Here is a 252855-nt window from a genome sequence, read left to right on the forward strand (position 1 = left end):
GCTGAAAGTCACAAATGGGAAATAAGTCCAGCCGATAGGAAAATATATTAAATCAATGACATAACACAGCCCTTCACATTTGTCATTTTATCAGAATGTAGTCATAATGTCATTCTCAGATGTGACATCTTCAAGCATCACAAACAACTGAGATTGCTCTGGGTGACTGGCGTTGAAGGTAATGTTATTCCGCCATCAGCAATGAGATGAGTTCACTCAAGCTCACAAAAAGAAATCTATACGCCCCCAGTGATCATAAGTACTGTAGGTGGTCAAGGAGAACTTAGGATCACTAATTGTCACAAGCAGCCACAACTCATCCCTAAAGATATATGCATAGGAACAGCCGAACTAGCCAAAGGAGGGCAGCTTAATGCCATCAGCAAAGACTCTTACTCCCCTACTTCTATGAACACTGCAGGGGAGGGAGCTGCTATCGAACTTCCAATAGGATCTGATCTGACCGAGGAACAATGTTGGTGAATGATTGACACAGAATGGCTGTTTTTGCATGCTTTCAAATCCTGAATGGAGAAAAAGACAGGCCAAGCGGCCTGTCACAAAACATGCTATCAATCGTGGATATCATCTACCAATAAACCAGCACTCATGTACAGTGTAACTGACTGAACAGCAGGTAATCCAAGAAGTAGAGAAGATTCTGCAAGACAACATTACTAAACTTTCAGAATATCCTTGGTCCCTGTGAAGAAGCAGGATGGCATCATAGCCACTTTTGCATCTATCACCCAATAGCTGAATCCAAAGACATCAACTAACATTAACAGTTTTTCTCAGTAACAAACAAAAATATTTAGAAACACAATAATGTTTTAATATGTGCTTAATTCTAACTGATGTTGGCAAATTCGGCTGTGAACTAAATACACCTGGCTGCTTACTTCAGGGCTGTGGGGATGTGAGGGGGAAAATGTTTTTTTTGTTTGTATTCCAGTGCTGACAACTAAAGAACGTTTAAGTGTCATATCAATCTGCTGCTATCCATGGAGTAAATATTTGTAGCAATAAAAATGAAATGAAATTAAATTAAGGATTTTCTAGATTAAGCTGTTGTAATACAATGCAATGATAATTCAGAATACACAAATACTATATACAGAACCTTCCAGAAATGATAAACTGGCGACCCGCAGCATGCAAGCAGCAATGTTAACTACTAAGCCACACTGCACACACATTTTATGGCAATACGAATTTGATATTACTTCAATAAAACAATTAACAGGTGTGGCCCTAAAAGATGCAATGTTCTCAGTCTCTTGTATAATACATTAATAATTAGGGCAGTTTGCCAGACAGAGCAAGGTCTGACAACATAATATTTTAATCTAAGCTTGGATTTCAAAAGGGCTGCTCTACTGAGGCATCTGTTTATACTTCCACTGAGCACATAATAAAATTACTGAACATGTTGGGACAGTGGTAAGTCCGTGTGCTCTCATTTGGGAGATTGGCATTTCAGATCTGTATCCCGTTATCCAGATTTTGGTTTTCTGTGATTTCTCTAACATGTTGACTGCCACGAGGCCACTGGAAACTATAGCAGCATCACAGCTGATGCCATATGCCTGCTGGCCTGATGGCAAAACATCTATCACTGCACATGTGGCGGTCAACTTGTTACAACACTTTTGGCAAACACCTGTTGGTTCGTTTGAAAGGGACACAGCTAGTTAATTTCCTTCCTCGATCTGAGCTTGTGCTCTGTCTCTGATGACCTCATTAGCAATGGGTTAAATCCAATCTTCCTTCCTTTCTTCATAATAAAATTTTTAAATGATGAAATAACACCGGTTGGGATCTTCAACAAATCCGAGACATTGGATTGCATCAATGATAAATTCTATCAGACAAATTAAGTTTGTATGGGATACACGAGTTGGCATGTGCTTTATTTAGTTCCTATTTACGAAACAGCATGCGGAAAGCTGCACTAAGATGTTAGTCTTACAAATTGGGCCGCCACTTCATCCGAGTCTGGAAAATTGTAATGGGTGTTGGTCGCATTACATTTCTTGCTCTTTGTCAATGATTTACTATTTTATTGAAATCTAGAAGCGTAATTAGTCATTTTTGCAGATGATATAAGCATTGTTGTCAAGCCGAGCACAGAAGCACAAAGAGGGAAAAGAGTAAATGATTATTTCATTAGTTATTTATGGGGTTTTCAGAAATGGATTAGCTATAAACCTTTTTTGTTAAAAAAAAAAAAAAAAAAAAAGCAATAAATAAACAGCATAGAAAGTTCCAAGTTCTTGTGTGTGGATATTGATAAAAACAAACTTTGAACTGTACAGTAGACTTACTAATACAGTGTGTGTCAGTTACTTTTGGCACAAGAATATCGATTACTTTGAATGTAGAAATAAATAAATTAACGTATTTTTGTTCACTGATGTCCTACACAACAATACACTGGGTTAACTCCTCAGTTAGGTGAAAAGTATTCATTATGCAAAAGAAAGTAAATAAGATGCACTTATGGCAGCGAATTTTCCAATCCTGGAGCTCGCTTTTTGTTGTGGTGTTCAGCTTCTTCAGTGATTCTGTTTTTATCTCATCAGTGGGGACAAAACGACGTCCTTTCACAGAGGGCCATGTCCGGTGAATATAGTGGCTGAGGCAACACAACAGGTGTGGGTAGGAGCATTATCGTGATGCAATTTTCATGAGTGGTTTTGCCATAGTTCTGGTCTTTTCTTCAGATTGCTTCATACAAATGGTCCATAACTTCTAGATAGTATTCCTTATTGACCGTACGACTGCAAGGCAGGAACTCATTATGCACTACCCCATTGCAATAGAAGAAAACAGTGGGAAGAACCTTCACATGTGATGGAACTTATCAATTTTTTTTTGTCTTGTCACATCAAATAGTTTCCATAGGGACAGTTGGACCTCTGTTTCAATGCCATATGTGTATGCCCATGTTTCGTCACTTGTTACAACCTTTTCCAGAAGTTCTGCATCATTGTCAGCTTCGTTGAGCAATTCCTGAGCAATGTCTACATGAAGTCGTTTCTGGTCAAAATTCAACAATTTTGGAACAAACTCAATGCTGCTACGCATTTCATGCACAAAACATCTCAAAAAATTGATGGCACGAGCCCAAGGATATGCTGCCATCACCAGCAACCTCTCTGATGGTGATCTGACTATTTTCCAGAACCATTTTCTTTACTTCTTCCAAATTTTCTTCAGCAATTATTGTGCTACAGTGTCCAGGGTGGTCATCATCTTCATCTTTCTGACCCTCTTTGAAATGCTTACACCACTTGTAAACCCTTGTCTTACTCATAGTAGATTCATCAAAAGCCACAGTCAACATTTTGAACACGGTGCTGCACTTTACTCCATTTCTCGAGCAAAATTTAATGCAAGTTCTTTTATCCATCTCTTTTGAAAGTAAACATTCATTGAGCATTCGCAAACACCCACAGAACCTTTTTGACCGTCAACAATAAGCTAAATAGTCAAAACAGCTGAAAATGCAAACATACATCAAGAACATAATTCTGAAAATCGGATGTATAAAGCCCACAAAATCAAAAAATTGCCATTACTTTTTTAATCACAGCTCATATGTATGTGTGTCTGTATAGGTAATAATGAAAGCTGGAGAACTGGCAATAGCTATAAGTTGAGATTTCCATCATAGTTGGCTATCCAAAGAGTTCAGACCATGAACTGCTGCACGTATTGGGTCTACGAGGTCTTTCCCTGTACCCATGAGTTTTCTTTTCAGGCATTCATGTAAAATGTGCTTCAGTATTTGTTCAGCAATCACACAGGTCATCATTGGTAATTCCCCATGTGTGTCATGTTGCTTTGGTCATGGTGTAGTAAGTTCTGATACAGTTGAGGGAACTCCATATTTATTTTGGTTGGTTTGCTCCCTGAGGTTGGCTGGTCAGATCCGGTTTACCTAACTTCTTATGACCATGGAAGGACATCCACTGATTTCTCAATTCGTCTCTTGGATTATAGCTTTCTGAGGCAAATCGGACATTGTTTACTCAGACTGATCCTCTAGATTTTAGTCTGGTGCACTGTAAGTTATTCAATGGTTCATGAACTGGTAAAGCTCTGGATGTTTTTAGTTTCATCCATTGTCATCGGGGATTACGAGGAACAATACTGGTGAGTAACGGATTACGAGGAACAATATTGGTGAGTAACGGATTACGAGGGACAATACTGGTGAGTATTGACAGCCTTGGAATGCGTTTGGATTTGAGAGTTCCTGTCGTGATGCACATTTAGATGGATATATATTTTGTTGACATTGCTACGTTTACTCTAAACAGGAGAACAGGATACACAAGTGCTTGGGTTGTAGTTCTTATGGTGTTTGCATTAGATCCACAGCCAGCACCTGTCAGTGTCCTTAACATATTTCTTGATTTTAGCTTCCATTCTGTTACTGCTAGGTGTTTTGTAAATGTCAGGGATCTGTCTAGACCATCATCACTCAGTTACTGCTACTATTGGTGTAAACAATGAACTAACCAACCTAATAGTCTGCAAACCATCTCCTTTCTTAATTGTAGTATTGACCGAGGTGTGTAAAATCATAAGAGGAGCTATAATAATCTGTTCTTGAAATTTTGCAGTTCTTGACAAATGAGGCTGGTTAGTGGCCTGCAGCCATACTTGCTCTTCTCATATGGTTCTCTGTGTGGCATTTCATGGATGATTTTGTTCACATGTCCAAAAGATTGGACACCACTTACACATAATGAAGGTGAGGAAACCAACTGATCACTTCAGTCCAGATGCACACCATGATTGAACTCTTATGGGAATTGGTGAAATGCTGTGTGTAATGAGGATAATGGGCAAAGGGCACCACATATGTAGTGTAAGATAAGTTGAGAATTTGGGTTTGACAGGTGGTGTGCTAGAGTAGTCTGCGCAGCTGCAATGACCACTGTGTCCGTATGGTGCAGTGGTCAGTGCATCTGTCTAGTAAGCAAGAGACCCGGGTTCAAATCCCAATTCGGCACAAATTTTCAATTTTCCCCATTGATTTAAATCAACACCCACTAGCAGCTAATGTCAGTAATTAATTTGTGTTTTAAAAACTGATAATTCTGTAAGGCCACGTACCAAAATAATTACGAGGGATAATCATAAATTTTTAATTATAACATCAATAAATCTTTATTTTCTTTGTTTGCATGCACATTTGCCGTCCTATCACACATTGAAATCCCTGCACCATAGCATGCAACTAGAGGGGCCAAAATGAAAAGACTCAACCCATCGATAAAGTGAAGTATCATGTGATAATTCATTTTCTACAACTGAAAGGGAGAAAACACTGCAGCAATCCATGCTGCGTTGGTGGAAGTGTAATACAACTATGCACCACACTAGACACTGAATGCTGAAGAATTAAATGGCAAACAATATCTCTGTGACTAACCGGATATCACAAGAGAAGTGGAGCCCTCGGCACTAGAAGATCACAATCGAAGTAATGGTGCAAAAACATGTGACAATCAGTTTTAAGCATCTTGCATAACATTTCAAATGTGACAAAGATCACTGCGCACTGGTTTACACGACTTTCACATCCATTCAAAAAGGCTGTGGGACCAAGGCAGCAGCATAAACATTTAGCTGTCATATACCAATCAAGATGTGTTAACGCTACCTAATCACCATCTATGACTTCTGGGTGTATCACTATGACTCCAAGACAAAGAAGTAACAGAGCAATGCAAATGAGTGGATTCACCACCGCCAAAAACTATGAAGACTCAGCCATCATTGGGCAAGGTGATATTGAGTGTTATCTGTCAATGCCATTGTGTAGTACAAATTACCCCAGGATAATAATACTGAAATATTGTGACGAGGTTACAGGAGCCTCTCAAAATGAATCATTGCAGGAACCTGTCTGAAAAGGGGTTTTTGCTCAATCTGAACAGGAAACAGTCAGAGATGCTACATCTCTGGGGTATCAAATTTTGCCTCACATCCCTATTCTCCCGACATGGCACCACCCTCATAATGAGGCTTTGGCAAGATACTCATGTGGAAAATGGAATGGTGCAGTAAATGCAGCAGACCTCATACTAGGATCAATACGGTAACAAAGAGGCAGCCATCGATAACATGTGAGATACGAGAATAAATACAGAACCATAAACTGGGGTGAATAGGGACACTTTTGTGTTTCTTTTGTTATTCCTGAACAATAAATTACTTCTGTACTGAAGGTAACATTTTTATATTCTGTAATATTGCTCATGCTATCCATGCCATATAAAGAAAATCTATTCTCCTTTTTCCTCTACAAATATATATTTCTTTTGTTTGTGTCCCTAGTCCTGTGTGAAAAGGGACAGGCATTTGTTTATTATTGTGTTCCCTATCCAAATGTCTTGTGGGGTCTATAGGGACATAATTTTCTTTAAGACCTGATGATATTATATAAGTATGGTAGTACAAATGAACTTTTGTTTATTTTAAATTGATAACTATAATTTTTACAATACAATTTACTATTATACAAATCAGGGGTAACATAAAATTAGAAAACTGATTAATGAAACAAATCAGTCATTACAGAAATGAGTTTGGCTTGAAGGTGTAACAGTTGTTCTTCAAAATGCCAAAAATATTAGCTTTTAAGAAAACACAATTATCGGGCACATCAGGAAACACAAAAACATCTGAGCACTTGTTTGACAGGTAAAGAAATATTCAACTGTATTTTCCATTTTACTTATCAATTTGAAGAACCTTTCCAATGAACACCTTCAGGCACCCATCATAAGAAAACTTCATCTTAACCCAGTCTCCTTCCTTTAAAGTGTTTATCTCATCATCTGCAGTGGCTGCAGCACCATTTTGTGTGTCTTCTACAGAAGAATCTAGACCAATTGGAATAGTTTCTTCATCATTACATAATTGTTCTGGATCATCTACACTGGTTTTCTGGAAGTCTGCTAGAGTAACACTGCGACCAGTTGGGACATTCAGTCTCTCTTTCCAACATCTTGTCTGCTCTGTTTCATCATTCTTGTAGAGCATTACTTTCAAGAATTCTATCAGATTGACTGTTGCAGAGGCTGGGGCAGCAGTTCATGTTTCTTCATGTTCAATTGGCAAGTTGTCAAGTACTTTCTTCCAGTTAAGAGGAAATATAACTGCCTTTCGAAAACCACTTTGGATATTATCTTTCAACATTTCTTCCATTAAATTTAATGTTTCCTTCGTATGAGAAGGAATATACTTTTTCCAGAATGAGATTTTCACTCTGCAGCGGAGTGTGCGCTGATATGAAACTTCCTGGCAGATTAAAACTGTGTGCCCGACTGAGACTCGAACTCGGGACCTTTGCCTTTCGCGGGCAAGTGCTCTACCATCTGAGCTACCGAAGCACGACTCACGCCCGGTACTCACAGCTTTACTTCTGCCAGTATCTCGTCTCCTACCTTCCAAACTTTACAGAAGCTCTCCTGCGAACCTTGCAGAACTAGCACTCCTGAAAGAAAGGATATAGCGGAGACATGGCTTAGCCACAGCCTGGGGGATGTTTCCAGAATGAGATTTTCACTCTGCTAGTTCTGCAAGGTTCGCAGGAGAGCTTCTGTAAAGTTTGGAAGGTAGGAGACGAGATACTGGCAGAAGTAAAGCTGTGAGTACCGGGCGTGAGTCATGCTTCGGTAGCTCAGATGGTAGAGCACTTGCCCGCGAAAGGCAAAGGTCCCGAGTTCGAGTCTCGGTCGGGCACACAGTTTTAATCTGCCAGGAAGTTTCATATCAGCGCACACTCCGCTGCAGATTGAAAATCTCATTCTGGAAACATCCCCCAAGCTGTGGCTAAGCCATGTCTCTGCTATATCCTTTCTTTCAGGAGTGCTAGTTCTGCAAGGTTCGCAGGAAAGCTTCTGTAAAGTTTGGAAGGTAGGAGACGAGATACTGGCAGAAGTACAGCTGTGAGTACCGGGCGTGAGTCGTGCTTCGGTAGCTCAGATGGTAGAGCACTTGCCCGCGAAAGGCAAAGGTCCCGAGTTCCAGTCTCGGTCGGGCACACAGTTTTAATCTGCCAGGAAGTTTCAATATACTTTTTATCAAATGCTCTGCTTTTGACATTTGCTTTGGATTTGCTATTCTCAAGAATTTTTCTCCAGCTTATCCCCAGTGGTCGGAATAGGGCAACATCTAATGGCTGTGTCAAATCCGTCAAATTTTCAGGAAGGAATACAAACAAGATGTTATTTTCCTCACACAGCCTGACAACTGTTGGAGATAAGTGAGAACTTAAATTGTCACCTATCACAAGCTTCCTTCTCTCAAATCGACGATAGTATTATAACTCTCTGTAACCATCCATCCATCCATCCAGCTCTACTTCTCTACTTACTGTGGTTGTAGAAGGCAACTGTCCACAAGTCATACATATATGCTGATTTGTAGATTGCATTGGGGGAGGGGGGGGGGGGGGTAGCAGCATCCCAGAAGCACATGCTGCAAACATGAAAGATACACTCAACTAGCTTATCACCCTCTCTGGGTATTTGCACCCTCTTTTAAAAATAAGTTTGTGTCAGCCTGGGTCATCAGAGAGTGCAGACGTGTCATAGTTTATAATCAGATGTGATGGTACAGGCTCATTTTGTTATTATGGCATGAGCTGAGAGAATTCAGCATTGTGTCTAGTCAGGAAGTCAAGTGCCCACTCATTCCTAGACATGTTGTCTTTAAATTTAGTTACATTCTTGCCTTCTCTGTCCAAGTGATATTTTATGAAGCAACCCAAGTCAAAGGCACTTAAAAGATAGCCCTAACCTGCAACAAATTAAAAGTCGTTCACCAAGTTCTTGTTCAAGATGATCTGGAAGACAAGTCTGACCACCTTTCTTTTGGAACTCAATATTTCCAGCAGGTCTTTCTCTTACTTGCTTCATATAACAATTTAGGGCTGGCTTAGAAATTTCAATTTTTTTTCTGCTTCCCTTGTGGACATTTCTGGAGTAACTGCCTGCATTATCATCTTCTCATCAACAGGACGATGTACATTCGATCGAGGGTCACTTTTGTGTGTCCTAGACATTGTGAATCATGGGAAAGAGGTTAACACTGAGGTTAGGTTTTAAAAATAAAGTTTGTCTGTCATTTTAATTACATATGTCTAAGCTAAATATGTTACCAGAACTACTTTTGGTATTTTTCGTATTGTCCCTACTCACCCCAATAGAACTATACAAATGCTACTTAAAAACAAATTAAATGGTTGCTTTCAGAATGAAGATAAGTAAACATTTATTATGTATAAATACTCACCAAATTCATTGAACTGAGAGTCTAACTGCAACAACACGTCAATACAGTCAGCACATAGCATCAAACAACATTTTAAAATGTATAAAAATTTTATGCACATTACCAGCAGATTAAAATGTCTACCAACATGATAAAAAATAATAACACAATTTTGGTGTCAAAACATCTTGTAGATAACAGAATGGCCATCTTAATTGCACTGGTCCCAACACATAAACAAGAACACAAGTCTGAGGTTTCATTTGATTAAATTTTTCCAGTTTGTGTCCCTATTCACTCCAGTTTACAGAAACAACACAAATGTTGAAAGTGAAAACACAGAGATGAAATTAACTATAAATGTATAAATGATAAAGAAGAATGCAGAATGATGCAGATGCTGCACATACACTAAAAAAATAAAAAAAGTATTTTATAGTGCTAAGGAGTGCAGCGACCAGTGATGAAAGAGGTAAGTGGGTAATGGAAACAGAAACTGAAGCAGGAAGATAGACAGATTACATGAAGATACTTTATAGCCGCTCAGAAGAAATGAGGCCTTATCAAAATAAGGATACAGGTCAAGAAGATGATAGAAGAGATTCAATCCTTATATCTGAAATTCAAGAAGCTTTGCACGACAGCACAGGTACAGCCATGGGACGTATAAAGTTTTCGATGTTGGAAGAACTTTGTGAGAGGTTCAGATCTAGTTCTGTTGGACGATGATATCAATCTCCACTTGAGAAACAATATAATCAAGTTGCGGCTACTAGTATATAATCAATCGTTTTTGCCAAGGCTTATCTATGTACTGAAACATGCCTGATACAAATCAGGATATTTAAAAGGATCACCTGTAACAGTTTGAAATCCTGCTGAATTTTCTTTTATATTGTGTTCTCAGTCAGATACATTATGAGAAAAAAAAGTTCATTCATTTTTGTGCATGGTGTAAAAATATTAAGTTTTAAGCAATTATTTACAGATTATAATTATTGTAAGGATTTTGTACAGTAATAATGAATTACTTATTGTTTTCAATTAAGAAAATATATATATTTAAAAAAGAGGAGGAGGAGGAGGAAGGGAGGGAGAGGGGGAGGGGGGGGGGGGGGGAGAGAGAGAGAGAGAGAGAGAGAGAGAGAGAGAGAGAGAGAGAGAGAGAGAGAGAGAGAGAGATATGAATGCAACACATAAAAAACAATAAAATAAAAATAAGTAACATAAATAATTAGAACAATAATGAATATTTAGTTATTTTAATTGGTTATGTTGAAAATACTCCATCAGCACACTGCGTACAGTTTATTTTACAAAAATGGTATTTCAGAAACCAACTTTATTACACATGGATATATGAGGCTTGAAAACTGCTTTAATTTATGTTTTAATAAAAGTTTTCATTTTTCAAAATTAGTTAATGGTGGTGGGGTATTTTGCAAAATTTCAAATTATTACAAAAGCTGATTATACAGTTTTCAAGACTTTTATTTACATATCAACTTTTATATGAAAAACATTTTTTATTTATCATTATTTTGGAGATATACCCTCTAAACTTAATATACCAAATGACCTTTCGGGGTGTGTTTTACCCCTTTAAAGTGAAATTGGGGGAAAAAAAGAAAAAGAAAAACACATTGCATTATTTTCCCCCCCTGTGCACACCTGTCAAGTTTCATCAAGATCATTTATTTACACTTGGGAATGTTCCCTTGTGAGTCAAAAGAAATGAGTAAACTATCAAATACATAAGACTATCTTTATTTAACCAAAAATTCTATCATTTACATAAGCAACAAATATTTCAAATTTTTCGCTAGGTCTACTATCTCTGCTAGTTCACATACATGATAACATTTTGACTGAATCTACTGATCATTAAATAAATGTATTTCCACAAACATTTAAAAACATACATCACATTCATCTGTACAAAACAAACATTATTTGTAAAACAGGAAACCACTAACATCAGCAACAAATGTTTCGAAGTTTTCCCTGAACTTCTTTTTTTCTTGACGGTCCATGTTCAGTGAAGCACTTTGGGTCAGCTTTTCGAAAGCAATTCTTAATCTGTCAGCACTTCCTTCATCTGCCTGGGAATTCAATGCTTTCTGAACAACAACTTGATATTCATCCTAAAAATGATGAATTGTATTGTATTACCACAAATACTTGAAAAATACAGTTATAGTACCAGGTAAGAAAAACAAGAATGGGAAATCCTGGGTTGGATCTAGACAATAATACAGCTGAGGCACTGAGTGGGGAGTAGTCACGTAAAGTAGTAGTGATTTTTGCTCAGCTCTGAAATCTGAAATGAATGAAGGAAGGAAATGGATTGTGGTTGAGGATACAAAGGGACAAGAAGAGGATACAAACATAAGAGCAGCAACAGTTACTATAGGTGCAAACGGGGAAAAGGCCAGGGAGGAAATGGAGACCTAACAGAGGGAGACTGTTAACAAACATGGTTGAAGGTATGCATCATTTTGTGCAAGTATGGCAATCAACTGTCTACTTGTAAGATTTTTGTCACGAATGTGTAGTAAAGAACTAGCCTGACCACCCAACAGTTTCAGGGTTTGCTTCTCAGCAAAGTTTGATCAATTTCATCAGATGCTCAATAAACTGAACTTCAAACCCTTTGGTCCCACGACCTCCAGGCATCAATCTCCACTACTCACTTTAATCCACCATGTTCACCTTCCAATGCCTCCCCCCCCCCCCCCCCAAAAAAAAAACAGCTTCAGTTCTACTACAGTTCTCAATGTCTCATATGTTGCTTACAATTTTAATTTTGGAGTACACATATCATTATCATTCTTTGACCCTTTCTTGATTCTTTGACCGCTTCTACATTGATTTTTAAGCAATTTCATCTCTGTTCTGTCCCTTTCGTCTTCATACTGCAAACAACCTACCATATTTACTCGAATCTAAGCTGCACCTGAAAAATGAGACTCGAAATCAAGGGAAAAAAAAAATTTCCCGAATCTAAGCCACACCTGAAATTTGAGACTCGAAATTCAAGGAGAGAGAAAAGTTTTAGACTGAACCTCCAAATCAAAACAAAGTTGGTTCATTGTAACATGAGACACAATTTAGGTCGAATGGATGAAGATACAGCTACAGTATTTTGGATCGAGTCGTACGCATAACAGTTAAGCTTTACCAAGTAGCCATTGCTATGTGTCAGGCGCTCTGCATGTATTTGTACAGGTACCCTTCATTTTTCACCTGCTTCGTCTGGTTTAAATCGATTGCTTATTTTGCTTTGATCTGATAAATGCAGCTCTCATTTTATAGGTGTTTACGTCACTCTAAGCTGAAACTGCATTACTGTAATGTGTCACGCATTGTTTGTCACATTCTGATAATGAGTGTTTACGACCTGTAGCCGCCCGCGGCATGGCTTGCTCTTGTGTGCGCTACCGCGGCTTACAAAAAAAAAGAGAGAGGAATTGTCTCATAGGCGAAACAATGGCTAGAGACTATATTTGTTGTTACTTAAACTGCTGCTTTATTTGATAATGATCAACAAGAACCAAGTAATAGACTGCGTATGATAGATGTTCTGAACGAGAGTTTAACGAAAATTTTTCTCTGTTTGAAAATCTTTGCAGACGCCTCTTTAGTACATTACATTCTGCACAGAAATTAGAGTCGTCTTAGATTTAAAAATCTAGTCAGTTGCCGTGCTTCATTTCTGATTGTATCACTATTCAGCATAAAAATAATATGAATATAAACATGACATGATATGCATATTCTTCCGCGTTTGCTATTGTCTCACCCTAGTTTCGTAGTTTATTAGGCAGACTGGATTTAAATGAGATAGCAGCAAACACAAAAGAATACATGGCATAATGTTTACATTCTTCTGCCTTTTCTTTTAATTTATTTACTGATGCAGAGGTTTTGGCACCAGTATTTATCTTTGTGTCTGTAAAGCATGCCTGTGTAGCGCCACATATATTCGACGGCAGAAGTTAGTTGTGGCGGCACCTACCAACAATTTTCAGAACTTCCGATTACTTTGCACTCGATTCTAAGCCGCAGGCGGTTTTTTGGATTATAAAAACCGGGAAAAAAGTGCGGCTTAGATTTGAGTAAATACGGTACAGTTATACCTGCCTATACCTGTGAGAGCTGTCGCTGTCCATGTACTCATATCCTCCTATCCTGCTGTCAGCTATTCTCTCCATCCCCCTCTCAAGAAGGGTAGTCTTGAGCAGTTCTGACTATAAAGAACATATTTCATAAATACAATTGTATGCATCTCAAATACTCTTGTCCTGGCAGGAATTAAATGAATTTGGAAATCCTTGCTCCTATTTATATTATTCGTGCATTTTATTTTGCAAAAATAACATGATTTCTTTAGTTTCAACACACATCAAGGATGCTATTTTTGGCATAAAGTAAGTCAAACCAGCAGCCGTATCAGCCAAAACGAAGAATTCTAATCCTTTAGAAAAGCTTAGAAATTCTTTTCCCTCAAAAATGGAACTGATGAGGTCGGAAGACCACAACTGTGAATAACTGCTTTATTCACATTTAGTGATTTGCTGACTTTTTCATTCATCTGAAAGGCAAAAGGAATTACAATACACATTGAACTATATCCTAAGTCAGATCACTAGTCCCATCTATGTCCTTAATGTGAAAAAAGCATTAGTTAATGGAATCTAAATGCAGTAGAACGACCAAAGTAACTTAAGTGTTCTTATCTTTATTTTCAACCCTTCAAGCTGTTATTTTCCATATGTGCACCTAGCCTACTGGCAGTAGCTGATACGGCCAGCTGGTACAGGAATGCAGAACGTAGTGTTTTAGTGAAATTGCTCTAAGGTGGGAATTATTTGTAGAAAATTAATTAAATTTTCAGGAATTGTTAACAATACATCTTCATTTTAATTAAACATACATTTTCAGTGCAGTGTACCTCGAAACAAAGTCCTACACCACAATCCTTGCACCAGAACGATGTTTCCTTTCATTTTCCTGTAGCATACTGTGCCTCTCTTGTAGGATTTATCCTCTTGTCTGTGGGTGGGACCTTCTCAACGAAATGCCTTGCTGTGAGACATTTAGGCATAGCATTTGAAGGCCACCCACATTGAGGTGAAGCTACACTCTTCCTGCAAATTTCCAGCAGTTCTGACATGACAAGCAACCTGTAATTTACATGTGTTTCTTTCTTTGTCTTTTGACTGACTTTATAAATAATAAATGCATTATGCACTGCAATGTTCACCAGCTAACCAAATGTTTCCATATATTACTTTACACTTTTCCTCCTTTCCACGAAAAAAGGTGGTTGTTTCTGATCCTTTAGATCTACACAACCCATAAAAGAAAAGTATTCTTTAATGCCACTTTTGATTGCTGTACCAACTATATCATTACAGAATGCTAAAATAACGGCCATCCATTTTTCATCCATCACTTTCAGTACCATAACACCCTGTGAGTGATATGCTACCAGTTCACCTTTCTTGAATCTTGCATTTTCAAGGTATCATGTATCTTCTTATTCAGTCAAAGTGTGTCAGTGACTTTCATACCTCTTTCCTTCAAAAAGTGACACAAATGCACGTTGTTTTATTAGTTGTCCACCCAGAGCATATGGCTTATGTTGAGAAGAGGCTCAACAAGTTTTACTACAGTCTGACTTGTTTTCAGAGTATCTGCAGAACGAAACTTCATTTCTGTCTCTGTGGGGCTTCCCGTATAAATAATAAATTGCTATAAATATCATGTTGATGATTCACAGATGTCATAGGACTTCATTCCAAATGGTGCTGCTTTTAGAGGTAGGTAGGTTTTTCTTGCCAACCTTCTTTTCCATCACATAAAAGGTCCATCCGCAGAAATTTTACCCCATGTTGTATGAATTTTTAAAGGTTTCATCCAAATGCTGAATGACTGATCCCTACTTGAACAATCTTTTATTCCTCTCAAATGCGTGCAGTTCCTCATTGTTTACAGAATAAAGGAATCTACAAAGTAACTCAAATTTGTCTTGGTGCATATTCTGGTAAATAGTCGGCACATTCAGAAGTCAATGTTTGCTGAAATAAGATTTTATGGGTGATTTCTGACTATTTCCCATCAACGTATGCAGTGCAAAAAAACAAAGCTCATCTGCATCAACATGTACCCAGTTACAAAGCCTAGAATGTGATGTATAACAGCCTGTTTCTGAATAAAAACTGCAGCAAAACAGTTAGTTTCATTCAGGATTGTTTCTACAATTGACTCATCAAAATGCAGCTCGAATGCTTCAGCAGCAGAATTTACTTATTTCATTGGTCCACGTTTACCAACAAATGGTATTTTCAAAGGCACAATAAGAGCTGTCAACTTCTTCTCACTTCCAGTCTTCTTCATGTCGCAGAACTTTTTCGATCTCATCCTCACTATCCACTGTTTCTTTTTCAGTTGTTTAGGCATTTGTTCCAGTCAGTCAGTATCAATGTCATCATCAATATCTAGATCACTTCCATTGTTACTTATGCTAATTCATTCATTCATCAGCTCACTAAGAATCACAAGACTCTGCTATGATGTAATGCTGCATGAAGTATTTGGCTGTATCGTTTCGCGTTAGTGTCACTCAGACTGTAAGATTCAACAGTTGATTTCATCAGACATGCCCACTTTCTACGGAAGATCTTTAAGGTGAGTCTGCACAGATATGTCTACAGTGAGCTGACAAAGTAGTATTGCCCATCATTAACCGTCAGCAGAGCAATACAGTTTTACCTGCGAGACTGCAACTGCTGAGTACATGGTCAGGATACTGCCAGTGTGGATTCTCACAGCATGCGAGTACATACTAAGGCTACAGGCTTGAGGGTTAATAAGGAAATATAATGAGCTCTGCACAACTTGAATGTGACTGATAAAGAAGATGCATACTGAAATTATTGCTCCTATCAGCTTAGAAACAGTGAAAGCCAAATTTTACATAAGTAGTTTTCTTTTCAGATGTTTGCTTGCATTTCTGTTTCTTTGCAAACAGCATTCTCATTTCTTGTGCCAGTGCAGAAATAGTGACAGCAAAATTTATTATATGTATAGCAATTATAAATAGTTGATAAGAAGATTATTTCACAGCCAGTACCATTTAATTGTGTACCACAGTAAAAATGTATTTTGCATTTGAGTGTCGATTATTGTGACAAACACAGCACTGTGATTTCACTTTAAATAATTCCCACATTTATTTAATACAATCTTCTTGTTATTAATTGTCTACTATTAGGTGTTGAATAAATGCACCACCAGCTGAATACACGAACTTATGAACCAAAACGGAAATTGCTATTGAACTTAAAATTGTTGATGACCACTAAAAGATCAGACACTTTAGAGATAATTAAAATTTCCAACAAATGGAATAATATCAATGTGGGCAGTCGGAAACCTATTTCTGTAAGCTTGTTTATTTTTTTTAAAAATTTGCATTAAAATGAGGACATAGTTGAAACAATCAAGAAAGACAGAACACCTCAGGTAAAATGAAAATAATGAAGATAACAGCTGTTTTAGAGTGGGAAAGGAATGTGTAAACATGTAAATACACGTGAAATGATGATGTCTAGGAATGAAAAATGAATTTAAACCCACTATAAAAGACATCAAAGTAGACAAGAAAAGGAACAAAATGTACTATTCATATGGAAGAGGAAAAAAAGAATGGTGGGGAGGCAACTGAAAGGAAAAGGGGTGATCACTAATGAGAGTTCAGAACTGATACAGAACTGCTAATTATCAAATCAAAATGACTACAGGGGGCGCTACAATATGATTTTTCAGTTGAAATAATGGGGAACAAAGGAGGAGCCACCATGTGTGCACTATCCAAACAGAAAATGCCGGTGTCCTTTGGAAACACGATTTAAAAAAAGAACAGCACCCAATTCTTTTACAACTATAAATCAAAGTGAAACGAGAAAGAGAAATTATGCTTGTTGGAGTCAACCTTGACCATTGCAAGCATAAATGTGTTGAGAGAATGACTAAAAATAAACAACAAATAGTGTCATAACTTTGCTGCAAATGCAAATGGGACACACTGTGCATTCAAGACGAAGGAGAAATAAGACCAGAAGGAGAGAGAATGTGCTTAGCCTTAGAATCTCCACACCCTAAATATGGCACAACAATCTTCATAAAACCTGACAGGGCCGTAACATCAACAGACAGGACCAAATGCAATAACATCGAGTTACTAAGAAACAAATGCTGCACTTTCACTGTGACATCTATATATCAACTCCTTGGAGAAAAGATCAGCCTGACATTACAGAAAAACTTCTGTAACCAGAAAACAGCTCATAATAGAATATTTTCATAGACACAGCACCATATGGGGGCTGTAAGGAAACAGATGACAATGACCATGTATTGGAGCAGCGGGCTAAAATAAATAACTTATTACTATTATACAATCCAAAATTACCTTGCACCTTTAAAAGGAAAATATGACAGCATGGTTACAATCTTTTTAACTGTTTCACCAGTACAAACAGGCACAACCAGTGCTTGGGAACCACATAAAACCCTATCTCCAAAAGTCAACACAGTCCAACTGAAATCCAGACATACGATCCAGTTAGAACAACAAAAACATTTCAGAGAATGTTCCATTTTAAAAAGGCCAAATGGATACAACATGCTAAAGATTTTGATGCAGAAGTAAAGAAACTCAATCTACTACAGAGACAGTCTCATGCAAAACTACAGTAATGGAAATGCTGAGTGAGGAAAAACCAAAGTAGGGATGGACATGACACAGAGCAGCAAAAGACCTGCAACTTAATAATCTTAACTGCAACCCCAAGGTTGCCAAATAACAATCCAAAGTAACAACCAATGGGAAATCCAGTAAAAGATGTCTGAAGTCCAAAAATCAATAGATGCCCACACCAAGAATCAAATAACTTTGTTGTGCCTCTTGCCTTAAAAGAACTCATGCTCAATATCACTCTTATGAAACCTACACAAATTGTAAGAACGAGTGATATTTAACTGCACAGTGAACCCAAAGCTCACCCCTCCAACCATCACCAGATCAGGAGAATCATTCACCAGAAAAATCTTGTCCATCACTGAACATTTAGAGGAAGGACATCAAAATGAACAAGTAACAGGACTAGCTCTGATTGACCTAAGTTATGCATACAACATAATGAACCACACACCCAGGGTAGTGTTTTGTTACCCTTCCCCCCACTTTCAACTTTCATAGTATACACTGATGACAAAACACCACCAAATTAGATAATCCACTTCCTGTATGCCAATGACGTGGCAATCACAGGCGAAGGAAAGAGTTTTGAGGTGGTAGACCAGTGGAATAATAATATCAAGATAGGGACAACTGGAGTAACAAATGAGATTTCAGGAAAAAGGAAACTAGAACATAAAAAATCTTGGATGACAGAAGAAATACTATAGATCTAATCCAGAAAAGGAATCAGCTCAGGAATGAAAATAATGTAGATGAATACAAAAGAATTAAAAATTACATCATAACCAAATGCAGACAAGAAAAACTGAAACAGACAAAAAGCCTTCCTGAAGAGATAGAAGAAGTTCACAAAAAGGGAAAACAGGACCACATTTATACAAAAATCAGAGTCCTTCAGTACAGAACAAAATCTGTAGTAGTAAAAAGTAAAGAAGGAATATCACTGACACACGCTGATGAGATATGTCGTCATTGGAATGAATACCTAGAACTGTACGATGATAAAGACTTCAAGAATGAACATAATCTAACTGAACATATAGCCCTTTGGAACCTCAAAGAAGGAAAAGCGACTGGTGTTGATGACATCCTGCAGAATTGCTGAAAAATTTAGGTAATAACATGGAAGACCAATTATGAAGAGGAATAAATGACAGATGCAAAAGACGAATCATGCCAAAAGACTTCACACAATGCAGAACCATTAGCATACCTAAAACAAGAAAGGCAACTGACAGCACCAATTATAAAACACACTCAATATTATCCCATGCCTCTAAAATACTCACTAATATAGTTAAAAGCAGGGTAAAGGGAGATATAGATAAGTAGTCGTATATTGGAAAAGACCAGTTTTGAATTAGAGAAGGCAGAGGAACAAGAGAAGCAAGTCTGGCCTTGCACATACTATTAGAGAGAAGGATGGATATGAATACAAGAACTTTTCTTATCTCTGTTGATTTAGAAAAAGCTTTTGACGATGTGACTGGGAACTACTCTTTAGAACTATGAAAGAAATAGGATTGACTGGAAGAAAGAAGAATGGTTAGTCAACTGTATCAGAATCAAAGCACAAAAATAAACATCGGTAAGATAGAGAAACAGGCCACAAGTACAAAAGGAGCTAGACAAGGATGTCCCCTATCCATATATTTATTAACATTTTCATTGAGGAAGCTATTCAAAGCATGAAGGAGAAGACAAAGGGAATAAAGCCAATGGCGAAAGGATACACTGTATTAGATTTGCTGATGACATTGTGATAGTTGCAGCCTCTGAGAAAGATATGGATAGAATGTTGCAAGTCCTATAAGACACTCTTTAACAATGGAAATGGAAAACAATGGCAGAATGGAAATATGGGAGAAATAAAAACTAGCATAAAAAATGACGATGTCAGAACTGATCAGGTGAAACAATATTGTTATTTCAGTAGCATAATCACAGAGAACTATAGATACTTAATGGAAGTGAAGAGAGAGACTGCATTGACAAAACAGGCATTTAGGACTAAGAAAAACATTTTAAACAGCAAACATATGAATACAGATGTCAAAAAAATCATTTGCATCGAATACACTGCTGTACGGAACTGAAAGTTGGACTCTGCCTGATCAGGTGGGGCCTTATAGAAGTGGACTAAAGATTAAGTTACACCGTGTTATGGAAGGCCAAGTAACTTTTATTGTGCTGCACTCCACTTCATAGTGACAGAGATTCATGACACTATTTTTCATCAGGTCTCTGTCAACAATGGTCTGAATGTTTTACCAATTGTTCAATTCATTGACAACAGAACTCCAGTCCTTGGCCATAGAACCATTCAAGAATAAATGTGTGAACATCTTCATCACTGGAAATCGCATGGTGCAAGAACTGAACTTCTTCGGGAATCTGTACAGCCTTAGCCAAATTGTTGCTACCATTCCTCTACACCTGGATGTGACATTCCATTTGGTACATATACTGTCAGAATGCAATTTACACATATTTTCCACAAGAATCCTTCTGCCCACTTACTTCAACCTTGGAACATGTTTCTGGTTGCTGTGCTATTTCAGTCAGACAGTATTGTGCACTTATTATCTGAAATGCAGCAGAACTGTGTCTGCAGGCTCCCAGAACATGTACTCACTTCTGACAATGTGTCTGCAGTAGCCACCAGAAAGATCGCGGGAGGCGCACATCGGCACGGCGCGTCACTGACGGTAGTTGCCGCAAGTAGAGTCCTGTCCACTAGAGGGCACGTGAGAATTCAGCCGTGACCTCTGCCGGCGGAACAACAACAACAACAACAACAACTCAGGCAGCACGGGCCGTGCCCAGTCAGTTCACATCGGGCATGCCTAGGACACAGTTCCCAGTCTACGCTATGTGAAGTGCGACGGAAAACGTGAACCGTGTTACTACACAATTGGCAACGAGTAGGGTTGTTCTTTCACTTGTTGCGTCGTCGTTCCGGTTTTGCAGCTTATCCGCGGCATGGAGGATTTAGTGCGGGTTTTGGTTGAGCAGCAGACGGAGCTCATGGCCACCATGAAACAAGTGCTTCCGGCGTTGTTCTCCACGCAGTCTGCTCCAGCGCCGTTCCCTCCTCCCTTTCCCCCATATGACGAGATGGCGGAGGATTGGGACGCATATGAACATCGCCTTCGGCAGCATTTCCAGGCGTTTCATGTTGCCGATGTGGAGGTATGTTGTGCTCTTTTCTTGTCTTGGATATCTCCCTCGCTGTATCAAGTTTTGCGGCAGCTAGCGCCGTTGCAGGAACCCTCGTCCTTGTCTTTTGACGCATTGTGTTCATTGCTGTCTTCATATTATCACCGCCGCATGCATGTTGTGGCGGCTAGGGTCGAGTTCTATCAATGCAAGAAGCAGCCCCATCAGCCTTACCGGGCATGGGCCGCTACCCTGCACGGTCTTAGTCACAAGTGTCATTTTGTCACGGAGCAGTCGCGAGAGTCATATGCCCACGTTATGGTGCGCGATATCATTGTTCGTTCAGCCCCCGATAGGGAGGTCCGGCAACGGGCCCTGCAGTTAGAAGACCCTTCCCTTGAGGACATCCTGTCCATTGCTCAATTGTATGAAGTCTCTCATGCCGCAGGTCAACAGCTGGAAGCATGGTGTGACGTCGTGGCAGTTCAGGGCGGCGCGGCCGCGTCCACTGCGTCCGGGATGGACGACGTGCAAGCGGTACAATCCGGCTGTTACGGCCACTCCCGCACGGCGCGTAAACAGAGTTCCGGCCACCGGCCCCTGTTACCGTCCTGTGCGTCGTGCTATATACATCATGATTGGTCAGAGTGCCCCCAGCGTTGGGCCGTTTGTCGCAAATGTAATAAAAAAAGGACACATTGCTAAAGTTTGCCGCTCAGCCTCGAAAGAATCGAAGCGGTACAATCCGGCTGTTACAGCCACTCCCGCACGGCGCGTAAACAGAGTTCCGGCCGCCGGCCCCTGTTACCGTCCTGTGCGTCGTGCTATATACATCATGATTGGTCAGAGTGCCCCCAGCGTTGGGCCGTTTGTCGCAAATGTAATAAAAAAGGACACATTGCTAAAGTTTGCCGCTCAGCCTCGAAAGAATCGAAGGAAGCAGGTACAGAGGACATGGACGTTGACACTCAGGAAGTTTCATAGGGCCAGGCTCCCGACGCATCGGCACACAAACTCTTTATCAAGGTGTCGGGTCGGTCGCGCCGATTACAATCGCAAGTAGATACGGGCGCGGCTGTTTCTTTGTTGAATGCATAAACTTATTCTGACCTTGGGTCGCCCCCGTTGGCGCCAGTTTACCGGCGTCTACGCAGTTATGGTAAGAAGTTCATTCCCCTACTGGGTCAATTTACTACCGACATGACTTACAAATCAGTCACTTGGCCTATTACTTTCACTGTTGTTAGTGATGCGAGCTTCGCTAACCTTTTTGGCTTGGATGCCTTTCAAGCTTTCGGTTTTTCTATCGCTGACACCATACAGTTGGTCTCCAAAGACGTTCCCTATCAATCATTGGAATCTTTGATCTCTGACTTTCCGGATATCTTTGAGGAGGGCCTGGGGCGTGTTTCAGACTTTGAAGCTCACTTAACGTTGAAGGCATCGGCTCATGCGCGTTTTCTACGCGCGAGGCAGATCCCCTTGGCTCTCCGCCCTCAGGTAAAAGAAGAGCTAGACCGGCTGACAGCCCTAGGGGTCGTTCTTCCCATTTCTTCTAGTGAGTGGGCTTCGCCCCTCATTATTGTCAGGAAACCCTCGGGAAAATTACGTCTTTGAGCCGATTTCAAGGCCACCATTAATTCCCAAATGGTGGTGGACACCTATCCTTTGCCTCGTGCTGATGAATTGTTCTCCGCTGTGGCGGGAGGCCAATATTTTTCGAAAATCGATCTTTCGGAGGCTATACCACTTGATGAGGACTCCAAATGGCTGGCGGTCGTCAACACCCCGTTTGGCCTTTACCAATAGCAGTGGTTGGCCTTCAGAATATCCAGTGCCCTGGCAATGTTCCAGCGTTATCTTGAGCACGTCACGTCGACAATCCCTAATTGTATTAATTACCTGGACGACATAATTGTCACAGGCCGCAGCATGAAGGAACATTTCCACAACCTTCGCACCCTCTTTCTCAAATTCAGGTCTGTGGGCTTGCGCTTCAACCTGCGTAAGTCAAATTTCTTCCAACCGTCCATTGAGTATGTGGGCTACACCATCTCTCGGCACGGCGTCCAGCTGCTAGGAAGTTTGGTCCAAGGTATCGTCGACCTTCCGCGGCCCGCTTCGCTGAAAGAGTTACAAGCTTTTTTAGGCAAGATTGCCTATTACCACCGGTTCATTCGCAGGGCTTCCACCATAGCCCGCCCCCTGTACTGCCTTCTGCTCAAGGGTGTTCCTTTTGATTGGTTGCCTGCATGTGAGCGAGCGTTCACCTCGTTGAAGGGCCTCCTCACGTCAGCGCCTTGTTTGGCTACTTTTGACATCCATAAGCCATTGGTCCTGGCTACAGATGCTTCGCAGTATGGGGTGGGGGCGGTCCTAGCCCATCACAACGCGGATGGTTCTGAGCAGCCACTGGCTTTTGTGTCTAAAACTCTTAGTCCCGCGCAGGCCTTTACTCCCAGGTGGAAAAAGAGGTTTTGGCCATTGTCTACGCTGTTACCAAGTTTCACCCTTTCTTGTATGGCATGAAGTTTCAGTGAATCACTGACCATAAGCCGTTAATATCGTTATTTGGCCCCGCCTCTCAGATTCCGGATAGGGTGGCCCACAGATTACAGCGCTGGGCCTTGTTCCTCCCTAAGTACCATTATGACATTCATTTTCGCCCTACCGGACAGCATGCCAATGCAGCCGCTCTTTCCTGTCTACCGGTGGGCCCGGATCCTAAGTTCGATTGAGAGGAGATTATGTGTTTTCATTTGGATGTGGTGTCCCGCCAAGTGGTTGATGGCTTCCCGATCACTAGTTCTAGAGTAACCAGGGAAACGGCAGCTGACCCGGTTCTACGGCAAGTAGTTCGCCTCATTCAGCAGGGGTGGTCATCCTGACCTCCAGGCCGGGCCTCGGACCCTCTTCGTAATTATTTTTTTCTACGAGACCGCCTCTCCGTCTCGGAAGGAGTTCTCCTTCTGGTTACCAATGATACAGCTCCTCGCATGGTTGTTCCTGCAAGTTCGCGAAGGGAAGTCCTCACGTTATTACATGAGGGGCACTGGGGTGTTTCCCGTACTAAAACCTTGGCTCGCAGACATGTGTACTGGCCCAGTATTGACAGAAAAATTGAGCACTTGGTGGCCGCCTGTTCCCAGTGTGCGAGCTAACAGGCATCTCCCAGGTCAGCGTTCTCTTCATGGCCGCCTGCAACTCAGGCATGGGAACGTGTTCACATCAATTTTGCGGGCCCGTTTCTCAATGGCTTTTGGCTCATTGTCATTGATGCTTATTCCCGATTCCCATATGTGGTTCGCTGCTCCTGAACCACCTCAGAAGTTGCAATCCAGGCACTAGCAAAAATCTTTTCTGTGGAAGGTCTGCCAGTCACCCTGGTCTCGGACAATGGACCTCAGTTTATTTCGCAGACCTTCCAGGATTTTTGTAGGCGCTTCGGTATTCGGCACATTTGCTCTCCCCCCTTTCATCCACAATCGAATGGAGAAGCCGAGCGCATGGTGTGCACATTTAAGACGCAGATGAAAAAGTATGTGCACGAATTCCCTGTGGAGGAGGCATTGACGTTTTTCCTCACGGCATACCGGACCACACCAAATGGAGTACCCGGCTTTCCACCGGGTTTGTCGGTCTGGGCACGTCGGTTTGGTCGCAATCCACGGTGGATACTGGTGGTGGTCCTGCGCCGAAATGGCCGCCGGCTCTATACCTTGCAGGCGGGGAACCGGGAGGTACGTCGTCATCAAAATCAGCTACGTCCACGTTTGGGCACCCACCCTCCGACCCCTCGGGCACTGGCTTCCCCATTGCCGGCGCCCGTGTTGGTTTTTCAGGGGACGCTACCGCCCCTTCCCCCGGTGACTCCGCTGCACTGTGATGGTTCTCAGCCTTGGCAGCTCCAGCACCGGCATCCCCATCTTAGGGATGAACCAGTGAGAGCCGGCCCCCCTCGCAGGCCTGGTTTCTCAGGAGGCTGGTTCACCTGTGGTCGTACCTTCCCCGTCGTCCCCGCCACTGGGTCTTGCCCCTCCCGAGGTGGACCAGGATCCGGAGTTCGACGGCTTGTCTCCCGTTCTGTCCCGGGCTCCGGTGGTGGGATGACAGGGGCCTCTTTGTGTGGGTCACTTCCAGCCATATTCGAAGGTTCCGGCTCGAGGGTTGGCAGATCCCCTCAACTCCAGCCTCCCGATGGACGTGGAGGTCATCACTCCTGTACGACGCTCCACCTTCCCACCTTCCGACCCAGTGGAATGCAGTGGCTTCACCTCCAGGAGGAGGAGGAGTGCAGTAGCCACCAGAAAGATCACGGGAGGCGCATATCGGCACGGTGCGTCACGGATGGTAGTTGCCGCAAGTAGAGTCTCGTCCACCAGTGGGCATGCAAGAATTCAGCCGCGACCTCTGCCGGCGGAACGACAACAACTCAGGTAGCACGGGCCGTGCCCAGTCAGTTCACATCGGGCATGCCTAGGACACAGTTCCCGGTCTACGATATGTGAAGTGTGACGGAAAACGTGAACCGTGTTACTACAGTGTCACTCTTGTTGTGCAACGGTCTTATTGTGGAACGATGTATGCAACTAACTTTATGAAGCCCCTACACAGATGAATATGACTACAGATGTGATTGTCGCAAATACTGGAATACGGAATATCTTCTGACCTGCCCTAACTTTGCCAGTAAATGTACCCTTGATAAATTATGACAAGAAAGTATTGGATGTAGCCTAATTTTGATATGAAAAACTTCAATCTCTGGACATGGAAAAATAAAGTAAGACTGAAATAACTACACTGATTTATTTGGTGTATCAAACAATATGATGTCCATTTCCTGTTCATATAAAAAAGAACAATATGAAAATGTGAAACAATCTGCATCCAATACCACACAAATGAAAGTAATACTAATAGAATACATGTTTACTTGGCAAAAAAGTCTAACTGTGCATGAATTTTAGAGAGAGAATATACATTAGTAGAGTAATACTAGCTGAACATTTTATAGCTCACCTGGTAACAGCATATAAGTGCATAAAGTGCTGACCCAGCATTTGTCATGGCATCTGAATTTACTTGACGAGTGAGGATCATTTTCATTATGAACTGTAAAAAGAAATAACAATATCAAAACTGAGAACAATTATGATTCTTCAAAATAATATGCTTGTTTAACCATTTAATTTCTGTGGATGAGTTAACTCATCATACTTTGCTACTCCTTGGATGCTGGAGAAATGTTTAAACACAGCCCTCACGTTTCCTGAAGCACTACTGACATGTTTACACATCCCATTCCACTGATCTCTCACTGCTGTGGACGAGTTACTACCATATCTTGGCGAATAAAAAAGTTTTGAGTATTTATTATAAAACATGTGTGTCTTTTGCATGCTATCATTTGCAAAAGACATCACTTCAATATCTTGAACAGTTTAGGGCCTATGAAATGTGACAACTGCTTTGACCACAGTTCCCAAAGCGCAGGTACAAAAATGGGCGCATCTGGTGTGACCGTCCGCTGGATATAAAAACCAACATCTCAAGAATGAAATGAGGTATTGTTCTGCTCTCAATTTTAAACAAAATTTTTTAACTTATCTACATTTCATACACAGCAATGTATCAGCTAAAATAAACCATACACAAAGTTTGCGCAATGCATTTTAACCTCTGAAAACTCTTTAAGATTTCATGCAATGGTTTACTTAATTTGATTCAGTGCAGTAACTATGAGGTACAAGGAAAATAAACTGAGTCCTCTATCGAGAAAAGCTATCAGACTGTAAGATGTGCAAATATCAAATTTTTTCATCACAGATTCTTTTTTTAAAATTGGATGATAAGTATTGGAACACCATCTTTCAGCATAAGTAACTGCATTTGGCAAGCAGTACAGCCACAAAAAAGCCATGCTCAGCATCGAATGCACAGTGTGTGCCTGTAGCAGCAAAAGGGCTAATGTTAACAGCCATAAACTGACATTTCACATACAAAAAAATCAACATCCTCAGAATCCCATACCTAACAAACAGAACTACTACACACTTCAGTTACAATTATGAAAGAAAACTTTCTGTGTATCCAAACAATAAAGTTATTAAACACATGATCAAATTAAACAAAACTACTTATGAAAATAGTTGGCTGAATGAGTATAGTAAGGAAAGTTCTGGCAGAATGCAAATAATTTAGGATTGAAGGAGGCCACTCACTGAATAAGCAGAAGCATTGGGTTGTCAACAGGCACACACAAAAGAGAAAGAATACTAGCTTTGGGAATAAATCCTCTGATGAGCCAGAGTACATATGTACACATACAAGTGGTCCTGGAATAAGAAATGCTGGGTGAGCGTATTGGGCAGGTCTTGCACTTGGATCTTAAACAGCAATGTGACTCCTGTGGCAAGGGGTTGGGAGTAGGAGTGGCATATGGATGGACCAGTATATTGTGTAGGTTGGGCAGGAGAAGGAATACCATTTTAGGAGGGGCGGGAAGGATCTTGGGTAGGTTGTCCTTCATTTCCAGGCATGATGTTAGATATCAAAGCAATTCACAGGCTAGATTTGTTACCGATAGATTCGAACAATGTGCAAGTATTATGGAGCGGCTTTGTGAACTCAAATGGAAATCCCTAGAGAAGGCAACCTTCTTTTTGAGGAACACTATTGAGAAAATTCTGGAAACCTGCATTTAATACTGACTGCATAACGATTATATTGCTGCCAACGTACATTTTGGAGAAGGGCCATGAAGATAAGAGAAATTAGGGCTCATACAGAGGCATATAGAAGTCATTTTTCTCTCGCTCTGTTTGTAAGTGGAACAGGGTACCCTCTGCCACACACTGTATGGTGGCTTGTAGATGTACGTAACACTACTCAATAGCCACTTTGCATCTGGGATGTGATTTATTAATTAGTATCTATTTTGGTGTGTGGAGTCCAAATCTACCTTCCAAAATGTTACAGGACATAAGATTTATGTGTTTTTAAGGTTTTTTTTATTGTTGGATCTTCAATCATGTGAAAGAAAAGTTTCGTAAATTGAGTGAAGGAAAGCTGAAAGAAAGTGCATTTCTTGGGACACAAATAAGAAAATTGATGAAAGATTAATCCTTTCAAATCAAACTCACAAATATTGAAGTAGCTGCTTGGTCCTCTTTCAAAGCAGTGTTAAAGGGCTTTTTGAGCAATAGAAGAGATGATAACTATGTTTTCATTATCAATGATCTGTTAGAAAGTTACAACAATGTATAATGTCGCTTAAAATTCACTTTTTACATCCCCACCTCGATTTCTTTCAGTAAAATTTTGTAGCCATAAGCTATGAGCACTGTGAACAGTTTTACACTCTTCTACAAAGACATCCATACAATGAAACACTGTTATCAAGGTCACTGGAACCCTTTGATAAGTTACTACTGTGGGGGTCTTGTTAGGGAGAGTGATGAAATGGCAAACAAAAGAAGAGAACTGTTGTCAAATTTTTAACACCAAAAAAGATGACAGTTGAAAATATGTTTAGATCATCTGTATATACAAATATTCAGTAGTATTGAATTCTAAAGTTTTGAACACATATTTCTTGTTTGTTTTAATTCTGTCACAGCATTCCAGTACTGTTTCTGATTCTGCTGTGTATCTAGGAAATATACTGTGATAGAGAAAAACTGATTTTACCAATGAATTCAGCACTGCAAAATTAGGTAAATCCACCCATTTACAAACCAGATGCAGAAAAAAAGTTTAAATTTGCTGACTAGCGTAATCTCAAAGCCATGGCAAGGGCTACAGTCGAAGGAGACCAGGGGATAGTCATGTAGGCAGTTAACAATTTGGATGGTGTTCTGAACAAAAAGGGGCAAGATTAACCAAAGCCAACCCAGTCACCCTCCCAGCAGACAAAAGCTAGACCACTCTCATGATGAATTTCAGTGACCATCTGACAAAAGGCTTCCACCAACTACCTGACTCCTCCAGTGACAAACTCTACCATAGTGATCCCATACCAGAAGACCAGCATAACCTCCAATCCCTATTGAAATTAGACCCATCGCAGAACCATTCCTTTGAGTCAATCTCCATCCTCGCCCCAACAACACCCCCCCCCCCCCCCAAACCCACCTTCTATGTGCTCCCCAAAATCCACAAACCCAACAATCCTGGACACACCATTGTACCTTGTTGTTGTTCCCCTACTGCAAGAATTTCCACTCTTGCTGACCAACACCTTCAATCAATTGCCAGAAGCATAGCCTTTCAAAAATGCTAGCCACTTCCTTCACACTCTTCACCCTCCCTTTACCACCTGGATCCCTCCTTGTCACTGTTGCGGCTACCTCCCTATATGCCAACATCCTATATGCCCATGGCCTTGCAGCTATAAAACACTACACATCTTCAGACTCCAAATCCACTACCTCATTCCTCATACATCTTACCTTACAAACTATATCTGTACACACAACTATTTCTCCTTTGTGTGGAAGGTATAAAAACAAACAATCTATCCATATTCCTCCACAACCACAACACCTTCTCACACATCAACTTCACAAGGTCCTCTTAAAATGAACATTCCACCTTCCTGGATGTTGATCTCCATCTCTATAATACTTCCATCTGCACCTCTGTCCATATTAAGCCCATTAACTACAAATATTACCCACATTCTAACAGTTATCACCCTTTGTCCTTCACAGACAGATACTACCCCACAAACCTAGTCCACCGACAGCTTTCCTGTGTTGTATCCTCACACACCCTTAATCTCCCCCCCCCCCCCCCCAAGAATCAGCTACAAAGGAGGCACCCCCCACCCCAAATAAAATCACCCAATATCACCACTGACTGAAGCGACTGAACCACATCCTTTGTGATGGCTTTCATTATCTAACATCATGCATAGAAATTATGGACATCCTACCAAAGATCCTTCTCACCTCTCCTAAAGTGACATTCTGTCACCTACGTGACCTCCACAACATCCTTGTCCATCCCCATGCCACTCCCAATCCCAACCCCTTCCCACAGGGATTATACCACTGTGTGAAGACCCATATGAAAGACCTGCCCAATCCACCCACCCAGCACTTCCCCTTCCAGTTCTGTATCAGGTTTATCCTATCCCATCACAGGGAGGGCAACCTGTGAAAGCAGCCATGTCATACACCAACTCTGCTGCAATAACTGCACAGCCTTTTATATCGGTGTGACAATCAATCGTGTGTCCACTAGAATGAATGCTCACTGCCAAACTGCGGTCAAGAACAAAGTTGACTACCCAGTGGCACAACATGCAACTGAGCACAGCATGCTCAGTTTCAATGGCTGCTTTACAACCTGTGCCATTTGGCTCCTTCTCTCCAGTACTAGCTTTTCTGAAATACACAGATGGGAGTTAGCCTTGCAACACATCCTTTGTTCCCGTATCTCTCCTGGCCCCAATCTCTGCTACCTAACTGTTTCCCCTTCTCCTGTCCTTTCCCCCTCTCCCATCTACACCTCCACATCACATCATCATCATCATCATCATCATCATCATCATCATCATCATCCACCTCACCAGCTCTGAGCACCTGCCACCCTCTCTCCTGAATTTACAGCAAGTAAATCTGCTACCACCCTCCGGGCTGCTAGCTAACCTCTTTTCCTAGCTCCCACCTCTTTCTCCCTCTATCCCCTCCAAACTAGTCCACCTGCTGAAATGCAATCCTGGCATTGTGTATCCAGCCGGCTTAATGTAAGGGCTTGTGTGTGTGTGTGTGTGTGTGTGTGTGTGTGTGTGTGTGTACGATTTATTCCAAAAGCTAGCAAGAAGTCTTCTTTCTCTTTTGTATGTGTCTGTCAATGACTCAATGCTTCTACTATTCAGTGAGTGGGATCCTTTACACCTAAATTACTTAGTTGTGTGAACAGTGTTGTGAAAACACTTCAGTTTTTAGTGGTAAATTCAAACAGTTTAGAAATTATCATCACAATTGTAAAAATGAGTCTCAAAACAGATTGGGTATAGACAATGAGTAATAAAAATAAATTTCTTTGTTGCACGATAACTATCACTGTATTACAAGAAAATAACCAGAATTAAAACATTTTTAAAACACTCAAAGTGTTGATGTGGTATGGTGTCAGAACAATGGTGAAGAGAGGATAAGCCAAATTTTTCATTTCATGGTTATATTATTGGACACATTTTGTATCAGTAAATGGAACCCTGGAGAAGATAGAGTATTTACTACATACTGCTATAATTTTTGTATTATGTATTATTTTGAAATGGACAAAGAATTTTCTAAATGATTTTATGATGCCTTTAAAAAATTCATGATAGCTGTGGACCCAGTCACAATGAAGATTATAGGATGCAGAATTTATTAGTGAGTGTACAAAATATTATAATTAATAGATTGTGTAGATGTCCAGGTGCTAATTTAAATACGCTTCAATAATTACTGGTGACAATAGTAATATCTAGCCAAAATGCATGATATTTGCTTATTTCAATATAGAAATGCCAAATTTAATGAACATGTTTCAAGAAAATTTTTCTATCTTTTAATATTAGAGGTCCTACAGCAAACAAATTTCAACTCCACATGGAATAATGGTTGCTTTTATAACATTACTATTAATTCTCCACAAAAATGTGAATTAATTGTGTGTGACTACAGAATGTTCCACATATTATTGCCACTAATGAGTTTAGCTTTACATAAATATGAAGGGAAAAAGTGAAGTATAAATTCTTAACAACTGTAGAATCAGGTTCAAAGCATGCATCCCTAACCACTTTAAATGAACTGAATAATAAACTCAACAGGTACATCTGCAATACATTCACTTATTGTCAAGACCACTAGGATTAATGTTTTACACTGTATTACTGTCACATCCACAGATGTTGCAAAACTTGTTAACTAAATTCTCAAACTCCAAATATATGGACTTCACATGTAACTTCAAATTAATGCTAGTTTTTGAGAAAGAATGATATCTTTCTGCCCCCAAAACTACCAACCAGTTTCGATTATTCCTATCCTTTCAAAGTCTAAGTTCATTACATACACTGAAAAAAAGAAAAAAAAGAAAGAAAGAATCTATTTCAAAAAGCATAATCTCCTCTCCAACAGTTAGCTTAGTTTCTAAGAGAGCAAAAGTACTAAAGCTGCTATTGCTGCCTTTCAAGTTGTAAAATAAATGGTAACAGCATTTGAAACTAAGGATACTTTGGCTGTAATGATGCCATCTGACATCCTGACATTGAATGCCTATCCACTGTAATTCATTTTCATCTCTTCATCATGTTGTTATCCTCAACTGTTTCTCTTAAAATGTTCTCATTATTTCTGATATGCTCTTGCAGACATATCAGAGTGCATTTGTTTAGTCCAGTATTTTATGGAATTTTGGCTGTCATATTCTCTGAGTCAGCAATCCTCTTTTACTCTTTTACAACTATTATGTTTAACGGTACTTAAGAAGTTTATTTCAGGTAACTAATACACACCTGCAACATTTTTAATGGTTACTCAAAATATTTGTTATACTTCATTTCTGACAGTTATATTTACTTCAGCGCTATCGACTACCTAACTTCTGTGTAACAATATCTTTTCCAGTTGTTCTTGTTATCATGCAAGATAGAAGAACCAAAAAGTTTCTGTCATTGAGTGACAGCAAAAGATGAGACTTTTGTTTACTGAACTTACCTCCAAAAACTTCTTGACAGTGGCACCAGCAACTGATGCTTGGGAACGAGAACCATATATATGTGAAGCCAATCCTTCCACAAGGTCAAAGCTCAGCACAGAAACATCATGGCCAAGATCTGATAGACCCAATGCTACTGACTCCATGAGGTGAACCAACATATTTTCAGGTAATGCACAGACTTTGTCTGGATACAGTTCACTCACAAATGTTATTAACTTAAAATACTGAAGACACAATTTTGGAAACTTCAGCAACTCTATACTCAGTAAGGGCATCAGTGTGTTCAATCCAAACAGTACAATATCTGCTGCATCATATCCATGTCCTGTTGACTGCACTGGATGCTGTAAAACTAAAAACCAAAAAAGTAGTATCAGTTACACTTTACAACTACATTTAAATTAAGTATCATAGTACAATTATATTACCAACATGCTCTAAAAAAAAGATTTATAGAAGTAGCACAATGACAAGTACATTTCAACATCTTCATAGAACCCAACAAAATTAACAAATTGAAATAAATGTTGTGCTCAATCTTCTTATGCAACTAGATAAGGAAACAATTTTGCTTCAGTTTTGCAACAGAAAAATGCAGGTTCAACTGATCAGATATAATTTTGGTAAAACCACTACTCAAGTGCCTCTACAGCCTGTTGACATTCACTTCTCACAGAACTGTATACATTCACATTTGATTAAATGTGGAAGCAAAAATGATGCAAATAACTCAGTGAATGTATTACCTGAACAGTATGTGCTTGAACGAAAATCTATTTTTATGACACCTGAGTTCCTTTACTACATTAAATTATTTTCTCAAACAGATGAATTAATTTGTATTATCAATACATATGGCATTCAATGAAAATATTTATTGTCTTCCATGTAAGGAACAGTGCCTCGTCTATTTCATCTGAAAATAACATCTGATCAAAACCAGGCATCAGGCAAACCATGTTGAAGGTTTACGCTGAATTTTAAATTTACTTACCACTGGGAACTAGATCAACCACGTAATCCTTGGACAGCAATCCCGTGAGGAGCTCAAGCAGCAATATTATATCTTGATATGCGTTCTCTTCAGCAGCTGCCTCTATACTAAAACGTCCTTTGTTCCTTAATGTATACACTTTTACAGTCTCAAGAGCTGCTGCATTCAGTCTTCTGCTGTAGGCCTATTAAAGTAGTACAAATGTTTAGTAAATTACATACAGCTACATCCAGAAAGAAAAGAAATGTAGCCTGAAACTCTTTGGCAAAAAGCATACAGCCCAAAATCATAGTGTCATTAATAGCAGCTGCACACAGTTTTCGTATTTGAATTATTACAATGAACAACTACAGAAAATCAATGTCTATATGTACAGTCACATAACCATTACACAAAAATATGATGGTGAAACTAACTTGTCCTCTGTAGCAGCTGGTGTCTTCCTGCTACAACAGTATGACAAAACATTCCTTGTTCAATGTGTACCCCTTGTTAATTTACATAATCCTAAGGACGAATGGAGAGGGACTGCATTAAAAGCCAAACTGAAAAAAAGATAACTGAACAATAATGAAGCAGAAAAATTTAATAAAATGAATTTATTGGAGAAATTTGTCATCTTAATAGGGCCCTGAAATAAGAAACTACAAGAAATTAGTAGTTTCTGGCTTCAAAAACCAATTGCTCTTTTTGACAACAAACTGAAACAAGATACAATTAGAGCTTCGGTTTACTCTGAGGAAAGTTTAGTGAAGAATACAATTACAGTAAATAAATACACATTGCTGACAATGTGCTCCCTAACACAAGGAGCATATTAATTGATAGTAACACGTTCTCAGTCTAAATGACAGAAATTATTTTTACTTTAACTGAAAATGTGATTTTTTTATTTTATGAAAACCCATATTACTTTAGTGATTTCACAGAAAAATATTCTATCCATGGCAAGTACTTTACTTATAATTTCAACTGGTAAAACGAAAGAGGAGGCTGGAGTTAGATAAAACTGCCTCTTAAAGAGAGAGATTTACAACCACTGACATTTGTAACAATGCTTTAAGAAATGTCTCAGTTGACTAAACAATATACTGTGTATTACAATTATATTAACAACTTTCATAAGATCACCTCTGACATGTCTAGGAGCAAGTAAACTATGTTAACACATGCCCAGAAAAGAACTTTTCCATAGTACATGGCAACACTGTTCTTCTTAACAACACTCCAAACATTTTCATCATATTGACATTTTAGTCCCACTGGTGATTGAACATGGAGTCAATGGTGAATTTTAATATACAGGGTGTAGCGAAATTCGCACACTTGGGCTTCACAGTGCGACTCCTCACATGCGAGCAAATAAAAAAATGTCTGTCACAAAATTTTGTCCGGCAAGTGCATCCAGCAGAAAAAGGACGTTAAAGAGAGTGGCAATCTGGCAACACTATAAGCACATATATGGTAACTACCTCTTTCAGCACATATTAGTTGTGCTTTACAGTTGGTGGAGGGGATAGAGTTTTAGGTTGGCATGCAGAAGGCCGAGGGTTCGATCCTGGGTTGGGGCACATTTTTTTTATTTGCTAATTTCATTCTGACATTTCATACCATAATATACATTGTTTCTTAGGTCACAGGACAGAATAACTACATAAACAATATCAATTTCGAGATGCTAAAGATAATAGCACAATACAATAACACAACATCTATTTGTTATTTATACCACATGTAAGATTAGTGCTCCAATGTTGCACATTAGTAACCAGTTACAATAATAATGTCCATATGAATGATTTCATGACCTTCACAACATAATACATTGTCCTCAGAACAACAGATGCTCAAAGTGCCCTCCCTGCATGTCTAAACATTGCGCAACCCACCAGATAATACAGCTCTGGACCTTTTGTAGCAAAGCTGCATTCACAGTAACAAGAGCAGCATGAAAACACGCTACCAGTTCTTCCACATTTTTTGGGAGAGTAGCGTGCATGTGCTCCTTCAGGTGTCCCCACAGGAAGAAATCCACGGGATTTAGGTCACATGAACACGATGGCCATACAACTGGACCTGTATGTCTGAGCCATTTCCCTGAAAATGTTCTGTCCATATACTTTCACACATTAATTCCAGAGTGTGAAGGAGCACCATCATGTTGGAACCATATCCTCTGCTGAACATGTACTGGAACACCTTCCAGTGGATCAGGCACAGTTTGAGAGGAATGCATGATACTTTCATGCAGTCAACTGGTCAGGCAACAGGTAGGGGCACAAACATCTGTCGCCCAATATTTCAGCCCAGATATTGAGACCAAAGCAAATTTGATATCCATGATCACGGGTGACATGTGGGTTACCCTCACGCCAATGGTGGGCATTGTGCATATTGAAGACACCCTCACGAGTGAATGCTGCTTCATCTGACCATACTACGGTGTTCAAGGAGTCATCATTGGCATCCTTTTGTTGTTGGAACCATTCACAGAATTGCATCTGCTGATGGCGATCTGTAGGATATAGGTGTTGCGTGAAACCATAATGATAGGCGTGCAGCCCATGCTCATACAGCACATTAACGACCATGGGTTGCAAGACACACAGCTACCTCGCTACACTATGTGTACTTCACTGAGGTTCTTGGTGTATGACCTCCAGAATAGCTTCCTCAGTAGCTGGAGTACGGTGAGTCCGTGGATGACCATTGCCACACGGTGGTGGAAGGAGAGAACCTGACTCCCGAAGGCACAGCTCCAGATGACGAAGCACATTTTTATCTGGATGGCGTCAATGAGGTTTTCTAGCAGCATATCCATGAACGGCAACAGCAACCCGGTTATCAGATGCACCAATGACCAGAAGCATATCCCCATACTGTTTGTGTATGCCAGACATCTGCCACACTGCTTTAGAGGTTTACAATCAGAAAATTTGATACGTGTAGGCATGTACATTGGAGTCTGCATTGGGAGCATTACTCCACTCGCAACTAGTCCCTATCTGGTGGACAGTACACACAGTATAAACACACTGTGAGGCCTGCGCGCTGGTCCTCCTAACATGCATTACCCCTCTGACAGATACTGTTCTGCATGATTCAACCTGACACCGCGAATTGCAAAATGTTCAGTTTTGAAGTACACTGTTTCCCTAACGGTAATAGATGTGATGTTTCCATAATCCCATCAATAGAATAATAATAATAATAATAATAATAATAATGCATTGAGATACGTACTAAACAGCATGCAGTTACCAGACTCAATGTCGATAGGCATAATTAGTGGGACCATGGTGATAACACATACAAATAGGAACAGAGTTTGGACATTATTCGCAAAGCACGTTGCTAATGCCACTCTTAACATAAGGCCCTAACAAAATGTAATGGACCTGAACGAGGCAAGAATAATAGTTGGTACTAACCTATGGGACCATTGGAGGAGGGTATAAAGAAAAAAAAGTTTTGCACCTAGTAAATGAAGTGATGTGAATAAATTCACACACACGAAGTGGAATGGGATTCTTTCAAAGCTGACCAATCTTCCATTTCTATGATTGCAGTATGACAGTGCAAATGTTTTCTGGAACACCTGCTACAGTCACTGTTGACGATTAAGATGCCAGATACCATACCACCTGGACAACATTTATCAAATAAAAAAACATATCCCTCAACCCAGGAACGAACCATCAACCTCCTGCAAGCTAACCCAAAACTCTATCCACTGCATTAAAAGTACAGCACAACTAATATGTGCTGACAGAGGTAGTTACCATACATGTGCTTACAGTGTTGCCAGATTGCCACTCTTTTACATCCTTTTTCTGCAGGATGTGCTCACCGGCCGAAATTTTGTTGGAGACATTTTTTTATCAATGCCATGGTCGGAGTCGTGCTTTGAAGCCCAAGTATGCAAATTTCGCTTCACCCTGTATATCAAAACAGTCCCTTAAATGAAACATGTCATTCAAACAAGGTTAAGAAAAAAATATTTAAAGCGGCCAGATTTAAAAGAAAACGTACTTTCATAGACAACAACTGGATCAAAAAATTCTGCAGCCATGTTTGAACTTCTGTATAAATATGGAATGTGTAGTGATCACATATGTTGAATTTTTGTGTAACAAGCATCTCCACCACTATGTTAATGACAGCTATGTGTTTTTTATCATTTGTGAGTCCCTGCAGGCTGCAGATATTTCTTGATCACCAATAAGCCTTTGATATAGTTCCGCATTGCCATTTAGTGAACAATACATAGATGCTTCTGGAATATCAAATCAGACATGTGGATGGATAAAAGATTTACATACGCCCGAGTAGACTATATCAGTAACTAAAGCTGTTTATATAAAGGTAATGACCATAAAAATTCGCAGTTTGTGATAAATGTGAAATAGATTTGAATTCTTCCTCAATATGTGAAATTACTTACAGACACTATTTCACAGAGAGTTTTATCCAGATGAACTACACTCCTGGAAATGGAAAAAAGAACACGTTGACACCGGTGTGTCAGACCCACCATACTTGCTCCGGACACTGCGAGAGGGCTGTACAAGCAATGATCACATGCACGGCACAGCGGACACACCAGGAACCGCGGTGTTGGCCGTCGAATGGCGCTAGCTGCGCAGCATTTGTGCGCCGCCGCCGTCAGTGTCAGCCAGTTTGCCGTGGCATACGGAGCTCCATCGCAGCCTTTAACACTGGTAGCATGCCGCGACAGCGTGGACGTGAACCGTATGTGCAGTTGACGGACTTTGAGCGAGGGCGTATAGTGGGCATGCGGGAGGCCGGGTGGACGTACCGCCGAATTGCTCAACACGTGGGGCGTGAGGTCTCCACAGTACATCGATGTTGTCGCCAGTGGTCGGCGGAAGGTGCACGTGCCCGTCGACCTGCGACCGGACCGCAGCGACGCCAAGACCGTAGGATCCTACGCAGTGCCGTAGGGGACCGCACCGCCACTTCCCAGCAAATTAGGGACACTGTTGCTCCTGGGGTATCGGCGAGGACCATTCGCAACCGTCTCCATGAAGCTGGGCTACGGTCCCGCACACCGTTAGGCCGTCTTCCGCTCACGCCCCAACATCGTGCAGCCCGCCTCCAGTGGTGTCGCGACAGGCGTGAATGGAGGGACGAATGGAGACGTGTCGTCTTCAGCGATGAGAGTCGCTTCTGCCTTGGTGCCAATGATGGTCGTATGCGTGTTTGGCGCCGTGCAGGTGAGCGCCACAATCAGGACTGCATACGACCGAGCACACAGGGCCAACACCCGGCATCATGGTGTGGGGAGCGATCTCCTACACTGGCCGTACACCACTGGTGATCGTCGAGGGGACACTGAATAGTGCACGGTACATCCAAACCGTCATCGAACCCATCGTTCTACCATTCCTAGACCGGCAAGGGAACTTGCTGTTCCAACAGGACAATGCACGTCCGCATGTATCCCGTGCCACCCAACGTGCTCTAGAAGGTGTAAGTCAACTACCCTGGCCAGCAAGATCTCCGGATCTGTCCCCCATTGAGCATGTTTGGGACTGGATGAAGCGTCGTCTCACGCGGTCTGCACGTCCAGCACGAACGCTGGTCCAACTGAGGCGCCAGGTGGGAATGGCATGGCAGGCCGTTCCACAGGACTACATCCAGCATCTCTACGATCGTCTCCATGGGAGAATAGCAGCCTGCATTGCTGCGAAAGGTGGATATACACTGTACTAGTGCCGACATTGTGCATGCTCTGTTGCCTGTGTCTATGTGCCTGTGGTTCTGTCAGTGTGACCATGTGATGTATCTGACCCCAGGAATGTGTCAATAAAGTTTCCCCTTCCTGGGACAATGAATTCACGGTGTTCTTATTTCAATTTCCAGGAGTGTATTTTACCAGGAATAGTGTCTGTACGAACCTGTTTCTAAAAATAAAGTCCACAAGTGCAATGATGTATCAATGCACTCAATGCTCTGGTGCCATGCAATTTGTGGGTGGTTGAATAGTCTTTTTAACATACACGCGACATAATGCTACGTAGTACTCAGCTGTGGCACTGTGACATTTAGCATTTTATAACATAGAAACACACATGTTTGTTTGTCAGCTTAAGTTCCAAAGTTGTTATAATGCACTTTTAACATGGCAAATTAGGTCGCAGATGTTTTAAACTATGGTTGTGTTGAATACTGCTAGAGGTCGTGCCTGAGCTACATCATTAACAATGCCCTGCCAACCTTTACAAGCAAATGCACGTAGCTGTTCCCAAATGCTTTGTGTTGTGCACTGCTCGTTGTTTTCTTTTCTTATTTTAAAATGAGTGAATCAACTAACCCCTGTCCATCATGGATTTCAGTTATGTTGCTTACAACACCCCCAGAGATTGGCTGCCCTGCAAGAGGGAGGCCGGGCTTGTTTATTTGCACCGCTCCTCTCCCATCTGGCAGTCAGGATTCTAGACTGTTTATGCCCACAGAGATCTGCCACTATACTGCATAGTGCCTGCACTCGGCTCTATAATGGTTGAAAGAAAAATCTAAAATGTTTGCTTGAGTGCATTGAAGTTCTTCCATTGTTTTAAAACAGAGTTACTTTTGTATCTATTTCTACACTAAATGCCTTGTCAGTTCTATCTGTAGCATTGTTAGACATAGCTACAAATGCCCAAAAAAGATCAAAATTAATATTCTGCAGCTTTTGTAGTCATCAAATTGGGTCGAAGAAGACAAATAATGTCCAGAAACTCCTTTAATTGTAGATGTATTCAGTACACCAGTGGGAAAATGCTGCTGGTTTCGAAAGATTAAATACAGCCAAATAAAGACCATTTTGGAAAAAAAGCTGTTGAAGTTTTTGCAAAAGCAAACATTTCAGTTAAAAAGTTTCCAATCAGTACATTTTTTTAAAAATCAATTTCGAAGAACTAAGGCTTTGTTGGTCTTCACTCATGCAGGGTGATAACTTTTTAAATTTGTCTGTCTACTCATAAAAAATTATATGCAAATTTTGAAAAAATAGATGCACATTTTGCACAAAATACATGCGGATTTTGCCAAAAACAGATGCTGCATTTTCTGGACCTCATACATAGGGGACAGTTGTGCACAAGGAAGCTGTATCATTAGATTATTATTATAAAATGCACAAAGGCCTGCTGTAAAATAGACTGGTGGATGATTCTCAACATGAAAAACTATGTACTGTAAAAATGTCAAATGACATAAAAACTTTTTTGTTTAATTAAAGCTTTGCTGAACAAACACTGCCATCAGCCACAACCATCTTCTATTACAAGCAATTTATGCTGTGAGGAAACAGTTGTCAAACTGAGATTCACTGGGAGACTCCTCATGATATGTACCACGTCCAAGAAGAAAATAGCTTACAAAACTCTCATTTGATCTATTCTTCACCATTGAGCCCCTAGCCAATTTGTATTATCAGAAAAGAGATCACAAAAACATTCAAATATTTTAAAGGACAGATACTACAGGAAAGATACTTTGCATCACATTAAGATAGATAGTGTCGGAAGTTCCATGCGGCTTTTCGCGGATGATGCAGTAGCATACAGAGAAGTTGCAGCATTAGAAAATTGTAGCAAAATGCAGGAAGATCTGCAGCAGATAGGCACTTGGTGCAGGGAGTGGCAACTGACCCTTAACATAGACAAATGTAATGTATTGCGAACACATAGAAAGAAGGATCCTTTATTGTATGATTACATGATAGCGGAACAAACACTGGTAGCAGTTACTTCTATAAAATATCTGGGAGTATGCGTGCGGAATGATTTGAAGTGGAAAGATCATATAAAATTAATTGTTGGTAAGGCGGGTACCAGGTTGAGATTCACTGGGAGAGTCCTTAGAAAATGTAGTCCATCAACAAAGGAGGTGGCTTACAAAACACTCGTTCGACCTATACTTGAGTATTGCTCATCAGTGTGGGATCCGTACCAGATCGGGTTGACGGAAGAGATAGAGAAGATCCAAAGAAGAGCGGCGCGTTTCGTCACAGGGTTATTTGGTAACTGTGCTAGCGTTACGGAGATCTTTAGCAAACTCAAGTGGCAGACTCTGCAGTTGAGGCGCTCTGCATCGCGGTGTAGGTTGCTCGCCAGGTTTCGAGAGGGTGCATTTCTGGATGAGGTATCGAATATATTGCTTCCCCCTACTTATACCTCCCGAGGAGATCACGAATGGAAAGTTAGAGAGATTCGAGCGCGCAGGGAGGCTTTCAGACAGTCGTTCTTCCCGTGAACCATACGCGACTGGAACGGAAAAGGGAGGTAATGACAGTGGCACGTGAAGTGCCCTCCGCCACACACCGATGGGTGGCTTGCGGAGTGTAGATGTAGATAGAAGACACTCTTAAAATTTAAAGAATGCACATTACAAGATGAGACAAGAAACATTAATTCTTCCTTCATCTATCTCTGTAATGACCAGTAAGGACACCAAAAAGCCCAGCTTGAATATCAAGTTCTGTTAGGTGGACAGTATGTTCTTACTGTGGAGACACGGAAAAAGGCAGAATCCCCCCCCCCCCCGCTCCTTCCACCACACAAATATCAGCGTAAGGTTAATGCGAACCTTCCATTCATGAAAGTCGAGGAGGTACAATGCAGATTACATTTTTCTGCATGTTGGCCTTAAACAATAGCAACATTAACTTGGGCCACAGAGGAATCCAATTCCCTATCAGCCTTCAAGAATGGCAATAGTAGCTTGGACCACGGATAAATCCAATTCACTATTCACAAAATAAGTATAGGATCATAAAAGGGTAAAACAACAGTGGAGTGAATTCTTGAACATGTTGTGGAGAAGATGAATCAAAGACTGCATTTTACTGGTAGAACACTTAGAAGGCACAACAAATCTACCAAAGAAACTGCCTGCAGTACACCTGTCCATCTTCTTCTGGAGGACTGCTGCAAGGTATGTGATTCTTACCAGATAGGATTAACAGGGGACATTGGTAAAGTTCAAAGAAGGCAGCTTGTTTTGTATCAGCGTAAGGTAGGGGGCAGAGTGCTACATATATAGCTTGTGAGTTGGGGTAGCAATCATTAAAACAAAGGCTATTTTGCTGTGGCAAAATCTTTTCACGAAATTTCGGTTCCCAACTTTCTCCTCCAAATGTGAAAATACTTTGTTGACTCTCACCTACATATGGAGAATTGACCAACCCAATAAAATAAGAGAAATAAGAACTTATATGAAAAGATTTAGGTGTTCATATTTTTCCATGTGTCATTTGAGAATAGATCAAGAAACAATCTGAAAGTAGTTCTATCTCTGAGAATCCTCAGCCAAGCACTTAAGTGTGAACTCAAGAGTTGTCCTTTCGATGTAGAACATGAGTTGCATGGGAAAAGAAAGAGTTAATCTTATCAACACTTTGCTATAGAATTGTTACCCATTCTTTGATTTCTGAAAGGCATTACAGCAGTTATGAAGAGACCAAAGTGACATATGGGCATCTATAAAACCCGAGGCCTTTTACTCTCTTTCAAAGATGTTACTGGCCATATAGGAAAGACCTTTGCCAAAAGGAAAATCACTTTAATATGCAAAGAATATACAACATAATCTGAGGATGGACAAGAATGTTCAGCAATCACAAGAAAATTCAGGTTTATATACAGTGATTGGACTAAATTTGGAAACACCACGAGAAATGCATGTTTGAACATAAATGCAGATGCTAGGCACGCCTACAGGTTGCGCCATTGTATCTGACCACGAATGGCACCTGTGCAATGTTTTCAATACATTGCAAGTGTCAGTTGTGATCGGAACAATGTTCTGTGTAGTTGTGAGTGCAATATGTCCGAGCCCTTACGGTGGATGCTTCCACAACCATGGTAACCAAAGTGTTTGATGATTTAAGAGGCAATGTACTGAAGATTTATAATGCATACAAAACATCAACTGCAAAGTCACAACACAGACAAAAGTGTGAGTTGTGAGATTCTGACACACAGTCATTGAAGGTGATTGCACTGAAAAAGATAAGAGAACAACTGCAAAAGTCACTGCAGAACTGAATGTTGCACTCACAAGCCCTGTCAGCATCAAAACAACACGAAGGGAGCTTCATAATCAGGGAATTGCAGGGAGAGCTGGAATTCGAAAACCACTCATCAGTGACGCAAATACCCGTAACAGGAAAACATGGTTTCACACTGTTTCTAACTTCTGACCTAGTTTATGTCCAAGAGCGAAACACGTTGGGAGTTCAGTAACGCTTTGAGCAGCCATATCATGGCATTCCACGAGCCCATGGTTACTTGCAAGGTTGCATTACTGCCAAGGATTATGTGACCATCTTGGCTGATCAGGTCCATCCCATGGTACATATGATTATTCCCCGATGGCGATGCTGTGTTCCGAGACAGCAGGACTTCTGTTCACACAGCTCACATTGTCCACGATTGGTTTTGTGAGCACAAGGATGAACTGTCACATTTACCCTTGCCATCAGAGTCACCAGATGTCAATATTATTGACCCTTTATGGTCTACTTTGGAGAGAGAGGTCGTGTTCACTATCCACCTCCATCATCATCATTACCTGAACTCACCACTATTTTGCAGGAAGTATGGAATAAGATTCCCTTGAAAACCACACAGAACTTGCATTTATCCCCTCCGAGATGACTGGAAGCTGTTTGGAATTCCAGCAGGTTTCCTACACTGTATTAGGCATGGTAATGTGTTGTGTTTTTGGTGCTTCCATATATTTGTCCACCATCTGCAGAATACTGTGAAGTTATGGGTAAATGTACACAGATACTAAGGAGAGGACACGGGAGAAAGGAATAAAGTAAGATAAATGCAGCTGTTTACATAAGACGGGGGGAATGGATGCATTACCTATAGCTGAACATGCTTTGTAATCAGAAAATATAATATTCTATTTGATAAGACCCAAATCCTAGGAGTCATGAGCACATGTTACAATAGATTATACGGAGTGCCAACATTGTATGTCAAACATGAGGATAATTCTATCTGGACAGGGGAACATGTCAAACTTAATGCTATTGGTTTACAGCACTGAAGAAGTAACGTACTAACCTACCATTTTGAGAAAATAGTAGTGGTGATGATGACACCTGAACATACCCAAGTCTCACTGATTTTTCAGAAAGAAGTGTCATGCCACCTCTGTACTGATGTATAATACAACAAAACTTCACTTCAGACAATAGCAATACATGGAGTGCATCAAAACCTTGATGAACACTCGCCCAATAGATGTCCTATATGGGTAGAATATGAAATCTTTTGTCATTGTAAACTGTTTGACATTATAAACAACAAAAGATTTTAATAGTTTACTGAATTACCTGTAAGGGTACATTATTCTGGTAAAGTTTTGGCAGTGATGTTGCAAGGAATAAATTATGGATCTGTTAACAAATGCAGAATGCACCAAATGGTTTTGGTAAAATTGCACTACTGTCGAGAAATTTGAAATTACCTTGTCCTGAATGTTTATCCAGTGTCTATACATTGCATCATATCATTTTGTGAACAGAAATCTCTTCATCTGTGCGATCATTAACAACATCAATTTGTGAATCCTTCCTTGTGAGTACATCATTGACATGCCCACTTATATCAAAATATGTAAAGACAGTGTTGATTAACACATGTTTGCTAATGAGTTTACTTTACTGTGCATTCAAGCTTGACTTGGTACTATTACACAAATGACCTGTCTCACCGATATTCTCCATCTCACATTTTTCAGTTATTTTAAGTTTTATGCCGTTGAAATTTAAAGGAAAGTACTTACCTACCTACATGTATTATAATATCAAGCATCATGCATTTTGTATGTATGTTCATTATTAGTGAACATAAAAGTAACTAGCTTCTCTTTTTTACTTCCATGCTAAGGATTCCCTCACATTTGAATTTAACATCCTTGCTACTTTCCCCATTGCTAACAATGCGGTCAAACTCCTTTTGTTTTACTTTGATCATTAGAACAACAAATTTTTATGCTGCTGCAACAACAGAAAGTCCAGGATAGACAATATATACAAACATGAGGAGAGGCCTACTTTTCCCTTTAAGGTAGGGTGGTGAATAGCAGGAAAAATGGAAATCAGATTTCTGATTGTTGTTGAGCTATTAAATTATCGTTCATATTCCAAGCAAAACAATCATCATCAGGAATGAACACATTTTCTGAACAAGGGCCATAAACAGAAATTGCAAACATTTGTCATAGGTTTTTTTTCTGTTTAGGCCTTTAGACTGTGTGAACACCATGAAGATAGTGGAACAACTGATCAGGATGCTAAGCTCACCAGACAAAAAATTAGTCACCCCCAAGAGAAACCATTACAAGCATAATTTAATACTGTATAATTCTGCCCCTGGACTTCATAACCGCACAGATTCAATTAGGAAATGAATCCACGAGGTTGTGCAGGTATGTCACTTCCAGGTTAAGCTACTCTTTGGTGATATGGTCACACAATTCCACCAAATTGTGGCGCTGCTGATGTTGGTGTTTCACCCACTGTTTCAACATGTCCCACAGATTTTCTATGGGATTCAAGTCAGGTGATTTTGCAGGCCAGGTGACATGAAATAATAGGGTGGGAGAGTGTTCAGAAAACCACTCACATACTCTTACAGCTTGATGAACTTTTCTGTTGTCTTCTTGAAAAATAGAGGTGAGCAATGATTGCATGTAGTTTCCCTCACAATGCTCTTTCACTAACAGTTTGGGATGGACCTTCATTTACTTCTTGCAGCAATTTCTACTGGGTTTGGAAGCAGTTTTGCTTCACAAGCCCTGAAATGTGTCTCCAAAATGGCTCTGAGCACTATGGGACTTAACATCTAAGGTCATCAGTCCCCTAGACTTATAACTACTTAAACCTAACTAACTTAAGGACATCACACACATTCATGTGCGAGGCAGGATTTGAACCTGCGACCGTAGCAGCAGCGCGGTTCCGAACTGAAGCACCTAGAACCACTCGGCCACAACGGCCAGGAATGTGTCTCCAGTCCCTCTCAATCAGGGTCTTTTTCCGACCACAATTCTGACTTCATGTGTCATGGTCACATGTGTCACACCACTGCTTGTTGACATGTTGAACAATCTACTACAAAACATCAACAAATACAGCAACTTCACACACGCTACGGCCACGGGTGTGGCCAAACATGATTGCTCCTTTCTGCCACTTTGTCATATCCTTACATTTACAGTGTTTCAGAAAAAGATGTTGGCAATGTAGGTGACTATGTGGTTTTGTATGTTTTCCTGGCACCAGAATATGGAGTCAACATTGTAACCTCAGACCTTTGTGTTGTATTTTCTTTAGTAAAAGCGTAGCACATACTCTGATCCACACGGGATGACTGCCTCAACAGCTAACACAGGCCTCTAGGGGAATACGTGACACTCACTCTCAAAGTGCTGGTATGTTTGATATGTTGTTGAGCATTTACACCCTAGACTCATTTAATAAAGTATTAGAAGCACAAGCTCCCTGCTCAGGAATCCTGGTTTTGCAAAACCCAAACACAGTCACTGCTGTCTGAGCCCCCTGAAGTGCCACACAACCGTCTTGGGAAATTATTGTATAAAACATTCTAAAAGTTTTCCTGTAACAGGATAAATTTTATTTAGCTTGCTTATCAAGTACGGTATATGATTACTGAACAAATCATGCACCTCTGATAGGTCATTAATTCTGTTTTTATTACAAAATTATTGTATAAAACATTCTAGAAGTTTTCCTGTAATAGGATATTATTTAGCTTGCTTATCAAGTATGGTACACCATTACTGAACAAATCATACACCTCTGAGAGGTCATTAATTCTGTTTTTATTACACTGCAGTGATACTTTCTTGACACTTGCTCATATATTATTATTTTGTTTTAAGAAATTTGTGTGTTCAACAAAGGCTTCTAACAATCACAATTGATACATCATAACAATGGCAATGCATAAAGAAAAAAATGCGTACCTCTGAAAGAAAGCAAAGCATATATCTTGTACAAGAACAAAAGAATTCCAGAATCAGTTCAACCACTTCTTGGTAGTTTTGGTACAGATCCACAAGGAAAGCACATTCTAACATGGCAGGATAAAGAAAGTCGAGCAGAGTCTCAGCTGTAGTGCAATGGGCTCCTTGAGACACACCTGAAACAAAAAAATTGCAGAACTCCTTGTTTCCAGTCATGATAAAAGCAGAAATTTTAATTTTCAACATGACATTCTGGATTAATATAGACTATGAGTGTCATTCGTAAAGTATAGTAAAATGTTGATGTTGACAACAAAAGTATAATTCATCATTAAACAAAGGCAGGCAGAGATCCCTCTTTATGTCAATAGCATGTGTGTACCATGACCCTAAGTCTATTACAATTGTGACCTGCTACAAGTTGATCTAGAAGCCACATGGACAAAAGTAGGATAAAGAAGCATTCCTGTACATCACAGACTGAACCCAGCTTTCTTCAGACAGTTCAAAACAACATTACTTATGGTCATACAATGATTATGCAGAAATATTACTCCATTTTTTGCTATTTGAGCTCTGGTCCTCATAAATGAGAGTCTAGTGTCTTAACACTGTACATCTCTCTCTGTTGGACTGATAGATTACAGCTTTGTGCATGCAGTGTTCTCTTTCATGGAGGCAAACAACTGAGAAAAGCATTTGGGCAACAGCTCATAATCTATGCCACTAATCATTTTATTTTGAATGTCACAGAAGAAACAGTTTACATCCTTTACACGCACAACTGATCCAAGTTTTGAAAGTAGAAGGTTATTTAAAACAAGCAAATTTTTGTGACAGAATTAAGACACTGCCAGCACCCTAACAATATGAATTTTTCTAATGGAGCAGTATGCAATGTCCACCAGCCATCAGTGGACATGTGAAAATCCCCATTACATTTAACAAAGTGTTCGGGTGTGGTGGTCCTCTAGAGTCGCATCCTAGGTCACCTGATTTAACACCAATGGACTTTGTTGTTTGATGAAAGACACCAGTGAAGGTGAGTCACAAAATTTTTGAAGCTGCAAGAATCATTTGCAAACAGAAAATGTGTGTTTAATGTAGAAAACCATGTATACGAATATACATTTTGCCTAGCTTTTACCATTCAGCTGAAACTTTTATATTCATCTAATTTAATCAGTAACTGCACAGTTTAAGATAACAGGTATTAGCAGAGGCAAGTACATACATTTTCACAAGCTTGGCGCTGTATGGTTGTGTCATTTCATGACCGCAGTTTCACAATGGTGCACGGTTATTGGGAAAACTTTGTTCAATTTAACATCGCCTACCCTGATCTGACACCATTACCACATTGCTTTTCTTCAACCTGTACTATTAATTCATCAAAGGAGAAACTTTCCTTCTTTTATGTTCACTGTTGAAGTTAATCTTCTGTTAACCATATGAAAATCTTTTCTATACCTCATTTCATAGTAGTGAATATCCATGTTTCTTTTTGTGATCTTAGAGTCCTCTTTCATTAGCATTATGCAGGGTGTATATGTGGACAAGGAAAAAAAATTCCTAGTTTTTTCCTGGATTTCCAGGTTAAAAATACACTTTTTCCATGATAAGTGACAGCATACTTTTCCTCAGAACTGTAAAACTTATCAATCCTTTGAATGGTTATGGTTTGTATGCACTGGTGTAGAATGCCCCAACACTTTATAAGACGAAACTCTAGGAAAAAAACACATTTTGGAAGGATGTTTGATGTGCAGCAACATTTACACTGCATATTTTCATATTACGAAAGTATACATTTGAATTCCACCAAACAGCGCATGTTACTTTCCGAAGCAGTGGAATTGAGATTGGGATGCGCTTTCGTAAGCCAGTCATAGCTCATGTCACATGATCTAGCCAGCCGATGACAGTGGATATTCAGAGCATAGGACACGTGATGTAGTCAGCCTATAGCAACATCACTGTTAAGTAGCACGACTACACAAACAGGAGAAGTTAACGGTTTAAATTAATATACATAGTGTTGCTACAAGAAAAGATAAGCTTTCACATATGATATTGGTCTCCAAGATTAATAAGCTGCAAGAGAAGCTAAACTTTCACATATAATGTTGATCTTTTTGGCACATTTTACACTTTAAGATGCATCACACAAATGCATCAGTAAAATTTTTGACAATGACACAAACATCTGATCTTCTGGGCTCGAAATTCTGCTACGTGGTCATCCTCAAAGAGTTGATTTTTAAATGAGAGTCAAGCACTCTGCGATTTAAGAAATACATCGTACATTCTCACATAGAGTTCTTGTTTCAAAAAAGGAAATTTACTTCAAAAGTAACGCTTTTCAAACAATCATTCAAAATATTTTCTCGCGACCTGTTAGAAATGGGTTCGTTTCAGCAGTTGATAGAGAGTGCCAGATAACGGGCATCACTGCGCTTGTGCAGCTATGATGATGCAGGAAGCCTGTATGTTCGATATGTGTAAAACATTAAAAGATCTTACATTATATCATAAAAGATACAATACATTAGAGGATACTCAAAGTGCAATTTCATGAACCATACTAAAATGCTTAATTCGGCTTAAAGTGCACATTCATATGTTCAGAACCGGATGTAAATTTTCTTGGAGTACCAGTACTGTACTATCTTATGTTTGGTTCTTTATTATGGCACAATGTCATAGGCGCTAGAAGATGAAAACATGCACTTGAAATGCAGTGAACAGTTGAAACTAGCCAATAGTGGAATTAAACACTTTGTTTCAAATAAATTGACTGCCTCAGCGGAAAAGATTACTAAAAGTCAATTTTTTTGTGCAAACCGACAAAAATAACTTAATTGTTCTGCAAGGCGATTAATTCTTGACTGTCAGAAAGGTGGAAACGGAATAAAATCTGAAACTAGTAACATATTTTAGCCTTCTGTAATTATGTGAATGTAGTTTAATTCACTTGATAGCTCCCGTCCACAGAAATCCGATAAATCCCTTTTGTTTTCATTTGACATGAGAGCAATAAATGAAGAGGAAACAGCAAAAGCACTAAATGTAAACACGGGTCACATGGAGACTACACACCTCCTCACTAAAACTCAGACTGTTCTGTGCATCAGCCCCGGATCTATGATATTTCCAAACCAGGGCAATACTAGATAGTGACGCCCCCCCTCCCTCCAGTGTTTGAGGTAGGACACCAAAAATTTAACGAAATCACTTTTCTGAAGGGTCTGATAAATAAAACATATGTATTCGAGGAAAAGTAAGACATGTTATTTGGTCTCAAGGGTACCAAAATGAAGTGTCACACCTTCACACAGCGTTCTTCTATCGCATGTCACTGTATTTCGCTCCGTCAAACTCAAACATGTAATGGATGCCATCAAACTATATTCAGGTCAGTGAAAATTAAAATGTCCTATGGTGCCTCTCCTGCTCCCAGTCGGTCAGTTTGACATCCTGCCCCTCTTTAAAAAAATTTTGCAGTTAATACTGAATGGGATTATCTGTAACTGAACAAGAACTCTTCAGGAAATTTGCACTCTTTATTGCCTATTAGCTAATAACTTGCTGTTTTGTGTGACATAAAATTAAATATAGGATACATAAAACTAGTTAAGACAAGAGACAAGCAAGACAGTATACATTTCTTCAATTCTTAAGTCCTAGCATTTTTTTCTCGCTAATCTTGCTACAGTTTTACATGGCATGCTTCCTTTCTGGGAAAGAATCTATTACCTCATACAAGTTCATCAAATGTTTTGCTACATGAAAAAACAAAATGTAGTTGTCTAATACTGAAAAACCTGTTAATACAAATAGTACCCAAGACTGTTGGGGTTTCAAGATCTGATTACGTGTATTTTGTCACTATCTGCTAGATAAAATGAAATAAGCTGCCTAATGTTGCAGCAATTGTAACACACACCAAATAAACAAGACTGTTTTGGCACAAATGGTAATTTTTATAAAACGACAGAATGTAATCCATGAAGTACCAATATCATATGCCTATTAGGCCTACTACAAGCAAAAAGTTTTATGTTAGGAAATAGTTTCACATTTCATTCATATGCTCCAGCTTCTGAAGCATGAGATCGAATATTAGTAGTACGAAATTTTTATTTAAATTTGGAATCGTTACATTCTTCCATAATTGGTGTGATGCCCCCGTTTCTTCTCCTTCCTCATTCTAACAAACAATCTTGTCATCACAAATTCTGTAACTATTCCTGCCAGTGTCAAAACTTATTCTTTATCCTTTATCACTTAGCTACAATATAGCAGGTCAGCAACTGGAAGCAGTTAATTCCATAAATTATCTGGGAGTAGGCATTAGGAGTGATTTAATTGTAGGTAAAGCAGATGCCAGACTGAGATTCATTGGAAGAATCCTAAGGAAATGCAGTCCAAACACAAAGGAAGTAGGTTACAGTACACTTGTTCGTCCTCTGCTTGAATACTGCTCACTGGCGTGGGATCCGTACCAGATAGGGTTGTTAGAAGAGATAGAGAAGATTAAACAGAGACCAGCGCTTCGTTACAGGATCATTTAATAATCGCGAAAGCATTACGGAGATGATAGCTAAACTCCAGTGGAAGACTCTGCAGGAGAGATGCTCAGTAGCTCGGTGTGGGCTTTTGTTGAAGTTTCGAGAACATACCTTCACTGAGGAGCCAAGCAGTATATTGCTCCCTCCTATGTATATCTCATGAAGAGACCATGAGGATAAAATCAGAGAGATTAGAGCCCACACAGAGGCATACCAACAATCTTTCTTTCCACGAATAATATGAGACTGGAATAGGAGGGAGAACCAATAGATGTACTCAAGGTACTCTCCGCCACACACTGTCAAGTGGCTTCCGGAGTATGGATGTATTCACCGTTTAAGTTCATTAACCCTGCCACAATCAACGGTTAGGTTATCTCGAATTTATTTTCTGGTTAGGCATTATTACGTGTTCACACAATGCACTTTCTGTGCTGCTCCCAGAACAGAACTTAAGTGGCTGCTAGCCAGGGACTGTACAATTGGCCCTTAATAGTGTAGCAGTCTGGCCAAAAATTTTCTGTCAAAATTTCATTTTCTTGGATACACCGAGAATATAATACGTAACCTTTCTTACCCAGCATTCCTGTAAGTAGTTTATTTTCATTCTGGTAGTCGAATCTATGGATTTCACTAGTAATTATAACAATGTTGATCACTTGCAAACCAGTCAACCACATAAACAACAGCTGGCATTCACCCGTTCAGCTTTATTCCACTCAGCTTGTATAGCCCCGTCCCCTTTTGTCTGCAGATAAGTTTATTTCTAGATGCAATGGGGATTCCCCTGGCAGACACATCATGCCCATTATGTATGCATTCAAAAATCAACTTAGAATGTGTTCAAAAATATTAAAAAACCAACAGGGATGCATTTCAAAATCATATGAATAGTTGATAGGCCAATGTGTGCTAGATACTAGGCGATTTGTGAAACATGGTTTTTTTTCCCCCTCAAGAATATGAATTTTTTACGTTTACTTTTAGGTTCTCTCTTTCAAAGTGAGCTTTCACCTTTTCAATAAAGTTATGTATCTCTTCAACTAGGCTGGGTTCACTGTCTGCATAGCAGACACCAAATGTATCTACTGCATAAATAGTGTTCAATTGCTTATTGTCAAGAGAGCTTGGGAAATCATTTACATAGGGTATGAATAGGACAGGACCTAAAATGGATCCCTGAGGAACACCAAAATGTATATTTCTTATACTTGACCTTCCCCTTTCCAGTATTTCTCCATTAGAGTACATAATCTCCATGCACTATTGTCTACCCTCTAAATATGTTTCTAGCAATTTTTGATAAGAGCACGTCATGATGTAATCTATCAAAAGCCTTTGAGAGGTCCAGGAATACTCCTGCTGCTTGGGATTTTTCATTTATTTCTTCAAGCACACGATGAAGAAATTGTACTGCTGCTGACGTGTACTTCGATTTCTCCTGAAGCCATGCTGGAAATCACTTAACATGTCAGCATTGTTGTAATGTTTGAGAATTTTTTTATTATTATTTTCTCTACCAGTTTGCTGAAAGTTGAGATTAGGGCAATGGGTCTGTAATTCTGTACATGCTTTATTCCCCCCCCCCCCCCCCCCTTTTGTGTCTTTGTTTCACTACAGACAGTTTCAACTTATCAGGGAATACACCGTCTTCGAGAACACAGTTTAGTAAGATGAACTAGTGGTCTCATTAGTTCAATAAATATGGAGAAATTTCATCGAATCCTGCTGATTTTTTGTTTCTGAGGTTATCAATAAGCTGCAGAATGTCATATGTGCTTACTGCAAGTAATGTACTGCAGTTCTGTTTGTTACTGGATTCAAATGAGTGCTGTATATCCTGTTTCATAGAGACATCATTTTTGACAGTATGTATGAAGTAATTATTAAAAATATTGCTGACTAGAAGAGGATCAGTGATATCTTCATTATTCACAGGTAATTGTACATTATTAATTTTAGTTTATGTTTCATTGTTTCTGACTTTATTTAAAATTGGGCAACAAGTCTTTGAAACATCATCTTAGCCTCATATCTGTTGGCTGATCCTTTCTGATTTTAATCTCCTGACTTCTTTGCGGTACTTATTTTTGTACTGCTTGCAGAGTTTTTTGTGTTGATTTTTCTGGATACTCTCTTTTTTTTAATGGCATGGCTCTATTTAAGTGCTCAGTTATAATTTCTGTGAGTATGTTGACCCCAACGGTAGTCATAACTGAATCCCATGATTCCTGGTTTAAACTATGTCTTAGTGTAGCAATGTTGTTTGTAGATAATATTCACCTGTGCTCATACATTTTTCTTGGTTTGAATTTGGTATTACATTTTAGCACTAGTGTTTGGACTAAATGATCTGAGAGGTGACCATTTATGACATCTGTTGAGATGATGTGGTCATAATTTGTGATAACATGATCAATTGAAATACTGTGTGTGTTAGCTATTCTGGTGGGTATTAGTCCAAGAAGATCTTTAGCCCCATAAGACAGGATACAATCTGTAAAAAGTTTCCTTTCCTGACCCTCATGTAAAGTGTTGATGTTCAGATCTCCCAGTATGGCAAGATTTACACTTCTATAATGTGACATTATTTTACTTAAAACTCCATTAAGTTATTTCAGTAAAGCATTAAAATTTCCACAGGAGGATCTATATAAACCTATGACATAGAAAGGAACAGTGCAAAATGTGATTTTAAGAATTGCAATTTCGAAATCTTTGTCAACACAGAAATGGTTCCCCCAAAGCACTTTTTTCGTGGTGGCTGTGAACTTACATTTTCTTGAGTAGATAGCAACACCACCACCTTTATTGTGTGTTCTGCAGTAGAACGTAGCTAGGTTGTAGCCCTCTGATTTGCAATATTGAATGCTGTCCACTGTTTTCTGGTGTTCTGTAGCTATTACTACATGCGAAGATAGTTCTGTGATAAATGATGCAAAAGCATTTATTTTGTTTCCTAAACCCTGTACATTATAATGCAAAAGTGATACATTATTCTCGTGTGGACTGACATCTGTTTTGAGGCTCATGTGAAACACATACACTTGCATCTGGTGTTGCACTGGTGGAAGGTTTCATTGTCCTAAATAAAACATCGCTCTTGTCCTGCCAATGTATTGTTTTACTAACCTGGCATTTTGTGGTTGATACTGGTAAGATCATAATTATTCAAAGTTAACAATTATGCAAGAACTATGATGTTTCTCACCAAATTTGTTGTTCAGCATACTTTGTCTCTATCAGCTGAAAGTGATGTACCAGGAATCAAGAATTTTCCAATTACTTTTTGTTTCTCACAAACGAAGCCCTCTGAACAGACTGATTACCACTTAACACCAGAATGCCTGGCAGAGATACTGAGCATTTTTTATTTTGAGATGTGAATTTCTTCAGTGTTTAAAATAGTGATTTTACGACTTTTATTTATTTTAGAGCTTGTTTAATTGCCTTAATTGTTTTGTTTTGTAACTAAAATTTTTTAAGCTAATTACACATTTACCATTGATTCCCGATGGCGGTCAATTTACCACTTCTCACAGAAATGCATTTTACCTGTTTACTTGGTGCTTTCATTAGCCAACAATGATGACCTTCATACAATGTTGCGTACAACAGTTTTGCACCGTTTGTTGTCACTAACAGTTCAACTGTTAACTATAATGAATTGCTGTCCCAATCTCAGCATTTCTGAAACTGAAAATAAAGCATTGGCTGCTCACAGACACTAAAGTTAAATATGTTCTGAATGGTTTTACTTACTTGGGAAAATGTGAAATGAAACGTGTGGATACTAATCTACTAGAACATATTACACTACACTTCATGTAACCTTACTAACAAAAGTGGAGGAAAGTTACACCAGACAGCTTCTTCATTTCTCTCAAGCTGGCAAAAGAGCTGAAAAATGGGATACAAACATTGTTGATACTCTGAACAGCAGTAGAAGGGAAGTGCCTCCATCTGTGAGAAAAGGACAAGCTGTACTTCATTCAGGTGTTATTTACAAGGTTAATGTCATTCCTCTAGTATCTTACCAAGGGAAAATGTGCTTATTCTTAGTTCTTTGCATTCCAGTGTAACAAGCAATGAGGCTGCAAAAAAGACAATTTCAGAAACACCTAATTTGGTCTAGATGTGGTAAATCAAAACTCACAAAAATATATAGCATAACAGCCACAACGAGGCCCTGCCCTGTCTATTTTTTCTATAAAATTCTACATCTGGTTATGATCAATGCCCACACCATGTACAGGTTGATAACAGGTTCTACCATTTGTCAACTGTCTTTTATAATGAAAGCTGTAGAAGAATTAGTGCTACCAATCAGGAATTCTCATCCTCAACAATTCCATACTTCATCTATTTTGTCTGCTAAACAGAGAAGAAGGATCATCTAAAGGTGCTAAATGAAAAACTTGCAAAATTGAAGTGTGCAAGAAAAACAAAACTATATATTGTAAATGTAAAAAATTTGCCTCCAATTCGTCTAAGCAAAAAGATAACAGAATTCTCCATATAGATGTGTATAGTTAAACACTACTTATTTGTTACAGGATATAAGTATAATTAGTGAAGAGCTAAGTAATTCCATGATAACAACATTTGTCATGTTGTTATATGATGTAAAAAACAAAATACTGGAAAGTACACAATGTTATGTAGCTCTAAAACAGTTTTATGCAACATAAAAATACAGTTGAGAAGGTACAAATAAAATTGTTCAAAAATGTTCAAATGTGTGTGAAATCTTATGGGACTTAACTGCTAAGGTCATCAGTCCCCTAAGATTACACACTACTTAACCTAAATTATCCTAAGAACAAACACACACACCCATGCCCGAGGGTGCACATAATTATTATACACGAAGAAAATAAGAAAAGCAATATTAAAGACAATAAATACAAAATATTGTTGCATAGCAATAAAAGTCTTAGAAGTCAACTGACCTCCATTGGGCATTCTAAGGGATAGGAGACAGCTCGAAGATTTACTAAGATTTTCATCCTTCAATAATATCAATGGAACACTCATAGAACATCACGATGCTGTGCTTCAATTAAAATGAACACTATATACCAGATATAACACACAAAAGATGAGTTAAGGAGGTCAAATCACAATTTAAAAAAACTTCAAGAAGACAAGTACAATCTCTTGATTTAAACAGCAAATATGTTTAAAAGATTGTGTAGTACCTATAAAACTTTCAATAATATCCATAATTTCCATCTTCACAGATTCTTGATGATACATTCTGCGTAGGGTCTCACGATTGACAACAGCCTGAAAACGATCACAAAGCGGCTTTGGAACCTGCACAAGAAACATTCACTTGATTAGTTAAAAAAAAACTTTTACAATCATGAGACAGACAAAATGAATTTATTATAACAAAAAAGTTCATCACAGCGCTTAGTGCCCTGTAACACAGACACAAACACATGCACGCACGCAGCCCCCCCCCCCCCCACACGCAATAAATCAATTATAACAAAAAAAATATGTCAGAACACTGAGTGCCCCCCCCCCCCCCCCACACACACACACAAAATCCTCACCAGAACAACAATACATGATGTAATTTGCTATGCATAATACTTACCAAATATCATTTATACACAAATTAACAACAGATACGACAATAGTACATAAGTCACAAGCGGAAGGAAACAACTGACTGTTGTAGAGATGCCATAATATCATTATGTAACAGACTTTGTAGACTACAGACTGAATTTTACTACATATGAACAATTCAAACTTCACGCCACGACATATTGAGATAAATGGAAAATAAAAAATACACAAGTGGTCTGGAAAAGGAGACTGGACAACAGTACTGTGCAAAATCACCTAACGAGTCAGAACCTCCTGGTGACAATCCAGTGCCATACAGTAATTTTTCTTGTGCACTGTAATTGTATGCAGTTTTCTAGAAGACTGAGCACTGGCAATTCTGTGACTTGTATTACTTTTAGGGTTTTGAAAGCAGTACTTTAAAACTGTCATATCTTATTATTCAGTATTTCACAGGTTCTGTTCTACAGAACAGTAGTGTGAGTTTTTGTTCAGATGGTCTATATGGGTTCATTCATTATTAATCATATTTTCATAGTTGCCAATCTGATGGAGAGAGCATTACATTGAATCTGACTTCACAGATCATATAGGAATGCAGTCACATAAATCATAGTAAAGTTATGACTAGACGCTCAGCCCACCAGCATTCGAAGAGCTGGGCAGTGTGCGACACCCAGTCTGTGTCAACCGGAGTACTCTCCATCACTATGTCATCACCAGGACGCAAATAATGGTCCTCCGCCCATCTGCGACAGCCAACAATCTGCCAGCAGCTCGCCTCTGAATTCACCATAAATCCAGATTTCAACTCTGGGAAACACCAATGCCGTGCCGCTGCGATGCTGCGAAGTACAAGAAATTACTGCCACACCATGTGCTGTGCCACGTGCAGTATCTGGACACCACCATCACGTCAGTGAGCTGTGTCGGCATTCCACTGCGTAAGCAGCTTGCATCCTTGCACCTCTAGCCATTGCTACGCCTGCCACTTCAATGCCAGAACATTACATGAAGGCAGAAACACACTCAAATGACTGTTCAAGTTGTATGGATTAATTAGACTCATTTCTGTTCATTCTCATATCTGTCCACAGCCACTTCCAGCCAGTTACATGGTGGAACTAAGTCGAATGAATTAATAACTTTTATTTTGTCTGCAGCTTCCCCACATCACACCTTCCCCCCAAGCCGTCTACGAACCTTACAACACCCAAGGAAGACTCAAGAACATCCAGACAAGCAGGAACTGTTTATGTTCCACTACTGTTTCTCTGCAGCTATTCCTGACTGCTACATTTTGGTGCCAAATGGGCAACATCTTGCTTCTGATCACAACACATAATTTATTAATGATACATTGCTATTTCATATGAGATATACCAAAAGAGATGTTGGAACTGAGCAAGATAAAGATGATAGAGCACATCTGCTTATGGACAAGACTATGGGGTTCACTGCAGATCAGCGAGACACTAGTGTAAATGTAGAATCTATATCAGGAAATAATGAACTGCTATGAAGATCTGACATCGGCAGTTATCTGAAACTGGAAAGACAGCCATACACAGATGTTGTACTTTATAAGCGTGTTTGATATACAACACTGTGACATAATGTCTTTTAATACAAAGGAATCAACTACCCACGTGACTTGATCAATGAACAGAACCAGTTCAATGAAACTTATGTAGAAAGAAGGAAGGAACGAAGATTAGTGTTTTATGTCCCATCAACAACGAGGTCATTAGCGATGTAACACGAGCTCAGACTGGGGAAGGAAATCCACAGCGCACTTTCAAAGGAACCACCACGGTGTTTGTCTTAAGCAATGCAGGGAAATCAGGGAAAGTCTAAATCTGGATGGCCGTACTGGGGTTTGAACTGCAGTCCTCCTGAATGGGAGTCAAACGTGCCAACCACTGTGCCACCTCACTTAGTAAACTCAAGTGGACGAATTCTTGAACTGTTGATGGTAACTATGGCCACTACGTACAGCTGTTAGTGATAATAGCATTGTTATTGTTGGCAGCAGCACCAGCAGCAGGAGTAGTAGCAACAATGGAAGCAGTTATGATCTTACACCATGGAAAAATCATCAGATATTGCTTACTTTGGCTTTGATATCGATAGGACAAATGTTCCTCCTGTACACTCAAAACTTACCTCATTCCAGTAGTTCGCACGATGTTCAGACTCAACAGCAGGTGCCACAACAATTAAGGCTTTGAAAAGACCTCTCTTGCATCCTTGAGGAAATAGTGGTGCATTTTGCTTCAAAAGATTTAATAGCTTCAGTAGGCCCTCAGTCTTTAATGCTGTCTTTGCCCTATAACGAGATATTAATCATTACTGTTGACTGGTTACAAAAATCTAGTAAGGTGGTTACAATGCCCAGGAAAAATGTTCTCAATATTTTAACATAAAAAGAATTTAAATTTCTCAGTGTCACAATTCAGTCATGTTTTACCACCAAAACTACTACTTTTAATATCGAGTTTGGTGATTACTGTGAGAAATTGTAGGAAATAATTAAAATAAATGTACTAAATTCACTAGTGCAATCAAATAATAACAGCAGTTCATTACCTGAGAATTAATTTGTTACTTTAATTATTACAAGTTTCTTCTCTAGATGATGAAGAATTTATGACTGAAAGGGTTCAAATGGCTCTGAGCACCATGAGACTTAACATCTGAGGTCATCAGTCCTCTAGAACTTAGAACTACTTAAACCTAACTAATCTAAGGACATCAGACATCGCATACATCCATGCCCGAGGCAGGATTCGAACCTGCGACCGTAGTAGTCGCGCGGTTCCGGACTGAAGCGCCTAGAACCGCTCGGCCACCGCGCCCGGCGACTGAAAGGGAAAGAGATATAATGCAACAGAGATTTCTAAGAGGAGGATAAATAATTTAGATCACTGAATTAAAGATGGTAAGGGGAGTGAAGTGGGAGAGAAACTGAAAGCCACTGAAAGTTAGAAGGAAGATTAGGTTTAACGTCCTGTCGACAGTTTGGTCATTTGAGATGGAGTACAAGTTCTGACTATATAAAAGGACGGGGAAGAAAACTGGCTGTGCCCTTATCAAAGGAACCACTCCGGCATTTCCCTGGAGCAATTTAACGAGATCACAGAAAACCTAAATCTGGATGGTCGCTTGGGGATGTGAACTGTTGTCATCCAGAATGCAGAGAGCCACTGAATATCTGCTGGACCGAGTTCTGATGTAGCCATGTGCAATTAATAAAGAATCAGAACTGTTGCCCTATGTAGGATTTTGTGTTGCTAAAATGTTGAATTCAGCTGAGAAATAATAGTTCTAAGTCTTAACAGGTCCATAATAAAAACAGTTAATATGACTAATTCAATAACTAAATAAAATTTACCTGCAACTTAAGTTAAAAAACAAGACTAAACTCAAAAAAGAAACAGCATATAATAACTAAAAAACCATGCATGCAGAATGTGGCCATCAATCTAAGTTAGGGCTCATAAAAACAATCAATATAAGTACAGAATTGCATTTTTTTTTAAAATGCTGGATAGAGTCCAGAGTAGAACATGGTGCTCACTTAATAGGTGCGACCCAGTAATTGTTTAATTTTATTACCATATGTTGCACGTTTATCTACCACAACCAAATATTTTCTAATTGTATAGTTGTATCAGATATACAGACACTAATATTTTCAATGGCAGACTCTGTAGTCAAGGTAGCCACAACCTAGATATATCATTTTGAAAAGATCAGACCACTTCAGATGTAAGTCCTTTATTTATAGGCACAACCAGTTTTGCAGCATTTTAACTGCATCATCAGGTGCAATTAAATCATGTTCTGATCGTGAAAAGAGAATGGGATGACCCAGTGTTTTTAGTTATCAATCTGCAGATGGACTTCTGCGCTCCACATGACCACTCTCTCCATGTTGGTACCTGGCATTTCCGCAACTGTGTCTTGACATGCTGCCTGTTAGTACACAATCCAGTGCGTCGATATATCGACGGCAAAAATATCGACATACCAGCCGATAAAAATATTTACTTCACATTGTAAATACACAGCCAGTTTTACAGCTGTATATTTGAGTATTGATTTATTATGAGATATTCTGTACATCAACAAACTAGCAGCCTGCCTATCCCCCTTAGTGCAAGAATTGAAAGAAAAACAATGCACATTCATGCTTGGTGACAAACACTTTGCTAACAATGGTAACTGAATGTAAGTAGTGCAATAAAAGGTGTCCGATGGGTCTGTTGTTTGGTTTCGTCACATATCGGACTTGTCCAGAACACTTCATGTTGACTTCCCTGTTTTTTTCATTTCTGCCAACACCAGCGACCTAGCAGTTGTAGTGCCAAAATTGTATGGGGAAGCTAAACATTTCAGTTTCTGTTGGTAGCACCGAGCACCAATTACATCAACATTTTCCTTCGCACATCTCTGTCCACCACAAAGACCAATCTTGCCATTTACATTTTTGTTCGTCATTTTGAGCAACCGCTATTGAATAATGCTGATCAGAAGAAACAGCACATTAGTTGCATTAAAAATTGTTTTTAATGCAACTGGTGCACTATTTCTTCACATCAGGAATCTTGTTATTCCTCTCACCCCCTCCCAGTGCAATCGGACTTCCTCTTTCGTGCCACATACACTTGCTTCACACAGTCAAAGAGAAAGGTTGAACATGATGAAAACTCAAAAAGTAGCAAGACTTCTCCACACAGCGAAAGTAAAACTATGCTCAACTACAATTTCAAAAACAACTTCAAATATGTGCTGAAAATTGTGAAAACATATATCAATATTTTTCGGAAAAAAATATTAATATATGGATATTTTATCAACAGCCTAACAACAAACAACAACAGAAACCATCACTAAAATTTTTACATAATGTTTAAGTTCATATTTGCAATTGGACACACCTTCACTTAAAGAAACTACAATATTCGTGTATGTACAACAGAGTAACAGTTATGATTAACTTAACACACAAATATGGTGTCATTGAATAGAGCATATTGTTCCAAATTTTTTTGTTTTCATATTGACGGGAGACTTTGAGCCAAATTTTTGCAAACAGCAAAGTTTATCAATGTTTGTTTTTTTGTATAACTGCTACTTTCCAAAATACACCAATCAACAAATTAACGTATTTTGCATAACACTGAGCATAGCCTCTAGCAATAGATGTACACAAATCTCATAAACAAGTCTGTTAACTGACTTGTTCTTAATTTTTCTGAATGAACCTATGTCAGTTATCTATGGAATTAACTGACTAACTAACTGACTGAGTATTTCAGTTCACATACTCTGCATTACAAGACTCCTCAATCTAGGAGATTAGAGAAAACTTTTTTCACTTTTTTTTAAAACAGATTTTTGAGCATCCCATGTCTTAAGTCCATCTGCTGAAGGAGAAAGTTGAGTCCAAAAAACTAAATTAGATAAATTAAACATTGTCATGTTTTCTCTCATTTGCTTCATCATAATACCTTCCATATTTATTTATCCATCCACGGATGACGTCACAACAATATGGGATTTGTCACTTCTAGGGGGATAGGATAGTGGTCAGCCATGGCCTGGAGGGAGGAAGGAAGGAACCATCCCAGCAATTTCCTGAAATGATTCAGGGAAACTATGGAAAAGCTAAAGCAGGAAAGCTGGGCAGAGCAAACTCCATCCTCCCAAATACAAGGTCAGCATCCTTAACAACAGCACTTCCCCATTCAGTTGGTGCCTATTGTACAATGTTCTTTGATTTACACTCGATTTGCTCCAGATAACTTACAATGTTGTGAACATGCAACTATGCCCCAAGCATATCTTCATGTTCTCCCTTCAATCTGCCTGAAAAGCTGATGGGAGGACATGAATTTCTGCATGGGGCACAGTTGCACGTTTTCAAGCCTGGAGTCAGTGTTGTGAATGGACTGGAGTTAGTGCAAGGGGCATAGTAGCATGTTCGTGATAAAGAAGTCATCAGTGGGTGTCCTTAGTGTGTGCGGTGATGGAGTTCAAAACTGTTTTATATTATAAGTTATAGGGAGCAAACTGTGCGTAAATCGAAGAACATTATACAATAGGGATTAAAAAAACTGGGCAACGCAGTTGTTCAGACACTAACCTCATGATCAGGAGGATGAGGTTTGCTCTGTCTGTCCATTCTGATTTAAGTTTTCTGTGGTTTTCCTAAATCATTTCAGGCAAATCCTTCATCAAGATCACATGCATTATCCCTGTAGAAGCATACTTACATGTTCTATGTGTATATGTATTCTGAGTTATTTATATTCAAGGTGTTATGACGACAAATTCTATATCACTGAGAGATGATCACTGGATGAATAACTCTATCAATAACAGGAGGAAGCTATTATGATGAAGCAAACAAGAGAAAACACAGCAAAACACAATTTAATTTAGCTTGCGATCTCAACTTTCTCCTTATATTATAACTATTTTAGCTAACTTACACAATGATATTATGATTAATTTTTGCTTCCTCTATTCTATAACAATATCAATATCATCATACTCATTCCTAACAAACCCCTTCATTGCCAACTTAAAAATGTTATTTGTTTCCTCTCTTAAAGCACTTTTCTCTGTGTCTTATAATTTTTGAAGAAATGCTACTCAAAGAAATTACATGCACACAGAGATAAAGAAACAAGTAAAAAGATAATTAAAGAAAAAATACTCACTTTTCTTTGGTCTCAAGCAGACAAATTAGCATGTCTGATGTGGATTTGACAACATCAGCATCAAAATTGAAGCACTGAAGATTCCCTTCCACCTTGGTCAACAAGAAATTTGTGCACCATACACTTCCATCACCATCTCTTCCAAAAGCAGCAATGAGGCTCGGACTAATCTGTAAGAGTAATAAAACATATTTGTTTGACCCATGCCGTAAACAGAATGGGATATGACTACGAGACCATCTCCAGGAAAGCTTTCCTTAAATTGGGAGCAATATGCTAGGGGATGGAGAAGTGACATGTTATGCATGAAAAATATTTATTTTTAAAATTCAGCTCAATTTGTTAGCGAGATCCTTGAGTTTATGTAGCCTGAAAAGTCTTTCTAAACATGCTTTACATGCAAGCATTTGTCTCATTTCGGGTTTCCCATTATTCTTTTGGACTGGTTTTACAACTCTAAAAACATATAATCAATTTTAAAGCCAGATACTTCTATTTTTCATGAAACCAATTCACATTTCAACTGCTACATCACAATATGCTACAAATAAAAAAAATTAATTGTTCCATTGAATCATATGATTTCCTGGAAATGGTCACATATAAAGACAGATGATCTCTCTCTCTCTCTCTCTCTCTCTCTCTCTCTCTCTCTCTCTCTCTCTCTCTCTACCTCCTTGTACTTTCTACTATCACATCACAAAGAGCAGAAGGAGAATATCTGATGGTGGCCATGTCACAACATAGCAGAGAAATCACACAGCAACCAATTCTGGTAGGGCTCCCAGCTACAGGGAGCCCCGACATCAGTAATCGACATCCTGGGTGTGTGCAGAAGCCCAAACCTTAGTTACCTGTAATGGGCTGTCTGTAAAACTAACATCATCTGTCTGGTGGTAAAGCAACATTCAGACATGTGCTCCATACTACCTGAAGATCTCAAGCAGTTGCCTAAAAGAAACATTGTGGGATATACACAATGCGATCACGGGTAGCAGGCCCAAGAACTGTATATTCATTTGGTTATACGGCTGGTGATACGAGACCACACATTATTGTGTATGTGACAAGCAGATCATGATGGCAGCATTTCATTATCTAATTTCAGTAATGATGTTCAAAACTAATACACTGCATACTATGGTACAGTGGTACAGAAAGTTCCGGCAGAATGTAAAGGCAACAACTCACGAAATACCAAATACTATAAGTCCACACATAAAAGAATCATAAGAGGGTGAATCCCCACTAGCTTTCACATGAATCCTTTTTCCTGTTAAAACACATGAAATGACACCCCCCCCCCCCCCCACACACACACACAGACACACAACATTAAGCCAGCTTACACAATGCTGGGACTGCATTTTGGCATAGGTTGAGAGGGTCATGTAAAGTGGTATTTTACCACTGATCCAACGTACACAACATCCTGGTCCACCCCTATGCCACTCCCACTACCAAATTCTTGCCACAAGGGTCATATTCCTGTGGAAGCTCCAAGTGCAAGACCTGCGCAATTCACCCACCTAGCACAGCCTACTCTGGTCTCAACACGAGCTTAACCTGTCCTGTGAAAGCACCCATCTCATACACTAGCTCCACTGCAATTTCTGCACAGCAACCCCAGCATCCTGCTATCTACCAGAATTAATTGTCACGGCCAAACTGTGGCCAGGAACAGAGTTGACCACCCAGTGGCAGGACATGTTGTTGAGCACAACGTGCTCAATTTTAATGACTGTTCACAATACATGCCATCTGGATCCTTCCCCCCAGCACAAGCTTTTGTGAACTACACTGATAGGAGTTATCCATGCAACACATTCTTCATTCCACATTCCTTCAGGCCTCAATCCCTGCTAACCACTGCATAAAGAGTGTGTGTGTGTGTGTGTGTGTGTGTGGGGGGGGGGGGGGGGGGGGGGGGGGAGATAGGTTGGGGGGGGGGGGCGGGGTGCATGCATGTGAAACAAAGTGGGGAGGAGCATGGGCATGTGTGTATGTGTTTGTGCTCTAGCTTCGAAAAAGTTTTTTTTTTTTTTTTTTTTTTTTTTTTTTTTTTTTTTTTTTTTTTTTTGTGAGTTTAAGGGCGCTCAACTACTGAGGTCATTAGTGCCCAGTCACAATTGTTAGAGCACACAGAATCTAGTAAAACTCAAGGGGGGGGGGCACCAGAAAGTTCTTACAAAGATGCAGATAAAATAAGTGAAAGAGTTATATGTCTGTGGATAAGCCAGTCAAAGTAATAAAACGAAGAACACGAGCAGCTGCTCGAGCGTCATCCAGTAAAATATCCTATAAAGTAGATGGCAGAGACAGGACAACACGAGATTGACTAAAACGGGGACACGACAACAAAACATGGCGCACTGTTAATACATGACCACAAGGGCACTGCGGGGCTGGGTCAACGGAGAGCAGGTAGCGGTGGCTAAGCCGGCAATGCCCAATCCGCAACCTGGCCAGAAGGACCTCTTCTCGCTGAGATGGTCGGGAGGAGGTCGTCCAAGCAGTTGGGAACAGTTTTACTTCCCGGAGCTTGTTTCCTTGAAGTGAGGACCAAGCATCCCACCACAACGACACAAGCCTCTTACAAACAACCCCACTAACATCAGATGACGGGACACAATGTGAGGCGGGCCGAGGCAGCAGCACTGCAGCCTTGGCTGCAGCATCAGCAGCCTCATTCCCAGGCACTCCTACATGGCCAGGAACCCACAGAAAGCAGACAGGAGAGCCACCATCAGCAAAAGAATGGAGGGACTGCTGGATCCGTTGCACCAAGGGATGGACCGGATAAGGAGCTCCAAGGCTCTGAAGAGCACTGAGTGAATCAGAGCAGAGTACATACGATGAATGGCGGTGGCGGCGGGCATACTGAACGGCCTGATGGAGAGCAAAAAGCTCGGCCATAAAGCTGGAACATTGGTCGAGGAGCCGGTATTTAAAGGTGACGGCCCCGACGACAAAGGCACAGCCGACACCATCGTCAGTTTTGGAGCCATCAGTGTAAATAAAGGTGTGACTGGCAAGTCGCGCACAAAGTTTGACAAACCGTGAGCAATACACTGCAGCCGGAGTACCCTCCTTTGAGAGCGAGCTGAGGTCGCGATAAATATGAACCAGAGCCTGCAGCCAAGGTGGAGTCGGGCTCTCAACCTCTCTGAAGGTGGTAGGGAGGGCAAAATCCAATTGTCGAAGCTGCGACAAAAGCGAAAGCGGACTCCTGGGGGCAGCAGGGCAGACACATACAACCCGTACTGACAGTCGAGAGAATCGGCGAAGAAGGACTGATAAGAGGGGTGGTCGGGCATTGACAACAGCCGGCAGGCATACCGATAAAGCAGTATGTCGTGCCGGTAGGTCAATGGTAATTCGGCAGCTTCAGCGTAAAGACTCTCGACGGGACTAGTGTAGAAGGCTCCGGTTGCAAGACGTAACCCCCTATGGTGGATGGAGTTGAGACGGCGTAAGAGGGATGGCCGAGCAGACGAATAGACCAGGCTCCCATAATCCAGCTTCGATCGGACTATGGACCGATACAAGCAAAGCAGGACAGTGCGATCCACTCCCCAAGATGAACCACTAAGAACTCTGAGGACATTAAGGGAACGTGTACAACGGGCAGCCAAATAAGAGACATGCGGAGACCAACAAAGTTTCCTGTCCAGTGTTAGCCCTAGAAACTTAGTTGTTTCCACGAATGGGAGAACAACGGGACCGAGATGTAAGGATGGCGGAAGGAACGCTTAATATCGCCAAAAGTTGATGCAAACCGTCTTCTCTTCGGAGAACCGGAAGCCATTTGCAACACTCCATGAGTATAGGCTGTCGAGACAACGCTGAAGGCAGCGCTCCAGGAGGCATATTCTCTGGGCACTGCAGTAGATCACGAAGTCATCGACAAAAAGAGAGCCTGAGACATTAGGTGGAATACAATCCATAATAGGATTGATCGCTATGGCAAAAAGGGCTACGCTCAAGACGGAGCCCTGAGGCACTCCGTTCTCCTAGAGGAAGACGTCGGACAAGGCGGAACCCACACACACCCTAAACTTTCGGTCTGTTAAAAAGGAATCAATAAAAAGGGGCAGGCGACCGCATAGACCCCACCTGTGCATAGTGCGGAGGATACCTCCTCTCCATCAGGTATCATAAGCCTTTTCCAAATCGAAGAACACGGCTACCGTTTGGCGCTTTCGCAAAAAGTTGTTCATGATGAACGTCGACAGGGTCACAAGGTGGTCAACAGCGGAGCGGCGGCGACGAAAGCCGCATTGAACATTGGTAAGTAGCCGTCGAGATTCAAGAATCCAAACTAACTGAGCGTTAACCATGCGCTCCATCACCTTACAGACACAGCTTGTAAGAGAAATGGGGCGGTAACTAGAAGGAAGGTGTCTATCCTTCCCGGGTTTGGGTATAGGAACAACGACGGCGTCACGCCAACGCATGTGGACTTGACCTTCGGTCCAGACGCGATTGTAGGTACGAAGAAGGAAGCTTTTGCCTGCCGGAGAAAGGTGTGCCAGCATCTGAACGTGAATGGCATCTGGCCCCGGAGCAGAGGACCGGGACAGTGCAAGTGCACGTTTGAGTTCCCCATAGTAAAGGGGGCATTATAAGTTTCCAGATTCAGCGAGTGGAAGGAAGGTCGCCGAGCCTATTCTGCCTCTTTCCTGGGAAGGAAGGCAGGGTGGTAATGGGCGTCGCTTGAAACCTCCGCGAAAAAGCGGCCGAAGGCGTTGGAGACATCCACAGGACCAACAAGGACCTCAGTACCTGAAGTCAGGCCAGGTACCGAGGAGTGGGCCTTAATGCCCGACAGCCGGCGCAGGCCACCCCAGACGACAGAAGAGGGAGTAAAACTGTTAAAGGAGCTGGTGAAAGAGGCCCAACAAGCTTTTTTGCTGTCTTTAATGACTCTACGGCATTGCACTCGGAGTCGTTTGTATCCAATACAATTCGCCAACGTAGGATGGCGGCGAAAGGTGCGTAAAGCGCGTCGTCGAGCACGGATAGCGTCTCTACAAGCCTCATTCCACCAGGGGACGGAAACGCGACGTGAAGAAGAGGTAGTACGAGGAATGGAACATTCAGCAGCATTGATGATAACAGCCGTGAGGTATTCGACCTGACTGTCACAACTGAGAAAATCGTGGTCCGGAAAGGTCGCCAGGGAGGAGTGAAGTCCCCAGTCAGCTTTCGGTATGTTCCAGCTCGAAGGACGTGTGGATGGGGTGTGGTGTAGGAGACGAACGACACAGGGGAAGTGGTCGCTCGAATAGGTGCCAGAAAGGACATACCACTCGAACCGACGGGCAAGAGTGGTAGAACAGATCGAGAGGTCCAAGCAAGTGGGAGTAGGTATGAGTGGAGTCCGAGAGGAAAGTCGGGGCGCCAGTATAGAGCCAGACAAGATTGAGATGGTTGAAGACATCCGCCAAGTGGGAGCCTCTCTGACAGGATGCAGGAAAGCCCCAAAGGGGATGATGGGCATTGAAGTCGCCAAACAATAAAAACGGCGGAGGAAGCTGAACAATCAGGTGCATCATATCAGTCCGACTAACTGCGGATGACGATGGAGTGTAGACGGTACAAATAGAAAAAGTAAAGGCAGAAAGAGTAATACGGACAGCTATTGCTTGGAGTGGGGTGGTCAATGGGATGGGATGGTAATAGACATCGTCCCGAACGAGCAACATGACCCCACCATGAGCTGGAATACCGTCCGCAGGGGTGAGGTCAGTCCGCTCCGAGGTATAGTGGGTAAAAGCAATCGATCAGTTGGGCGCAACTTGGTTTCCTGGAGACCAAGGACGAGCGGACAGTGCAGGCGGAGGAGCAGTTGTAATTCCTCCTGATTAGATTGAATACCTCTGATGTTCCAATGTAACAAAGCCATCGCTAGTCAGAAAAAAGGGGGGAATGAAACGGGTGAAGAGCTGGTCACCTCGACGGCCGCGGAAGGGCCAGGTTTCGAGGGAACAACGCTACAACCGGCGGGAGGCGAATCCTGTTCCATCAAGTCATCGCCAGCTGCGGCCGCTTTTCCGGGTTGCGTAGGAGGGGCAGCATCATTCGCCGACGAGAGGCCAGCTGAGTGCCTGGCAGCAGAGCGTCCCGGCGAAACTGAGGACGGCCGGGAGCAGCGACTCTTGGACGGAGCGTCAGACGAAACACGCCGGGGTGGAGAGGGGGATAAAGATTTCTTCTTGGAGGGCTTCTTGGAAGTCCGATGAGGCACGGGGATGGTGGCCTGGACCCGAAGAAGGTCCTCACGTGCGGGGTCCGTTTTGGAACGCCGGACCTCGGAAGCCGGGGTCCGGAACGTTTCCCCGAGAGGAGGATCGCTTCTCAGGCGGCGGAGGGGGGGGAGGAGGAAGGGTGGCCCCAGGGGCAGAGGGGGCAGGGGCCGTGAGGGAGGAGGATTTGGAAGGGAGGGATTTGGGAGGCGGAGGCACAGACCCCGGATGGGGTGAGGAGGTGGAGGGGGGACAGGATAGGGGTGAGGATACTGTGGAAGGAGTGGACACGACTGAGGCAAACGAAGTTGTCAACGTCACGGGATGGAGGCGGTCATACTTCTTCCTGGCCTCAGAATAAGAGAGACGATCCAAAGTTTTTAATTCTTGAATCTTCTTCTCCTTCTGATACGTGGGGCAGTCTAAAGATCTAGGCGAGTGGATGCCAGGACAATTGACGCACCGAGGTGGTGGGGTGCATGTATGTTCCTCATGAAGAGGACGTCCACAATCGCCACAAAGGGGGTCAGCCTCACACTGTGACGACATGTGCGCAAAGCGCAAACACTAAAAGCAGCGCATAGGAGGCGGGACGTAAGGTCGCACGTCACACCGGTAGCACATCACCTTTACCTTCTCTGGGAGAACGTCCCCCTCGAAGGCGAGGATAAAGGCTCCGGTGTCGATGTGACGATCTTTGGGGCCGCGCAGAATTCGCCGGACGAAATGCATGCCTCAGCACTCCAGGTTGGCCCTGAGCTCCTCATCAGATTGCAGCAGGAGGTCCCGCTGAAAAATAACCCCCTGCGTCCTATTCAGTGCCAGATGCGGGACAATGGACACTGGGATGTCCCCTAGTCGGTCGCACGCCTGGAGCGCTGCCGACTGTGTGGCGGAGGCGGTCTTTATAAGAACGGACCACGAACGCATTTTACTGAGAGCCTCGATTTCCACGAAGATGTCCTCGATGTGCTGGACAAAGAACATGGGCTTGGAGGTGGCGAACGTCCCCCCATTGGTTCGAGAACAGACTAAATAGCGGGGGAAGTACTTCGCCCCAAGCCGGTGGGCCTGTCCTTCCTCCCAGGGAGTGGCCAAGGGGGAAAGGGCAGGAGAACCAGAGACAGTACCTTTCCTTTTAAAAGACTCGGCCGCAGAGCGACCTGATACATGTTGACGTTTCATCTGCGAAATGTCCGCCCTGATACCACCCACTCCGACCAGGGGCTCTCCCCACGGGCACCACCCAGCCTCAGCAAGGGCCACCTGGCAGGATGACCGTTGCCGGGAGTCCTGATGCCCTAAGGAGATGGGCATTTACTCCTTGGCCGACGTGGGGAGGGTGCAGCTCAGGTATCGGCAGTACGATCCCTGTGTTGTCAGGGGGCTACAACCTAGAGGGTACATGACGACCCCACCACAACGGGCTGGCTACCGTGCTGGATTTCGGGTGCCATGGAAAGTCCATCATGATCGTAGGTGCAGATGGGGACGCACTATGGGCGGAACGTGTGCAACCCATCAGGCAGTTAGGGCCAATTGGAGGAATAGTGGGTGTGGTTACAACGCCGTTACAATGCTGAGCGCCAAGGTCTTAGTGCACTGAGGACCAGTGATACACCACGTAAGGCGTCCTTCCCCAAAAGGCTCGTACTTCTGTAGAATTTTGAAAAAAGGAGTTCAAACCCCAAGGGGGACCATCACACGGAATGCCGAAATGGTTGAAACTCCTTTTAGTCACCTCTTACGACAGGCAGGAATACCTCGGGCCTATTCTTACCCTGGACCCGCAGGGGGGTCGAAAAAGATTCATCCGAAAGCCAGCATAGATTCATTCTTTTATGCGTGTGTCTGTTGATGACTCAATGCTTCCACTGTTCAATAACTTTACTTTTAGAATATTTACAAACTACATACTACAGTATACTTCATATATGTAAACATTTACATGTCAGGCAAAGAAGGGAGAACAATAATGTTTGATTCCTGTAAATTGTATGGACACAGATACTCTATCTTATCTAACAGTATTTTGTGACCTTCCTGATAGAACTGGCAAAAATCTAAGCTCATGCAAAAACCTATAGGGGTCCAATTATAAAAGTAGCAGTTGAGATTTGACTATAGCACAATACTTTCAATAGAGATACAAGGTGCACACTTAGTAGGCTTTGGAGGAGGGGCTTGGACACTTAATAAAAACAAAAAGTGGTGCTGGTCAGAGACAGGGAGGTAAGAACCATATTTCTCATGATGGGTTGGATCTGCCCCATGCTGCTTGAACCACATTCCTGTGCATCTGTAAATCCAGTCTACCTCTGCTGCTTCAGGTATGTAAGGGGACCTTGCTATTCCTGCAATCAGTAATCTTAACTCCCGAAGAAAACAATGGAGGTGACAGCTGACAAAATGTTATGAATTTGGTGGAGTAGCTCAGCAGAAAGTGATTCAAATGACAAAGCAGATAGCTCTGCTTGCTGACTTGTGACAGGAGAGGGGAAGGAAACTAGTCTACAGAGTGGGATGTTCAATGGCAGTTTAGGGGGTACTGAAGACCATTAATCATTAATACAGCAGAGTCAGCAAAAGAGACATCATGCAAATGATAACCAATTCACTCCTGTCAAGAACAGTAAAACCAGATTATCGGATCATGGGGCATCTGATCTGTCAAGCAATCAGAGTGAGCCGGAGATCTCTGGCCAGCTTTGTCCCACACCAAAATACCTTTTGGCAAACTAAATATAAATACTATCTTACGAACAGAAAAGTGGTATGAATTAGAGCAAACCCTCAACAAACAAAAAATAGAAATACAGGCACTTCAAGAAACAAGACTGAGATGGATTTTGGGAAATACAGATTTTTCAAAAGTAAAACAGACAAACAAATACAAAAAAAAAAAAAAAACACACCACTTTTAGGAGTCACTTTTGCAGTCATGAAAAACATACTTACCTCCATGACAATCTAGAAACATACACACTAATCAATGTACACATGCCAATCAATGTTGAAAATAAAGCCAACTGCAAAAAGGTAGATAAAATGTGGAAAACACTAGAAGAAATAGTATCAAATTCCACAAAATCGTGTCAAAATCCTACTCGGTGACTGCAATGCACAGCTAGGCAAAGAAAGAAAACACAAGAAAACAAATGGAGAATTCCCAGCACATAAACAGACCAACTGAAAAGGATGAAGATTAGATGAACTCTGTATGATAGTCAACCTTAAATCATGTCAACACACTTCAAAAAGAAATTGTCAAAACAAATGACATGATGATCACCAACCTTTCTCATCTGTTCATTCCAAAGTGACTCTGTAGCAATCTTATTTACTGATTAGTCAAGGATCACCAACAACAGTTAGCTGAGTGTGAGCAAGAGTGTAACAACAAGAGGAAAATGGATAGTGCGACAGCATGGCAGAATAACAAAGTTCTAAGATCAAACAAGCAATCCAAGAGTGAAAACCCTAACCTTAACAAAATCTTAGACCAAACTAATGCTGTCTAATGAGAATGGCATGAGAGCACTGCAAATGCAAAACTGAAGGCAGAGCCATGGCACGGCTAGCTTTATAGTGGACCCGTGAGCACAAACTGGCTGGCAAGGTGTGACTGGCCCTGCAGTGTTGTGAGGCCACCATTGCAGAAGAGATACTAGTGCTTCAGATGTTGTTGTGCCATCCATCATCGAGCTTCATGCATGTCTCCTGGAGTGCATTTTGATATTATGTGCACAACACAATGGTCCTGCAAGCGGGGCCAAGATGTCAGGCATTACTAATCCTTTTCACCCCCACTTCTATGGAAGGTGGGTGGTGCAGGCAGAAAATAAAGTGTATATTGCATTGTCATCCACTTCTGAGCCATGCTTGAAATTTCAAGTCTCTAGCTCATCAAGAAGTTAGTTTTAAAAACCCACAAAATTTGTACCAGACAGACAGACTGACAAGAAAGTGACCTAATAAAAGCATGTTAAAAAGCACTCAAACAATTGGCAATAACTCAAAAGCAAACTGATCAAAAAAGCTCGAACACTAATTCCTCTCCAGAAACAGAAAAAGCACCCTTGGGGGAATGAGGAATGTGACCACGCAATGCAATATGACAGGATACATACAGCAATTACAGAGGACAACAACAAAACATTCCTGACAGTGAAAAAAGAGACAGCCAAATTAATCAAAAAGACCAAAAGGAAATATGAAAGGGAGCAACTAGCTGAAATTGAGAGAGACTTTGAAAGGAACAAACAAACAAAATTTTTATAAGAACTTCAAAACTTGGCATCTCTGTTAAAGAAATAAAATGGGCAATTCTCTCTAAGGAACTTTCCAGATATTTCAAACAATTACTTAACTGCCCAGAACCAACACAAAGATCCCCAACTGCAAGAACCTAAAGTCACCAATCCAAAATCATTATGGCTAGATGGTGAAGAAATTGACAAGCAGATCAAAAGACACAAAAACAATAAAGCAGTAGGGAAAGATGGAATCATAGCAGAAATCCTCAAATTACCAGGAGCGAACACCATACAAGAAATCACCAAAATCATAGAAGACATCTCACAAACACCAAATTCCAGAAGACTGGAAAAAAGCATTAATTTACCCATTACACAACAAGGGGGACAGAACTGATGTAAATAAGTACAGGGCCATCCCATTAATATCAGTTGTATACTAAATTCTATCCCAGTGTCTTCTCGATATAGAATGGAAACAACCTGAACCCAAAATTAGAGTATCAGGCAGGATTCAGACCAGGCCATTCTTACGGGTGAAAAGCTTAAACCAAAGTGTAATTCTAAGAAATCAGAGAATTTGTAACAAAAATTAGTCTGCACATTTGTTGATTTCAAAAAGCCTATGACTCAGTTGACTGTGGATCATTCTTCCAAATATTAAAACAATGAGTCTACATCTGGATATACTTGCAACCATACAACAGACGCTTACAGACACAAAGTCCAAGATTAAATTTATGGGAGGCATCTCAGATTCCTTCATAATCAAAATGAGAGTAAGACAAGGAGATGGATTGTCTCCATTACTTTTCAACTGTGTCCTTGAGAAAGTAAAGCAAGAATGGTAGATTGCCTTACATTTACAGATAAGATTTAGCAATTTTAACCCTGCAACATTTCATCAGCCCAAAATCAAAATGCACTCTTGAAAGAAACTGCAGAAAATATAAGCCTTCAGATATCTTTTGAAATCACAGAAAACATGAGTAGTAACAAACAAGCACCAAGATTCATGGAGACCAAATTTGGCAAAATTAATCAAGTTCTACAATTTAAATACCTTGGTGAAACCATTCAGGTAAATGTAATCAACACAAACAAAATTACATAAGTGTCAGAAGACAGAATCTGTACACTGACTTATCCAAAGCATCTACAACAAGAAATTTATTGTCAAACCAAATAGGTAAATCAAACCAGAATGCCTCCATGGATAAGAAACACTAATTTTCAACAGGAAAACAGACATTGAAAACATCAAGAAAAGGGAACACAACATTGTAGGAAAAATTCTAGGCCTAAAAATTGCAGACGAACAATGCCGATTATTCAGAGGCAAACAGGAAATCAAACAATACGCAAATACCCACAGTGACATTAGAAAATGAAGGTTAGGATTCTATGGATACATTAAAACAATGAATCCAGACAGGCTTACAAAACAAATTGTCGAATTTTTTTGACAGCAGGAGTTGAGCCATCATGGACATGATAGAATGGATTGGCAAGATCAAAACTGATCTGAAACTGGCAAGAATTAAACCAGAAGACATCCAAAACTGCAAAATCTCCAGGTCAAAAATTCACAAATGGCAAGAGGACCAAAAGGAAAAACAAAAGAAGAAGAAGACTAGAACAACACAGTCTGAGGAGAGAAAGGAAATAAGGGCACATATGAAGCTAATTTCTCTCTTCTAAGTATTGTTGGTAGTCCTAATGGACTTATTTACAAATAATAATCAACTGACATGCCCAGATGTAACACAGCATCGACATTGTGTAAAACACAATCAACACTATAAATCATTAATAGCACAACAAAAGAGAGAGATTCCATCAAGTCAGCAAATTTTTAGGATTCCTTTTACTTATAATGCAGCCAGCCAGGCTGAAAAAGCAACATCAAAAAGTAAGTAAAAATTAAAGGGTTGCCACAAATGGCACAAAGATGATTGTAGGCACGAGACGGAAAATGGAAAGAATTCCAAGACAAGCAAACTAATTGCTTGTATACGAACATTCCACAACAATAATCATACAAGCAACTGTTAATAATAAAACTGTCACATTCCAGTCATAGACAACTTCACCAAAAGTACAGTAGTGGCTGCCTTATACACAGAAAGAAATCAGTCACAAATGACAACAGGGTGTATATGCGGACAAGGAAAAAAAAATTCCTGGATTTTTCCAGGATTTCCCAGTTAAAAATACACTTTCTCCCAGGTGAGAATACACTTTTTCCGGGTTAAGTGACAATATACGTTTCCTCGGAACTGTAAAACTTATTACTCCATTGAAACATTATGGTTTTATACACGAGATTGTGATGCGCTTTTGTAAGCCTGTCATAGCTCACGTAACGTGATCTTGCCAGCCGCTGATGGCAGATATTCAAGAGCATAGGACACATGATGTAGTCAGCCTATAGCAACATCACTGTTAAGTAGCGCGACTACACAAATAGGAAAAGTTAATGGTTTAAATTAATATACATAGTGTTGCTACAAGAAAAGTAAAGATTTCACATTTAATATTAGTCTTGAAGATTAATAAGCTGCAAGAGACTGTAAGTTTTCAAATGTAATGTTGATCTTTTTTGTGTGTGTTACACTCTAAGATACAGCACACAAATGTACCAGTAAAATTTTTAATAACGACATAAATGTCTGATCATCTGGGCTCGAAATTCTTCTAATGGTCATCCTCAAAGAGTTGATTTTTAAATGAGAGTCAAGCACTCTGCGATTTACGAAATTCATCATGCATACTTGCACATAGTTCATCTTGTGTAAACGGAAATTTACTTTGAAAGTAACGCTTTTCAAACCACCATTCGCAATATTTTTCCCGCGACCTGTTAGAAATAGGTTCGTTTCAAAACATGTAATTTGGCTTAAAGTGCACACTCATACATCCAGATTCAGATGTAAATTTTCTTGGAGTGCCAGTACTGAATTATCTCATGTTGGTTTCTTTATTATGGCATAATGCCATACATGCTTGAAGATGAAAACATGCACTTGAAATGCAGCGAACAGTTGAAACTAGCCAGTACTGCGGAATTAAAAATTTCGTTTCAAATAAATGGACTGCCTCAGTGGAAGAGATTAATAACAGTCAAATTACTTTAGCAAACCGACAAAAACAACTTTATTGTTCTGCAATGCGATTAATGCTTGACTGTCAGAAAGGTGAAAATAAAATAAAATTTGAAACTAATAAATTATTTTAGCCTTCCATAATTATGTGAATGTATTTTAATTCACTTGATATCTCCCAGCCACAGAAATTTGTTTGGTTTTCATTTGACGTGAGAGCAATAAACGAAGAGGAAACAGCAAAATCAATAAATGTAAACACAATTCACAACACAGAGACTACCCATCTCCACACGAAAACTCCGACTGCTCTGTGTATCAGTTCCAGATCTATGATATTTCCGAACCGGGACAATACTAGATAGTGATACCATCCCCCCCCCCCCCCCCCCCCCTCCTCCCTCCATCCAGTGTTTGAGGTAGACACCAAAAATTAAATTGACTTTTCAAAAAATGTTCATTTTGTAGTGCACATCTTTCTGAAGAGTCTGATACATAAAACATATGTCTTTGCAGAAATGTAAGACATGTTATTTGGTCTTAAGTGTGCCTAATTGTCATGCCACGCCTCTTCGCACATCAGCGTATTTCTCTCTGTCGAATTCAAGCATGTATAAACTTGCCATCAAACTATATTCAGGACAGTGGAAATTAAAATGTCCTGTGGTGCCTCTCATGCTCCCCATCAGCTCTCTGAAAAAAATTCACAAGTAATGCTGGATGGGATTATTTGTAACCAGGAGAACAAGAACTCTTCAGAAAATTTGCACTCTTTATTGCCTATTAGCTTACAACTTACTGCTTTGTGTGACATAAAATTAAATACAGGACACAAAACCAGTGAAGACAAAGAGACAAGCAAGACAGTACACAGTTTTTCAATCCTTAAGTCCTAGCATTTTTTCTCTCTAATCTTGCTATGGTTTTACATGGCATGCTTTCCTTCCTGCAAAAGAATCTATTACCCCATCAAAGTTCGTCAAACGTTTTGCTACATGAAAAAACAAAATGTCGTTATCTAATACAGGAAAAGCTGTTAATACAAATAGTACCCAAGACTGGTGTGGTTTCATGAGCTGATTACATGTATTTTGTCACTGTCTGCTATATAAAACGAAGTAGGCCTGTCTAATATTGCAGCAATTGTAATACATACCAAATAAACGAGACTGTTTTGGAACAAATGGTCATTTTTACGACATGACAGAATATAATTCATGAAGTACCAATATTAAATGCCTGTTAGGCCTACTACATGCAAAAAGCCTTACGTTAGGAAATAGTTTCATACTTCATTCATACACTCCAGCTTCTCTAGCATGAGATGAAAAGTAGAAGTAAGAAATTTTTATATACATATATTTGGAATCATCATATTCTTCCATAATTTGTGTGATGTCCCCGTTTCTTCTCCTTCCTTGTTCTAACAATCAATCTTGTCATCACTAATTCTGTAACTATTCCTACCAGTGTCAAAACTTATTCTCCGGTTAATTTCACTAACCCTGCCACAATCACCTGTTTAGTTATCCCCCATTTATTCTCCGGTTAGGTGTTATTACATGTTTGTACAATGTGTTTTCTATGCTACTCCCAGAATAGAACTTACGTGCATGGTAACTGAGGACTGTGCAACTGGCCCTTATTAGTGTAGCAGTCTGGCCAAAAACTTTCTGCCAAAACTTCATTTTCGTGGATACACTGAGAAAATAACACATAATATTTCTTACCTGTTATTCCTGTTAGCTGTTTATTTCCACTCTGGTAGTCTGAATCTATGGCTTTCACTAGTAATTATAACAACACTGATCATTCACAAACCCAGTCAACCACATAAACAAACAGTGACTGACATTCACCCGCTCGACTTTATTCTGCTCAGCTCTTACAGCTCCGTCCCCTTTTGTCTACAGGAAATGTTATTTCTAGATTCAACAGTGATTCCCTTGGCAGAGATACCACATACACTATGGCCGCATTCAATAATCAACTTATGATTCATTCAGAAATCAGCTTAGAATATGCTCAAAAAACAACAGGGATGCATTTCAAAATCATATGCATAATCGATAGACCAATGTGTGCTGGATGCTAGGCACTTTGTGAAACATGGTTTTTTTTTCTCAAGAAAATGAATTTGCCCCCCCCCCCTCCTGAAATTGCCACCCGTGGCAGATATCCTGGTTGCCCCTCCCCAGTAGATCCAGGCCTGTTGCACGTGCGTGAATCTGGTAGCTTGGGAGGGGCAAAAAATTTTTTTCTGGGTAGCATCTGGCTGCTTGCTGCTACTGCTTATACAGCTAACAGCTACACTTCTGTAGCCAGAAGTGGGATACGCGACTCAACTGCACGTGTGCATGAGCCCGCTTGCAACTGCTCAAACAAATCTAATGTAAACAGATGTGTTGTCACACTCGTAAGACACAATTTGTTGCTCTGAAGCACTGCATAGTCTTCTTAAAACCTTTGAAATAATTTGCTGTTGGCAGATGCTTGTATGAGCACTGTGTTTTGTTGTTGTATTGGCGTATTTCCTTTGCAACTTAGGTTTAATTTTCAATCCCCCCCCCCCCCCCCTCCCTCCCCCTCTCGTTCATGTTTTATTGCTGCAGTACCAGGATACAGTAATATCCTTTGCTAGAATATTTGTTCTTCCCAGTCAAAATTACAAAAATCTAACTGAAAACTAGAACAATGAAAACTTTCCATAATTATAAAAAAATTCCCGAGTTCTTCCCAGTTTACTCCCAGACCTCCCAGTTGTCCCGGGTCGTATGCACTCTGGATAAGAAAAAGCAGCTGAGTATCTTACCTTCCCAGATTGTTATGACACAGCAATGTATTTTACTGTATGGCAAACATACAAACATGCAGAACAACATTAAGGACTTCCAAAAAAACAAAAACAAAAAAGAACAAGACAAATCATAATCCTAAAGAACTGTCCAAAATAATTAGTTTTTATGTTATGAGAGGCATTCAATAAGTAATGCATCATATTTTTTCTTGACCAATTTTGGTTGAAAAATGCGGAATTTGTTGTTGGACACCATGGAATATTCCAGCTTTAGCCCCTATAGTTTCATGTAGTTCCGATAGGTGGCAGCACTACACATGGTCTTCAAAATGGCATCTGCATCAGAATGTGTTCCAAGCAGAGTTGTCATTGAACTGCTTTTGGCAGAAAACCCGAGCATCACAGATATTTGTAGGTGCTTGCAGAATGTCTACAGAGACCTGGCACTGAACAAAAGCACAGTGAGTCATTCAGTGAGGCATCTATGATCAAAACAAGGTCGCACAATTCTGTTCGGTCTCCCGCAAGCCAGCCAGCAGCACACAACTGTGACTCCTACAATGTTTGAATGTGCAGACACACTCATTCAACATGATCAATAGATCACAATCACATGTCTCTGTTTACAGTGCTGACACACTCATCCACTAGTTGAGGTATTCAAAAGTGTGCGCGCACTGGGTTCATTGCCACTTAACAGAAGACCATAAAGAGCAACAACGGACCATCTGTGTGGAATTGCTGTTTGGTCTAATGAAGGATGCACACTCTGCAGGAAGCAGTATGTGGATATGGGGCGTTTATTGATGTAGCAAGACATTCGCTCCGACATCAACAAGCACAGTGATACCATGCGGTCATACAGGCCCTTCCAGTAAGTTGGTGTAAGGCCACTGTATCTAACGGAGATTATGTTAAAAAACAGGGTTTAAGCTCATTTCTAGTGTTCCTCAGTATTTCCATCTTTCTTTGAGTTACTCTTAAGGAGTAGTCTCTACTCAGTAGACTGTCCATTCCATTCAAAAGGTCCTGTAATTATTTTCTCACTTTCATAGAGGATGGCAATGTCACCAGTGAATCTTTGATATCGTTTCACTCTGAATTGTAATCCCTTGAAATTTTCTTCCCCCCCCCCCCCCCCCTTCCCCTTCACTGTGGTTTTAATTACAAGTTGAACAGAAGAGGTGGCAGACCGCATCCTTGCATTATGCCCCTTTTCCTCCAAGCAACTTTCTTTGGTCTTCCATTTTTATTATGCATAAGTGGTTCTTGCACATGTTATACATTAGGTTAGTGCATAAGTTCATAGCGTTTTTTGTTTTGATGTTGGTATTCCGGTTGTTGTGGGTTTATTTATTGATTAACATTTTTTATTTGTAGTTCACTGTTGCTATTTGTGTCTACATACTGTCATTTTATCATTCGGAAATAGTAAGTGGGGGCAGTGGATGGCATAAAATGGAGTGGATGCCATAAAATGGAGTGCCAACTGGAGAAATCATAACATTTCCGATGTCTCTTCTGTTTGAGTTCAATAGAGGGTGAAGCAGCAGAGGCAGCCAGAAACATTTGTGCCATGTATCATGTATAGGGATAATGTCAAAGGCCGGAGAATGGCAAGAAATTGGTTTTCTCATTTTAAGGAGGATCATTTTGACATTAGTGACTCTCCACATTCAGGAATTAAATGCATTAATCCATAATGATCCATGTCAATGTACTCAAAAACTGGCAGATGTGATGACCTGTGATCATTCCATCACCGTGCAACATTTGCACGCAGTGGGGAAGGTTAAAAAATTGGGTGTATGGGTACCGCATGCTCTACGTCAAAATAACAAAAATCATCGGATGGTCATATGTGCAGCTCTGCTTCATCATCATCGTCATCATCATCAATTGACTCGTGAACAACACCAACCATACATATCCTGTCCATTACTGGTGATGAAAAAGGGTGTCTTTATGCTACCATAAGGAAAAGAAAGGAATCGTTGAGCCCAAACAAAGCAGCAAATCCCCGTGCAAAGACCTCCTCACATCCACAAAAGATAATGCTATGCATCAGGTGGAACAGAGACGGCACAGTGTATTGCGAATTGCATCGGTGAGGTGTAACCATTATTGATGACATTTATTGCCACCAACTGGAATGTCTTTCAGACACGATCCAGCCATGAAGACTGCATTAAGTACTGTACAAAGACCAAATCTGGTGGAACAGAGGCCATATGGTGTACTGTGAATTACTTCACCAAGGTTTAACCATTACTGCTGACATTTACTGTCAACAATTGAGACATCTTGCAGGTGCAATCCAATAAGGAAGGCAGGAAGAATGGAAGATTAGGTTTAATGTCCCATTAACACCGAGGTTATTAGAGGTGGAGCACAAACTCAGATTATGTCAAGGATGGGGAAGGAATTCGGATGTACCCTTTCAAAGGAACCATCCCAGCATTTGCCCGTAGCAATTTAGGGAAATCATGCAAAACCTAAATCTGGATGGCCGGACATGGGTTTGAACTATTCTCCTCCTGAAAGCGATCTCAGTATGCTAACCATGCAATCCTAGAACAATGGCCATGACTGCATTAAGTGATGCTACTTGGCGACAACATCCGTCAGCATTCTGCTAACTGACAAAAAACACTACAAAGGAGTTGGGTTGGATGTCAGTCCACACCCACCTAATTCATTTGATCATGCGACCTCAGATTTTCACCTTTTCTGCTCTCTATTGAACAGTCTGCAAGGAACTTCACGTGATTTCTAGTCATGGAATTGAAAAGTTATCCCAGCAGTGGCATACTGTTGTAAATATTGAAGGAGAATATATTATCGATGACTAAAGTCTCTATTCTGTGTATCTGTTGTTTATTAAATTTTTGGAAAAACACTACAAACTTATGTTCTAACACAATATTACCTACACCGATCTGCTGGAACATTCTGACCACTGGCCTACTATCAATATAAACCTGTCACCTGCATGGAATGACTGCTACTCAGACACATATATGGTGCATGTAGTATCAGTGAGCGTGGTGTCCATATGTAGAATGGGGAAGGAGCGCAATCTATCCAAGTTTCAGTAAGGTCAGACAGTGATGGCCCAGAGGCTCGGCATGAGCATTTCAGAAACTGGACGACTTGTTGGGTGTTGGAGGAGTGCTGTGTGGAGTGGTTTCAACACAAGGTAAAACCATGTCCAGATGTTGTGGAGTTGGGCGGCCACCCCTCATTACAGATGTCTGACGTTGTAGAGTGGACATACTGGTAAAACAGGACAGGCAGCAGACTGTGGTGGAACTAATATCAGACTTAAATGCTGGGCAGAATACAAGTGGGTCTGGACACACAGCGCGCCAAACAATCCTAATGATGGGCCTCTGCACCTAACAAGCCATGCATGTGCCATTTTTAACACCATGGCATCAGCAACTACGATTGAAATTGGCCCGAGTATCAGCACTGGACACTGGTGCAGTGGCAGATAATTGCATCGTCTGATGAATCCCAATACCTTCATCATCATGCCAATGGGAGGGCGCAAATCTGTCATTTTCCAAGGGGACAGCTCTTTGACACCTGTTCTGCAGAACAGAGAGAAGATAGCAGCGACTCTATTATGCCCTGGGGAACATTCAAATGGGCATGGGTCCAGTTGAGCTTGTGCAAGGCAGCATGATCGCCAAGGAGTTTCATAATTTGGTTGCAGACAATGTACACCCATTCATGATGATCATATTTCCCAATAGCAGTGGTAGTTTTCAACAAGATAATGTGTCATGTCAATTCCAGGCGTGTGATGGTGTGGTTAGGGGAACACAGTGGCAAGTTCCAATTGATGTGCTGGCCCTCCAATTCACCAGATCTGAACCTTATCAAACACATCTGGGATGTGATAGAATGTGGCGTCAGAGCTCATCGAGACCTCCCCAGAATTTACGGTGATTAGGTGACTTGTGTGTGCAGATGTGGTGCCAACTCCCTCCAGTGACCTACCAAGGCCTCGTTGCTTCCATGCCATGTATACTTATCTGTGTCAAAGGTGGACATACCAGCTTTTAGGTAGGTAGTCATATTGTTGTGGCTGATCAGTGTATATTTCCCTATATTGTTTACCTATTTCTCTTGCAATTTCAAATAATTTGCACCATTTCAAACTGTCAAAACCTTTTTCTAAGCCAAAAAATACTATGAAACTGTCTTGATTTCTAAGTCTTGCTTCTGTTAGTAAGAGCCTCCCTGGCGCCTTCACCTTCCCTAAAGTCAAACTGATCACCATCAGGCACATTCTCAATTTTTCCATTCTTTTTTATATTATTCTGATCTGTAACATGGACAGAAGATGTCAAGCCAATTTTGCGATAGTTCTCACATTTACCTGCCCACAATTTCTTTGGGACTGGGTACACGTAACTCTTCCTAAAGACCAATGACATGTCTCCAGTCTCATAGACTAACTTCAATAATCATTTGCTTGCCAGTTTCTCAAATGATTTGAAAAGTCTTTGTCACTACTAATTATGATCTGACTCCGCTCCTGAACATGCCTTAAAATATAATATTCAATTTCAGAATCTATTAGCGGCTGAAATTTCAAGCAGAAGTCATGAAATCTTCTTTTCTCTTATTCATATTACAAAGACCGTATCCTTCCATAACCCTGCCTTCTATTCCTCCATCTAATGCAGTGTTCCAAACATCCATAATTATTAGATTGTCATCTCCCTTTAATACTGAATTTTGAGTTCAACTCACTTATGTACTCTATGTCACCATCCTCTGTTTATGATCTCCGTGCGTGTATCTGAACTACAGTTGTGTTGATCTGGATTCAGTTCTGATGAGAACAATTCTATTGTTGAACTTTTCACAGTAACTCACTTTTTACTGTACCTTCCAATCCACGATGAGTCCTACTCCAGTTATATAATTTCTCAGAATTATTGGCATATCACATATTAAACATTTTCTACAAATACACAAAGCCTACTGCATACATTGTATACATAAGCAATCCACATTACTCTCAAACACTAACTGTATGAATACATTAACCATAAAGAATAATTTGTTTTGGGGGAAAAAAAAAACAACCCTTCCATTTAGGAAATGATTCCCCTTTTCACCAGCCAAGATAACAAAATTTTTTGAAATCTTTCAGTGTCTGTTGTTTTCCAAAAAACAGCTCTTGTTCTGCCATACTGTATATTGAAAAACATTTTGTTTACAGATGTTTTATTAGAGACAGTCTTATTCTTTTTAGTTTTTATTAACGAGTTCTGTCCCCAGTGGAATCATTGACAGCATGCCTGTAGTTTTAAGAAAGTAACATACTAGTGGTTTTTATGTAAATTTGCGGTATAGGCATATTTTGCCACTCAAATTTTGAATTGCAAAACTGCCATTCGTCAGAGGTGACAATTCTAAGTTGATGAGAGAGAGAGAGAGAGAGAGAGAGAGAGAGAGAGAGAGAGAGAATTTACTGTCCACCAGGACTTTTTGGTTAATAATCTAAGAAATTTAAATTTGTAAATTATGGCATCTGGTACTATATCTCTCTATGAAATGAATATTGTACATTTTGGCCTCTCTCATGTTTAAGGAAATAAATACAGAAAATTATTCTACATAATTAAAATAATTTACAAGATGAGACAATCCCTTCAGCCTGGGAAGTGTTAAATATGTTCCACCCTGTTCCATCACGAATTGTTCACTTTCTTCTTCTTCTTCTTCTTCTTCGTTTTTCCTACACATTAAACACTAATTCTATTTGGGACAAGAAATAAGATGCTGTCAATAAATAAATGTACTTTGTGGTTGTAATACTGCAGAAATGGTTGAGATGGAAAACACAAACAGAAAGACAGGTGAAAGATTAAGGAAACCACAATGTGTTGCAGATTACAACAAGAGTATGGGTGCTGTTGATTGCTGTGACATGTTGCCGAGTTCAGTGCAATCAGTACAAAAGACTGTCAAGTGGTACAAAAAATTCTTTCTCCATGTACTGGATCTGTGCATTTTAAATGCCCATGCTCTCCACAGAGTAGTAACAGGACGAAAAATGCAACTAGCAGAATTTCATTTGTGTCTGGTAAGAGAGCCTGTTGAAGCTTACACAAAAGAACAGAGGAAAGCTAGCAGAGGAAGGCGCTCACGAGACAAGAACCCTGTAAGATTTACTGGGAGGCATTTTCCAAAGGTCATTGAGATGGAAAACTCTAAGAAACGTACACCAATGCATCGTTGTGCAGTATGCTCGAAGCAGAAAGTGTGCCAAGGAACAAGATACAAATGTAGAGCATGCAACATACCACTATGTGTAGTGCCATGTTTTGAGGCCTATCACACTAAACAAAACTATTAACTGCCTATAATCACTCAGAGGTGAAGAAGTGACATTTGATAATTTTCTAGAAGTAAATGACAACAAAAAGGAAATAAAAATATAAAGATACAAAAATTGTATACAAAATAAAATAAAAAGAAAAAATATATTTTTAAAATTGCCAGTGCCGGTCCAAAGCCCAGATCAAAAAGAAGGATCGAAAATATATTCAGAAGGTGTAAAAGATTCTCCAACACTTAGGCTTTCTGACTTTGAAGTCATTTTACAGAAGTGTTACTGCACTCTCAAAAACATGACCTGCATTTCTCAGATGCTATTAAATCTATTACATACGTCAAGCATAAAATTAAAACAAGCATAATGATACATTGCTGATTTACACAAACATCACATTTGTTTGCCTGGCCACCTTCCACAGCAGTTCTAACAATTACTTATTGTCAGCTTTGCCATCTTAATCTTACTGCAATTAATGAAGAAGAATTTCACACTAGGCGCATTTCACTTTTATTTACAAAGCATCTTCTGTGATCATTAGTGTTCCTGCTTCATGTTTACATCCTTTGCACACCACTGCTTTCCCTCTCTTCATTAGTGGAGGCTGACATCTAAAGACGTCTTTGTGTACATATAGCTGGCAGTTTTTTTTTTTTTTCTTTGAGGTTTTCAGCTTTTTCTTCCACTCCATTGACACTGTACCTCACCTCACTTACAGAACTTGAGTTCCATAAGTGAGGTGAGCTACAGTGCCAATGCAGTGGAAGAAAAAGCTGAAAACAGCAAAAAAGACTGCCAGCTATATGTGTACAAAGACATCATCTTTAGATGTCAACCTCTGCTAATGAAGAGAGGGAAAGCAGTGGTGTGCAAAGGATGTAAGCATGAATCAGGAAAACCACAGAACACAGAAGATGCTTTTTAAATAAAAGCGAAATGTGTCTGATGTTAAATTCTTTTTCATTAATTGCAGTAAGCTTAAGACAGCAAAGCTAACAATAATTAATTCTACATTTCAATTGTTATAGTGATTCTTAGCAACATAAGCAGTTTCAATGCACGTCGTGTGTGTCAGTAATTCATCTGCAGAGTCACAGCCACGGAAAAAGTATCGAGATACATCATGTGACAGTGATCACACTCAGAAGGTGAGACAGCCGCGAACACCCTGGCTCAAGAAATATTCAGCACACGGTGTGCTCGCCCAAGCGGCGAGCTCAGCTGCAGGCAACGGTCCATGGGGAAAACCATTAGTGCAGGTACCAGGATTAGGCGGCCTCAACGGCGTGCTCGACCCAGCTACATGGACGTACGGCTGCAGCAGCCAAAGGGTTAATAGCGCTCCCAAAGCATCAGTTATTACATGTATGTACAGTGATACATAATCCTAGTGATTTCAAAGTGTGTATTCTGTGAGGAAAATTGTAGTCCTACAAATGGTGCGAGCACAGTGTGGTGAGAAACACTTATACTGTAGAACTGGCTTTCAAGAAGATTAATGACAACTGTTCTGGTCCTATTGTTTACTCAATTATGTACGAAAACAGTCTTGGTTGCAATTTTAGTTCTTTTTTTATTTTTTTTACTGCAACCAAGACTATTTTCAACTAATACCACTAAACACTGGTTTGCTGATTCATGTCACAGATGGATTGGAAGAATTATCTGTATATGTTTCATCTTCTTTGTTATTACACTGATGTTACAATACAGAAATTTGGTACTCGAAATTCTGTGTAGAATAAACTACATAAAATTGTTATGAACTTTTAGAGAGATGTAATCACAAGCAATAATAGGGTTATATTTATTTTTCAAGCTACATATGACGACACAAGTGTTCCTATTGAACGATGACCTGATTTAGATTTTATTGAGAGTGGCCAACATCCAAACAACTATCTATGTCAAAAGTGGGCACACGCACAAGGAAAGCTGTGATGATGAGACTGAGCATAAGGAAGAACAATTCAGAAATTAAGGTACATTTGAACAAACACAGGCAAGTAAAGGAAATATAGTCATCAAATTTTCCAGTCTAGGAGAAAAAAAAAATTCCAAGAAAGTAATAAGCCATAATTTATTCAGAAGCAAATGTTCACAGAGGTCTCAAAAACTATTATGATTTTCCATGGCAAAGGAAAAAAAAATTAAAATTTATGTACATGATGGTTATAACTAAACTTTCGCTACTTGAAAGGGCCCCTATGAAAAATGAGTGAGTGTAGGACAATGAACCTTTGTGGAAACATTTGTAAGGACAAGTGGAGGATAAATAATGCATAAACCATTGAAAGAAACACATTTTGATTTCCACATGAAAGGGTAACATTTGTTAATTTTGTACCATGTTTACATTTCAGGTTACAAAAACTGATCAATGTGACGAACATTGGCATCCGTGAAAACTTGGAAGTGCACTGGAGGTACCATTTCACAGTTGTTCATGGCACTTTTCAAATGGTAGATCGTGGAATGTTCAGCTGTTGTGACACAGCTTGAAGATCACATACTGCATCTGGCATTCTTAGCCATTACAACAGTAACTTATTCAACAATTCTTGGTGCAATTGACTGTCAGCCTCTCCCAGGAGTAATTACAAAATCACAAGTTAATTTGAACTTTAGGATAATGTTTTTCAACCCTGGTGCAAAAAGAGGACCTCTCCATATTCATTTTAAGAGGTGATACTTGCGGAGCAGCAGCACTGTTGCCATTGCTTTAATAAAATAGCTTTAAGAGTTAAGCCCTGCTCACCTTTTCCCATCCCATGTTGACTGTCTGCAACTGCAATGCACACTGATGCTATGTCGCTGCACCAGTACTAGAGCATAATGCCAAGTCCTGGTGCATAACGGCAAGTCACGACACGAACACTAATAACAACGCAAATCCCGCAGCACATAGTCTGAACGTAACTCCTATAAAGTTGGGTAGCCATATGGCAAACAGACTTTGGCATACATTGGCTCAAGTAGTGAAAGTTTAATTATAACCACCCTGTATTTTCTTAATGCATGCAGAAAATATTTACAAGAGTTTGGCAATTGGGATGATAAGACTAGGAAAAGACATTTACTGGATCACTGATTCTAGAAGTAAATTTAAAAAGGAAAACATTATCACTTAACAAGACAATATTCAGGTCACTGGTTCAAGAAGTAAACACCAAAATAAAAATATCTAATGAGCGGCACATCCAGGGAATTATCGGTTAAATACAGTTTATGTTTGTGGAGCAATGCATGAGAAGACTTGAGAAATCATAACAAAATCAGTGAACACTGTATTCACACTAACATCTGTCCACATATGATACCTGATCATATGGCAACTAACTCAAGAAATGTGCTTCAAATTGTTGAAGGTATAATTATAAGCATAATTGCAATATACAAATCACACTACTGTCAAAAGGAGAGTGGTGGTAAAGAGTACCCGTCCACTGAAATGACTGAAGCAAAAATGTATGAACACCGCAAGGCTGGAAATGAAGAAATGGAAACAATAAATTTCAGTTCCAAATGGCTGAAGCTATCAGTGGTAGCGGCCATGTGTGCATGGAGTGTGCCTGCTTGTGTGTTTTGTTTACTGAAGAAGGCTTTGGATGAAAGATATAATGTGTGATAGTCTTTGCATTGTGGCTGTCTGCAAATCAATGGATTATCTTTACTGTGAGTAGCAATCTATCCTTTTCTTAATACTGCTAATATTCCTACTTGGAGTTTCCATCATTTTAAATGTAATTTTGTTGTGCAAAAATATTTTGTGACTATATTTTGTTATTACTTATAGTTTTCTTGAGGTTCCTTTTGTCACCCGTTTCAGAACTGTGCAGAGAAACATGCTACTTGTTTTTAGTGCACAACAGTCGCAAGTTAAAATGTAGAACTTAACTTACCCCAAAGTTGGTTGTTTGCTTGATTTGGGGGAGGGGACGAAACAGCTCACAGAAAACCTAAATGCGGGTTTGAACCATTGTCCTCTCGAATGCGAGTCCAGTGTAACTGTTTTCATCCTTATTCTGGAACCTCATTTGAACTTTGTTTGCCTTCTCTCTCTCTCTCTCTCTCTCTCTCTCTCTCTCTCTCTCTCTCTCTCTCTCTCCCCCCCCCCCCCCCCTCCTGTCCCCACCATGTCCTTCGTGTGTTTGTGAATTCTTAAGGGGCCACACTGCTTAGGTCATCGGTCCCTAGACTTACACACTACTTAAACTACTTATGCTAAGAACAACACACACCCATGCCCAAGGGAGGACAGTATCTTTAAATATGTCAGCACATGTGCTATGTGAGCTAATGCTTTTTAGGGCTCCGAGGTGCTCAGAATAATTTGTTTATAAATTTCTGCAAATCTGTTCTACATATAATAATGAAAAGAATGCCCTACAGAACCTCAGAACATACACAAAATGTTTTTAGGCCTAATTCTTGTTACAATAATTACTTTAAATTGTTTGTATTTTACAAACCTACATCAAAGTACCCACTGATGATGACACAAATGTGCCAAAACATGTTTGGGCAATGAGAATATTAATTTCTTGTGTAATAGGTGTACCTGAATTCTGTTCATTTTAAAGACAGTATTTTACGAGATTGGCCCTTTACTTAGTTTGCATTCATGAATGTCTCACCCAGTACAAATCCCTAACCAATAGGAGAAAAAGTGCAGGTGATTCCTGTGTATAAGAAAGGTATCAGAACGGACCCACAAAGTTACAGACCAATATTCTTACCATAGGTTTGCTGCAGAATTCTTGAACAAATTCTAAGTTCAAATATCATAAATTCCCTTGAGATGGAAAAGCTTCTGTCCACAAACTAGTACGGATTTAGACAGCATCACTCGTTTAGAACTGAGGTTGCCCCCTTACTCACGTTATCCTGTGAACTGTGGATGAATGGCAACAGTCAGCTTCCATATTCCTAAATTTCCACAAAGTGTGTGACATGGTGCCCCTCTGTGAACAGTTACCGAAGGTTCAAGCATACAGATTAGGTCCCCAGATATGAGTAAGGCTCGAAGACTTCTAAAGTTATAGAACTTAGTATGTTGTCCTCGATGGTGAGTGTTCATCAGAGACAAGTGTGATAGGACCTTTCTTGCTCTCTATATTCATAAATGATCTGAGGGACAGGATGAGCGGCAATTTTTGGCTCTTTACTGGTGACACTGTGGTATGTGGGAAGGTGTTATCATTGAATGACTGTAGGAGGATACAAGATTACTTAGACAAAATTTCTAGTTAGTGTGACGAATGGCAGCTTGCTCTAAATGTAGAAAAATATAAGTTAATGCAGATGAGAAAGAAAAACAATTCTGTAATGTTCAGATACAGCATGGAACAAGCACATACGAGCAGTAGCAAGGAAGGTGAGTGGTCTTCTTCAGTTTACTGGAAGAACTTGCCTTTTCCCCTTGGCTTCAACCACATATGCATTCGACATATATATTGAACACAAGTCCTTATCCCTCTCTCTGTGTCCACTTCTTCCTCCCTCTTTCCACCTCATCCTCCTACCTCTATCGATCTCCTCCTCCCTACTATCTCCCTATCTCCATCCCACCTCCTCCCACACTCTTTGTCCATAACCTCCACCCCTCTCTCTGCCCATATCTTTCTTGCCACCCCGCCCCCCTTCCATCTCCACCTCCCCCTCTTCCTTTTCAACTAGCCCACTACCTGTCTACACCTTACACCTGCTTCATCGACCTCCCACTCCCCCCCCCCCCCCCCCCCAACGTCCATTTCCTCCTCCCCCTTGCACTGTCCATCCTCTCCTCTATCAATCTCAACCTGTCCCCAGCTGTTCTCATCAGCACGTGTAGCCCCTGCAATACAGTTCAATGAAATAAGCCAATACTATTCCCACAAGATTCAGACATGCAGCCTGGGCTATACAGGTACATCTGAAGCTTGAAATCATAACAGATAATGGGAGAATTTTAGGGTAGTGTGGCTCATCTACATTGATCATCACAAAAAGAGCTGTACCCAGAAAGACAAAGCAGATTTCGATCACTGTTGGCAGGCAGGTGGATGGTACCTCACATATGAAATGATTACACTTTCAGCTTTGAAGGACCAACATTTATTGCATTACATGGCCACAAAATTTACTCGTTAGTGCGGCTTCAGGCACCCATGATTATGAATACAATTGTCCAGATGTCACATCATGGAGTTGTGCAGGTCCTGAATGTAGTACAGTGATACTCAGTCCCATGAATCTTGCCCCTCGCTTGCAGTTCTTGCAGATTGGTGGGTGGAGGGGGAGTCCTGACAGCACACTCCACGGCACTCTACACACTCTTGATCAGGAGTCATTGCCTTGATGGTCGTTGCCTCCAAGACAGAAGTGGGACTCATCACTAAAGACGACCCACTGCCAGTCTTAAAGGTCCCATGTCCATCACTACTGACACCAGGCAGTCGGGCATTATGCTACAAAGGTGTGTGTGGCAGGCATCATAACGGTTGGCGTGCAGAGAATCCAGTGTCATGCAACCACCAACCAATGATACTAGCACTTGAATGGCCCCTACCATTGCCGTTGCTTCTGCTCACATGTTGCAAACAATCCGTCAGTCCTCCCTCCTTGTGGTGCATGTCAGACATCTAGATCATACATATCCTGCATGCATGCCTTCCTGTATCCGCTGCAGTCAACAACAGCCAATGGGGCTGTTCATACATTGGATGTGAAACGCAACACTATGACAGAACTACCCAGCCTCCTGCAGCCCCATGACGCAACACCCCTTGAACTCTTCCAGCTTGGGAAACTCAACGTTGGAATGTGTCGCTCGGGCACAGTGCACATGCAACTACGCTCTAGTGATATCACTCACTGTCATACCGGCTGGCACGGCCGTTTGGGGCCCTCTTGTATCAATTGATGGGAAAATCATGGCCCCAGACTGAAATGCGAATCTCTAATGGGAAGATGACATTCTTTTCGTGAAACAGTATTGAGAAAATTTAAAGAACTAACATTTGATGCTGACTGTAGAGCAATTCTAATGCCGCCAATGGACATTTCACACAAGAACCACGAAGGCAAGAGAAATTAAAGCTCATGTGACACAGTCGTTTTTCCACTTCTCTGTTTGCGAGTGAAAAAGGAAAGGAAATAACTTGTAGTGATACAACGTACTCTCCACCATGCACGATTCAGTGGCTTGTAAAGCATGTATATATATGTACATGTATTTAGTCTGCAAAAATGGTTGCTTTCAGGGGTTTAAAGCCAAACAATGATATAATGACCAAGTTTACATGGGCCTCCCACGATAATTCCCCCCCCCCCCCTTTCAACACAACCACGTCCCAGGTCACCAAAACAATGAGTCACCCGATTCTTGCAGAAATGCGTCTCAACAATGCAGCACTCACCTCACTTATGGTATTAATCACCCTCAGACTATTCCAAAATTGAAAATGCACATGTAGTCTCCCAAGATTCAACTTGACTGAGTACATTTAAAATGTCGTGACAGATAAACTAAAGATAATTTTCAAAGAAGATTTCTCTGAGGACATGGAGAGAATCTGTGACTGTCTTATCCTGGGAAATTATGTATTTTACAGGGTGATTCTCATTTTAAACCCACCAAAGTGACATAGATGACAGTGAGACAAGTAATTTAATATAAGACACAAGGAACCGCAATCATCGGAAAATACCCCAAAAGTGGATGACAAATGTTGAACATGTGACGTCACCAGAAGACGTACCTCACTGCATGTGCAGCGACTGGACTTGACAATCCTACCCTTGCCAGTAGGGGGCAGTGCTACACATCGCTCTGCTAAGCTACTCTGTTTTTGAATACCTTTTGTAAGTGGGATCTGTTGTAAACATAAAAGTTATCACTGCGATGAAACAAAAGCTGTTATTTTGTGTTTCTTTGCTTTTGTCCCTTCTTTTTTTGTTTACAGACTTTATTTAGTAATGAACACATCGGTCATTTATTGGTAGCGATGCAATTCAGAAGCTTATACTTGTTTACTTGTGATGCAATATGGTAGGTTTTTGTTGTACTGTACTTTGGCATTGTCTAGAAAAGGGCGCGATATTGGTAAATAAAATAATAAATCTTACCTCTCTGTACACACATAACTATCTAACACAATGAAAAACAGAAAAAAAAAACTGCCTGCCAGATGCAAGACTCGAATCATGAACCCCATGCACTTCAGTCGCGCACATAATTCTGGAGCAACATCGACATGAATACTTGACTTGGGTTGGGACGATCAGATGCGACAGACTGGCAGGCTCCATCGCTGCATGTGCAGCAAGGTATGTCATCTGGAGACATCACATGTTCAACATTTGGCATCCACCTTTGGGGATTTCCAAACATTTTCAGCCCTGTATGTCTTAGATTAAATTACTTGTCTCAGCATCATCTACATCGCTTTGGGGTTTTTTAAACATTAATGTGAGCCACCCTGTGTGTAGTGGAGAAATTGATGTCATTGTTAGCTACTTAATGAGAAAAATACAATCTGTTTAATTAATAACAGCACATTTTACGAGAATAAGAAGAACTTCAACCATTACATCCCTCCTCCCTTTCTTACCACACTTTGCACATGGTGCTATAATCTTTGTCAATAATGTGGTTGCAATAACTTATAATTTAAGGGGTCATTAAGTCATTTTAACACTCTGCAGTCATGTTTTAGTACAGAGAACTTTTCAGGAATGCTGTGCTTAATGTGACATCATCTCCACCACCTTCATCATCTACAAAGACGGACAGGTTTGTTTGTTGTAGTCTGTTTTCTGTGAATCAACTTAAATGTGTACAAAACTTATACCAACAGTTAATGACACAACAAGTCACTGATGAATATCGCAATGACTGATTTACAGTAATGATAGTCTTAATCATTCAACAACTGGGAACTTCACACTGTGATATTACATTCTTGTGCACAATAGTAGATTTTTTAAATCTCTGCGGTTTATCCACATAATGATCTTTGACATCAATGGGGCAGAGTAACTTCTATCTGACACATTACAGCTCATCACAAGCATATTAATTGCTCTTGTTTCTAACTGAATCTCAGATATCATAATTCAAAACACACAAATGTGGCTATGCATGCATAATCTAAATACATTTTACATCATTCCAATACATTAAAATACATTAAAAATACAACCTTTCTTTTCAACTGTAATTTTTATGAACACTACAGGATTTCCTCTTTGGTTAGCATGTTAGACATATAAATCAATCATTAGAGTTCACAAGTGACTTGCAGTCGTCTCCTGAGCTTTGATTTTTCTTTTTCTAATTAATAATCCATGAATTGTCTTTTGGGTTTGGGGGTGAGAAAAAATGAGAGGTAAAGAGGCACAGTTGAAAATAGAAAAATATATGAGTTTGCCTGAAATCATAAAAAAAGGGTGTGGAGGAATGTGAACATGCATGTACTAATACTGTGCTTGAGCAATTCTTTCTAAAATTTCTTACAAAATTTTATGTGGGTGTGTTATCTGCAACAATTAAAAGGTATCGTAATTGTCAATTATCATCAGAAAATAAATTTACCTCAGAGTAGTATCGTTCCTCTGGCAATAAAAAGCATGCAGCCCATCTCTTCATGAACCACATAATATTGCACGCCAGGTTAGGACTCATTATAGCAATCAACTCTTTTATAAAGGCAGCTTGTCTCTCAACTTCACAAAGACGAAATACTGCAGAAACCAACCTGAAAATATTAATTTAATACATGATCACATTGAAATGAGGAAGAATATCTCAATATATTATCAGCGTATTTTTGGCCCAAGGAGGAGTTACATGGTTATAAGATGTCTACATATGGCATTTGTGTCCATTAACTATTAGTGTGATCAAACAAAATTGGAAATGGAAACTTGGGTAATTTAATTATTGTTGCTTCCACAGCTAGATTGAGACAGAGAGAGTTAACTGACTTTCCATAAGATTCTACATGACTAATTAAGTGAAAACACTGTTAATATATACCACTTCTTAAATAACCTTTGTCAAAGAAGCAGCTATACTGAACAAACAATACATTGGCTTGATCATTTATATAGAAAAATAACAAAAATATAAGAATGTGGGAATGGAATGGTCGTATCCAAAGTTCATAATGACAATAGATAAAAAGTAAGTGTGTGTGTGTGTGTGTGTGTGTGTGTGTGTGTGTGTGTGTGTGTGTGTGTGTAAGGGGGTGGGGGTGAGGATAAACAAAAAGGGGGCAGGCACTATGCACTAGCTGGTTCATCATATTGGCAATGTGGTAACTCTCTGACAGCTACAGAGAGAAATTTGGTCCATGGCCCAGTAATATCAAAGATGTTTGCTCCTTGAGATCACTGAAACAAGGTGAACATAGCCTTCAGATGCCAATCGAGGAGCTACTTGAATGAGTAGTGGCATCATTTTGGAAAAGCTGACATTAACTGTCTACAGAGTGGTAGGATAACCACATGCCACTTTACTGAGACATCCAATATCATCATTGGCTGAGGATGATCCAGTGGTCAGTTGGAAGAGTGTGACCACGATACCTGTCTGCCAAAGCTTACTAATACACGAAAAGAAAATAAAGCTTGCCACAGATGACAAATTAAGTCTAGCATGTTATCACACAGTAAAATTGCTACAATTGTTCAATAAAATTGTACTCATCTCACATCGGCAGACACCACACAAAATGATTGACACAAAAATTGTCAAAATAAAATTGTGGCATTTCAGTGCAGTGTTTCACAAACTACTATATCAATGTAGAAATGATATTCAATCAGTTCACCACAACTGATAATGGTTCTGAAAGTCAAAGCTGTTTTTAAGTCATGACCAAAGAACAGGGATGAATCAGTCAATATACAGGTTACTAAATTAATTTGTATTTCAATATGGGTGCATGCTAACCATTTAAGAATGATTTCATACAGCAAAAAAGAATATTTAAGGTAATGACAGAGGAAAATGTATAATACTTTTATATGATATAAGCTAGAGGTTTCAAAATAACAATTCTTCCATGCAACAGACAGCCAGTCTGAAGGAAGTTCTTAGCACAATTTCAGATTTACATTTTCCATCAGTCAGGCAGTTTATATCATTACTTAAATTATCAAAGATGCTGAGCTCATCTTTTTCTTACTTTCAGATGGGAAGTTGCCAAAAGCTTTAGATCATTAAATGTCATAGACATCTCTTTTTCAGTGTGTGAGAGGCAACTATAGACTCTCAATTATCACCCCTACAGCAACAAAGCTCCACCATATGTGGCACAGACAAGTCCTGTATGGTCAAACTAGTTTTAATGACAAAATAAAAAGTGGCCAATCATCTCACTGTGAAGAACTGAGATATGTGAAAGTCCTGGTGCTCAAAGACCAGTGTACAACAATCAACAATTGGGGAAGAGGTGGAAATCATTCACAGATCAATTTTCATCTTGCATAACACTGTGAATGACAAAAGTCACCATCTTCTGGGTTCTGTGACAGCTCACAATCATTTTAAAAACACACTGAATCGAGACAGCAGCATAAATGTTGCAGCCACCTAATCACTATGGATGAGTGGTGGTTGCATCACTATGACCCCAAGAGAAAGGATCAAAGTAAGCAGTGGAAATGTGAATTTGTGACCATCGAAAAAGGCAATGTTAACAAATCATGATTATAAGAGTCAAACCATCACAGGAGCATACTAATGAAATCTCCTGATGAGGTGACTGGTACATCTTCACCTACGGCAATACTTCACAAGCCACATGATACGGTGTGATGGAGGGTACATATGGTACCACTAACTGGTATCCCTCCCTGTTCCACTTGCAAATGAGAAGAATGATGGGTCGGTAAGCCTCGAATTTTCTCATCATGATCTTTTGCCAGATGTATTCAGGAGGAAATAATATGTTGACCAACTCTTCCCGGAAATTACTCTCTTGAAATTTCAACAGTAGCCTCTCTGTGAAGCACACCTCTCTCATAGCATCTGCCACAGGAGTTTGTTTGTTTTATGGGGTCATTACGCTTAAGGTTGCTCTAGATAGTCAGTCTTAGGTATTGTATGGCTGGTACTGTTTTCAGCAATTTGTCATCAATGATGTAGTTGTACAATAGTGGCTTTCTTTTCATATGTATGTGCAACATGCTAAAATTATTTACGTTCAGTGTCAACTGCCAGAGCCGCCACCATCACCAGCCCCCTGTAGGTCATTCTGCAAATTGATACTGTTTTCTGGCATTCATATGCATCATCTGCGAAAAGTCTTGAAGAGCTTCCGATGCTTTCTACTAGATCATTTATATACGAGATGTGTTCAAAAAGTAAGGTGACTTTATAATTTTATGAAAAAATATTTATTTGTTCATCAATATTCATGTTGTCAGCTTCAAAGTAATCCTCCTCAGATACAATACATTTGTGCCAGTGCACCTTCCAATCCTTGAAGCACTTCTCGTCAGAACTTTTTGGTACTGCCTTGAGTGAGTGAAGCAGTTTTTATTTCCTCAATCACTGAAAATCTTCATCCTTTCATAAGTCTCTTCAGTTTTGGGAAAAGGAAACAGTCGCAGGGGGCCAAATACGATGAATATGGTGGCTGAGGCATGATTGTCATGTTGTTTTAGGCCAAAAAAATCTCTCACAGGCAAAGATGAATGAGCAGGTGCATTGTCGTGATGCAAAAGCCATAAACTGTTTTTTCCAAAATTTCGAACATTTTTTGCATAATGCTTCTCGCAAACGGTGCATAACTTCAAGGTAATGCTCCTTACTGACAGTATGACCTCGAGGCAGCAATTCATAATGCACTAAAAAAAAAAGTGAGCAAAACTTTGACATTTGATCAAAATTGGAATGCTTTTTTCAGTCTTGGCTATCCAGGATGCTTCCATTGGGACGAGTGGGCTTTGGTTTCGACGTCATAACCGAAAACCCATGTTACGTCACCAGTTATGACCCTTTTGAGCAAATCAGGATCACCACTAACGTCATTCAAGAGCTCCTGAGTGATGCTCATGCGACAGTTCTTCACACATCTCATGCCCGAAACATCTGAAAAAATTGCATAACACAAGCTGACCTTTATGCCAACATCCTCAGTAACTTCTCTTATGGTAATTTGACGATTTTCCAAAACAATTTTCTTTACAGCTTTGATGTTAACATCTGTTGTTGATGTACTAGGGCATCCAGAATGAGGTTCGTCATTGGCATCTTCTCGGCCACCTTGGAGGAGCTTGTACCACTTGTAAACTTTTTTTTTTTTTAACTTACAGCAGACTCACCATACACCACTGTCAACATTTCAAGTGTTTTAAAGCGCTTGATTCCATTTCCCACACAAAATTTGATGCAAATTCTTTGCTCCATTTTTATAATAATCTAAAATCGCCGAACACACTAAAACAAATCTATCCTTTCTATTTGTCAAAAACAAATGAAGTATGCTGTACACTTGAAACTGTGAACATTATATATATATAATCTTTCTTGAGTATAATAAATGTTCCATAATTCAAGCACAGACTGCCATGAATGACAGAGGCCTATAATTATGTACATGTGCTCTCTGACCCTTCTTCAAAACAGAAATAATCTACACATTTTTTCCAGGCACTACGTACCCTTCCTTGCTAGAAGGTGAGCAAGTTTTTTTGCACAAACCTTGTAGAATCTTACAGGAATCTCATCTGGTCCTGATCCATTTCCACTACTAAGCAATTGTTGTTGCTATTCTGTTCTGCAATCAGTTACCACAATACCTGCCATTTCTACATTCATATGATAATTGAAAGGAGGGACTTCCGTTCTGGTGACTGTACGTTCACTGAGTGATTGAGTAGATGATTTCGAAACCTTACTGATTTTACATAAGGCCAAAATCTTTTAGGGTTTTTAGTCAGATTAGCAGAAAAAAATTTTTGTTTAAAAGTCACCAAACACTTCTCTCAGTGCTCTCCATACACTCATTTTCATTTCATTCTGCTTTTGTTTGTCAGTTACGTTTGGACTTCTCTTGAATCTGTGATGGAGCTCTCTTTGTTTACAAAGCAGTTTTCTAACACAGCTATTACACCATGGTGGGTCTTTCCCATTCCTTAAGACCTTAGTTGGAACATACATAACAATGCATACTGAATGATGCTTTTGATTTTTTTTCCCTTCATTTGTGCCCCACATCTCCATCCTCAGCACTGAATATTTGGCATTGACTACTCAGATACTCTGAAATTTGTAACCTGTAACTCCCACTATACAAAAAGGTTTCCCCACCTTCTTCACATTTCTTGCAATACCCATTGTCATAGTTACTGTCACAGCCTTATGACCACTGATACCTTCCTCTACATTAAGTGATTCGATAAGTTCATGCTTGTTTGTTGTTAGGAGGTCTCAAGTTTGTTCTCTAATTATCTGCTCACAGTAATTTTTGGACAAAACATTCAGAAGAACATCACACAAATCCCTGTCTCTGACACTAGTTTGGATAGTATGACTCTCCCAATCTTTATCTGCCAAGTTGAAGTCACCCCCCTGATTACAATGGCATGATCAAAAAAGTTATTAACGATATTCTGTAAGTTCTCTCTGAAGCTCTCTACCACTGCAGCTCCTGACCTAGGCGGTCTATAAAAGCATCCAATTACCTTTTCTGACTGACCTTTGATTCATATTCGGAATCCGTCATAATCACACTAGATATTACCGCATTCTTTACTACAATAAATATGCCACCACCATTGGTGACTAATCTATCATTATTATAAATATTCCAGTCTGAGCTCAGGATTTAGTCGCTATTCTAATGAGAGAAAACTATAGGAGAACTTAGAGCAGACATCAGAGGCCAGAACTGCGCCAGCGCCGAAATCGGGCCACAAGCCACGGAAATCGGCTGCAGCCGCCCATCACTCCTGCTTGATCAGCACCCCTCAGCAGCAGTAAGACTTCCCTGATACCATCACGGGTGTCAATGCCCTGGGTTAGCCTTCGAGAAGCCACTCCACCTCAACTGACTTCCGCATCATTGGTGATTATGCCAGACCCCGGTCATTGCCCTATTCCAGATGGTTCACCGTGGCCTACAAACAAAGCCCTTCCGCAAATTCAGTGTGGGGAGTCAGCATTTAAATACTGGCCCAGCTGAGTATGTCACATTCGAGCACAGCAAGGCCACACCCAGGCCTTCTGTGTGTCAGCCGGGAAACCTCACTGTGAATTCTCCTGCCACCAGTCTGTGAAGGAGGGACTTCTGCCTCTCTGCCCATCCCAGGCAGGCAACATCATGGAATCGGCCCACTCATGCTCCTCACCATTGGTCCAGACTTCAACTCCAGGCACCGTCATCACCACACCATTGGAACAAAGTGACCTTCCACATTAGATAAGACCTACCACCTCAGCTTGCCTTGAATACCAGAGACACTAGCACAGTGCTCTGTCTCCCGAGCAGAGTGTTCACACCACCTGTCATATGTCAATGTCTGCAGCTATGACTCCACAATATTACAAGTGAACTCCAGACCACGCCAGGGAATGCGGCACAGTCAGAAGTGTGTCTGAACCATATGAATTAGTAAAGAACTAATAAAGAGTTATTGTATCTTTACCATGACCCGCATCTGTTGCTATCCGCATCCCCCATCTTCAACAGAAAACACAGCCCACACCCAGACAGCCTACCTCTCTCACTCCTACATAATGTTCAATAAGCGATACTAATTCTGGGACTTTTCCTTGGATTATCCTGCAGTTTACTAATATCACACTAATCTTTACTATATATGAGGGTGAGTCAAATGAAAACCTTAAATTTGTAATAACAAATCGAAATTTCGCGCCGTTATACTGTAAGTTGGTAAGTGTGCTACAAACAGCATGCAGAATGGCCTGTAGGTGGCAGCATAGTGCAGATGCACACATACCATTGCAGTATCAGTATAAAGATGGTCGCCCCACTTGCAACTTGTACCAGGGAAGAACAGCGTTCTGTTATTCGGTTTTTGCGTAGTGAAGGTGTGAAACCTATTGAAATGGCAATCGAATCTCAATGTAGACAAGTGTAATGTGTTGCGAATACATAGAAAGAAAGATCCTTTATCATTTAGCTACAATATAGCAGGTCAGCAGCTGGAAGCAGTTCATTCCATAAATTATCTGGGAGTAGGCATTAGGAGTGATTTAAAATGGAATGATCATATAAAGTTGATCGTCAGTAAAGCACATGCCAGACTGAGATTCATTGGAAGAATTCTAAGGAAATGCAATCCGAAAACAAAGGAAGTAAGTTACAGTACACTTGTTCGCCCACCAGATAGGTTTGATATAAGAGAGAGAGAAGATCCAACGGAAAGCAGCGCGCTTCGTTACAGGATCATTTAGTAATCGCGAAAGTGTTACGGAGATGATAGATAAACTCCAGTGGAAGACTCTGCAGGAGAGATGCTCAGTAGCTCGATACGGGCTTTTGTTGAAGTTTCGAGAACATACCTTCACTGAGGAGTCAAGCAGTATATTGCTCCCTCCTACATATATCTCACGAAGAGCCCATAAGGATAAAATCAGAGATTGGAGCCCACACAGAGACATACCGACAATCTTTCTTTCCATGAAGAATATGAGACTGGAATAGAAGGGAGAACCAATAGAGGTACTCAAAGTACCCTCCGTCACACACCATCAGGTGGTTTGCGGAGTATGGATGTAGATGTAGATGTAGATGTAGAAATTCGTCAACGAATGAAGGTTCAGTATGGTGATGCATGTTTGTCACAGCAGCAAGTCTATGAATGGAGTAGGAAGTTCGCAAATTGTGTGACTTCAGTGGAAGATGCTCCTTGTCCAGGTCAAGCACAATGAGTTGTGACTCCACAGAACATTGCAGCAGTTGAAGCCATAGCGAAGGAAAACTGCTGAGTGACACTGAGTGACATTGCAGCATGTTTACAGATCAGTAATGGGTCAGTACACCACATTGTGCACGATGTGCTCCAGTTTCACAGAGTGTCTGCAAGATAGGTGCCACGGTAGCTGACTCCTGAAATGAGAGAACGACGTGTTGATGCTTGTGAAGAACTTCTTCAGTGCTTTGAACGAGAAGGCGATGGCTTCCTTGCAAGAATTGTTACCTGGGATGAAACCTGGGTTCACTTCCATCAACCAGAAATAAAGAGAGCGAGCAAGGAATGGCGGCATTCCTCATTACCAAAACCAAAGAAGTTTCGAACAGAACCATCAGCAGGGAAGGTTATGCTGACACACTTTTGGGACGAAAAAGGCGTCATTTTGGAGCATTACATGCCTAGAGGGACCACTGTCACCAGTGCATCATACACAGATCTCCTAAAAAATCATCTGCGGCCTGCAATCAAATCAAAGCGATGTGGATTGCTGTCAGCAGGTGTCCTTTTGCAACATGACAATGCGAGGCCCCACACTGGCCATACAACAGTTGCAACAATCAAAGACCTGCATTTTGAGTGTCTTCCTCATCCACCATTCTCACCAGACCTTGCCCCAAGTGATTTCCATATGTTTGGACCACTCAAAGACGCAATGCGAGGAAAGAAGTTCCGTTCTGATGAAGAGGTATGACATGCGGTGCATGAGTGGTTGTGCGGACTACCAAAAGAACTTTTTCCTAAAGGAATTTATGCACTTTGTAAGTGCTGGAGGACTTGCATTAAGCGTGGGGGAGATTATGTTGAAAAGTGATACAGCTTTGTATCACTTCTGCACAATAAATAAAATTTAAAAAAATATTTAAGATTTTCATTTGACTCACCCTCGTAAGATCTGTGGGGACAAGCATTCTCTGCTAACAGTATGGCTGATGTAGCTTCAGTTTTGGCAGGCAATTTGTCTCTAATCCCAAGGGGGATTCCTCTAGGAGAACCCTACAATTCTCCACCCGATAGTGGAGGTCAAGAAATTTGCAACTGATACCACTGCAGAATCATCTGAGCCTCTGGTTTAGACTTTCCATTCTGCTCCAAACTAGAGGCTCACGATCGAGCCTGGGCACGTTGCCACAAATAGTGAGCTTAGCCTGCACCCCGCTTGCGATGCCAGCTTCCTTCATCAAATAAGCCATCTGCCCACAGGAACCCCATCGGGAAGCATCATTTGTGCCAACATGTACCACTATTTGCAGCCGGTTGCACCCAGCGCACTCCATAGCCACCAGCAGAGCCACCTCTATGTCTCAGACAAGATCTCCGGCAAACATACCAAGTGGAAAAATGGCATTCTTTCCCACTTTGCTGCCCTGCCTACTGTTTCCCACCTAAGGCTGGAGCACCCAAAGACTAGCATACAAACCGTCTGCACATGTCTGCATTGGGCAGGAAAATCAGCCACTTGCCCAACAGGAGAGGCATCCCATATTACCTTAGAAGTACAGAGTGTATTAAAAAGAATCATCCAATTTAAAAAGTCATAACTATTATGTTATTTGAGATATGTGCGTGAACAATGTATTGTTGGAAAGCGCAAACTCTCGAGTTCTAAGTGGTTCCCGCTAGGTAGCAGCAGTGCAGGAATTTTTAAATCAAAGGATTACTGAACAATGGGCTGCCTTACATTACTGGCCTCCAAGGTCACCAGGCCTGACTGAATGTGATTATTTCTTGTGGGGGTTTATAAATGGCTCTGTTTATGAGCCTCCATTACCAACAACAATGAATGAACTGAGACATCACATAACAGCAGCTGTAGAAGTTGTCACTAAAGACATGCTCGCTGCAGTCTGGTAATAATTTGAATACCACATTGACATATGCTGTGCATCTCATGGGGAGAACACTGAACACCTATAAAAAGGTATGAAAACAAAAATTTTTTTGAGTTTCCTGTTCATCAAGAAAATAAATTCATTGTATATGTTTATTAGTTTCAGAAATATAGACATGCCAAATCAGATGATTCTTTTTGATACACCCTGTATTATCAACATTGTTGCTAAGGAGTAAGGAACCAGCTGTGCCTTCCACCCAGTGACACATGAACCCACCATTGTCCACCACTCACTCCTAAGTGAAGACAGACCAGTCAGTGAGATGATGTATATCAGAAAATACAGTGACAACCAGGTCACCATGAGATTCCAACAGGACCAAAGGAAGCACAGGTCTCATTACTGGTCCCCCGCTGTCGCTGCAGCTGCAGCTTTGAGCTGTAGCCACAAGCCTGCTGACCATGGACAATGGAACTTCCAGCTATTTATGGAAAGCAGCAATTTCTCCTTGTGTCTGCTCAAAAGTACAGTCCTTATCCATATTGGTTCTCTCTCTCTCTCTCTCTCTCTCTCTCTCTCTCTCTCTCTCTCTCTCTCTGTGTGTGTGTGTGTGTGTGTGTGTGTGTGTGTGTGTGTGTGTGTAAATCTAAATGGTACAAACAAAGCAGTCAGGAGTAACTGAGAAAGCACAAACAGACCACCCACAACAACAACAACAACAACAACAACAACAACAACAAACTTGACTATGGTGTTACTGATGTTCAAATGCACACAAAATATAAATACACAAACACTAAAATCTTCTCTGCAGAGTTCTCACTGTAGCCTAAGATCGCAAGAACCACAAGTTCTTAAAGCAGAAATAAATTTCTCTATTAAAATTGTATGTATCAACAGTTACTTTTTGCTAGTAATTCTGCTAACACAAAAGTGATGGCAGGAAATAAATATGAGAGCTCTAAAGTGCTGATCTAAACTATATGCTGTGAATTAACTGGAGATTTAAACTGAGTCATGTGACACAGTGCTTCTGGCAGCAGGAAGCTACCCGATAAAGCTGCTTTACGCAAAAATATGCACAAAAATTTACACAAAAAACTTAGAGTAAGCTAGTGAATGTTAGTCCACTCAGAAGTAAGTTAGAATACCACTGAACTAAATTATGTACACGAACTGTGTACAACAGATAAGACGCTGCTGATCTCTGCTCCGTTCAAATGGCTCTGAGCACTATGGGACTTAACTTCTGAGGTCATCAGTCCCCTAGAACTTAGAACTACTTAAACCTAACTAACCTAAGGACATCACACATATCCATGCCCGAGGCAGGATTCGAACCTGCGACCGTAGCGGTCGTGCGGTTCCAGACTGTAGCGCCTAGAACCGCTCTGGCCGGCTCTCTGCTCTGTTAGGAGGCTACTGTAGTTTACTGGGATTTGTGTTAAGGATGTTAACACTGGTAATAGTTTATGCAATTTGTATCAGTTTAATACTGTACATAGCCTCACACTTGTTTAATGTCATTTAACCTTTACAGTTAAAAGGCTCCGATATGATGATATGTACATAACAGATGATTTTTAAAGTCTGACATGTGCTGAAGCACAGTCTTTTACAGTATACCACTTGATAATACCCTTAAGGCTGAAACTGCAACAGCGAAAATAAATAATGTCAACATTCCATGGCATTCTGCGCAGGTACTTCTATGGGTTACCAAATTTTGTATCTATCTCGATATTTTCCAGACATGGCTCCCAGTGACTTCTTCCACTACCCTCAGATGAAGAAACCGTAGCATGGATGGCATTTCCAGAATGACAAGACGGTGATTTTCAAAGTGGAAAGTTTTCCTGAACAGCCAAAATGCAGATTCTAGAACCAAGGTCTCCACCAAGCCATCCACTATTGGTATTAATGTATCACACTGAAAGATTAATATGTAAGTAGGAATAACACACTCACGAAGTTTTATGGCCACCATTTGATTTTTCCAAGGTGATAATTAATACTTTATGAGCAACCCTTGTCTGTCTCGAACTTTCTGATAAACTCCTTAACCTTATTGGTTCTACTACATTTAATAGATGGCTTATAATTTTAGACAACATTATTGGGAAACAGCGATCTGTCAGTTATATAAAATTTGCAAAAAACAGCCTCGATCACATAGTCATTTATTAAAATTATTATGAGCAGTTTTATGAACGGGGGCCAGCACAGTTGTTCCAAGCGTTATCAGTGTCAGTCAGATGGTGCATCATCTGAAGAAAGCCTACTACTATGGGCTGAAACTGGTCATATTTTAATAAATGACTGCACGACTGAGACTAATTTCAATAAGTGGTTATTAATAAACTCTGCAACCTGTCAATTATCATTTAAAACCGGAAAATTTTGATCAATATAGATGTTATCCTGTCTTGTAGTGTGCTGACTTTACTCTTATTTTACTATGTTCCATATAAATTTCATTCTTTTACCTAAATTATTGATTTCTGGCATAATGCAGAATCTTCAAAACTTTTTAATAACGCTTCTTGATAAGTGTGAATAATTTTTATATTACGCAACTAAAGCAGATCTTTCTACATTTCATTTCATCCAGCTAGGAGAGTATGTTACAACTTACATAGCACTTCTTTTCCTCCCAAAATCTACCCATCTGCCTGCTGTGTTTCTTCTGCCATTCTTCTGGTTATCTTGTACCTCATCAAGGAGGCTTCTCAGAAAATCTGTAGTTGTTAGTGACTCAAAATTTTGTCCTATCTTGTGCATGAAAATTTCCTTTACATCTTCATGTGTTTCTGCAAGACAATGAGAATGTGTCTTCATCAATTATGCTAAGATCCTAATGTTCTTTGTGAGAATCTTGTTACCCATTCCAAGTCAGTGACCATAAAATTGTCACTATTTCCTGATTGTATGTATGATTTTTTCTGTAATCTGATAGCCTTCCTTTGATTTCTTCTTCATCCAAATTCCATTTTCACATTTGCATCCCAGAATTTTCCCCAGAATTATTCTTCCTTGTTTTTAGGTATTTCCTATTTATGATCAGTCAAAAATTATCATAGTCTCAGATCTGTTTCTGTTTTAATAACTGCATTATAAGCTCATATCTTTCCTTTTTTAGAGAGGGTGCTTTTATTACAACTATTCCAAGAGATTTTGTATGCTGACCTCTCAGGTTTTTTTTATGAGATTAACTAATGGTATGGTGTTCTTCAGCTGAGTTGCCAGTTCCATTCTTCTGCATAGTCTGCTGATGATGGATAACTGTTGCTTGGACACCAATCAATCTCATGGGAGTCCAGGCACAGACTAACATAACAATGCAGCTTGGAGCACCTGCAAACAATGACTTGGTTGTTGGTTGAAATATCATGCAGAAGAACTGAATTAAAAACTTGATTGAACACCCAAAACCACACCAGAGTTTGTATGCTATTTGCAGTTTTGGAATTCTTTCTTTGTTATCTTCCTGTTTGGGCCCTGCTGGTTAAAAAATCTTAGCTAAATACTTGAATTTTTCCACTAAGAAGACTTCCTCGATCTGTTGATTAAAGGTTGTTTGCTGAGCCCTATTTGGCTCCTTGCATATACTGCAACTCCTCGTACCAAATTTGGAGCCTGCTTTTTGCCGCTATTTCATGTAGTTTCTGTACAGACTCAATCACTTATTGTCCATTACTGGAAAGAACTGAAGTACATCATCAGCAAATGCTAGGCAGTGAAGGTCAATTTAGTTTAGCAGGCATCTGCCAATAATTATACCATTACATATATTTTTCCAGTTTGTAATCACTTTTTCTATAACTAAATTCAGCACTGGATGTGGTCAGCTACGCTTTGTTTGATAACATCCTTTTTTTATCAGCTTGGAATTCCTTGAGAATTATAAACACTGTCTGTGTGTCTATGAAACATATACTTGTCTGAAGTTAGCAAATATGATAATGGTTTGTTTGGTTTTGTGAATTTGAAGGATAATTTTAAGCATTAGAAATTATTCTATGTAATACCTGCTGTTTTGAAATCCTGCCTGGTGTTCTCCAACTTCTTTCTAACCTATTCAGTAGGAACTTAAGAGAACATTTGCAGATGATTAAGGGTGTGCAATTCTTCTATAGTTATTTACATAAGGTTGGTCCCCTGTCTTGTGAGGTGAGTGAATTAATGTTTAATACCCTTATCAATGGTTGATATCGATTGCAGGTCAGAGGTGTTACAGTTTGCAGTTGAACACCAGCAGAGGTGTGTGCAGCATGTCACATGGGCTGAGTAGCTCGCCAGTCAAGCAGCTGTAATTCAGTCTAGTACAGTCCACTGCACAATTTACTAGCAATCACGCCATTCTGCTTATTGGATTTTGACCCTGCATTGTTCCTGGACTTCCTTGTTCTCATTATTGGCTTTCATTTCATGTTCTGCTCTTGAAGAACTTGGCTTTGTTATGGATTACGCATTTTTATCGGAAGCCAACAGAAAAGTGATGACGAGGACAGCATATGACTTTGCGCTTTACCCCCGACAGGGAGGTTACAACAAAAGTTTTGAGCACATCGAATCCTACTTTTGGTGAAGAGCTTAAAACTGTAAATCTTTTGTGGTTGCTCCTTGACATCAACATTCTTTCACAAATGAAATTCAAGAATCAAAAATAGTGTGTCACCACCACAAGCAGCATTCAACTAATGATTCCAACTCATCACCTTCTTTTTCAGCTTATAAGTCTCACCCGAGTTCTGTGCTCAGATCGCCATTGTCTTATGAGCGACTTAAGTATGTCAATCCTTCTGCTTCTCCATCAGTGTTAAATGAATTTTTTTGTAATGTTAACCAGACAGGTCCAAAATGCCCTCCCTCCTTAGTATTGTGACATGCTTAGCATTGTGACATGCTTCAAGCAATTCAAAGAAACTCCAGTGCTGCCCCGAATGTGGCAGTCAGCTTTCCAGAAACAGCTGCCTACACTGTGCAAAAGACCATCACTCTTCTGTCAGCTCTCAATACAAGAGCATAATCTATAACAAAGTCAAGTTCTTTGAGAGCAGAACACGAAATGTGTGCCAATAATGATAACAAGAAAGTGCAAGAAGAATGCAGGGTTGAAATCCAATATGCAGAATGGCGTGATTAAGAGTATATCACACTACAGTGTACCAGACTGAATCAAGGCTGCTCGCCTGGCCCCGTTGCTATGTCTCTTGGCCAACATGACAGGCCATAAATGGCTTGGCCCATGTGATGAGCTGCACACACCCCTGGTGGTGACCATCAATGGCAAGCTGTAGCACCTCCAAGACATGATCGATATTGGCCATTGGCAGGGAGAGTAAATAATGCACACTTCCATTCTTAGGAGATTTTCTCAGGTCACCAGATGTCATGTAGTATTTCTCGAGGTTTTTGGGCCTCTTTGTTACAACTTACAACATTTCAACAGTTATTGACACGTCCTGGTGCTTTTAATGATTCTCATAAGTACTATTGATTCAACACTTCCATATGCATTTTCAATGTATTTTCTAAGTAGTTCGCTGAGAAAATTACTTTTAAATAGTGAGACAAACTTACAATGATTATGCTAAATTTCGCATTTTATTCCTTATAAATTTCATTCCAGTCCACGTCTTGCAATTTATTACTAAAATTTTTTATTTAGGTCATTGATTACACATATATTAGCTTCCTTTGAGCTTTGTCTACAAAGGCATTAGCTATTATGGCTCTACAATACTGATCCACTGGTGTCAGAAAATTAATTACTGAACTCAAATAACTGTATGGTCCAAATATATTTCAATCTTTTTTTCGATCAAAATCCTTATAAAATCTATATGGGAATCACCAAACAACAGTAAGTACTTCTTTTTGTTCGACTGATACTTTAGCCAAGAATCACATGCCCAATAATCAGTTCAGTTTCCCAGGATGTTCTGTATATAGTTATAAATATGATGATATAAAAACTGTCCATCTCCATACTGCTTTTAACATAAGTGGATGGATAAAAAATCTACTTACTAAGCAGTGGCAGGAGGAAACACACATACAAATTATAGGAATGTGCAGGCTTTTGGAGCCAGTTACTCCTTATTCTGACAGAAGGGTTGAAAGTGAAAGAAAAGGGATGAAGGAAAAGGAGTGGCAAGGTTTTGGAAATGATGGCGTTACGAAAATGTCGCCCACAAATCTGGATCAGGGGAGACTTACTGAATGGGATGAGAAGGAAAGATTGATTGTTGGAGACTGTAACATATGAGTTTTGAAAACATAAGAGCTTAAAGTGGAAGATAAGGTAATAAGCAAGACAGAGATTACTAAAAAAACATTGTGAAAGAGTTTTTACTGTAATAGATGTCCTGCTTATTACCTTACTTTCTACATTTAAGCTCTCCGGTTTTCAAATCTCATTCAGTGCAGTCCCCAACAACCAGTCTTTCCTTCTCATTCCATTCGATAAGTCTCCCTTGACTTGGGGTTCTGGGCAACTTTTGCGCAACTATCCCCATTTTCTAAGACCCCCTCCATCCTCTTCCCCTTCAACCCTTCTGCCAGCAAGAGGGGCCAATGGCTCTGAAAGGTTGCACATTTCTATAACTTTTATAAATGTTTCTTGCTGGCACCACTTGATGAGTGCAATTTTTATCCCTCTAGTTACATTATATTTTCAAAAACTGATTCTTTTTGCCAATATTAGTCGATACCCCTTTTGAAATTCACTGATATGGACATGGGTAAGTTCTTAGCATGTCAATATATCAATAGAGTCGTCGACGGTACTGTGGAAATCAGGTGTATCTGAATGTCATCCAAATGTTCCAGTGTCCACAAGAAATGCCAACTCTTACGATCTTATGATTTCCAAAAGTGTGTTAACATTGCACAGCTTCTACACAGGATTATAAATCTATGCAATTCCTTATAAGGCTTAATGACTGTCTTCATACCACATCAGTGTAGTTGCACTCATCCCAGCAACAGCCACTTCAAGTCTTCATGATGGAAGACATTTTCAGGGGAAGAAATTATTGACATCAACTGCATCAGGACTTCATGCGGAATCAGAAGCAATGAGTGAAAATGTGTGCCAGATTGGGATTTAAACCAAGGATCTCCTGCTTACGAGGCAGCTGCATTAACCACTGCACCATCCAGACACAGTGTTCATTGCAATTGCATGGATGGCTCCCAGCCAACTCATATTCCCACCTAGTGCTACCTATCCACAGTCCCTGTCCATGTCCTCCATGCTCGCTACTTTAATATTCCTTCAGGTCAAATGTTACTGTGCATCCACACTGAAGGTGATGGACTCATTGCCCATCATGGAAAATCATTTATAAGAATGCGTGGTGTCTGTTCTTCCGGACATGTAAAAAAAAAAAAAAAAAAAAAAAAAACAGATAACACGCATTCATAGAACTTATATATAAACCAAAGACCAGACAGCATCATTAATGAAATCAGAATAGATACATTTAACCCTCCGACAGTCGCGCATGCATCCGAGAGATACTTAACCTACTGTTTCTCTAATATTACCACAATGAACAGTGGTAACGGTTTGCTGGCCCATGACATCTTGTGTCATACCTCTCTTACTGCTTTACAGGAATTTCAGTCTTATCCCGATACTATCAAGGTCATAAGTGAGTCAGGTGTGGGAACGTGTACTGCCTGTATCTCTCAGATACAGCGCGCCTACTCGGGTAACGCTTTGTCGCCGCTAATGACTGCAGCTGTTGCATTGCTTGCAGCATACGCAAGTCGGCAGTTGCGTTGTTGTCTTCTAAATGAAGCAACGTTTCGTTGTAGCTATGTGTACTCTCTTTCAAAATGAGTAAACGATATGATCTAGAAAATCCTAAGGATTTGGAAGAAGTACATCGCCTTCTTCTCGATGACGAGGTATCCATTGAAGATGAAGATGATCTTGCAGAAACTGATTCAGGAACCGGAGATATACTCGAAACACGATCTGTAGACTCAGACACAGATCATGAATTTGATGAAGAGGAAAATAATGAAGTGCAGGAAACTGATGAACATTACTATTTTGGTGAGTAGAAAAGACAATAAATATGCTTTCAGATGTAATAATAACAATAACTAACAATGGTGTAATGTACTTATTTTTTTATTTTAGGTAAGGATGGAACTAAATGGTGGAAAGTGCCTTGGAAAGCAACACAGACACGGCCTCATGATATACTAACCAAACTGCCTGGGGTAGTTGGAGATGCAAAGAAAATGGTAACTGAAATTGACTGCTGGAGCCTATTCATCAGTAATGATATCCTAGATCTAATTGTGGTCAACACTAACAGGTGTATAGCTGATCTAAAAGGAAACTTTGCTCACGAGAGTGACTGCAAGGACACAGACGCAATCGAAATAAAAGCCTTTCTTGGCTTGTTACACCTTGCTGGTGTGTTCCGTGGTGGGCGACAGAATGTTCACGACTTCTGGACAGCAGATGACCTTGGTCTGAATATTTTTAGAATGACCATGTCCGAAAAACGTTTCCTGTTCCTAATATGATGTGTTCGTTTTGATGATGGAGCCACAAGACAAGAACAGCGCAAGACAGACAAGTTAGCAGCTGTGAGGGAAATGTTCACCATGTGTTTGAATAACTGCAAGACACATTACTCCCTCAGTCAGGACGTCACAGTTGGTGAGCAGCTACCAGCATTTCGACGCCGGTGTGGATTTCGCCAGTTCATACAATCTAAACCATCTAAATAAGGCATCAAAATTTTCTGCCTATGTGATGCCAAGCTTTATTATACTTACAACATGGAAATATATTGTGGATTACAACCAGAAGGACCCTTTCAGAATAACAACTCCGTCAAAGAAGTAGTTCTGAGACTTGCCGAACCAATATATGGGACGGGTAGAAACATTACAGCAGATAACTGGTTCACTAGTTTGGAATTAGTAAGAGAACTGCTTAAAAGGAGACTGTCGTTTGTAGGCACAATTAGAAAAAACAAGAAGGAACTGCCATCGAATTTCGTAGCACCAAAAAGTAGACATCAATATGATAGCATATTTGGCTACGGCAAGAATGAAACCCTTGTGTCGTATGTCCCGAAAAAAGGGAAAACTGTAGTCCTCCTTTCAAGTATGCATGTATCGTCAAGTGAGGTTTCGGAAGGTTTAGAGAAAAAACCAGCAATTATTCTACACTATAATGACACCAAACCTACAAAGATGAGTACCGCATTTTTCACACGTATACTTGCTGAGACAAGTCTTTTTTGTCTCCCTGTAGCAACCTACAATGTAGCTAGGTCAACAAGAAGATGGCCTATGGTGATTTTTTTTTCCACCTGTTGAACACTGCAGGCATCAATTCAAGAGTAATTTTCTTGGGCAACAAGAATAAATACTCAAATCGGCGCGAGTACCTCAAAACTTTGCCTCTGACTCTACTACAAGATCATCTCAAAAGAAGAGCTCTTATTATGACTCTACCTGATGATATAAAGTCAATGCTAGTAAATTACAAACCTAAAGGAAAAGAGCAAGAAAACGCTGAACAATCCTTGGAATCAGAAAACAAGAAAAGAAAAAGGTGCCAGTCATGCTACAGGGAGACAAAAAAGACTTGTCTCAGCAAGTATACGTGTGAAAAATGCGGTACATATCTTTGTTTGCAAAAGCACGCAAAAATAATTTGTGAACACTGTCTTTCTGTAGAGGGCAATCAGTAAAAAGAGACATGCTTTGATTAGTTCAGTAATTTATTTGTATCTATAATAAAATGTCAAATATTTCTGTTAATTTGAAAGTGTAATGAGCCTGATGTTCACTTCTGTATTTGTAAAATCTGTAACAATAAAGGTAACTGCAATTTAAAACAAAAACAAAAGAAAAAGAACCTGTAAACAAACAAAAAACCACAAAAATTGTCGCATGTATCCACGAGATACATCGCGACTAGTGGCGTCATGAAAGTTGACGCACCTGCTGGAGGGTTAACTGAACATGCTGCCCCATTTTATTGCTCAAGAACTCTTTCTGTCATACCTACAAACAGATAACTTTTGTGGGAAACTAATTGGATGACTATCCACCCTTCTTCAGTTTTTTCCTTTGATATTAATGTCACCCACATGCCCACCAAAACAGTGAGAGATTTGCTGTAGACTTGAGATTAATTGTGATTTATTACCTACTAGGGAACTAGAATGGGCGTTTTTATGAAGGTTTGACTATTCCCCATATGATAAAGGCAGTAAAGCCAAGATCTTTACAGCATTCCACCACCACCAAGTTATTTCATCTGATGTGCTATAACTTAATTTCAGTGTAAAACGTCAATTGACAAAGCAATAACTTAGTAAATTTCTTGAACCACCATGATTATTTTAAATAAGCAGCCAATATGGTCATAACCAACCAGAAAGCAACTTTTTGTTTTACTCTCTCTCTCTTTTTCACCAGGTGAAAGCTAAAGGAAATAGTCTGAGTCTGTCTCCATCAAAAATATATTAATTCTATATAGATTTTTTCTATGCAGTGTTCCTCTAAGAAGGTATATTACATTATTGTTCTCAATTCAAATTTAATACACAGTACTAGGCATCCATCAAATATGATATACACTTTCATCTAGTATAAAATCCTAAGTTTACAGTGTGTGACCACCCAAGTACTCATACATGCATAATCATTATCTTTAAAACATCCCACATTTAGAAAAAAATACCAGATTGTATTGAAAATGTAAGAGAGACAGGTAAATGCGGCAGCAGAACAGCTAAAGCTTAAAAACTGTGATAGTCATCAATTCTATTGCAGAAAAGCTAGTTCATACACATACCTGACAACATGATCACATCTCTCCCAGGATTGCGCGACATCTGCACTTGAAAAACCACGTGTGCACATTAACTGTACAGTTACTGATGGATCAACTTCACCACTTGCGCTTTGATCAATACTGTATCGCATTATTTCAGAAGGGATTAAAGACATTTCACCATCGCTATCCATTGATAAAACATGTCCTGCTATAACAACAAGCCACAACAGATTTTCATGCAGCTTGTACAGCAAAGGTCCAGCCTGATGAATATTTGACTGATTCTTCTGCATCACTTCATGTAACCTGGATGACTCTTGTTCTATTAAGCTTGCCAGCAATGGAAATGAGTGATTTAGTATCTGCAAAAAAATTAAATTTCTATTATCAAACAAAGGAAACTCCAGGTTATAATTAAATTTCTATTATAGTACAGAAAAAAAACACCACTGCAGCACAATTACAGGTCAGATTGCGTCCGAAGAACAGAACATTGTAAGCAAACTAGTTGATTTGCTTCCTCATGAAAGACAGCAATTTTCAGATTGATAAACAGTACAATGAAAATCATACTTAAACCAAACACAATTTTATCATTTGGAATTTGTAAATGTAGTGTGGAATGTTAAATGATGATTAGAGGTTTTAAAATCAAGATACAAGGTTGAAAAATGTGAAGGAAATGAAGCAGTTTAACAGGAAGGAAGGAAGGAACATTATCATTTAAAGTCCTGTTAATTACGAGGTCATTAATGACAGAACAGCAGCTCAAAATGGGAGGGGTCTGGAAGGTAATTGGCTGTGTCCTGTTCGGAGCAACTATCCTAGCATTTGCTGTAAGTAATTTAGGGTAACCACTAAAACATTAAGTTGGGTCGGTCATCCCATGAATAAGTGCCCAGTGTCTTAACTAGCTGTGCCACCTCACTGAAGAGGGGCTTAAGTGCTTTTCTAAACAAAGATAGGTTGTTCCTTAAGGATAAAAACATTCAAAGCTGTACAGTGGACAGCAGCTATACAGTGTAGTACACATTTGGCTATTTCATAGTGTACACTTAAAATATAACAAAACTAACAGTATTTAGACACATTGGCATTATTTATTTCTCTATGGGGCATTATACAACTTTCCAGAGAGAAAAATTCTAGTACCCCACACAAGCTAAAGATACACTCTGTCATTATACTACTTGGTATGAAAGTCATAAAAGAATTACAATTCTGTTTTTCTCAGTTTTGTAGCATTCAATCTATGTGGCTTTCTCCTGCACTAAAAAAGCTTTTTGAAGTCAGGCGTCTCACCGTCCTCATTCCAACTCCCCCTCTCTCCCATTCCCTTTTCTCCTTTTTGTTTGAGGGAGGGGGAGGGGAAGGGGGAGGGGGCTGGGAGGGGGAGGGCGAGGGGGGCAGGATAGGAGTTATAAGTAGCTCATTAGGAAATAAGAGCCAAAAACTCTGGAATAATAATTATTAATACAATGAGGAACACTAAAAGTTTAAAGTGTAAGATAAAGGCTGACAGCTTTTAATCAACTTTTAGCTGTTTGGTTCAAACATAACAAGTGTCATTTATAAAAGGTATGTGCTCAGACAATAAGGAACCTCGTTTTTCAAGAACCTTACAACAAAGTGATTGCTATTTTTTCAAGCTCACTTGTAGAATGGCACCCATTTGGTTCTTTTAACAAAATTCTTACAACCAATAGATATCAACAATGGTAAGATCAAGTCACAATGTGGGATTACATTTGAAGTTATGGGCATGGTATTGGTTGTTGGGCTGTTTCACATTCAAAACTATAAATTACTGTAATTTTTGACACTTTTTTTAACTGTTAATTATTATGATGGGACCACTGCCAAGTCATATCAATCCTTTACCAGTTATAAAAACATCACATATTATTATCTGCCTTATTTGGTTTGCCTATTCCTCTACCGTCAATCTAATTCTTTTCCCTGTTCATTTACTTAAGAACATAATGTCGATTTATTTTCTAATCTAATATTTCTATAATTACCACTATCACTACTTCAACTAGAACTTGTAACTACTGTGGCAACTGCTAAACAAATCTGTATTTAGTGTTACACAGACTAGGCATACTACCTAAGGAGAGCACAGTGGCTGCCTTGGAATGATTTTATTTTATTTTATTTTATTCACAACTTCAAGTCATACAACTAGTTTCATTACTCTTCAACTAAACGGGCCAAGAGAAGTACACACAATGTAAAGATATCTGCACTCTGACTGTTGTTCTAAAAATCAGAGCACAGATATATTCACATTTTGAGCACCTCTTCTGGCCTGTGACAAGTTACCACTTAATATATTTAAAACCATCTGACAATGACATTCTAATTAAACTAGTAACTATGCGGATGTTTGCCTAAACGATAAGGACATATCACTTCATGTTATAATACTGCCGTCTTCTGAAGAAGATAGATTTATATCTATTGAAACCTAGGTAAAGATTACTTTATCCTTTGCAACTGGTCGGCTGTTCTTAGTCTGATTTACGTGGAACCGTTGCTGTAGCGCAGCTATGTTTAAAGTACTAAACTAGTTCTGTTTCATGAGAACATCACAGTCCTTCCATATAACCTTATACATTGCTTCAACTGCTCCTGGTTGTATGATGCAATGTACAATGTACCTAACAAGAGCAGTATTGTTTTGTTCATTAACAGTGGGGTAATAACAGTAACAATCAATGACCATCTTTACAGAGCTATCTGTAAATACATCTGCAGAAATACACGAAGACAACAAGATTCCTGAACTAGTCTATGCACAATGGGATTTGAATCGAACTGCTTCAGATTTTTAGATCTAGTAATTTATGACAATTTTTTTTAATTTAGCCTAACTATTAAAACAATAAGAGTACACTGAGTAATCTGTTTCTTGTATTTGAACAAGTTCAATAACCTCTATTTTCCATTTCCTGTCTTCATGAAATAAGCTCAGATACACAGTGAATTACTTTATCTTTGACATCATCTAGTTATTATCCTAAATGCAGGAGGAAGTAAGGTTAATTTTTTGCTCTCATATATTTTACTTCAAGCCAAACTTGCTTAACTAAGTTCCAGTTCAGACTGCAATGCAATGAGCCCAAGATATATGACAGACATTCATTCAACCATGTATCCCAAGTGTGTCTTTTGTACAAAGGTCTGAAGGCAATCGTCAGCCTGTAGGTTGCTGAGGGAAACGTAGACAGGTAAACCTCACCCTGTATGCTTTCATTATCTATGTTTTTGCTTGTACACTGTTCATTTTTAAAGTGAGCAGAACAGCTGTGTCATTAGTTGCCATTATGTGGAAACTACAACATTATACTTCCACGCGTTTTTTCCACTGTCACATCACTGTGCTAAGGCTGTAACTATGCCCATGAGAGATTCTGTTTTCAAAATAACAGTGAAAAGAAAACCAAGTGGTAGGAACTATAAGGGGCGGTCTCAAAGTTTTAATTATAATTTCTAAAAAATAATCTGTTTGTTTGTTAGCATTACCAGCACACATTTAAATTGCCACACCCCAGTGCAACATTTGAGGAGTCGAAACAAAGTAGTGCAGCCCATAGATAAAGTGGAGTATTGGGCAGTAATTCATTTTAGGAGAACAATGCTGTAACAATCCACACTGAGTGAAAGTGTACAGCAACAGTGCACCATCATATGGCACAGTGGTTACATTGTGCACTCTCTTCTAGTGTGGCCAAATAAGTCCAAAATGACAAAGATGCCCACTGAACTGAGGCAGTAGCATAAATGTTGCAAATGGATACACTGTTCTTATTTCAACCAAATGATGCCCGTGATGACTACATGAAACATATCATCACCAGAACCAAAGAAGCAAGACAGCTAGTAGGCATACAGAGTCAGGGCACCCAGGAGAAAGACTGACACCACCATAATGCGTAGTGCTGGCCAGTGAGATACTGCCCAGGAGACTTTATATGGATTTTTATGGTTGCGCTGAAAGTGGGACTCTCACAAAAGTTACTAAAATGCTACTTTGAGCCATATCATATCCTTTGTTCATTGTTGGACATCAGCTGTGAAGCTGAGGATTGTCACCCTTAATCAAGAAGACAAAAGTGCAAAGATGTCATCTGTATCCTTTATATGAAGTCCTACTACAGCCCTGGGACACAGATCAACAATGGGGGTATCTTGTTTAAGGAAATTGAAAAACCACATGACAATCCCAAAGCTTTGATGGGACGGCTACTTTCATTGCTAATCGTAGTGAAGAGGACGTGATAACACAACCAGGACACAAGGATCTACTAGTGCTACCATACACAGGACCATTGACAAGATCTAGATCCAGACTGCTGTTGTAGGCTCCAACAAGAACTTCTGAAACAGCAGGTCACTGTTTCTGCAGGACAGGGAGCAATGCTCCAAGTTGTGCTGTGTGCAGTGGTTAGTGTCACTGGCTAGCATACTGTGGTTTGCCTGTTCAAACCTAACCACAGCAATTTCACTGCCTGACAAAAAAATGAAGCACCTAGAAGACGTAGTCACACACACACACACACACACACACACACACACACACACACACACACTACAGATGGGTCGTTCGCGAACTAACGGGTCCATAGGAACAGTTCATCAAGATGAATGGAATGAGCGATGAACAAATTCTAAGGAACGGTCTTTCATAGTTCACTTTGGTCACGGCTTTCTACTTATAGTTCCTGGTAATGGGAAACGGTCGGTCTCGTTCCCACAGCGGCACCTCAGCCGGTCTTGTTCCAGCCTCGGTCCCGTTCCCATCTGTCTCGGTCTCATTCGGCCAGTCTCGTCCTCCTTCACGTGGTCACTCATCGCATTGCCACTGCCGACTGCTCATAGTTAGTTCAGTATAGAGTTGTTTGTTTCATTTGCTACCTTTTTTGAAATCTGAACTTCTGGTTCTTTTCGTATTCTATTCAGTGTCCACGACTGGTAATTATAATGTATTTTATAATTACATAAAATTATGTATCGTGTAATACATACATCTTTTCAGGTAACAAAATGGCATATCAACTTACTTCACTATTTCGATAAACAGCTGAAGAAATACTTGTACTTACAGCTGAATGAAGTCTTCGTTCCATAATCGACATAACATTTTGCAAAGAGAATATGATAACTTCTACAATCTTATTTCACTGATACAGGGTGGTGCAAGAAAAATTGGCCCCGAGTACTAGACTGCTCATTGTCACCTACCAATCGTCATCTATTGTTTCGGAGTTGTTGTTTACATTAGCTTATTTGTTATTTCTTCACAGCCTAGTTATTACGTGTGTATCTATTCTGCTTGTAGCAGTCAACAAATCCTACGTAATTGGTGAGAATTCTGTACCCAGGGCCAGTTTTTCGTGCGCCACCTTATATTATTTCACTGCGATCAGCCACATAATGCTACAGAAGGCTAAACGAGAGGTTTTGCAGAATCATGAAACTTACAAGTGTGTGAGAATTCTGCTATGAATAAAAACTCTGTACTTCAGGGCAGAGGCAAGTGCCCCCTCCTGGAGCCTTCAATCTTCAGTCACCTATGCTACTAATTTTCAGTTTTTCATAAGAACTGTATACCAAGCACAAATTAACAAGTAAAAATGAATGGTTGCCAAAAAAGAGCAACCACCCATGCACTAGTTCCCAAAGATGAACAAGTTTGCCCATCTCTAAAACACACACACACACACATATATATATATATATATATACACACACACACACACACACACACACACACACACACACACACACACACACACACACACACACACACAGTCAGGCAGTTGGTATGTAAATGATTAGAGTTGAAATTCCCTATGACAGGTGGAACAGCCGACCACCAGAGTACATGACAGGACATGAACAGCATCAGATGCTGAGTGATCATTGTGTAGGACATGGAATGCCATGTACCCGTGTGAGGCAGCTATGTCAGCATCTAACGAAGTATGGATGGGGCCTCACAGTTGGTTTACATTTGACCAGCTGGTTGAATCATGCAATATTCAGACTGTGTGGCAGTCAGATCCGACAGTGGCCTGATGTTGGACTGTATGAGAATGTAAGGGCAGGCATACTCGTCAAGGTTCTAGTTGAACATATCTGACCACCACAAGGGAGGATCACCGTATTGTGCAATAAACACATCATAACCCCTTCAGTTCTGTGCCTGCCTTCTGAGAACAAGTAATGGTCTCCATACAACATTCTGTGTCATCCTGCACCACTGTTTAGAGACTAGTAGCAGCCAGACAAGGGAATTACAACCCCATGCATAGGCTGCCATTAACACAATGCAAATGACTGTGTTCAGTGTGGTGTGGTGACCAAAAAGCATGGACTGCTGACTAACTGCATTGCATTGTGTTCAATGATGAATGTGGTTCTAAAATAGCCCACCCAGATGATCATCACTGGCGTGTATGGTGGTGGTTGGTGATCTGGAAAGAGGTTTGATTCTTCCCATGTCTTACAAAGGCACAGTGGTATTACTCCTGGCAGCATGGTGTTGGGAGCCATCAGATATGACTTCAGGTCATGGCATATAGCAATTGAGGGAACTCCAATAGCACAACAGTATGACACGGACACCCCGCATCCTCACATGTTACTACTCAAGCCAAAGTAACGTGGTGCCCTTTTTCAATTGGACAATGCTTCTCCACCCATAGCACACATCTCCATGAACTATCAGTGTGATGCTGAGGTGCTCTCTTGGCCAGCAAGATCCCCAGCTTTCCCAGAGGGAACATGTGGGACCAGCTCAAATGTCAAAGGTTGAGTGCAGAGCATGGTTGGAAGCAAGAAACATTCCAGCTGAACTGATTTATTCACTGTAGAAAAATAGAGAACACAATATCTATTTTTTTTATCAAATATTGTTTCTAACAATCTCAAACTTACATCTATGTGTTTTAATCTTTATATTCCCATTTACAAATAAACACTATGCAAGACTGTCTTCATAAATTATGTTTTTCATTTTTCAAAATTCTTAGGTCTTGGAACAGCTTCACAAACCACAAATATTCTACAACAGAAGTTGCAAGTGATACAAATTCTGCTTCTGTAGAAGACAAGGCTGCAGGACTCAGTTTTTTTGTTCCCCCATAGCATAACCTGATGTTAATTTTCTATCTGAACTATTGGCTCAATCAGCATAAGCTACTACAGTTTCATTGTTCTCTTCAGTTTTATAATGCATCCCATAATCTACTGTACCTTTTATGTACCACAGTATTCTCTTTAAACCTTTGCAGTGTGATTCCTTTGGATCACTTTGATACCAACTGAAATAATTAACAGCATAGCATAAATCAGGTAATATTGCTTGTGTTACATACAGCAAACATCCTATTAATTCTCTGATGATACTCTTTCATGCACTCTCATATCATTCTCTACTTCTCTGCAATTCAGTTCCATATGTGTGTTGACTGGCTTGCATTATTTAGAACCATACTTCTTCAACAGATTTTCCAAATAAGTTTTCTGGTTCAAAATTATTCCACTCCCCCTCTTATCTATCTTAATTCCCAAGAACAGTTTCAAATAATCCAAATCTTTCATTTGAAATTTACTTCTAAAAGGTGATTTGAATTCTTCAGTTTTCATCTTATCATTACCTAAAATGGTAATGTCATCTACATATAACAAAACATAAACCATAGCATTTTAGTTCCTGTAAGTACATCAACACCCATCAGCACTGCTTTGAACAGAGCCTGAATCTTTAACAAACTTGTCAAACATTAAATTCCAAGATCTTGAAGCCTACTTCAAATCACAAATTGCTTTGTTTAGCTTACCTATATTACCTGGTTCTACACTAAACTCTACTGATGTCTTTGCATAAATTTCTTCATATAAATTTCTATGAAAAAAGGCACTTCTTATGTCCATCTGATGTGCAGTCAATTTTCTGTAATTCACAGAAGCAAGTAACGTTCCCAGACTAGTCAACCTTGCTACGGGAGCACACATTTCATTATAGTCTAACCTTTTTCTTTGAGAACAACCTTGTGCAACAAGTCGAGCATTATAACTACTAATGTTGCCCACATTATCATGTTTCACTTTGATGACCTACTTAGTGACAACAGCCTTACTGTTATCAGGTAATTCACATATTATACAGGTCTTGTTTTTGTTTATTACTTTCATCTCTTCTGCTACGGTGTGAAAGAATTCTTCTTTATCTGATCTACTGTAAATATCACTGAAAATCTCCAGAACATCCTCAACATAAATTTCTGTATTTAATGCTAATTCAGCACAGTCTTCCATCCACACCGCATGCTTCCACTTTGTGGTGGTTCTGTGGATTTCAGGAGGTCTAACATCTTCATAATCTTCATTTTTACTTTGTATGGAGTCATTTTTGCAGTCACTGACATTTTATTCATTGATGATATCTCCATCATTTGTGTCTTCTTTGCAAGAAAACCAATCTTTGTTATTAAAATCAAAACAACTTTCATCAAACTTGATGTCTCTTCCCAGAATGATTTCTCTCTCTTCTGGGCACCATACTCGATATCTATTAACACATTATCCAACCACGAAGCACTTCTTTATTATGGAATCAAACTTTCCAGCAATAATTTCTGCAAGAAGTTGTAGATATGCTGCACAAGCAAACACTCTTAGTTTCTGCAACTTTGGCATTTCACTGTGCCACAGAGTTGCAGGAACTGTCTTTGTTAATGCACATATTGGTGTTCTGTTTATCAAGTAAACAGCAGTCTTTACTACTTTGGACCAGAAACATTTTTCAAGTTTACTGTTCAACAACATGCAATGTGCCTTATTTATAATGTTCTTATTCATCCATTCACTCCCTCTATTTTGTTGTTGTGTATATCTCTCCATAAATTCATACTAGATTCCCTCCTCCTCAAAGACGTTTTTATCTCATTTGACAGATATGATACAAGAAATTAGGACTCATATGAAGGCATACAGACGGCCATTTTTCCATCACTCTATTCGCAAGTGGAACAGAAAAGGAAATGAGAAGCAGTGGTACAGGATACCCTCCACCACACATCATATGATGGTTTGCGGAGTATCTATGTAAATGTAGATGTAGATATTCACCTCTATCATCAGTGCTGAATCTACTAATTCTCAAAGCACAAAGAGCAGTTGCCATTGCTTCATACTGTTTAACATATTCCAGTACTTCGGATTTATTCTGCATCACATATATAGCTGTAAAATGAATATAGCTATCTATTAATGTAATGATGTACCTTTTTCAACCATAAGACATGGGAGTAATAGGACCCACATCATCACTGTGTACTAGTTCCAGTGAAAATATTGCTCGTCCTCTTCTGATTGTGTGGAAGTCTTGTTTGCTTGCCTCCCATGCAGATGGTGCACGATTCTGGTATCTTCGGATCTTCAATGTTTGCTCCTTTCATGTATTTCGGAAGCACCTTTAGATTAGCAAAATTAAAGGGTCATAACCTTTGATCTCAAATTTGCAGTATTTCAAAAAGAAATGTCTTGCAGGGGTTTCTGGCGAATTCCAGAGTGTATTTTTTCCACCTAATTTTTCATTGCTGTGGCAACAACATCCTTTCCTTTATGAGTAGTTGCTCTTTTGCTCTCAAATGCGACTTTGAAACCACTGGTCTCCATTCAGTGCACTGGCATCTAGTTGTGAACCAGTCCAACAACAAATAAAATATTTTAATTGAAATTGAAACTACCTTTACATCGATAGATCTGACAACATTAATTTCACCAAATTGCTTTGCCTTCAAAACAGACTGAGATTTTGCAGCATTTATCACTACTGGTCTTTCAAGCGTTTCCACATTATCAACGTCTTTCAAGTCATAGCGTTTATCATACTGATCTTCAAGCATTTCCACATTATCAATGTCTTACAAGTCATTCACAAAGTGTTCTCTCACATCACAGTACACATACCACAATACCGAACCATTAAAAACACCAGTATAAAAACAATATGCATCCAAGCTCTCAACAACTTCTTGAGAGTCACAGCTTACTGAGTTTGCAGATCCTTTCTTGTTTTTGTTCCTTTTATTACAGTCATTTCTTTTGTGTCGCAATTCACCACAGCTATGGATTTTCAGCTAAACTGTTTTTCTCTACCCGAATTATACTTGTCACTTTCGCCAAGATTCGTGAACTTCTTTTCTTTTTAGTTTTCCCATTCTCATATATGCTAAACACTGTTTTCTGTCCCGAGTCTACTGCAGGTTTCTTCTTATTGTTTGCATGTTTATTTTTTTTATCTACGAGCCTATTTTTCACAAAGATTAACTTAAGATTTTCCATGGGTAATGTCTTGAATGCAGTAATTGTCTCATTCTTGTGTCATTGTCAACAAAAGATGACACACAACACCAGTTTCTTCAACCGTTGCACTATTCGACTGAAGATCATGTATCAACTTGTCAAATTCTAAGGAATTTTCAGTCAATACACCTACTGTTGGACTGAATTCCAATTCCAGTAACTACCGTATTTACTCGAATCTAAGCCGCACTTTTTTCCGGTTTTTGTAATCCAAAAAACTGCCTGCGGCTTAGAATCGAGTGCAAAGTAAGCGGAAGTTCTGAAAAATGTTGGTAGGTGCCGCCACAACTAACTTCTGCCATCGAATATATGTAGCACTACACAGGCATGCTTTGCAGGCACAAAGATAAATACTGGCGCCAAAACCTCTGCTTCAGTAAATAAATTTAAAAAAAAAAGGTGGAAGACGAGCTTTTTTCTCCGCCCCGAGTTTCGACCACTGCATTATCATTATCATTATCATACATTATCCAACAAAGTAAATACAAATTCCGTATCATCGAATGTAGCAGCATTTCAATGTACTACGAAAATCCGATTGGCAAGACTGTTTGGGATGTTTGTTAATATGGCCAACTCTACGATTCTCTTCACCATAAGAATAATATGAATATAAACATTTTGTCATGTATTGTTTTGTGTTTGCTGCTATCTCATTTAAATCCTGTCTGCCTAATAAACTACGAAACTAGAGCGAGACAACAGCAAACGTGGAAGAATACACATATCATGTCATGTTTATATTCATATTATTCTTATGCCTAATAGTGATACAGTCAGAAACGAAGCACGGCAATTGACTAGATTTTTAAATTTAAGATGACTAATTTCTGTGCAGAATGTAATGTACTAAAGAGGCGTCTGCAAAGATTTTCAAACGGAGAAAAACTTTCGCTAAACTCTCGTTCAGAACATCTATCATACGCAATCTACTATTTGGATCTTGTTGATCATTATCAAAGAAAGCAGCAGTGTGAGTAACAACAAATAGCAGTCTCTAGCCATTGTTTCGCTAATAAGACTATTCCTCTTTTTTTTTAATTGTAAGCGGCGGTAGCGCGCACAAAAACAAGCCGTGCCGCGAGCGGCGACAGGTCGTAAACACTCATTATCGGAATGCAACAAATAATGCATGACACAGTACAGCAATGCATTTTCAGCTTAGAGTGACGTAAACACCTATAACAAAGAGAACGGCACTTATCTGCTCAAAGAAAAATAAGCAATCAATTCAAACCAGACGAAGCACGTGAAAAAGGAAGGGTATCCGTATAAATACGGACGGAGCACCTGACACATAGCAATGGCTACCTGGTAAAGCTTAACTGCTAAGCTTACGACTCGAAACAAACTACCGTAGCTGTATCGTCATTCATTTGACCTAAATTATGTCTCATATTACAATGGACCAACTTTGCTTTGATTTGGAGATGCGGCCTAAAACTTTTCTCTCCCCTTGAATTTCGAGCCTCAAATTTCAGGTGCGGCTTAGATTCGGGAATTTTTTTTTCCCTTGATTTCGAGTCTCATTTTTCAGGTGCGGCTTAGATTTGAGTGCGGCTTAGATTCGAGTAAATACGGTACATAAAAGTGTCTAGCAATGCTTTTCCTTTCAAATGTGTCATACAAGTTTTTCCACACTCTAAGTGCACTGTTACAGTCTTTCATGTATTCCAAATAGCTGTCCTCAATCCATTCCATTATTCTTGAATGGCACTTTTTATCACTCTTATTTTTTTGAGTTGTTTGTATTTCTCAGTTCATTACTCTTCCGTGTCTCTTTCTTGAAACTTCACTTTTTATGTGCATTCTTCTGCAATGAAATAAAAAAAATCTGCTTTATCTAATACATTTTGCATTCGAAAGTTCCAGATTCCAAAATTGTTTCCATCAAAAAGTGGAACATGATATTTGCTTTCATATTCTTCACACATTTTGTTGTTCCAAAAACATGAATCAGAAATGCAAATACAGTAAAACTTCATTTACATGTTTTCCACTTATATGTTTTTCTCACTTATACTCTTTCTTTCTTTCCTTTTCATATCCCAGCAAAATATCCACAGCGTGCATAAGTTATGATGCAGTGTTTCAGAGTGGGTTGCCGGGAAGTGGATTGGTAAGGCCCATATTAGACTACAATAAAATTTGATAGTGAAATAAGGAACTTTTTCAAAGTTAGGCATTGGTCAAATTTTCTTTGATCAAATCTAGTGCCTCGCCTTAGATTTGATCATAGGAAGCATTCGTCTGATGTTTACTGCATGGGGAAATCAACCACATGGAGCACAGCATCGCTGCAGCTATCTGACACACAATGTTTGTCAATATGACTCCCAAATTTACATGGTGTGTCACATATGTAACAAAATTGATAGAAATATTCGAGATAGATGAAGCACTATGTAACTTACAACATCCCAAATACAAAAACAGAATAAAAAGTGAGAGCTACAAAAAAAATTGTGGATGCTATTAGCCATGAAGTACGGCCAGGATATACCCCCAAGAATATAAAGGAGAAAATCTACAACTTCTGTGGAAATAAAAATTTTTCATGACTGAAGATATTTATAACGCACTGAAGGAGGAATATGTGAACGCAAATAAATTTAATACATGCTGCAAAAGTTTCTCGTATTATTTTCATCAATGTGCACTGCAGCATTAGAGCACTATACCAGTACTGTAAACTAGAGTAGCTAGAAATCATTGAATTACGGTAAGTCTGTCTTTTGCGGATGTAGCATTTCTGAGGAGAGTGTTCAGCTTCATAATATGAGGAGCCACTTTCTTGAGCACATATTGAAATGTACTCTCGCCCATTCTCAAAGGGATTTTCATGCGACGATGATGAAAACCTCTTCACTACAGAATCCATGACTATCGTTGAGATAGTTCAATGTGCATCACGGGACCTGGACGAGGAAGAAACTGATGATGAGGATGATACAGAGGAGCCTCAGCATTCCTCCATGATGTTTAACAATGCAGTAAATGCATTTGAAATAATTAAATGATTTGTGATGCACCACAAATGTTTCTGACAAAATAATGACAGAGTTATCTTGTTTTGAGGGTAGAGTGTATGCTATTGCCGTGTCAAAGAAAAAACAAGCAAAAATTATGAACTTTTTTATGAAATGACGTTTTCTTCTGTGTAGAGGTTTACATTTTTGTTTGTTGAGTACAGTACCTAGTAAGCCTATCTAACGTTTTGTAGAATGTAACCTTTTATTTACTGGATTTTTCATTTGTGTTTACCAATTAATTTGATAGTATGGTTCTATATTTCATACATATGTTTTTCACACTTATACGTTGTTTTTCTGTAGTCCATTGAAAAATGCATAAACAAAGTTTTACTGTAGTATTATTAAGTTTTAAAGTAAACTTCGAACTATTTTATATCCATATCTGGACCCATAACCTGTTGAGAAAACCGTTTGCGAAGCATGGTTGCAAGCAAGAAACATTTAGGTTGGACTGATTTATTCACTGTAGAAAAATATCCTTCATCAATTACATCCCATTGTCAGTATCCAGGGTACCAAGAACAAGATACAACAGTTATGGGCTAACTTGCCTCAGGAGTGGATACATCAGCTTTATTACACCACTCCCAACTGAACCAGGGCATTCAATCTAGAGCAGATTGGGTACAATGTCAAAATAATAAGCGGGCTCATACCGCAAAGTTTCTTGTAAATTTGACTCAATTTTGTAATCAAAATGGATGCTTCAGTTTTGTTGTCAGGCATTGTATTTGTGATTCAGTATCCACCACTTCTGGAAGATTCTAAAAACTTCCGCATTTGTAATTTTTGTATATTCTAAAATCTTCAATGTTTGTATAAATAGCAGTACTCTCCAACCAGGACTTCAGTTCTATTCTGTTTGTATGTTTGTGTTATGTAATAAATATGCTTTCTGTGCTAAGTGTTGTATTTCACTGATGACCCTATTTTTGGATTGAATTTTACTATAGTTACAATGTGACAGTACCTCTGCTACATTGATAATAGTTCCAACATCCCCCATACCCCTCTTTTTACTTTTTTCATTCCATCTGCACAATCTCTGTCATGCAGTTCTGTTAATGTATCATTATTTCAATTGGACAGAATTGTTTCATTATAAAAAATGCGGATGACAGTTTCAGTAGGACTGACATTGCTGTAAATATAATGTTTACTACAACTACTACTACTGCACATTAACTCATGTACTAAGTACATTTCGATGTTAACTGCAAAGAGAGTTTGTAAGGATGCCTGGTTAGATTTATGAGAGGGCCTCAAGTTCTTAATCTTACCATGTGAAATAAATCAACAGAATCAGTGTATACTGTGGTACAGAATATGTTTGCACTACATTTTCATGCAATTTGAAGGGACAGTTTCATACATATTCAAGTAACACTGTCATAATTATGTCTTTATTGGCTGGCCCAATCTAAACTTCCAGACAGTAGTGCATTCTGTCACGTGTAATTTCAGTTCTGCAGTGGTCTGTAGCTAGCAAGTGAAACATTGTCAATCCACATTAAATATGAAACCAACAATAGCATGAAACAAGGGTCATAATTTGAGATTGTATCTTATTACCCAAACCTTGACTTCTAAGTAGTTCCACGAATGACAAAAATAGCAAGCCAAGATATTATTCATAGTTTGAATGCCCGTAACCAACCACAAGCAAAAGTTACTGAGAACATACTCGTTTTGACAAAGGTAGTATGACCATCAAACAACACAAATAAATCAGTATGTTGCCAAGTTTCTGCACTGTAGCATTAAGCATGCTCATTGTCATATGCTAAAGCACTAGTTTTCCAAAATCGGATAATTCTGTCATGGAGGTTCATACTCTCTAGAAGATTCCTGGGTCAATTGAATGATTGGCTAGGAAGATCTCATGACAAATTGGGTAGCTTAAGTTCTCCAGCAATGCACATTAAAAAATACCAAGGAGATTTTAAAAAAATTTTAAATTGGTATGTGGTACATACATGTTGCTCATTTCACTCACAATTTCTGAAATGTGCCCAGTTTATTAAATGGTATCAATGACATACATCCTTATGTAGGCTGCACACTTGTGCTCTGGTGACATACATGAATTTACACATGTAAAACTTGTGTTATAGTGGGTGTCTAAGCTTGAAGTTACAGGAAGATGGAATGAAGATTAGGAATTAATGTCCCCATTGATGATAAGATCATTATACATGGGGCACAAACTCAAATTATGAAAGGACAGGGCATGAAACTGACCATGTCCTTTTCAAAAGAACTTTACTGGCATTAAGAATTTAGTGATTTAGGGAAACCATGGAAAACATTTGTCTAGATGGCCAAATGGGGATTTGAACCATTATCCTTCTGAATGAAACAAACCGCTACTGTAACAGAGCCCATCTCTCACATGGAAGGCCTACCATCTGTCACTGAGGATAAACAACTACAATAATTCTTTTCAAACAACTATACTTACAAGGGAGAAGAAAAGATACTGCTCTTTCACTAACATGTTGTTAACATGATGTGTCCAAGTGTACTAAGTCCTACATACATATATAAGTGCATGGAGCTGGCAGAATGGGTCAAAACGCCATGTCAGTACCAATTGTGGCTTTATCTAACAATGTAAGCTTTGTAAGGTAATGCTTGTCTGTGAAAGCCTTAATAAAACCTTCAGCAGTAATTGACGATGCACTTTCATTCAATACCTAAACAGTTTACTATGGACACACATTTAAAAACATTGAACTTATTTCTTTCTTCAGACTCAGCTTCTCTATAAATGACGTTATTATTGTCAACTAAGTTCACTGACAAGAAACAACTTTAAAACTGCATTTAATTAAAGAAAAATTACATGTTCAGCATAACTGATTTACTCCTTCCATTATTTTATTCCATCAAGGATCTTCTATTACCGTATTTATAACAGGATGTTCATTTTGTTAGATGACCCTTAGATTGTCACCCATGGATAGCGAAATGAGATGTCAGGATGACAGTGAATTTGTTTAATTAACCTCTTTATTCTGCCCCTTAGTATATTGGCAACAGTTTGGTGGAGACACCCAGTTTCTACTCATATGAAAGAACAAGTGTCTGGCATTGCTGACAGCGCAAGCGCAAAGAGCAAGGCCGAGCGAAGTGTCACTCAAATGCCGCTGTCAGCTGCATCTCCAGCTGTGAGCGCGATGACAGCACGGCGGTGCAGTTGACGATAGCCGTGGTCTCCCTCCACCAAACAGGCAGCTCCCTGCTCTGGTGGTGGCTCTCTCATGACCCAGGGCAGGCTGCCGCATCCCTTGGTCAAACAGGAGACCCCTTACTTTATTCCAGGGTATCTACTTGTGTGTCACAAGTGTCGTGGTGTAGGCTTTGATACCGAGATGAGAATATTTTAGAACACAAATGGCGGAGTACTTGTATGCTCCACACTATGTTCATTTAGGGCTCAAGGCATGTACTCTAAAAACTTCCATGGTGGCAAGTGAGGAAAGGCTTCTGTCCTTCCGCAAGTGTACCGCAGCAACAGCTTTGCTATACCACACCCAGAAGACTCTGCTTTGCAACACATGTCGGCTGTGTTTTGCCTCGCAATGCATAAAACTCTCGACTGCCTGCAGCTGGCTCTGTTGCAGTTCACTTCCGCTCTGGCATATTTTTTGACAGAATACGGTCATTATGCTACACTGCCCTCCTTTTTATCAAGACCTGGTCCCTCGGGTCAGCCAAACCCTTTATACTAGGGTTCCTGGCGACCAGCGCTTCTGGCCCTGTTTCCCCTCTTGAGAATTATTCTAACAGTTGGTTTCCTTAACCCTATCACTTAATCTTATACATTTCTACAAGGCCTCTTGCCCTTTCCCTTAACTCAAACACTATCAAACTTATTTCATTACTAGGCTTCTTGCACAATAACTTCTAAATCTCTTTTCCCAACTCAGAAGCTAAAATGAATCAATTATCCTTAATACTACCCCCTTGTGCATTCAATGTTGTCTCTTACCGGTATTGATTTTTCAAGTATCAATTTACATGCTGCTTTCCAGGGAGACTCATCCCTTCTTCTGGTTTAGGAGAATGTTTACAGACTGCATTAATTCTGGCCCTAGAGTTTGATTCAAGCTCGTTAGATTTGCGGCAGATAGCACTTCCATGGGCTCCTCTGGCCAATAAAAGTGAAGCTGTGAAATATTAAGATGAATAATCCCTGAAATCATGGTGTGCAGATGGAACGTAAACCTCATTATCTTGCATGCTGTTCAATTTAATAGCAAACCACTCCCATTTCATTCTAGTCTCTTTACTGCTCAAAACAACTAGCCCCTATTACCATCTTGCCAAAGGTAGAGTAAGTACAACCAATGCACACAGACCTGCTAAAAGTACAATTCTGGTTCGATCACTTCTTTATTGCACTCTCTTACCTCCTTTTGCCCCATTAGCAATTTCACTGTTGAGGAATCATGCCCTTCTCTTATTAACATATTTGGACAGGCTGTGATTTCCCCTTGGTAGCATTTTTGTAGGTTTGCTTCCTCAATTTCTACTTATCTTTCCTTGTCTTTTGCAACTAATAATAGTCGCTGTGGTTTTACTGTTACAAATTTCTTCAACATCCCCCACTTAAGGATAAGCACGAACTACTAGGTCTACAACTTTGCTTCCGCCATTTTTTTTTTTTTTTTTTTCTTCGAAGTTCGGGGCTTCATTGTGAAAAACTTACAAAAAGAAATTATGATTATAGTATTGCCCATTACTGGCCACTACATTCTCCCATCTTTCAGATAGCATACGAATCCCGTAGTGAAAGAACTGGGCGTCTTTTGTGGGGATCCAGAATCGATTCAATTTTGCACTTCTTCATATGATCGGAAGTGCTGGTCAGCCAGACTGATTGAAAAAGATGGTAGTCAGAGACAGCAACGTATGGAGAATGCGGTGGGAGGGATAGGACTTCTCATTGCAATGTTTCCATGTATGTTTTGATGGGTTTTGCGACATGGGGTCGAGCACTGACCTGGTGCAAAATTACCTTTACGTGTCTATCGCTGTATTGTGGCCATTTGCGTTTCAGTGCTGGGCTTGAATGCATCAACTGCTTTCGATAATGATGTCCTGTGACTGTCTTCGTCTGTTTCAGTAGCTACAAAAACATTCTGTCTTTCCCCGCTATGACAGTCTTCGACATCAAAATTACGCTTCTTAAGACATTGAAATATTCTCTGCACATTCTTCCACTAATAGTTCCCTCATCATTGGTCTTATCCAGCATTTCAAGAGCCACAGCCGCAGAAATTCATGTAAAAGCAGAAAATTAAAACTTCCCACAAATGGCGAGAAATGGGTATGTAAGTTGACGTACCTAATCGACAATAACCTCATGATTCAATCACAAATCAACTAATATTTTATGGCATTATGTTTACAGATGCTTAAGCTTATTATATTATGCCTATGACCAACCACCTGAACCCCACTTGCCCCAACTGCCATCTATTGCAAAACGGCGGAAGCAAAGTTGTAGACCTAATATGTAACACTTGTAATGTGCTTGTTTCCCTCCTACTGGTATAGAAACGGTAAACTTTTGCTCCATCAGTTCTCACCAATACTGTAGCTACCTTGAAATAAAAAGGTAAGTTTTTGTGCTCGGGTTCTAACACCCAAATCCAGCAGCAGTTCCTTCTGCACTCTCGTTAGATCCTCTAAATACTGTTCTTGCAACAAGAAGTTTACCCCTAGCTGACCTCTTACAGCCTGCTGCAAAGCCTCCTGTAGTGCTGTTGCTTTCCCTCATGCTTCCCACACACTATCTTGTACAGGCTACAACCATTTTCTCTTTATTACTTCCCTATCTAAGATTCATACTTTGATTTGTAGTTCCCTGATATTTTGATTAACTACCTCTTCTGCAGCTCTGGTATATCACCGCATTATCTCACCTTCTCTGCACCTTACCTATTGCCAGAAATACCTACTACTTTCCCCCCCTCCTCAAATTCACAGCTTATACTAATTACATGAACTCTATACCTAACCCAAAAAAATATTAAATGACAATCTCCTAGGCATTAATCCATATGGGTTCCTCATTACCGGTTCATTCAAAACCTTTTGTTTATCTTCCAATACCTTTCCTCTCACTCTCCCTATCTGTTCCACGTCTCCTATCCCTGTAATAACTTCCACACATCCTGGAAAATGTTCTGACTACCCTGCATGCACAACTGTCATTCTCTCCAGCAACTGAATCTTCACACTTACTGGCCATACAGTCTCTACCATTTGGTATGGCCCTTGATACTTTCAGAAAAACGTCGTCTTTCATTTGGTGTGTAGGAAGTTATATCTTCACCCACTAGCCAACCTTACATTGTGGCATTCTTCTGAATTGATAGTATCCCCAGGGTGATTAAATCACTGTTTTGTGTTGATCCTGCAGTGCAGCCTCTATCTGGTGATACCCACTATTCAAATCCATCATTGAAAATTATCTGCATTGCCCTAAATGATCCAAGGTTTCTGCGACGTTTGGCAAAGGGTAGGCAGCCGTCCTGGTTTTTGTGTTTTGGTGCCTGTAATATCAACAAAACCTATATTTTTGTGTTCCATCTGTTGATTTTTTTAACAAAATGACTATTCCTGCCCCCTCCCCATGGACTATTACTTTCTTCAATTATTCTATCTTTCAGCTGTTGATTGATCAATTCCTCCAAAATTGGCTGTAAGTACCTAGGAATTCTTTATGGCTGAGGTAGACTGGTGATTCATTTCCCGCAAGTATGGGGTGCTGTGTAATATGCATAGCTGGTTGGTAATGGCCCTTTTGAAGAAAATGAAACCTTAGATTCCAAAAGTAATTTTCCCATCCATTCCCTATTGCTTTCCTCTAGGTGCTTCACTTTTTCTCTAAGTGCAGTTTCAGTGGCACCTGGAGATTGTCAATAGCCAATACCCCTTGCATTCCATTCTTCTTCCTCAATATTAGTGATTACTAACCCCTTTGTTAATCCTATGTCCTCTACGCTAAAATTATGTATAAAAGGGGCACCTTCTTTTCACCATTCATTTCTTGTATGCATACAATACTTCTTTTAACTAAGCAACTCGCCTAATCTAATACTTCATTCTCTTCTAAAAGTTCCACCACACACAAAATTCCTATGCAGGGTTAGCTCAACACTAACCCAAAGTGATTTCCCAGTACCCTTAAGTACACAAATGGGCAAATCAAGTCTTAGTGTGGCCATTCATTGTTTAATCCGTTAGTCTTTCACGACAGACTCCCTTCACGATATCATTACAATGGCAGTGGCTTCACCTAACACAAACATTATTCTGTCAAATTCCATCTAGTGCTGACGAATATCGATTATGGCAACCCCAGAATCATGTCATAGCCCTCACTCACATGTGTCACAATTTCTACACATTGTTTAAATTGAACCATATCCACGCAAAATTCCATGTCCAGCGATCCAAATGGTGTGACGTCTTTACCCTCAGTCCACACAATCACACAATCTGTACTGTGATGAGTCCCCTTGCTTATGTTTCACCAGATCACTATTGGCGACCGACACATGCACCCGTGTCTCATAATATCCTGCAACTCTTTTTCCTACTATTCCTCTTATCGCACAATCCACCTCTGCATACAATTTCATAGCATCCAATCTTACTGGGAATGACTGTAGATGACCCTGGGGTTCCCATTGGTATTTAACACATTTTTTTCCATGGTCCTCTACTTCAAAAACCATTACTTCCTCTTACTTTATTCACATCACCCTGAGGCTTGCGACACTATGTCCTTACATGAACCATTCGTCCACACATAAAACATTTTATACTAGCTACAAACACTGTCCATTTATCCTGCTTTCAGTTGACAAATCAATCTCCTCATATTCTACAGCTAACCATAATGCTGTGCGCAAATCCATTGTACCCCCTTGTCCATACACGTCTTGACATTTCTGAATGCAACCCTCTTAAAAAAGCATCGAGCACCCTTTGCTCAGCTTCTTGCAAAATAATTTCATTGACTGTAACATACTGTCCTAATTCATAGATACATCCATTAACTTTCCTTATATTGTCCGCAGTTTGTTCCCCAATTTCTGAATTTTTCTTAGTAATTACCACTAATTGTTCCCTATAGAGACTGGCACTGTTTTCTTTCACATATCTCTGAATTAACTCTTCTTCAAATTCTTCAAATGTTGTGGCTCCCTTAAGAGCTTCTGTATACCCTAAGTTAAATTTAAGCTTCCCCTGTTAGTCTCAATTTTGCAACACTCGATAATTCCTTATCACACTAACACTCCAGCTGAGCCATATTCCCAAGGCTTCCCACAAAGGCCTGAGCATCCCCAGTTGCCTTACCAGAAAAAGAATAAATTAAAATTTTGACTGACAAATCTAAACCCCATTGTGACGATCACGACACTACCAACACAGACAGTTCTGTGTTATGTGCAGTTAATTGCACAACCTTTTTTAACAATGCACGTACAGCTTCCAGCTCTGACACACCTTGCATCTCTGGTTCTGTCAAAGCGTTGGCAGTGACAATGCTCATTTTGAGAACTGACATCCACAAGCCAAGAAAACAAAATGTATTAACTTAATTCTTAGGTCTAACCATGAGCCATCTCAACTCCCAGCATTCCCTAGCCATATGCCCCAATGATTACATGTATGACATTTTACTGGAACTGATTTTGTGAATGGCACTGAGTGACCCTCAAGGTTACGTTATGCACAGTTAACAGGAACTATCCAATTGTGACTTCCATTACCTTTAAAATTAGGCAAATCCACTGGTTCTCTACTCACAATAAAATCTACTTTCCAAAATGCATGGCCATTGAACCCTTTCTCTATGACCAAAACGTAATCAGAAAATTTTTTGGACTGACCATACCATAGACTGTAGGTTTCAAAGTTGTTCTAAGAATGTGATGTCAATGTTCTGACACCAGTGTTGGATTGTCACCCTTGGAGAGTGAAATGAGATGTCAGGGCGACAGTGGTTTTGTTTAACTAACTTCTTTATTCTGGCACTTGGTCGTAGTACATCAGGAACAGCTTGGTGGAGATATCCAGTTGCCTCTCATTTGAAACAATAAAGGTCTGCCATTGCTGACAGCGCAAAGGGCGGGGCCGAGCGAGGCATCACTCGAATGCCGCTCTCAGCGGTGCTCTGGCTGCAAGCGTGATGACAGAGTGGTGGCACAGCTGATAATGGCCATGGACACCCCTCCCCCCCTTCCACCTATGAGCTGGTAGCTCATTGCTCTGGCAACGGCTCTCTCGTGGGTCAAGGTCGAACAGTGGAGCTCATACTGCATTCCAGGGTATCGCTCCAGGTGTCACAGGCTCATGGTGTAGGCTGTGATACTGAGATGAGAATACTTTAGTACACGAATGGCTGAGTACTTATATACTCCAGACTATGTTCATTTAGGGCCTAAGTTGTGTACTCTACACACTTCTGTGGTGACAGGTGAGGAAAAGCTTCCGTCCTTCCACTAGCATATTGCAGCATCAGCTACTGCTAACGAATAACACTCCCGCTTGCCTGCCTGCCTGCCTGCCTGCCTCTGTTCCAACTTGCTCCTGCTCTGGCATATTTTTTGGGCGAATACAGCTGATACATTACAATATATTATTGTAATATAACTATATGAAGGATCTTAAAGCTTAATGTGCTTACCATTTAATGTTTAAACTACATTCTTAACAGTGATGCAAGAGCAGCTGCAACTAAGTTACCTGCCGACCAAACAGTCCTACAGCTTGCAACTGTTCCTTGTATCTTGATTTAATATCAGAATTATCTCCATCAACAAATGCTTCAATGCTGTCTTCATCCTGAAAGAACAACCATGATCAAGTTACTTGTTTTCAACAGAAACTGATAATATCACATTATCTAAAAATGCAAGACACTCTCTAAACAATCATTTCCTGTTACTTACATCGTCCTTCCTAATACCATGTGGTGGGAATAATCGGGCTTGTACATAGGTGTCAAATATCTGAACAAGATAATCATTGATAGTGCTGCCTGTTATGGAATATGTATCCTGTAATATTGACACCCACACTTCCAACATATTGTCAAAAGCATCAATAAAGTATTTCTCTTCAGAGGAATTCTACAAAATAAAAGCACAATAATTAGTCTACAATCAAGGATATCTGCTCTGATACAAAATTTGTAACAGTTAACTGTTGGTTACAAACAAAAATGTAAACCTCTTAAAATACTACATGACAGTGATAAGACCATAAAATAATATGAATCTCACAAGAACTTTGAAATTTTGAACTGTCTCAAGTGACTTCTTGCTCACTGCTATTTAAATGACACTATTTGCTTATGTATAGTAAAAATGAATATTGTTATGATTTAAATATTATTATACTGTATTATAACAAAGCTGAAAATAATCTGTGTGAAGCCATAGCATTATGACGACAAAGCGAAAATTATTTATCCTTACACTGGAAGATGTTCTGGTTGGAAATTTCCATCCCCTAAGAGCAATTCCGGAAGGCTGGTCAAAAAGTTCCATTCCCTAAGAGCAATTCTGGAAGGTCTGCAAACTACACATCTACAGTGGCTAAAGATTCTTCACAAGGTATAAAATGAATTCCAGCCACAAATTTCTTTAAATTTCGGAACAGGTGGTAAATATGGTTGACATTCCAACAATTCATATTTCAAATAACTGAAGAAAGTTAATCTCCCCTCCCCTCTCCTCTTTAGTTACACCAAGTCTCATCCATGGTAACAAGTAAGCAAATAAAATCAGCTGGATTCTTTTACTGTGCTGAATCTTTTTGTTTTCTTTTGGAAATAATACAAACATTCCAATAAATAGAAAATTGAGAACAGTTTTAGAAAGACTGGTTAAAGAAAGTTTCTTGGCTGTTAATATATGATTCCGAGACAATTCTTTGTCACCAAACTTTGAAAAACCACACTCTATGCAGTTTGGAACTTTAAAAGAACAGCCCTCGCCCCTCCTCCTGCCAGTATATGCTGAAAATATAGCAAACAGATTGAAGAGATTGACAAAGTGAAATTCTTGACATTACAGCCTGGTAATAAATTTAACTAGGAGGAGCATACTACTGGACTGCACGAGTGCCTAAACAAATTTTTATTTGCAATTCAGATGCTGTCACACATTGGTGACATGAAAATAAAAAGGCCAGCATACTTCACTTGCTTTCGCTCTGTAATGTAATATGGGATAATTTTTAGCGTAATTCATCAAGCCAAGGTAAAATTGTCAGACTCCAAAAATGTGTAATACAAATTATTTGTGGTCTGAATTCGACAATTAAGAAATTTGTCATTAATAATATATCTCGTTTCCAAATCAACAGCACAGTTTATGGAATTATTCCCAAGTTTAACTACTGATAAAGTTCAGTTTAAGATTAGCCTAAAGGATTAATTGGTGACCGACTTATTCCATTTCAATGATGAATTTGTTAATGGTACCGACTTACATGTTTGTACGAGGGCTATCCACAAAGTACATTACGTTTTGGAATTAAAAATAAATAAAGTATTGGAAATTTTTTTTATTATATACAGATGAAAGCTACACTTAAATACTACTTTTCTACATAGTTGCCATTTAAATTAAGGCACTTATCGTAGCGATGGACGAGCTTGGAAATTCCTTCATCATAAAATTCGGCCGCCTGCGCCTCCAACCACGTGGTTAATCAGTAACCTGGTAGAAATACGATTTTTGTGGATTTCCTGGAAAGAGGCACTACAATAAACTCTCAAAGGTATTGCCAAACTCTGCACAACCTCAGAAGAGCGATACAAAACAAGCGCAGGGGAAAGTTGGGCTCAAAGATCTTGCTGATTCACGACAACGCCGGGGCCCACACAGCAAATGCCACTCGTGAAGTTCTCGAATCTTTTAAGTGGGAGCTGTTTCCTCATCCGCCGTACAGTCCCGACCTGGCACCGAGCGACTTCCACTTATTCCCAGCAATGAAGAAGTGGTTGGCTATGCAGCGTTTTGATGATGACGCACAGCTTCAAGAAGAGGTAACCACGTGGTTGAAGGCGCAGGCGGCCGAATTTTACGACGAAGGAATTTCCAAGCTCGTCCATCGCTACGATAAGTGCCTTAATTTAAATGGCAACTATGTAGAAAAGTAGTACTGAAGTGTGGCTTTCATCTGTCTACAATAAAAAGATTTTCCAATACTTTATTTATTTTTATTCCAAAACGTAATGTACTTTGTGGATAGCCCTCGTATTATTAATATTGTCAAACAATGTGAGTATTATGTACAACTTGACTTCTGCACATCTTCAGTGCAATAATGTGATCAATGTAAATAAGTGTTGTAACATGATTTTTGTCCTTGATGACGGGTGGCTACAATAGCCTAAGAATTATCATATACACCTCAGTGCATTGTACATTTACCCGTTTTGTGACAAGTTTGTGATAAATTTTTAAATGAAAATATGTTAAAGATTGAAACTACCTGGCAGATTCAAACTATGTGATGGACTGAGACTTAAACTCGAGACCTTTGCCCTTCATGTGCAAGTGTTCTACCGATTGAGCTACCCAAGCATAACTCACAACCCATTCTGACATATTTACTTCCTCTACTACATCGTCTTCTATCTTCCTTGAAAAGGCAAAGGTTCCAAGTTCGAGCCTTGATCCAGTACCAGTTTTAATCTGCCAGGAAGTTTCACATCAGTGCACACACTGCTGCAGAGTGAAAATTTCGCGTTAAAGATTTTTTGACTTATTCCACATTCACGCAAGTTCTGTGGAAGACACATTACCATACATTTTTATCTTCATAGATCTGTATTGTGTATCCTTGTTCAATGAAATATTCTACATCCTCGAGGATTTCCTCCCTATGGATCAAGTGAAGCAAAATGTACATTTAGTATTATCTTGGTTTTTAATGTCATTTAACAAGTGAGACACCTATTTTGGACAAAGCTATTTAATAGTAAATTTAAAATGTATAATTCATGCTTATGCTATCAGCTGTTTCATACAACTTTATCCACTAATCATCCAATTCCATATTGTGTAATCTCCAATTGTTTTCACCTGTGGTTAAAGTTTTGGGATATCTTACGAGTTTCTCCCAACGGTGAACACTTAGTATTCTGAAGCTAATGTTCATACTGTTTGAAAACAATATATGGGTCCAAAAAAGATATAAAACCATCTCAAGGGTATTACAAGGGTAGCAACTATAGAGGAAACAGATATTCTCCTTGCTGAATTGAGACATGTCGTAAGATTAGGTCATTCTCAAGGTAGGTCTGTTACATTTCCAGTACCAGTGGCAGCAGATTGGATTCAGTTAAGCAGAAAGAAACCTACTTCAGGATGTGAAAGAGATTCTTCATTTCCTGTGTATTCACTAGGCAAAATGCTACATTCGTTCTGGATGGGATGAACAGAGATCTAGTTCAGGTTCCTGGGTGATTAACATGATGTCTCTTAAGCAATTACAAAGGAGAAAGTAAATCTGCACTACTAAAACGTCTAGAAGTTTAAACCAGATGATATAAATAGTGCAGTTAAACACAGTGATGAGTGCTATGATTATGAGTGAGATACTCAACCAGCAAAACAGCATGTGTGCAGGTGCCATAATATACTATAAATGGCAATATTCTAAATCTACCAAATAAGTAGGGAGATACAAAAAGGTCACAAACCCAATTCTGCCATAACTGCATTTAAAAAGACTTTGGTGGTTTCAAGGTGGGTCAAGTTTGCAAATAACTAGCAACAACAAATATTGCCATTATTCCATCCTGGATTTTCCATTGCTTAACATTAATATAAGGATGACATAAGTGAATAATTAGAACGTATGAAGAATGCAGTTCTGTGGCAAGCAGAAGAAAACATATAGTGACTATGGACACTAACATGTGTTCTATATTGCGGAATAGTGTCTGCACTGATGCGAGGTGGCAATACCTAATGGACGCAATCAATTTAATGATCATAAACAGGCCTACTAAACCACTGACATATCAAAATAGAGCAGGTGCTAATTCAAATATTGGCATAATAGAAGCAGGATATTAAAGTGTAGTAGTTAGATGGTAGTCTATTGTAAGAGATCATAACACAATATACAAAGTTGTGAAGTATAAAAGGGATGTAAAATCTCGAGGGTACATGATCACTACACGATTCAAAAGCTTACTGGTCACTTTTAAGGGGATGTTTTAACTTAGCAGAGTGGCAAGAGGATAATCTCAGCCTTAAAGAGAGAACAAGCAGCTGGGAAAGGCAATAAAAACGTGAACAGTGCAGTCATTGTTCTAATGCGAAAATGGAACGATTTACCTGACATTGAACAGGGCATTGGCTTTTGGACCAAGGGTGGAGGGTGGAAGCACTTCCAAAACAGATAAGTTTGTAAACTGTTCCTGTGTCAATTATATGCAGAAAAATGATGGAGAGATTCACTCAGCCCTGAATAAGGATGACCGCTTGCAGCCTTACTTTTTCAGTAGACTTTGACATTTCACCTGTCACCCACAGCCATAGTAATAGAGTGCTGAGGTTTTCTGTAATAGATTCTAAAACTTTAAATAAGTTCCACTTAGTGTTGGCCAACTGGCCTTGTTCTCTGCATGCCCAGGCTAGTAGCAGATGTCATTTGTGGCAATACACTTTGTTTCTAAGTTGTCCAGACCATTTTTTCTTGCATTCCAGACACTATGAGGGTGAGTCTTGTAAGTGTTTAAGTGTTTATGCAGAGGTCATATTGCAGAAGTATACCACTGTAAAATGGGCACCAAGCATTAGCACTAGAGAATTCAAATTAATAACATTTTAGGCAGTTATATGTGTTAATGCCAAATGAAATTTTGGCACATGCTAAACTGAAAGATGTTCTAGTGACATTTATTTTTGATACCAGTGCATCAGTCTCAGTCATTAAGTCTACATACTTTAGTTAGTGTATTCCCTTGCTCAGTGAAGTGCAGTCAAAGCTGTGGGGTTCTGGCCACCATGAGATGCCATTTCCAGGTTACGTGCATCCGACAGTCCCTTATAATAATGTATCTCTTCGTTGTGTAGGATCCACCAGTGGAGAACACTTTTGACTTTGGTCTGTATTCCGCCTTTGGATTTTCATTACATCATGAAGTGCACTCCACCGGCTCATCTGCACCCCGGTGAAGCTAATGATACACATTGTACACAATTTGAGCAACTTTTTGAATCAGGTTTGGGGAAGGCAGTTTACTCACAACGCCACACTGTCTTCAAGCCAACGGCAAGTCCGTAACTTTGGAAAGCACACCCAATTCTGCTGGAAGTTAAGAATTACGTTACGACTGAACTAGACAGATTATAACAACAACAGGTTTTGTTCCCCATTTTCTACAATCAGTGGGCTTCATGGTTAATGGTGGTTAAACATCCTGGAGGCTTTCTACAGTCATGTGGAGACTTCAAGCAAATAATTAATGTGCAACCACACATTGATTCTTAACCCTTGCCTTCTTCAAATGACCTTTTTTCTAAACATTCTGGAAAAAATTATTTTCTAAAATCTATTTTGTTGAGGCATATTTTCACTAGTCTCTAGATGAAAATTCAAAGTCAAGTTATAGCCTTGAACACACCATTCGGACTGTATCAATATAACAGGTTGCCTATCGGCATGGCCAGTGTCCCCGTCATGTTCCAGAGGTTTCTTGAACTTGCTATTGCAGGGATTCTGTATTGTGTGAATTATCTTGAAGATATCTACAACTATTTACATACTCCACAAGCCACTGTATAGTGCACAGTGGTGGGTACCTTGTACCACTACTAGTTATTTCCTTTCCTTTTCCACTTGCAGAGCGAGGGAAAAAGGACTATCTACATGCCTCTGTACAAGCCCCAATTTCTATCTTCAGTGTCCTTATGCGAAGTGTATGTTGGCAGCAGCAGAATCATTCTGCAGTCAGCTTAATGCCAGTTCTCTACATTTTCTCAAAAGTGTTTTGCAAAAGGAAATTTACACTTTGTTCTAGTAAGATCAACAGTGCAAAAGCTTGCTGCTGAAGTGTGTAATTCCTATCCAAAACTAAAAAATATAGAGTAAATAGGATGTAATCAATACACCTGCACCACAATATTCAACTGCAAGACTAATAACTAAATAGTCAGCAAATGCAAATGACACTCTAATTCAGATATATGCAATTACAGTAATAACAGAGGCGAGAATAAGGAAGTTCCCATAAAATGAGCGCCCTCTTCACTAGTTACTGTGTTGTCCAAAGATGAATTCAGTTTTTTCTTTATCATTTTTAATCAGTCAAAGAAAATGCTGCCAGTTTCCCCCTCCACCCCCCCCCCCTCCCCCATGGATTCCAAATGGAATGTTTCACTAAATCAAGTCAAAGGTGGGGCACACAATGGAGTGCAGTGCTGGTGTGTCTGGGACAGACTATATCTTCTATACCTTAAGCACCAAAGAGGTGCAGCCTAGTGGCCAGTAGAAGCTTAGCTTTAGAGATAGATATAGGTAGGGCAGAAGAAGATTAGGGAACTTATCATTAGAGATGGAGCACAGACTAAAATAGGAAAGGGATGGAAAGGCAAATCATGTGTGTGCTTTTCAAAGGAACCCTTTTGGCATTTGACTTGTTCAACTGAGGACAACTACCAAAAATCTGAGTCAGGATGGTTGGATGTGAAGCTGAAGGTCGCTCCTTTCAAGGAAGTGCAGTGTACACTTCTGTGAAAGACTGCTGGGTCTGCATATTGATCCAGCTCTGCGAGCACCTAGGGTCTACCTAGCTCCCTCGCTGTGGATGACATGATTGATCATCGAATATGATGGTCTTGTTGATCTGTTGGTTGGTTGTTTTGCGGAAGGAGACCAGACAGTGTGGTCATCGGTCTCATCGGATTAGGGAAGGATGGGGAAGGAAGTCGGCCGTGCCCTTTCAGAGGAACCATCCCGGCATTTGCCTGGAGTGATTTAGGGAAATCACGGAAAACCTAAATCAGGATGGCCGGACGCGGGATTGAACCGTCGTCCTCCCGAATGCGAGTCCAGTGTCTAACCACTGCGCCACCTCGCTTGGTTGTTGATCTGTATTTGTATATCTTCAATCTATCCTGAATAACACAAAAAACAATAAACATCATCTCAGATAAAGGATCTGTGAAAAAGGCACTTCAAGATGTTTATTGTTTTAAGAAATGATACTTTTAATTTTAAATTCCTTAGTTGCAGTAAGCACAAGAGGTAAGAATCATATTTGAGACTCAGGAATCACACTAACCTTTCAAAACTGAAATGTCCCATGTATAAAAGATGCATTACAAATACAATGAGAATGGTCAAAATGAGTATACTTTTTTTCTGTATAAAAAATAAAAATCAAACAGTGGAAAATCCAGGGTGGAATAGTGACAATATTGTGAAAAGGATAGAATAATACTCAACATATAACATAAATGTTGAGTTGCAGATAGGCACAACAAAAAGACTGTCAAACAAGTAAGCTTTCAGCCAAAAAGGCCTTCATCAGAATCTCTCTCTCTCTCTCTCTCTCTCTCTCTCTCTCTCTCTCTCTCTCTCTCACACACACACACACACACACACACCAGTGTGACCATAAATGCAACTATCATAAACACATGACCACAGTCTGGCTGCTGAGGCTAGACTGTGGGCAGCAGCTCAAGATGCGAGGACCAATATGGGTGGTGGGTGTAAGGAGAAGGCTGGGGAGCAGTGTAGGGGTGGAGGATGATAAAGTACTGCTTGGAGGAGTGAAAGGAAACATAAGATTTAACTTCCCATCAATCAGAAGCTCAGATGGAAATGACAAGGAAAGAAATCAACTGTGTCAATTTCACAGGAACTTTCCTACCATTTGTTTCAATGAGTTATGCAATGTTTGGTTGAGGAAGAGAAAATTAGAAACTTTAATGTTAATGCTAATGTAACAAATTTTTCTGTGAAGGAGGTAAGCTCTTGACTCAACTGTCATTGATACTATATTACTGTTTGTGATGGCAAAGGCAGCTACACATAAAACACTTCCTAGAGGATACAAGTCTACTGCTTCAATCTGTCATATATAATTTCACCAATTCTGGTTTAACACCAGAGACACAATGGAATAAGAAGATTCATCTGAATATGACAGTGGATGCCCCACTGATAGTACTGAGAACATTGTGCCATCTGGGAGTCTCATACAGCACTCTGTCTTCAGGCCACGAGTGGCCTACTGGGACCATCCGACCGCCGTGTCATCCTCAGAGGAGGATGCGGGTAGGAAGGGCATGGGGTCAGCACACCGCTCTCCCGGTCGTTATGATGGTATTCTTGACCGAAGCCACTACCATTTGGTCGAGTAGCTCCTCAATTGGCATCACGAGGTTGAGTGCACCCCGAAAAATGGCAACAGCGCATGGCCGCTGGATGGTCACACATCCAAGTGCCAGCCACGCGCAACAGCGCTTAACTTTGGCGATCTTACGGGAACCTGTGTATCGACTGCGGCAAGGCCGTTGCCCTGGTAGTCTCATATGCCTTTATGAAATCAAAGATGAAATCTGTGATGCCTTTATGAAATCAAAGATGAAATCTGTGAGATTCTATCTTCAAATTAAAAGTCTGTTGTACAGATGCCTTCACCAGCATCAGCTTGCTGACTGTATCATTACCTCCTGAATCCATACTGAAACTGACTAAAGAGCTTCTAGGCTTTAAGATTCAGACCAGGTACCAATTTATCATCAACTTCAAAGTTTTACTTATACACATGGTTAATGTGATGCTTCAGAAATTATACAGGCCAGTTCGGTCTATTCAGAGTTTGAGGAGATGAAGTAAAATTCTACTGACAATTTAAGAAATTATTCTTTTGTCATATATTATTAAGAAATACTAGAAAGCAACTCTTTGGTTAATTTTCAAGGCACCATAATCTGCTGTAGCAGATTGAATCATGAGACAGAATGACCTCCACACCAATGATTATGGATTCCAAAAACAATGACTGTGCAAAACTTAACTTGCACTTTCCGCATATAATATCCTGAAAGCCATGGATTAAAACAGCCAGGTAGATGTAGTATTTCTTGACTTACACTACCACACCAATCCTTAATAACTAAAGTACGGCTGTATGGAGTACCAATGTAATCTCTGATTATACTGTGGATATTTTTGGTAGGAAGGACAGAGTATATTATCTTGACTGGAGAGTCACTGACAGACGCAGAAGCAATTCCAGGAGTGTCCCAGGGAAATGTGCTGGGATACTTGTTGTTTATTCTGTGAATTAATGAACTAACAGACTTTCCATACATGATCAGTAGTCTATAATGAAGTAATACCTGAAAAAAGCTGTGCAAATATTGTCAGATCTTGATAAGTTTTCAAAGTTGTGTAAAGACTGGCAACTAGCTATAAATGTTCAGAAATGTAACATTGAGCATCTCATAAAATGAAAAAGAATTTTATCACATGGTTACAATATCAATTAGTCACATCTGGAATCAGTTAATTTATACAAATACCTGGGTGTAACAATTGATAGGGATGTTAAAGGAATGGTCACAAAAACTCAGCCATGGGTAAAGCAGGTGGAAGACTTTACTGCATTGCCAGAATATTGAGAAAAAGGAATTAATCTACAAAGTATACTTCTTACAAAACAATTATGCAACCCATCATAGAATATGACCCAAGAGTTAAAAGCCCGTACACAACAAGTCCAACAGGAGATATCAAATTATGCAAAGAAGGGTGGTCCGATTGGACACATGTTTCTTTGACCTACGGGAGACCACCACAAAGATGCTGTAAAACCAGCACTGGTAGACATTTGAAGTTTCAAACCACCTATCCTGCACAAGCTTGCTTACAAAGTTCCAAGAACTAGCTTTAAGTGAAGAATCTAGGAATATATTAAAACCATTAGATATTTTTCCTGTGGGGAATGCAAAGACTGACTACATTAATTACAGAACACATAGAGGCACTTTTGCAATTATTCTTCCCACGTTCCATATGTGAACGGAGAGTGTAGATGCCCCAATAAGTGGTATAATGGGGAGCACACTCCGTCACGCATTTCACAGTCATTTGCGGAGTATAAATGTGGATACATACACAGATAAGCTGTTGCTGAAACGCAACCTCAGGCAATGTCAAATGTAAGTTTCCAAGTGAAGAGGGGCAATTACTGACTTTGCTACTGTTGGAGCTAAGTTCAAGCCACTCCTCTCCATGGGCAATTTGCGAAACTGAATGCTCGATCACAGCTAAAATTTACAGTCGCTGAGGCAAAATGCTCTGCCAGCATCTGGGATATGCCTCCAGGTGGCTTCCAAAACTTTTAGTTAGTGGAATTGTTAACTGAGTCTCAGAGAGCTTCCCACGAGGTCCTCTTGCTCTGTTTAACTATTCATTGTGGTTTGGCCATTTTCCTTTGAAAAGCTGGGGGATTCTCTCAGGGCATTCGGCATGTGAATCCCCATGTGCCACATGCCAGGCCCACACTGCTGAGAAACACATATCACTCCACTAACAGGCTGTTACATAGTACAAAGTGAGGACAATGGGGTGAATGAGTCGGTGACATATTGGATTGTATCACTAATGTTTACACCCAGTTCAGAAAGCTATCTAGGTGCTGAAGCCAATTGGAGCCTACTTGACTGTGCCGATCAAACATCTTGGTGGCTTCCTTTTGTGCACTGCTCGAGAACAGCAGCACTCTCTCACTACACAGAATCCACTGCAGTTGGAGAGAGCATTATGAGCTGTCTATGGCAGAAGATTGCACTCTAGCAATGCCAAACTGCATTTGACGAGCGCGCGCGCCCGCCCATACACACACACACACACACACACACACACACACACAGAGTATGCTGTTTCTATGCCACTCACCTGTTCTTCTCCAATAGCCAGTCCACACCAACTGCAAGTCAGATGGGTTAAGCAATTCAACATAGATCTGAGCAGTCCATCTGGCACACCCACCAATAAGGCAGGTGGGAAAAATGCAATCAATTTTCGCAGACTGTTGGAAATACCCAAGGCTTCTTGATCAATAATCTCAATGCTAAAACAAATGAAAAGGAGAAAAGAAGCAGTACTGTAAAGAAAGATATCAAAATCTTCTTAATAGACCTTAAATTACAAATAATACACTGATCAGCAAGAACATTATGACCACTGAACTACTATCAATTTAAGCCCATCCAGGTGATAGTAGTGTCACCTGGGGAGGAATGACTGCTAGTCACACACATGCATAGTGTACATAGTATCAGTGAGCATGCTGTCCATGTGTAGAATGGGGAAGGTGGACGATTTAGCCGAGTTTGAGTGAGGGCACATTGTGATGTCCCAAAGGCTCAGCACGACCATTTCGGAAACTTCATGACTTGTCGGGTGTTCAAGGGGTGCTGTACTGAGTGTCTTCAACACATGGCAAAACCAAGGTGAAACCATGTCCACACATTGTGGGGTTGGACGGCCACCCCTCATTACATATTTCGGATGTTGTAGATTGGGCATACTGGTAAAAGAGGACAGGTGGTAACTGTGGCAGAACTAACATCAGACTCTAATGCGGGGCAGAGTACAAAAGTGTGTGAACACACAGTGCACTGAACACTCCTAACAATGGGCCTCCGCAGCCAATGACCCATGAAGTGCCGATGTTTAACACCATGACATTGGCAACTACGACTGAAATGGGCAAGTGACTATCAGTACTGGACATTACCACAGTGGCAGAGTGTTGCATGGTCTGACGAATCCTGATACCTTCTTCATCATGCTGATGGGAGGGTGCGAATCCATAATCAAACTGTACTGTGAGACAGAGACAAGCTGGCGGCAGCTCCATTATGCTCTGGGGAACACAGTCACATGGACAGCCATTGGTCCAGCGGAGCTTGTGCAAGGCACCATGATGGGCAAGGAGTATTTTACACTGGTTGCAGACCACATACACCCTTTTACGATGATCATGTTTCCTGACAGCCGTGCTAGCCCCCCAACTCACGAGAGCTAATCACCCCCTCCCAAATTTACAGGACTTACGTGGTGTGTGTGTGTGTGTGTGTGTGTGTGTGTGTGTGTGTGTGTGTGTGTGTTACAGAACCTTGTGTAGAAAAGGATATTTGTTTTCTTTTTTCCCTCCAGAACACACATAAAATGATATTATATAGCACCACTGCAATTTTAAGTGGCTGGAAATTCATTAGTTCATCTTTCCCGCATTTCAAAGGAACATATAAAGCAGAACCAGTTATATATACTTACCTGGAAACAAGTTCCAGGAAGTTCTCCATAAACTTCGCAGCATAGTGGACCCTCTCATCTCTAGAGGCAATTACTGGCCCATTTAGAGATGCCAACTGCATTATGCAATTCATTGAATTTTGCAACATATCTGGATATTGCCGTACATTCCAATGGATCTGTAAATTCAGAAAACTTGCATTATGATCAGATTCTCAAGTTTCAAAAATAATGTAACACTTTAAAATGATAACTCTCTGACTACTTACTGTAAAAAACAGCCTCAAGAGCTCTGGATTCAACATCATATCCTTCCACTGACTTGTTAGTCTTAGGGATGATGGCTGTTCACACTCATATATTGTTTCAAAAACACCAATTAATCTTTTTGGAAGTGGAAAGTAATTAAGGATTACACCACAAAAACAGAAATTTTCAAATACATGAACCAAATAAATATATAAATCATCAAACTATCACAGTAAAAATCATAGAGGGAGACCAAGAGATGAATACACTAAGCAGATTTAGAAGGATGTAGGCAGCAGTACATACTGGGAGATGAAGCAGCTTGCACAGGATAGAGTAGCATGGAGAGCTGCATCAAACCAGTCTCAGGACTGAAGACCACAACAACAACATCACAGTAAAATAGATCTGCAAGATGAACTGATGTTTCTTTAACACTCCTGGCTTCTATCAAGCATCTCTGAATTCAATTACTTCACAAGTTGCACATAAAATGTACATTACTAATAGTATTTCCTTTCACTTAATGTGTAGTATAAGCATCACATACAACTGTTTTTAGTACAAGCATTATGACAATTAGAGTCAGTCAGTCAGTACACACATCAAGTTTACTCATTACTCGTTAGCACGGCAGATGCTTGGGAGTGGAGCAGTGAGTACTGGTGGCTTGAGCACAGGTGCTGATGAGCAAGGCGACTCAGCTGTATTTGTAGCATACGAGAATTCGGTCAAGTGTGATAATAAAAGGCCCACAATGAAAACTGCATGTATGATGTCTACACGTTTGATGAATTCATTATTTCATCTTCATAATATTTTGATCTTTAGATTTTGATACTATCTTGTTTAGAAACATTGTAGAAGCAGGAAATGATCACACAACTTGTTTGATAAGTACACGGCAAGAAGTAAAACTTTTCTCTGTCATAATCAACCTCAACTTATGAAGTCATTTCATGACTGTTTAATCGAAGACATAACATTCTTTGCACTTAATAAGATTGAAACTACTAGAGTAATGATTAGCAAAGTGGAATCAGTTACTGGAGTAGAGGTTGAAGGTACATAGTACATGACATCTACATGTCTAGAATGCAAAAATCTATTTGCAACAAAAACTTCTGAATAAAAACCTGTATATTACATTTATATTTTACAAGTGGAGACTATTTACACAGATTGTGTGTGTTCCATCTTATATATATGGTTGTCTTCAAAAAATAATTTCCTTATATGTGAATTTACAAAATGTCGTTGACACATTCTGGATTGATACAGAAGAACTCAGATACAATTAGGCCTGCCCTGCTAAAATTTCTTTCACTTGCAGTGCTACTAGTGGGAATGCAGACAATTTCTTTTTTCCACTTTAAAGAGTTTGGAGAAGACGCAGGCACTGGCCTTTCACCATGACAAAATATTCTTGACATTATCACCTGGAGTGTCCATATACAAATATTTCTCAAGTTCATCTCTGCACTTAAAAGTTGACAAATGCCTGCTTTGGAACTTCTTTACAGGAGAGGGAATGGGACCTTTTGCTCTTCTTCCATGACTACACTATTTAGCTTGTGACAAACAGTTTGATAAATATTTTCTTTTTTCTCTTCACTCAGTACTGACAGTTCTTTGAAATATGCATGAAAGACTGTACCCATATAATCAGAACCCTGTAGTTCATTAACGACTCTCCCTTTTCAGTAGGTTTCTGCATGTTCTGAAGTGGCATCTTCACTTTGGCATGTATCTAGTAAACTAAATGCCCACAGAACCACAAAAGGCAGGGTCAGTTCTGTTACACCCTCCAGGTCATTTGTGGCATCTTTAAAAGGTTCAAGGAATTTAATTACACCCACTATCACGTCAGGCGAATAAAAAAATATCATTTTCTGCTTTGGTTTTTCCAACAGCAAATTCTGAATTTCATTTTTCTTCTTTTTTATGAGAATGAAATGAATCTAACATCATGTAGATGCTACTCTATCTTGTAGCACATCTTGATGTAATGCTTCTTCAAATCTTGCCACCAAACTTGAGCATTTCATATATCCTACACTTCTATGCACTGCCTGAATGGATTCATAAATATCAGACAATGTTTCACTAAGGAACTTGTCATCCAATGTGAGCCTTAATGTTGTGTTTGTTCAATGAGCCTTAATGTTGTGTTTGTTCAATGTGTTGCATATAGCAAATGTTTGTGGTGTTGAAGAGCGTTCTTTAGGTTCAGCCCCTGATACATCACAAATTCACTTTGTTTAATTCCAGAGGAGATATGTTCATCTCAGACAACATTTTGTATAACTCAGTACGAATATTTTCACTCATTTTTGAAATGTTAGGAAACATCGTTGTGAGGAGTGCATTATCTCTCAGTTCATACCTGTACTTAGAGTCTACATTAATACTAGATATATACACGTATCATTCTGGTCAACAGCTATCTTTACTTGAAGCAAGATCTCACTTCTCACTTGATCAGCAAAATAGTTCTTGGAGGAGGCAAAATCTCTTGCACTCTCACTGTTCTGTACTTGGCACCAACATCAATTAGTCCTTGTGAAAGGATAATAAATCCTTCCCCACTACTACCAATGTCGAACGGCCATAGATTCTATGCATACGCGCGCACGCGCGCCTGAACACACACACACACACACACACACACACACACACACACACACTTGACCCTGTCTGTCTCTTTGTAACTGTTTGAAACTGTTTTAGATGTTGAAAGGATGATAATTCTGTATGTGTGTCTTTTCATGTTCATGGTGCTTCCGTTGTATGTGAGTAATACTTTGCATCCTTCTCTTTGGCACTGACCTTAACCCACAGGATCACAAGTATACCTTTCAGCCACTATCTTGAATTAAAAACAGCAGTTATAACCACCTGTTCTGTCAATTATGCTCCTATTTTTTTTTCCTCATATCTCTTTTCGGAAACTACAAGGCACCAAAAAGTAAAGCAGGAAATAATATGATTATTATATCCACAATGTCCCAAGTTTAACTCTGGTGGACAGTCCTTTAAGTACATTATAAATATCATTTAAATCTCGATGAAGTTCAAGGAACACATTTCTGAGTTCCATTCACAATTGTTCATTTTATTTTATTTCTTCTTTTAACAGTGACTTTCATCTGCGACTCAATTTTTCAGCTTTATATGGAACAGAGTTAAATTAGACTATGAACAAGAGAAATATTTTGTAATGTGCACATCCAACATACTGGATCAGGTTTTAATCATGTTTTATAAAGCTTTGAATTAAATGTAAATAAACTTGGCACCGGACTCATAAAAACACAGTGCAGGTTCAAAATTTTGTCATGTTATTGTAATAAAAACATACCACATAATGAAACGTTGCACTACACACCACAATATTTTCAGTCCATTAGCGCAGATGGCACTTCAGGAAATTTGGACTTAAATAGCTAGAGGCTCTTTGATAAACTTTCATTCAGTTGAGCTGATGGCTCTTCAAAAACCTGCCCATTCAGCAAAGTGCATCATCAATTAATTCAACTTATGTGATGATGTGATAATTTAAATGATGCCCTCAAAATATCTGGTAGGCACTGATTTATTTCCACTATTAAATACAGATTGTAGCTTTCCTAAGAAGTGTTAAACAGATAAAGCAAACACTAGAAGTAAGAACAAGAGCAAATGAAATTTAGTTTTACTAGCTTTTGCAGTCAGCAAGTGCAAACAATTAGCAACATAAAATACAAAAGTTTTAACTCAGCATAGCGTCTTTGGTTCACTTATTCGCAAAGCATACCTGTTACAAATGCACAAAGTCTGCATTCATAACAACATTCACAAATAAACTGAACATTCTAATAGCACACAACAAGCTTTAACTTGTCACTGTTAGAAAGTAAAAGAGACATGAGAATAAATGCTGTGCAGTCTTGTATGATGTAGCTGTAAGACTAAACTTCAGGAAAATCAGATAACATTATCGTGGGCACCTCATCCATGTAACATGAAATGACATAAATTCCTCATAAAATTAAACTAGTACCTTGAACTTATCACAGCAGAAACTACCCCGCCTTGTTCTGGCACTGTTCAGCAGAATGTGCGTCCTGTCTGTTAACATTCACAGAATGTGCTCATTCACTGTCATAGCTCTGTAAGTGACAGCACTGGAGTGTCTGTTAGTCTCACAAGTGCAGTGAAAACTTGTAGCAGAAGAGCTGAGGGAGGCTCGCCTGGACCCACCTCCCCCCTGTGACTATAAGTATGACTCATGGCAGTAACGAGCTAAGAGCAAGCCTGAAGGCTGAGGTGATCAGCTCTGATGATAATGTTTCTAAAAATTCAGACCTGCTTTGTATCTGAATAAATACAAAAAATGACACTTTTAGTCACTTTGTATTTCTCTGTTCTTTTATGATTTGTTTCAGATCCTGACGTGTGTGTATGTGTGTGTGTGTGTGTGTGTGATTTTTCTTTTTGTGGGAGGTGGTTCACCTGTAAAGGAGACCGCATATAGGATGCTGGTACAACCTATTCTTGAGTACAGCTCAAGTGTTTGGGATGTGTACCAGGTCAGATTGAAGGAAGACATCAAACCAATTCAGACGTGGGCTGCTAGATTTGTTACCGGTAGGTTCAAACAACATGTAAGTGTAACGGAGATGCTTCAGGAACTCAAATGGCAATTCCTGAAGGGAAGGTGATGTTCTTTTCGAGAAACACTATTGACAAAATTTAGAGAACCGGCAATTGAAGCTGACTGCCAAACAATTCAACTGCCACGTACATACATTGCACGTAAGGACCACAGAGATAAGATTCGAGAAATTAGGGCTCATACGGAGGCATACAGACTGTCATTTTTCCCTTGCTCTTTTTGTAAGTGGAACAGGAACGGAGATGACTAACAGAGGTACAGGGTAACCTCCGCCACGCACCGTACGGTGGCTTGTGTGGGTATGTATGTAGATGTAGATCATCATCTGAAACATAGAAGATTAATGACAGCACCAGTGACTAATATATACATTTCTATGAGCATCTCTGAGAGTAATGTCCGGAGTATGTACCTCTTGACATAAGTCATGATGCATCATGTCAAAACAAATGTATGAGAGGATACATGGCTATTTGTTCCATAAAGTTGTAAGCATCAGCTTGGCAACAATGGTAGGGAAGGACAGCAATACTGAATCCAGGAGGCTCATGAAATGTCTCAAAGTCTGGGTGATGAAATGATGTCCTGAGTCAATTACTGACATTATTATGAATAACCGTCATGGAAATTGTAGAATTCCATTTGATGTATCAAGTGAATTTAATCCATGACTAAAGGTGCTGCTCATTCTATATAATGCGCTGGAATAGCTCATTGTCAAAGAAACTAAAGTCTAAGCAGCCTTGTGTCTACTATAGTCACCATGTACAGTGTATAATTGGAATATTTATTACATAAAAGAACAAAAATGATTACTAGTATTCTCATTATAACTTCATTGATAGAGCATACAGAAATCACTTAAGGTACAAGATAATGACCAATATATGCTACAATAAACATCAATATGTTTAATAATAGTTGAAGAACAAAATTGTATAATGTTTCAAAGCAAATACACCAGTGCAAAAGGATATCATTTGACTGGATAAATCCCCAGCAGAGTATAGCATCTGCTATAGACAACAACGGTCGTAACACACTCTGGATTTCCTGTTGGTAGGGTGCCTTTGTCTTCATTATTTCACCAAGAGCTTCAACACAAAATTCAAAAATCCTCTTCAGATCTGTTCCCTGCAGAAAAATAAATCAACACTATTTTATTATAGACCATCTCAATATAAAAACAAAATATCACCTTAACTTCAATATCGCCTATTAGGTCACTGGGTGGTACAACAGTGAATCAAATGAAAACTGTAAATGTGTATCAAAAAAGCAAATAAATGTGCCAGTACCCTGAAAGTAATTAAGCACATTGGTCACAGTGTGGCAGATGTTCACTAGTGGCAGCATTGTGAAGATGTAAAAACATGGTCACAGGAACAGTGTAAAGGATGGCTGTCCCACTGGTAATTCGCATCAAGGATGAACAGAATGCTGTTGTTTGGTTTCCAAGTAGTAAGGTGTTTTTAAACCTACACAAATTCATAGCATAATGAAAATTATGTATACCAAAGCACATTAGGAAATGGACTGACATTCATGGTCGAGGTTCCTCATCCAGCTCAGACACTTCACATTGTGCATCCACATAACAAACAACCATTGACACTATTTTGGTGGAGACACACCAATCAACACAGAATCAATTCAAAACATCACACTGTGCATAATGTGCTTGTATTTCACAAAGTGCCTGCAAGCTGAGTGCCCCTGCAACTGATACTTGAACTGAAACATGTGGAACAACTTCTGTGGTGTGCAGAACCAAGAGCTGTAGCCTTCCCTACAGGAATTGTTACAGGAGTGAAATCTGACATGAAGAGTGTGAGCAAGGAATAGAATCATTCTTCATCACTCACACTGGAGAAGTACTGAACATGCCAAGAAGGGTATGTAGACCCCTTTTGGGATGAAAAAGTCATCACCTTGGAGCACTAAAATACAGTGAGAGACCACTATCACTAGACTATCTTACTTTGCCTTCTAAAAACTAACTTCCAGCTTGTAATCAAACCAAATCGACGAGTATTTTACCTGCCAGTTTTGTACTGCAATATGATAATGCACCACCTCATATGACATGTGCAATGATTGCAACCATCACTGACATCCAATCTGAATATCATCACCATCCACATCCTGGACCTTTAGTGATAATCACATGTTTAGACATCTCACTGAAGCATTGTGCAGCAAGAAGTTCTGTCCTCATGGAAAGGTATGCCGTCCAGGGCACAAGTGGCTGGTCATATTCCCAAACTATGTCTTTTCTATGGGAATTAAGGTATTTTTGAAATGCTAATGAACTTGCATTGAGCATAGAGAGAGTAAGTCAAAAAGTGATAAAGCTCTGCCCCACAGTTGCATAATAAATTGCATTTTAAAATATATTTACAATTTTCATTTGACTCATTATCATAAACACTTTAAACATTTGAGTGTACTGAGACTTTGGTTACGTGCTGACCATTTAACTATGTGAGTAGCACTCATAACGACATGCACACATTTGATCATTATTTGGAATCTCATCCCTACTATTTGTATCTCTGTTTAACGAAAACACACACACACACACACATACAGACAGACAGAATGACATTAAATTCATATTTACTTCAAATGCAGACTAATAATTATAGCTATTAGTAGTAGTAGTAGTACACTTTTAGGTTGGTTCAAGTACATGTGGCAAGAGCAAGCCATTAATGCTTATTTTCAACTGGGCAGCAGGTCAGGCAATAAAGTGTGGTACATTAACACAAAAGAGATAGTCCATACTGACAGGCATAGTCCCTTTAGAGGTGCAATTATGACCATGCAGAAAACATCTGGTCGTACAGTTAGTGATGATTTGTGGGAAGACTATTCAACAAAAGAATAAAAGCAACCCAAATTCTGATCTGTGCATATATTAAGGTACTACACACAAAAATATCTGCATTTATACCCATTACACTGCAAATATAACTGAAGATATGAAACTCAGTAATTTGACACACATGGCACAAAAAGATGGTTTTCTAAGTGTTAAAACACTATAAAATATGATCGAGTTTACCCAGACACTACAACTACATAGGTCATAACTGATTAAGTATTCATTACAGCACACCACAGCTATGGTTGCATGAGATGGAGAGTATCTTATCTAACACTCAGTTAAGGGGCAATTTTTTGAAAAAACAGTAGTCAAAATGAAATTGGTGTTTTACTATTCATCAGAATCATCAATATTGGTTGAGGGATCATCTAAAGGCATACCATGCTCATGCAATGTTACCAGTAGACAACTTTACCATGCAGCCATGCTGAGTATGAGAAGTCATCACATTATTCATCATCAATGGCAAAATCAATCATTTCAAGTAGTGCTCAATGCATTTTCTGATTAAGATCTTGATAAGCACATCTCTCCATGAACGAAATGGTTTACACATGCTGACGACACAAAGTCCTAATATTCTCAGTTTTTACAGTTATGAGACAAGAATAATGGGTCATAATGTTGTTAGAGTGGTGGTGGTGATGTGGTGATTAGTACACAAAAAAAAACTTTATGACAAAGGGTAGGAAAAATGTTCGTGTTTGGTAGCCATTGAAACCACTTTGACAAAGAAACAACAGCATTCATTAACGGGGGAAAAAAAAAGGAAAGTTTGTCTAGTCAATGGCAATGATAGAGACAGCCCAAATGTGGACAGAGGAATGATCAAGTATGAAATAAGCAATGCCCTTAATCTATTTAGGGAAACAACAGAAAACATAAATCTGAATTGTCAGACGTGGATTGGAACCTCGGTAAGTAAAGGAAGCAAGCTCAGGATTTAACATCCCCTTCAACAATAAAATCATTACACATGGAGTACGAGCTTGGTTCCTTTTTCAAGGAACCATTCTCATAGTTACCACTGTGCAACTTCGCTCAATTTGAACTTTCGTCTACCCAAGTGAGAGTTCCGAGCCATAACCCCCCTACCAACTTGTTACAGCAACCATCCAGGCATTCAGCTCAAGAAATTCAGGTAAACAATGGAAAACCTCAATCAGGATGGCCAAATTCCTTTTGAATACAAGTCTGCTGTCATACAAAATGGACCACCTACCTCAGTCATTTACAAGGGCGGTCTGAAAAGTTCTTGATCTGATAGTGAAAATGACAATTTATGATTACAAAGAAGTTTTATTTTTCAACATAATCTCCTCTTTTATCAATACATTTTATTCAGCAGTGTTCCAATGCCACTATCCACTCTCTGTAATGTTCCTCCAGAAGTGCTGCAAAGTACCCATCTACAGCCGCAGTGGCTTATTGATCGGAAAAAAAAAACACTGACCAGTGAGGAATTTCTTCGGTTTTGAGAACAGGTAAGTCTGAGGAAGCCAAATGTTCCGGCACTTCATAGTGCAAATTCCTCAATTTCTCCATTGCCAAGACACTTTTGTGGGCAGGTGCAACACCCTCATGGAAGATGAGTTTTTTCTTTTTTATGTCATGTCTGCTTTCAAGAATGCTTGCAACCGGTTTCGTTAAAAGTTAAGAGTGTTATCCTCCAATTATGGTTTTACCTTTTTAACGATAGCCGATCAACGAAATTCCTTCCACATCACAAAACACCAATCTTTTCTGTAGATAGCACCGTCCATCACTTCTTTATAGCTGAAGAACCGCAGAAAGTGTTGTGTAAATGCATTTGTGATCTGCAGTGAGCACACGTGGCACCCATTTTGCACAAAGCTTTCTCATGTTCAATTCCTGGCGTAAGATGTAAGCAGCACATTCGATTTTTACTGTAGGAATTGATGGTGAAGAGCCGCCGTACATGATTACAAGCTGCAAATGAATTTTGGTTGGTGTTAAACCTTCTTTTACAAAGAATTTAATACCACATGCACAGTAACTGCTTCAAATGACTGCCTACAGTCAACTGCTGCCTGGAAAGACTTGCAATTTTATGTGGCCTCTATTATTAAGTGTGACAATATAAGAGGAAAAAATCACGTGAGTATTGCTGCAATAGCTGGGTGGTGCCAAGAACTTTTCAGACAGCCCTTGTATCTCGGATGTGATACACGGAGTCAAATAAAAGTTTATACATATCATTCATCAGCCTCTGGATGAATACATATTAAGTATGGTGGTGATAAGGGTCAAGGACCAACATAAAATCACTTGGTACAACAAAAGCTTCACACAATCACAAATTAATAAGCCTGGTACTGAAACAGCATATAAAAAAATATAACTTAAATTTTTATATCTATCTACACTCTCACTGATTACACTGACCAAAACATACAGATAAAAAACAATAAAAACCCCTGATGTTGAAATATAACTGAAGTTTCTCGAAATAACTACAATGATAGGTACTGGCAGAACTCTTGTTAGGTTTCATTTCATCTGACTACACACTTTTTAATTCACTGTAATCATCTTCAGAATATTATCCAGCAGACCCAATGCTTTCATCCCAATCTTTTCTCATGAAACAATGCACAGAGATTTTCAAAAATCTGTCTCACAGTATCTCTATAAGTTTTGTTTCACATCTTCCATTTCTTGAAAACCACTCACTTTTCGGACACTTCTCATAATAAGGAAGGTCACATATCCAATGAGTAGTGTGAGTGTGAAACTGTTGTCTTTTGTGTTTGGATAAAAACTTACATTCAATGATGTGTAAGCAAGAGCATTGTTGCAGAGGATGAGCCAATCCCTTGAACACTTCAACGTAGACTAATCTTTTCTCAGTATCTTTCAAACATTCTTTTAGCACTTGAAAGTAACAATGCTGCTTAACTATGGTACCTTGGGGAACAAAATCATTGCAGACAGTCCCTTCACATTCTGAAAACAAACCAACAATGTTTTCATGTTGGTTCTCACCTGTTTTGCTTTCTTCAGTCATGGTGATGAAGTAGTCTTCCATAGGTTTCATTGTTGCTTGGTTTCTGGGTCATACCAATAGGGTTTCTGCAGCTGATTTCCCTAACAGGAAACAGAACTTTATGTTAGCATGTTGTTCTGTTATGTCCACAACTGTAAAATCACCTAGTATGTGAAACTATTTATGAAAATAAGCTCTCTAGTGTAACTGATGTTTCTCCACAAATGATGGTCAGTCAACTGATTCAAAATAGTATGTAGAGGCTCCTTGTGGGACAATCTGTCACTACCACCCTTATATCCAGAGAAAGGAATACTTGTTGCTTACAATGCCATTGTTGAGTAGCTGTTATGAAATTCAGAATGGTGTACACAGAAATTATTTTCAATAAACTGTAAGTGCAAGACAGTACATGTAAAGAGAAATAAAACAAGTCCAGTTACATTCAATTACGCAATTAGTGCACAGATTCTGAACTCAATCAATTAAATTAAATACTTGCAGTTGATATGAGGCTTTATTTATATAAATACAAAAGCATGTAGAGTAAATGGAAGCCTTGAATTTATTGTTTGAAATGGACTGTCTAGTGTGACCTATTCTTGAGTACTGTTTGATTTCTTGGATTCTTATCACATTATTCAGAGGGAAGGGATTGGAGACTGATGGTATGTTTGTAAGCATTCAGTTTAGTCAATGTTAGTATGTTGTGGATTTGCACAGATAACTTAACTGAAAATCATTGAGAGAAAGAAGACATTGTCCCTGAAAAAGGCTACTGGGCAAATTCCCAGAATTAGCAATTAATACAGAAGGTAAAATTATTCAAGTTCCATAGTGCACTTTGCACAATACAAGAAATTTCTAAACCAATAATGTAAGTTTGAAGCTGATTTTCTGAACTGTCACTCACTAAAACATGTAAACAACATAGTGTTAGTAAGAGGAAAGTCTTCTGTTTCATGCAATGACTAGCAGGGTGCAGTGGCTTGATCAGTTGCTGAACTCACTCATCCCCTCCCTTGCATCCTACCTTCATCCTTCCAGAGTACTGTACTTTGAAGTATGTGAATCCATTTTGTCAATAGTAGGGTGTTATGACCAAATTGCAACTGCTCAGAATATTCACAAAAACAGTTCGAAGACACAGGTCGCCTGTGATGGGGGGGATTAATATGCTATCTTTGTTGTTTCAGCATAGATGTGGACTGCATTCAAAAAATCCCTGTTTGCAGTTCCACTCAGTAAGCCAGCAGAGAACGGGCGAGTCCTCTTTCCACAGTGTGACTTGTATTGTGACAACTATCGGTGTTCAAGCCTTATCGGATTTAAATAACTGCAAGACTTCCACAGTGCACAATGTGACGTGGTATTCCTGGTAAGAGTCTCAAATTTTATCCTTAGTGAGGAAACACAGGATGAACATTTTTGTCACAAGTGGGGTCAACTAATGAGATACCTCTTCATCTAAGTGGGAAGGTGAACTAGCTCAGTGTGGAAATCAGGGATTCACAGCAGTTATGTGAAACTGGCTAGTGTGAGAGATGCTTTATTGTGCCATTCTTTTAAAAAAAGTTTACAGCTTATTTATGGCTGACAGTGTGACTGGGATGTTGTACATGGATATGATGCAGAAGAACTTGATTCTGATAACTAGTTTTCCTTGGAGCTCCACTATATTGGTATCTGTCTTTCAAAGATTACTCAAGAACACATTCCTCAGTACTGGGTAGGCTGTAAAGGTCCAAACTATTAGAAAATGCACAAATAGCCCTCCTACACAGCTTATTTATGGCTGACAGTGTGACTGGGATGTTGTACATGGATATGATGCAGAAGAACTTGATTCTGATAACTAGTTTTCCTTGGAGATCCACTATATTGGTATCTGTCTTTCAAAGATTACTCAAGAACACATTCCTCAGTACTGGGTAGGCTGTAAAGGTCCAAACTATTAGAAAATGCACAAATAGCCCTCCTACATCAGCAGATCTTAATTGATGTGCTTTTTTCTACTAGAGGTACATTATAGATACTGTTTACATGCCTCCACTGCTATCAACAATGAACTGTGAAAACAGACCATAAGAGGAGTGGAAGCAGAGACCCCTCATACTTTCAATCACCTCATGAATAGTGAAATGGAAGATACTGAAATAAGTGATAGTGGAAAAGAAACTCAATAAAAACCACTGAATAGCAGAAAGGTACCTCAACTGGATGATATACTACTGAGAGTCTACACAGATTATGCAAAAGAATTTGTTCCCCTTCTAGCAGCAGTTTATTGTAGGTTGCTACAGCAACAGAGAGCACCAAGTGATTGGAAATAAGCAAAGGTTATTTGTGTTTTAAAGAAGGCTCATCAAACAGATGCACATAATTATTTATCTTTATCAGTGATTTAATACCATTATAAGTTCACTGGACAAAACATTAGTCACCCCAGCGTGTGCACACAGATGAATCGTAAGGCTTTTACAGATGGTGCAGAAATCAAGTCATGTACTCAACTGTGCACACACTGTCTCTAGGTGAGCATAAGGCAATAGCGATCAGTGAGAAATTTATGATTCAAGTGGACATAAATAAACATGGGTAAATGAAAGGACATGACAGTGCCAAAACAATGCAATCGTGTTTGGCTGTGCCCACAGCCATACGGTGTGTGAAGTTGCTGAATTTGTTGGTGTTTCAAGTGGATTGTTCAATGTGTCTACAAGCAGTGGTGTAAAACACGTGGCCATGAAATGTGAGGTCTGAATTGTGGTCAGAGAAAGATCTTGACTGGAAGGGACTGGAGATGCATTTCACGACTTGAGAGTCAAAATTGCTTCCAAACTCGACATGAATTGCTGTAAGCAGTGCATGAAGGCCCGTCACAACCTGTTAACAACAGAACATAGTGACGGGAACTATTGCAATGTACATCTGGTATCCGTCACCACTGATACCCCTATTTTTCTAGGCGACAACAGCAAAGTTCATTGGGCTGGAAGAATATGTGACTGGTTTTTGAACAATCTCTCTCCCCCCCCCCCCCCTCTTTTTACAGCTCTATTGTTTGCAAAACCACCTGTCCTTAACCCCCTGTAGAAAATTTGCGGGACATGCTGCACCAGGAAGTAAAACGTCAACACAGCATCCTTGTAATTTGATGGAATTGCAGGTTCAGATCCTCAGGAAGTGGCTTAACCTGAATGTGACATACCTGCACTACGTTGTGGACTCAACTTCCTAACAGAATTCAGGTGTTTATCAAGACCAGGGCTGGAATTACATGGTAGCTTGTAACAATTTCTCTAGGGCTGACTAATTTTTTGTCTGGTGAGCTCGGCATTATGACCTTCTTGGAGCACAAAAATCACCTTTACAAAAAATTAACAAAAATTCTTCAAACAGAAATCTTTGAAAAATCGGCTCGCTCTGTTCAGGAGACCCATAAAACTGTAGGCAATGCTGCCCAGGTTGATGTCGTGTTCCTTATATTTTGAAAGGGATTTGATACAGCTCCACAGTGTCATTTACTGAACAAAATATGATCCTACCAAGTATTCAACCATCTTTGCATTTGGATTCAAGATTTCCTTGCAGACAGAACTCAACGTGTTGTTTTTAACAGGATGTAGTAAACAGATATAAAGGTAATTTTGGGGGTAAATGGCTGTTACAGGGTCATTTATATATTAGTCCATGTTTCATTGAGCTATGTTACTTGGCAGTGACACATCATGCACAAGTTACTTTCATCTTTAAGTTTTGCTCACCGGTGTGTGTGTGTGTGTGTGTGTGTGTGTGTGTGTGTGTGAGAGAGAGAGAGAGAGAGAGAGAGAGAGAGAGAGAGGGAGAGAGAGAGAGAGAGAGCGGGAGGAGGGGGGGGGGGGGTGGAGGGGGAGAACACTGCTGTGCTAAACTTAAAGATGAAAGCAACTTTAGCATGATGTGTCACTACCAAGTAACAAGCTCGATCAAACTTGGACCATGCACAACAAGAACAGCTACAGTAGAGCACCGAAGATAATTGACAGAAATACGCAACGAGATTAACAGAAATGACACATTTATTTTAGCATAACAATTTCACTGAAGTCACCACACCGGCCGCGGTGGCCGTGCAGTTCTGGCGCTGCAGTCTGGAACCGCAGGACTGCTACGGTCGCAGGTTCGAATCCTGCCTCGGGCATGGGTGTGTGTGATGTCCTAAGGTTAGTTAGGTTTAAGTAGTTCTAAGTTCTAGGGGACTTATGACCTAAGATGTTGAGTCCCATAGTGCTCAGAGCCATTTGAACCATTTTGAAGTCACCACAATTCATGGAGGTGTCCTGAACATTACAAACAGTGGGACATGGTTCTTAATAGTGTGTGTGTGATCACCACAGATAGTAATGCATGCTCTGCAATGTGCTTCCGTGCTAGCCCCAGGGTTGTTACGAAGTTCTAGTGGTAGGGCATTCCACTGCTCCACCAGCACAGTTGACAACTTCTGGATGGTCACTGGAACGTGTGGAAATGTTGCAATATGTATCCCCCATGCACACACACATGCTCCATGGGATTTAAGTCAGAGGGAATGGGCAGGGCAGTCCTTTCACCGAACATCCTCTTGCTCAAAGAGTTCCTCCACTTGTGCTGTTTGATGTGGTCATGCATTGCCATCCACAAAAATAAGATCAGAGCCGAATCCATCCCTGAAAAGATGCACACGGTGAAGGAGTACAGTGTCAAAGTAATGCTGTTCAGTGAGTGTACGCTGTTAGACGTTATGGGTGTTCAGTACGCCCATGCAAAATTATGCGTCCCCACATTATAACACCTGGCCCACCAAAACAGTTACGTTCAACAATGTTCCTCGGTGTATTACAAGTTCTTAGCTCTTGCCATGAGGTGGTCCAGGTGTTATGGGGAGGGGGAGTGGGCATAATGACAATCAAATCTTTGAACGCAGTACACTCACTGGTCCACATTACTGCCACACTTAACTCCTTCACCATGCGCATTTTTTCAGGTATGCATTCGGGCCTTACTTCATTTTTATGGATAACAATGTGCAACTGCATCGAACAGTGCAGGTGGAGGAGCTTTTGGAAAGAAAGGATATTTGGCAAATAGAATGGTTTGCTCGTACCCCTGATTTAAATCCCATTAAGCATGTGTATGTTGAACTGGGGAAACATATTGACATATTGCAGCATGGCCACATGCATCAACGGCCATCCAACAGTTGCCAACTGCACTGATGGAGGAATGGAATGCCCTACCACCAGAACTCCTTACTACCCCTGTGGCTAGCAAGGAAGCACATTGCAGAGCATGCTTTACCATCTGTGGGAATTACACACACACACTATTAAGAACTATGTCCTGTCCAGGGGACCATCATGAATCGTGGTGACTTCAGTGTAATAACTGTCTTTGAATAAAAACATCATTTCTGTTTGTCACATCGCGTGTGTGTGTGTGTGTGTGTGTGTGTGTCAAAATTTGCATGAGAGATGCTACATCATAGACAAACACTTGTACAAAGTCTACAACTTTGCTTCCGCTGTTTGCCGATAGGTGGTGACAACGGTAAGTAGCAGTTGAAAGAAACAGATCACAGATGTCAGGCAGTTAGCTTGGACCTCAGTCAACATAACCCCCATTCAAACATTAGTCAATTTGTGTCTGCATCATAAAGTTGTTCTTGATTGAAAATGTCAGTTTACAAGCCTAATTCTCATCATTTGCGGGAGGTGTTACTGTTTTGTTTCAATATGAGAAAACAGCGGCTGAGTCTCATCGAATGCTCTCAAGAACGTATCGTAAGGACGCTATTAGTGAAAGAACATGTCGTGAGTGGTTTCAATACTTCAAGAACGGTGCTTTTAACAGTTCTTTCACAGAACAGGTGGTAAGCTCATTAAAACTCACTGTTGTCCTCAGTATAAACTTCAAAATATATATATTGAATGTAAACAAAAAGAAAAATTTAATTCTCAGTCCTCATGGCTACTGAATGCAGAACTCTACTCACCACAGTGGCCCTGAACACTGTAGTTTGATTAAAATTACTTGATAGTTGATGTCTGTCACTTCCCACTACAGGGTTGTCCCATTTGCTGCTGTGCGCCGGCTTCCGCTAGATTACAGGTGACACATGAATGCAGTGGGTCACTTCTTAATGTTGTTAATGTGTAACATGGAGCAATGATGGAAACAGCTGCTGCTATGTATGACAGACAGAAACTGCAGATACTTTGTCGACAGCTGATTTTAAGTGGCCAATGACTGAACTGTGGCAGATGACATGCTTTGTAGCCCTAAATTTAAACTTGTGCCCAGCCTAACCACAAACTCATGATATGCCACGTATCCAAGAAAAGAGTGATCAATAATTTCCAGCAGGGATTTCCAGCAGGACTAAAATCAGATCGCTTTGATCATGATGATTACAGCTAACCTCTATCAGCAAAGCCGAGACAGAAAAATTTCAATTTCAGTGCTAAAAGCAAACTGTAATTCCTCACTGTCATTGGTCACCTGAAACTATCCTCACACCAGCTACATGAGCAGCCACATTACCAACCAATGAGCAGTCCTGGTTGGCACTTGACTGCAGATTATAGGGAACACAAGCACAATTCAAACAAAAAAAAACGATAGGAAGAAAAATAAGAGCAAATAAAAATGTCAATACGATATTGAAAATGATGTGGCAAAGTATTAGAAATAAAAAAATACATTTAAACCAATTAATTGAATAAAAATAATAATCAGTCATCTTGGCCACAGTTTGATAGTGGCAATTCATTTGGGTGGACAGCTAGCTGGTGGTAACACCCATATAAAACAATGTACCAAAGTTGAGGCAGAGTTGATGTATGACATAACTGCTTTCATAGGCAGTCTTACCTTTGATACAGTTGGGTATGTCTGTGACAGGACTAGTATAGGATATGATGAGTGGGGCCATGGGCTAGCTCTTGCATCTAGATCTATCAGAGGGATATTTTGACATTAAATGTCAGAACAGCATGATTGAACAGAGATACTGTAGCTCTCCATCAAAGTAAATGCTAACATAATAGAAGGCAGTCAGAGCCCTGACAAACATAAGTTCAAGCTGTTCCAGTCCAAGGTGTATAGGGCAATAAAGGTGGGAGGGCGGGGGGAGGGAAGTGGGGGGGGGGGTGCAGTGGGGGGAGGGCTTTTAGGCGTGTACCTTTTCAATTGGTTAAAGTGGATAACTGAAGAATTATGTGTGTATGGATATAACGGATATGGCACAAGCAAGCTGTTTGTGGATCAGCTTTGTAAACTGCGCCTCTCTGTGAAAACTCTACGAAGAACTTCAGCAAACTGGGCATGTGATTGCCTGTCACTATAGGGTGCTGTCCACAGATGGCTCAATTGTACAGGGGAGACTTTGTAGTGTGTAAGGAAGGGTAGCTATGAAAATAGAAGTACAGTTGATCATTATTAGGTTTCATATGTACACTCAATGTATCAACTACACAATTCACGGTTATCTTTACTCCTCCACAGAAAATTCATTTTTATCATTTTAAAGATGAATTTCCTTACTTGGTGCAGCTCATCAAATGACAGTTTCCATCATCACAACAATGAAGCACATGTGTAAAAACAAAACTGTACTCATTATGATGTTGACAATAATTTGAGCTTGTGTGTGTGTGTGTGTGTGTGTGTGTGTGTGTGTGTGTGTGTCACTGTTACAAACTTCTAGTGTTGCACCTTCATGAAACATGCAGCTACCAGTAAGGCCCCTTACTCAAGTTGTAGTACTGAACTTTCAATCAAAATTAAATCAGGGGGGTAGCAATTAAAACAATTGACTCTCATTTATATGTATACTACAAAAAACACCAATCAAGCTATATTGGTTTATAACCTTTGTGGTTTCCCTTCACCCCTACAGGAGATTGTTTAAACTGTTCCTCCAATAAACCCATCAGAAACTTCTACTGCATCCTCATTCAGCTGATATAGTGCTATCTTTAGCACAGTCACTGCCAATAAGGACTAAACACTATTTTCCAAAAGTAGATACTGAAAGACACTGCTAACGTACAGGTTCTTGTTGGCAAACATGCAGGAAAACATCTATCATAAACATGCAGTTAGCTCACATGCAGAGCTAAAAAACAACAACAAAGAACTATTTGTGACTGAATACTGCATTAAGTTTCAATTATTTAGTTGAGGGAGATTTAGAATATTTAATACTACTGATTACAAGAAAAATCAATACTTTCGATTTAAGGGATATAAGAATTCCTCACCTCAAACTGCTTCTTGGCTTTGAAATGAGTTTCAAATGAGAGGCCAACATCAGAAGATTTCACTGTAACAGCAAATTCCTGGAGAATGGCAAGGATGATGTTACATCCAAGAAGTTTCTGGAAGCAAACAAAATTTGGCTGAGCAAACATTTTCACATTAATGAAATACATTACATTTTTGATGCATTTTACAGATTTCTATGATTTCTAACAAACAAAGTAATTGAAAGCGCTGGCAGGTCGATAGACACACAAACAAACAAACACAAACATACACAGAAAATTCAAGCTTTCGCAACCAATGGTTGCTTCATCAGGAAAGAGGGAAGGAGAGGGAAAGACAAAAGGATGTGGGTTTTAAGGGAGAGGGTAAGGAGTCATTCCAATTCAGGGAGTGGAAAGACTTACCTTAGGGGGAAAAAAGGACAAGTATACACTCGCACTCACACCCATATCCAACCGCACATTTTTATGTTATGTCCTATGGACAACATTCGCAATTTGAGAAACAATACAGTTCAGTTTGAAAAAATGTGAGCAATGTCATGCGCATATTTCAGGACAGTCACAACAAATGTCAGGCTTAAGCAATTTTCTGCCATTTTTAAACCAATTCACAGTTATCATAGAACAGCAGACAGATTTTTGTCTCATTCTTGGGTAAGAAACCAACTTATGATATCCACAATATAGATACATAAAAATTGCCATTATCTTTATTGTTTATATGAGTGATTCATCTATCAACTGGTGTTACATTTATCTAAAAAGATCCTCCACATTCTAGTAGTATGATAAGAATGGGAGAAATGAAGAAGACTGTTTGACAACACAATTACTTTCTTCAGCTGAATACATCGCATCCTACTGTCTTTCACAAACCATCAAATGCCTGAAACAAGACAGGTGATTTAGATCTTAGACGAAAAAGGATGAGTTCTCTTTCTGTGGAAAAGACTATATCTTTCAAACAAGACAGGTCCGCTCCCTTTCAGACTTATTTTAAATTTCTGAAAGTGTTCAAAATCCACTCATGAAAGAGACCATCTATGCAGACATATTCTTCCTGCTGTTAGTGTATTTGAGACTCTGCAACATTACAGAAAATATTTGGGAACTCTGCTACTGTCTAACAATTTCCTTGTGTAGTGCTAAATTATCCAGTTAAACTCATTTCGTATTCTCATGTCAACTAAATGAAATACTCTTAATATTTAATATGCAAGAAATAAATTTAATTTTTTCAAGCCAGGAAAGTTGTTCCATACATACATTACAATTGCTTTTATCTTCCATTTTATGAGGTCTACGTTAACCAATACTACAGCAAAAAGGACATACTTTACAAGTACAGTGTCATACTATTTATGCAGTATAGTGGCATCTACTTATGTGAAGCCTGTTTTAACAGCCAGTTCAAATCTCACTAGTGAAGAGTACTACAATATTTTGAGTTAGTTTTCCCCTTTTCTTTAATTAAGATGTACATAGCCAGAATGGAATTGAGTCATGAAATCATAGGAAAATTTCTGCATTACTAAGTCACTGTTGCACAGACTGTACACTGAGGTGACAAAAAAAATTATTCCATGTGGGAAAAATATGTATAAAAAACAAAGATGCTTTAACTTACCAAACGAGAAAGTGCTGGTATGTAGATATACACCACAAAATAAAAAACACACACACAAATATTCAAGCTTTCGCAACCCATGGTTGCTTCATCAGGAAAGAGGGAAGGAGAGGGAAAGACGAAAGGATGTGGGTTTTAAGGGAGAGGGTAAGGAGTCATTCCCATCTCAGGAGCGGAAAGACTTACCTTAGGGGGAAAAAAGGACAGGTATACACATCCATCCGCACATATACAGACATGGGCAGACATATCTAAATGCAAAGAGGTTGGGCAGAGATGTCAGTCGAGGTGGAAGTACAGAGGCAAAGATGTTGTTGAATGACAGGTGAGGTACGAGGGGCGGCAACTTGAAATTAGCAGAGGTTGAGGCCTGGTGGGTAATGGGAAGAGAGAATATACTGAAGAGCAAGTTCCCATCTCCAGAGTTCTGATAGGTTGATGTCAGTGGGAAGTATCCAGATAACCCGGACGGTGTAACACTGTGCCAAGATGTGCTGGCCGTGCACCAAGGCATGTTTAGCCACAGGGTGATCCTCATTACCAACAAACACTGTCTGCCTGTGTCCGTTCATGTGAGTTGTTACACAGAGGTGGCAGTAGTATTGTGAACACAATGTGTAAAAGGAAAGCACAGTGCATTTGGGAGCTGTCATTTGTACTCAGTTAATTCATGTGAAATGGTTTCTGAAGTGATTATGGCTGCACTATGGGAATTAATAGACTCTGAACACGAAATGGTAGTTGGAGCAAGATGCACGGCACATTCCATTTTGGAAATCATTATTAAGGAATTCATTATTCAGATATCCACAGTGTCAAGAGTGTGTCAAGAATACTAAATTTCAGGTATTACCTCTCCCCAAGGACAAACACAGTGGCCAGTAGCCTTCACTTAATGACCAAGAGCAGCAGCGTTTGCATAGAGTTGTAACAACTAACAGACATGCAACACTGCATGAAATAGCTGCAGAAATCAATGTGGAACATACAGTGCCTTTGCTAACAGCACATCACATTACCTCACTTGCAGCACCTCTCCTGGGCTTGTGACCATATCGGTTGGACCCTAGACAATTGGAAAACTGTGGCCTGGTCAGATGAGTCCCAATTTCATTTGGTATGAGCTGATGGCAGGGTTCAAATGTGGTGCACACCTCCACAAAGCCATGGACCCAAGTTGTCAACAAGGCACTGTGCAAACTGGTAGTGGCTCCATAATGGTGTGGGTTGTGTTTACATGGAATGGACTGGGTCCTCTGGTCAAATTGAACTGATCATTGACTGGAAATGTTTATGTTCAGCTACTTGGAGACCATTTGCAGCCATTCATGGACTTTATGTTCCAAAAGAACAATGAAAATTTTATGGCTGCATCATGTTACCGGGCCACAACTGTTCGCAATTGGTTTGATTAACATTCTGGACAATCTAAGTGAATGATCTGGCCACCCAGATTCCTATCATGAATCCAATCGAACATTTATGGGACATAATCAAGAGGTCAGTTCGTGTACAAAATCCTGCACCAGCATCACTGGCTAATCATGGATGTCTAGAGAGCTAGCATGGCTCAATATTTTTACAGAGGACTTCCAACGACTTGTTGAGTCCATGCCATGTCAAGTTGCTGCATATGCCCTGCACAAGGAGGTCTGACATGATATTAGGAGATATCCCATGACTTTTGTCACCTCAGCGTCTAAAAGCTTTAGAGAACTATCAACCTTTTAATAGTCCCTGATTAAATTATTAGCATATTACTAGTTCTTGCAAGAGTCAAAGAGGCAACACATATCAGTAGAATAACAGCAGTACATGCTGCCTGTAAAATTCTAATTTGCTATCAATTTTCTCACACTTGCCACAATCTTTAACAAGTAACTGTTGCATCAGGTGTGTAAAATTAACACCACATTATCATAAATGAAAACTGCATTTCATGTAATTTAATGGATGGCATAACTTTTTAGGTAAAAAGACGAGGGCTAATAGAAATCCTTGGGTAACAGAAGGCATATTGAATTTAATCGATGAAAGGAGAAAATACAAAAATGCAGTAAATGAATCAGACAAACAGAAATACAAACATCTCAAAAATGAGATCGACAGGAAGTGCAAAATGGCCAAGCAGGGATCGCTACAGGACAAATGCAAGGATGTTGTTGTTGTTGTTGTGGTCTTCAGTCCTGAGACTGGTTTGATGCAGCTCTCCATGCTACTCTATCCTGTGCAAGCTTCTTCATCTCCCAGTACCTACTGCAAACTATATCTTTCTGAATCTCCTTAGTGTATTCATCTCTTGGTCTCCCTCTACGATTTTTACCCTCCGCGCTGCCCTCCAATGCTAAATTTGTGATTCCTTGATGCCTCAAAACATGTCCTACCAACCGATCCCTTCTTCTAGTCAAGTTGTGCCACAAACTTCTCTTCTCCCCAATCCTATTCAATACCTCCTCATTAGTTACATGATCTACCCACCTTACCTTCAGCATTCTTCTGTAGCACCACATTTCGAAAGCTTCTATTCTCTTCTTGTCCAAACTAGTTATCGTCCATGTTTCACTTCCATACATGGCTACACTCCATACAAATACTTTCAGAAACGACTTCCTGACACTTAAATCTATACTCGATGTTAACAAATTTCTCTTCTTCAGAAACGATTTCCTTGCCATTGCCAGTCTACATTTTATATCCTCTCTACTTCGACCATCATCAGTTATTTTACTCCCTAAATAGCAAAACTCCTTTACTACTTTAAGTGTCTCATTTCCTAATCTAATCCCCTCAGCATCACCCGATTTAATTTGACTACATTCCATTATCCTCGTTTTGCTTTTGTTGATGTTCATCTTATATCCTCCTTTCAAGACACTGTCCATTCCGTTCAACTGCTCTTCCAAGTCCTTTGCTGTCTCTGACAGAATTACAATGTCATCGGCGAACCTCAAAGTTTTTACTTCTTCTCCATGAGTTTTAATACCTACTCCGAATTTTTCTTTTGTTTCCTTTACTGCTTGCTCAATATACAGATTGAATAACATCGGGGATAGGCTACAACCCTGTCTCACTCCTTTCCCAACCACTGCTTCCCTTTCATGCCCCTAGACTCTTATAACTGCCATCTGGTTGCTGTACAAATTGTAAATAGCTTTTCACTCCCTGTATTTTACCCCTGCCACCTTCAGAATTTGAAAGAGAGTATTCCAGTTAACATTGTCAAAAGCTTTCTCTAAGTCTACAAATGCTAGAAACGTAGGTTTGCCTTTTCTTAATCTTTCTTCTAAGATAAGTCGTAAGGTTAGTATTGCCTCACGTGTTCCAACATTTCTACGGAATCCAAACTGATCTTCCCCGAGGTCCGCTTCTACCAGTTTTTCCATTCGTCTGTAAAGAATTCGCGTTAGTATTTTGCAGCTGTGACTTATTAAACTGATAGTTCGGTAATTTTCACATCTGTCAACACCTGCTTTCTTTGGGATTGGAATTATTATATTCTTCTTGAAGTCTGAGGGTATTTCGCCTGTCTCATACATCTTGCTCACCAGATGGTAGAGTTTTGTTAGGCCTGGCTCTCCCAAGGCCATCAGTAGTTCTAATGGAATGTTGTCTACTCCCGGGGCCTTGTTTCGACTCAGGTCTTTCAGTGCTCTGTCACACTCTTCACGCAGTATCTTATCTCCCATTTCGTCTTCATCTACATCCTCTTCCATTTCCATAATATTGTCCTCAAGTACATTGCCATTGTATAAACCCTCTATATACTCCTTCCACCTTTCTGCCTTCCCTTCTTTGCTTAGAACTGGGTTGCCATCTGAGCTCTTGATATTCATACAAGTGGTTCTCTTCTCTCCAAAGGTCTCTTTAAGTTTCCTGTAGGCAGTATCTATCTTACCCCTAGTGAGACAAGCCTCTACATCCTTACATTTGTCCTCTAGCCATCCCTGCTTAGCCATTTTGCACTTCCTGTAGATCTCATTTTTGAGACGTTTGTATTCCTTTTTGCCTGCTTCATTTACTGCATTTTTATATTTTCTCCTTTCATCAATTAAATTCAATATTTCTTCTGTTACCCAAGGATTTCTATTAGCCCTCGTCTTTTTACCTACTTGATCGTCTGCTGCCTTCACTACTTCATCCCTCAAAGCTACCCATTCTTCTTCTACTGTATTTCTTTCCCCCTTTCCTGTCAATTGTTCCCTTATGCTCTCCCTGAAACACTCTACAACCTCTGGTTCTTTCAGTTTATCCAGGTCCCATCTCCTTAAATTCCCACCTTTTTGCAGTTTCTTCAGTTTCAATCTGCAGTTCATAACCAATAGATTGTGGTCAGAATCCACATCTGCCCCTGGAAATGTCTTACAATTTAAAACCTGGTTCCTAAATCTCTGTCTTACCATTATATAATCTATCTGATACCTTTTAGTATCTCCAGGATTCTTCCAGGTATACAACCTTCTTTTATGATTCTTGAACCAAGTGTTAGTTATGATTAAGTTATGCTCTGTGCAAAATTCTACAAGGCGGCTTCCTCTTTCATTTCTTCCCCCCAATCCGTATTCACCTACTATGTTTCCTTCTCTCCCTTTTCCTACTGACGAATTCCAGTCACCCATGACTTAAATTTTCGTCTCCCTTCACTACCTGAATAATTTCTTTTATCTCGTCATACATTTCATCTATTTCTTCATCATCTGCAGAGCTAGTTGGCATATAAACTTGTACTACTGTAGTAGGCATGGGCTTTGTGTCTATCTTGGCCACAATAATGCGTTCACTATGCTGTTTGTAGTAGCTAACCCGCACTCCTATTTTTTTTATTCATTATTAAACCTACTCCTGCATTACCCCTATTTGATTTTGTATTTATAACCCTGTAATCACCAGACCAAAAGTCTTGTTCCTCCCGCCACCGAACTTCACTAATTCCCACTATATCTAACTTTAACCTATCCATTTCCCTTTTTAAATTTTCTAACCTACCTGCCCGCTTAAGTGATCTGACATTCCACGCTACGATCCGTAGAACACCAGTTTTCTTTCTCCTGATAACGACGTCCTCCTGAGTAGTCCCCGCCCAGAGATCCGAATGGGGGACTATTTTACCTCCGGAATATTTTACCCAAGAGGACGCCATCATCATTTAATCATACAGTAAAGCTGCATGTCCTCGGGAAAAAATACGGCTGTAGTTTCCCCTTGCTTTCAGCTGTTCGCAGTACCAGCACAGCAGGGCCGTTTTGGTTAATGTTACAAGGCCAGATCAGTCAATCATCCAGACTGTTGCCCCTGCAACTACTGAAAAGGCTGCTGCCCCTCTTCAGGAACCACATGTTTGTCTGGCCTCTCAACAGATACCCCTCCGTTGTGGTTGCACCTACGGTACGGCCATCTGTATCGCTGAGGCACGCAAGCCTCCCCACCAACGGCAAGGTCCATGGTTCATGGGGGGTGTAAGGATGTAGAGATGTATATCTCTAGGGATAAGATAGATACTGCCTACAGGAAAATTAAAGAGACCTTTGGAGAAAAGAGAACCACTTGAATGAATATCAAGAGCTCAGATGGAAACCCAGTTCTAAGCAAAGAAGGGAAAGCAGAAAGGCGGGAGGAGTATATAGAGGGTCTATAAAAGTGCATTGTTCTTCAGGACAATATTATGTAAATGGAAGAGGATGAAGATGAAATGGGAGATATGATACTGCGTGAAGAGTTTGACAGAGCACTGAAAGACCTAAGTCGAAACAAGGACCCAGGAGTAGACAACATTCCATTACATCTAGTGATAGCTTTCGGAGAGCCAGCCCTGAAAAAACTCTACCATCTGGTGAGCAAGATGTATGAGACAGGCAAAATACCCTCATACTTCAAGAAGAATATAATAATTCCAATCCCACAGAAAGCAGGTGTTGACAGATGTGAAAATTACCGAACTATCAGTTTAATAAGTCATGCCTGCAAATGCCTAACACGAATTCTTTACAGATGAATGGAAAAACTGGTAGAAGCCGACCTTGGGGAAGATCAATTTGGATTCCGTAGAAATGTTGGAACACGTGAGGCAATACTGACCCTACGACTTATCTTAGAAGCTCGATTAAGGAAAGGCAAACCTACGTTTCTAGCATTTGTAGACTTAGAGAAAGCTTTTGACAATGTTGACTGAAATACTCTCTTTCAAATTCTGAAGGTGGCAGGGGTAAAATACAGGGAGTGAAAAGCTATTTACAATTTGTACAGAAGCTAGATGGCAGCTGTAAGCGCAGAGGGGCATGAAAGTGAAGCAGTGGTTGGGATGGGAGTGAGACAGGGTTGTAGCCTATCCCCAATGTTATTCAATCTGTATATTGAGCAAAAAGTAAGGGAAACAAAAGAAAAATTTGGAGTAGAAATTAAAATCCATGGAGAAGAAATAAAAACGTTGAGGTTCGCCGATGACATTGTAATTCTGTCAGAGACAGCAAAGGATCTGGAAGAGCAGTTGAACGGAATGAACAGTGTCTTGAAAGGAGGATATAAGATGAACATCAACAAAAGCAAAACAAGAATAATGGAATGTAGTCGGACTAAATCGGGTGATGCTGAGGGAATTATTTTATACGAGGTGTTCGATCATTATTGGCGATTCAAGTGTGCTAACCACTGGGCCACCTCACACGGTAATAGATTACGAGTGGTGCCATAAGAAGCGAGGAAGTTTGGAATCATCCAACCAAGATAAATGCATTCACAAATATTGCCAAAACTGGAAGCGGTTTCTGCAGCAGCTCAAAATGCATTTTCAGTTAGTTGGCAAATAGCTAAGCTCTCCATCACGTGATGACAAATTAGACCACCAGACAAGGAAGTGTTTCTTGCTCTCAAGTAGATTTCTGAATATTAGTGAACAGACACAGCCTAGACAGACATCTAGTGTTCCTTAGATAATACAAAAAGCACCTCCACTGCATCAGACATTTCACCTGGAAAGAGGTGCATAGACAGACAGTGTTATCTTTCTGTACCTGCAACAGGTCATAAAGGCCACCCCAAGTGAGTGTCATATTTGCCCCTCACTGATGTATAAGTTTTGTCCAGACTGTAGGAAGTGCCACAAATTTCACGAGTGTTCTCATGTTACTTGTGTACCAGAGCACGAGAAAAGTGGGGCGAACTGATACACTGTGGGAAGTAGAGCCTGACTAAGTATCGGTGTTCGTTTTAACTCCAATGTTGGCAGAACCTGGCCAAGCAGCTAATATACTCCTAATTGAGTTGAATATCAATTGTATTATGACTCAATTTCAGTCTGATGCAGGAGCTGTAGCTTCCTTGATTAACCAGGAACCTCTCAGTGTTTGGCCTCCCCCTGCTTGCAGCCGTCACAGTTGCAGGTTATTTCATATTGCTGACAAAAGATTCCTTTGAGAGAGAGCATTACTATATGGGCAAAATACAAGAATGTAGAAGGGTAAATCACCTTGTATGTTGAACTTTCACCATCAGCAATAAACCTCTTCATTTTCATGTATTTACTACATTTGGTTTCCAAGTATTGTAAGAGGTGAACCTGGTGTCAACCTTGGTACTATTCCAAGATTTAGAATCATTATTAGATAATTATCAGCGGTTACTCCAATCAACAGTGGGTATGGCCAAAAAGTTTTAAGCTTACATGTCACTCACGCAGTCCATTGTGCCTAAATTTTGTCATGCACAGCCAGTCCCATTCACAATGTCGGACGCAGTAAAGGCTGAATTAGACAGGTTACAGAAGTAATTCAATCTAGGGGCAGTTTTTACCCACAGCTTAAAAACAAACAAGTAAACTATTTTCTTGTGTTCCAAGGTTTATCCACAAATGAGGTAATTAGCACTGTATTCACTGAGTTATGAAAACTGGTTCTAATTACCCAATAATTAAAATAAATAAAGTATGTCAAATATTGCTCTTTTTGCACAAATTGTGCTGGAGTGTTTGCACAACAGATGTCCATAGGCTCACATTTTTCATTCCCTTCCACAGAATGGCCCAAGATGGAGCATGACTGACTACAATAGGATAATGGGCAATGACACAGTTAGATGCTGCTTTGTAGTCAATTCAGTGGAAAAAGTATGAAGTGCTACAGTAAGCAATGATTCTCAAAATTGTTAGTTAAAAAGAAACTGTAATGAAAAGCGAGATGGTACAAATGCGTACAGGAAAACAAAAAAATTAAACAATGTCATTGAGGAGAAGATTGGTTTTCTCAGTATGGGAAAGAATGATCAAGCAGGAAAAGTTCGTATGTTCGACTAAGATCTGTAGCTGTCAGGATATATTCCTTCCTTGCTTTGTTCTACTGTTGAATTTAGAATGTTTAGCATAGTAAATGCATTAAAGCTCACAGACTATTGACACTTGGTACAGGGGTAGGTAGCTGACCCTCAATACAAAAAAATTAATGCCTAGTGCATAAATAGGCAGAAAATCCGATTACTGTTTGATTTCGCAACTGGAGATCAATCACAGGAAACAGTCAAAACTGTAAAATATTAAAGAGTATGTGCTCCCAGAAATTTAAAGGACAGTGACCACATAAAACTACTCGCAGAAAAGGCTGATATCAAACATATTCAATGAGAGAATCCTAACGAAAAATAATTTTTCACATGAAGGAGGTAACTTACTAAACCTTCGTTTGAACAGTTCTGGGCATTGTTCATTACCTAGCACCCTTACCAGATAAGCCATTACACAAAGGTGGGCAAAAGTAGTTCAAGGATTATATGAGATGCACTGATTTGTTGGTGTAGCAACCATTTGTCAATGTACACATTTATCAAATTTAAAGACAGTCCACATTCAGAATATTTTGAGATACATATGTTTAAGTGTACATGCATCATTTGAAAATGGGCACTAATTCCAAAACTGTCCATTCATGATGTGTCAATAAATTCTAATTTTCAACAAAAAGTTTACAGTTTCTGCAGAACAGTGATTTTAACCTTTAACGATTTAATAGGGGCTGTGAAACGTGTACAGAAATTATTCAAAAATAATTCACTGATGCTTATTTGTGAATCATTTATTTCAATAACAACAGCTGAAAACAAAACAATTTCAAAAAATTTAGAATCAAGTATATCTATCAACAACTTACTTTTGGTGTATCTCCACTCCGAATCATTGCTTCAATGGTAGTCAGTAGGTGACCCCTCTTAATACCAAAATCATCAATGCTGCCACGTTTTATCAAAATAGCGATCACCTAGAACATAAAGATTAAGTGAGAGAGAGAGAGAGAGAGAGAGAGAGAGAGAGAGAGAGAGAGAGAGAGAGAGAGAGAAGGGAGTGGCAGGGAAGGTGATTTGGTCACAATCCATATAGTTAATAGCAAAGTCATCAATGCTGCCATGCTTTATCAAAATAGAAATCACCTAGAACATGAAGATTAAATGAGAGAGAGGGAGGGGCTGGGAAGGTGTTCTGGTCACAATCCATGTAGTGGAAGGCAGCCTACAAGAATTACCGATGGTAAGGTACATCCACTTTACTGCCCTTGTATACATCTTTCAGCTGTATATTTGGCTTTAACAAAGTAACAAGAAGCTGAATGCGCAACGAGATAGTGAAATTCAAACCTAAGAGAAAATTTATATGAAATTACTGGAAAGTGTGTGGCAAAAATTATAAAATACAGACAATTACAAAACACTTGCATGGCATGGATTTTATTGCATTTCAAGATTTTATGTTTTCCCAGTGCACCGAAATATTTAATATTTCTCAGGTATTCATACGGGTGGCGTCGTTCAACAGGCGTGATATTTCGGAAAGCCAATTTCTTGCCATCTTTAGGTGTTCATGGAGTCTGATTTACCTCTGATGGATGCTGACTTTATATACTTACACCCCCCCCCCCCCCCCCCCCCACACTTTTCATGCAACCTCCATCTGGCCGCCTCTGAGAATGATCTGGGTGCGGTGGCTGGGAAGCACAGCACCTGGTAGTGGGGGAAGTGCGGCACCGTGTGACGGATCACAGACCACAGTACTTCTGCAGCTGTATCCTGATGGAAGTGGATTTGTGTGTAAACAGCTGCTGTGCTTTGATCATATTCCAGGCTTGGTCCCAGGCCTTGCTTAATGGAAAGCAGCTGGCCTTATTTATTGGCTCGTCATGTTGTTGGATCTCCATTGTCTCTTTGAGAATACAATCCCAGAAGGTGTTTGTTTGCTGCAACAATTTTGTGTCATCATGATTCATCACATGTCCGTGGAAAATGCAGTGCTCTGCCACAGCGGACTTTGCACCTCTCCTGTATTGTTCGGATCATCTGGCCTACATACATTTTTTCACACTGGCAAAGGATGTGGTAGACTCCTGGGTTCCGAAGTCCTAGGTCATCCTTGACAGGTCCTAACAAGGTTTTCATATCGGATGGAGGGCAAAACAAGCACATTGCGTTTTCGGCGTATTCTCTCAATTTTTGCTGATGTATGGTATAATTGCCACTGCGACCAGTTTATCATCATCCTCAATAGGCTGTGGTCTTGGCTTCTTCGACCTTACAGCATGTTTTATCTGGCAGTAATTTTAACAGTTTATGCGGCAGTTCAGCTGCTAAGCTGTCACAGTCCGATATTTCGTGTGCTTTGTGTACAAGTGTGCTTAGAACGCCTTCTCCTTCCATATTTCCACACACAGTTTTCTACAAGCGTTTTACAAGTCTACAACTGTCTTCTTTCTTATAGGCAGTTCACCTGTTATTAAAAAGTCCACACACATTTTAACTCATAGGTATTTTAACGGTAAAATTTTTATAAGACTTAATATGCTTCCCGCAAACAAAGTTTTTTTTAATGTTGCGACTAACTCAATCGTCTTCCTTTTTGCAGCTCCACTAATCCCACCAGTACCTTATTTATGAGCAATAAGGCTCATAGCTCCACCACACTTCACACGATTTCTTTCTCTGGCTATAAATCCGTATGACATGCACCACTTCGTAATCCTTAGGGATGAGGTTACTGCAACAAAAGTAAAACAGATTCGTTCACCGCTGCTGAAAACACAATGGAGGGAAATTGTATTAGCCATTCAAAAGAGAGCGCATTCTCAAGCTGACATCATCTGTTTCAATATTTCTCACTGGCTACTTCAAGAACATCAAATGCAGCATTAACAACTATGGTTCCTTCAGAGCTGTTCAAAAACTGAGGAAGTTAGAGGAGAAAATTAAAAGTAAATACATGTACAAATATAAATGTTTTTACTGAAACTTTGCTTTGGGTAGGGTTGGGGGGGGGGGGGGGATATGACCCTCATGACATGGCCTCTCTGCCTTTGCATCTGCACCTGTCAGAAGTATCTATGCAGCACATAATGAAAGTATTATGAGAGCTTTAATTACTATCTATACATCACAGCCAATACTGTAACAAATTGAGAGACATTACCATTACATAGAACTTGGGCTATATTACATATTGTTCCATCACATCAGCTTACATTTCATATTCACATTCACTGGCTCACCAAGACATAACGAAACTGTCACCTTCCAGACCTCAACCTTTATTTCACATTCACATTCACATTCACATTCATTGGCTTTACCTACTCTCAACTCAACTATCACCTTACAGTTTAACCTAGATCTCAAGCTAAACTACAGGTCATAATAGAAATGCCTGGATGCAGCAGTAAAAGAAAATGCGAATAATTCATGAGACTCTGTCATCAATATCAAGATTCCGTAGATGTAGATACACAAATCCCTTTGTTTCAGTCTGCCACAAAATGAATATTTCTGTAATTTAGGCAGATAAATAATAATTTCTTCAACATGAAAAGTTCCTAACTACATATGTTGAAGAAATTATTATTTATTTGCCTAAATTATAGACTTTTTCATTTTTTGGCAGACGGATACAAAGAAATTTGTATATCTACAGAATTTTGGTACTGATGACAGTCTCGCGAATTCAGATCGAGTGGACATCGCCTTCTCCATTTTCTATACTCCAGCATCCAGGTATTTCTGTTAGGAACTGTCGTATGGTCCGAGATCTAGGTTAGGCAGGAAGGTGACAGTTTGATTGTGAGTTGCTAAAGCCAATGAATATGAACATGAAATGAAGGTTGAATGGACAGAATGACTGCAGCAAATCTACAAAATTAATAAAGGAAAGTTTATACAGCAATGTGAGTTATTCATACCAGTCACTAACCTCCAAAAGTTCACTACTATATAAAAATTCCTACTTATCAGATTGCCATAAAACAAAAATTTCCATAACTCAAGCAGATCCCGTAATAACTGCTTCAACATAAAAAAAGCCTAGCTTTTGTGTGTGTGTGTGTGTGTGTGTGTGTGTGTGTGTGCGCGCGCGCATGGGCAACACAAGTAATATGTGCGAGTGTGTTATCAGCATAAAAATTTGCTATTATGTAAGAATTACTTTTGATCAGACTGTCACAACAAAATTTCTGCAATTTTGACAGATCCAGGAATAACTGCTTTTGCACAAGAAGTGCTATACCGCTATATACATCAATAACAGAAATGTAAAAATGTAGCAAAAATAGAAAATAAATAAAGAGCTGTCTACAAAATGCGCGTATTTCATACTCGTCATTCACCACTATCAATATTCTGTACATCAGACTAAATCACTAATACTATTACACCACAGAAGTGACACACACACACACACACACACACACACACACACACGCACGCACACACGGCCCTATTCACATAAATGTGAGCATGTCTAAGTTTGACATGCGGGCTTTCAAATAGAAAATGTGATGAGTGGCCTTCTACAACGTACCCTCAGACTCAAGAGTTGAAATATTAGAAGTTTTGGCTGGTTTCGTTGTCTAGAGGGTGGAATACGTGGTTGCCACATTACAAGCCAAATACTCCCGAGTCTACAGTATACAATATGAATATACACATGAATTGCATGACCGAAGGTTCCTATCACTTGGCAATTGCGAATTTTGAATGTGACATAGAAATTTATAAATGAAAGATTGCAAATAAATAAAATCTGCAGGTACTATTTTTAACGACATTAAATGATGAGTAAGATAGCAGAAGTACCTGTAAGAATGCCGTTTATTACTGCAAAACACTTATTGGTTTAGATGGTCCAGCAATTAAATAAGATACAAGTTGAATAACAGGGAAACAATAGATTCCTATTTCATGTAATTAGTTATGAACAACAACATAGCTCGCAAGATATTCACTTATAAATGCATACTACGAATATATTTATAAGGGTGCTGCTACTGTTTTTTCGTGCAACTGTAGAGTACTTATGGACTGACGTGATCAATAGTAATAGGCCTCTTTGACCTCCAATAACTCATGTACTATTCAAGTTACATGCTTGTAATTCATACCAATGTAGGTTTACACTAATAGCTTTTCTAAAGACACTTTGATCGACAAAATCGGATGAACCGTTTAGATTTTGGAAATTCATTGCTGGGTGTTACTTGTATAATTTACAGTCAGATACTTATCTTTAGACTAATAAACATATTGAAAATCTGATTACACCATCAGAATCATCATGCAAATAATGGTAATGTACATGTTTCTTTTTAAGGTATCATTATTCCTCTGGCTACTATTAATTTCTACATGAACTGTGAAATGTCTACTATTATGGTTTCACAAAGTCCGCCATCTTTGGCACTCCCTGCATTCACATCTCCTTCATCGACACAAAGCACAGTCCTCAACATTGCATCAACACGGAATTCCCAGCCACTCGGTCCACCTGGGCCATGTGCTGAGGCTCCCCTCTTGCACTGGCCGATGCTCGGCACCGCGCAGCCGCTGCCCACCGAACGGCCCGTGTGGCCACGCTAACTCCAAACTTAGAATATTTTCAGGGCACCGCAACTCACCCGTTACTTCACAGACATCAACTTGTAATGGCCACTCACAGACAGCAGGTGGCAGCACAGCAGTGGTGGATATATACATCAAGTCGGGGGCATGCAGAAAACAGTGCAGCTGTTGTCATAATGTGTAAACAGATTGATGTATCTGACATCCAAAAGAGCACAATCGTTGGCTCTTAGGCCAAGGGTAGAACCATTTCTGAAATGGCCAAGTTTGTAAACTGTTCACGTGTCACTGTGGTTAAAGTACACCATGGAGGGCAAAATGCCATTATACAAAACACCCACCGAGGCAACTGCGGTGCACCACAAGCCATAGATATCAGTGGTGAACAATGGCTGCAGAAGCGTAGAGGTGATTAGACATGCAACTGTTGAACCACTGACTGCCCAGATGAACCAAGGGGCATGTCTCCTCAAAGACTATTCAGCGAACATTGTTGCGCCTTGGCCTCTGCAGACGGTGTTTGGTTGATGTACCCATTCTGGCTGCCGTTCATCAATGACAAAGGCAGGAATTTGCATGCCAATACCACAACTGGATGTCCACTGAGAGGTGACAAGCGGACTTTTTAGATAAATCATATTTTATGCTTCATCAGACAGTTGGCCATTGGCGTATAGGTGTGAAATGTCTGAAAGCAAAGGGTTCAGGCCAAAGAATCGAGTGTTATGGTCTGGGGAATGTTTTCATGGCATTCCCTGAGTGATCCTGATAATTGAGGAAGGCAAAATGGATCAATAAAAGTATGTATCTATCCTTGGGAACCATGTCCCCCCTTCATTCAATTTGGTTTTCCTTGGTATGCTGGAAACTACTAGTAGGACAATGCAACGTGTCACACAGCTCACAGTGTACGTGTGTGGTTCAAAGAACACCAGAATGAGCCTACTATAATCCCCCGGCCACTAAACTCCTAAATTAAAACCCAATCAACAATCTGTGGGACCAACTCAACTGTCCTGCAGCCGCTTTCCTTGGGCACCCCCAAGGAGTCTGAAACCGCAGCGCCTTGTCCGGCGCCCACTCAGCAGCCGCCGACGCAGCGTCAGGAGACGCTGCCTCTCTTCGTGGGTCCCGACGCCCCATCGCGTCGCGTCCAGTACCAGAAGCTGCGCCCGTGGTCACAGGCGTGCACCCTGACCTCGGTTTTCAGTCGGTGTTTCCCGAGGCCCCGCGCAGCCAATGCTGGGGTGCGGACCGGGGACTGCCACCGACAACAGTCTCCGCCCCGGTCTCTTCTGCTACGCCTGCGGCCAGACCCCTCCCCCGCCGTCGACGCTCGCCACGTCATTATTCAACGATGGTGCGGCAATTTGGGGGGGAGGAGTGTTATATCCTAGCCAGTAATGCCACCCGAGCCCGCTGCCAAAAGGTTGGCAGCATCAAAGTCCGGACGCCGTCCGCATAAGCAGCGCCAGCGAGACAGGAAATCGCCGCAAGTCTGCGCGCGCCACCGCTGGCTTCTGGTTTCTTAAGTGCTGGAGTCGCAAGCGCTAGGACAGTTCTGTATTCGCCGCTCAATTGTATACTCGCCACCGAATTGTGTACTTGCTAGTCAGTTGTGTGTTCATTGCAGCAGAGTAGTTGTTTGTCGTCAGCCGACGTTGACCTAGCCGCTCCGACTCTGACTAGACAGATTTCTGTAGACACGGAGTTCACTACTGTGTTTCTGTATCTTCGTTAATAAAGATAAGTACCGACTTTTATTTGATCAGAGTGTTTGGGTTTTCATCTTTCTGTTCACTGTTCCATCGGACCGGTCGGCCCGCTATAAAAGTGTGGCGGTGACTTCGTAAGCCGTTTCTACAGCGAATTGTTTGTCGCTACGAACGCCGCCACAAAAGAAATAGGTCAAGTAATTCATATTTTGTGCCTAACATCTTGTCACTGGCAATTACATTCTATGCTGCCACATACTATTGGCTGCCACCAACCTGACAACCACACATGTTGCAAGAGAAACCACAGTAAATATGGAATTCTTTATGTTCTCAACATTATTTTAGATGAACCTTGAAAAGAAATTTCCTGAAGCATTCACATCAGTTGCAATGTTCCACAAAAACAAACAGATGTAAGGCTTGCAGACCTGTACGTATTCCAGTTTCATGGACAAGAGTGTACCATAGGTACAAAAGGATTGAGAGGAGGGTGTTGACTACTGCAAAAAAGACATTTAATGACAAAATATTATACGATGTAGCAAGTAAATGCAAAGTACTCAGAGTTGTCATTTAGCAGCAACAAGGGAGAGAGAAATAAAGGCATAACAACATACAAATAAGACAAGGGGGTGGGGAGAATAAAGAAATAAATGATCCTCACCAGCTCATTTGAGTGAACGATCATTGTTCAGGTATTGCTGAGGAACTATAACAAAAATTCCCAAAAACATTTTCATCATCCAGAGTTAATTATGCACAAAGCAAAGTTATATTATTACATCAAAATGCATACAAATCATAAAAGACCCCTTAATAAACATGGTACCCAAGTTATCTGCATCAAGAAACTTTCCCAAGTATGTAAAACAGGTGAGAGTTGTGACTCTGCTAAAGATAAGTACTACAGAAGACAAAGAAAACTGCAGGTCCATTTGCTTGTTGTCGTCATTCTCAAAAAATAACAGACTAAGTTACAAAAGACAGATTAATGAATTACTTGAAGACATACAACTTTCTAAGAGAATCACAGTTTGGGTTCCAAAGTGGCAGAAGTACAGAATCAGCCATAATAGAATTCACAGAAATGGTACCTGATGCCCATGACAAGGGTGAGTGTGTCAGAGGCACATTCTTAAATCATTCTAAGACTTTTTTAATAATGTTGACCAAAAGATTCTACTAAATAAGTTAGAATCATTAGAAATAGTAAGTGTACCTAATGACTGGTTCTGATCATACCTACTAGATAGGAAACAAAGAGTAGAGGTAACACAAACCTCAAGTAAGGCTCAGCTTTTAATAAAATACTTACCAGAATCACAATGTATTAACACAGGAGTTTCTCACAGTAGCATATTACCACTAAAACTGTTTCTGACATACCTCGACAACTTTCCCAATAGTGTTAGTCATGAGGGGGAAAAGTTCTCTCTGCTAATGACAGCAATATTACATTTGCTGAGAGAACAAAAACACTTCTTGCTCAGGAATTAAACGAAATCTTTCAAGAAATTTACAACTGGCCAATATGTAATAAAGTTACATTGAAAATCAAGAAAATAAGTACCATGAAATTTGGTTTGAAGATGGCAAAATGACACTCTTAAATTAAATATAGATGGTACCTATATAGACAGAGTAACAAACATAACATTTCTAAGGATGAATATTGATTCTCAATTGAAGTGGCACGAACACTCAAACAAACTTGCAAACATAATGTTCTCAGAACAAAATTTTCAGTCCGCAGCGGAGAGTGCACTGATATGAAACTTCCCGACAGATTAAAACTGTGTAGCAGACAGACTCAAAACTCGGGACCTTTGCCTTTCACAGGCAACTGCTCAACCAACTGAGTTACTGAAGTACTACTTACAACCCATTCTCACAGATTTACTTCCACCAGTACCTTGTCTATTACCTTCCAAACTTCACAGAAATTCTCCTGTGAAACTTGCAGGATTAGCGCTCCTGGAAGAAAGGATATCGTGGAGACATGGCTTAGCCACAGCCTGGAGGATGTCTCCAACACTTCTCCGAAGTTTCGAAAATAGGAGACTAGGTACTGGAAAAAATAAAGCAGTGAGGACGGGTCATGAATCGTGCTTGGGCAGCTCAATTTGTAGAGCACTTGCCCATGAAAGTCCTGAGTTCGAGTCTCAGTCCAGCACACAGTTTTCACCTGCCAGGAAGTTTCATATCAGCGCACACTCCGTAGCAGTGTTACCATTTTACTTTGGAAAAACATCCCCCAAGCTGTGGCTACACCATGTGCCCACAACATCCATTCTTCCAGAAGTGCTAGCCCTGTAAGTTTCCCAGGAGAAAATGGTTCAAATGGCTATGAGCACTATGGGACTTACATCTGAGGTCATCAGTCTCCTAAAACTTAGAACTACTTAAACCTAACTAACCTAAGGACATCACACACATCCATGCCTGAGGCAGGATTTGAACTTGCGACCGTAGCGGTCGTATGGTTCCAGACTGAAGCACCTAGAACCGCTCGGCCACACCGGTCGGACTTCACAGGAGAACTTCTGTGAAGTTATGAATGTAGGAAACAAGGTACGGGAGGAAATAAAGCTGTGAGGACAGATTGTGAGTTGTGCTTGGGTAGCTCAGTTGGTAGAGCACTTGCCCACAAAATGCAAAGGTCCCAGGTTCGAGTCTCGGTCTGGCATACAGTTTTAATCTGCCAGGAAGTATCAAAACAATGTTATTAGTGTCTTTTCAACATCTGTCACGAAACAACCTGTGTCTTTTAGTTACACACTATTCATAGATATAATACATTCTTATCTATAGAATACTTTACTGGAGAACAAATGCACAAAATATGAACACAGTTTTCAAACTACAGAAAAGGGCCATAAGAACAATAACCAAAAATAGTGATCAGCCTCGTTTTAAACACTTGTTTGAAACATTGAGGATTTTTAAATGTACCACAGGAGTACTTTTACCAATCAACTATCCACGTCAAAAATAACTTTGATAATTACTTCACAAACAGCTCTGTCCATGACCTTAAGACAAAGTCTAGATTGTACTTACATTTGCCCTGAAAGAATAAATGTGAAACTGAAAACAGTATTTTCTACCAAAGGAAAATGTACAATAAATTGTTCATGGACATTACAAAGATAACAAACTTATTTAAAAAGGCAGTTAAAAAGTACCTGTTAAGCAATACATTCAATACAGTGAGGGATTAGTTATACAACACAAAGTAGTTGTTTGGTAAAAAATGAAATGTAAGATCAAATCTATGTAATGGGTTGTGCTAACATCTTATCCTCTCTCTGAGCTCAACGTCTCACTCATTATAGAAGGATGCTGACCCAATTTTTCAGGCAATGGAATAGGAATTTGTGGTACACAAAGTGAAAACTGCACATCATAATAATGGCTGTGATGCCAGCTGGTACTCAGTATAGTGTGACATCATGAAATAATGGGTGTATGGTGTGTGCAGTATATGCAGTGATCACTATTGAGAAATGAATGAAAAGTGTAGCACAAGCTTTATAGAATATCAAAGTACTTCTTTGAAAGAATGTGTTATCAAAACAGTACTGTACATTAAGACTAAACAGAATGAGATTGTAAATGGCTGGCCTATTATTTGGAAGGATTGAAGCTCCAATAAGACTAAATAGAATGAGACTGTAAATGATTGGCCAATTATTCAGAAGGATGGAAGCTCCAATTTCCATCTGGGAACTCTGATTTAGGTTTTCTGTGATTTTCCTACATCACTTCAGGCAAATGTCAGGATAGTTCCTACTACAAGACCACAACCATACTTGTCAAACTGGATCTGTGTGTAAAATGTATGCATATGTATTCATTGGTCCTTAAGCTCTAGTACCAGGAAATATCTAATACCCTCGTAAAACTGACACATGGCTTAATAAAACTACAACTCCTGTATCATTTTCAAGGGAAGCTCTAATTCTTCACAAAGCTTTAAAGCATATAGCATATTCCCTTAAATATCTAATAAAACAGACTGCATATCTTCAGCTAAGTTTAGAATTTCCACCTCACAGAAAATATGTTTAATTAAAACATTGCCCAATAAAAGTCATATGCCACAAGCAACACACGCAGGCAGCTGCTCCCACTAAAGGACATAGCATGTGAGCTGCATGGTTTGCTGAAATATAAGTGATCTTCACCAACTTCAGTTACTCCATGTCACAGAAAGGTCTTCATGAGTGTCTAGATATTTGTTGTTGGTATGAAGCATTAGCACAAATCAAAGTAAATGACGAAGCAGCTACAAATATAAAATATGGCACTTTATACAACTATCGCAAAAATGTATACCTGAACACACTTTTTTCTTTTTGTGTTTCATCTAAGATACCACTGAACCTCCGAAGTAGCAAGTGCATTGATCTGTTTCAATTCCGGCCAGCAGGATTTATTAGTTCCAGACAAGAGGTTTATCATTGCTCTAATTCCAAGGTCACTTCATCATTTGTAGATTTTCAATAAAAATGAATATTGTGGAACACAAATGTTTTTTGGATGAATAAGACCTTACACACCAGTTTCACTATGGGAAGTTTTCATCAGATGGCTAGTGGCAGTATATCAGTTCTGCACACTAGAAATGGGACTAGTTTTGTAAGCCAATGTGTCCCAACTCGGTTGCCTCACAGTTTGCTGCATCTAGCATTATGAGATAAGATGGCTTCACTCAGGCAAAAAGAGGCTCTAAAAGCTACATCCACACCACATGAAAGCCTCATAGAAATGGAGCAAACAGAACCTGTTTGCATCCTAAGTTCTTCTGAGGCACTGAAAAGCATTCAGTGTAAGCAGGGTGTCACATTAAATAGCATTTAGAAGGTCTCACTTTCAATATCCTAGGGTCAACAGTTGTTGCAGTTTTCAATCCAACGTGAAGGTCAGTAGCCTTAATAGCATTATAACCTAAATTAAGGTACACATTCACAGTTCAATGAAATTGACTTTACGCCAAGTTCAGTAAAAATTGTGGCTCAGTGGTAATGCGCCAGACTATACCTGAAAGTCTCAGGTTCAATCACCGGTCAGTCTCGGAATTTTTATGTGTCACTTTTCACTTCTTTTGCCTCTGCCATTGTTTGCTAACATAAAAACTGTCAAGTTTCACTGGAGTTAGGAGTCCATGGTAAGCCACAGTAGCACCCATAACTGGCTGAATAAGACAGTTAAGAGATCGAAGGAAGTACTGGCATTACAATTCCCATAGGACCATGTCTAGTAAAGCATTGTGGTGTTTGAACCAACCTTTTGGTTGATGATGACTTTACTATTTTAGATGGTAAAAATGAAAATATACAGAGGTCCTCAAAAGCTAATATAAAACCAGTGCATTCTGCATCTCTCTTTTTTTTTTCCCAGATGTCGGGTATGATAAAACAAGGATGGACAGACAGAAAGACAGACACAGGGGTACCAAATGGGAGGTTTTATACAGAAACCACTGCACTCAGCAGTCTCTACAGTGTTATGGCAGGCATGGATGCTTCTCTAATGGCTTCAGACCTATTGAAAAGAGTTCCACTTGGAATCTATCAGCACACAAACTCACATTTGCTGCTGAAGGAGTGGCCTAGAGGTAGGTGCTGGCCCCTATTATTTTGACTTTCTACCAAATGTCTTTTGGTGCCCATGCAATACAATTGAACTAAATTAGTCTTGTGTGATATTCAGTTCAATGCTATGTATTATCAGGGACTACAACACACTAAGTATAACCAGTACTCCAACACCAGCTGAGTAGCACTGCTGCATGGTGGTAGCATACAGAAAGTTTAAAGGAAGACATGACAAACTAATCTTAATGGATCTACCAAGTGTGTTGTTGTTGTTGTTGTTGTTGTTATCATCATCATCATCATCATCATCATCATAATCTTCTGCATTAGAAACTGATATAAAGTCACGTAGGCACAGCATTGAAAAAACCTGGTCCAATGCCTGTGGTTTCAGTTTCCATATGCCCAGTTGTCCTGTTTCCCACACTGGTCCACAGTACACTGTTTATCTAGTACCACAAGCAGCAACATTACTCAGTCACTGCTGGACAGCAGTTCATTCTTTGTGTTTTACGTCGTTAACACACATTGTTAAACCAAATATCACACTAGACAAGGGATGAACAAATGCAATAATTCAGGCATGGAAACCTACATAATGTTGCGTTGTCAGGCCACAGCTGTGTCCTACGTGAGCGACAGAAGCAAGTGACTTCTGGATACGCAACACTCCAATGACAAGCAGTGACATCAGGCAAAAGCCTTGGGTGTCCTGGGTGCGAGCGACCATGTCACGCTACAAGATGGCTGCTTAAGAGCCAACCAGCTGTTTCTATAAAACAGTGTCCTTAACCTATAGAATACTGCAGCTGGAGAGTAAGGCTACAGAATTAGGTTTACTTAAGAAAATAAAGCGAAAAGGAATGCTGTTCATTTCTGTATGTTCTGTATACTAAGTTTTACGTATACTGTTTACACTGCATCGCTAAGTATATTTTTAATGTCTTGCCAAAGAACTTGATCTTCATGCCGATCCCAGTATATCACACACACATTTAATCCCTAATAAATTAAAATGAACCATGAAATTTTACAGATATTTGATGCTGCGGACGTAATTCATGAGCAGTCAGTGTTAAGGCCAACCGTTTCAATTACTCTAAGTAGTCTGTAAAAGTAAAGCTTACAAAATTTTTGAAAAGAAAGTCAAATGTTTTGTTCAATGATTTGTCTAAAACTATGAAATAAAAAATATTAGGGAAACGTTTGGTGCACCTCATTTTCTGTTCATCATTCTGAGCATCATTCAAAGGCATGTAGAACGTTTCTCTGATCTACTTATTTCTTTTACACAAATCATTTCATAAAATATTTGACTGATTTCTTCCATTTGTGAATTTCAAGTTTTATTCAGAAAGCATGATATTACTGACTCCTCCTTTGCATTCCTAACGTACTTGATTCAAAGGAAGCCTTTTTGATATTTAAATACCACACCAATGTACCTTTTTATGTGCAAAATAGCTAGGTCTTGAACAGATGACATTTTTGACGCTTCATTTACAGCAGCTTTTCGTGAAATATTTCAATTTTTCCTCAGATTATTAATTAAGTTTTTGTTCATTACCCTGGTTACTTTCAAGCAGTTAAATATTTTCATGCCAAACTAGACCTCATGCTGGTGTTCTGATACCCCATTTACCTGTTTCTCTCCCTTTGTTTGGCTATGAAAATTTGGACAAAACCTCATGGTGTGAGTTATAGGGAGTCTTGTTTTCACTCTGCTTACGTGTTTACAAAAACATATCGAGTGTTAATCACATAATAAAATGGTCCTTTCTGCATGCTGTCATTTCCTAAATTCGTCGTTTCGATATCTTGAACCTTTTATGAGACACGACGATTTTTACAACCACTTGATTCCCGAAGCGGAGGAAAGGTTCGGATGCGCCACGAGTGAACCATCCGAGGATATAACAACCAATATCTCAAGAATGAAAAGAGATATTATTCCGTTCTCAACTTTAAATACAATTTAGATATATTGGTTACATTCCATACACAATAATGTATGGCCCTAAATGAACTATATGGAAAGTCTACACAATGTGATTTTATCTCTGCAGATTCTTAAAAATTTCGCGCAGCCATGTATTCAATTTCGTGCAGCACAGTAACTATGACGAATAATGAAAATCAAATCTGACCTTTATCATTTAAGGATATCAAACTACAGGTTGCGGAAGAATCAAATTTTTTTCACCGAATAGTTTTCTTAAAAGCAGATGTTAAGTAATTCACAGCTGCCATCACATCTGCTCCACTGCTTTGCCAAGAAGACACGTGGCTGTTGCTCTGTGTCGTGCGTGCTGCAGCAACAAGATTCAAACACGTTTGAATTCAAACGTCGCCAGTTGCAGCGGGAGACAGGCAGTGACACAGATGTCACTCACGTAGGACACTTCCGTAAATAGACCTGCGGTAGTGTTTTGTCACCTGAAGCTGTCGCGCACTGTTGCTCGCTTCTGTCGTTCACATAGGACACAGCCTTAAACTAGTTGTAAGTGAAAGAAAATTCTGGAAAAGGGAGACACTGATTCAACGTTAAAATGGAGTTGTTCCCGTGGTACACACTATGAGACAAAATCTGGCGATAGAATTAGTGACTTAAATCATTTGGAATTTGGTTTTAATATAATTTGCAACTATATTTGCAGTGCAAATTGAAAAGGCAGGTCCTGAAATTCTGATGTAGCCCACTGACTTATTTGCAAATCTTCGACAACAATTTTCCTTTTGAACAGTTCCTGCACGTGTTTAAAATGGTTGTTAAGAGTCTGCAGTATGTTCCGGATCACATACTCATGTGAAAATGTTCCCCCTCCCAATACTGAAATTAACAAAATCAAAACCTAGTAGTGCAGTCTCAATAGTGTTCATCTGCCTTAAGCAAATAATTTGATGACCAGCACTCTAGCTAGTACATGAAAACAGTATTCTTTCCTGTAACAGTTACACAAGGGTTTGCTATTAGTGTTTTACATTCTAAATGAAAAAATGTCTCTGAAAACCAGTAAGTCACTGATTCACCTTTCTATTGGCAAATCACAACATTTACCCTTAGGTAATGTGCCCTTTTAACTTAACTATGACTCAGCTGACACATTTCACCATTACTATTATAACACAAATAGTGCAAATAATTTTACAGCAATCCACTTACAACAAACATATGTGGTGCAATTTCTTTAACATAGGCTTACCTGCAATAATTTGTGATGAACAAAAGGTGGCATCGTTTTATGTAGTGCATACTCCATCAAATAAGTTAATAATGTTTCCTTCTCTGCTTCAGGTAACAATACCCACTCTCTAATCAAAGCTTCTTTCAGCAAGTTTATTGCTTCAAATAAAACATGGTCCACTTTTGATGTTTCTGCAAATGGTCAGATTGAAAGCATGAGTTATATCTTGAAATTGAAGGATGCAGTAAAATGTAACTTAATTAAGTGCATATTAACCGACAATTGCCATCAACAGAAGTACAGGAAAAGTATAATTCAGCATATTCAGAAGAAAAAAAGAAACTAATGCTACACTGTCAGTCAAGAAGTAGCTATTTATGTTCTTTAACAATCCATTCCTTAAATAATAGACAGCAGCATAGAAACACGAAAAAAAAGAAAAAAAAAAGAAAAAAAATGAATTTTTCTTGGCACATTATTGGTGAATTTTGGAATTTTAGGTAATGAAATTCACTCAAACGAAAATGAACAATAGGACAATAAAAAATGTAATTCCAAAACTCAGAAAATGATGAGAAAAAAAAGAAGTGTTAATTAGTGTTCCACGAAATGCAATGATTGTATGACATCATTGGCCAGGAGACCCTGTCTGGTGTTGTTCGGCTGCCTGGTTCAAGTCTTTCTATTTGAGGTCACTTTGGTGACTTGCAAGTCAATGAAAATGAGATAAAATAAATAGGGCAATACATCCACCCAGTCCCAAAGTGAAGAAAATTTCAGACTTGGCTGAAAATTGAACCCAGGAATCAACGAAAGAGAGGCAGTGATGCTAATCACTAGACCACACACTGTGGACTAGTGTTTAACCATAAAAAAGGAGACACCTGACTATACACAGGAATACAGCAATCCAGAAACCATAAAAAAGAGAAAGAGAAAACTAACCAACAGTCTACTAACCTCACTGTGGATAGTTGGTCCCAAATCTAGCCACTGTCTTCCACGGACTACTCAAGCAGTGATTAATCACCAACGACTAAAGACAGCTGAGTCGCAATCATTTTCAAAAAAAGTTATGACGATGAATTCAAATAATTATCAACCTATACTTTATGTAATGTTTGTTTATTATTATTAGTTTCCATCACAAATACACACACATATCTGCACTTCAAGATGGCAACCATCAGTGTTGCCATCATACTGTTGCTTGGAAATAAATACACACAACGACATCTAAAGATGTCAAACCAAAGTACCACCTTTTACTTCCGTCATTCTGCTAGCACCTGCTGAAACTACTGGAAAACTGCCCATCCGCAGCTGACACAGCTTCTATCAATATGGTGACCTTTGACATGTCCTATTGTGTCAACCAAGTAAGACATCAGAATTACACTGTGCCTTTGGAATCAAATTGCTATTTATACAGTTTAAATGACACTGAAGGCTAAATTCAAGCAAGATTCAGGGGGCCAAAACAGAATTAGAGGACTCTCATGGTTGTCCATTTATCTCGTCTGCAAATCACGTTTATAATACGTTGACTGAACCAGGTAGACATCAGAATAAAAGGCCATCAATGCTGGATGTACCCTTATATAGCGAGATGTGGAAACACATAATGCACCCAGGAACATTTTCAAACATGACTGCTTTCATGGTCCAGGCATTCTGGCGTGGGGAGGCATAATGTTGAATGGTTGTATTGATCTCCAAATCTTTCAAAATGGTACACTCACCAGTCTACATTATTGTGACACTGTTCCCCTTCCCAGTGTGTGTCTTTCAAGGGGTGCATTCAGCCCTGACTTCATTTTTATGGATGACAATGCACAACCACATTGAACAGCGCAGATGGAGGAGCTCTCAGCCCGAGTGGGTACTCGGCAAATAGACTGGTATGCCCGTTCTCCCAATTTAAATCCCATCAAGCACATATAGGATGCATTGGAAAGACATATCATAGCACATTTGCATGCACCAACGACCACCCAGCTGTTGTCAACAGTACTGGTGGAGGAATGGAATGCCCTACCCAAGAACTCCACACCAACTTTGCAGCTAGCATGAGAGTAAATTGCAGAGCATGCATTACCATCCATGGTGATGTTACACCCTATTAAGAACCATGTACCACCTTTTGTAATGTCCGAGTGACAATCAGGAATTCGGGTGAGTTCAGTGTAATTATTGTGTCTGAATAAAAGTGTCATTTCTGTTCATCTCACTGTGTCTTTGTTTCAGTTACCTACTGTACTATACTATAGCAGTTCATTCTCAGTATGGTCCAAGTATCATCAAGCTATGTTACTTGGCAGTGACACATTGTGCGAAAGTTACTTTCATCCTTTTATCTTTTGGAAGTTATCAAAACATTTTTACTGTCATTTTAATTAATTAATTAATTAATTAATTAATATTAATTAAAAATGTTTTTATAAGAAGCATGTTACATGTATTGAAGTATTTTCACCTAATACAATGACTGAGATAACGCAGTTCCTGAGAATTCTTTTTAAAGAAAGTGTCCAAAAGTAAGCTGAGCAGTTCTCTTGTATCAGCCTTCAGATTAGTTCAGGGAAGGTATCCTCCACAAAACCTATCATATCACTGCACACAAGAGATGGTCCCGGCTGCCAATAAACGTTAGTAACATTGGGGATAATTTCTAAAAAGGAAACCAAATGTGTAAACTTGTATCATATCGCAAAAACTGATAAAGTAAATATCAGTAAAAAGACTGATATGAAGAGAGATGAGTAATTTAATGTAGTTTTATGTTATAGCTGAAAGTGTTCTACGTTACAACATAATCAACTTTTACTATGTGAAAATTTAAGTTATAATCCACAAAGTGTCTTCCATCAAAAGAAATTAATTAGACATAGATTGAATGTTTGCAATCAGTCTTATACTTACAAAAAGGAAAATGAATTAAACAGAATTATATCACAATTTTTTTTATCATTTGCCTCAAGCAATTTAATAAAACCTTAGAAAACCCGTGACTGGAAGGCTCAATAAAGATTAGAGGTGTAACCATCTCAAGCAGAATTCCAGTGTCTTCAGTACTGTGCCATTTTTCTCAGCCATTCATTCATAAGGGGGCAGTTCTCCCTTGAGAACTATTGCACATGAAAGTGGATTTGTGGAAGGTCAACACAAAGTGTGACATCTGGACTCCTTACACATATGCTAATATAGAGTAAATGCCTGATATAGGTAACAGTAGACTGTGATCTTTCACTACACATTTGGCATTTGGAAAGGCATATAATACAAAATGGATCCATTTCATACCTACAAGTAACAAAGTAGAATGTAAGATGCAAGCTGAGGACAGCCCAAAATTGTAACACTTTTTCTTTAATTGAGAAAATTGAATTGGTGAACCAGATGGTTTGCTTTAACACCACAGTGCAGGATGGAGATAGTGTGCTATTTTCTTCCTCTGATCTTGGAATTCACTCATCTGACCAATTGGTTGGGGCTTAAGAGCTCAACACACACTATGAACTGCACATCACACTTGAACTTCATATTCTCCACATCCTTAGAGCATAATGTAAAAGCCACATTAAGTACCAAAAAAGAGTCTATGGCCAATCATGTGTCTGAACTCCAAGACTTCAGATTTGTAGTCAAGATATGTATCCACTTAACCACCAATATGAGGGGATAATAGCACACAAGAAAAAGGGAGAGAAAGTGGGTGATAGTCTGTCTCATTATCAATCAAATGCCTCATACATTAATATAAGCGTAGAAGGTAAACCAGTCAGAGTAAATCAAATATGGTATGACACTGATTCTATAATAAAATTCAGCAAATAATGGAAGATTAAAGTGTATCTTAAATTGACTCAGGGGCAGAGGAGCAAGTGAGAGTCTTGTCTGGCTGTTCTCATGAATTAGACTTCAAGAATAGTGAAAAACTCTGTGACATGAATGAAACTGTAACTAGTACACTTATGTTATGGCTATCACCAATACTAATATGCTATGACCTGACTTTAACAGTGTGTTACTCATTCACTATGGTTTCAATTTTTGTGCTCCCTCATAAGTAATCACTACAACAACGAAGATACTTTAAAGTATAAGAAGAGAAAATAAATTGCTGCCCACCTAACTTTGAACTTTATGAGGCAGTATTAATACATTACAAAGCAGTGCCACAAAGAGAGAGAAAAGTTTTTACCATTCATAACTCACAATTTTTTCACGACATGTGCCTGATATGTAACACACCATCAGGATATTTAAGGATGACAAAACATCTTAAGATATGAAAATGGAATTCTCCCATCCCTTTCTTTACGGTCTACCACTCAGTTGGGCAAGGATAAGGCTTTGGCAGAATTCAAATAAGTTTCTCGTATTCCTCAAAACTAATCTAAGGAAAATCACAGCAGCCAGACCATGATTTGCAGCCATCTCCTCCAGAACACGAGTCCTTACACAACACTGAAATAATTTTGTGACATGAATGAGACTAGTACAGTTTTGTTGTGGCTCTAGGCAATACTTGTATGCTAGACTCTTTTTTTAACAGTACATTTATCACCAATGCACTTACTTTGCTGGAAACTTAAGAATTCTTTATTTCCCCAAACCTTTTTCTTCTTTCATTGTACAGAGAAATTATTGACATAAATAGACTTATTTTTCATCTGTTGATCACTGTTTTTATTATCTCAAACTGACCAGTTTTGGCCAGCATTGCTCATCTTCAGATCCTTTCTCATATTTACAGAGTAACCAGTCTTAATGTAACAACCAGTTTCACATCACCCAAATCCAGTCAGTTTGAGATAGCAAAACAGCAATTAACAGACAGAAAATAAGTGTTTTCTACAAACAGCAATTGGGGATAACTCACTGTTGGCAGGTATGTCCAGTTTTGATAAAATAATTGAAGTAATGATCTACCAACAACAATGAAATGAAAAATCAATCAATAACTGAACACACTTCCCCTACTGCTAATAAAAGGTTGGTTGGTTTAAAGGCAGGAGAAGTGACCAAACTACGAGGTCATCAGTCCCTTGTTCCTAATAAAACAATGCCACACGTGTGAGAATAAAATGGACGAAACATAAAACACAAAACGGAAAGAAAGGAAAAGCCACAAGAATGAAGGGAAGGCAACAAACACTAAAAGAAACAAAAGAGGACAAGAAAACAACAGAGACGCTAGAAACAGAAGAGAGTAAAACATGAAAAAATCAGATTACAGTGGCTGGCCAACCACGAGAATAAAAAGGGAAAGCCAGCCACTCTGCAACACATTAAAACCTCCACCCTAAAAGCACTAGGGTGGAAGACAAAGAGGGACAAAGGACATGCGCTAAAACCTACATAGAAGCATAAAACCCACCCTCATGGATAAAACGCAAAACTGAAGCTGCTGTGGAGACATTGTCACCCACCACCGAAGGCAGGGTGCTGGGAAAGTTAAAAGTCTGCCGCAGAGTGGCTAAAAGTGGGCAGTCCAGCAAGAGGTGGATGACTGTCATTTGGGAGCCACAGCGACACTGAGGTGGGTCCTCACAACGGAGTAGGTAACCATGCATTAGCCATGTATGGCCAATGCGGAGCCAGCGGAGGACAACCGATTCCCTGCGAGAGGCCTGCATGGAAGACTTCCACACATTCATAGTCTCCTTAATGACATGCAGTTTGTTGTGCGTGCTGCTATACCATTCTGTCTCCCAAAGCCGGGAAACCCTGCAGTGTAAGACAGAACGCAGGTCAGTTTTGGAGATGCCTATCTCCATAAGCGGTTTCCGCGTCGCCTGTTTGGCCAGCCTGTCGGCAAGTTCGTTGCTGGGGATTCCGACGTGTCCTGGGGTCCACACAAACACCACGGAACGGCGGGACTCTTCCAGGGCATAGATGGGATCCTGAATGGACGCTACCAAAGGGTGGCGAGGGTAGCACTGGTCGATAGCTTGCAGGCTGCTCAATGAGTCAGTACACAGGAGAAATGACTCGCCAGAGCATGAGCGGATGTGCTCAAGAGCACGAGGTATGGCCGCCAGCTTTGCAGTGAAAACACTACAGCCAAATGGCAAAGAGTGCTGCTCAATATGTCCTCCATGAACATATGCGAAGCCTACGTGACCATCAGCCATTGAGCCATCAGTGTCAACCGCTTTAGAGCCCCGGAACATGTCAAGAATCGACAGGAAGTGACAGCGGGGAGCGGTGGGGTTAACGGAGTCCTTAGGGCCATGTAAAAGGTCCAGACGAAGCTGTGGCCTAGGCATACACCATGGAGGCATACGTGAACGGACCGCAAGTAGAGGTGGTAAAGGGAAGGACTCCAGTTCGGAGAGAAGGGACCGCACGCGAACCGCAATTGTTAAGACCCGATCTGGGCCGCTGATGCGGGAGACGGACTGTCGCGGGCGGGAAAAGGAGACGGTAATTCGGATGCTCAGGGAAACTATGAATGGGTGCTGCATAACTGGCAAGCAGTTGCACAAATCTGATCTGCAGTGGAGGGACACCAGCCTCCACCAGGACGCTGGTCACCAAACTCGTCCTAAAAGCTCCTGTTGCTAATCAGACACCACAGTGGTGCACAGAGTCAAGTAAATGCAATGCTGAAGGCGCAGCCGAACCATCAACCACACTCCCATAGTCAGTTTGAGATTCGACAAGAGCTCTGTAGAGCTGCAGCAGCATAGAGCGATCTGCACCCCAAATGGTGCTGCTCAGGCAACAGAGGATATTGAGGTGCTGACAGCACTCCTGCTTAAGCTGATGAAGATGAGGAAGATAAGTCAATCAAGTATTGAACACCAGTCCTAGGAATTGATTTGTCTCCACTACAGTGAGTGGATCGTCATTAAGGTAAAGTGCGAGTTCCGGATGAACGGTACGACGCCGACAGAAGTGCATGACACACGACTTTGCGACTGAAAACTGGAAGCCACGGGCTAGAGCCCATGACTGCGCCTTGCGAATGGCAACCTGGAGGCTCCGCTCAGCAACAACAGAACTGGAGCAGCAGTACGAAATGCAGAAGTTGTTTGCATACAGAGAAGGTGAGACGGAGGGCCTGACAGCTGCTGCTAGACCGTTAATGGGCACTAAAAATATAGAGACACTCCATACAGAGCCCTATGGGACTCCATTCTCCTGGATAAGGATGGAACTATGGGAGTCACCAACTTGGACACGGAAAGTATGGAGCAACAGGAAGTTTTGGATAAAAATCGGGAGTGGTCCCCGGAGTCCCCACTGATACAATGTGGCAAGGATATGATGTCGCCAGTTCGGACCTGACAAGGATGCAGATAAAATAAGTAAAAAGGTTAAATGTCTTTGGACAAGCCAGTTAAAGTTATAAAACGCAGAATACGAGCAGCTGCTCGAGCGTCATCAGCTAAAACATCTGGTAAAGTAGATGGCAGGGACAGGACAACACGAAATTGACTAAAACGGGGACACGACAATAAAACATGGCACACTGTTAATGCCTGACCACAAGGGCACTGCGGGGCTGGGTCACCGGAGAGCAGGTAGCGGTGGCTAAACTGGCAATGCCCAATCCGCAACCTGGTCAGAAGGACCTCCTCTCGTCGAGATGGTCGGGAGGAGGTTGTCCAAGCAGTTGGGAGCGGTTTGACTGCCCGGAGCTTGTTTCCTTGGAGGGATGACCAAGCATCCCACCACAACGACACAAGCCTCTTACACGCATCCCCACGAACGTCAGATGACGGGACACAATGGGAGGCGGGCCGAGGCAGGAGGACTGCAGCCTTGGCTGCAGCATCCGCAGCCTCATTCCCAGGCACTCCTACATGTCCGGGAACCCACAGAAAGCTGACAGGAGAACCATTAGCAGTGAAAGATTGGAGGGACTGCTGTATCCGTTGAATCAAGGGATGGACCGGATAGGGAGCTCCAAGGCTCTGAAGAGCACTGAGTGAGTCAGAGCAGAGTACGTACGATGAATGGCGGTGGCGGCGGGCATACTGAACGGCCTGATGGAGAGCAAAAAGCTCGGCCGTAAAGCTCGAACATTGGTCAAGGAGCCGGTATTTAAAGGTGGCGGCCCCGACGACAAAGGCACAGCCGACACCATTGTCAGTTTTGGAGCCATCGGTGTAAATAAAGATGTGACCGGCAAGTCGAGCACGAAGTTCGACAAACCGTGAGCAATACACTGCAGCCTGAGTACCCTCCTTCGGGTGTGAGCTGAGGTCAAGATAAATATGAACCGGAGCCTGGAGCCAAGGTGGTGTCGGGCTCTCACCCTCTCTGAAGGTGGTAGGGAGGGCAAAATCCAATTGTCGAAGCAGGCGACGGAAGCGGACTCCGGGGGGCAGCAGGGCAGAGACATACAACCCGTACTGACGGTCGAGAGAATCGGCGAAGAAGGACTGGTAAGCGGGGTGGTCGGGCATAGACAACAACCAGCAGGCATACCGACACAGCAGTACGTCGCGCCGGTAGGTCAATGGTAACTCGGCAGCTTCAGCATAAAGACTCTCGACAGGACTAGTGTAGAAGGCTCCAGTCGCAAGACGTATCCCCCGATGGTGGATGGAGTTGAGCCGGCGTAAGAGGGATGGCCGAGCGGACGAGTAGACGAAGCTCCCATAATCCAGCTTCGATCGGACTATGGACCGATACAAGCGAAGCAGGACAGTGCAATCCGCTCCCCAAGATGAACCGCTAAGAACTCTGAGGACATTAAGGGAACGTGTACAACGGGCCGCCAAATAAGAGACATGTGGAGACCAACACAGTTTCCTGTCCAACGTGAGCTCTAGAAACTTAGTTGTTTCCACGAATGGGAGAACAACGGGACCGAGATGTAAGGATGGCGGAAGAAACGCTTTATATCGCCAAACGTTGATACAAACCGTCTTCTCTTCAGAGAACCGGAAGCCATTTGCCACGCTCCATGAGTAGAGGCTGCCTAGACAACGCTGACGGCAGCGCTCCAGGAGGCATGTTCTCTGGGCACTGCAGTAGATCGCGAAGTCATCGACAAAGAGAGAGCCTGAGACATTAGGTGGAATGCAATCCATAATTGGATTGATCGCGATGGCAAAAAGGGCTACGCTCAAGACGGAGCCCTGAGGCACTCCGTTCTCCTGGAGGAAGACGTCGGACAATACGGAACCCACACGTACCCTAAACTTTCGATCCGTTAAAAAGGAATCAATAAAAAAGGGCAGGCGACCGCGTAGGTCCCACCTGTGCATAGTGCGGAGGATACCTCCTCTCCAACAGGTATCATAAGCCTTCTCCAAGTCGAAGAACACGGCTACCGTTTGGCGCCTTCGCAAAAAGTTGTTCATGATGAATGTCGACAAGGTCACAAGGTGGTCAACAGCGGAGCGGCGGCGACGAAAGCCACATTGGACATTAGTAAGTAGCCGTCGAGATTCAAGAATCCAGACTAACCGAGCATTAACCATGCGCTCCATCACCTTACAGACACAGCTTGTAAGAGAAATGGGGCGGTAACTAGAAGGAAGGTGTCTATCCTTCCCGGGTTTGGGTATAGGAACAACGACGGCATCACGCCAACACATGGGGACCTGACCTTCGGTCCAGACGCGATTGTAGGTACGAAGAAGGAAGCTTTTGCCCGCCGGAGAAAGGTGTGGCAGCATCTGAACGTGAATGGCATCTGGCCCCAGAGCAGAGGACCGGGACAGTGCAAGCGCACGTTCGAGTTCCCGCATAGTAAGGGGGGCATTATAAGTTTCCAGATTCAGCGAGTGGAAGGAAGGTCGCCGAGCCTCTTCTGCCTCTTTCCTGAGAAGGAAGGCAGGGTGGTAATGGGCGGAGCTTGAAACCTCCGCGAAAAAGCGGCCAAAGGCGTTGGAGACAGCCACAGGATCAACAAGGACCTCATTACCTGAGGTCAGGCCAGGTACCGAGGAGTGGGCCTTAATGCCCGACAGCCGGCGCAGGCCACCCCAAACGACGGAAGAGGGAGTAAAACTGTTAAAGGAGCTGGTGAAAGAGGCCCAACAAGCTTTTTTTGCGTTCTTTGATGACTCTACGGCATTGCGCTCGGAGTCTTTTGTATTCAATACAATTCGCCAACGTAGGATGGCGGCGAAAGGTGCGTAAAGCGCGTCGTCGAGCACGGATAGCGTCCCTACAAGCCTCGTTCCACCAGGGGACGGAAACGCGACGTGAAGAAGAGGTAGTACAAGGAATGGAACGTTCAGCAGCATTGATGATAACAGCCGTGAGGTATTCGACCTGACTGTCACAGCTGGGAAAATCGTGGTCCGGAAAGGTCGCCAGGGAGGAGTAAAGTCCCCAGTCAGCTTTCGGTATGTTCCAGCTCGAAGGACGTGGGGATGGGGTGTGGTGCAGGAGACGAACGACACAGGGGAAGTGGTCGCTCGAATAGGTGTCAGAAAGGACATACCACTCGAACCGACGGGCAAGAGTGGTAGAACAGATCGAGAGGTCCAAGTGGGAGTAGGTATGAGTAGAGTTCGAGAGGAAAGTCGGGGCGCCGGTATTGAGGCAGACAAGATGGAGATGGTTGAAGACATCCGCCAAGAGTGAGCCTCTTTGACAGGATGCAGGAGAGCCCCAAAGGGGATGATGGGCATTGAAGTTGCCAAACAATAAAAACGGCGGGGGAAGCTGAACGATCAGGTGCATCATGTCAGCCCGACTAACAGCAGATGACGGTGGAGTGTAGATGGTACAAACTGAAAAAGTAAAAGCAGAAAGAGTAATGCGGACAGCTATTGCTTGGAGTGGGGTGGTCAATGGGATGGGATAGTAATAGACATCGTCCCGAACGAGCAACATGACCCCACCATGAGCTGGGATACCGTCCACAGGGGTGAGGTCATACCGCTCCGAGGTATAGTGGGTAAAGGCAATACGGTCAGTCGGGCGCAACTTGGTTTCCTGGAGACCAAGGACGAGCAGACAGTGCAGGCGGAGGACCAGTTGTAATTCCTCCCGATTAGATCGAATACCTCTTATGTTCCAATGAAACAACGCCATCGCTAGTCAAAAAGTTGGGGGAACGAGACGGGGAAGAGCTGGTCACTTCGACGGCCGCGGAGGGCCAGGTTGCGAGGGAACAACGCTACAACCGACGGGAGGCGGATCCGGTTCCATCGACTCGTCGCCAGCTGCGGCCGCTGTCCCTGGTTGTGTAGGAGGGGCAGCATCATTTGCCGACGAGAGGCCAGCTGAGCGCCTGGCAGCAGAGCGTCCCGGCGAAACTGAGGACGGCCGGGAGCAGCGACTCACGGATGGAGCGTCAGACGAAACGCGCCGGGGTGGAGAGGGGGATAGAGACTTCTTCTTTGAGGCCTTATTGGAAGGCCGAGGAGGCACAGGGATGGTGGGCTGGACCCGAAGAAGGTCCTCACGTGCGGGGTCCGTTTTGGAATGCCGGACCTCGGAAGCTGGGGTCCGGAACGTTTCCCCGATGGACGCCTGAGAAGAGGATCGCTTCTCAGGTGGCGGGGGGAGAGGAGGAGGAGGGAGGGTGGCCCCTGGGGCAGAGGGGGCGGGGGCCACGGGGGAGGAGGATTTGGAAGGGAGGGATTTGGGAGGCGGAGGCAGAGCCCCCTGATGGGCGGAGGAGGCGGAGGGGGGACAGGATAGGGGTGAGGATACCGCGGAAGGAGTAGACACAACTGAGGCAAACGAAGTGGTCAACGGAATGGGATGGAGGCGGTCATACTTCTTCCTGGCCTCAGAATAAGAGAGCCGATCCAAAGTTTTGAGTTCCTGTATCTTCTTCTCCTTCCGATATGCGGGGCGGTCTGAGGATCTAGGCGAGTGGAGGCCAGGGCAATTAATGCACCGAGGTGGTGGGGTGCATGTATGTTCCTCACAAAGAGGACGTCCGCAATCGCCACAAAGGGGCTCAGCCTCACACCGTGACGACATGTGCCCAAAGCGCAGACACCGAAAACAGCGCATAGGAGGCGGGACGTAAGGTCGCACGTCGCACCGGTAGCACATCATCTTTACCTTCTCCGGGAGAACATCCCCCTCGAAGGCGAGGATAAAGGCCCCGGTGTCGATGCGACGGTCTTTGGAGTCGCGCTGGACTCGCCGGACGAAATGCACGCCTCGGCGCTCCAGGTTGGCCCTGAGCTCCTCATCAGATTGTAGCAGGAGGTCACGATGAAAAATAACCCCCTGCGTCCGATTTAGTCCCAGATGCGGGACAATGGACACTGGGATGTCCCCTAGGCGGTCGCACGCCTGGAGCGCTGCCGACTGTGTGGCGGAGGTGGTCTTGATAAGAACGGACCCTGAACGCATCTTGTTGAGAGCCTCAATTTCCCCGAAGATGTCCTCAATGTGCTGAACAAAGAACATGGGCTTGGAGGTGGCGAACGTCCCCCCCATCGCTTCGAGAACAGACCAAATAGCGGGGGAAGTACTTCGCCCCAAGCCGGCAGGCCTGTCCCTCCTCCCAGGGAGTGGCCAAGGGGGAAAGGGCAGGAGAACCAGAACTAGAAACGGTACCTTTTCTTTTGAAAGACTCGGCCGCAGAGCGACCTGACGACCTGATACGTGTTGACGTTTCATCTGCGAAACGTCCGCCCCGATACCACCCACTCCGACCAGGGGCTCTCCCCACAGGCGCCACCCAGCCTCAGCAAGGGCCACCTGGCAGGATGACCGTTGCCGGGAGTCCTGATGCCCCAAGGAGACGGGCATCTACTCCTTGGCCGACGTGGGGAGGGTGCAGCTCAGGTATTGGCAGTACGATCCCTGTGTTGTCAGGGGGCTACAACCTAGAGGGTACATGACGACCCCACCACAACGGGCTGGCTACCGTGCTGGATTTCTGGTGCCATGGAAAGTCCATCATGATCGCTGGTGCAGATGGGGACGCACTACGGGCGTAACTTGTACAACCCATCAGGCGTTTAGGCCCAATTTGAGGAATAGCGGGCATGGTTACAACGCCGGTACAATGCTGAGTGCCAAGGTCTTAGTGCACTTAGGACCAGTGGTACACCACGTAAGGTGTCCTTCCCCAAAAGGCTCGTACTTATGTAGAATTTTGAAAAATGGAGGTCAAACCCCAAGGGGGACCATCACATGGAAGGCCGAAACGGTTGAAACTCCTTTTAGTCGCCTCTTATGACAGGCAGGAATACCTCGGGCCTATTCTTACCCCGGACCCGCAGGGGGGAGGCTGGGGGGGTAATTCTCCTATGCAGAGGCTCGAGAAAATTGCTCAGCAAAGTGCTCGGCAATCACGTTTGCGTCGTTACATAACTCGCCATTTATGGTAACACCAGAGACAGCTGTTGGAGCCTGATACCCGAAAAGACGTTTTATCTTTGCCCAGACTTGGGAAGGTGACGTGTGGCACCCAATGGTGGAGACGTATCTCTCCCAACACTCCTTCTTCCGTTGTTTGATAATGCAGCAAACACGGGCACGGAGCCGTTTAAAAGCTATGAGGTGCTCCAGGGAAGGGTGCCACTTATACTACTGTAGAGCTTGCTGAAGCTCCTTAATTGCTTCAGCGACTTCCGGCAAGCACCAAGGGACTGCCTTACACCTGGGGCAACCTAAAGAGCGAGGGATCGTGTTTTCTGCCGCAGAAGCAATTGTGCTAGTCACCTGCTCAACCGTCACATCGATGTTACCGTGTGGGGGAGATTCAGTGGTGACAGCAGAGGTGAAAGTTCCCCAGTCTGCCTTGTTACAAAGCCCATCTCTGCAGACGTCCGAGTGCCTGATGCTGGGGCAGTGACAGAAAGATGGGGAAGGGGTCAATACCACACAGGTCATTATGTGCTCTACAGGGGATAGATGGGAAAGTCCTGGGCTGCAAATTGATAAATCAATGGCCGAGTAACTACTATGAGCCACACTGAAATTTGTGGTGGCCCCTGTATTTAAGAGGCAGAGATCGAACTGCGACAGTAAAGTTTCGACATCTCTGCCTCGGCCAGTAAGCATGGTACCACCCCACAAGGGGTTATGGGCATTAAAATCTCCCAGAAGTAGGAAAGGTTTAGGGAGTAGATCAATCAGTGCAGCTAATACATTCAGGGGTACTTCACCATCTGGAGGAAGATATACATTGCAGACAGTTATTTCCTGCGTCGTCCTTATTCTCTGACAGCACAGCTTCAAGAGGGGTCTGAAGGGGCACATGTTCACTACAGACTGAGTTTAGCACATGAACGCAAACTCCACCTGACACTCGATTATAGTCGCTACGGTTCCTGTAATATCTCTTATAGCCGCAGAGGGCAGGGGTCTGCATTGCTGGGAACCAGGTTTCCTGGAGGGCAATGCAGATAGCAGGTGTAAAGCTTAACAGTTGCCGTAGCTCAGCCAGGTGGTGGAAAAAACCGCTGTAATTCCACTAGAGGGTGACATCGTGAGAAGGCATGGAACATTCAATCAGGCAGTTTACGTCTCAGAGTCACCTGCTACCACCAATTTATTGCCTGAGCAGATCCATTGTGTCTGAGGGTTTGGAGAAACCTAGATCCTCAGCGGATGCCAAAATCTCCACCCCATCCTCAGCCACAGAGCTTGTAGGTAGTGGTGGTGTGGGTGCCACCATAATTTCCATGGTCTTAGGGGTTTTCTTTTTGGATTTCTCTCGCTGCTCTTTGGGTTTCTCTCTCTGGGAGGACTTCACTGGCTCAGTTTCCGGGACTGAGGACGAGCGTGAAGCCCTATGACCAGCTGCTTTTGGGCTCTTCAGCCACTGGCGGGTGTCGTCTTTCCCACTAGAAGAAACCTGGGAAGGGAGTGACCCAAGGGACCCCTTCCTAGTGAGAGAAGCCAAAGAAGACTTATGCTTCTCCAGCTTAGAAGGGGGGACGGACGTCCCCGATGGTTGGGAGGGTGTTGATCCCAAAGTAAGTGGTGCAGGAGCAACAGGGAGGAAAATGCCCCCCCCCCCCACCATCAAGGGGGCAGGTGTAGTCTTCTGGCTCTGAGAGGTGACCTGGGTTGGCAGAGCTGATGGTGTCAGAACTGTTGTAGCAGCGGCATAAGACGATGTCATACACACAGGATGCAGGCGTTCAAATTTTCTCTTAGCCTCAGTGTAGGTCAGTTTGTCCAGGGTCTTGTACTCCATGATTTTCCTTTCTTTCTGGAGAATCCTGCAGTCAGGTGAGCATGGTGAATGGTGCTCTCTGCAGTTGACATAGATAGGAGACAGGGCACATTGAGTATTGGGATGTTATGGGCATCCGCAATATCGACATGTGACGCTGGAACTACAGCGGGAAGACATATGGCTGAACTTCCAGCACTTAAAGCGCTGCATTGGGGGACTTTACATCACAGCAGTAGACCATCACCTTGACCTTCCTGGGCAATGTATCACCCTCAAAGGCAAAGATAAAGGCACCGGTGGCAACCCGATTATCCTTCAGACCCCGGTGGACACGCCGGACAAAATGTACACCTCACCACTGTAAAATGGCGTGCAGCTCATCGGCGGACTGCAAAAGAAGGTCTCTGTGAAATATGATACCCTGGACCATATTTAAGCTCTTATGGGGCGTGATAGTTACAGAAACATCCCCCAGCTTGTCACAAGCGAGTAACTCCCGTGACTGGGCAGAGGATGCTGTTTTGATCAAGACTGACCGAGATCTCATTTTGGATAAGCCCTCCACCTTCCCAAACTTGTCCTCTAACTGCTCAACAAAAAACTGAGGCTTCATCATCATGAAAGATTCCCCATCAGCTTTTGAACATACAAGGTACCAGGGCAAATAAGATCCGCTGCCATTCTTAGCCTAATGTTCCGCCCATGGTGTGGCCAAGGAGGGGGAATGATTTGGGGTTGTACTTCTCTGCGTTGAATTGAGCTCGTGATCGCATAGAGACTGCTGGTGTTTTACCATCAGCAAAAGATCATGGACTACGCTTCATAGTGTGACATCCGCCCTGATGTCACCCAATCCGACGAGGGCCTCCTCACGGGCTCACGGGGGCAACCCAGCCGCAGCAAAGGTCACCTGGCAGGATGGCGATTGCCAGGAATCCCGATGCCCCAGGTGGATGGGCATCTACACCTTGATGTACATGGGGAGTTAACGGTGAAGGCATCAGCAGAGCAATCCCTGTGTGGTCAGGGGGCTACAACCAACAGGATACATGGCGGCCCCACCACAACGGACTGGCTACCGTGCTAGGTATCAGGTGCAAAGAAGTCCGTGGTCATCGTTGATGCAGAAATCTACACTGTCTAGTGCATGGTGGAAAATGCACCCAGGAAGGTGTCCTCACCCAAAAGATGGAGAATGGGCAGCACTGCAATGCGACAATGAGAAAGTAGGGTAAAGATCTCAATGAACGATGGACACAATGCACCTTGTAAGGCGCCCTTCCCCAATTGGCTCGCTCTTCGGGAAAATTTTGAAGAATGGAGGTCAAACCCTACAGGGGACCATCACATAAAAGCCAAAACGTGCACAACTCCTTTTAGTCACCTCGTATGACAGGCAGGTATACCTTGGGCCTATTCTAAGTCCTGGACCCACAGTGGGGGAGGTGGGGGTGCTAATAAAATTAAAAATTAAAGTGCAATAGGATATGGAATCTACTATGACTGTTATCCTACCCATTTTTAACTGGCTCATTCCATCCCTAATAAACACATATTTTTTTATGGTTAATTTCCACTTTTCCTATCCTCTTCTGAGAAATTAAACACTATTTTGAATTGACCTTTCTATCATAATTTCTAAAACTCCAAACAGCTCCACTTTTTATAACATTTAAAATTAGTTTGAACCACTAACATATTTACGTTTGCATCTGCCCCCCCACCCTCACCGTCACCCTCACCACCACCACCACCACCATTCCAATATCAGATGGTTTTCTACCCTGGCAGACATTTATGGTTCATTTTTGAGCTTGGCCTCAGAAATTCCACAATTACTCCACACACGTATTTGGAAATATAACACAAATTTCAGAACTATTTTGGTCATCAAATTACCTCTGTTAAAATGTTGCAATGTTTAGCATTTTACCACCTTTTTAGACAAGCTTCTATACTCAGGGCGTCAATTATACACCGTGTCCAAACTTTAGGTTCAAACTTTAACAGACCATAGACGATCTTACACTGAGAGATCTAGTTTTTTATTAATATGATGAGGTTACAGAAACATAAACTCATAGCAGCTGTTCAAAGAGACTATTACTAGTCACAGTGCATGCATTACACACAGTTTATTGACAGAACTTAATTCTGCGTGCAAAAGTGTTTGTACCATTTCTTGCACATTTTGTTTCTGAAATGTCCCACTGTATTCTTCTAAGTGTGTTACCACAAAAGATTTGATGGGTACTTATTGACACATCTTCTCACACACCATGTCCTGTGACCTGAATGATCCGATTTCTCGTATGTTTCTCTCCTTGATGATAGATTTCTTTCAATTAGGATGACAACAGTTGCAAAAATTCTCTCTGGATTCATATGGCTTTTGAATACTAAAACCTTTTGCATCATACATTAAACATATGTCTGCCATTTGCTGTTGCACACAATGCTTCATCTTTGACAGCCAGTCATGAGCTTAAAACAGTGGTAAACTTCACTATGAGCACATCACAAATAACTGTGTACGATTTTCAAAGTCGCACCACTAATTTTGAAGTGGCAGACGGTTGTTTTTTTTTTAACATCAGCAGTCTACAAATCCATACCTCTCATGCATTAACCATTCGAGACATAGTATCATCTGAAATATTCGTTTCCAACCAGTAGACCATTATTTCAAATAATCAATGTTGGCTCTTCTACCACCTGTATACATTCACCCCAAAAGTTTTGGAACACACTGTAGCTCTATTAACTGTTTAATTCTTTCTAGCTTTATTTACACCATCTTCACAAGTCTCAACTTCTTCTGCCTTGTACTGTCCACTGCATCCTTCTGTACTCAATTTTTAATACAGACAAAGTACATTAAAAACAAAACATGGTGAAAGAGGAATCACTGATTTATTACATAAAACAAAGTATAATTTTTTAAGTCCATGGTTTCAAAATCCATTAGATTCTCTGAACACTGCTTGAAGACTCTAAATGAGTGAAGTTGAGTTCTTCTACCTGACACTACCTTTTATTCAATGCATTTAGTTCCTTCTATGCTGTGGCTGACATTCAACTAAAAAGAATTACTAAATGTCCAACCAAACTGTAAACATTGTGGAACAAAGAAAATCTTTACATATTCTAAGACGAGTTTTGAAATTGTGAAAAAGCTCTACACGGAAAAATTTGTTAATAACTTCTTACCAAGAATGTGCCTACAAAGGGCATATGGTGATGATGACTTCCGAAAATCAAGAAATACATGCTCTGCAGTATGCCTCTGCTCACTGGAAACCACATTTGGCGATGCCTGTGAAGAGCAATAAAACTGAGTTCAACACAAATGTTAACATGAAAACCACTACAAAGAATAAAACAATAACTTTGATGTTATTTTATTGGTGATGGATCTATGTGATAAGATTCTTTTTAGGCTAATGTTCATCAACAGATGTCTACATTATTACTCACATTGCTCCTCTACATAACTCTGAGCACTTTCTGCGTCTGTGATGATATACACATATTATAAAAAACTGTCGCAGTAATTTTACTATCGAAAAATAAGTAATGACTTGTGTTATCCATACACAGGAGTAATTAAAAACATTCTTTCTCTCTTAAAATGTAAGTATCCACATGAAGAGCCTGTTCAAATTTTTTTGTAATTATCTCACATGCCAAACAGGTTTACTAGATAAATGGAAGAGGTGTGGAATCAGCAAATTACCTGAAGCATTTGATACTCCTTCGTCAACTCATACCCAAACTGTCATCTTTCAACATAACATATGCTTCGAGCTATGCTAACAAGGGAAATTCCCCATCACACCCCTCTCAGATTTAGTGGTAAGAGGGTCCAGTGGACAGCCTATTAACATAGATCAAGCATGAAAACAGGAAAGAAGGTGTACTGGACTGTAGAAAAAAAGCAAAATAGAAACAGCGAATGGTCTAAGAACAAGAAGTGTAATATAGAGGAGTTGGGAAGAGAAACGGCGTTGTGGTTTAGGTGGTTATGGTGTTGGACTGCCAAGTGGTCAATCCATGTTAAAACCTCTGTCATGGCTTCCCCCTCCCCTCCTCTCCCCCCCCCCCCCCCACACTGCTTTTCGCCTTATTCAAATTTGTGTCTGTGTCATGGTGCAACATCCGCTTATCCGCTTGTGATGGCAAGGTATAAGGTAGGGACTATAATGATAATTGATTCCGCACAATTACTCTATTAGCAGTCGAAAGGAAGTGGCTTTCGAACGGGAACCACAAACATTTGATGACATGGCGACAAGTCAACTGAATCCTCCACCTGAAAATGTGTCCGGTGTGTCACACATGGCATTAGTGGCAGTATGTGTGTCATATGATAGGAATTTCTTATCGACGCACCTAATCTGTATGACTGGTAAGTGAGTGAGATATGCCTCGTTGCCTGATATAGATGTTCATATGACTGTGAATGTAATCACTCCCTAGGAAATGATGAAAACATAATAGTTTGCACACAAGCTGCTAAAAATGAATGCAACAGTTTCACATATGCGATTGCAGTCTTTCTCGGTGTATTCCAATGATGAATTCTTCTCGGGTTATCAGCCGAGCGGTCACAACATTTCAATGGTCAACAATTTCACAAACACACAGTTTCTCTGTGCTCTGTCAAAACATATATTTATAATGTTTTTGGAGTCGCATTCTGTTTTGGAAGTCTTGATTCTTAAATTCCTTTGTTGTAACATAGTTCACACTTATTTATTTGTTATTTTCATTTCTGCGCTATGTCTATGTGGTATGTCACCTGCTCTCACTATTCATCACAATTACTTGCGATAGTAATGCAGTCTTACCATATGACTAATATTCTATAACCAATGTACGAGGCGTTTGAAAAAGAATTTGTAGGCGTACAACTTACGTCTTTTACAAACAGCATCGTACACAATACTTTTAGGCACTCCTAATTGCAGACTACATCTGGCCAATGATTTCTTCAGGCTTCAAACACACGAAACATAGATCTGTACAACAACATCTTCAGAGGTTCTTGGTCTACCTGGTGATATTGCTTTTAAAACACTACCAGTTTCCTTGAAAGACTTTAGCCAACGATAAATAGTTCTTGCTGTAGGTGGTTCACCGCCATACTGACATCTAAAATTATGTTGCACTATTATAACTGGCTCAGTTTTCACAAGCCAAATAACAAATTGTGTTTTCTGTTGTGGAGTCCACATTGTTGCTGAGTTGCTCTGCACTGCACGCATGTCTGGTCTGAACTGAGGGAACAGAGGAAAAAAACAGCACTGATCTGTCTCAAGGTCAAGCAGAGCTGCCAACTGGTTGGTTTGGGGGATTAAAGGGACCAGACTGCTACGGTCATCGGTCCCTTTGTCCAAGTACTAAAAAAACACCCACAGAGAATAAAAAACGAGTAACAGAATAGAGCACAGACGACACGGAACGAGAGAAACTGAGACAAAGACCAGACAAAACGAACTAAAAGCACACAGAGTGTGACGGTGGTTGGCCGACCAGAGAAATAAAAAAGGAAAAGCCAACCACTTGAAACACATTAAAAAATCAGTTTAAAACCGGAGGCCAAAGGCCAGAATCAACACAAAACAATAAGATAAAAACAGAAACACTCAGATTAAAGAATAAAAACCCCCTGCCCGAATAAAACGTAAAACTAAGTCAGCCATAGCCGGGTCATCTGTTAAAAGGGCAGGGAGCAAGTCAGGCAGTGCGAACGACTGCCTGAGCGCAGCTAAAAACGGACACTCCAATAAAACATGAACCACGGATAAAACGGAGCCGCAGCGACATAGAGGCGCATCCTCACGGCGCAATAAGTGGCCGTGCGTAAGCCGAGTGTGCCCAATGCGCAGCCGGCAGAGGACAACACACTCCTTGCGAGAGACCCGCAAGGAGGAACGCCACACACCGGTAGCCCCCTTGATGGCCCGAAGTTTGTTGCGTGAAGGCTGGGCGCGCCATTCAGTGTCCCAAAGGTCCAGAATTTTGCGGCGTAGGAACGCTCGCAAATCTGTCTCCGGGAGGCCAACGTCCAGAGATGGTGCACTAGTCGCCTCTTTCGCCAGCCGGTCAACATTCTCGTTGCCGGGGATCCCAACATGGCCTGGGGTCCACACGAAGACCGCAGAGCGGCCGCAACGCGCAAGAGTATGCAGGGACTCATGGATAGCCATCACCAGACGGGAACGAGGAAAACACTGGTCGAGTGCTCGTAAACTGCTCAGGGAATCGCTACAGATAACGAAGGACTCACCTGAGCAGGAGCGGATATACTCTAGGGCTCGAAAGATGGCGACCAGCTCAGCAGTGTAAACGCTGCAGCCAGCCGGCAAGGAACGTTGTTCGGAATGGTCCCCTAGAGTGAGCGCATACCCGACTCGACTAGCAACCATCGAGCCGTCGGTGTAAACAATGCCAGAGCCCTGATACGTGGCCAGGATGGAATAAAAGCGGCGGCGGAAGGCCTCTGGAGGAACTGAGTCCTTCGAGCCCTGTGCCAAGTCTAGCCGAAGGCAAGGGCGAGGAGCGCACCACGGGGGTGTACGCAGAGGTGCCCGGAAAGGAGGTGGAACAGGGACAAGCCCAAGCCCGGAGAGAAGCTCCTTGACGCGTATAGCGATCGGACAACCCGACCGGGGCCGACGTTCCGGCAGACGGACGACTGACTGCGGGAACAGGAGACGATAGTTAGGATGCCCGGGCGAGCTTAGAACATGGGCAGCATAAGCGGCCAGCAAACGTTGGCGCCAGAACCGCAGTGGAGGGACACCTGCCTCCACGAGTAAGCTGTCCACAGGGCTGGTGCGGAAAGCACCAGTGGCAAGGCGTATCCCGCTGTGGAGAATTGGGTCCAGCACCCGCAACGCAGACGGGGATGCGGAGCCATATGCCAGGCACCCAAAATCCAGACGGGACTGGATTAACGCCTGGTAGAGCCGTAACAGGGTAGAGCGGTCGGCTCCCCAGCGGGTGTGGCTCAAACATCGCAGTGCATTGAGATGCCGCCAACACGTCTGTTTGAGCTGCCGGATATGAGGCAGCCAAGTCAACCGGGCATCGAAAACCACCCCCAAAAACCTGTGTGATTCCACCACCGAAAGAAGTTCGCCGTTAAGAGAAAGCTGCGGCTCCGGGTGGACAGTACGTCGCCGGCAGAAATGCATAACGCAGGTCTTGGCTGCCGAAAACTGAAACCCATGCGCTACAGCCCAAGACTGCGCCCTACGGATAGCGCCCTGTAGCTGACGTTCAACAGCTGCAATGCCGGGAGAGCTGTAATAAAGGCAGAAGTCGTCAACATACAGAGAAGCGGAGACAGAGTTTCCCACGGCTGCAGCAAGACCGTTAATGGCTATTAAAAACAGACAGACACTTAAAACGGAACCCTGTGGCACACCGTTCTCCTGGACGTGGGAGGAACTATACGAGGCCGCGACTTGCACGCGGAAGGTACGACACGACAGAAAATTGCGGATAAAAATCGGCAGAGGACCCCGAAGACCCCATCCATGAAGCGTAGAAAGAATGTGATGACGCCACGTCGTATCGTACGCCTTCCGCATGTGGAAAAAGACAGCGACCAGGTGCTGACGGCGGGAAAAGGCAGTACGGATGGCCGACTCCAGGCTCACCAGATTGTCGGCGGTGGAGCGGCCTTTACGGAACCCACCCTGAGATGGAGCCAGAAGGCCCCGAGACTCCAGTACCCAATTCAAGCGCCGGCTCACCATCCGTTCAAGCAACTTGCAAAGAACGTTGGTGAGGCTAATGGGACGGTAGCTGTCCACCTCCAGAGGGTTCTTTCCAGGTTTCAAAACGGGGATGACAATGCCTTCCCGCCATTGCGACGGAAACTCCCCCTCGACCCAAAGACGGTTGTAAAGATCGAGAAGGCGCCGCTGGCAGTCCACTGAAAGGTGTTTCAGCATCTGACAGTGGATGCCATCTGGCCCAGGAGCGGTATCAGGGCAAGCAGCGAGGGCACTGCGAAATTCCCACTCACTGAATGGAGCATTGTAAGATTCCAGGTGGTTGGTGCGAAACGAAAGGCTCCGACGTTCCATCCGCTCTTTAATGGAGCGGAAGGCCTGGGGGTAATTCGCAGAAGCGGAACTCAGAGCAAAATGCTCTGCTAAGCGATTTGCAATGACGTCGGAGTCGGTACAAACTGCTCCATTCAGTGAGAGCGCAGGGACGCTGACAGGTGGCCGATAGCCATAGACACGTCGAATCTTGGCCCAGACCTGCGATGGAGTGACATGGAGGCCAATCGTGGACACATACCGCTCCCAGCACTCCTTCTTGCCTTGGCGGATGAGGAGGCGGGCCCGCGCACGCAGCCGTTTGAAGGCGATAAGGTGGTCGAGGGAGGGATGTCGCTTGTGACGCTGGAGCGCCCGCCGGCGATCTTTAATCGCTTCAGCGATCTCAGGCGACCACCAAGGCACAGCCTTCCGCTGAGGGGACCCACAGGAATGGGGAATGGCAGATTCGGCGGCAGTAACGATGCCGGTGGTGACCGATTGAACCACCGCATCAATGTCATCGGTAGAGAGCGGCTCAAAAGCGGCAGTGGAGGAGAACAAGTCCCAGTCAGCCTTATTCATAGCCCATCTGCTAGGGCGCCCAGAAGAGTGGCGCTGTGGTAGTGACAAAATGATCGGAAAATGGTCACTACCACACAGGTCCTCATGCACACTCCATTGGACAGACGGTAAGAGGCTATGGCTACAGATTGAAAGGTCAATGGCGGAGTAGGTGCCATGCGCCACACTGAAGTGTGTGAAGGCACCATCATTTAACAGCGAGAGATCGAGCGGCGACAATAAATGCTCAACGATGGCACCTCGACCTGTTGCCACTGACCCACCCAACAGAGGGTTATGGGCGTTGAAGTCGCCCAATAGCAAGAAAGGTGGCGGCAATTGGGCGACCAGTGCAGCCAGGACATGCTGCGAGACATCACCATCCGGCGGAAGGTAAAGACTGCAGACGGTAACAGCCTGTGGCGTCCACACGCGTACAGCGACAGCCTCTAAAGGCGTCTGGAGAGGGACAGACTCGCTGTGCAGAGTGTGAAGGACATATATGCGGACGCCACCAGACACCCTTTCATAAGCTGCTCGGTTCTTATAATAACCCCGATAGCCACGAAGGACGGGGGTTCGCATTGCTGGAAACCAAGTTTCCTGGAGAGCAATGCAGAAGAAAGGGTGAAGGCTGATAAGGTGGCGGAGCTCAGCTAGATGGTGGAAGAAACCGCTGCAGTTCCACTGGAGGATGGTGTTGTCCATGGCTGGGAAAGGCGGGACGGGACTGGGAAGGCAGATTACGCCACTGGGTCACCTGCTGCCTCCGATGGAGCATCCGTGCAAATGCCATCCATTGCGTCCGCGGGACCGGCAAGAGCGAGGTCCTCAGCGGACGCCAGAATCTCCACCTCGTCCTCAGAGGCAGAGCTTGTAGGAAGCGGCGGGATCGGTGCCACCGCATTACCGTTGGTCTTGGGGACTTTCTTCCTTTTCTGCTTGTCACGCTGTGCCTTCGGCGCTTCAGGCTGCATGGGCTTCACTGGGTCAGTCTCAGGGACAGACGACGACCGCGAGGCCCGACGACCAGGGACTGGCGGTTGTTTCAACCACTTGCGGGCGTCCGCTTTTCCACTGGTCAGAACTTGCGAAGGGAGGTCCCCAAGGGATCCCTTCCTGGCGAGAGCAGCCGAAGAAGTCTTACGCTTCTCCGGCTGGGAAGGGGGAGCTGATGTCCCCGAAGGTTGGGAGGGTGTTGCTCCTGAAGAAGATGGAGCAGGAGCAACAGTGTGTGAAGTGCCCCCCACAAGCAAGGGGGCCGGTGGATGCTGACCGATCTTAGAGCCGATTCGTGATGACGGGAGAACCGTCGTTGCAGCAGCGGCGTAGGTTGACGGCATTGCCACAGGATGGAGCCTCTCATATTTCCGTCTAGCCTCGGGGTAGGTCAGCCGGTCCAAGGTCTTATATTCCATTATCTTCCATTCTTTCTGCAATATCCTACAGTCCGGCGAGCAGGGGGAATGGTGTTCTCCGCAGTTAACACAGATAGGAGGCGGGGCACATGGAGTATCGGGATGCGAAGGACGTCCGCAATCCCGACACGTCATGCTGGAAGTACAGCGAGATGACATGTGCCCGAACTTCCAGCATTTAAAACACCGCATCGGAGGAGGGATATATGGTTTCACATCACAACGGTAAACCATCACCTTAACCTTTTCGGGTAAGACATCACCCTCAAAGGCCAAGATGAAGGCACCGGTGGCGACCTGATTATCCCTCGGACCCCGATGGACGCGCCGGACGAAGTGAACACCTCGTCGTTCGAGGTTGGCGCGTAATTCATCGTCGGACTGCAGAAGAAGATCCCGGTGGAATATAATACCCTGGACCATGTTCAGACTCTTACGCGGCGTGATGCTAACGGAAACATCCCCCAACTTGTCACAATTGAGCAACCTCCGTGACTGGGCAGAGGATGCCGTTTTTATCAACACCGATCCAGACCGCATCTTGGACAAGCCCTCCACCTCACCGAACTTGTCCTCTAAATGCTCTACAAAGAACTGAGGCTTCACGGATAGAAAAGATTCCCCATCAGCTCTGGTACAGACAAGATATCTGGGCGAATACGTCTCAGTGTCACGCAATGCCTGTCGTTCCTCCCATGGTGTGGCGAGGGAGGGGAACGATTTGGGGTCATAAACGTTACCTTTAAAATGGGCTCTCGAACGCTTAGAGACTGCTGACGGCTGGCCGCCAGCGACAGATGATGTACCACGCTTCATTGCGGGTCATCCGCCCTGATGCCACCTACTCCGACCAAGGGCCCTCCCCACGGGCGCCACCCAGCCACAGCAAAGGCCACCTGGCAGGATGGCCATTGCCGGGAGTCCTGATGCCCCAGGGAGATGGGCATCTACTCCTTGGCATACGTGGGGAGTGAACGGCGCAGGCATCAGTAGAGCGATCCCTGTGTTGTCAGGGGGCTACAACCAAGAGGGTACATGGCGACCCCACCACAACGGACTGGCTACCGTGCTGGATCTTAGGTGCAAAAATGGCCAAGGTCGTCGTCACAGTTAAAAGAAACACTGCAGAGTGCAGCGTGGTAATCGCCCAAGAGATCGAAAACGAGCGGGACACCATTGCAACGACGAGAAAGACGGCTATAGGTCTAATTGCACGAAGGATACAGTGCACCATGTAAGGTGCCCTTCCCCAATTGGCTCGCTCTTCGGAATAATTTAGATAGATGGAGGTCAAACCCGAGAGGGGACCATCACATAAGGCCGAAACGTTTGAGACTCCTTTTAGTCGCCTCTTACGACAGGCAGGAATACCGCGGGCCTATTCTAACCCCCGAACCCGCAGGGGGAGAGCTGCCAACTGCAGAAGGGCCAAACTTGGGGAGTTGATGGATCAAACACAACAAACTAGAATAGTGTATGTCACTTTGTACAGATTCTAGGACACATTAAAACTAGGGACTTCTTTTTCAAATATACTGTATAGTATGACAACTGCCAAGACTACAGAAGGAGAACAAGAATTTCAATGACCAGAAGAACACTTCATAATGTTGTGAATAAATGAATAAATAAATGGCACAGGAGAGTTTTGAACACAACACACCTGCTTGGCAGTCCAACACTATGACCACTTACCCATGACGCCGTTGCTGTTGGCGGATGCTTTTTAATTGCACTTCTTGTTATTGGACCATTCACTGTTTCTATTTTGCTTTTTTTTCCACAGTTCAGTACATGTTCTTCCTGTTTGCAGGCCTGATCTATGTTCATTTTTTGATGGGCTATCTACTGGGCCCTCTTACCACTAAATCTGAGGGGGATGTAATGGGGAGTTTCCCTTTTACATGTAGTGGAGAACACATTGGAAAGACAAAAGAATGGTTCAACAAGGCATCCCAGAAGGCTGCAGAAAAGAGAAAGAAGTTGAGGGAGCAGTGACTTCTGACAGGAAGAATAAGCAGACAAAGGAACATTTTTTCTTCATCAGAAGAGAGATGAAGTGAATCCTTAGAACAGGAAAGAGAACATATCCAACCAATTTGTTAGATTAACTTGAGGCAGAGAACCACATCAAGAATTCAAGACAATTTTTCCAATGCATCAAAAATCGGAAATAGGGACTTCATAGCCCAACTTTTAGCATTACAGATAAGAATGGTAACTTGATAAATGACACAGAAAGAATTGTAGAAAGATGGAAAGAATTCTGAGAACTCTTTAGTCAACCAGATCCAGACAAGATGTTACCTGCAGACCCCATAAGGAAATTAAAGATGAAGAAGAATGGGAAGGAACTGAAGATGACGTGAAGATTGCGAGCAAAAGATTGAGAAACAACAAAGTTCCAGAGGAGAACAGAATAACAGGAGAATTAATCAAAGAGAGGCAAGGCGTTGCACTTGGAGATATATAAACTGATCCAGTTGATATGGAAGAATGAGACATTGCCAAAAGAATGGAAATTGGCCATAATATGTCTAACATACAAGGAGGGAAGTAAATGGGAAGATGGCAACTATAGAGGTATCAGCTTGCTGAATGTGACCTACAAGGTACTATCATTATCCTCAGAGAATTACAACCTTTGATAGAGAACAACATACAGGGATACAAAGCTAGCTTTTGACCAAACCAATTTACAACAGATCACATTCTCACTCTAAGAAAATTGTTTGAAAAATACTGGAACTATGATAAAGATATTTACAGTCTGTAACTTTCAACGTCCATATGACAGCACCCACAGAAATAGCCTACACAATGCACTGCATGACTTCAGAATCCCTGACAAGATAGTGAGAATCATGCAAACCTGTATGGATAGGGAAAGGGTAGCAGTGCGTTTCCATGGGAACACATCAGAAACATTTGAGACTGAGACAGGTTTCAGGGAAGGGGATGCTCTTTCATGTGTTATATTCAATGTCATCTTACAGAAAGTAATAAGGGAATGCAGGCAACAGGAGTGGGCTAGAGTACAAAGGGACAGTAGTTTCAGTTGTCTTGCATATGCCGAAATATAGTACTACTAAGAGAATCAAACCACGAGTCAAAATAAAAGTACCAGAAAATGGAGAAATATGCACAGAAGGTTGGCCTAAATGTGCAAATAGATCCCATGAAGTTCAAGAGAGTTCACTAGCTAAGATACTTCATATCTTGGTTCACAAGTGGCAACAGCATATAAATGAACATCGAGGAAAGAATAACAGTGGGCAATAAATGCACTTATTCCGCTCAGGGAGAAGCTCAACTCCAAATAAATATCAGAGAACACTAAGATGAGAATATATAAAACTGTGATAAGACCAACAGCCATGTATGGTTCAGAAATCTGGAGCAAGACTAAACAAGAAAAGGAAAACTATTAATAGTTGAAAGAAGAGTAATGAGGTTTCAGATATGGCTACCAATCTTAGATATAAGAGTACGGGGGGTCGGAGGGGGGGGGGGGGGGGGGGGGGGAGAACAAGGAAATCTACCTCTTGATGCGTCAACCAACAATCCTACAGACACTGGAGAGTAAAAAAATCCAATAGTTAGGCCATCTAGCCCATACATCAGAAGAAAGACAGGTGAAAAAGGCACTTCAGGGGAAACCAAATACCAGACACCCCACAGGACGACTGAGGCAACACTTTGGGAAAGGATATGGCAGTCCTGAGGATGACAACATTTGGAGGAACCAAGTACAAAACAGAAAGGAATGGAGGCAGTTTGTGGAAGCAGCGAGTGGTCTGCAGGGCCTGCGATCGCTGTATATGTATATGTATGTACCAAATCAGGTGTACTTTAAAATTATTTTCTTGTTTCAGACCTCTCTCTTCCATGCACACTTCTTCAGGTTGTATTATTGTTGTTTTTGAAAGCCTTTCTTGATTACTGAACCAGACAATACTTTCTACACCCAGATCACTTTCCTAAGTCCCTTCTTCAACTAGACTGGAGAAAGTCATGTATGAAACATGTTTCATGGCTAACCCAGCTAAGAATCAAACACAGACTAGACGTATTGCCACTTGTGCCAAATGCTGTGTGTGAATCACCCCATGGGAGCAAGTAAATGGTAAATTATGTTATCAAAGCACATTAGAGATAAATCTGGTTATAAACTTGATGAACAATTTAAGCAGGTGAAAACTATAACAAAATAGTATGTGTGGATTTTATTACAGCATTAACTGAAGTCAACATTTCAAGAACATCTTATGTCAACTAATGAAACTGGATAGATAAAAAATCTACTCACCGGGCAGCAGCAGGAGAACACACGTACAAAAGGTATTACATTTTGCAAGTTTTCAGAGCCAGTGGCTCCTTTTGGCAGAACAGGTGAAAGGAAAGGAAGACGGGGCAAGGAAAATGACTGGTGAGGTTTCGGAAAACAGGCAGAGTTCGGAAAAGTTGCCCAGAACCTCGGGTCAGAGGAGACTTACGGGATGGGATGAGAGGGAAATATTGATTGCTGGGGACCGCACTGGATGAGATTTGAAAATCTGAGAGCTTAAAGGTTGAAGATTTAATATGCAAGACAGAGGTTACTGCTAAAACATTGTACACAAGTCAGTAAGAGTGAAAAATGCTAAGTGCAGTGTATGCGAAAATAGACAATCAGAAAATGAAAGATGTAGAAAACTGGACTTAACTTATGTTAATTTTTTCAGTCTCGGTATTTCTTCGTAATATCTATTCCTTTCTTTACTGCCTTTCAGTTTTTTACGTCTTTCATTTTCTGATCTGTCTATTTTTCGCCATCCACCCCCCATTTCTAACCACATTCAATGCACTTAGCTTTTCTCTCTTATCAAGTCATGTAGGATGTTTCAGCAGTAATCTCTGTCTTACACACTGCACTATATTCCACCTTTAAGCTCTCAGGTTTTCAAATCTCATCTGGTGCAATCCCCTACAATCAGTCTATCCTTCTCAACCCATCCGGTAACTCTCCCCTTTTCCTAAACCGCACCAGTCCTTTTCCTTCATCCCTCCTGCTCCCTCTTAAACCCTTCTGCCAGAAGACAAAGCCACTGGCTTCAAAAGCATGCAAACTGTAGAATCTTTTATATGTGTGCCATCACTTGGTGTGTAGATTTCTTATCTATCCAATCACATGATATTTTCAAAATCTGATTATTTTTACTGATATATTAGCCCATTTGGTTAACTAATTTCATTCAATGAGTATTGAAATTGCCGATTACATTGATCCATTACTGAATCAAAGGAAAAAAGAAGTTCATACTTATCAGCAAGAACACAATTCTGAAGAAAAGTGGACAAGAAGTTATCATGCCATAAAACAAGTATGTGTTGTTTACATATACAAATGTGTGATGATGGATGACGATGACCAGAGTTAAATTTGGAGATGTGGAAACTAACAGTGACTCTCAAAACGACAATACAGGCAACTATGGGTCCTTCTACGTAGAGTGAGCAACAAGAACATGCACTCAATGACATTTGAGCCATATTGGTGTCATGCTTCATAATGCACTGTTAGCATAAGGGGTCAAAGGAAGAAAAGAATTTTGTAGAAACTTTAAAAACATTTTTACTTGAGAGAGAATTTTACCATTAGGTGAATATATTTTCTTACATTAATACAAATCAATTGTGAAATTGCTTAAATCTTTCTAAACTGATACCACGAGTGTAGTTTACTGCGCATGTGTTACACATGAAAGTTTGCCATTGATGTATTGTTTTCTCTTAAGTTCAGTAGCATAAGCACCACCACAATGCACTAAGTCTGAAATAAGAAGACTAATGAAATGTTACAAATCAAGTAGCTAACATTGGCATCAGTGTGTGTGTTCCCAGAATGAAAATTCCTTCTGGAAACAATCACCTGGCCTGTGGCTACATTTCTTTCTGCAAGGTATGCAGGAGAACCTCTTTGAAGTTTGGTGGTAGGAGGTACTGGCAAAAGTGGTAGCTGTAACAGCAGATTCTGAGTTGTGCTTGGATAACTTTACTTGCTTGGGATAAGTAAAGGTTGCAGGTTCATGTCCCAGTCCAACAGACATCTAATCTGCCAGGAAACTTCAAATCAGTATGTGTGTGTTTCTATTTGGAAATGTAATATAACAAAGATTCCATGTTTTACTAACATAACTGTTTATAGCCCCTGCACAAAGTATAAACTATTTGTACTCTCTCTGACATTATTTACTGTTTCTTTTCAAGCAAGGTAGCACAGTGTCAAGGCAGTGGACTTGCAATTATGATGAATGAGGATCACACCATAATCTGACCATCCATACTGGGGTTTTCTATAATTTCCCAAAATCATCAAGGTTGACTGACAGGATATTTCCATTTAAAAGGCCGAGGCTGACTTCTGGTCCCACTCCAGTCTAATCCAACACAAATTTCAATATATGCCTGTAAACATCCCTATAATGTATTTGATATGTCCTACACTATTAAGTTAAATGAACGAAGGGTAAATAAGTAAATTACCATTGCCAGTAATGAGTAAGGCAAACTGCAATATCCACATATTATGTGAATTGACTGACTGACTTACAAATACTGGGACATAATTAATTTAAATCTAAACATAGGGTAAACTATTAACATCATCCCCAAAATAAATACAGTGATATTTTATATAAAATAACTCCAATAACAACCAAGGAAATAACTCTTGACCACTGGATGTTTGAACCAAGTTGGAAAAATGGATTTATATACATCATTAGCAATCGATTGTCTCTGACAGTTATGGCAAAAACTATGCTGGAAACATTTTAAATCTAGCTTCATACAAGTATGAAACGGAAGGGAAGGTAATACCAGGTGTCCCCATTAGTGTAATATCACAAAAATGCAGTGACCAGTAGAAGCTGGCAAATAGACTTTGCAGTGACTTAGGCGGTGGCTAATTATATACAAAAAAGGAAGCCAACATAGAAATTCACACTATACTAAAAGCCTTGTCAGTCTTACAAAATACAAATGTGATTGTAGTTGGAGTAGCACTCAGGCATGACCAGGCTGAATGGTAATGTGTAAATCAAGAGATCAAATCCACAAACAGAAAACTGAAAAAAGTATTGAAAGGCTTTCACAATTTGTGTTTTACTACAAACATACATTTTTTTTACTCAAAACATTTTTTTATTTTTATATTTACTTATATATTTATTCCTTCTTACACTTACTACTTCATATCAAAAAAAATCTTCTACTGAATAGAAGGAGTTGTCATTCAGAAAGTCTTTTAATTTGTTTTTAAATGTTGGTTAGCTATCTGTCAGACTATTACTGCTATTCGGCAAATGACCAAAGATCTTTGTGGTAGCATAATTTACCCCTTTCTGTGTCAAAGTCAGATTTAACCCACAATAGTGAAGAGCATCCTTTTTTCTAGTGTTGTAGTTATGCACTTCGGTGTTATTTTTGAATTGGAATGGCTTATTAATAACAAATTTCATAAGTGAATATACGTGTTGCAAAGGTACTGTGAATATCCCAAGTCCTTTATGTAAATGTTTGCAAGGTGATCTTGGGTGGGCTCTACCTATTATTCTGATTACATGCTTTTCTGCAATGAATACTTTTTTCTCTTAATGATGAATTACCCCAAAATATGATGTCATATGAAAGCAGCAAATGAAAATTGGTGTAGTAGGCTAAATTACTGACATGTTCATCACCAAAATTTGCAACAACCTTAATAGCATAAGTAGCTGAAACTAACCGTTTCAGCAGATCATCAATGTGTTTCTTCCAATTCAATTTCTCATCAATGCACACACCCAAAAATTTTGATTATTCTGTCTTAGCAACAAACTTCTGTTCATAGTCTCTATCGAACAATGGTGTTATGTCATTTTCTATACAGAACTGTATTCACTGTGTTTTCTCAAAATTTAGTGAGAGTCCATTTGCAGAGAATTTCTGAATGACATTATTTACAGTTCCTCAGCTGATTCTTGTGTGTTGGGTGTGATTACTATACATGCATCATCAGCAAAAAGAACTAGCTTTGCATCCTCATGAATATAGGGTGGCAAGTCATATATACATTAAGAACAATAAAGGACTCAAGACTGAACCCTGTAAGACACCATTCTTGATGCCTCCCCAGTTATACCTCATCTGCTGATTTTTGCAGACTATTTGTACTGTTAATTTCAGCCGTCTGCATTCTTCCAGTTAAATGTGAATTAACCCATTTGTGCACTGTCCCACTCAATCCACAATACTTAAGCTTACCTAGAAGAATTTAACGATTCATGCAGTCAAAAGCCTTTGCGAGATAACAAAATATCCCAGTGGGTGATGTTTGATTATTCAATGCATTTAATATTTGGTAAGTGAAAGCATACATAGCATTTTCTGTTGAAAAGCCATTCTGAAAAGCAAATTGGCCTTTTGTTAGTACTTCATTTTTACAAATATGTGATGCTACTCTTGAGTACATTATTTTTCCAAGAATTTTGGATAATGCTTTCAGAAGTGAGATTGGGTGGTAGTTGTTAACATCAGACCTATCCCCTTTTTTATGCAATGGTTTAACAATAGCGTATTTCAGTCTGTCTGGAAAAATGCACTGTTTCAGTGAGCTACAACATATGTGGCTGAGTATCCTACTTATCTGTCGGGAATAAGTTTTAGTACTCTTTTGGAAATGCCATCAATTCCATGTGAGTTTTTACTTTTGAGTGAATTTATTATTTTCCTAATTTCAGTAGAAGAGGTGGGATTAACTTCAATTTTATCAAATTGCATAGGTATTGCTTCTTCTATATACTACCTTGCATTTTCTAATGAATAGTTGGAGCCTATTTTCTCTACAACACTTAAAAATGATTATTAAAAATGTTTTCTACTTCTGACTTTTTGTTAACAAACGATTCATTGACAATGATGGAAATAAAATATTCCTGTCCTCTCAGTTACCCTGTTTCCCTTTTAATAATATTCCAAATTGTTTTAATTTTATTACCAGATGTGCTAATCTCAGACATAATGCACATACCCCTGGACTTTTTTTAATAACTTTTCTGAATACAGTGAAGTAGTTTTTATAAATTTTCTCTGTTTCTGGATCATTACTCCTCCTAGCTACAAGATATGTTTCCCTTTTCTGTTTACAAGATATGTCTACCTCTTTACTAAGCCACAGCTTTTTAGATTATTTTTTACAATTATATTTCACTGTTTTCTTTGGGAAACTATTTTCAAATATACTCACAAAGGTATCATAAAATATGTTAAATTTTAAATCAGCATCAGGTTCCCTGTACACCTCATTCCAATCAAACTGTTCCAAGCTTTCCCTAATATTTTCAATTGTTAAATTGTTAATTAACTGCCCTACTTCAAAAAATTGCTCTGAGTACTATGGGACTTAACATCTGAGGTCATCGGACCCCTAGAACTTAGGACTACTTAATCCTAAGCAACCTAAAGACATCACACACATCCATGCATATGGTCGCACAGTTCCAGACTGAAGCGCCTACAACCGCTCGACCACACCGGCCGGCTTGCCCTACTTCAGAGGACTGTTTTGCATTACTGTATGGAGCTATGGTATATACTATACCTATCTGTGCATCATGATCAGACAGACCATTCTTAACAGGAAAAGTTTCTATTTGATTAAATTTCTCTTTCTCAGGAAAGCAGCACATTATCTATGTGCTGCTTTCCTATACCACATGAGTAGAAAAATCAACAAATGACATGAAATTGAAAGAACCAAGTAATACTTCAAGGTCAAGCTTTCTATCAGACTCTTCCAGAAAATCTACATTGAAATTCCCACTAACAATAATTTGCTCCCTTGTGTCAGGTAGCACAACAAATAATACAAGTTTTTCAAAAGAGCTGATAAATTCCCAACAGGGACATACAGACGGCTACAATTATAAAAGTGCCATTATTTAGTTTCTGCTCATACGCACATGCTGTAATATGTTTCTCTACACAAATTTTTTTTTTTTTTTTTTTTTTTTAAATTTTTCAGACCAGGACAGATTTTAATATATATGACAACTCTTCCTATCTCCATGGTGTGTCTACTAACATGTGCTGAAAGCTTATATCCACCAATATTTACCTCTTCCATATATGATGTTCAGACAGGCATAGTACATCTACCCCACCCACAGTTTCTAAATCTTCTAAACAATCAAGAAGCTCATCTTCTTTGTTTTTTAATCCCCTGATATTCTGATGCAATATACTATCATTATTTTTCACTGGGCTTTTATGAGAATCTAATGACATCTAAACATATACAATACCTGCCTCTCTGAGCTTCTCATTAAGCTCATTGGACACTGATCGTAGCCTAAGAAAAGAGGTACTCCCATGAGTTTCAGTACCCCGTCCCCCTTAAAGATTTTACTGTCATCCCAGCCCATTTACCCTTCCCTTTCCAACTGAGATGCAGCTCATGTCTTTTAAAGTCCCACCTATCATACCATCAACAGGAACCAAACCTATGCCTGACAAAGTAGCTGCACGAAGCAGGTGATCTAGATCCATATTGACCCTCCTGACAGAGCTATTCAATTGGGGCCTCTTCCTCAGCTGACTGGGGTAACAAAGCAAATCTGTTGTTTGTGCCAATGATGGCAACTGGTAAAGAACTAATGGCCACAAGGATTCATGAGTCACTGAAATCAAACAGGAAAGTGAACAAAACATCAATGGAACTGAAGTGGAAAGATACGGCAGTAAAACAGAATCCATAAAAGTAAATAATATATCTGCAGATAATAAAATTATGCAAGAAAAAAAATCATAAGCAAGAGATCAATGCAAAAGTTAAAAGGAGTACTGAATGAAAATAATCCAGCAGAAAGCATAGCAGAAAAGAAGACATCCTATAAGCAGACATACCAATTTGCAGAAAGAAGAACACGAATAACTCAAGCTCAGGAAGTGGGAATGCCAACAGGTGGTATATGGAAGTCAACCAGAAGAAAGATACACTGCCGAAGGCCCAGGATTTCTGGTGGGATAAGATTCTATTTCACAAGTGAAGCAGTTAATAAAGTGACCCAACAAACAGAAGAACATATGAACATATATGAGACTATCATAACACATACTGTCACAATGTACTAGGATTAAAGACATTAACGGAGTTTACAACTTCAAGTATAGAGAGAAACAGCTCCCAGAGAAATGTAGACAGAGACAAACTACTTATTTTTCTACAACATATGCTGCATTAGAGATAAGCATTTAGTATTAGAACATTTGTCTAACATTTAGCGTGTCAGTATTATAGGTGTATCTGAGCACTGGTTAACCCAAAATCAAGTAAATATATTTGTTTCTTAAGGATATGTCGTTGCAGCCATGATGTGTAGAAAACAGAGAAAGAATGGTGGGGGTTGGAATTTTTGTCAAAGAAAGAGTAAATTTTTCCATAATTGATTTACCTACATATTGCTCAGAACTGGATGGGGTGTTTAGTCATGTAAAATTAGAGAAAGAAAATGTAGTTGTAATTAAGTCAGTATAGGCCTCCAGACTGAGATGTAAATATGTTTATGAACAACATAAGTTATTATATAAAAAAAAAAATCTTGAAGATTGAGTCAAGAATTGCTGTCTGTAGTGATTTTAACATAGAAATGACAAACACGGGGGGAGATGGGGGTGCAAGTCACAAGGACATTTCTGAATATGTTAAGATCAGTGGACCTATATTGTACAAATAACTGTGCTACACAAAAGAAAATGCCTGCAAAGGCAATATTATTGTGAATTTCCGTAGGGAAGACACTACAGCCAGACTTGCAGGAGTAGGCCTGACAGATCATGAGCCTTTACTTCTAATACTATAAAAGGGGCAACCGATTAAAATTGAAGATCACAAAGTGATACTGGTAAGAGGACAAAAGGAAGAGTACATAAGAGCGTTTAAGAGACTAGGAAGTGCAAACTGCGACTTTGTATATAACTGTCAACAAGGGAAAAGGGCAGCTGATATGGCTTTTGATAACTTATTAAGGAAATAGATATTCTCGTTCACCGGTAATAAAAATTAGAACTCCAAGTATGGCGAAAAATAAAAGGCTGAAGTGGTTTTCTGAAGAAATAAGAGAAAACACGGTCATATTGTACCAGATGCATAAACGAGGCACAGAGAGAACAATTATAGGTCACGTTTTAAATGAAAAAAAATCTAAGCTCCTTCTGGAAACAAAACTAGCATTGAAAACTATATAGAAAAGGGTTCCCAATACATGCAAGGTACCATGGCAAATAATAAAAGAAGTGGTCACACCAAAATACATGCAAGCAGTTTTGCTCGATCCCGAGGAATTAAATCTCTACTTTTTAAACTCGGTTAACGAAATAGGGGAAAAAATAATACAGCAAGTTCATTTGCAGTTTATGGACACTATATCTTGGAAATTTTCTTGTAGTATAGTTTAGGTTATTGACACACGATTATTTAATTATTAGGAATGTATTATTACATCCTGTAGTATAATTCGATTTCGATGGCTATTTCGTTGTAAAATGACCAATGGTGAATAAAAATTACTGATTCTTGGAGGCCTATAACTAAAGTGTCAAGTATCTTCTCCCTATGTGGCCGTACTATGATATAAAATATTCCACCTTCGAAACATTTTATGTACTTGTTCTGTGCACAACAAGCGACCGTGGGACCAGAAATAATACAATCGTAATTCACTGCACTTCCATGAACAAAGAAACAATAATAGGCAAGATTCGTATAATGGTTTATAATAGAGAAAACGATTCTATACACTAACACTGCGATTATTATACGCAGATTGAATAATTGGAAACATTAAAACTGTATATTTGGAGGTCTGCGAAGTTTTATTACGACACATGGTTTTACCGCAGCCAAACTCACCAGGAGTACCCGTGATGCTTCCTCGAGTTGTACAACAATATTTTCACCCATTGTCGCGCACTGGATCCAGCGACGGGGAAAAAACGGAGAATGGATAAAAAGGAGATGACAGCCGCAAACGAATAAACGAAATTACATTCTCAAAAAGACGGATGTTGTTGTTTTCTTCCGCAAATTTTGATTTTTATCGAAAACACAACTGTGAGGCTTACTTAACAAATATTTCCGAATTCATTACAGAAATTCTCGGATCATCCACACGACAGGTAACAAGGCGTCCCCACTTAGTTGACCAAACACTTCTGCCAAAACAACGCCACAGCAACGAACTATTGTCAATCGAGAATCGATCACACCCAAGTCTCTCTTTGAGTTTCCAAACAATAGCGGTTGTCAAAAAGTGTTGAGCACCTGAAGTAAAAAGCAAACTTAAAAGATAAGAAAATATCAAACGTAAGTTCTTAATAATACTGTAAATTCACCTGAATTAATATTCGAAAATAAATAATTCCGCACATTAAAGGCATGTCACGTCTAACGCTGGCTTTCTAAGAGTCGATATTATTTCCTATACACAAGGACAAATACATCGGCTCTATGCCATACCAAGATAATAAGGTGATCTGGTGCCGACTGTCCCACACGGACAATGTTCCGTGTTCAATCTGGGCAAGTCTTAACTTGCTGCTAATTGTAGTATATTTTGTAGCTCGACATGCTGCTGAAAGAGCATTCAAGGATCAAAGAACAATACGGTGTTGGTATATCGAGACAGTTTGGCGTAATTGCAAAACATCAGTCTCATAAAACGCAACAGATGTCCTTCAGTGTGAATGCCAAGAGAGTAATAAATATAATAATTCCCTTTTCCTGTCCACGCTTTAAGACACATGCGAACTCTTATAAAATATGTCATAATAGTACGTCTAATTCTCATACAGTGCCCTGTATCGAGTAATACATCGTCACTCGGATGAACATTCGTTAGTGGATAACCGATCAGTTTCCATTTCCTTATCTCAGCGGGATAAAACTTTATATCAGTTGTTATATTCCTGGAAGACTTCAATAATGACAAAATTATACGTATTTTTTCGTGGTGAACACATTAATATAGCGAATAAATCAACATTAAAATGTTACAGTTGGTGTCAGCTGTGATAACAGAATCAACAGCAATTAACATGGGCCGGCCGAAGTGGCCGTGCGGTTAAAGGCGCTGCAGTCTGGAACCGCAAGACCGCTACGGTCGCAGGTTCGAATCCTGCCTCGGGCATGGATGTTTGTGATGTCCTTAGGTTAGTTAGGTTTAACTAGTTCTAAGTTCTAGGGGACTAATGACCTCAGAAGTTGAGTCCCATAGTGCTCAGAGCCATTTGAACCATTTTTTTTTATTAACATGGCAACATCCAACAGCGCAACAGAAAAGTAGAACAATATCTGACTGATTTACAAACAAGCATATAAATATATTATATTCACAAAAAATAAGATATTCTTGTGTACATTTTGATGCATTCCATGTTGCAACGAAACATCGCCAACATGAGCAATCAAACATGTAAGTCATTAACTTTCTACTGAGGAAAAGTCATACTTGTGTTTTCAGAATCATTCCATAACTATGAATGTTCTCATTTAAATCACAATAAAAGTTATTCCATATGTAAAGCCTCTCGAGCTCACATGGCTGAAGTGTTATGATGTTGGCGAAGGAAGAGGACCACTTGGAAGTTGGAGGGAAGTAAGAGAAAAAAGAACATTTCGGGACATCAAGCGAGAAAGAGAGACTCTGGTTCTCTGCCATCGAAGTGTATGGCAGACTGGTATGTTTTCTTTTATATAGAGACATTTCGGATCGGATTTCTTATCTGATCTTGGTTATGGTCATCTAAGAATGTGGGTGACGGAGCTTATGTACTAAATGCACGACTTATCTTGTATTTAGTGGGGATTCTGTCATCTTTCGTGTCTCACTAGATAATTTGAGGTCTTTTGATAAATTTGAATACTTAACTTTATTGACGTATAAAACTGCTTGTAGACCACAGAGTTAGTCCCACTTCATATCACCGACCTACACCTTTGTATCCCACTAGACATTCTCTATTTCTACAGTAACTTTGATGTCTCTGTTGGGTGCTAAACCGACATGAACACACTTCAATTCTTTGGTGGTCAATTGATAAGTAGTGCAGAACAACGGCACTTTGTATCGATTTAGCTGTGGATCGATTAGTGGTGCAGGTATTGGACATAGCAAGAGGTCAAAGTCTGGAAACTATTCCGTGACCTGCTCTGACATGTCAGACACTGCATCATAGAGTTTGTCTGTGTGTTGACTTTGTGGTGTCAGTGATGGATGTAGTGGAATCTCAGTCTGGAAACAGCTCTCCATGCTGACTTGATTTCCAATACAGTGTGTCAGGCTCTGCATCAGGTAGATAATCTCAATTCTGACTTGATTTCTGCTGCTGCTATGTCTACTTAAATGTATTGGGCACTGCATCAGACATGTGAGGGAGCTGTTGAACTGGGGGAGAAATAAAAGAAAACCGTGACAAACACACATGCAGACATACACACACAATGAGTAATGAACATTAAGACAGAGGAATAGTTTTGTACTTAAAAGTCACTTTTTATGTGGAGATGGTACGTCTCTGGTGACCTTTCATGATGATGATCACAAGAACACTGCAAGCTGCACCCATATCCCCACAGTCAATCTCTCAGACTGCCAGCTTGGATTTTGTTGTTATTGATGATATCATGGATCGCCATCTTGGGCTGCCGTCTTGATTCTACACTTATAACCCTGCAGACTGTTCCAGTTCCATCAGAATTGCTGTCCTGTATTGGTCACCAAACAGACTGCATTAAGGTCAGTCAACTTCTTGACAATTTTGGAGGGTATTTTGGTACAATTTTTATCTGAAAATGTAGATGTGCAAGATGAAATGTTATGTAGTGTAGGGGTCGGCCAGTCCCAGGCTGGAGCCCATTCTGTTTCATCAAGATGGAGGTTGAGGAGCCTGTGTGATGTTCTTAGATACAATAAAACAATATTAAATATTACTTCTTTCATTCCTCAGAATATATCTTGTTACATGTCTTCTGCAGCAGCTCGTGGCTTCATAAACCAGAATGGATTCTGCTGAATCTAGAGAAAGACATATGGCTGCTGAAGATCGTTGCATCAGCAATGATGGTAGGGCAGTGAATCTGAATGTAGTGGGTTGACCGCCAGTTCAGAAGGCACTTTCCATCAACTGGTCTACCATGGATGAAGCTGTAACTACAGTGGTGTGTGTTTGGCTCACCCATCATCCTGAGATTACTCAGCCCCTCTCAGGACACTCTCTGTGTTGTGCTGTGATATGGACCTCGATGTCAGATGCCAAGATGTCATATTGAATACTGAGAGTGGCTCGCCAGTCTGGCAGTCTGTCTGACCTGAATGATGCTGAAGTTTCAGAGCATTTGGTGCCGGGAACTGGAACAGTGTTGGTAGACTTGTTGACTACCCTCAATCACAGCTTCAGTACTGGATGCTGGTTCGCTATCCATCCATGGCTACGGATTGGTGATCATCAGATAGGTAGTAAGAGTATGACCAATACTGGAACAATGTCACACAAGTTGTTACAGTATAATAATCAGAGAATAGAGTGTGAATGACATGACTACCATCAATACTACTTACTGTCTGCCTCTAGGCTAGCTAGGTGGAGTATTTATAGCTTCGAAGAGCGGCCTGTACAACCTCATTTGTAAAACTGAATTGGTCTTGCTCATTACGAGCCATCAGCAGTCTTCCGTTTCGCTGTATTGGCTTAATCAATTTGTTTCAGAATCATTACTGCTTCATCAAACCACTGGTAGGTGTTATTGCGTCCTTCCTATTATGTCTTACATAATGTCATTAGAGTAATGGAGTCAGGATCGAAGTCCAAACTTCGTTCAAAATATTTCAAAGTAGCCTTCATAAAATCAAGCCCCTCATGATATTGAATAACTCTAAGCTTGACGATTTTCGGAACTATTTTATTACTGTTGAACATAATCCAATGTGCTACCGTCCAGCAGACTTGTGGAGTTTCCGCAAGACCATACAAATGGCCATTTCACATCACACCTCCTGACACCCACCATCATGACCAGCAGAAAGACCTCTTGTGCAAGTGCCGTTACTGATGAACCATACAATCATTTGTCGGAATATGATTTAGAAATCCTTTGTGAGCATGTATGCTTACTAAGATGTTGCACTACCCCACCAGTCAATTACGAGAACGTTTCACATATCACACACATCTCCAAATTCCCCATATGTCACCATTTAGAAATTCATTGGAAATCTTATATGTCTTAAGTATAACATAAAACAGTAACAGTGTATGTGAGAGATCACCTAAATATGCAGTGCTAGGCTGGATAATGGATCGAATTCTGTTTATAGGAATGTTGGCTAGTTTTTAACCTTTCATCTACATTGGTACCAAATGTCCATCACACCGAGGCATACTTACACTGAAAATTAGTGTTAGTTAATAAATAACACTGTTACATATTAGCAGAGTGTGTCGGCATTGTGGTACAGCTGGTAGAGAATCCATGGTTATGAAACTGCTACAACAGATAGTTGGGAACTTATTCGAATATATACAGTATGAATCTGCTGCTACCACCTCACTGAATTCACTATGAGACCTTCTGTATGAATCTACTGAAGCTTCTGCTATTACAACCACTACTACTTTATTAACTAAAACATCATTCCACATGTCTGTATGATGTATTATAGCATATTTTCTTGAACACTGGTTTGTGATGTAGTGAGGTATGGTATGTTTGTGTTTTGTTGATGAAATATGTGGTGTATGTGTTGTAAGAGGTATGTGTCTGTTCTGTGCAGTGAATGTGCTGTGAGGTGTGTGTTGTATGGCATGTGTGATGTTTTGTATGAGTTCTCTGTAGTATGTGGTGTGATATGCATTGTGTGTGGTGTGGAATGGTGTAATGTACTGTGTGGGCTACAGTGTATGGTATGTGTGTGTGGGGGGGGGGGGGGGGCAAGTTGTGTGCGGTCTGGTAGGTGCTGTCTGGTGTGGTGTGCATGTTGTGTGAGGTGTGTGTGTATGTGTCACAGACACACACACACACACACACACACACACACACACACACACACACACACACACACACAAACATTCATACATGGTGTGGTGTATGGTGTGTGTGATTGTATGGTGTGTGGTGGGTGTTGTGTGCTGTGTGTGAGGTGTGTTTTGCGGTGTTTGGTGCATGGTGAGTGTGGTGTGCAATGTGTAATACGTATGGTGGCTGTTGTATGTGCTTTGTGAGGTATGTTGGGTGTGTGATGTGTAGTTTCTGGTGTGTGTCATGTGCGATGTGTGTGATGCAGCTTGGAGTGTGTTGTCTGACATAGGTTGTGGTGTTTGATAAGGGGTGTGTTGCATGTGTACTGTGTGTGGTGTGGTGTGGCATCATGTATGCTGTAGTTTGTGGGGTGTTTGGAGAGTGACATCTGGTGTAGTGAGTCATGCGTTGTGATTTGTGGTATGTGAGGTGAGGTGTGATGTGTGTGTGATGGTATAGACTTGCACACTGCTTCTGCTAAGTCTCAAACCCAGAAAAGCGACTACGCATACTTGCATACAATGATTTGCGGAGTATTTCTTGTATCAGTGCTAGTTGGTCACTTTCCTGTTCCACTCGCAAATGGAGCAATGCGAAAACGGTTTTGTGTCTCTGTAGATTAAGTGTTCTTTGTCAAGTAACTTTAAAGCATTCAAGTATCTTGAAACTGTGAGACTTGCACTCCACCATATGGATTGCTATGGGAAGACTCAATCTATGGCGAACATATCTTAAACTGATCATCGGTTACATTTTCAAGTAAGTGTTGGAACGTAAAGTGACTTTTCTTTACTTCTGATGAATGGTAAATACAGTTCCAAGATGTTTACCACAGGAGTAAAATATAGAATTCATGTGGGATTTACGACTGGATTGAAGAGCTTCTAGCAAATAGCATAGTGATGGGTACTAATGTCACTGACTTAGGCACTATATTCGCTATTTTCAAAGTAAAACTCTAAGTTGTCAGTACAATATTCGTTAAAGCACAAGACTAAATATGAAACGTGACTTTACACTTCTTTAGGTACAAATTTCATTGATTTAGGTACTATGTTCGCTATTTTCAACACAAAATTCAGCGTTGTCTATACAACAAAATCTTGATCTTACCCATGCTCCGCTATGGAAATGTTGCATGGATCTCCCCCCCTCCAAAGTTCTAATAGTCCCTCCAAATCCCCAAACGCCATGCACTCTGTCTTTCTTTTGCACATTTGTTTACCTTTTCCCACATGGATCCTGTGCCACCTTATCAAATTCTCACACCTCATCACCCACACTGGACAGCTCCGTATCTCGTAAACTATCTGTAAACTAGATTCCAAAAACCCCATTGTCTTGTCTCTGATCACCAACCCTGGTATGCTCCTGCACCTTCAGAAACATATCCACCCATACCTACACCTACACATACTCCAGACTCAACACAACTTCAACGAAACCCCTTTCCGAGACAATGGGATCCTACCCAATATTTATCCTTCCTACCAACTCCAGCTCTTCCTCACCTATTCTACTCCATATCATGGCTCCTCTCTCCCTGTCCTTTCCCCTTGTACCACTACCCCACCCACATGCCATTACTCCTCCTCACACCGTTTTTCCCACCATCCGTATTCCCACTATCCACTTCACCTCCTACATATCGTCTCCGTAGTTTCTCGATCTAGCAGACCCCTCTTTCTGTACCCACACCCCTCAGTCTCTATGAAACATATTCTCTCCTTCCAGAATAGTTCTCAATCACTGCATATACTTTAGATGTTAAGTGAAAATGCAGTTATCCAGGACTGTTTTCATAGAAAATACCATCTCATTGAAACTGTGTTTTTAAATTCCATGACTATTTTTCATACTTTTAGCTGCCCATCAGTAATCGTTTTAATTTAAACGAAAACAGATCTCATATTTTCTACCATTTTTGCTAGATCTCTTGACTGAAGACAGGGGTATTGTACCACTGACAGACCACCCCTGGATCATATGAGATGTAGTGGATGATTTAACAATAAAGGAAGAAAAAAGGTTGCCTATGTAGTGCTGGTTATTGACATAGCTCCCGTATAACTGAGAAGACGGAAGTCAGGGGATATCTAATATTTTGCCAGACCTCCTGTCGCCCAGTGCACTGCAGCAGCTCAATATTGCATGGACTCAAAAAGTCTTTGGCAGTTCCTTGCAGTAATATTGAGCCCTGCTGCCTCTATAGCCGTCCATAATTGCGAAAGTGTTGCACATGCAGGATTTTGTACGCAAAGTGACTTCTCGATTATATCCCATAAATGTTGGATGGGGCAATCTGGGTATCCAAATCATTCGCTCAAACTGTCCACAATGCTCTTCAAAGCAGTTATGAACAATTGTGACTAAGTGACATGCTGCACTGTCATCCATACAAATTTTGTTGTTGTCTGAGCACACGAAGACCATCAATGGCATCAAATGGTCTGCAAGTAGCCAAACATAACTATTTCCAGTCAATTATCGGTTCAGTTGGACCAGACAACATAATACATTCCACGTAAACATTGCCCGCACCATTATGGATCCACCACCAGCTTTCACAATGCCTTGTTGACAACTTGGGTCCATGGTTTTGTAGGACCTGCACCACACTTTAACCCTACCATTAGCTCTTACCAACTGAAATTAGGACTCATCTGACCAGGTCACAGCTTGCTAGCCACCTAGAATCCAAGCAATATGTTCTCAAGCCCAGGAGAGGCATTGCAGGCAATGTCGTGCTGTTAGCAAATGCCCTTGCGTTGGTCATTTGCTGCCATAGCCGTCAATGCCAGATCTCGCCACACTGCCCTAACACATACATTCCTCATATGTCCCACATTGATTTCTACGGTTATTTCACCCTGTGCTGTTTGTCTGCTTCTATTAAAAACTCTACACAAACACCACTGCTCTCAGTTGTTAAGTGTAGGCTATTGGGTGCTGCATTGTGCATGGTGAGAGGTAATGCCTCAAATCTGGTATTCTCAACATGCTCTCGGCAATGCGATTCTTAGAATATTGAATTCCCTACCGATTTACAAAATGGAACGTTCCATGCACCTAGCTCTAACTGCAATTCTGTGTACAAAGTCTGTTAATTATCTTTGTGTCGCCATAATCACATTGGTAATTTTTTCACATTAATCATCTAAGTAAAAATGATAGCTCCACCAGTGCATTCCTCTTTTATACCTTTTGTACGCTATATTACCACCATCTCTATGTTTGCATATCCCAGTCACATGACTTTTGCATTTGAATTATTCTGTAAACTTTATATAGGTACTGAATCCCTCCCACCTGTCCTCTTTTCGAAGCTGATGGTCAATTTCTAGCCTCAAGAGGACAAATGCGCACCTTTTGATTTTTTAGTACCCAAGCAGAATGTATTTGTGGATTAGAGGTCATTTTCAACTCCGCAGATGCTCCTGTCATCTTTACCAGTTTGTTGTTATTAAAGAGACAGTGTTCCATGTGCCGTAGTCCAAGCCGTACACATCGAAGGGTACCTAAAACCTGGTAAGTATAGTCATTAATTGCTGTGTTCATGAACCACAGGTGAAAAACTGGCGATGTAAAACAGTCAGAATATGCTGCGGGTGTATGAAAAGGGGGGCAACACATGATAACGATGGTTCTCTCCCGTTTATTTGGATACGCTCACAAGCTACAATATGTGTTAAAAGTTCAAATAAATCATTGGAGTACAGCTGGGTGACATTGTCGACAACCACCTATATTTCAACAGGAGCACACTCTGCCATTTTCAAGGGATACCTGCAGCAAGTACATCTACATCTACATTGATACTCCGCAAGCCACCCAACGGTGTGTGGCGGAGGGCACTTTACGTGCCACTGTCATTACCTACCTTTCCTGTTCCAGTCGCGTATGGTTCGCGGGAAGAACGACTGTCTGAAAGCCTCCGTGCGTGCTCTAATCTCTCTAATTTTATATTCGTGATCTCCTCGGGAGGTATAAGTAGGGGGAAGCAATATATTCGATACCTCATCCAGAAACGAACCCTCTCGAAACCTGGCGAGCAAGCTACACCGCGATGCAGAGCGCCTCTCTTGCAGAGTCTGCCACTTGAGTTTATTAAACATCTCCGTAACGCTATCACGGTTACCAAATAACCCTGTGACGAAACGCGCCGCTCTTCTTTGGATCTTCTCTATCTCCTCCGTCAGACCGATCTGGTACGGATCCCACACTGATGAGCAATACTCAAGTATAGGTCGAACGAGTGTTTTGTAAGCCACCTCCTTTGTTGATGGACTACATTTTCTAAGCACTCTCCCAATGAATCTCAACCTGGTACCCGCCTTACCAACAATTAATTTTATATGATCATTCCACTTCAAATCGTTCCGCACGCATACTCCCAGATATTTTGCAGAAGTAACTGCTACCAGTGTTTGTTCCGCTATCATATAATCATACAATAAAGGATCCTTCTTTCTATGTATTCGCAATACATTACATTTGTCTATGTTAAGGGTCAGTTGCCACTCCCTGCACCAAGTGCCTATCCGCTGCAGATCTTCCTGCATTTCGCTACAATTTTCTAATGCTGCAACTTCTCTGTATACTACAGCATCATCCGCGAAAAGCCGCATGGAACTTCCGACACTATCTACTAAGTCATTTATATATATTGTGAAAAGCAATGGTCCCATAACACTCCCCTGTGGCACGCCAGAGGTTATTTTAACGTCTGTAGACGTCTCTCCATTGATAACAACATGCTGTGTTCTGTTTGCTAAAAACTCTTCAATCCAGCCACACAGCTGGTCTGATATTCCGTAGGCTCTTACTTTGTTTATCAGGCGACAGTGCGGAACTGTATCGAACGCCTTCCGGAAGTCAAGAAAAATAGCATCTACCTGGGAGCCTGTATCTAATATTTTCTGGGTCTCATGAACAAATAAGGCGAGTTGGGTCTCACACGATCGCTGTTTCCGGAATCCATGTTGATTCCTACATAGTAGATTCTGGGTTTCCAGAAATGACATGATACGCGAGCAAAAAACATATTCTAAAATTCTACAAGAGATCGACGTAAGAGATATAGGTCTATAGTTTTGCGCATCTACTCGACGACCCTTCTTGAAGACTGGGACTATCTGTGCTCTTTTCCAATCATTTGGAACCCTCCGTTCCTCTAGAGACTTGCGGTACACGGCTGTTAGAAGGGGGGCAAGTTCTTTCGCGTACTCTGTGTAGAATCGAATTGGTATCCCGTCAGGTCCAGTGGACTTTCCTCTATTGAGTGATTCCAGTTGCTTTTCTATTCCTTGGACACTTATTTCGAAGTCAGCCATTTTTTCGTTTGTGCGAGGATTTAGAGTAGGAACTGCAGTGCGGTCTTCCTCTGTGAAACAGCTTTGGAAAAAGGTGTTTAGTATTTCAGCTTTACGCGTGTCATCCTCTGTTTCAATGCCATCATCATCCCGTAGTGTCTGGATATGCTGTTTCGAGCCACTTGCTGATTTAACGTAAGACCAGAACTTCCTAGGATTTTCTGTCAAGTCGGTACATAGAATTTCACTTTCGAATTCAATGAACGCTTCACGCATAGCCCTCCTTACGCTAACTTTGACATCGTTTAGCTTCTGTTAGTCTGAGAGGTTTTGGCTGCGTTTAAACTTGGAGTGGAGCTCTCTTTGCTTTCGCAGTAGTTTCCTAACTTTTTTGTTGTACCACGGTGGGTTTTTCCCGTCCCTCACAGTTTTACTCGGCACGTACCTGTCTAAAACGCATTTTACGATTGCCTTGAACTTTTTCCATAAACACTCAATATTGTCAGTGTCGGAACAGAAATTTTCGTTTTGATCTGTTAGGTAGTCTGAAATCTGCCTTCTATTACCCTTGCTAAACAGATAAACCTTCCTCCTTTTTTTTATATTCCTATTAACTTCCATATTCAGGGATGCTGCAACGGCCTTATGATCACTGATTCCCTGTTCTGTACATACAGAGTCGAAAAGTTCGGGTCTGTTTGTTATCAGTAGGTCCAAGATGTTATCTCCACGAGTCGGTTCTCTGTTTAATTGCTCGAGGTAATTTTCGGATAGTGCACTCAGTATAATGTCACTCGATGCTCTGTCCCTACCACCCATCCTAAGCATCTGAGTGTCCCAGTCTATATCTGGTAAATTGAAATCTCCACCTAAGACTATAACATGCAGAGAAAATTTATGTGAAATGTATTCCAAATTTTCTCTCAGTTGTTCTGCCACTAATGCAGCTGAGTCGGGAGGTCGGTAAAAGGAGCCAATTATTAACCTAGTTCGGTTGTTTAGTGTAACCTCCACCCATAATAATTCACAGGAACTATCCACTTCTACTTCACTACAGGATAAACTACTACTAACAGCGACGAACACTCCACCACCGGTTGCATGCAATCTATCCTTTCTAAACACCGTCTGTACCTTTGTAAAAATTTCGGCAGAATTTATCTCTGGCTTAAGCCAGCTTTCTGTACCTATAACGATTTCAGCTTCGGTGCTTTCTATCAGCGCTTGAAGTTCCGGTACTTTACCAACGCAGCTTCGACAGTTGACAATTACAATACCGATTGTTGCTTGGTCCCCACATATCCTGACTTTGCCCCACACCCGTTGAGATTGTTGCCCTTTCTGTACTTGCCCAAGGCCATCTAACCTAAAAAACCGGCCAGCCCACGCCACACAACCCCTGCTACCCGTGTAGCCGCATGTTGCGTGTAGTGGACTCCTAACCTATCCAGCGGAACCCGAAACCCCACCACCCTATGGCGCAAGTCGAGGAATCTGCAGCCCACACGGTCGCAGAACCGTCTCAGCCTCTGATTCAGACCATCCACTCGGCTCTGTACCAAAGGTCCGCAGTCAGTCCTGTCGACGATGCTGCAGATGGTGAGCTCTGCTTTCATCCCGCTAGCGAGACTGGCAGTCTTCACCAAATCAGATAGCCGCCGGAAGCCAGAGAGGATTTCCTCCGATCCATAGCGACACACATCATTGGTGCCGACATGAGCGACCACCTGCAGATGGGTGCACCCTGTACCCTTCATGGCATCCGGAAGGACCCTTTCCACATCTGGAATGACTCCCCCCGGTATGCACACAGAGTGCACATTCGTTTTCTTCCCCTCTCTTGCTGCCATTTCCCTAAGGGGCCCCATTACGCGCCTGACGTTGGAGCTCCCAACTACCAGTAAGCCCACCCTCTGCAACTGCCCGGATCTTGCAGACTGAGGGGCAACCTCTGGAACAGGACAAGCAGCCATGTCAGGCCGAGTTGGTTGTATAACGGAATTTAAAGCCTTAGTTTTCAGAGAAAATCTGGAAAAATAACACTCAAATGGCTCTGAGCACTATGGGACTTAACATCTGAGGTCATCAGTCCCCTAGAACTTAGAACTACTTAAACCTAACTTACCTAAGGACATCACACACATCCATGCCCGAAGCAGGATTCGAACCTGCGACCGTGGCGGCAGCGCGTTTCCAGACTGAAGCGCCTATAACTGCTCGGCCACTTCAGCCGGCAATAGCACTCACACACACACTGTAAACACTAGCATCATGACAAACAAAATATGAGCAACATCCTAAGTTATTATTGACAGTGAAATTAATAATCAATGGGTGATGTATTATAAACTCTAAGTGTCTTTGGAAGGGAGAGGGAGGATTCCATGCAGAACTGAAACAAAAATACCATCTCTATTTATAAGTGTACTTGATAGTTTAATTTCAACAGCTTGCTTGACAGCACCATCCCAATACCTGGAATTACATGCCAGACTCTGTGTTGTTATATTCCATAGGATGCCTGGTGCCAAGACAGTGTTCTGCAAGGATGGATTTGCTCGGCTGCTGTAAGCATGTGCACTGCTTATGCTCAGTACATTTGCCTTTCCTCTCAGTAGCCAGTGTATTTCACATTGAAAAACTTTCTCAAGGGATCATGAATGTCACGGCCTGTAATTTTTACCAATATTTTGAAATTCAATAACTCAAAAACTTAAATAGATACTAGAATTAAACTTTAAACAAATATTTAGTGTATTGTAACCTCTATGTTAAAAATTTGAAACCTGGGAATACATAGTGGAGAAAATACTGATTTTTTTTGTTACCTATGGAATTACATGTAACTTTTAATTTAGTTACACCATACTTCCACACTATTCAAAATAAAATGTCAAAACAAATTTTATTCTTGTAATTAGTAATTTGTTGAAACAGTAAACTAGGAATATTTACCAATCTGTTATTTTGTGTATTTGTATGAAAAAAATGTTTTTAGTAGTCAGTTTTTTTCTCCTCATAATTGTAGACCATATGACATGCTCCAGCTTAAAGTATTTAATACATTGTTGAATAAAGTGGATCACTGTGTAGGAAAGCACTATATCATTATTCATGCAAACTTTTGTTTTTGTAGCTTTAATATTGCGTGAAATAATCGTACCTAAGTATGTAAAATCGTTGATTATGGAAAATTGAAATTAAAGGTTTGCATGTCTTTCTATTCTCAAAGACAACATGTCTGAGCATTATACATTATAGCCACATAAACTTGGTCGATTCTGGGTGCCTTTTCCACCTTCTTCCTTTTTCTTTTGTTATTCTGGCCTCCTTTGTAATGCTTTCAGCAGCTTTTTCAGCTTCTACAACAAGTTACCTGTCACTCATAGCAGCCACTTTTTAGTTGTCCCCAATTTATTCTGTGTTTTGTCATGTAAACATTTTCCAGGTGTTTAGAATCTGAAAGATCTCTATATCTCAGCCTTAGTTCTATCATAAGGGTTTTTGGCGTGGAGTGTGCATGTCTGTGTTTTTTCCATTTGCTTCACATCTATTATACTTGCACCATGAAGAGTTTCCTTTTGGGCAGAGGCCATGCTGACATTTTCGCCGTTTCTCCTGCTGACTTTGCCATCAGAGAGTTTTTTTCCTTTTGTGTCCTTGCACAGTTTCGTAAGTCTTACTCCCATTCTCTTTCACACATGTCCTATATACATTCCACTTTTTACATTTCAGTTTCATCACATAGTTTAAGAGTTACAACACCAATGTAGTGAGCTTAAATCGCTTACCGATGACAACATCTCCAGTCATGATTGTATACCAGTCAGGTTCCTCTCAGAGTATGCTGATACAATAGCTCTATATTTAGCAATCATATACAACCGATTGTTCATTGAAAGAACTGTACCTAAAGACTTGGAAGTTCCACAACTTACACAGGATTAAGCTGTTGAATTATAGACAAGTATCGCTAACATCGATTGCGGTACGATTTTGGAACACACACTGTGTTTGAAGATTTGACTTATTTCGAAGAAAACGGTTTATTGACAAAAACAGACAACACGGATTCAGGAAATTTCGTTCATATAAACACAACTAGCTCTTTATTCTCATGAAGTATTTTGAGTGCTATTGACGGGACACGTCAAATTGATTCCATATTTTTCGATTTCCATAATGCTTTTGACACTGTACCTCACAAATGACTTTTAATCAGATTGCATGCTTAAGGACTATTGTCTCAGTTGTGCGACTGGATTCGTGATTTCCTGTCTTAAAGTTCACAGTTCATAGTCAATTCAGAGTCATCGAGCAAAACAGAAATAATATCTGGCGTTCGCCGAGTAAGTGTTATAGGCCCTCTGCTGTAACTGATCAAAATAAACGATTTAGAATACAATCTGAATAGCATTCTTAGATTGTTTGCAGGTATTGCTGTCATTTGCCGTCTTATAAAGTCATCTGATGATCAAAACAAACTGCAAAACGATTTAGACAAGCTATGTATATGATGTGAAAACTGGCAATTGACACAAAGCAACGAAAAGTGTGGAGTCATCCACATAAGTACTAAAAAGGATCCGCTAAATTTCGGATACACGATAAATCACACAAATCTAAACGCCGTAAATGCAACTACATACTTTGGGATTACAATTACGAATAACTTAAATTGGGATGATCTCAAAGATAATGTTTTAGGTAAGCCAAACCAAAGACTACGGTTTGTTGGCAGAATATTGAGAAAAAGCAACAGGTCTCCTATAGAGAACCTCCAGTACTCTTTTCCGCCCTCTTCTGGAGTATTACTGTGCTGTATGCTATCTGCATTAGATAGGATCGACGGAGGACATCAAGAAAGTTCAAAGATGGGCAGCTCGTTTTGTACTATCGGAAAATAAAGGAGAGGGTGCCACAGATATTATATGCGAATTGGACTGGCAATCATTAAAACAAAGGCGGTTTTCGTTACAGCAGGACCTTCTCAGGAAATTTCAATCAACAGCTTTCTCCTCAGAGTGTGAAAATATCTGTGTGCCACCAAACTACATAGGAGCGAATGATCATCATAATAAAATGGGAGAAATCAGAACATGTACGGAAAGATTTACGTGTTCTGGATTTAAGTGTTGGTTTTTCTCCATGCCCTGTTCGAGAGTGGAACGGTAGAGAAGTAGCTTGAAGGTGGTTCAATGAACCCTCTGCTGGGCACTTGATTGTGAATTGCAGAGTTATCATGTAGTCATAGATGCATCGCGCAGCACATCTAGCAATTGAGGCACTAGAAACAGAGACTGCCTCCTTGTTTTCCATGACACCACTGGAACCTTCACAGTTTTTCTCAACATTTGTGTTCATTTATCTTACTTGCACAACCATGGCAGTGTTTTTTCACACGTTCATAGTCCACCTCCTTGCTGTATCTGTGGAGGAAACTGTGACAACTCCATTCAGCGATATATACCAGGAACAGTCCAGTGAAGCAACAATATCAGTAGATTAACAAATATCTACTGTTTCTTTCTCTAGCCTTAGTGTAGGTGCTTCACTGGCTTCTATAAGGTTTATAATACCTCTCATGATGACCAGGTCTCCTTAACCATTTACATCAACAGTCACTTCTCAAAAGAAATCAACACACGTCGCCAATCGACAAATACCATACTGAGCTCAAAACCAGAAACAATTCATATTCTGAATGCTAACAACGCCATATTTTCACGTGTTGGCAGAACATGGTACTATTATTTTTTTAGCGTAGTCTGCGACTGTACCGATTACTGAACTTCCCTGCAATGTTTCAGCATCCTGTGATTCCTACAGCCCACACTACAGCACACAGAATATCTTCAATTTAATTTTACCCTATATATATCATAAACGGGAATGTTTGTTTGTGTGTGTGTGTGTGTGTGTGTGTGTGTGTGTGTGTGTGTGAGAGAGAGAGAGAGAGAGAGAGAGAGAGAGAGAGAGAGTGCATGTGTGTGTGTGTGTGTGTGTGTGCGTGTGTGTGTGTGTGTGTGTGTGTGTGTGTGTGTGTGTGTGTGTGTGTGTGGATGGGTGGGTTTAATAGTATTTTTTTACTGCTTCACACTGAAATGGTTAGACGGATTTGGATGAAATTTGAAGTGGAGATAGGTGATACCCTGTCTTGACACACAGGCTACCTAATATACAGGGTGGTCCATTGATCGTGACTGGGCCAAATATCTCACGAAATAAGCGTCAAACGAAAAAACTACAAACAACGAAACTTGTCTAGCTTGAAGGGGGAAACCAGATGACACTATG

The 252855-nt window shown here is 40.7% G+C and overlaps 1 protein-coding gene across 2 annotated transcripts; it reads right to left on the minus strand.

The window, feature by feature from the left end:
* Nucleotides 1–11051: 11051 nt before the first annotated feature.
* Nucleotides 11052–236393, minus strand: LOC126469818 (exportin-4-like). Of its 2 annotated transcripts, XM_050097100.1 has the most exons (21): nt 236084–236393; nt 216321–216426; nt 198050–198222; nt 182812–182919; nt 172051–172167; nt 158849–159005; nt 153235–153359; nt 152987–153144; nt 151601–151775; nt 140608–140787; nt 140402–140500; nt 117234–117577; nt 97198–97360; nt 64855–65024; nt 60290–60452; nt 57742–57859; nt 47970–48145; nt 33951–34134; nt 32953–33308; nt 26252–26344; nt 11052–11444 (listed from the first exon to the last, which is right to left on the minus strand). In XM_050097100.1, exons 1-21 carry the CDS (start codon nt 236132–236134, stop codon nt 11250–11252), a joined length of 3411 nt encoding a protein of 1136 aa, XP_049953057.1. In that variant the 5' UTR covers nt 236135–236393; the 3' UTR covers nt 11052–11249. The 2 variants fall into 2 exon arrangements, with proteins under 2 accessions (XP_049953057.1, XP_049953058.1); XM_050097101.1 differs by lacking the exons at nt 172051–172167; nt 182812–182919; nt 198050–198222; nt 216321–216426; nt 236084–236393 and adding an exon at nt 163768–163852.
* Nucleotides 236394–252855: the final 16462 nt, after the last annotated feature.

This window comes from Schistocerca serialis, chromosome 3 (assembly GCF_023864345.2).
Source record: "Schistocerca serialis cubense isolate TAMUIC-IGC-003099 chromosome 3, iqSchSeri2.2, whole genome shotgun sequence".
NCBI lineage: Eukaryota > Metazoa > Arthropoda > Insecta > Orthoptera > Acrididae > Schistocerca > Schistocerca serialis.

Bases quoted from the DNA above. Each gene is read 5' to 3' on its own strand.
- LOC126469818 (XM_050097100.1), bottom strand. From the start codon at position 236,134: ATGGGTGAAAATATTGTTGTACAACTCGAGGAAGCATCACGGGTACTC. The intron at 172,168-182,811 runs GTAAGTTGTTGA...GTTTGCTTCCAG, and splicing joins GGAGTGGAGATACACCAAAA to AAACTTCTTGGATGTAACAT. The intron at 26,345-32,952 runs GTAAGTTCAGTA...TTCTTTTTACAG, and splicing joins CTGTCAAGAAGTTTTTGGAG to TTCATAATGAAAATGATCCT.